The following is a 222,447-nucleotide window of genomic DNA, read 5'->3' as shown; positions in this document are numbered from 1 at the left end:
TGTGCAGACAAACACAGATGCAGCCTTTTCTCCAAAGAATTTACAAGCTAAATAGATCAGAGAAGAGACCTGCTTCTGCATCCTTCTCTGCTTGCATGGGTACATGGATGGCTCTGTGCTTCAGCTGTGAAAGGGTTGTGGCTCCGGCCGCAGAACAGGGGAGGTGGGCTGGTAGCAGGAAGGCAGTAACTTGCCTCTCCCTGGCTTGTCATCCACAGGTAGTAGGAAGGTCACCAGCAGCATAGCGTTGTGTCACGTTAGTTTTGTCCTGGGGTCTGCTAGGCTCCAGTGTGGCTTCTGTCACTGAGATCAGCTCAGATCTTTCCAGGTGGCAGATACACAGCTCCTGCTCCTGTGGTAAACAGTACAAGGAAGGTGGTGGTCTTGGTGCAATACTTTCCCCCAGTACACACTTTCAGCACTGCTCACCTGCCCCACATTCACTGCAAGCAGGACGGTCAGACTGAGGTGTCCAGCCCACCAAGAGGTGCTGTTGCAGAGCTGCGCTGGTTGCTTCAGGAGGCAGCCGACTGCAGAACACCCTGCTGGAAGCTTGGCCCTAGCCTGTACATGCTTGCCTGAAACTGTTTTTTTTGGCAACAAAGAGACACAGGTGTACTTTCAGCTCATCCAAGCTAGACAGTGCAGGCCATGGGGTTGCAGTGAGCTGGGGAAAGTGTGCACATTTTATTCCTCCTGCCTCTCCTGGGTTGGGAGAGGGTAGCTTTGGAGTGGAGTCTGCTGCTTCTCCAGTTCCAGGCCTGTTGTTGAAGACCACCATGGCAGTGTAAGACCGCAGCTGGCAGCAGAGGAGCAGTAAGCTCAAAGTAAGGCTGGCTGTGTTGACACATGAACATTCTGTACCCTTCACAGAGTGGGATGTCCTTTGGGCATGCCTTCATGAAGATACAGGAGCAACAAAGCTTCAGCTGTGATCCCAGCACACAAGGTTTGAAAAAGGAACCACTGAAGCATGAAGCTGCTGCCATTGTTTCCAAAGTGAAAGGTGTCTGAGCAGCTGCTGATGCCAGAGCAAGGGGACAACATGGCTGTTCAGAGAGAGATGCAGAGGGCTGTATAGTTTCAGTGTGAGTTCAGTCCTGGACTATGAGCAGTTGCTCAGTTCTAGCTATTCCTTCCTGCACTGTTGGACAGGAAGGACAGCTGGAAGGTGGTTGCGCCAAGCTGCTATTGTGAGATCTACGCCCTCCTGTTCTTATTCTGACTCTTCTCCCTAAGCTGGCTTCTCTCTGCACTGAGACTTTCTCGCTCGGTTTTAATCTCCTTTGCTACTGTCTTATGCTACTTGCAAAGACAAGGGGATGAAGCTAGAAACAAATCCTGAAGTGAGGACAGGGCTCTCTTTGTGAATTATTGATTTCTGAGGCACTCTGCTGCCTATCAGGGCAGCAGCTCTTCTTGGGGAGAAAGTAGTTCTTAATTCTGAGCTGCTCCAGTAGAAAGAGACAAGTAATTGAGGTTTCAAAGGAAAAAAAAAAAAGGCAAAAATTATTTGGGTAGTTTCAAACAAAGGCAACAGCTACCACAGCTATTCACAGCATAAGTCAGCTAGGCAAAGTTGGGAGTAAATTAACAAAACAAAGTTACTTATTCTACTGCATTGTGAGCCTAAGAGTGTGCTTGGTAGATCTTGGAACAGCCTCCTAGAAGATGGGGAAGAAGCTGGGCTCTCTGAAGCTTGCTGCTTTTTAATCATAAATACTACACTAGAGGGCATACCAGCCTCTGCTTGAGCAAGCTCGTATCTATCTGATCACACATGGAACCACCCTTCTGCCTCCGGTGACTGAGATGAAGTAATTTAAGAAGCCAGATTTGCAGTTGGCATTGAAAGATTTAAAAATCAACACATCTCTGCTCTCCCACTCTTCCTGTTCAGTCCTGAAAGCCAAAGGCAGCCCCACACATGGCTGGTTATGCAGGTACAGGAAAAAGACTATGCTCACTGAAATTTCAAATGACATGAGCAACTTGGGGGAGAGGGAGGGGTCTTCATTTAGACTGCACTGATAATGGGAGCCCTGTCTATAGGTGCTCTTGCTGGATACAAATCTGTCTTTACAGTTAGGTGTAGCTGCTTGCAAAGTACGCTGATCATTATGGAAAAGAGTATGAAAGATACACATACCCACAAAATGATATAGAAAAATAGGATCGAGAACAATAAGTGAACAGAGTTATGGAGTGTGAGCAACAGAGAACAGAAACTTCATACCAGGCAAGATGGCCTTGTGCAGACATCAGTCAGCTCAGCTGTACGAGGACACACGTTTCCCACCAGCTGACTGCACCTCCAAAGCCTGGCATTTGATGCAGGGTACCAGCAGCTTTCAGTTACTGAAGTACTGAGTTACACAAATGCTTCACAACAAATTTTTCAGGATTTGGTGGTTATCAGTTTGCCAAGTAGCTGAAAACCAGAACAATTCAATATGGAGCAAGATAAAACAGACCAGACTAAAGGAATGGTTTTGGCATTCATAAACATGCAGCAAAGAAGTTCTGACATGGGGTATTCAGTGAATTAGTATTACGATGAGCAGCAATCCACAGGACTTGGAGAAATGGGCTAAAATGAGATAATCTGTTGTCAAGTTTTGTTTTTTTAAACTCCAAACTGGAACTTGAATTAGGATATTGAAAATCACTGTTACATAGATCCCTCTTCAGCGGGCGCTGATCCAGCACAGTACTTCTGCAGTGTGTTTCCCAGGCAGCAAAGGGACCATATGAGGAAGGCTCCAGCCTAAACTGAAGTTTCAGGCAGGCACTGAAGTGCCCCAGCAGGGCAGGACAGTGGTCTAGACCCAATCCCCAGCACACATACCAAGGTGTGGTGCCATCTAAGCAGCCTTGCCCATGAATTTTTATCAACACACAGCTCTACTAGTGTGGTTTCAGAGGTTATTCTGTACTTGACCAGCAGCTTAACCTGCTGTGACCAGTTCCCCTCCTGCACCTGAGAAAGGGATCACTAGGCATTAGTCCTGGGGTGAATTGTACCAGTGAGGACTGTTTGCCACTGGTGCAGGTTTGCCTGGTGCAGGTTCAGCTTACATCAGCTGGCTGCTGCATGCCAGCCAAGGGCTGCTTTATTTCAACAGGCAACTGCAAACCTGGTATCACTTCAGCTTACAGGATGTGGTTTTTACATTTGGCAAAGATAAAAGTTGTTTTTATGGGAAAATAAATGACAAATTTGTTGTCAGAAACTTAGACGGGGAAATAGCCTTATCAGAGGTCTGGACTGTGACTGAAGGACTCACCTCAGTGCCAAGAGCAAAACAGAGCTGGGGCTGGAAGTGCCTGGTGCGTAGCCCTGAAAAATCAGGCTGATGGGAAAGCTGCTTTCTGATCAGAGTCAGTCTCTTATCATTGAATGGATTACATAAATGTAAGTAAGCAAGCATTAGGATTTTGAACATAAAGAACAAGAGGTTGAAACAGTGGGAACAGGTACAGCAGGTGGCAGAAAGCCCAGCATTTATGCCAGGAGACTGTTCCATAATCAAGTCTTAAAGCTCACTTGCTTAGAACAGCATGGGTGGCTCACCACCCTTTTACCAAGGAGCTGGATTTGACTAACAACCAGGTTCTTAAAAGGATTCTAATGAGCTCCTGCTGCAGATTTGAAGCAAGAGAGATCTGTGCTTTTGGCAGCACAGTTCTCCGTATTGAAGGGGCCGAAGAAGCAGCAAGGGGCTGTTCTGGGGATTAAAACACATTGCAAGAATTACGTTCCCCATTCAACTGGCTGCACGCTCACCAGTTGCTCTGTAACGAATGGTGGGCTGCTAGCTTTAATTCAGTAGTGGCAAGTAACAGACAGACCAGTTACAGGACGCAAATACTCCTGACAGCCCCAAGAAGCTACCCAAGAACTTCGCTTCAGAGGTGGACTGCCTCCTCCCCGCCCATGTTGCAAACACCGATCCATAGAGTGGTAGATGTGATGAATGGCACAAGAGCCAGGAGCACTGGGGCCCAACCTCCATCCTGGGCAGGATATTTTTAGCTTCTAGAAGAAATTTGCTTTGGCAAAGGTTCTACAAATATCTTTAGATCTAAGATACAGCTTTAATGTAATATTTTAATCCAATTCTAAGAGATCCCACAATTAATAAACAGGTTTGAGCCAGGAGTCAAGAGATTTTTCAATACCTTCTTTTGATCCCATTAAGTACTGCCAGCTCTTCATAAGTATGCACCAGCTTGGGTGTGTAGTTTGTTTTTATTGTTCCTGAAATGCACCCTTGCCCACCTCAGTATCTGCAGTTTTTTCCAGCAGCAGCACGGAACCAGTAGTGGAAGCGAAGCTTCCTGCAATCCAGGTGTGGGGAGAGTGTCGCATATGAAACAGACCGCTTCCTACCTGTGTGGATCGTGGAACTGGATGGCTTTCAAAGATCTTCTGGCTTAAAAGCCAGCAAGCAGATGCTATCCCTTTGGTGCTTCTAGTGCACTGAATTGCAGCCTACCTAGAAAGCAGCAAATCCCTGCAATGACACCTGGGATTCTCCGACAGAGAGTTTAAGTGCTTAGCGTGCACAAAGACTATGCAGCAAAACCAGAAAAGTGGTTTGGGTTTTTTTTGTTTCGTTTTTTTTTTTCCCCAACAGATAAACTTAACCGTATGCATCTTCCCAACTAAATCGGAACAAAAGCAGTCAAACCAGTCTATGTTTTAATGGAAAAGGCTGATGCCTTAACTACAAAATATATTAAAATACATAAATAAGTTACTGTAAGAAAAATAACTGTTCCAAGGTCATACCTCTGTCTTGCATAAATATCACATCTGCACTTAAACTCTGATGCTTTCTTCACAAAGCTTTGGCCTGCATAATAACATTTCTCACCTGATGGCTTAACTAAAATGCTACCCTTGCAATTACTTCACCCTACAGTGGAGCAGGGGACTGAATTAAGCACTTGTCGTTACTGGTCCATTATCTGCCCACTGCATGGAAACACTGCCTCTGTGCAACCGCTGCTCCTCCAGTCATTTTAAGAAGAGGCTGTTCCCACACGCATTATCCTGAACAGCATGTTAAAGTTGTTGCTTCTTATTGCATCCCGACAAGCACTGATCACTTGTGTTTTAGGTTTGCCAACTGTAAAGAGAAAAAAGGAAAGAAAAGAAAAAACGTCGGTTACTGAGTGAGAAACTGGTAAAAATACTTATTTGATCCAGTCTCAAAATTTAGGAGTTTCTTTCAGGTATTTTTTTAAACACGATGAAATGCCACCTTTCTTTAAAGAAGAATCATCTGTAGCTGTCTTATAGGAGAGCTTAAAGGACTTATTGAAAAGGGAATGCTATAGACAGACAAAAAATACCTCCTTCCCCAAAGACCTACAGAACTAATAGATAAACAGCCCTGCTTAAGTTGATAGGGTTTTTTTTAAAGCAGAATTATACATTAAGAACTGAAACACTACTTTAAAAACATTTTTTAAACTGTGTTCATTTCTATACATCCAGAAAGCTGGAAACTGCTTTGAACTGTTCTTTCTAAACTTGCGATCCCAGATTAAACTGGACACTCACAGTTGACTGTCACAGGCAATTGGCTATGACTGAACAATGAGAGATGACTTCTACTAATTTAGTTTCAGGCCAAAAAGCTTGAAGTTACTTAACTAACCCAGGTGGCCTCCAAGACACATCTTACCCACTTCACTGGGGTCCAAGACTCCGTGTTCCCTCCAAACACACATACTTACCACGTAACCGCCCAGCCCTCTGGATTGCCTGATTCACAGCTTTCAGATTATTCAACAGCTCCGTGTGATTGTTGCAACGAATTTTGTATTGATTTATTAAATCTCTGTTAAGATCATACAGCTCGATGTACCGTGTCTTCATGTTTTTCCTGAGGGAACAATCAGTCCAGTTATTTCCATCTCTGGGGACAAGAAAGTCATTCCTGGCTTGTCAATATAAGAGTGTAGCGATACATGGTTGTGATGGCTACCACGGTTACCCGCGTGTCTGCGAGCTACAAGATGACAGACTTGTCTACACATGTTCGTTATACTAATTATTTTACTGAAAAAAAAAAAAGGTCTATTTTTGCAGTTACTTTATCCAGCAACCCAAAGAGGAGATGCCACTTTCCCCAGTGAAAGTAACACTGCTCTGCAGTAGCTCAGACCTCTTTACTGCTGCTCTTGACAGTAAATATAGGACATTAGCAGAACACAGCAAATCAGAGTGAAAAAAGACTGACACGTAAAATTTCTTTCTTGGTGTTCTCACAAATCCACACACCACAGACAGCTTTTACTGCCTTCTTCCCTTAATGTATCTTTTCTAATGTATCTCACCACCTCGAGGTTGAGATGGCTCACCCCACTGGCTCTATACTAAGCCCCTACCCTTGCCCTTTTGCCTTCCCCAGACTGGTTTTCCACCTAAAGAAAAAGACAAGGCTCAAGAAGAGCTCATCGTGGGACGAGCAAAGGTACCAATTCTACATCAAGAGTTGTGACTAAGCAACCCCTATATCACACAAATCTGTTTTTGTGCTCTTTTCTGCCTGAAAAACAAAGACTGGCCATTCTACACCCAAAACACACAAGCTAAGCAGCAATTGCTCACATGTCTCCCAGGAGACGTGCGTCTTCCGCCTGAACCAGCATGCTGCGAATGAGGTTGGAGTGTTCAGCCATGTCAGCAGTGAGCCTCTGATTCACTGCGTGGTGTTCATCCACCTGCCCAAAGCAAACAAGTCATGAGAAAGGGCCCCCAGCACTCTGGGAGTACAGGCAATTGTTTAAGCTAAACCTTGGCCCAGTGTAATAGGAAATAACATCCCAACTTAACCTACCAGCATCCCTGGGACCATTCTCCTTCCCCTCACCCCTCTGCTGCCACAGCGGTACCCTGTCCCACAGAAGGTGGGGATCAGGCTGAGATAGAGACCTTACTTCCCAACCCAAATCCACAGGTCAATCTCCAGGCAACATATTTACATTATTCTGAACAATCAACTGCTGGGGACCAAGGGGCCTGTTCCACAGAACAAAAAATAAACAGAAAGTTGAGGGTGTCCCATTGTCTTTGCACAGAAGATACAGCAAGCCATCACTGGCTGATTTTCATGAAGGAGATAAAGCAGTTCAGAGATCCTGTTATACAAATGCCCCCACTGACTGCTTAGCTGACAATTCAGAAATGCCTGATGCCTCCTCACCTTGACCAACACCTTCCGCAGCTCCTCAAAGTACACAGGGAAATCTGCTTCCACCTGCAAATCTTCAATGGCCAGAAAGGAAGCCATTGACTGGATAATGTCACCAGCCAGATCAATATCATCCGTGTTGATGGAAATCTGTCAGAAAGGAAAGAAAGCACTTCAGTGCTCTTCCATGCCAAAACACCTCCCAGAATTGCCCAGCAGGACTGCCTCTCCAACAGTTACTCAGGCCCAAAGCAGTTCATTCTATCAAGAGGCAAAATTGTTGCATGAGCAAGCTCTACGGCTTTAAGTAGATAAGGAGACACTGATTTCAAAGGGGCTTTTATTTAGGCCTGGGGCAAAGAGGCATCTGTGCATACAGGACCAGTGCAAAAGTTACAGGCAGCCTTTGTGCCTCAAATTATGGCTCCCTGAAACCACTCTGTGTGGGAACAAATACCTTCCCACAGATCTGTAGGCTAAGCAGTTTTCTTCATTAACTGGCCCTGGAATTTTACCCACTAACAGTAAACAGACCCAAAAGTTTCCAAAAACATCCCTAAAACATGAGTACTTCCTCTGCCTGTTCACTCCTTCCTCATTCTGACTTCGTTGGCATCACCCTTAAGTTTCACTGCAGTATAATTAAATGGGTGTTCCCCTTGTCCATGAAGGTACTCACCTCTCCGCCGGGCTTGATTTTGATGCAGAGCTGTCCTGCATTACGAAGGGAAGTGAAGCATACCTGAAAGGGAGCGCTCTGAAACTCTGCATCTTCTGGTAGCAAGAAGCTCTGATTCAGCCACATAACAACCTTGCAAAAATAGAATGATCAGCCATCACCTGTATGGAAAGCCTGGAGAACCACACGATGTCCCTGCACGTGATGTGCACCAGGGCTCTCTGTTCAGGGTACCCTGGAAATTTCGTTTACTAAATTTCATCCCCTAAACCCACATCATGAGCTTGTTAGAATGGAGGCAGTTGACTCCCTGCTCCAAAGCTGAATATTTTTAAGAAAATCAAATCCAACAACCAGAGACCACAGCCCAAGGTCAAAACAAAAGCCCAGGCCTGGAGACCAGAGAAAGCTGGGAAGCAAGGCTTGGTTCTACTGCAAGAATTTAAAGGAAAGTTTCAATTCATCTTGTTTTTTACCTTGGTCATTTAATGCAGTAAAAGTCATGTAAATATGGCAGAGCCCTACAGTTATGAGGGAAATGACCAGCTCTAATTAACGCCATCTCACAATTCAGATCTTTTAGAACCAAAGCTATAGCACTGCTGCTCATCTGTTGTGAAACTGAGCCATTATCTGGGCACTGTACTGCCTTTTTCCTGTTCTCTGCTTATTTACAAAATTCATCGCTCACTACAGGGCTCCTGCTGCTGGCATTCCATCAATTGTCACATAGCAAACAATATAATATCTGAAACGCCTCACGTTCTCAGGCCATTGGTTCCTGCAGCTGCAGGAATTCCCGAAGCAGGGAATGCCTCAATTGAGGCATCTTTTAAAGAAGAAAAAAAAGCACCGAGTCAAGTTGTAATACACAGACTCCAAAGGCCAGAAGTGCAGTTCACTGCATAATTTTTCCTTTGCTCTCGGAAATCTCAAGCTAATTACAAACCCTCCACCTGCAGTATCTGTACACAGGACAGGGAAATAGGAAGCAGAGCAGAAACTCACCCTTTGCGGCCTCTCATTTGTTGTACAGTTAACAAAGCTCAGCGGCTCCATGGCCAAGTCCAGGCTGCTCAGGGCATACATGGAAAAGCGGGGAAGCTGTCTTGTCAACTCAAATACATGGAACTGTGTGCTGGAAGCAATCCAAAGGAAAAAGAGAAACAATTACTAACATACCAGGGATTCAGCTATTGCAATGGTTCCTAGTCCTTTTTTAGCTGGCTAATGACATCAGCAGCTTCCAGCTATGTAATCAGCTGCTTACCGTTTCCCAGAAAAAACACTGCAACTTGGAAATTCCAGGCTTATCCCATCACGAGGTTGAATGATTCCTCCCTACTGCTTACATTTTCCATAATCCTTCCAATGAAATACGTTCTCTAGGCTAACACATTTAAGATCTTACTAAGTGACTGAATATTTTCTTTACAGGTTCAGTGAAGTCTTATTAAAAGCAATAATAAAGACAAATAGAGAAAACAAAAAAGGAGTTCAGTCCCATACATTCTTTCTGCAGTGGTTGGCTAGCTCTCAAAATATGCCTCAGGGAAAGGAGGCTGCTTCCTGGGGCACCACCCGTTCTGGCAGTTGTGAGCAGGGAGAAAGCTGGTGTCAAGTGTATATGAACAGACATTTTATTTCTATGGGAAACTGGAAAAGTGTTGTCTTGAAGTCAGGCATATGCTACTTTCTACTTGCCCTGAAGACAAATGGGTTCAGGGTTACTTCATAGCTTAGAGATACCACTGTGCCTCCACGCCTGCTCAAGTACTTCATCAGAGCAGCCACCATTCAGGGCCTGGAGAGGCAGCCACTTAGAGCAGGCAGCCTGGATACAGCCTCCACGTCTCCCAGCTCCCTCCAGAGACCCACAATAAGGCATTTCCTGGACAAGAAATGCTCACTGTTCCCCTAAAGGCAGAGCCGGAGCACAGCAGGTCCCAGTGACTCCAGAGCATTTAGACTGTCTGGAGAAGAGCTCAGCATCACAGGTGCAAGAGTGTTTTTAAGAAAGCACTCAGCTCTCCTTCCAGTAACACAGAGAAGTGGGGCACCAGGGAATTAATGGTGCACTTCCCATGGGACAAGCATGAAGCCACATCATTGCTGTTTCCTGGTCGCACAGTTAGCTATGGAGACCAGCAGAGATCACAACACAAAACTCACCTGTTCCTGTAACCCACAAAGGCTTTGATGTGCAAATCCACAGGGACATCTTTGGGTGGAGTAAGGGGAACACGAACACAACCGGAGAGGTTCTGGAGACTGGGGTGTACCACATGGCTCTCTCCTTCAAACATGCCTTCAGCAAAGATCAGGACAGCACGGATGATTGTGTCTTAGCAACAGGAAGAAAAAGCAGTTCCTAAATTAACAGCTGTCCTCTGGCAACAAACCACCACTGTTTTCAGAATTAAGCACAATCAACTCTTTACACTCCTCTGAATTGTTAAAATATCCCAAATGACCAGCACTACCACATCTGGACCTGACTGCATCCTCAGCATGCCTGGTGCTAGGTGAATTTGCTATCTTGGGATAGTTCCAGGTTTGCATATAAAGCCAGCTGAGGTCCAGCTGCATTCATGCAACACCCTCACTAACACAGCTGTAGGTGCATGTTTAGAGTCAACACAAAGAGTGTTACAGGAATGACCAAGATCCATTTCATCCAAGTTAAATGTTAATTGCCTTGGAAAATAACACACAACAAGAAAGAAATTCCAAACTCCTCTCCCCTGAGACCCATCAAAGGAACACAGCTTGATTCAAAACTCTGTGAAAGGAAAGCAACCACAAAGGGGAAATTACAGACAATAAAGAGGAGACAGGCAAATCATCAGTTAGTTAAATATAACTAAACATTTACATGAATTTACATGAAATTAATGTCAATGGTTGCAGGTTATCACTCACCATTTGTGGTGGAAACACACAGCTCCACATGGGCAGACTGGCTGTCAGAGCCCAGATTAACCGAGAGGGCTGTCTGGAGTTGGGTATTTGCTGGAATCACAGCTCTCTGCCCATCAGCTTCCTTCAATTGAGTGTTCAGTTCAGCCTGTTGCAAAACACATACCCTTCAGTATCAGAATTTCAAGATTTTCATTCAAGCAACCTAGAAAACATACACATAAGTCAGTTCTTTTTTTCTTGCAGGAGAAGGTTGTAGTACAGCAATTCCCAGACACTTCACACTGCTATGAATAGCAGCTGGATTAGGCATGTAGCTGTGGACACCTGTGCTACAGGTGTAGCAATTTGTTGAAGTGCTTTATTTTCAATGGAGCTCAGCACCATACCCAAACCTTTATTCAGAAAAGCACTTAACATATATTCAATTTTAAGCACAAGCTTATATAATTCCATGCTTTTGCTATGGTGGTCATTTACTGTTCAAATATGAGTTTGCTCTTTCCTTAGACTATTTTTCAAAGCTCTTTATTTCTGCACCTTCACCATCAAGCCACAAGTGTGCTTCCTGTACCCTGGCAATGCTCCCATTCACCTGATCCTCTCAAACAATCCTCTCTGACCACTGAGTTAGTTCCTACATTCAAAATTACAATTTGCAGCCATAAGCCAAAGCAGAATGCAGCTCCAAACACAACTGCTCTGGCAAGACGAAAGAGCAAGGAAAATGTTACTTATTAAAATACAAAAAGCAAGTTCTGAACTTGCACAAGGAGCAAGCCAGATGCAGAAGCAGGAATCCCCCGCAGACAATCTCACTGCACCCTAACAGGTTACAGCTCTGACTTGTCTGGACTGCCCCACGACGGCTTCACAGATTACCCCAGTTTTATGGCAATAGAAAGGTGTGTTTTGGCCCTACGCATTGTTTAAGTAGTACCTTTGCATTTTCCTCGTAATTTCTTAATTCCAACAGCAGATTTTGTTTCTTTTGACTAAGTTCTCGGATCAGATCCTGCTCAGCACTTGTATCCATTAGGTTTCCTTTCATCTCCTCACCTCCTGGCAGATAGCCTCGGACTGTACAGAAACAACACATAGCCAGTTTCAACAAAGCCTTTCACAGCCTCCCCAAAACTTCAGTTTCTGTAACAAGACCCCCTTGTACCACCTCAGCAGCAGACACTGATTCTGGTCTTCAGCTGGTACCATTCAGCTGAAAACCTGAGCGTTGATTTACACCCACAGAGGCTTTGACTTTCCTGGTGATCAGGACAAGAGAACTGCACATTTAAAAAAAGAAAAAAGGTGAATTTACAACCTGTTTTTAAGCTGTCTTCACCTGACCAGACAAGTGCAGTGCCCGATCCTTTTGCAAGAGGCTTCCCACTGCAATCATTCTTTCAGGTGCTTAGGCAAGTTTGCAATTATGCAAAATTAATAAAATGTGTTCCTGGATTTCTAGAGCTGGTCAGAGAAGTTGTTACTGTCTGGAGGTGACTGTAAGTCACTGTCAATCAGCCAGTAAACAAGATTTACCCACATTAGTTTTTCCCCAAATCAAGGGATACTTCACTTCAAGGGGTAAGATCTGTTTCCCAGTAGCCCAGTGGAGCACAGACCTATGGAAATATCTCCACCTGCCTGTGGACACAGAAGAGCTGAACAGATGATGAGACAAACATGCTTGCTATAAATTTCCATTTTGCTCTATGGCTGTGTTCTCTGGTTGCAGCTGACAATGAAAGCCAGAGACAAAAATCTTATACCTGCGAAGAGTATGCTGCCTGACTATGTAACCCCAGTAAAAAGTTGCAGGGAACTTGAAAAGCATTTAGCATGCACACTTTCCTCCGACAACAGGACCCGCTTTATTATTTCTGAGTGAATCATTCATTTAAAATGAGAGCAAGACAGAAAACACACTGAAACACAGAAGAACACCTCATGTGAAAGGATGCTGGCCCTAAACAGAACTCTAATGACAAGGACTATGAGAATGCATTGTCCATGTAACTCCAACAACAGGGCTATTAATATTTAATAATGCCTAAAGGCTCCAGCCTGAAGGGATGCCCACTGTGCCAAGGCTTGTTTACGATGTACCCATCAGAAGAGCATGATAACGTTCAGTGATATTAACCTAAACAGCTCTGCTAGGACAAGGTATCTTCAGAACTGTGTACAATGTTCCCCTTCTGTAAGCCTGGGAAAAAGGTTTATATGCTGAAGCCCAAGCGCAGCACATCCCCGCAGCCTGTGATTAAGACAGACAACAAAACACTGTGCTATTTAACAAGGACAGGCTTTTGTTCCAAATGGGTTGTGCCAGACTTGCTTGTCTCAGGCCACTGACGCCAAGCAGTCGGATAATCACACCAGTGTCTTTCCTGCAGCCATCCCTGTAAATTCATGCTGAGCTTATTTAAATAACCTGTGATCATATTTGTTTCCGCTCACAGTAACCAGGTCTGACTTCCTGAATGCGTGGTAGGATAAATCCACCAGCTCCCCAGTCTCAGGATAGCATTTTCCAGGAAACAAAGGGCTGTTAACATCTAAAATTTCTAATATAAATACTATTCATCTTCAGAAGAAAACCAAAACACACACCCCCTTAGCTCTCTAAACCCCTTTAGCCCCTGTAAAGTGACCAAAGAAGTATCACATATAGGAAAAAAGATTTCCTATACATTCACCTATAATAATGTTGCCTGAAGAACCACAGTCTGTACTGAATATAGCTATCTTTGCGTTATTAGGATGAGACTTCTTCCGTTAGGCAAATGAATTTTGATGGCTTCTTGGATCATAATGAAACATATGCTGATTATCCCAGAGAAGGCAATCTTCAAAATCCTGTTTGCAGATAGCATAACTCAAAATTCCCTTAACTTCACAGAAAGCGAAGGGAATTTGGCACACAAAAATGCCTATGGAACCAAAAAAACATTTAGCTAATCTGAGATGATGCGATGTGCGTGATATTATTGTGTATTAAATTAATATCCTGAACAACGCTCTTACCTTCACCATCAACTGAACAGCAGATTAACTGGGTGCTCCCATCCATTCTGTAATCCCCCTCCACCACTCCTGCAATTGAGGAAGCAAAGTTGTCCTTAAAGACGACCTCCCCAGTTCGGTCACTGCGTGCATCGACCTGGAACAACAAAGAGTTCCAAGGCACAGCATGAACAGAAAAGCTAACTCCAAAATACATGTCATGCTGTACTCCAAGGTGTTAACCGAAAGCCAGCTCCACTCACAGAACTGCAGGTGAACTTGCAGCTCTGCTGATCAGAACACCACACATGGAAAAAATACCATCAAGAAATGACCTCTAGACAGACTCAGCTAGAAGGACCTGGCCTTCAGAGATGCTTCCCTAAGTTACAAACAAGAGGAAGGAAAGAAGGGGACTGCAAGTCTGCACTGAGAAGGTTATGCACACCTGAATGCAGCAATGATGGGACTAAACCAGAAATAACCTTAATGCAGTATTTACAGTCTCTCCTCTTAGCTGCAGCCCTTGTGTGGTGAATTATTTTTATACACAAATACCACAACCTTTATCTTTCATCAGAGAACAACAGCGAGGGGGGCTCAGTTCTGTGCAGTGTGTCTTTTCCAAAGCAGGGGACCCAGCATTACTCTTTCTAGGAGCTAGGGACGGTTTCAGACCAACAAGCAGAGTAGAGACTGCCAGTGAAAAAGAACAGAAAAAGGAGTAAAGCAAGGAGAGGTTCTCTTTTTAACAATGTTATACACCTAATCCAACATAAATTACAACATATCTGGGCTCTAGACTGCCAGCTTGATATGAAGTTAATTAAATTCCCCCAGGCTAATGAGAATAATGAGAGGTGTGAAGAAAAAAGCATAGCTTTACAAAAAAAACTGGCAAGCTGTGTCCAGGAGAGATTTGGAAGCTAGAACAGTCATTTCTGGCAAAGGGGAATACCAAGCAACAGGCTTAAGAGACTAGGAATGAGCTGTATAGAATGCCTTTACATAAAATTAAATAATGCTTGATTAATCCTGCCATAGTCCAGACTGACGCTGCTCTCCTGATACATAACTGCTTTGTCTTCCCTGCAGTCCGAGAACATTCAGGAAACATCGCAGAGGATTATTAGCATGTGCTCAAGACACAGCTGAAAAGAGACACTCGAGCTCTAGGATGTGGCATATGATCTCTGCTACCATGGAAACAACTTACCACTCCTTAGCAATTGACTCTGAGCTAAGCAGAGGAAGCAGCTTTTCTCTGATCTTGCACTTGGCACAGGATTCACCAGCCAAACTAGGTTTACTGCAATAGGTCTTCAGCACTTGGTTTTCAACAGTCTTTTTAATTTTTTGGCAGTTCTCCTTCAGACAATTTAACAGCCTTGTTCAAACACAGCTTCCAGATTTACAGCTCCTCATTTCCCCCCTGTATAAACTCACCTTTCCATTGGACCAGCCAGTGATCAACTCACACACACCATCAGAGTTGAGGTCAAATGCATGTATGCTCATTGCATGGTTTTTCGACTGAGGACAGAAAACAAAGAACAAATTAAGCTTGGGTACATTTTCGAAATTGCACATGTTTGACACATGTAAGACACTGGAGTATGAGTCTACAGAGATTACAGAAAGGAATAGAAAAATGTCTCTTAAAAGAAAGTTGGAGCATCACTATCCATAAGGTCACATACATCTCTGAAATCTTAGCCCTTGCATTACAAATCTAGTCCAGTGCTCTCAAAGGACCTGATCTTTCCTTTAAATACATTTTCATCCAAGCAGATGATTAGAACTCACAAAAATGAAGTATAAAAAGCCAAATTCTCTAGGGAAAAAAAAAAAATGAGGGCTTCAACATTGTCATAAAATGAGACCACTGAGGAAAGCCATTCACCTCTTCCTGCCGTCTCCCAAGGAATCCTTTCACTTATTACTATCACACAGACTGTTCTAATCCATGTTATTTTAAGAATGTTAAAATGAGCATCAGGAAAGGATCTTGCCAATATGATTTGCTGCAGCAGCAAATTGCTCTTGAGGCGAAAAATTACCTTTGAACATAGACAATGCGAGATTAATTCAGTCTCTGAAAAGCAGTTTATTGATTCAACAATACAGCCAGAGGCATTTTCTAAAAGTGAACTCAGATTTCTCTGTTTTTTAAGCGACGCTGTGAAGCTGAAGCACCCCTAGTTGTAATGTTGTTTAAGCTATAACCAACAGGCCCAAAAGCACTGAAGGAACTGACATGGTATTAATTTTGCATGCATCTATAAAAATAGGTAGACTTTGTAAGAAAAAAATTACATTAAGTGCTATGCTCAGCAGAAAATTTCAAATTCATCTAAGGAGTCAGGATAACATAGAACGACCTGAGATTAGGTACCAAATCTCCTAGCAGCATTCAAACTTCCAGTGATGATTGATATTCTAATATTGGACTAACCTTAATCCTCCAGTAGCGGGCTGTCTTGTCATAAACTCCGACCGTCCCATTAGAGAGAGCATAGCCAAACCGACTGCCGTACATAGGGCTAAGTGCAGTAATAGTCTTGTGGGGGGAAGGAGGGAGAGAGAGGATACAGGAGTATCAGGTAACAGAGAACAGACTAGACAATCTCTCTATCATATGAACTGCACACTACTTAAATGGTAAATAAGTCCATTGTAGGAAGCACTAAATACTGAAGTAACTATTTTAAAAATCAGTTTGAAATCACCAAAGGCCTTGTAGGATTTCCTCACACAAGCTGCATTGCCAGTGCTAAGATATACTTCAGCAAAGATTGCAGAATTGCCCTCAAACTGTGTACTTTGACCAAATACTTCCTACCACAAGCAGAAACACAACTGCTCATAGGATTCCTGTGGTCATCAGTTTATCATTGAAAACCTACCCCAAACACACAACATTCCTTAAAGCTTAAGGAGCTGAGGATGCTAAGTTCAACATTACATGGGTTGGGAAAGCCCTAGAGATATTTTTGGCAGAAAATCTTTGCCCAAGATCAGCAAGATAAAAATTAACAGCTCCCACAGTTGGACCTTTTCTGGAACACAATTAGAACACCAGGCTAGGTATTACCTGAATAAGTAACAGCTCCAGGGAAAGATCCAACAGTCATAACTCCAGACTGTTTCTCACTCCTTTTAAGACCCATTACTTTACAATTCCTTATTGAGCTAAGGCTCACAGTGCTTGGAAATGCAGGTTTTTCCACGCAGTAAGACTAGAGATTTTAATGTCAGGAGGAACAATCGCAATCGTCTGTCTGGCCTTCTTGTACAACATAGCACAGGACACTTCTTTAAATTAAATCCTTCACAAACTTCTTAGACTCAGCTGTCTGCTCCTTGATTTTTTTACCATAAAACATTGTTTCCAAACCTTTTACCCTTCTATCTGACAGATCTTCTCAAAAGCCTTTCCCAAGTAATGATACCCTCTAAATTGCAAGCATCCAGTAAGGACAGAAGACCCCAGCAACAGTCAAACTCACAAAGGTAGCAATATTGCCTTTAATACCTGATTGTCCATTTATAAATTCAAGAATCACAACAGTCTACTGTTTCAGTTTCACCAGAGTAAGTGATTAAACACAGAAAATGCAAACTATTCAAGTCTTCCAAAACAAGCACAATGTATAAAGCCACTGTTCCCTGAATTTACCTTCCTAAAAGGAAAGGTTTAGGTTCAGCTGTGCCCTTTTAAATTAGAACAGTAGGATTGTAACAGGCCTCTAAAGACTCTGCAGGTGTGAATTTAAAACAATTACACTGTGGATCTGGAAATAAATCATACAAGAGAGTGATGGACCTTCAGCTTCCCTTTAGCTAGAAATCACAACATGACTCTAGATTGGCTACTGTACAGACAGCAGAACATATAATAGGCCCAGTTCTAATTCCAGCTATAGCAACAGCTTCCTTTCCTAGAACACTGCCTGGATTTGTCTTTTATAGCTCTTCATAAAGGGTTTAGTAGCTCACTAAGCCTTTTAGTCCCAACTTGGGCAGCAGGAGACCTCAGATCTTCAAGGACAAAGCTTTGTAGTGTGTCCTTACTCTACCCTGGGCCCAGAAGGGTCAGAAGGCTAAGAAAACCCATAAATGCAGTGATAAGGGTATTTTTCTCCCCTCCAAGCAACCAAAATTTAACAGTGGGGATCTCTCAGTTCTTAAGCTAAAAAGCAACTCCCACACTTTTTAGTTATCCCTCTGAAAACTGATCTGCCCCATATTTTGCTTTAGACATTGCAAAGGTGCAGCTCAGTTTATACAGCCAGTGTGTAACTCCAACTGCAAAACCTCCCGTTTTGCCTGGGCAACCCCCTTCTACCCTGCCATGCACTGTCTGGATACACACAGGGGCAAGTTATCTCATCATGATTGTGTCAATGCATTGGAGGAAAACTGTAGAAGACAGTGCCTTCTGAGCAAAAGAATAAGAGCTTCAATCACAATTCAGTAACCTTAATCACCTTTGGACAGGGCCCTGACTTTCACTCAAGTAATAGTTACTTTTCTCAACCTGGTGAAAGGTTTGTAAACAAAGCAAAAAACATAATGAAAGACATTATTAAACTCTAACTTTTGCAGTTCGAGCAGAATAGATGCTGTGCCAAATAGTTAAGTAATTATTTAACTACACAATAAATTTGAACCAGAGTAACCAGAGAAGCTTTACAGTACGCAATACTTTCAGCTCCATCAGCAATTATAATAAACATTAGCTAGCACTAATTTACCTCTGTCTCTGACATTTCTGCCACGATCTCATCTTCTTTAAACACCCGGATATCAAAATCTTCAGAGCCAACAAGAAGCTAGAAAAAAAATAAAGTCTACCTTAAAAATAGTTATTCAAGCTAAGGAAATAAAAAGGACATACTCCAGGACCCAGAGGGCAAATAAATATTCCAAGTCCAGCAATGAAGAGGTTTTAACAGCTGCATGAAAAGTTGCCAGTGGAACAAAAGGTACCCTCTGTCAAGACAAGATTTCAGAAGTCCTCCATAGATCAAGTATTAGTTATACCTTTTTTTGTCAAGCCAGACTCTACAAAAGCATAGTGAAATATGTGGGGTAGGAATGAGAAAAGATACTTTGGAACATCACGGCTATGCTCTTTTCTTACTGTAAAAGATTCAGTGTTATAATTCATAACTGCAATTATACACATCAAAAATACTACGTTGCCTGTGTTGGAGCAGGAGACCTGCAGCTCAGTTCTGGCTTGTACTACATGGGTTCAGAGAAACAGCGACTCCCAGTTACTAGCCTGTGAGCAAACAGCTGGAAAAAAACCTCATTGCTTAGCACTAAACATCCCTCATTTAAAAAAACTCGAAACCAATTAACCCAAGTATCAAACCATCACTGCTCCTCCAGCCTAAATGGTGGCTACCACTACTGCAAAGCATGGGTAAAATGGGCTTTAATTTGATGCAAATGATTATACAGATAGGACATCAGCACTGAAATGGGTCTTCCGCATTCTCATTCTTATCATTCTCATTCCTTATCATTTCTTACATCTTAGTTCTTTTCCTGTTTCCTAGTTGAGCAGGTAGAAGGTCAAGGAAAAGAAGCCCTGTCGAAAAGCACTTTCTAAAGATGGTGACAAGTCACAGCTTCTATTTTGCAAATTGACAAACCAAGGAACAGATCTGCTTAGTGCCTTGCCCATAAAGTCATCCATCAAATCAATGACAAACAGAATTATAAACAAAATTTTAAAACCTGGTAGTACCTTTCCCCACTGGAACCAATGAGTCTTCCATCTTTACTTGGCCAAATAAACACAAATCCATACCGGAGCTGGATTTTTAAAAAGATTAAAGGCTTTTTTTTCCTCCAAAGTAAAGATGCTTCAAATTATGACAAACTAAATTACATCAAGCTAAGCTTACTGTAGCTATTGAAATAATTTACAACAAATGTAAGAGGTACAGACAACTCGCAACTACCAGCAAAAAGTGACCAGCTAAAAGCACAGAATCCTGAAACAACTACTGGCGATGCTGCATGTCCCAGAGGTGTCTAGAAGATCTTTTTTTCATTTAGTTTGATTCAACTCATCCACCTCAGTGACTTTCATTCCACTGGACTGGAATTTGAAAAAGCAAGGAAAAAGCTTTTCTCCTCAAGTCTTTGGCAAAATGGGACAAAGTAACCTGTATCAATCTGAAATCCTAAGGAAGACAGTGACTACAAGAAATTAGTTTTGTTAGCTACTAAATGACAGAGGTATATTCATGCAGTTTTCAAATCAGTCAATTTTAAACATAGACATGTTTTTACTGGGGCAGGAAGAACAGAAATGAAGCTAGCACACCCATTTATCAGAGAAGACACAAAGTGATAAACAACAATGTAAAAAGATGTTTCTGTGCATTTTCTCAGAACAATTTTAAACCAGAGGCAGTTTCACAAAAGCCACAAATAAGAAAAAAAACCCTAGATAATTAAGATTAAAAAGAACCCTAAAAAAAAAAATCTCAGCATTGATTTTACCAATTGTAAGTGAAGCTCTTCACAGCACAGTTTTTTAAGAGCTCACTCTTACGTGAAAGATGCTTGCAAGTTGTTTCTCTGAAATTTAAAAAAGTATTTGTAACCATATTCAAGAAATACCACTGAAATAGATGCCTCGCAACTGATGATCACAGGCATTTCATGGTATTTCTCCTGGTGTAGTTAAGAAAAATAAGAGAAGTTTTCCATTACAGCTAGCAATCGATTCAGCAAAGCAAGGCAGTAATGCTGTAAAGACTCAGATATGCCTAGTTTTACACACACCGAGTAGTACCAGAGACCAGTGCTGCTCCCTATACACAGGCTGAGCATTTGTGCACGTCCTTGCTGGACCGGAGTCTGAAAAAGGCACAATTTCCATGCAGGGATCACTTTAACTTGTAATATAAGTCAGTCATATTTAATAACCCATGTTTTTTTATTATAATTTCACTACAAGACCATGAAAACAGCTGAATTCACATGTAAATGGCTACAAACCTCAGTTTTGCCATCACCATCAAAGTCACACAGTGCTAATGAACGAACATTGTCTCCAGTAACCTAAAATGAGAAAGACAGTCCTCAATACTGATCATAGCTGTCAAAAGCTAAACTATTTTTATGATCTCAACTGCAACGGAACAATTGACACAGTCAACATTCAAGCAACATCTGAGTGCACTGAATACACAACCAAAATACAGCTTAAAGTCTGAGATAAATTAAGAAAGATCAACAACCAAATTAATATTTACCATATAAAAAAACCACAAGAGGAATTAGTGCCATTGAAACAATCCTGTAATAACATCAAAAGCATTTTGCATAGCCTTACTGTCCAAAAAAGGTCATTTCCTTCATAATCAAAACCCTGCAGGGCACAGTTTCCACCAATAATAGCAAGTGGAGGTGAAATATCTCCCAGCTTTCCAAGAACTATTGCATTGGCTCCATCTGAAACCTACGGAGAAACATTAAAGGAAAAAGAAACAGCAGACAATGAGACATCAAAGTACACAAACCAAAAAGAGAGTTTCCAACATTATCACTATCAGTTTAGCTGAGCTCTGAATGTCTATTTCATTTTTTATATTTTGTCTTGCTAGGTGATGTGTGACATATTATGAAAATTTACTCTTGCACATGCATACACAGAGATACATCACATTCGTATTTTTCTTTTGAAATATTCCAGATACTCTGAAGGCAAAATGTTCCGAATACAGTAATATAACTAATGCAAAGAACAGAAGCATAATTAATTGACAAAGTAATGTAAAAACTCTGATCTTTACAATGGAAAGAAAACCAATGAAGATACTAAAAAAAGCAGACAGTTAAATTAACTTGCCTCTCTGTAAAACAAATCTGAGTTGTTATATACATCATAAGCCAATAAATTAGTCTGTGTTCCAACCAGAAGACAATCATAACCAAGCTGAGGGTTCAGCACTCCCGAAGCTAGACAAGTGATCCCTTGATTAATGTTGAGAAGAGAAATGTCCGAATCTTGGTTACTTTGCACCATTCGGTTTGTGCTTGTTCTCTGCCCTCGGACATGAGGATTATGAATAAAAACCTGTAGAAACAAAGATATAAATATTATCACAAAGCATGTATATGTTTGTATACAAACATTAAAGACTACTGTTTGGATAATAACTGCGATGGGGAAGAAGGGCTTTAACTCATCCAAGGTGAGGACAAAAGACTGAGGTTTTTGCTGACAATACTGCTTCTGACAGTTATTCTTTCGTTTTAAACTACACCAAAAAAGGGAAATGGAAGGAAAACCCCTGCTCTGGCCAGCAGAGTTGTGCTACCACTGTTTTGTTTGTTCCTGAAATGGCAGCTGACAAGTCTCCAGAGTAAGGCGAAAAAAGGCAAACCAAAGAGAGCAACAACAGACTAAAATTATCTCCAGCTGGTAACAACATTACCAAAAAACCCCAAACATTTAGGACAATTTATCTGGTACCTATCTGTAACCTCCATCTGTAGGTGAACACAGTTAATTCAAGAAGGGGCCTGTGATAAATAATAAGTTTTTATTCTCACTGACCAATATTCAGTCACTGTAATTGTTGGGAGGAGAGTCAGGGGATCACAGGATATTATGCTTAATAGCCTTTGCTTTATGGCTGTACAGTCTGCCTCTCAAACAAGCCCTTGTCCTATGCTGTTCCTAAAGGCTCCAAAATAAAATTAATAATAATGCTGGGAAACATCACAGATAAACCATGTTTGTATTTACAGCAACCTAAATGCCTCTGTGGGTTTATGCTTCAACCTATGTTTTGTTTATTAGTCCAGCTGTATTTAACCCTCTTTTGTTTGTATTTAAAGCTCAAACAGAACACACACCATGTTTTCTGTTTCCACAAGGCAGTCTTTGCCCCTTATAGAAACCTTAGCACCGCTTCCTTTATCAGCGCCAAGCTTAGTCCGTGATAGCGCCAAGGCTCACTGCTGTAACTGAGAACAGCACGATAAAACCCACGGCTTGAAAAAATCCCATTGTCCGCTAGAAAATGGGAAAGTTTCCTTGGCGACTTGGGCTACCAGCTATTAATTTTTGCAAACCCCCTGTTGTCACAAAGCAGAGCTTCGAGCATCGCGTCGCCATGCCTGCAGACAGCTCCAGTGCCTCTGCCACAGCTCTCGGCCTAGGGACACAGGAGAAGCAGGCAAGACCTCTCTCCCTTGCACGGCTTTTAAAGCTTTGCAGGAGGCAGGGAAGCTGGCAGGCGTTATCACGGATTTCTGCTGCAGACATCAGCGCGGCACCGGGGCTGCTCAGGAGGGGCAGAACCCCAGAGACGCGCTGCGGCCTCTGCAACACCCCCGTGAGCCGCAGACCCCATCCGAGCGCGGTGTCTGTGACCCCGCGGCCGAGGAGAGCGGGGCCTGCCGGCGGGGAGAGCACCGGCCTGGGCCCCGGGCGCTCCCAGGGGCTCGGGACGCGCCGGCAGCACCACCAGGGCAGGCCCCGGCGGCTGCCGGCCGCCACGAAGGGCTTTTTCCCCTCAGCTCTGCGGGCGCACGGAGCCCCCCCGCCCCGCCCGGCCCGGCCGCGGCCCGGCCCCGTGAGGGGAGGCGGGCGGGACGGCGGGCCGCGCCGCCCCGTTACCTTGCCCGCCTGCGTGGCGGCCGCCAGGCAGGGGTGCGTCCCGTCGTACCGGCCCAGCGCCACCATGCGGGGCAGGATCTTGTGGTTGAGCTTCAGCGTGAACACGGGCACCAGCATGGCGGCAGCGCGGGGAGGCCGGGCCGGCCCGCGGGCCCCGCCGCCGGACGCGGGCTCCGCCGAGGCCGGGCACCGCCCGCTCGCGCACGCCGCCGCTGCGTCACGGGGAGGGGCGGGGCCGCGGCGGGACGGGAGGGGCGTGCCGCGGCACCCGGGGCGGCCGCGGGGGGCGCTGTGGGGACGGGGTGACGGGGGCGGCTGGGGCAAAGGGGGCGCGGGGGGCGGCTGGGCTGGGGAGGCTGGGGGCTGGGGGTGGGACTGGGGGCTGAGGGGGCAGCTGGGGGGCTGGGGGAGCTGGGGGCAGCTGGGGTGAGGGACTGGGGGCGGATGGGGGCATTTGCAGCGGTCAGGGGAGCTGGGAGGGCAACTGGAGGTACTGGAGGGCAGCTGGGGGAGCAGGGGGGCAGCGAGGGGAGCAGGGGCAGGAGGGCAGAGGCCATCGCCCCCCGGGCAGCAGCAGGAGCCCCCAACACCCGCACCACCATCCTGGTCCTGGCTCCCCTGTGGGGTCAGCACCCAGTTGGGGCCAAGGGGTGTCCCCCCTCTGTCCCCAGCTCCCTTGCCTCACCCCTTGCTGCCCCTCCAGCTGCCACGCTCGCCATTACTCACACCTTCACTAGCAGCCCAGCGCTCGGTTGTAGACCAAGACAACGTGGAACCGAGAAGCAGCAAGCCAATAAAGCCAAACCTGGTGTTCAAACGCTCCATGCTGCCCAGGGAAGAGCAACCTCGAAGCGTTTGTGCTGCTGTTTGATGGGCTTATGCACCGGTTTGTACAGAATCCAGCCGTCGGGGTGCTGGGAGGAGGTTGGAAACGGGGGGAATGGAGAGCAAAGCCCCGCTGAGCCACTGTGTAAACGCCAATGCTGGTCCCTCTCCTGGCATGGATTTCGGTACCCAGACCCTTATGGGTCTCCAGGGTCCCCTCTCCCTGCAGCAACCACTCCCTGCCTGTCTGCAGGCTGGATAGGAAAACCCTGGCTCAAGGTCGTGACTTTAGAAATTCTTACATTATTTTGGGTTTAAGAAATAATTTTAACACAATAACCTTCACGGGTGCCATAAATACGCCGCGCTCTCCAACCAGCGCCTGAATCCAGCACCTGCCATCCACTGGCATGTTATCACGCCCATCCCAGCAAGAGGCAGGTTTGGAAAAGGATCTGCTGGGACAACAGCCCTTCCCTGCAGAGGCCACCAGATTGAGGCAAAGATTCATTTATTTCCAGGAAAGCTGGCAGGCACGTCCCGGTTGGCATTTACTTGTGCATCGGCCAAGCCCTGGCCGGCAGCGGCGTCCCTGCCCTGCATGCGAAGGAGGGCTCTCAAAGGCAGTGCTCGAGCGGAGATCATGCGACTCTGAATGTGACAACCGCCTTTTTCTCTTTTTTTTTTATTGTTTTACCAAGTTTTTCCGGCAGCTCTATTAATGTGCCATTATACTTGCGGATAACACAGCAGCAATCGCGTGTGGCATATTAAAGAGGGTTGGGTTTTTTTCCCCTTTGTGGATCCATTTTGGGCGAGTGCAGGTCTCAGTGCCAGCCTTGCAACGGGTCTCCCCTCTTGGGTGCTGGTTTGGATACAAAGCACAAAGGCAAAGCACCAGCGTGAACTCAGATTGGCAACAGGTTGTTGCTCAAGCCCAGCAAATCCTGCTGCCTTCCCAGGGAAAATCCCCAGCTCCCCTCCCAGCACTGCTGAGCATTGCTCTGCTGGGCTCTGCAAACCTGACCAAGCAAAATGGGGAAAAAAACTACACTCAGAGCCCTTTATAGGCTGGTAAAATTGTAAATAGATGAAAATTCCAACTTCTAGCTAAATACGTATGATCTGGGCTGTAAATATTATTTTGCATCTCTAATTATGGTATTGGGTTTGGCGTGTCTGCAATATGGTTAAATTACGCTGCCTGTTACAGCTGCTGCTTTGAATTTGCTGCCTCTGAAACTCTTAAAATTGAGATCATGACTTTTAGTACTCATTTCCCATCGTTTGAAAGGCCTGCCATCTATATTATATGTACAGCATCCAGTTCTGAGTTCAGCGACCGCTCTGCTCATGTCGCAGCCGTCCAGCTGTGCTTGGGACAGGGTTCCTTCCCTTTCCCCACTTCTATAGAGGGGGAAATCTCATATAATCCTTGCTGAGCCCCTGGGTATCACTGCTGCACAGCCGGTGCTGCTGTACGGCTGAGGTTGGTGTGGCTGTTACTCAAGGGGTGACTTGGCTGCGTCGCCGGAGCAGGGGTCTCAATAACCAGCAAGAGGGCATCGCCATCCTCCTTCCTGCACGACCCCGGAGCTGCTCTGCACAAGCTGAGCAAGGCCATGCCCTATGATCAGTGTTTGCTCTTTTCTAGCTCCTGGGGGAATATAAATATACATATCTCTCTCTGAATCATATCCTATCATAATATAATATAACATAACAGAATAGAATAGAATATATTGGAGTTGGACTCAATGATCCTTATGGGTGCCTTCCAACTTGAGATATTCTATGATTCTATGAGCATAATTTACTATAACATTACATATATAATATACTATACTATACTATAATGTAATCGAAACACACTTGGCCCCAGTTGCTCGTTTTCTAGGCAGGTTGCACGGAGAAGCTGGCAGTGACAGCACAACAAGTACAGGGATCGTCACCTACCCAGGAGCTGTTTCTTGGCAAAGACTTCAAATCTAACCGAAAATTCACGATGCCCTTATCTGCCTGGCAGGGGATCCTCCTGCTTGGTCTCCCCCGGTGAGATGCTAAACCCTGAGGAGCACTTAGATACTGAGCTTAGGAAAACATTGGCAAAAATAACCATCCCCATCCCTCGAGGAGGAGATAATATGGCTGGAGGGAGCAGGGAGGGATGAGCAATTGCACCTGCACACCTAAATACTTCTTAAAATGAAGACTGAGCCTGTCTGAGCAGCAGCAAACCAGCTTTGCTGTCTGCAGGGGCTTTTCTCCTTCCCCATCCCAGGTTTGCTGCCCAAGACGGAGCAGCATTTCTTGCCCCATCCCATGCACATCCCTGGGATGGGATTGCCTTCAGATGGGGATGGGAAGAGCCACTGCTGAACGGTAGATGGGAAGAGCAGTAGCTGCTCTCGGGGGAGGCAGGATCCGGTGCGGTGACTCTGTGAATCATTCCCGGGATAGACAACCATGATCTCTGGATCTCAGGAGCAGGGCTATGAAGACATCAAGGAAAATATCACATCCTTTTATTTCACGTCTTTATACCGAGGGGGTTGGTGTTTTCTTTGCAAGCTCAGGCAAGTATCTACTCGACATCCCAGGGGATTACTCATCCCCTGTACTCTTGGTTTCTAATTAGCAACTAAAGGGGAATAAAATAATTAAATATGCCCAAGGTAACGATACTTGGAAACTTCAGGTCACGTTTCAGCCAGGGGAGGCGGCGAGTAGTTGGAGCAGGTGAGTCTGAAGTCTGTGGGAACCTGAAAGACGCAAAAGGGAAGGGAAGATGTACGGGGAAAAAAAAAGAAGAAGAAGAAAATCCAAATTGTACACTGGGAAAGTATTAGATTTGTGAGTTAAAATGATGCCTAGAGTTAAGTTGATGCTTAAAGCCTGTCTGTGCAGGTGCCAGCAGTGCTGGGCAAGGTGGGGGACACCTGGGGACCCCCTTTCCTGGGAGGGTCTGCAGGGATGCAGGGCAGCCCCGACCCACTGGTACCCTGCTCTCGCAGGTGGGGGTCAAGGTAAATTTGTGCCCTTTTATTTCCCAGCCAAAGTGTGGTTGGTCCTCACCCCCTTTCTTCCCTTGGGGGCTGCAATTCTGCCCTCGTTAGACCTCGAAGTAATTCCCATTAACATTTATGAGAATTTCATAATCAAAAGAGGAATCAGCCCTTTCATCTTCCAGACATGCCCGAACACACATCACCCAGCCCCAAAACCCCACACCGCCAGGCAGGGGCTTGTACTGGGGTCCCCCCCTGGAATGCATACCCCAAAACTGGTGGGGAGTTTGTGGGGTCAGGCTCACACTCCTGGACCCAATTGCATGGCACTGGTTCAGCATCTCTCCCTTTCCCTTCCCCCTAAGAATAAATAATTAGCAAGTCACCACCCTCTTCGCACTGGGTAAGGTAATATTGATAGCTCATTTCCAGATAAGAAATATGGAATAAATTTAAAGCCCTTGGCCTGGAGCCATAGGACGAGCCAGCGGCTGAGCCCAGCTCAGAAACCCGGACTTGGGAGTCCCAGGCCCAGCGCAGCCAGCTGGGTTGCAAGGCGGCTCCCAAACAGCCCACATCAAAGCATGCTGCAGGGTTGTGAAAGCATTGCAGTATTGCACGCAGTGCAATTCCTGCTTAATGAAAATCTGCTCATCCCCTTCCCACTGCGAGCAGGCCATTGCCAAAGGTGTGTTTCTATTGCTACAGACATGATCGTGGGCCAGTGAAGCCCACCAAGGAGGACATTTACGCAGGTAAATGGAGACACACCATGTCTTTGCTGATAGCTGAGCATCTGGAGAAGCACCAGCTGGGATAAATTTTCCCAAAGCTGCAATCAAGGTGCAGGCAGGGGTTTGGCAGGAAAGCGGGCAGCTCCTGGGGAAGGAGTGAGGAGGGAAAGCAGACGATGGGCTTAGCTCATGTCTGTCACTGAGACCAGAACAAGTCTTTGCTCACCATTTTCTGGGAAAAAAAAGAAGTCTCCACAGTGTGAGGTCACCCCACCAATCCGGTTTCACTCCCAAACGGTTTCCAAGTCTTTGCCTATGCACATGGGGAACGGTTGGGAATGGCTTCCTGCGGCAGGTAAGGGGTGATTCATCCTCTTCCTCCTCTGCCAAAGGGCTGGCAAGCGCTGGCAAAACAAAATGACATCAGCACCTATTTCCCGTGTTTTAAGCACTTGTTTATCATCAGCAAATAATAACCTGAGATACCTGTCAAATAAAAGCAAAGCCTGCTTTCTAAGCAGCAATCACTCCCATGGCTTCCTACTGGCTTTCACTGTTTCGAGTGCACTGTGCGTTTGCTGGGTGCCAGGGGGGATGTATAAGACCCCTTATTTTCTCTATTTCAGCTTGAAAGGATGGTCCCAGGTGGGTTACGGCTCTTTGTACCCCCAGCAGCTCAGTCCCAGCCGGCTGCGGTTCTCCTGCCCAGGGTCCAGGACAAACAGGCAGCTGGAGAAGGTAGAGCTGAGCTGCACTCACTGCTGCCGCAGCATTGGGGGCACCCCTGGGTGCCCTGCGCAGCAGGGGTGCCATGGGGCATCAGCTCCCTGCTTGGCAAGCAGCAGGCAATGGTGAGGGGCAGTGTACCCCGAGGAACTGTCCCCCAGGGTCTCCGTCCTGTGCCCACGCTGGTTTTGTAGCTCCCTGGCATCCCTGCCCATGGTCCGTACCAATTTGAGCTGTGGTGCTTTGCCAACGGAGCCCTGCGGCTGTGTGGGATGTTTCTGGGTAAAAGACTGGTCACCAAACCTGGCACTGCTCAGGAAGGGATGACAAGCCCAGGAGCAAGTACTCTGGGGAGACACGTGCCCTCGGAGAGGGGGACCTGTAGTCATCCACAGGGTCCCCTGAAGGTGATGTGCTGGGATGGCTGCAGAAAATCATGGGCAACCGGAGGCAAAAGCAGGTTCATCACGTGCCGCTGTGTGACCACAGGTGACTGGAGCCACACATCCTTCAGTGGGGAGTCAGGGCAGACCTGTGCCAGGTCATCTCCTCGGGAGCTGGCTGCTGCCCCTTCCTCCTCGCCTGCCTGGCACCTGTGCTGAGTCACTGCCAGCCACCAGCACTAGCCCCAGAACTGTCCCATGGCTTTTGGCAATTGGCTCTAGGCACCCCAGGTGCTGCAGGTGCCTGTCGCAGCAACAGGTGCCTCCACCGCATCTCTCTGAAGGTTGTCAGCCTCCTTTACTCCTTTCCAGGGAGCCCTCTCCCTGCCATGCTCTGCAGAGCCATTACCCCAGCTCAGCCATCACCATCCCACCAGTGAGCATCATCTCCCGCTCTGCCTGGAGCACTGGAGCATCCTGCTGACTCACCTGCGTTAATTTGCCCAGCAGTCTCGGGGTGATTGCCACGGATGTGCCTGGGGACAGAGCCAGGGGACACAGAGCAGGGGACACAGCCACCAAGGGGTACAGGTCTGGCATGGCAAGGGCTGGTGAATAATTGCCGAGCAGGGATCTTGCCCGTTTTGCTCAGCTCTGGGGAGCAGCATCAGGCTTATTTAAATGATGGGGAACTGCCAGGCTCTCCCAGCAAATGGAAGGCAGGGGCCAGAACGCAAACGGGGGCTTGCAGGGCCTTGTAATGGGGAATGTTTAAGCAGCAGGAAGGTCTCCCTGAGGTGCCGGCTCTGCAGCTCATCACCCCAATTACAGGCTGTTCCTTGGAGGTGGCCTGGCTGATGCATGTCCGATTGACAACCCACTGCTCCAGCCCTATCCTAAATTAATTACAGAACAGACCAGGAGCAACACAAGACCTCCCAGAGCCCTGACCCCCAGTCCTGCATCACCTGGAAGATGCTTTTTTCCTTCATGCAAAGAAAGGAAGGAAAGAAGGGAAAAAGGGCTGGGGTCCGAGCTGAGAATAGGTGCTGGAGAGCTTCTCCTCCACCCCATCCTCGCGTGGCAGGGATTGCACAGTGCAGCCGACATTCTGTTCCCCCAGCATGGGCTTCACTTTTCTACCCCCCGGCTGGAGGAGAGGAACTACTTTGGAGGGGCTGCCTGTCCCTGCATCCCTGGGCCACCGCCAGCAGGTCCCTGATTGACAGGGACAATCTGCCAACACCCTGGCTTTGCCTGGGTGGCCAAGGGTGCCAGGTGGTGCGGGAAGACACAGAGGATGCTGCGGTGGCATTGCTGTTCCCCATGCATCCATCCCAATAAGGCTGGAAGCATTTCACTGGGCATATTCCTGCACTGTGGGAGTGCTTGGCTGGTTATTTAGGAGCAGAGCATGTGCGGGACCCCAAGGAGATGTCTCCCCTCTGCCATGACACTCACAGTGCAGGGGGCCATAGCTGGGGCCAGCGTGTGGCCACTTGCACGTGTGTTCTCTGGCACGTTTGTGTTTCCCTGCTCCCGTGGGAGCGACTGACGCCCTTGGCACGTGCCTGGTCCCTGGCACCATCCCCACCATCACGCCCCGGTGCATCAGCAGCAGCATGACGCTCACATGACCACAGGGCTGGCACACTGGGCCACCATTAGCTGGGGCAGCGAGGGTGAGGAAGGGGCCCATTGGCTCTGCCTTCCTCAGACTTTTAGGTTCTGATTTCCCACCCTGGCCTGGCTGGGCTGGAGGAGACGCTGAGTCGGGGCGCTGGCACCACTCCCCATCAGGTCACCCAACAAGCTCCCAACATGCCCAGACAGCTGGGTGGTAAAAATACTCCCTGGCCCGCTGTTTCGGCTGGATTAGCATCGCCTCTGACAAACCGCCTTAGCCAGGCACCGTGGCAAAAGCCCAGCTGGGATAAAACCCCGAAGCAAAGGAGTTTCAGAGTGTGGGGCAGCCAGGATGGGGTACCACCGACACTGGGGAGCATGCAAAAAACCCCAGGGGTGAGGAGGAAGGATGCTTCACGGCTGGCAATGCCTCCTGGCTGTGGAGCAGTCCCTCCCTGCACCCAAAATCTCAGAAAGCATCATTTTTTTCATGCCTTCCACCCCAAACCCTCACTGCTCTTTCGAGTAGGTGGGTAAAACCCACCAGAGGAGTTGACCAGGGTGATGGCAGCTCGCCCGCCACCCTCCTCCCCCTACGCACCCAGCTAATGGTGTGCGGAAATTAATTCAGACGAGTGGGATGGAGCACCCCAGCCGCAAAGGAGATGGGGCCCCCGACATGCCATGCGCGGCGCCGAGGGGATGTGGGCGCCGCTGTCCTGGGGCACTGGGAGGGCATGGCAGGCTCCGGCCGGGCCAGTCCGGCTTGTTGCTGCTCTTGCTCGCGGGGAAGGCGTCGGAGCCACAGGCCAGGGTCTGGGGCAGGGACCGCATCCCTGTCACCCCACTGCCCCAGCTCTGGGAGGAGGGGGCTGAGTGCTCCCTGCCGTGGTGGCAGCCCTGGCGTCAATGCACCCCCCCGAGACATCTAGGGGCTCAGCAGCTTGATTCTGGGAAAGGGCCAGGCAGCGGGGCCCTCCCTGGGTGCAGCCCCTCAGCCCCCCGGCCCGTGGGAGTGGAGCAGCGCTCCCGAGGCAGGTGCCATCTGTGTGATGAGAGCTGGCTGTTCTCCGCACCCCGCCAACATCTCAGCGGGGAGCGGTGGCCACCCAGGCAGCCCCCCCTGCTGCCCCCGGCACCCCGGGGAGGGGGGGCGCGGGAGCCCCCACTGCTCCCTGCTGCCGGGCAGTGAATCAGCAGCGCCCGGGGCAGGTGCCGGGCTGAGCCGTGCGCAGGCTGCGAGGGGCGGAGGTTTTGCACTCGCTCTCGCCTGGCCAAGGATAAATAGGAGGCGGCTGCGGGTCCTGCCAGAGCCGTTCTTCCTGTCGCCCAGCGTGTCCGGTAGCCAGCACCCAGCCCAGGCAGACATGGACTCCCAGGACTGCCCTTGCGCCACGGGTAAGCCGGCGCTTCCTCCGCCTCGGCCCCGGGGGGCTGCGGGAGCCGGAGCATTCCGGCGGGACCGCCGGCGCTCCCACCCTCCGCCGTCCCCGATGCTCTCATCCCGGCCGGGCCGGCTGCTGAAGCCCTTTCCCAGCGTTGCGGTGTCGCACCTGGAGCATCTCGCCGGGAAGCAGCTGGCAATGCCGTGACCTCCCCGCCGAGCGAGGCCAAAGCGTCAGCCCCGGCCGGCGCTGCCGGAGGGCGGAGGGGCGGCGATGCTCCCCTTGCGGGCCTCGCCCCAGAGCATCCCCGCTGATCGCCGGGGATGCGGCGTCTCCTCCCACCACCTCCTCTCAACCCTTCTCTTCCTTTTCTCTGTGTCTTAGGTGGCACCTGCACCTGCGGGGACAACTGCAAATGCAAAAACTGCAAATGCACATCCTGCAAAAAAGGTAAGGAGTGGTGCCCGAGCCCCACGGGGGGGGTCAGAAACACTCATGGGGCTTTTCACTACACATCCCTGGACACACTGAATCCAATCAGGCTCAGCATTGCCAGAGTTGCGTTTATTCCTCCCGTATTTTTTTGCCCCCAAAGAAGCACAAGGTGAATTCCCCCCCACCCCCACCAGGCTATACAAGCTACCTGGTGTAACCTGAAACGCAGTGTACCCCTGGCTGGCACCTCAGGCTCAGTGCAAGGGGATGCCCCGGGAGGAGACCAGCACTGGGATTTCTTCTGGCTGCTCCTGATGCCATCACCCTCGGGCACAGCTGTGTGCGGGAGGGTTTGCACAGAGACGGACTGGGGGGCACCGGTGAGCACCCCCCTGGGGGTCCTGTGCTCTCCTGCTGCCTCCCCAATGCTGGCCCTAGATGCAAAAACACCCTGGGAGATGCCACCAGGGATGGGGGTGCTGCTAAAAGGGGAGGACAGGGGTCAGTGGGAGGTCTCCAAACCAGCCATCCCCTGTGGGACCCCCCCAAACCCCACCCTGAGACACACCCCCCCCCCGAGACACCCCCCCCAGCAAAGTCCCCAACTTATTTTTCTCCCCCTCACAGGCTGCTGCTCCTGCTGCCCAGCGGGATGTGCCAAGTGTGCGCAGGGCTGTGTCTGCAAGGGGCCCCCCTCCGCCAAGTGTAGCTGCTGCAAATAGGGACCCCTGGCTGCACATCTGGGGGGCTGCAGAAGAATAACCTTATTGTGTATGTTGTTTTTATATGTGTTCAGATATCTTTAGTGTTTGTCACTTGTGATGTGTAATAAGCTACCTAAATAAAGTGATGTGTATATAAAGGTCTATAAGGAACCTGGCACTTCTGTTGGATGGGGTGGTTTTCCTGGGGAGTGGGAGGGCAGCATGCCTGGGGGGTCATGGCAGAGAGTCCATGTCTTACTTTTGCTCCTTTCTTCCAATCTTGGCTCTGCCCTCCCTACCAGCAGCTCTGACTCTTGTTTTAACACTTTCCCTGCACAAGGTAATTTATAGGGGTGTTTTTCCCTGCCCTGTTGTTACCCAAGGGTAAATCCCATGCTTCTTCTCCACCAGAAATCCTCGGGGCTAATAAGCAGCTCGTTATTACAAGCCTTCACCACAGCATAATAAGTGCTGCGGCCCTGCCCATTTCCAGGGGTAACATTTCCACAGCAGGTGGGGTGGCAGGGAAACAGGTTTAGTTTTCCTCCTGGCAGTTTAGTTGAACTGGCTGGAAGAACCACCTTGCTTATCCCCCTGCCACCTCTGGCAGGGCACTTCTGGGGGGAGCCCCAGGTGACCTGGATGCCTGCAATGGGGTGCAGTGCCCATGGCGCAATACCTGCGATGGGATGTGATGCCTGGGATGGGGTGCAATGCCCACAAGGGGATGTGATGCCCGTGCCAGGGTACAATGACCATGATGGGATGTGATGCCTGCAATGGGGTGTGATGCCCATGCCAGGGTGCAATGCCCATGATGGGTTGCGATACCCATGACAGGGTGCAATGTCCACAATGGGATGTGATGCCCATGCCAGGATAAAATGCCTGCAATGGTTTGCAATGCCTGCAATGGGATGTGATGCCTATGTCAGGGTGCAATGCCCGTGATGGGATAGGATGTCTGTGATGGGTTGCAATGCCCATGCCAGGGTGCAATGCCCACAAGGGGATGTGATGCCCTTGCTGGGGTATGATGCTTGCCCTTGCCCTGCCAGGATGCTGCGGCCCAGGTGCCACATGGCACCATGCTGTTTCCCAGGACACACAAGGGGACTGCCTGTCTCCGCATTCCCTAAATGCAGCCTTTCGTGGCCTCTTCTTAGCTGCGAAATTCTTCCTGACCCATCGAGCCACCGCTGCCAGGACTCAGCCAGGATTTTGGCACGGCTGAAGCCACCCCTGCCCACCAACTGCTTGCAGTGCCAATGCCCACAGGATACCCCTTTGCTCCAGGAGGGCTCCTTCCCCAGGGCGTCCCCTGAGATGTCACCACCACCCCACTGCTTCCAACGGGCATAAAGCACGTCCCTATGCCAGCTGAATGTAGGGCAGGGCAGGCATGCTGCAGGCAGGGTGCAGCATCAGCTCTGGAGTGTCAAACTAAACTCTATTCTGCAAATAGCAGGGTTATCTTTATTCCTTCCTATCCAGAGAGATTTAAGTACCAACCATGCAAAAACATTGTTGGTGGCCCCACAACAAGCATGAAGGAGAGGTTGCTAATGGGATTTATCCTGAAACATGTGGTTTAACCAGTGGGGCTGAGAGCATCCTTCCAGCCTCGCTGTCCCTGGTGGGTTTCATAGAATTGCAGAATCACAGAATAGTTTGGGTTGGAAGGGACCTTTAAAGGTCATCTAGTCCAACCCCCCTGCAATGAGCAGGGACATCTTCACCTAGATCAGGTTGCTCAGAGCCCCGTCCAACCTGACCTTGAATGTTTCCAGGGATGGGGCATCTACCACCTCTCTGGGCAACCTGTGCCAGTGTTTCACCACCCTCATTGTAAAAAATTTCTTCCTTATATCTAGTCTGAATCTACCCTCTTTTAGTTTAAAACCATTGCCCCTTGTCCTATTGCCACAGGCCCTACTAAAAAGTCTGTCCCCATCTTTCTTACAAGCCCCCTTTAAGTACTGAAAGGCTGCAGTAAGGTCTCCTTGGAGCCTTCTCTTCTCCAGGCTGAACAACCCCAGCCTTCTCTCAGCCTTTCCTCATAGGAGAGGTGTTCCATCCCTCTGATCATTTTTGTGGCCCTCCTCTGACCTGCTCCAACAGGTCCATGTCTTTCCTGTGCTGAGGGCTCCAGAGCTGGACGCAGTACTCCGGGGGGGGCTCACCAGAGCAGAGCAGAGGGGCAGAATCGCCTCCCTCGACCTGCTGGCCACACTTCTTGTGATGCAGCCCAGGATATGGTTGGCTTTCTGGGCTGCAAGCACACATTGCCGGCTCACGTCCAGCTTTTAATCTGCCAAGTCCTTCTCCTGTCTCAACTCCTTCATCCCCCAGCTTGTATTGATACCAGGAGTTGCCCCGACCCAAGTGTGGGACCTTGCACTTGGCCTTGTTGAACCTCATGAAGTTCACATGGGCCCACTTCTCCAGCTTGTCCAGGTCCCTCTGGGTGGCATCCCATCTCTCAGGAGTGTCAACCGCACCGCTCAGCTCCATGTCATCTGCCCATTTGCTGAGGGTGCCCTTGATCCCACCACTTAGGTGGCTGATGAAGATATGGAACAGTACTGGTCCCAGTATGGACCCCTGAGGGACACAATTCATCACTGATCTCCATCTGGACATTGAGCTGTTGACCACTACTCTCTGGATGTGACCATCCAGCCAATTTCTCATCCACCAAACAGTCCATCCGTCAAATCCATCTCTCCAGTTTAGAGAGAAGGATGTTGTGGGGGATCCCACTGGATCCCGTGCCCACGCTGGGAGGGGGTTTGCATCAGTCCTGCCCCGTGGCTCTGCCCCTTGCCTGTCCCTGTGCCCCACAGCAGTGTGATGGAGAGCAGATATCAGCTGCTGTCCCCTGCCTGCACGGGAAGCAGGGGGCAGACAGGGGTCCTGGTAGCTCAGTTCCGACCCCCGAGACCTGTGCTGGGCAGCTGTGGTTCCTCTGCTCGCTTTACAGCTGCTACAAAATCAGAGCTGGACCTGGCACTCCTCCTACATGAGCACAGCCTTGGGATTAACCACTCCCTGCCAGCCCCGGGAAATCGGAGTACAGCATTTCCAGCAATGATGCAGGAAACCCCCTCGAGGTCCCCTCTCCCCGCTAGCATCCAGCACATGCCCTGCACCCTGACAATTTGGCAAACCTGCACCTCAGGGGACACATGGCTCATCCCTCCCTGTCTCACTGTGGGGTGACTTCATTATTCAGTGGAAATGCCCTGATTGGGAAACAGGGCATTTTCCATGCTCTTTTCCTCTCCTGGCTCCATGCATGGTCCTGTGGGGATGCTGCACTGCCCCTTCCTGCTCGCAGTGACGGGGGGTTCGGGGCCACATGCCTTGGGATCTAGGACAGCCCCTCTATGGGTGAGGTACAGGATTCTCAGAAATCTGGGAATTCTCCTGCCTCCCCCGCAGCCTCACCCCTGCACGCTCACCCCTTGCTTTCTGGTATGGCCTCATGTTGGGATGCATGTCCCCATTTTGGGTGGCGGGGGGCTCTCCTTTCTTCAAACAGGGATGCACCAGAGCCCATCCCCAACGGGGGCGGGGGGGGGAACCAAGGGGCAGCACCAGCCGGCAGCACTGTGCTGGGGGGGTGTCCGGGAAGTGATTTCACAACCCATGTTTATGTGCAGTAAGACCACACGTGCATCGTGATTTCACTTCTCCTCCTTTCCCACTCAGCCAGTGGCGACCGCAATGCCTGCTGGCTTAGCCTCGTATTTACGCTCCCTTGCTGTTGCCTTGCAAAACACTGCCAGGAAAAAAAAAATATCAGTGTTTTTGCAAACAAGCACGAGCCGTTCCCTGGCATGACCTCCCAGGGCCACCGACCTGCTCCTCACCCCAGCGCCCGCTGGCCGGGGCACCACGGGGACCGACCCCATCTGCAGCACCAGCTCTGAGCCCAGACTTGCCCCGTTTGCAACAAAAACACCACCCCCACCAGGAGCACGGGGCGCAGGCACGGGGACGGCCTGTCCCTGGCCCAGCCGCTGTTTTCCGTGACGGGTGCCAAGCTGGCCTCAGGCATGAGCGGGGCAGTGGAAGCCAGTCAGCACGTAAACACCATAACAAGGGGGAAATCCCACCGGCACTGGCAGTGCTGTGAAGCCGTGATTCCCAACAGCCCCTGGCTGGTCGTGCCACACTCCTGCACTGCATCCTGCTACTGCACCCCCCCGTGCTCACCCCTCCTGGGGGGCCAGCCGAGCACCCCAGCCCCAAAGGGGCTGCCCTGGGGCCAGCCTGCTCTCCGGCAGGATGCTGACAGGTTGTCCAATTCCCGGACAACCACCTGCAACCCCTGGCCTCCTCAAGGGCGGGGGGCACAGCTGCAGCCCAGCTCTCGGCACACGGGGCTGGGAAGGGCCAGGAAGCATGGCAGGGCTGTCCCAAATGCGCAGGAGTTGGTGGCAGTGCTATGCCAGAGCTGTCACTCCCCCTCGGCATCTTCCAGCACCTTGGCCCCCGCAGATGCAGCACCCTGCCGGGGGGGGTTGGTGGCAGAAAGGGGCGCGGGTGGGACCCCCTGGCTTCCCCAAAGCGGGAGCCGGGGGAAGCGCGCAGGGCCATGACCCCGGGTGAGCACAGCACGGCCCCGGGTGAGCACGGCACCACGGCACCGCCCCGGGGTGAGCACGGCACGGCCCGGCCCGGCCCGGCCCCCGGCTGTGCACGGCCCCACGGTGAGCACGGCCCCGGGTGAGCACGGTCCCGCCCCGCCGTGTGCAGCGCCGAGCACCGCCCCGCGCCTCCACCCCATAAATACCGGGCGGCCGGTGCTGCTCTGTACTGCTGCGAGCCCAGCGTAGTCGAGTCGTGTGTAGCCGAGCCGAGCCAAGCCAAGCCATGGACCCCCAGGACTGCACGTGTGTCGCCGGTAAGTGTCCTGTCCCGGCTGTGCCCGGCCGGACCCGTCCCGGCGGGTCCCGGCTGACGGCCGCTCTCTTGCCCCAGGTGACTCCTGCTCCTGCGCCGGGTCCTGCAAGTGCAAGAACTGCCGCTGCCGGAGCTGCCGCAAGAGTGAGTGGGGGGCTCAGCCCGGGGAGGGGTGGGGGGTCCTGCCCGGGGGGGGCGGGGTGGGCAGCCTTTCCCTGGGGGAACCCGCTCCTTGCCCGGCAGGACGCCCGTGGGCACCTCCCGACCCTTGTCCCATAGAGAACCCCCCCTTTCCCTGTAGAATGCCCTATAGAGAGATCCCTGCGCTCCCCCATAGGGGTGCCCCTGCCCTGTGGGACCCCTGCATGCACCCTGTAGCACCCTCATGGGGATCCCTCCCTCTTCCCCTGCTCCCTGGAGGCCCCTCTGCTCCCCTTCGGAGGTGATGCCTCTGCCCTGTGGGACCCCCAGCTACTCTCCCATTGGGATCATAGCCCTGCCCATGGGGGGGGGGGTGTCCTAGTCTCCACAGGGTGCCCCTGCCCCATGGGACCCCCCCATCCCTTCCCACCCACCTCTTAACTCTCGTGTCGCCCCCAGGCTGCTGCTCCTGCTGCCCTGCGAGCTGCAGCAACTGTGCCAAGGGCTGCGTGTGCAAGGAGCCGGCCAGCAGCAAGTGCAGCTGCTGCCACTGAGCCACTCGCCTCTGCCTGTAAATAGCCGGCACGCTTCGGGGATGGGGGGTGGGGGGCACAGAAAAGCCTATTTTTTACATGTTTTGTATTTTCTGTACCAGTGGTGAAACTGGATGGAAATAAAGGAGTTTGGCTGGATGTATGAGTGTTGCTGTTGGGCTGGGATGGAGGCTGAGCCCTGTTGCCACTTGTGATTCCTGTGTGGGAATTACTGCCTTGGGGTGGTGGGGGGCTGCTTGCAAACACCCACATGGCCTTCCCTGAGTGGGCTCTGCACCTCCCTGGGGGAGAAAAGCATCTTCCTGGGGTAGGGGACAGACTCATCCTGCATGTGGGGTGGCTCTGGGCATCTTTAAGGTGCTGGTCCCAGGGTGAGGACGGGGTGATGTGCCCAGGGGTGTGGGGCAGGTGGTGGCAGGGAGGCTCCAGCCCCCTTCTGCGTTTCTCTGGCTTTGTGATAGGTGTCTCTGCATCACCCTGGGGCTCCGACACCCCGGGGCTTCCTCTGAGTAAAAGCTTGTGGGAACAAGCATGGTGGATGAGAGGGTGGTGTGGGCTGGCAGCTTGCCTGCCCTGAGCTGCTGCTGAAAGGCACCTGGCTGAACCCCAGTGGGGACGTGGCTGTCTCATGGGCAGGGACAAACCTCCCCCGAGAGCTTGTGCTTTGCAAGCTCCAATGCATTTGCAGACCAGATCCATCCCTAAAGGGATGCTTTCTCTGCACCCTCCCCATACCAAATACTTCCAGCTACAGTGCCTGGCTCCTCCTGCCCTGGGCATGACCTCTGAGCACTTTTTTCCAGCCCAGTTTTGGGGAGCACCTTGCTTGGAGCTGCAATGACATCCAGGCTCAGGAAGGCAGACTACCGTAGCTGTGAGTAAGCCCTGCGTAGGTTAAATGCAGCTCTCGGCTGCTGTGGGGGACAATGGGAAGATGCATGGGCTGTGTTTTGCTTCCGAAAGTCTCTGCCAAGTGAAAGAGTTGCTTTTTATGCACAGGAGCCTCTGCCGCTGGCTGGGGTGGCTGCCCCTACCTGCCTGTACACAACCCCTGGGTGTGCCCTGCTGTGGAAGCAGGTTCCCAGCCCCACTGCCAGGGCTGACACCCCACTGCTCTCACCCCTTCCCTGCCTCTCTGGGTGGGGGGACAGCTCAGCATGGCAGGGATGTCCCTTCCAGCCCCTGGTGGCCAGGGACAGGATGAATTTAAAAAGCAACGTGCTGGGGCAACCCTGAAATGGAGGCTCTCGGATACCCATGCAGTTCTTTCTGCCACAGTGGGTGGCACAAGGAGGGGTGTCTGCAAGGGGGGAGCATGGCCCTGCCAGTCCTTAATGCCCAGGATACTCCAGGCACCCAGGGGAGCTGCTTGCCCCTTACCCAAAGGTTTGTCCAGCTTCAGCATGTGGTTCTGCAGTGGGTGCCCAGCCTACTCAGCACCCAGCCTCACTGGTGAGAAAAGCAATACTCAGCTCAGCACCCATTTGCCTTTTAAATATGTTGCTTTATTGCATTAGTGTGTGTCTTTTGCCTAAGCAGCCTCCCAGCACCGCCTGTTGTAACAGAGGCTTAGTGCTGGAGACAGGGTTTAAGGGCCTGCCTTGCCCTAAATGCATTTAAAAAAACAGTGAGTCTCATGGGAAGACCATTTGCTGGAAAACAAGACTGATGGGGAGCTGAGATGGGCCTGATGCTGGAGCCTGGTGCAGTAGGGCTGTGACCCCAGCCAGTGCAGCGGATGGGCTGTGGGCTGAGCCCCCCCAGGACCGGGTGCCCACATCCTGCACCAGAAGCAAAGCCGGTGTGCGCATGGGGTTTCCCCTCTCCGGAAGCGCCCCAGGCATCAACCGCTCCCTGTTCCCAGCGGTGTGCCAGGGTGGTACGTGGGCGTGCATCTCTACACCCAGCTGCTGCCAGTGTCCCCTGCCTGCTTGTGGTTCTGCCTGTGCACCCATCTGGCAGCAGCAGCTGCCATGGACCCCCAGCCTCAATGCCCTTTCCAGCCTCCCCAGGTGTGATTTGTGGGGAGGAAAGCTACAAGACTGGCAGGATGGGTGCAGGCACCCGTGGGAGGTGCTGGCCTGGGATGTGCCTAGCGCTTGGCTCTGCCTGTAGCTGCTCTCAGGTGGCTGAGGGCTTTCTGGTCCCTGCAGGAGTATGTTCTATGGAAAAAAATCTACTTTTTAATGTGGTGGGAGCTGCTCTCAGCTTGCACACAGCTGTGTATAGCAGGAGGATGATGGGAATAAAGGCTTGATGCAAGAAGTGGCTGGTGTGCTTTATCCAGCCGGTTGAAGAAAAGCACAGCTCAGCTTGCAGCTGAGTGGTTTGAGGTGCCCGCGCATCTCTCCTGGGCACCCGGAGGAAGCAGGGCAGAAGACTCCTGGGCACATGCCCAGCTGGGCAGCCCTGCAGTGGGGTGCAGCACCCCGGGGGGGCTGCGCTCAGCACCACTTCTGGCTCTGCTTGAGCTCCGTGAGGCTGATGTGTCTCCATGGCCCCCAGGGTGCTGGCGTACGGCCTGTGCAGAGGGGACAGGCACCGTGTGCAGAGGGGAAATATGCTGTGCAGACGGGATGTGTACCCTGTGCAGAGGGGACGAGCACCCTGTGCACACGTGACAGGCACCCTGTGCAGACAGGACATACACCTTGTGCTGAAGGGACAAGCGCCGCTGAAGGGACAAGCGCCGTGTGCAGAGGGGACACCCACACTGTGCAGAGAGTAAATACACCCAGTGCAGAGGGGACGAGCACCCTGTGTACAGGTATCGTGGTTTAGCTTCAGTCGGCAACTAAGCACCACACAGCCACTCGCTCAGCCTTCTCCCCGGTGGGATGGGGGAGAGAATCGGAAGAGCAAAAGTAACAAAACTTGTGGGTTGAGATAAGAACAGTTTAATAATTGGGAAAAAGAAAAAATATATATCTATTATAAATATAATAATAAAAAATTGTAATGAAAAGGAAAACAACAAGAGAGAGAGAGGAACAAAACCCAGGGAAAAACAAAAAAAACAAATGATGCAACCACTCACCACCTGCCGACCGACACCCAGCCCATCCCCGAGCAGCAATCGCTGCCCCCTGGCCAACTCCCCGCAGTTTATATACTGAGCATGGTATCATATGGTATGGAATAGCCCTTTGGCCAGTTGGGATCAACTGTCTTGGCTGTGCCCCCTCCCAGCTTCTTCTGCACCTGGCAGAGCATGGGAAGCTGAAAAGTCCTTGACTATTGTAAACATTACTTAGCAACAACTAAAACATCAGTGTGCTATCAACATTATTCTCCTACTAAATCCAAAACACAGCACTATATTAGCTACTAGGAAGAAAATTAACTCTGTCCCAGCCAAAACCAGGACAACAGGGGAAATACACCCTGTCCTCAAGGGACGTGCACCCTATGGAGAGGGGATGGGCACCCTGTGCACCCAGCGCAGAGAGGCACAGAGTGCGGAGGGGAAATATACCGTGTGCAGAGGGGGCGGGCACCCAGTGCACCCAGTGCAGCAGGGACAGGCACCCAGTGCACCCAGTGCAGCGGGGACAGGCACCCCGTGCAGAGGGGGCGGGCACCCAGTGCACCCAGTGCAGAGAGGACGGGCACCCAGTACACCCCGTGCAGAGAGGACAGGCACACAGTGCACCCCGTGCAGAGGGGACGGGCACCCAGTGCCCCCCGTGCCCCCCGTGCACCCCGTGCACCCCGTGCAGAGGGGACGGGCACCCCGGGCACCCCGTGCAGAGCGGCCGGCACCCCGCAGGAGCAGGCTCCCCCGGCGCGGACAGCCGCCGGCTCGGGGCAGCCGGGCGCTTCCGTAAGGATTTGCTGCCACCTGCCTGCCCGGTCCCAGCGCCGCCTCGAGCACCGGCGCCCGTCCAGCCCCGCTGTCCCTGCGTGTTCCCGGCTCCCCCCGTGTCACCTGCCCTGCAGGGCGGCTGCTGGGGGGCCCAGCACTTGTCCCCGGGCAGCTCAGGATCCTCCTCCTTCCGCTGGAAAGCTGTCCCGGGAGCCTGGACGGGCTCAGAGAGAGCTGGGGTGGCATGGCCACCCTGCCAGGGCACCCATCCTACCAGGACACCCGTCTTGCCAGGACACCCATCCCACCAAGACATCCATCCCATCAGGAGTCCCATCCCACCAGGGCATCCGTCCCATCGGGACACTGATCGCACCAGGGCATCCATCCCAGCGGGACGCCCATCCTGCCAAGTTATCCATCCCACCGGGACACCCATCCCATCAGTACATCCATCCCACCAGGGCATCCTGCCAGGGACCAGCGCACCCCTCAGAATGGCTGCCCCAAATGCTTCAGTGCCGTGAGTGCTCTCGCCCTGCTAATTTTTGGGATGAAGCTCCACAGAGGATGTAACTGGGCACCCTGGGGCGAAGCCCAAATGCAGCAGATGCCAGGGCACCGATCAGCCTGTGGCACAGAGAAAACATGCTTTATATGTGCCAGATCTCAGCACATAGTGCTAAATACATCAGAAAGAGTTAAACCTACAGATTTACAAAGAACACAGACTCCGGGGAGCCAGGCAGGCACACAGCATTGGAAAACATTGATTTTTTGGCGTTGCTAGACAGCTACTGAACGACTGGTGAGCATCACAGCACAGGGAGAGCAACCTAACTGCCTCAGAGGGGGAAAATTCGGGGTTTGCACTTTTTTTTTTTTTGCTGGGGAAGGCAGCTCAGCTGGAATGGCTGCGAGTCACCTTCACCTCCTCCGAGACCTGAAGCAGGGCTGGTGGAATTGGGGCAGTCCCTGCAGGGCTGTAATTTATAGCAGAAGTGCTTGTGGGCTGCCCCATGCTCTGATGGGGTCCTAAATCTCTGCCATACGTTACAGATGCTCACACCCTGGAGGGCTGGGGCACACGCAGACCTCGGCATTGAGGCAGGCAGCACCCTGGTTAGCTACATTTTAGAGCCACCTTGGGTGTTTTTATATGCCCTGTGTGATGCTTGCGACGGAGAAAAAATGAAGTGGCAGGAGGTGGTTTATGAAGGCTTGACAAAACTTGTATTTAGTGAGGCAAAGAAAAGAAACCCCTGGGAGCCTTCAAGGAAAGACATGTTTTGATGCTTGTCATCTCTCATGCAAGGAAACACCTTTGGGAAAAGCTGTATTTCGGTGTTGGGGCAGGCTGAGATGTAATTTGCCCAAGCGCATCCTGGTGAGGGCAGATTTCCGCACAGCTGCTTCGTGGGCCAGTGGGCAGGGCCATGAATCGATGGGCAGGGATGCACCTGGACCCCCCTGCCTGCATTTAGCAATTAGGAGGTAGTGACTGCAGCCTGTGCGAGCACTGCTCAGAGCTGCCTTAGGCATGGAAACAGCTTTTTACATGGGAAATTTTGGAAATAGAGGCTGTATGAATGGGGAAATCCCTCTGGCTTTGAAGGGCTGGTAAGAAATCCTGGTGCTACATCTGCTTTCCTTGCTGGGTATCACAAAATGGGATCCAAGAGGGTCGCTGCGGCTGGACTGTGGTGCTAGGGATTTCCTCACCAGGAATAACGCTTCACTGGGGAGAAAGGCAGTGGGATATGGAGAAAGCTGGGCAAAGGGGAGCAGGGGGGTGTTTCTTGCTGCTGCTTGTTAAAATGAGCCTTGAAGGTGGCAAAAGACATGATCGCAGTTACGAGGGAGGGACTTTGAAGGTTTGATGGGTGATGTTTCGGAGCAGTGACGAGGTCCATCCATCACCTCTTACACAAGCAGGCTGTTGGATGTGCCCTATTGGGGTCCACAAAACTCCCAGTTCCCAGATCTTGCCCTAGAAATCCTGGGTCATTGGCAGCATCTGCTGTGAGGCTTGTGCCAGTGTCTTGCTCCCCTGCCATTATGCGCGTGCGCCCACGAGGGGACCAAACGCAGCGTATCCCTGTACGCCGTCAGGAGGCCATGTCACTGGCGATGGAGAGCGTACGGCGCCGAGCACGTGGGGTGGAGTGGCCAGCGGCAGCCTCGAACCCGCGGTTCCGGAGGCAGCCACCGCCCCCCACCGCCAACGCGCTGTCCGTGTCCGCCTCCGAGCGCCTCAATAAAGTTGTTGTCGCGAGGGGGCGGGAGCCGGCGCGCGAGGACGTGCAGCGGCTGGGCCAATGGGAGCGCGCGGCGCGGGGAAGCGCGGCGGCTCGGCCAATGGAAGAGCGGGGAAGGGCGTGAGGGCGACCAATAGGGGCGCGCGGCGCGGGGACGGTCAGGCGCGGCGGCCGGAGCGGCGGGCAGGTGAGGGCGCCTCGCGGGCGTGTCATGGCTTCCTCTCCCGCTGCCTCCGCTCTCCCTCGGCGAGCGGTGGCAGCTTCTAACCTCCCCCCCACCGGGTCCTGAGCCCTCGGCAGCCGCCTCCCGCCCGAGGCTCCCTCTTCTCGGCGGCCGGGCGGGTCCTGCGGTGGGGGACTCCGGCGGGGCCTCCCCTGAGGAGAGCCCCCTTAGGGAAGTGGTTGCCTGGAGGCGGGGCGTGACCTGTCCGGGGGCTGCGGCGTGGCCCCTGGCGCTCCCTGGCGAGCGCCCCAGCCGCGGTGCAGGCCGCTGCGGTGGCGGGCTGGTGAGGAGCACTCGCAGGCCTCCCCGTGGGCCTTTCTGGGGCTCTTCGGGGGTTTCTGTATATCTCTGCACGATAAATAGCCCCTGTTAAAGCAGGGCGGCTGGCTTTGCATGTGCGAGGAGTAGTCTCTTCATCCGAACTGGTTTGTGCTGGTCGGCAATGCAAGGCCCAGCTGTAGAAAGAGAGCTTAGTGCTTAACCAAGGTGCCATGTTGGTGCTTCGTGAAGCAGAAGCCCGTTGTTTGAATGGGGAGGTGTCAGGAGAGTGGGTCTGTGCTTGCATGTGATTTGGCCTCGCTGTTTGAAGTTGTGTGCGTGGGGGTATTGGTCTGTTCCTGACTGGAGGAAGAGCACCTGCTGCCGGGCATCTGGTGGTGAGAGCAGAAAGGCACGGTGTTCTCTACACTGTCCCTAGCTCAACTTCTGTTTTACAGCAGGTTTTGGTAAGCTCATGTGACCTTGTAGTTGCTAGTCTTTGTTTCATGTATGCCTGGCGGGATATAGATTACTTTTGAATGCAGAAGGTAAATCATATATGATACTTGGGACTCTTGTGTTTTTCAGATCAGTAAGCTTGATGCAGGACAGGATAGCTATCTTTAAACGCTTAACATGGACCCTTCAGACTATCCTTGAATGAGAATGATGACTAGCCCTTTCCCCCAACCCCAGCTCACAAGTCCTCTCTACCAACAGCTGACTTCTTGTTCAAAACAGGTGAAAATGACTATAAGGATTTCTTACAGAGCATCTCTGATGCAGAACTCTATTTCTTGACATAAAGAATGCTGTTTTTTAGTACCTCCTAGGCAAGATTCACTCCATCTTACGGTTTTGATTTTCCCAGAGTCATCATAAAGTGTACAAAGTGTACAGAGTAACTTACTCTCGCTCTTTGGTCCCAACTGCAGGCAACAGCCAAACTTCTGTGACATGATGTTGAACTGCCTTTGTGTTAAAACTTGAGCTGTGGATGCACTGGGTATCAGTATTTAATTAGCAACTACTGTGGAGTGTTGAGTGCCATCTGTGTCCCAATGTTAGTCTAAACCAGAATATATTAACAGCGACTGGAAGGGGTTGAATTAAAGTCCAAGTGCAAACAAGGGCTGCTTCCCTCCACCTTCAGTTTGGTCATGTCTTAAAGGGTAGTAGTTAGGTCATGGAGAACTAAGGTGAGGGTGACAAAGAAAAGTCAGTTCCTCTGTGCTTTACTGCTGTTCACTTATGCTGTGTGTCTAAAAGGGTTTCCGACTCCTTGGGAAAACTTCTAGGGGCTTACAAAGAGGAAGAGCTTAAAAATTGCTTGGAGAATGTATGTGATTCTGTCATCTAAATCCATAATGTTCCTATGGTGATAATATCACAGGAAGTTCAGTGAGAGGGGAGGATCTGGGCTTTCATATAAGGAATTTCAAATACCAAACTAAATGCTCTATTTAATGAGGGTCAGTTTGCCACCTTGTGGAAGTTAGTGCCCTGCTGAGTTGGGTGAGAGTCAGGTGCTTAAAATAAGTACTAAGTCTTTGGAAAAGGAGAGTGATAAGATGGCAAAACTGCCAGCCATGTCAGTTATTCATGATAGTGGGGACTTGAGACCTCTGTAAGGAACTTCAAAGTCAGATGGCAAATAAAAGGCAGTGTTGACAAATGCGTGATGGTATATATTGGAAGAAATAATTTGGAATGCTTACTGTTCGGTCCCAGGTTAAATAGTGAACAGGATAGAGAAGAGTTGTGTGTCTTTGTCCTTTCTCAGAGTGCAAGAGCAAATAACTGAATCTTATTGCCTTAAACTTTGACAAAAACATTTTTATTCAATGTATGTACTGTAAGAGCTCTTTGAGACCAAGTGCTTAATAGCAATCATAAAAAGATTAGACATTTGCATGTCTACCTACAGATGAGACTAAGAACAAAACATACAGGACTGAAAATCTTACAGGAGGCAGGGGAAAAGTAACTGGTGGGTGGAAGAAGAAACAATAAGTTTGGAAGATTGTTACCTATTGTGTGGCCTATCAGAATTTTCCTGCATCAGCCTTTTGTTGCTGGGGGAACGGGCTGTTGTACCAGATGGAGTACAAAGTATAGCTTGGAACTTTTAGGTATTTGTTTTTAAGCTGGCCTATCCTGATTTCGTATGTTTTTAGTGTAGCTAGGGTATGGAAGTTTTCCCTTTGCTAAGTTTGATTAAACATTTATTATTGTGCTTTACATACTAGAGGGTGATCTGCTGAAAATGTGCAGCAGATATTTGGGTTGTACTTGGTCACTTCCACTTGTAAAACATGGAAAATAAAGCGGGAAAAGATCTCAAGAGTTGACCCCAATGATGTGTATCTGCTCCTGGTGAGGGGTCAGTAGGTCTACACCATTTCTGCTTTAAGCCTGTCCTACTCTTAAAAAGCTCCAGTGACAGAGCATCTGCATCCTTGGAAGGCAGCTTATTTCAGTGTCTTAACTAAAATCCTATAAATGTCATAGACTCATAGAATAGTTTGGCTTGGAAGGGACCTTTAAAGGTTATCTAGTCCAACCCCCCTGCCATAAGCAGGGACATCTTCAGCTAGGTCAGGTTGCTCAGAGCCCCATCCAGCCTGACCCTGAACGTTTCCAGGGATGGGGCATCTGCCACCTCTCTGGGCAACCTGTTCCACTGTCTTATCACCCTCATCATAAAAACGTTATTCCTTTTATCTAGTCTGAATCTACCCTCTTTCAGATAAAAACCATAATTTTGCTTTCCTTTAAAATCAAACAAAAATTTGGTCACCTGCTCTTTGATTTCAATCTCTGCATTTCTTAATCAGTTTCCCTGTCTGAAACATGGGGCTTGTGTTGCTGGCTTCTTTTCTGAAATATATGGATGTCTGCTTATGCAAAGTGCTGTGCAAGAGCTCGGTATTATTACTGCTGTTCATACAGAATTCCCCAGGCCTTCAGAATGGCCCTTTTACTTATTCATGTTTAGCTTAGCAGACAGAAGCTGTGGCGCTGTCTGTAGCAGCCCAGGCTTGGAGCCTGTCGAAAAAGCACTCTTGCCTCCGATCTTGGCTGCAGCAAGTAAAGTATTGCCCACTTTCTCTTACTAGTGTGCTCTTGTGTCTTCCTTCCAAAAGAAGGTGATTCCGACTTGTCAGACTGGGTCTCTTGCACACTCTGGGGCGGGAGCCTCTATGAGAGGGCAATGCTGGATTTCTTCCTCTTTGTTTCCCATTTTGAAGAATCTCTTTGCACCTTGTGGAACTGCATTGGTCCATCAGCTATTCTGAATGTAGTGGGTGAGGCTTTCCTTCTCTGTGAAGTCTTCCTCCTTTCTTTTTTCCAAAGCACTGGAAAAATCTAAAATTTTTTAGTCTGTTTCTCAAAGTTAATTAATTAGATGACACAAAGCCTGTCAGTATGTGAAGTACAACAGACGCTTGCACACACATTGGAGTATTTCAGCTTTGCGTCTTTCTGAGGCTAGTACAATAAAATGTTCATTGTGGCCATATTTGGAGTATAATAGCTACAGCATTCTTCATTAGATAGCATTTTAGTGCTCTTGAGGAGCTTTTAGGGTTTTTTTAGGTAATAAATCATCATTTATAATCAGTCTAAATAGACTTAAACCTGTCATCATCTCTTCTAGCTTCGTTTTGGCTTAAATCCAGTCAACTTGTACAATATAGTGTTTATTTGTGGTTTTAAATGTTGGGGAAACATTAAACTGGGGTTTAATGGAATAGTAGTCTAATGCAGCAGCTTCTATTGATAAGTCATCAAGGGTGTTTTTACAGAAGAGCCTTTTCGGTCCTGGCTTTTAGCCCAAGGTCGATCTGGTTTCACAGAAGTTAGTTTAATTTCTGATGTATTTTCTTTCCCTTAGGTGTCAGTTGTTGCTCCTTCCCCAGCCAGACATGAAAATCTGCCATGGCTCTGTTCGTTACTGTGGTAGCAGTTTCCATCTTGCACAGCAGTATTAAGAGTCAGACTGCAGTCTCTTGAATGCAGTAAATTCTGTCAGGGTGGAGACAAAGTTGTTAGTGCTGTTACTCAGTGTAAATATTTGAACTCTGTCGCTTAGAAAAAGCTGTTTAGTGTTGGCTCTCTAGGTAAGTTTTGAGCTGTTATTTCCAGTGCTTGGTTATGATCACAGGTAGTTTAACTTGCTCCAAAATAACTAGTTTATTCTATATTTGCTGAATTCAGTTCAGTCTCACAGAGTTGTTGCAGTTGTCCTGCATCAGCAAATTTATGGGACGGACCTTATAAGGTATTGATGTAGAGTCTATGGCTAAAAAGTGCAGATCTGGGAGCAGTTTTATAGTGCACTGATTCTCCATGCTTTTGATTTCAGTGCTCTCTGAGAAGTTAGTGCCTTCTTACATTCCTGGGTTTTTATCTCGTTGGTAATGAAAAGAGCAAGTGGACCAAATCGGATCAAATCAAGCTGAAGTCTGTGCTGTTCTTGCAGTCACTGCTCCCGGAGGATCTGATCACCACGTTCTTAACTGTACGGGAGTGTGGCTGTTCTGGTCAGTGTCTGCCAACAGAGGCTGCTTCTGGCAGGGGTGCACCTGAGTTATCGCAAGTAAACACTGGAAAGATGTTCTGTACTGCATTGCAGGGCATGGAACTGCTTATTTACACCACCACCCCTCCTCGTTCCCCTCCATCTTGGTGGTGTGCTAACTTGTTCAGGCAAATCCAGTCTCTGCTGTCTCACCTGATTAACAAGCCAGTGCAAATATGATCACTGCCTCCCCCAGTAGCTCCCAGCTTTCCAGAAGTGGGTGGGGAGTGCTTGTGAAATTCTCCATTCCTGGATGCTGGCTGTTAGGGTTTGTCCTGGCACCCAGGCAGTAGGGATCAGTTTCTCTTTCTAATTGCGTATGTCTGAATGAATCATCATGCAGTGCTTTTAAATCACTTGTCCAGACAGACAAAAGCAGTGCTATTGCCACTGGTGGTTGTACTTGGGAATGGTGATGAGACTGAGAACATGAGGAATATAAAAATTGTACTATTAAATTGCTTTGGTATGGTTGAGAGGTACCAAGAAATACTTTAATTGCAGGTTATTTTTGGTTTGTAAAAATGCCCTGTTTTCTTCTTGGTGGACTCCCTTGAACCGGATACTTTCCATTCATTTTACTTTTGAGTAAACGATAAAGAGCTGGAGTTAATGCTTGGAGATCTGGTTTGTCTTATTTGATCCCAGGCCCTTTGGTTTAGGGTGCAAATGCTATGAGAGAGAGATTATACCAGAGATTCCCATGTCTGTAGCACCATTCAACAAGACTAGATTTCCATGACCTTCTGTGGCTTTACAGACGTGCCAGGTGCTCATAGCATGTAGCTGATTTAGCTGCAAATCATGGATTTGGTGCATGAAGTTGAGGGTTGGGGTTTCATATTTCATTCATGTGGACACCATTGCAGCTACATGTTTTTTCCACGTTGATCCCAAGCATGTACATTTTTGTCCTTTCTGTAAAAATAACAGGCTCCATTCTGAATTTGGAGCTGCATGATGTACTAATGACCTCATCTGTTACAGCCGTTGCCTTTTGCTGTATAGTTTCTTTAACTATTCTCTCATTTGGTCTATGCAAGCACTATCTATGCAAGGTCTATCTCTATCTCACTAGACTATGCAAGGTCTATCTCAAACACTGGGAGAACTTTCTGTGTCCATCGAAGTTAGACACACGCCTTTTACATTGGAACAACATGTACATATTTCTTTTGATTTTGAGTGTTAATGACATGGGTTAACACATTTTAATAGATGGCTACTTGTGTCTGTGTATGTACAAGCATATGCCCGTCTGTTTTGCTGTTAATTTAACCTCATGTTTAAATTATGTGTTTTCAGCCCTCATATACACATATGCATGCATAGATATATATGTATATGTTTCCATTTTTAATACATATAAAAATATATATACAGGTAGTTTATATCTAAATTAACACCAAATTCTTCACAGGGACTTCTCTGCTTTCACTCTCCTTTGTATCAAGACACTATATGAACTGTCATATTGCATCTGCATCCAACTTCTGACAGGCCCATAGATCACAGAATCACAGAATTGTATAGGTTGGAAAAGACCTTTAAGATCGAGTCCAACCGTAAACCTAACACTACCAAGACCACCACTATACCATGTCCCTAAGCACCTCATCTAAACGTCTTTTAAATACCTCCAGGGATGGCGACTCAACCACTTCCCTGGGAAGCCTGTTCCAATGCTTGATAACCCTTTCAGTGAAGTAAAATTTCCTAATATCCAGTCTAAACCTCCCCTGGCGCAACTTGAGGCCATTACCTCTCGTCCTATCATTTGTTACTTGGGAGAAGAGAACCAACACCCACCTCACTACAACCTCCTTTCAGGTAGTTGTAGAGAGTGAGAAGGTTTCCCCTCAGCCTCCTTTTCTCCAGGCTAAACAACCCCAGTTCCCTCAGCCGCTCCTCATAAGACTTCTGCTCTAGACCCTTCACCAGCTTCGTTGCCCTTCTCTGGACACGCTCCAGCACCTCAATGTCTCTCTTGTAGTGAGGGGCCCAAAACTGAACACAGGATTCGAGGTGCGGCCTCAGCAGTGCTGAGTACAGGGGCATGATCACTTCCCTAGTCCTGCTGGCCACGCTATTCCTGATACAAGCCAGGATACCATTGGCTTTCTTGGCCACCTGGGCATACTGCTGGCTCATATTCAGGCGGCTGTCAACCAACACACCCAGGTCCTTTTCTGCCTGGCAGCTTTCCAGCCACTCTTCTTCAAGCCTGTAGCGTTGCATGGGGTTGCTGTGGCCCAAGGGCAGGACCCAGCAGTTAGCCTTGTTGAACCTCATACAATTGGCCTCGGCCCATCGATCCAGCCTGTCCAGACCCCTCTGCAGAGCCTTCCTCCCCTCAAGCAGATCAACACTCCCGCACAACTTGGTATCATCTGCAAACTTACTGAGGGTGCACTCGATCCCTTTGTCCAAATCATTGATAAAGATATTAAACAGAACTGGCCCCAGCACAGAGCCCTGGGGAACACCGCTTGTGACCGCCCGCCAACTGGAGTAAACTCCATTCACCACCACTCTTTGGGCCCGGCCATCCAGCCAGTTCTTTACCCAGCGAAGAGGACACCCATCCAAGCCATGAGCAGCCAGTTTCTCCAGGAGAATGCTGTGGGAAACCGTGTCAAAGGCTTTACTAAAGTCTTGTTAGACAACATCCACAGCCTTTCCCTCATCCATCCACTAGGCGGGTCACCTTGTTGTAGGAGGAGATCAGGTTGGTCAAGCAGGACCTGCCTTTCCTAAACCCATGCTGGCTGGGCTTGATCCCTTGGTTATCCTCTACATGCCATGTGATGGCAGTCAGGATGATCTGCTCCATCAGCTTCCCCGGTACCAAGGTTAGGCTGACAGGCCTGTAGTTCCCCGGGTCCTCCTTCTGGCCCTTCTTGAAGATGAGCATCACATTTGCTAATCTCCAGTCAAGTGGGACCTCCCCAGTTAGCCAGGACTGCTGCTAAATGATGGAAAGGGGCTTGGTGAGCACATCTGCCAGTTCCTTCAGTACCCTCGGGTGGATCTCATCAGGCCCCATAGACTTGTGAGTGTCTAAGTGGTGCAGGAGGTCACTAACCATTTCCCCCTGGATTATGGGGGCTCCATTCTGGTCCCCGTCCCTATCTTCCGACTCAGGGGGCTGGGTACCCAGAGAACTATTGGCCCTACTATTAAAGACTGAGGCAAAGAAGGCATTAAGTACCTCAGCCTTATCTTCATCCTTTGTCACTGTGATCCCTCCCCCGTCTACTAGGGGTTGGAGATTCTCCTTAGCTCTCCTTTTGCTGCTGATGTATTTGAAGAAGTATTTTTTGTTGTCTTTTACAGCAGCAGCCAGATTGAGCTCTAGCTCAGCTTTGGCCCTTCAATCTGCCTTTAGCCCAGATCTGCCTTAAGAACATAGTCCCACAAGGCAAAGCTCTCTGAGACCACTTGAAAGTATTTGCTTGATGTTTAGCGCTTGGGGAAGATGGGCAGAATAGTATCCTGTTTTAGACAACCCCCTCTTGCTGGCTGTCTGTGTGCCCGTAGGTATAGAAATTCTTTATAGCTGAGCAAGAATTTTCTTTCTTTCTCTGAAGGTTTCTGCTCATCCTGAGTGAAACCTCCAACAGAGATGGATACTGAAGGCTTTGGAGAGCTTCTCCAGCAGGCAGAACAGCTTGCAGCCGAGACAGAAGGTATCTCTGAGCTCCCTCATGTAGAACGCAACCTGCAGGAGATCCAGCAGGCTGGGGAGCGCCTGCGGTCCCGCACGCTGACCCGTACTTCCCAGGAGACTGCAGATGTTAAGGCGTAAGTATGGAGCACTGGCATTGGAAACTCTGTGCAGAGGGTAGAAGCTGTTTACGGGTTTGGTTTCTAACGTGCGGGGAGTCTTGCCAGGAGGACATGCCTGGGAGAAATACAATGCTGCAAAGCTGTTTTTCCTGCCCCCCCAACTTTCTCCTACTTAAAAAAAAATAGTAATTGAAGGATTTATCTGAGGAGCTACCGTTCCTGATTGCAGGCGCTAAAGCCAAAAAGTGTAGTGCCTTGTTCTGGCTGCTGCTGAAGACATTTACCAACATGCTATAGAATTTTTCTATCTGGAAGGACTTGGCAGCTGTGCAGTACTGCAGTGGAACAGCAGAAAGAGTTCAGCAGGGCTGAGGTGGTTAGATATACACACAGGGCTGTTCAAAATTTGTTTTTTATGCAGTTTTCTTAACACAGTTGGGAACACTGTCTGTACATGGCTAGCTGCTGACCTAAATATTGGCAATGAATTTGAGTTTATAGTTCTACCTGTTCAATACTAATTTCATACCTGTACAATTTCTTCCTTATAGGTCTGTTCTTCTCGGGTCTAGAGGGCTTGATATATCTCACATTTCTCAGCGACTAGAGAGTCTAAGTGCAGCCACTACGTTTGAGCCTCTTGAACCTGTGAAGGACACTGACATCCAGGTAGGGGCATTTCTGACATGTGAATTACACTGCCCTTGTAACTGCTATTCCTGTGTTGTGGTTCAAAGCTCTTCTAAGGCTATTGTGGAAATAGTCTTGCTCTGTGTTTAATTCACTGGCTAGAGGAAGTACAGAGGAGGGATGCTGCTTTCAGTGATGAAAGATGTTTGAGTTAGCCATCAGAAGAAGCATTAACTACCAGATCTGCTAAGTTCCAAACTGTTGCTGAAGTCAAGAGGAACTATGTACTTATTGCCCTTATGGAGCTGTCTTTGTTGGCTTTGCAAGCCTAAATTGCACAGGGATGCCTCTCCCTCATAGTTTTGAGGCCTTTTTTTATGTCTGATTGGAAGAACACATGTGCAACCACTTGGCAATTTTGAGATGTTGGAACAGGGGGCATTTAAGTCAATACAGAAAAGAGGTGAGTATAGCTTTTTCTTACACTGTATCTCAGATGTCATAACCTTGTCTTTGTGGTAGACTGACTTTGCCATGTTTCATATGCTTTACCAGTGTGATTTAATCTTGTAAATTTTCCTGTAGTTCATCTCCTGAGGTGTCTCAGAAATTAGTGTGACCCATCTATTTTTGCTTTATGATAGTTGCCTGCCTTTGTAGAATATCTTTCTTCATTATGAAGAAATCTGTGGTATTCATTACTCAGTTAAGAGCTAGTTAATGGAATTGATGTTGTGGGTTGCATTGAAGATAACAGTCTGAATTACTAGTTAATAATTTTGAAGCTTATATTCTCTCTCCTTACTGGCAAATGGCTAAATTAGAGCGTCAAAAGAGTTGTAAGCTCTTCTTTTTAGCAGAAGTAGTATGCCCTAAACTACATAACTTCAGAAGGGAAAGGGAGGGAAGGGAGGCCTGTGAAGAGTTACCCCATTTTGTCTATGATATGTTTTATTTAAGCATTTGGTGCTGTCCATTTTGGGTGGACGGGGCCCTTAGTCTATTCTATTGTTAGAAGCCCTGTGGTCTCCTCTCTTCGGTCAGATTTACTTAATCCCCTATTCTCTAAGGACCGTAGCCTTTCCAGTAGTAGCAGTGTGTGCCCTGGGTCCCATAGCAAGGAGGTGTTTCCTTGCAGGGCAAGCAGTACTCCTCTGTGTCGGGGCTGCCTTCAGCCCTCTTGGGCTGGGAACGCAGGGGGGTGCATCTGTGTGAGAACCGAATACTTGGGGCATCTAATGGGTTTCTCAAATACGTGATTTCTTCTTGTGCCTTTGTACGTCTTCACCTTCTGGCGATTCCTAGCATATTTGGCTATCTTTTCTCACCCTTCCCAGATGATTTTCCCTTCTTTTTCACTAAAAATTAGTGCACTCTGGAGACTTCATCTATTGCATGATCATAGAGCGAGAGGTCTAAACCACTGGCATTGTTCACTTTCTGTCTTCGCATTTTATTCCTTTGTTCCGGTTTCTGATGTTGTATTTCTAATTGGTGATATTAAACTTGGTACATGTCTTCCTTGACCCCCATTCTGTCTAGATTTTTTTCGATAATTCTTCGCTTTTTTGGGGGGATGGGGGTGTACTACTGCTGTTAATTATTTGATTTCTGGTGTTTTTCCTTTCTCCTTTAAGAGCAATCTTACAGTAGATTCTCAAGCCCAGAAGCAGTGGAGCTCTTGACTCTTTGGATTCTGAGATTTGTGGCATATGGGAAAATAGATAGGACTACATAATACTTACATTTTACTTTATTTTACTGGTTACCTAAACAAAATGTGAAAGCTTTATTCTTTCTTAATTATACCAGATCTCAAGGCCTTATCATTTGATATGGTGATTCTGGTATCTTCTGGTGATGATCTTAGTATATTTTTTTCATCTCCAGTATATTTTTTTTATGACCCATGTCAATATTTGAATGTTTTTCATTAGAATGCATTTATTTCTTTAAAAAAGGAAGTATTTAAGTTTGAATTCATGGCAGTTGACATTATGGACTAAGCTTGCTATAAACTATAAAAATTATTTAAATAACAATAAGCGTATTTGTTTTTTAAATGAAAAACAAGTGACAGATGAGATTTCTTAATTGGAGAAGTTTGAAGAATGTGGGAGGAGATTTTTTTTAAATACCTTACCACCTGAAATCAAGAGATTTTCAGCCATGCTTAAACAAATTTGGTATCTGAGACCCATTGATTTCAACTCCAGGTGATTTCTGTGGGAACTGGGTCCTTACATTGCATAGGCATTCTTGAGAGTTTCTTAAATATTGGTCTGTTTGCATGTTTAGGTGCTGAAATGCCTCTGTCTAGCCATCATTTTCAATCTGTCTTTTTGCTACCAAAGTAAATGATTTCTTTTGGTCTCATAGGAGAGACAGTTTGAAATGCAGACAATTTGAAATGCAAACATTTTGAAATACAAGCTGGATACTTTTTTCTTTATATAAGGCAGTTTAATTGACTGAACATTTTTATATGATCTGTTTCTCATAGGGTTCTAGTCCATCCTAGCAGAGCTTGACACAAAGCGCATGTGTAAGCATGTGTGTAAATGTCATCTAGTAAATAAGAATTTTCTTATTCATTGTTTTCAAGCTTAATACAAATGTTTTAAGATTCTGAATAAATACTGCGCTTTTTAAATAAGTTTATATTGTGAATATAGATACAATTGTATCTTCCTGTTATGGAAAAGCTTCAAATTTAGCATAAAAGCAGTGGTTAATTGTAAATCAATGTGTTTAAATGGCCAAATCAGCCAATGAGATTCAGGCCTTCCTTTAGGAAAACAGCTAAAAAGTACAAATAAAAAGCAGGATGAAAATCAATAATTTAAATCAAAGTTCCCTGCTTGCTGTTTTGAATCATGATTAACACTGGTGATTTAATCAGTGATCACTTTAAATTAAATCTAACTACCCATGTCTGAGGCCTAATACATGTGTGCTTTGAATCTTAAATTTTTTTTTGCAGACCATGAGCAGAAAACGTTCATAGTAAATTAGCTGAAACCTATTTGCAGTGGGAAGGTGCTCCATTTTTAGGTCATCTTGCAGGCACATGGGTACCATGTCAGTCTTAAATGTTTTGTCCCTGTTTGTTAACAGGTGCAAGGGTTTCTGTGTTGCTTTGCAGAACATCATCCTCTGCTCTGTCTGAGGATATTTGCAGTCAAATCTCAAGCTGTCTGGCTGATGGTCGACAGTGCTCTGTTATCTGAAAGTAACTTGCTTAGAATATTGACAAGTCTGCACTCATCTGTAGGTTCTGGTACCCAGTCATCAACAACAGGATCTTGTCCTTTCAGAGTAGTTTTTTATTAAGGTTTTGTTGCTAGTTACATAAGAGGACCTTTGTGTTACATACTACTGGTTGTCCTTTAGTTAGGTCTGTTAACCCCGTAGGTCTGAAAATTATTTGATGCTTTAGATAAAGATGTGCTACAAAAGCTAGTTCCTATGTTACTTTTTTTACACCTTTTGATGATTATGTTGGAATTTGTTTTCATTCTTCCTAGCTTATTAGTTTTGTAAGGCTTCTTCAGGTTTGTTGTGTTTACTTTGGGCCAGATGTAGCTATCCCTTTACACTGTGTAGCATTCTCCCTCCATAAGTTGCTCCCATTGTATCCTGGAAGGCAGTCTGCAGAGTGATAAAAAGAAGGAGTCTGGTTTATCATTTTACAGGACTTGTCTGTGTAAATACTGAGTAACAGCAGAGGAATAGTCATACTGGTAGGCTTTAATTCTGTGGATTGGGAAGAACTGTTCTGTTCTGCATCAAGCCTGGACTTTCTAACATTACCGTTACTCTTTTTTTTTTTTATTTTTAACCAACAAAAACTTATTCCAAAATACTTAATGAACTTGGTTCACAGTTTATCATCAGGATTGTAGACTCATCTGTCCTTTCTAAGTCTCGCCTCTTCCTGATGCTCAACACTTATACTCGCAAGTCTGTATAGTTTGCAGCAAATTTGTTTAGCCTTCAATCCCATCTGAAACGTATTTGTCATTTGTAGATTCAATTTAATTATTCTTGCATATATAGTGTCTTTCAAGCTTCAGTTTGAGCAGGTAGTGTTATCAGTTCATAAATACTTTACAGCATCACTTGTTTAAGAGGCTGAAACTTTTTTTCAGGTAAGCACCTGAAACTGCAAGTCTGTGCACTCTTCCTCCCTGTAAAACTGTGGTGGGACTCTGCATTGGTACAGCCTATGTACACCACAGTGCGGGAGTAGGTGGTGCCTCTGGAGGTGAATATGGGTACTTGTGCCAGAGGCATAGACCTAATGCTTAGTCTTTGCTGACTGTTGCAGTTATGTAAAGGTTACAAATATGATTAAATCTTTATTGTATGAATTTTAGGTTTCTGCTGACTTTCAAATTCTGTCAAAGCTCTTGCAGCATGAAAATACTCCTTAGACTTCCTGCCACGTGCTGCCACATTGCTCCTTTGCATCCAGTGATTTCCTGACGGTTTGCTTGAGCTTCTCCAGCTTTCTTACCTAAAGTATTTACTTATTGTCTCTGTTCCATCTTATGTTGTGGTCTATTCTAGCAGCCTGTATGTGGGCAGCATAGAGAGATATGCTAGAATCTAATCTCTCAAATGACAACAGACAGCACTGCAGAGGGAGAATAACAGGAAATATCCTGTTTCTTCTACAGAGAGTAAAACACAGCAAGAAAAATCAGAAGGGAGCATCCTAGGGCATGAAGTCCCAGGACACTGATGCGAGACATTCAGAAAGTGTTAAGAGAATCTAGGAATTTGCCTTAATAGAAGCCTCAGATTGGGTTAACAAGCAAGAGGGACTTTCTGCACAGAATCTCTTTTAAATGGTACTCCATAGTGCTGACTAAAAAGAAGTGCACCAAATTGCAACTCAATTAATTATCTGAATTATTTATCAGTTGTATAATGTAGATTGCTTGCACATAAAAGGGTTGTGAGTCCAGGAAATGTCTCCCACTAGAGCAGTAGGCCGGGAAGATTATGAAAAAGATTTTAGGCTTGCCACTAAATTATAGGAATTTGTATTTTTTCCCTCTCATTTCAAAGATTGTGTTCTTAGGTTGTATGCAATGCAACAAACACTTCTCACAGCAAATCCAGTTCATAACAATTCCTATGTCAAGAGTTTACAAAGATGAAGGTTTTTTGAATTGTCAGAAAGCCCTATTTTGGCAAAATATTTTCAAAGTTGAATATGGTAGTCAAGTGATTCTTGATGTTCTTGATGCCATATTTAGCACATAAATGCATGTTGGGGTTTTTTTGTTTGTTTCTTTGTGGCTTTTAAAAATCACAGGTAAGGGGATATCATGCAATATCTCGAAGATGGGGTATATGTGTAGAAACATAATACTGCCATTCTCTTCAGAAAAGGTATTTCTTCACCCTTCCAAAGATGCAGACTATGATGTCCTCTTCTTGTGAGCGCTGTCATAGCAGACATCTCTCAGGTCCCAGTAATGGCAGCCAGAGGAGGAATTATTACAAGTATATGGAAAGGCTGCACTATTGTAACATGTAAGCTAGGACCTGGCTCTTGCATGTGTGCTGTTTGGTTTCTGTATGAATGTCGGAGAGAGGTTCGGTGCTGCTCTAGTAAACTTGTTTGGGGTACCTGTTAGGGGTTAGTTGCAGGATCAAGGCCTGATCTATACCTACTAAGATAGTTAGACTGATTACAGTATACGTTATGCTTTACTGTGTGCTTCGTGTTTTGAGCATGTCACGATGGCTTGATACTAGATTTAGCCCCCCTGTATGCTTGTTTTGAAATGTCTAAGCCCATGGCCCAAAGTCATGGTGATAATTTTAAGAAATGGTGTTGCTCTCACTTTTAAGGCTTGGCCCAGCTCTGTGCAGATCTGTGAAATGAATTGTTGTGGTTTAACCCCAGTTAGGAACTAAGCACCACGCAGCCGCTCACTCATCCTCCCCCCTCCCGGTGGGATGGGGGAGAGAATCGGAAAAGCACAAATAAGAAAACCTGTGGGCTGAGATAAGAACAGTTTAATAATTGAAATAAAATAATAATAATAAATTGTAATGAAAAGGAATACAACAAGAGAGAGAGAGGAACAAAACCCAGGGAAGGACAAAAAAGCAAATGATGCAGCCGCTCGCCACCTGCCGACCGATGCCCAACCAGTCCCCGAGCAGGGATTGCTACCCCCTGGTCAACTCCCCCCACTCTGTATACTGACTATGATGTCATATGGTATGGAATAGCCCTTTGGCCAGTTGGGATCAACTGTCTTGGCTGTGCCCCCTTCCAGCTTCTTGTGCACCTGGCAGAGCATGGGAAGCTGAAAAGTCCTTGACTAGTGTAAACATTACTTAGCAACAACTAAAACATCAGTGTGCTATCAACATTATTCTCCTACTAAATCCAAAACACAGCACTATGCTAGCTACTAGGAAGAAAATTAACTCTGTCCCAGCCAAAACCAGGACATGATTACTAGAAATGGACACAAGCTCTCCTTGCATACATTGCTTATCTGCTTAGATAGAAAGTTTGAGGTGAAGTCCTGGGTCCATTACACTGAAGGAAAATTTTGTTGGATTATCTCATTTGTACACCAGTTTCACCTTGGCCTTCTGATCTAGGCAGAACTGAAATTAATGGTTGCATACCAGGGTTTGGTTTTGATTTCTGGGTGTGGATGTTCAGAGTATTGACTGAGTAGCTCTCTGGAGGTCCAGATACAGAAATAAGAGCTTTTATCTAAATGAGGGCAGAAGGTTAGGCTGAAATCTGTCCAAGTGGCAATTGAGGCAGACTGAAATTAAGTATCTGGGATATTTTCAAGTTTTTCAGAGTACTGTAAACAGGCTTCGTATCAAAGGCAGCCTTGACTTCTGTTTTAGTGTTGGTAGAATCTGGGTCCCACGATGCTTGCCCCAGCACTGTATGTTCTGTTTGTGTGTATGTATGCATATGACTCATAATTTAAAAACACTTATTCTGACATCAGGTACTGAAAGAGTGCATTATTCAGTGAGCTCTTACTGCTATTTTACATTACCATTTGTGATATGCTTTGTGGTATCTGCTAGAATAATACCAAAGCCTGTGGTAATCTACTAGAGTGTAACTAAAATCAGAGTTTATAAATGGAAATGCTGACACAACCTTAAAGGGGCAACCTCAAGTGCTGTTCACCATCCATTGTTTGCATTAGCTTAGCCTGAAAAAGCATTTTTCCTTTTGCAGATTCTGTCCTTTTCTATTTGCCAAACATTGATTTCTCCCCCCCGCCCCCAAGCCCTTCAGTTCTAATGGAGCTTGAAATTAAGGTGGCTTTATTTTTCTGTCGCTTCCTTGTTCACCCTAATCGATGATGCCAGCACAGCTGTGGGACCTTTTAACCATTGCAGAGCCAGGACAGTGAATGCAAGAGGACAACCTTCTATCTTGTTTTTTTTTAGGGTCAGTCGTTAGCTGTTGGTTTCTTTGCATTGCTGCAGTCCGAATGAAAAATATTATTTGCGGTCATAGTTATGAATTCTTCAAAGCTGTAGAAATATTATGCTCCAAAAATACCTGTCTACAAAGGTTCTCGGAAGTAATTTTTTTCCTCCCATTACTAGTGCATGCTAGTATCAAACCCTGCTATCTTTTTTGCCTAGTTGTCTCATTGATTTCATTCCGGATTTGACCCTTAATGTATACATTTAGGCATGTAAATCAAGAATATAAATATCCTGGTAATTAAATGTGGCCAGAGGCAGTTTTAACACAATTGAAGAAAGCGGTGATGTGGAAAGAATATTTTGACATGCAGCAAATGGAGTTAAGGGATGTGAACCTTAGAAATATAAATTACAGAAACTTCCTCATCTCATCTCTGATGCGTTTGCATGTCTCCCTTCTTTTAGGTAATGTGTAACAATTTTACATAAACCTCTAAAAGAAAACTGCAGCCTGTCTGTGGCTCTCTACTGGGTGATGAGACTTGCAAGGGCTTCCGCAGCACACAGCCTTGGCGAGGCAGCCAAGGATTCTGTGGCCTGTCTGCCGCCTTCCTGACACTGATAGTCTCCCAGGGCCCCTCTGAATCAACAGATTGGTCCCGAGCCTCCCAAGGCCTGTGCTGATCAAAGAATGCCCTGGGAAATGCCAAGGTGTGCATAGACTGGGATGTGGCTGGGGTTTAAGAGTGCAGGCTTCTCTATTTCATAGCCAGCATGGGGGTTTTTGGTTTTGTTTTTGTTTTAAGTCAAACAAACAAAAAACACACACCAAAAAACACCACACCACCCCCGCCCCCCCCCAAAAAGACCAAAACAAAACAACCAAACCAAAACCCCAAAAAAGCTCCTTTTGGCATCAGGTAGGTGAGTGAGTAACACTGTATAAAAAGAGGGAGGGAAGAACAGCCCAAAACATTGGGAATGTATTTGGGGTTTTTGGGTGTTATTTTTTTGCTTGTCACTTTTTCCCTCACATGCTTAGTTTACATCTAAGCAGAAGTTTTCTCTAGTTTTCATTACTGGTTTAATAGCATGATTTAGTAGTGCAGTTTCAAATTACCCTGGCCCTATTAACCTTAAAAACAAACACATGCACCCCCAAAAAACCCAAACCGTGGCACACTTAATGTAGAATACTGTATGGTGTTTTGTTAGTTGGCCAGATTACAGTCACTCAATAAATGCCGTGATACTGAATAATTTCAAATTTATTTTGTTTGCTTGGTTGCATGCTAACTGGGGTAATTATGTGGTCCTCTTCCAGTTCATCATGTTCTGATCATGGATTCCTAACTCTAAGGGGTTAGGAACAGGGAGAGAAAAGACATGATCTGCCTTTCTCTTTCATCATGGGTAAACAAGAGAGTATGAAAGGGACATTTCAAAACTTTATGCTAATGCAAGGTCATGAGATGGAAAAATTGAGAACTCCTGTTCTAGTAGCTATGTCTATTGATCTATTTAAATTCTGCTATGTCCTGGCATATTTTATATTTCCTGTCTGCTTAATCCAGGTATGTTCTTTGCATCTCAAATAGGTACGACCGTAGACTTTTAATAAACATCTTTGAAGTATCTATCATAAACATCTTAAAACAGAGACTAGATTTTGAGTCGTAACACTTGACTTCATTACCCCCCTCCCCTTTTTTCCTCCTTACATTGCGTAGCTCTGCCCTTTGATGAAAATTGCTCCAATTACTAATTGAATGTTAACTCCTACCCCTGTGAAGGGGAAAATATGGTACAAAAGGTAGTTTGGAGATCATGTATCCAAAATGCAGCCTCTTCTGTGCTGAGGTGTAGACATCTCTGCTTCTCTCAGTAGCATTGCAGGACCCTTTAAAACACCACGTGTAGCTGTAACTCTAGGGCGGATCTCGGCTGGTGGGATGTGATTATCTGAGTCAGAATTTTACCAAGACCCTGCTTGGAGCAATGTTACTATTGCAAGAGGTACTGAGGGGTCACCAATGACTTTCAGGATCCTTGTTGCATCTTACCAGGAGGATGGCACTTCTAGCAACACGGTACCTCTTAATGTCACGCTGTCCCATTAATTTAGTGCTTGCTGAGGTCTTGTATTGACTACTAACCTAGACAGTGTGTGCTCAGCATGTGCAAATGAACTATGGAATTAGTGCTTTCATGGTGCTGGAAAAATTTAGCAGAATGGTTTCATCTCTCTGGTTCTACAGATTGGTGAGAAGAAACAATGCTGAGATGCAAATTCTTGCACCGTGGCAATTTGCCACCTCCACGTATCATGTGATAGAGCAATTACTTGGGCTAAAGAGATGGTTTGATTTATTTATTTGAGGCACAAATGTAGCTTTTGCAAAGCACCACTCCATTTTGTTTTGTAAAATATTGATATTTCCGTCAATTTTGAAAATGTTACAAAGAAAGTGTAGACTTTACAGGAGAGGATTTGGAGATTTCCAGTACCTTGATTATAGCTCTGAAATAAAAGATCTGCAGGGCTGTGCTGGAATTTAACAGTGGAACTAGTTATACACAGAAGTGAACCCAATTAATCTTTGTTTCATTTAAGGGAAAAAAACTGTGAAAAATTAACAAGAAGGTAAATTAGGTTTCTAAAATATTAACAGCATTTTGGGTAGTAACAGCATAAGACCACAATTTGGAGTGGGTTTTTTTTTTCTTCTTTTTAATTTATTTATTTTTGAAGTAATCCACTTCTTTCCTGAGTGGACCATGGTATGTTCTTCTAGTGCCTCTGTAGAAACTGGAAACGGAGACACTAGGCTTTGGGAAGCCCTGCTCATAGCCGTGCAGAGGTCTTGTTGCAGGGACTTTTCACAGATGGCAGAAGCTTTCAGTCCCAGCGTTGCAGTGGCTTAATGGATTTAAGCTATAGGTTTGAGATTGAAAAATGAACGTTTACCTATTTAAGTCAGTATGGCTTTTCAGTTCTTATTTCTGAAAAGGATAAACAAAGAAAATTTCCCAACTGCAATAGGAAAAAAAGAATTCTGATCTTCAGCAAACTTTTCTGAAATGGGACAGAGTGGCTTGGAGCTGACCTATACAAATTTAGCAGTCTGGGAAAGGCCTCAGGTATATTGTTGTGCATGTCCTCCTCTCCACTGTCGTAATTAGTCAGTTTGACTCCATATCCAAAGTCCTAATCCTAGGCATTATCAAGCTTTGGTTTAGAGTAGTCACTGACTAATAAGTGTGTAAACTGCTTACCAATGCCTGGGCATCAAACTGTGGATGTACTTAAGCTTCCCCATGCAAAATGGCAGCCTGAAAATTTGGCAGTTTGCAGAAGAAATGTTTGGGTGGTGTGTGTCTGTGTTCTTTAACTTTCCTTTTTGAAGTTAAAATGAATTCTTATTCCTGCCAAGATATGCTCCTGAAAGAAAGTTGCAGCCTTTCAAGGTGGAACTAAGGACACATGCATTCGCTTCACTCATTTAGATTTTTGGCACAACTTCTGTTCTTGCTGCCTCCTTTCTGTTTTCTTTCCTGTCCTATATTTCTCATCTTTCTTCCAGTCTCATTTTTTAATTCTCTGTGGACTGTCCTTTTCAAGCACCAATTTCTGGATTATGTGATATCTTCAGTGTTCATTGTGGGGTGGAGGTGGGGAAGGGAGAGAGGTTTTCTAACTCGTGGTATTTTTGAAGGAGCAAAGGGAAGGCTTGCAAGCATACATGAGTGCTGTTCAAATGCTGGTGAATGAGGAAAGACTGTGGTAAACGAGCCAGTGCTTAATTTCAATTTCAGCAGCTTTATTAAACCTTTTTGAGTGGTTCAATTGGCTATCCTAGACTTGAATCAGAGATGTGGGATTAGCTGAAACTAAATTTGTCATAGTTGATTTAGATCGGATTTGGGACACATCTATTCAGTTACCTTTATGTGCTTATGACCAGCACCGGATAATTCAGAGGAGAAACACTGACCAAGATGTTCATGGGGATATCTGCTTGCTTTATTAGGCTTCACCCCGTTCTCTAGTGTTTAGAAATTGCTTAAAACCCTGACGCATGAGGGATAATAATTCTTTCCATAATTTTAGTGTTAAACACAGCTCTAGATACTGTCAATATCCATATACATACTGAGTCAGTTTTTAATCCCGTTATGTTTTTGGCCTTGCCATCTTCCTGTGGTAGTAAGTTCCACAATTGAATTACAGATTGTGTTAAAATTTCTTTCCTTTTATTGGTTTTGAGCTTGGCATAATTTAAATAGACATCCTTTTCTTGTTGTTCAGACCTGTATAAACTGGATTTCTGGATCTGCCCTTTCTAGGTCACTTATTTCACAGACTTTTAAAGTACCAGCTCTTATTTGGTTCCTTTTTTTTAATCTTATCCATCCCAAAAGTGTTCCCGTCTCGCATCACATGAGGGGTAATACATGCTTTTGCTAATTCCCCAAATCTGTCCTGCAGTCTTTCTTTTGAGGGTGGCTGTCCGGCTTACGTGGTGCTCTTGATAAAGCCACATCATTGTTTGGCTTCTCTCATAATAAAGTTCAGTGTAGCCAAACTCAGTGTGAAAGGCAGAAGTAGCAATCTGTGAAGGATTTGATTTTAATCTCAGATAAGTGGGAGTGCACAGGTGGGGATACCATACAGTATCATGACAAATCCTTATCTCTAAATGTGTTTGCAAGCCAGTAGGATTCTTCGGGCCGGATTCTAATGTATGAGAAAAGACATTTCTGAAGAGAAGTGGGGGAGGAAATGGAGAAGGAAAAAAAAAACAACCCCACATTTCAAATAGACAAGTGGGAACCTGCATGTTATCTCCAGATCCTCTCAGCAGTAATTGATTTTGCCTGCTGTGGTTACCATATAGTAACTCTGAAACATTCATTATTTCTTTCCTCTCCTGCCCCAAGGCTTGTAACAGAAAATGGCATGTTTAAATCCTTTTACTCTGTCTGTTAAGTAGATATAAAAACCTAAAGGCTTTAATGAATCTGAAATAAGCACTAATTCAGCAGTCAAAAGACCCACTATTGTCTTGACTAAAAGAGACCATGCCCATCTTGAGGTCCTGGTGAAAGCTAAATGGTGGAACAGCTGGATGCAAAGACCCACCTCGCTGTGAAATTACACATTTGGACACTGTACTCTGTTTTTTTTTTCATAGAGCTAACCCTGCTATATTTCTCCTCTTAGTCCCTGTCTAGCTTGATTTCATTTTTCCAAGGTTAAAGATGGCTTATCCAGAAAATTTGCAGCTCATTTCTAATGGTAAGAAGCTTGATTACTCAACAGATACAGTAAATCAATATCACTTCTCTTATTTTTGTTTTGCTATTTGACTTGAGGTTAATGTTTTGGCTTCATATTTGCTGGTAGGATGAAGTGCATGATAGTGCTGTACATAATTAGTTAATGTGCTATGCTAAAGGTTTTGTTGTTTGTCTGTGGTTTTGTACCCTTAAATGCCTTATTCTTTACCTTTTCTAATGTCCCTTGATCCCCCCCTGCCCCCTTCCCCCCCACGCAGAAAAACATTGTGTCTTCTCAATGGTTTCTGTTTTTAATAAGCTTATGATTTAGTGAACTATGGAAATAGGCACTCAAGGTGGACACCTCCTCTGGCTTGTTGCTGGAATGAGGGGGGCAGAGCTGAGCTGGGAAGGGATTACCATCAACTAGTGTAAAATCTTTGGCTAAGAATTGATCTGTAACTTGTCACTCAGTTATATTCCTGTTAGTCACTGTAGCAGGATTATTAACTCCTTTCCTTCTTTCCTCTGGGTTATGTATTTGCTTGCTTTTTTCCTTGCTTTGTCTGAGCCTTTTGCATTTTCTTTGAGAGGAATCTCCAGCATGTAAGGTATGTTATGCTGTGTCATTTGAAAGCTGTCAGAAGGCAGCTAGGAACCTCTAGGCTGCCTCCTGCCCCTTTGTTTATGGTAGGTCCACCGAGACAGCAGGGCAGTCCTCCATGTGAAAAGAATCCGGGGCTTGTTTTGAAGGTTGGGTGGTTCTTGCTGACATTTAGGGGTGCTGGGTTTGGAGAGGAAACATTACATGTGAGTCCATCCATCCCCAAAAGTGCCTGAAACTGCATGCTTTTTGCAAAGCATCACCAGGAAAAAAGATGCAAGTCTTGCTTTTCAGTCAGAAGTTATCCCTATAATAAATACCCAAAGCTAAGCTTTGTGGAGAAATAATGTCCTTTGCAGCAGAACAGCAGAACAGATCTCCTTCCAGCAATAAAATGAGCATCAGGGGATTGAATCTGTAGTCTGTCTTAAAGGGCAGGATTTAGTTGTTTGTCTCAATAGATCTATCTTCTCTTGGTTATAGGTTTGCTCTGTTTGTCTCACAAGATTTCTTCCTCAAACTGTTCTGCATTCATTCCCTCTTAAGAAATGCCTGTAATATTTTCTCTCTCTGAGATGAAATACTAATTTCCAGCCAATATATTATGTATTGGAATGCATCCTGGCAACAAATGTTGCTTGAAACCACATATTCTGAGAGGAAGGTGGGAAGCACAATTCAAAGACTCATGTCACTGCAGAGATGGCTCAGCAGAACATGTTGCATGTGGGAAGTGCCCCTGTGGATCCAGAGAAGGTTCATCTTGCCACCTCAGAGGAGTTTCTAAATCCATTGATTTTATGCAGACCTCCGAGGTGGATCCTTTTGCCTTTGGCACCCCTGGTTGTTGTCATCAATGGGAAAGTACACATCTGGGTACTGGGGTATGCAAATCCAGTGTTTGTCTTGTTGCAAGCATGCTGGATGGTTATGGCCATCTCACATCAAGGAAGATGGTGTAAGCTTTTCCCCTGTTTCTCTGAAGCCCATACCCTTTACATGAATATACCGCGCAGAAGATGTTCTTTGCCTGGTCCATGGCCACATGTTTCTCAGTTTGTAGGAGCAAGTGTTTTAACTGGTTTCTTGAAACAGAATTTTTCCCTGATACTTTATATGAACCTTACCATGGAAACTTTGAAATTGGAAGAGTCAGATGCTGAAACAGGAGGAGGATGGCCACCACTTAAAATGGAAATGTTTTCTACTGGCACTGTTTTATATGATGATTAATTGACTTTAAGCAAGTTAAACAGGCAAAGGCTCACTTTTGCACTGCCTCTGGTGCATGAGTTATAATCTGGTTGTACATGCCACTGAAGAGCATAGCAGGCTGTGCCTTCGCATTAGTGAGGCTCTTTTTTTCTAGTGTCAAAGGCAACAGCTTGCTTGATTTCATCCTTTTTCTAACTGAAGTTCCAGAGTGATAAATTGAAAACTATCATGACCAGTATCCTGTACCTCTCTGCCTTATATAAAATACATGCAGTAGAAAGTGAAATTGGATCGCTGTCACGTGTGACTAAAGAAAAGGGCTTTTTGTTTCACAATTTATTTTTCAGCAAGTGTTGCAATTTATTTTTGTAAGCTCATTGTGTAGTTAATGCACTTCCTTTAGAAGCTGAGGAGTTCTGTTAAATGTGTGACATTGTGGAGGCTTTTGTTCTTGGGCAGAGTAGGTAGGACCTCAAAGTTTAAACATAACTACTGAGCTTACTGATCTATTTTGCTCCATTTTTTCCCCATCTTGAAACAACCCTTTGCTACAGTTACAGCACCAGATCTTTGGCCTTGCTGTGTAGTATCAACTAATTATCTTAAAAAATGAACTTACAGCTTCCAGAACAAATCAGGAGTGACATCATATCAGCACCAGGAATGGCAACCTCTTCCTCTTTTGGAGAGGCCTCCATGTGGTCATGCAGTAATGCTGCTTAGCGTAAGGCTGATGGCACTGAAAAGTGCCAGATCTGAAAGGCTGAAGTACTGGCCTTTCTAGAACTACTTGTGAAAGCGGTGCAGTGTATTAATACATTTATCTTTCATTGATAGGCACAGCTTCACAGTCTAAATCTTCTGTACTCAGACTGACAGTCTCACAGCCGATTCCTTTGGACTCTTCTTCTTTTCCAGGGCCATCATGAGTGTAAATGATTCAAATGCAGTGCTACCCTTCAGAATGTTTGTATGAAAGCAGTGCCTTTTGATACACCATGGTACATTCTGACAGAGTGGGATCATCAGAGCTTCCTTTTGCATTAATACCATTAATTTAGTTGCTTGTACTTCTGATAGCCCAGCAAAAGTAAAACTGTTAAGGAAGAGCTGTCTTTTGTTCCTTGCTTTTTGGGTGTGGTTTGGGATTTTTGTTTGTTTGTTTTTACTATTAATCTCTTGAAGGACTTGCATAAGTGCTACTAGGAGCATCTGCTGAACAAGCTATTGTGCTACCAGTAGTAGAAGCAAAACTCTGCAGATGTCAGATGCTATGTCAAATTTCTGTGGTCAGTAGATAGATCTGTTTATTACAAAAAAACTTAGTGATTCTTAGAATTTAAGTGTTATTGATATCTTTTTAACAGAGTTTTTAACTTTATTTTCAAGAGAAACTTCAGCTGTTTTGGAGCACAATTACCCTGACAGGCCTAGGATATAGAAGCACAGGGAAATGAAGGCTGAAATAAGAGCAGGTTCTGCTAATCTGTATTGAGTGTAACTGTGGAGATCCCACGACTGGAATATCCAGCAGAGCTGCAGTTCAGTGCATTGAATTGTTAGAGTGTGCAGCCAGGTGAGGTATTCGCACTGCACAGCTGCATAGGTTCTACCTCTGTTTACAGCAACTTCTGTCTCATTGAATGCTGCATAGTTTAAAAGTAGGGGCTGGGCAGGGCAGCACAAGTGATGACAATAGGAAAATGTTGCCCTACAATCTCATAATCATAACTTGTATTAATGATTAGCATGATATTTTTTTCTATGTCAAGCTAAAACAATTAAGAGATTCAGTTGTGCATGGAACATCAAAATGCATTTGTCACTGTCCTTTGACTTCATGAGATTTATATTCAGATCTAAGCAAATATTATGTGTCTTCCGTAGTTTGGAAGTGTCTAATGACAAATTGCATTTTACATTATTTTATAGCACACATTGTGAGAACAGCTAAAATGGAGCTCAAGCATTTAGCTTTCGAAGCCAGAGGTTATAAATGAGATATAAAAATGGAGAGTGTTCCGGAGGGTTTTTTTTGAGGGGGGAGAGGGGGGGGGTGTTATTGGGGGGAATTTAGAACAAGGCCTCAAAGAGCCAAGGATATAAGATTTCAGCACTTTAGATTTATCCATTTGTACTTGCTGACTGAAAGCAGCACATTGAAAACAAACCAGCAAACTGCTGTCAGATATGCTGTGGACGAGCAGGAAATGGGGATTTTCAGAGGTTCCACAGGACAGAAGGAGGAAGGGAATGTCTGTTACAAACTTTGAAAGCAAGGGGCTGAAATATGTTCCAAGAGTATTCTGGAGCAGGAGTGCCAGTTTAAATATTTATGCAGTGTTTTATTGCAATGATTCAAATATTGAATAGCGCCTGACCCTTGAATTTTTGGATCCTTGCCTGACTGGCACCCCATGATGGGTATATTTACTTAGAAAACAGCCTTCTGTGGCAGCTGTTTCTCAGCGCAGGAAATCGGGAAAGCTGGATTTTGATCTAATTTTTGTCATGATTTTCATGCTTGACTTTGAGTTCAAGAAATGCCTTCCCATGCATCAGTTTCTTCACCTGAGAAATAGAAGTTGCATTTACCACTGGCTCTCACAAGATTGTGAGATTCTGTAGTGGAAGCTTATACGGATCTTTTCCTTTTACTGTTTCTTCAGACCTCTTTATTGTTTGGAGTCCTGATCAGTATTCAGCAGCATTTAACTGGCCTCCACCTTCTCTCCCTCAGATGCCAGACCTCGTAAAAAAATAAGGTTGTTTCTCTCTGTCAGTAGTTCTCTGGTTTGGCAGTGCTGAGAAGCACAGCCATTGGCTGCCCCTGTGGTACACCGACTGTCAGCAGAGCTCCGTTCCCCACCTGAAACATGAAACTGAAGCTGTGCTGCGTACCTGTCCACTAGCAGCTCTGCTGAAATCACCCTTTTATTGTAAAGACACCTGCAGTGGCTATCACCAGTCTGGACTGGAGATGTTCAGCTTCTCTGAGCTGAAATTATGCTAAGACTGCTATTAGTTGCTGCCCTGTGCTGGAACTGTGGCCATGCATCCCTTTAAGATGGCATTTGATTAGAGTCATAGGCTAAAACTTGAGTCAATACAGCTACTGCCTGCTACCCAATATAATAATTTTACGCAGCAGTATTTTGTAGTGTGGTGACTCTCACTTGAGATGGATTATTTAGGATGTGTCTGATTGTAGAGAGAGTGAGATGAAGTAGCAAAACCTAATGATCAGAGGTCTGGTCTAGCCTATTGCTGGATGCCTGCCCAGCTGCTGAGCTTGGATCATGCACCTGTGAACTGCTCTGTGGTCTATGAGGACTTGTGTATTCCTGTTCCTTGGCTGCTAGGCTTGCAGCATTGGGTCCTTTTGCAGAGCTCAACCTCAGGGTGCAGATTCCCCGACTTCAAAACAGGAGCAAAAAGTCTTTCCAAATTCCCAGCCTTGCTGTGCGCTTGTTTATAACTGAAACCCCAGGGATGCAAGATAGTTTTAGCAAATAAACGTAAGGGATCTGTGGAGGGATTTCTGAAACAATCATTCTCTTGTTTCCCCTCTGTGTATTTGCAGACTCTGAGAAGAAAATTGAGAATTTGGTTGGCTTGTTTACCCAAGCTATTACGCTGGCTTAACCGTTCCATGATGAAGTTCCATTTCAGTACTTGAGCTTACGAGGCTGTGGAGATAAAAATGATCAATTTGATTGGTTTTGTCCTCTTGTTTTTACATTCAGGTTTCTCAGGATTGGATCAATGGCTGCCACCATTTGTTCCTGAAAAACAGGCTTACACTGAACCTTTCTGCGGACATACACAGCTGCTCCAAGCATCCATAAACCATGGGGTTTTTTTCTGCTGTTCAGAAATATAGCAGTGGCTCAGCATTATGGCCATGGCTCAGAATGGGAAGCCAGAGTTAACTAAATTTAAAGCATTTGTTCTATTGCAGAGTAACACTGCCTGATGCTCACACTTTCCAGAGGATGTCCAAGTCTTGTACTCTGCAGAGCTTGCCTTTGGCTTCATTTGATTGAACTGATAGAATAATTTGAGAGGGGACATGCAGGACTGATGCTGTACAGGCAATTAAAATCTATGAATTGGATTAAAACCCAAATGTTAGTATGCTTTGATGTGATTCTTTTTTGTTTTCTTTTGACTGAGATGCTTTTTGGGGATAAAGTTGGAACCAGGCTCCTAATCTGCAGTTGCTTGGGGCTTAGCTGTTTGAGATTTCTTTATTTTGCTGCTCTTACCTATTGACCTGCTTGATTAATTTTGTGTCTGAACTTCTGTTCTTTTTATTCCTGACTTTTCTGCCCTGTCAGTAAACAGTTGAAAAAAATCTCTGCAGTCCAGAGGACCAATTAGGTCTAGACTTTAAGAAAAATGTTTGGTGGCTGTGAAATAATATGTACTTCATTTCTTGCTTCAAGACTCTTTTTTCTTTATTTTTTTTTATTTAGAGCTGAGCTTGACAAAGAAGGATGAGGCCAGAGGCAGTTATAAAGGGTGCATTGTATTTTTACTGTAATACTGAAGTATTGATCATTGACTTATTGGTAAGCTTAATGCACAACCATTTCCTTAGTTAGTGTTTGAATCTCCATTAAAATGTTGGCTTGGTGCCAGAATGTTGAAAACCTGCATTTTATAATATAATTTGGCTATCCAAAAGTACTAATGTGGTTTGGATTTAAAAAAAAAAAAAAGATAAATAGGCAAGTCTTGAGTTTCCTTGGTTTTTTTGTATTTGTTAACCTTTACATACTGAAATGAACCTCTGAAGCAGGAGATGCTGAAAAGAAGACAGAGGGAGACAGGCAGGAATCCTGATATTTTGAGGTTTGTGCCTCTTAAAATTTACCACCTTTTATCTTTGAGATGCCAGTGCTTGCTGAGCTGCTGATAGACATTCAGGGATGCAGAGGAATATTCCTGACTCTTTAATTTATTAGTTTAAAACTAGTTGTTGTTTTTTCTAGTGGAAAATTTTGTCTGTACTGCTTCACAAGGGTGTTGCATGTTAGTAGTACTGCCCATAAAAACATGCCTGTCATCTGGTAATTCTTCTCAGATGTGAGCTAGAGCTTGCAGTCTCTTCCCTGCAGCACCATAAAGAATCTGTGCTCAGTTCCCAGGGGTGCTTCCCTGCATTGTTTAATGGTACATGTTCCACTTGGTTCCCTCTGCTCAAGTCTCAGGGCCGTGCTACTAACTGGACAGCTTTCTAGCTTGTAGAAAAGACTGCATCAGGTTTTGAAGAGATGGGTATGGAAGGCCTGATGCTATTGCTCTTGTACAGGAACAATATTTGTGCAAAGCAGCTGTCCTGATTGCGATGGTGGCTTTTTTTTTTTTGTATTGGTAAGGCAGATGGGGCGGAAACTTTAATTGCTATGAATTGTTTGCCACTGCAGTCAGCCAGCAGTTACCCCAAGCCTTTCCTTTCTAATTGTTCTGTAGAACAGGTATCCAGTGCTCCTTCAGGTACGTCTAAAGTTTTCTGTCTGCCATTTCTCCATCCTCTTCTATCTCCCTTTTATAGAAAAACAAACTTTCACAAAACAAAGGATTAAGCTTGCTTTGGTTTATGCATGTCTCTGGTTTTGGGTGGTGACATGAGCACACTTTTGGTGGAAAATGACATTGTTTGGGCTATCTGGTCCTATCTGGTAGTATTGCTGTTTTCTTGCAGCCTGCTATGAAGAACAATAATTACATAAAGCCTAAATACCTCATTACAGCTAGAAACAAGTACTGGAAATTAAGGGAGACTGAAACAGCTTTCTGCTCTACCAAATGTGAGGGGAAACACTTGACAAAAGGTGAGGAGCCAAGAGTTTGCCCTCTGGCTACTGTCCTTAGTGTTATTTAATCTTTCTCACTCAGACTTCTAGCCAAGACTTGCTGCAGTCCCTTTCCTGTCGTTTCAGCTTTCCATTAAATAATAAGATTTTGTAAGGTAAGGTTATTGCCTGTTAGAGTCTACCTTTTTAAAAGAAATTAGTATGATACTTTTGCCAAAAAAATATATGGTTTTCTCTCTGGGAAGTAGTAGCAGTTGCTCCATCTCTGAAGCAAATACCAGTGTGAATGGTACAATTACGCAAGTGAAGCTTGTGCTGGTATTTGTGTTAAAATACATTTTTTCTGCCATGGAATATTTTGGGCTTAGTGTCTTTCCCCACCCATCTAACCTTCTCCATTCCCCTGTTTCAGTAGTCTGCCAAATCTGATCATTCTGTGCAAAGGCAGCCGTTGTAATTGTTCAGCTGTCTTTCCAAAACATACAAAGATGCTGGAGAAAAACTTTCAGATTTATTTTTTTTTCCTGTGCAGTTCATATCCATTCAATTACTGTGGTTGGTCTGTGGAATTTTATGGTGACTTTTAAATATTTTGAGTTTGGGTGACAGATGATGAAGCAATTTGGAAATGAGTCTCTTCTCTTTCATACTAAGTGAGAAAGAGAGAACCTAACAAGCTACTTTGGATTTTCAGCTCATCTTTGTGTGGAGTATAACACAATTTCTAAGCACTCTTATTCCTTTCCATGGCCTCTTGTATGGCATGGTCCCTGCTTACCTGACTTAATCAGAGTTTAGCTTTAAAAGGTAGAAAAGAAAGGACGTTGCCATACAGCAATTTAATTTACACTGTGGCAACAACTATTTATAGACTTTAAATAATTGTAATGCCAGTTTAAGTAACTCTATTCCACTTTTTTAGATACTAGCAATTGCAAGAGATTATAAACTCCTTCTCTACAGGAGGGTGAATTAATAGGTGTCCCAGTAGGCCTGGAAGGGGCAGGATTTGATTGCATTCCTCGAATGCTTAACACCTAAGGCTCTCAAATTAGATAGCAAAGAGAATCTGTTGAAAGAACACATGGACTTACAAGAAGGGCCCTTGCTGATAATGGAGGACCCTAGGGAAAATGCATTTTGGGTAGCAGTAAACTTCAGCACCTTGAATATCTTGTTTGGAGCAAGTTATTAATAAGGTTTTCTTTAAAAAGGAAATCAAGTATTCTTTATCTTTGCCTCCAGCATGTCCTTACTTCCAATAAATATACACAGGAATTAATGTTACATGCAAGACCCTAGTTCAGTAATAGTACGTGAATAATATGTTACATCATAATTGATTAGTGACTAATATTTTAATATAAAAGTATGCGTTGATGTGTTTTACTATCACCATGCTACTGAAACTGCTGGTCCACAAGGAAGTGTTTGCTTAATGAATAGTATACAGAGGGTGGTTTGACCCAAACTCCAAGTAAATACATCTGCAGGCTGTGTTATTGTGCCCAATAATAGTGAGAAGGAAATTGCTTCATTGGGTGTGTCTATATTATACAGCATGGTGCAGCAGTAGAGCTACAATTCCCTGTGAAGATGGATGGGAGACACCACAGTTTTGCTTGATGACCAAAGTTAAAGCAGCTCCATTACTGGATGTACCTCCTGAATGCTAAACGTTGTGTGTTTACTACTTTTCATTAGTGAAATGTATGTTTTGGAATCCTGTCTGCCCTCTTTGGGTGTCTTCTGGAAGGATCTTCTGCAGTAAGGCATCTCGCAATGTGCATGCTGGAGCCTGCAATGCTCCAAGATCTCTAGTGATACTTGGAGCCTCTTCTGAACAGTGTTGGGGAAAAGGATACATGATATTTGGTGGGTCTATTTTTCATGAACATGTAAGTTATATGAAATTAATGAATTTAAGTAACCTTACAGGAAAATTCACAGACAGAATAATCCCCTCGAAACCTGCAATGTGACCTTTATGCTTGTTTATAGATGCTAAGTAGATATCTTTAAGTGCAGTGGCTGATTATATGTATCCAGCAGCAAACAGGTAAGCACACTAAGGTAGAGAATCACAACTGAAAGAAATAACTTGTCCATGTTGAGCAAATGGAGCAGTGCAGCCTTCAAGTTTCTGCAGTGACTGTGGGGACAGACACTTAGTCTCTGGGTACCCACTGAAGCCCTGGCTGTTCCTGCAAGGCAGGGACAGAAACTAAGTTCTGTGTTGCCTTCTGCAGTGAACTTGCAATATAGGCATTTGTGTAGCAGGAACTGAAGGAAGATTAATAACACATTTTTGTTTAAACTGCTAATCAGTCTTTAGATGCTTTAGTCTTGGCTACTACTGATCTAGTTCATGTTTGATCTAGTGACCTCTATTTGAAAGTCACTTTGTCCCTTTAATAGTTTTCTGAGTCAGCCTCTGTCCCTTCATGAGAGTCTCTTTATCTATACACTTGAAAAGGTGGTTCTTTTTTTGTGAAAGACTAATCCCCATTTTGTATGGCTATGCACATTGCATTAAATGAAAGCTGTGTGTATTCCCCTCACTTGCCTTGAATGAGTCCTTGCTTCTCTTCTAATCTGACAGTTTGTAACTCAGTTTTCGGTAGGTTTCTGTTACCTTCAGTTACCAAGTTTATGTTCTTGAGTTTGACCTTTCTCCAGACATCTGCTTCCACTAGAAATGTCTGCCTAATAACAGCTAGCTGACCTTAAGACATGTAGCATTGTCGATCCTTCATCATCTTGACTGAGCTGTAAGATTTGATCCTTCCCTGTTCTTTTCCTTCTAGCTCTTCTTGTTCTCTAGCCATCTCAATACTTGCTGTTGTCTTTGCAAAGAATTACTGGGTGATAACTCAGAAGCAAGGTAATGTAAGTACTTTTCAACATAAAAAGGATGGAGGATTATCGGGAAAGGTGAAAGGCATGTGAGCACAAAAGAAATAAAATCACTGACTTTAATCTTCTAGTTTTGATATTCCAGGTGAAACCTCTGTAGCTTTAAGATGTGTGTTTTGGAAGGGATTTAAGGGCAGGATAAGCTGTTCATCCCTTCGTCTTCCTTTTTATCCAGACTCAGAGATGGACACTTTTCTTTCCTCTGCTGGAAGTTGTATCCTCAGTATTGTCTAATGTAAGATGACAAGGCAAGGAGAGTCAGGCAGAGAAATGATGTGATAAAACCCTCCAAATTACTTGATTCGGTCTGCAAAGGACAGATTTTTGTTTGTCTTCCAGTTCTGTCAATCCTGCATAGAAATATTACTGGGAGGAGACTTGGTGTTAACCCATCTTTTAATATGTACAGCTTCCTAATCATTATGGTGATGATGATAGTATTAAACCATTAACCAAGCACGCATGGCTGGCATGTGCTCTGTGTGAGGAGGCTGAGCTAGGGCTGGAGGAAACTCCCTTCCCAGTTGTTAGCTGTTCTGTGATCCCCTTGAATGCTGCTTTCCACTCCCCCAGGAAAGGGAAAAGAGAACAAACAACATGTGACAGATGTTAGTCATGTCACTTAATGCAGGACTGGAAGGCACTTGGATATTAATGTAATGAGCACAGTATAAAGACCTGAATAGAGTAGACCTGACTTCTAATTAAGCCCGCTGAGATGCCAATACTGATTTCAGTTGTACTTTCACTATGAAGAATACAGGGATGGCTTGACAAAGCAGGCGTGCATCGCTGTGGTTGCTTTTAACCATCGTGCTTATGGGTGTTCATTTCCCATGCAGGCCAGTAGTTCTAGTGCCACTTTATTCAGTGCTGGCAGCTGTAATTAAAGGAAAAGCACAAATTTAGCTTCTTTGCTAAGGAAAACCTTCACCCTGCCTCTTCACTGTTAACTGTGGAACTGCATGGTATCCCATCTCAAGCAAATATCCACATGCATCTTGGGATTCAGCAGGTCTTCTTAGGTCCATCGCTAGTGTTTGATGTCTCTTGGCACCTTTTGCTTTAATAATGGGAGCTGTCTGGATTCCTTTGGCAGTGACCTGAGGAGGTTGTTCTTCCTGTATGTCGGGATGCTGCTGGAGGCCCATAGGCTACATCTAACTTACAGGGTGGCCCCCATCTGCCTGCCTTTCAGAGGGAGGCTGGGGACACCCTTCTGGGCAGCACTTGTCATAGTTAAGAGCTGAATGCATCTATCTTCATCTGTCCACTGTTGGCGAGCAGGCTGGGAGCCACAGCTTCTTATGTGTCCATTGAGGCCCTGAGCTGGAAACAGCTTTTGCTATATGATGTAACCTGGGAGAGGATGGTTCTGAAACTGCTGTCAGGTTTCTGTGGCTGCATGGATTGAATTGCTCTGGACATTAAGAATATGGGCTTGATTCTGCATATGTCACTCTTCTTCCAGTGATGCAAGTCCATGTATAATTGCTGTAATGCAGGGGGGAAGGCAGAGCTTTCTTTTCTCAGACCATTCGCAATTGATAACATAACCCTGAAGAAACAAAGGTAAAAGCACAGAATTGTTTCTGCTTTCATATGTGTGAGTGTGCATGCCTGTGTGGTGCCTTTTGGGCTTTGTGTGAGGGAGAATTGGGAGACGTTTTGTAAGAAGCAGGAGCATTGATAATTGCATTCTGGTTAATCATCGTAGAAGGATCGTGATTACTACTAGCTGATGCTTTGTGGCTTCCGCCGGAGTTAATGATTCATTGCCAGACTGTGTCAAAGCGTGCTCTTAAATCAGGTCCTTCCGTGGATTGCAGGCATCAGTAGGAGTCAGAAGAGATGAAAGATGGGCTTAGTGTTTGACAGTCATTAGCTTGGTTTGGGCCTCTAGGCAGCATTAGGTTAGCTTCCTCGTCCTGCGCTTCCCTGTGTTTGGGAATGTGAGGGACGTGGAAATTCAGCTTCTTGTGAAATTGTGTTAAGAAATTCAGTAGCTAGGCAGAAGAATGCTGAAATGAATGTGTGACTATCAGTGACCATATGGTTCTGGTTTAATAGGCTGTGGGGTTGAGAGGATTTTGCCTGCCACGATGCTGAGGCAACAGTTTTATAAAAGAGCTATTTTACTACAGAGTTGAGTTGTGTTCCAGCGCACGGTGTCTAACCTCCCAGGGAGAGCATGCATTTACCACCAAGATTTGAATTTGGTCATGTTGGTGCTTGCAGTCATCTGAGAGGGATTGACATTCAGGGCTTGTATATAAAAAAGGGGTTAGCATTCTGAATTAAAAATTAACACATTCTCTGCATAATTACAGACTTACAGCATGCACTAATGCTGTACAAAAGAGCGCTTTCCAGGCAGAGTTTAATGGCCCAAAAGCAGAGCCATTGCTTCTTCCCCCCCTCCTTTTAAATTAGCATTGGCGTGTTTAAAATGCTCCTCAAATTCTGCTGCAAAATAGCTGTTTGGCTTCCAGTTGTGTTTTTTGTTTGTTTGTTTTTAAAAGGTGATTATTCTTTTTAATGCTAAAGATGGAAAGTGGTTTGCATATTCATGGCACATTATAATTTTGAAAATAATCTCCTAGTAGATATTTAACAATGGCTTTGGGTAAATGGACACTTGTTGCGCTTTGTTTAAACGATTACATCTCAATTATGGCTTGATGGTGAGAGCATGGGTAATATTCTCAGTTCTTTGTTAAAAAGGCTCTAATTAAAACTGGTTCCTGCTCTTGCCTCTTGGATAAATATGGACGTGAGGTAGTTCAGTGACACTCTGTCAAATTGCCGAATTCAGTGCAAGTTCCCCATTCATCCTGACCAAATGATACCGTTAATTGGGGTGTGGATGGCAGGAACAGCACTGCCAGTGTTGGTGCTAATCCCCTCTGCTTGGCTGGGCTTCCCCCCACCTCTCCCCTGCTTGGGACTGTCACTCTTCTAATTTTACAGGATTTGTGTTTCTCCTTCCCCCCACCTGCGTGGTCACAAAAAGCAGTGTTCCTCAATTGGTGCTGTCAGGGGTGTTTCCCACTCTGTGCGTTTACATCCTGCCTCTTGTTTGGTGCAAATTTAGCCCCAGAAAGCTGTGTTGAAACTCAGGTCTCCTTTGAGCTCTGTAATAAGCCAGCGACTCCCAGTCTGAGCGAGTTGGTTTTTTCCCCTGCAAGAGGATGGCTTTCTGTGATGATGGTACTAGATGTTACTGGAGCTGGTCACTTCCCAGTTCTAGTTTTTGCTTTGACTCTGGATAACTCACATTCTCTTAGTCCATGAAAGTTAGCCCTTTGCCACAAAGCCCAAATTCCCTGCCAGATAGGCCAGTAGCATAATAATACACTCAGCCCATCTGAATTTTTGCCCTGCACTGTTTGCGTGTGACTATAACTGTATTGATGTGAAAGTGTTAGCCTGGATTTTCTTCCTATCCTCTTCACCACAACCTGCTTGAATTGGACTCCTGGACCCTCTGGCTCCTCTTTCTGCATCCCTTTGAAGGGAGAGGATGAGTGTGCACAGCTGAAAACAGAGGCAGCATGCTGGGTATGACAGTCCTCCTTCTGAAGAGACCTAGCTTGTCATTAATGCTGAATAACCACCCTGCCAGCCTTGCAGAGAGAAAGGGAGCTAATGCTTTAAGGCGCTCTCCATACCCAGTATGACAGTGCAGTATTTGCTGCTGCTGCTGCTACAGTGCTAGATTAAGCAGAGAAGAAAAGATTTTTGGGAAGGAGCTACCTATCTGTTTTAACTCGCTGCCAGCGAGGTCTCTTACTTTTGCAGGCTAACGCTTGCCGATGATAGCAGGTGTCGCAGCTGTAGGACTTCAAAAAGGAGCTAATACAGGAGCAGATCCAGGGATGCTGTTCATATTCTTCCCCTTACCCCTGTCCAGTGCAAGGCTGTGAAAGAAAAGGAGAAGAGACTACAGTGATTGTAGACAAGCATGTTTTACAGGTTTTTCTTGAATTTAAGGTAGGGGTGATAGCGTCTTTGATTTTTGTAGTTATGGTGAAGGAATCTCCTTCACTCCAGAGATGCAGCTGTACCTACGAGGGAAGGAGGTCATTGTGGACACCCAGAGGTGGAGAGAGGGAGCGATCCTGATACAGAGGAGGATATTCATATTGCGATGGCTTCTGTATGATCTTTGCATCATCATTCTTTTAGGGATATGATCCTTCCTACTTGGAAGGAAAACTTTTATGGTTTTCCTTAGCTGTGGCCCAGCAGCTCTGAACAGTAGTTTTCTCCCTTCTCCCACAGTCACATTTGAGTGCAGAAGTGATTGATGCCTGAGCTGACTGAACACTCCAGTAAATTGATTGCCAGTGAAACAGATAGCAGTTCCGACATCTTAGCTGGCTTACCACTCCGAGTTGTTTACCCTAACAGCCATTTGGGGTGAGTAGTTTCTGTTCCTATCCCTCAAAGCTGTTGCTTTAAGAAATCCATAGGTAAGCAGGGACAGTGCTGTGCTGAGCCACACTGGGAAAGCTTTCCCTGCAACATTGTGAGCTGGTAATGCAATATGTAAAACAACAACAAAAATATATATAACCTGTGCTGATCTGTAATGCGTAGTTCTGCAGTTGGGAGTAGCTTCTGCAGTAACATTACATAGACATTCTCTGTTATTTTCTGACCGTTGATAAAAGCAGCATCTTTAAAGTTGTGGCTAGCAGCTCCAGATGGATCATTACACTCCTGAAATCCCTGACAAGGCTACAGCCTGACCCTAAGAGGTGACTGTCTCTCCACATACCTTTACCTGTTTTAACGTTTGGCTAGAAGGCAAAAGCTTTATGCATCCTCTGTGCTTCTGGCTCTGCACCACTAGTGGGTTATGCAAACTAGAGTTAAATAGGGGGAGAAGCCATCCAAAAACGGAGCAGTGTGTGTGAGGTGAGTGGCAAGTTACCGAGGCGAGCACAGCTGCAGGGACATTGCCAGGCATGGATGTTCGGAAATGCAGGAGGAATGCCAGCGTTAAATTATTCCTGCAAATGTATGCCCTTCCCCTCCCGAAAGGGACTTTGCTTGCACTCGTGGGTGTAGCTGGTTGTGATCAATGGCTTTCCCTGCAATGCAATTGACTGCGGTTTTCCTCTAAGAACGTTGGTAGGTTTGGAGCTGTCTTCTCGACTCATGAGACTCCTGGTACAAGGATTCAGATATTTGGTACAGTGTTCACTTGGTCACAAGCAGGGAGTGTTTGCTCCTTGCAGTGGTTTGAGGAAAATCACCGTTAGGATCCAGTTTGCTCTATATCAAAGCCAAAATACACTGTATTTAAGAGACCACTCTGCCACTTGTGAAGCTCTGAATTGTGCAAGGTGCCCAGAGATGCCTTTGGGGTAGGTAAGCCCAAGTCACAGAGCACCTTCTACAGACATAACGCTGTTAATGGGAATTGCTCCCAAACCAGAGAGTACAATGTTAATTCAGAGGCTCCGTTTTTTCTCTATATAAAATATCCTGCACCATTTTTACTGGTAGTTCGTGTCCAACCGATACCCCTGCAGTGTTTGTTTTTTTTTTTAATTAAAACAGAAGTGGAAATAATGAATTGGTGGTATTGGTGGTGATTCTACAGATACGTAAATGTTAATGCACAGTAAAATGTTCTCCTGATAGCTTTCCGTGCTTCATTAAATTACACATAGGCATCCCAAGTCTGGATTTTTTTGTGTATGTGTGTTTGCAAATACAAGATGTGCATTTGGTAAGCAGAATTACTGAATTGTGAAATGCAGTACTATTGCAGCAGGGCTGTCGTTCTGGGATTTAAAAAGAAACAACTTCGAATTTGGGAGCGTCACCAGCAGTTTGCAGACAGACGGGAACTGTGTTGGCACCGTGGGTTAAATGTGCACTTGGGACCTGTGGAAGTAACTGCCTGATAGTGTTACACTCACATTTTGTGAAACACTTCTTCATGGTTGTACGTTTTGTGTATTAGCAAATGCATTCCTTATTTCTTTGGTGCTTCTAATTTTTTTCTTTAAGATGGGGGTGGTCCGTTTCTCGATTTTTCTCTGGCTTTCTGCACTGTAATGATGGCACCATCACCTGACTGCTGGAATATACTGGCCTGACTTTAATCATCGGGTGACTGACTCTTAGCATGGTTTCATCTCTGCTGTTTTACATCCCCTCTTGTAATTGCACGATTGCTTGCAGCATTGTTTTTCTATTGGTGACAATGAAAGGCACATGTTAGTATTTTATGTAACCGTATACTTTTTGTTTGATGTTTAAAGTGTAGGTGAAGAAGTAGTACTTTGCAAATAAAATTCTCTTTATTTGTAAGCAGCATATTTTCACCCCTCGTGCAATCATTTGTAAGATAATGTTATATATAAAAACATGTCCCTAAGTATCATGTGGAGGAAAGAAGTAGTTAGGCTAAGCCTGTATTAATAACAGGGCTGCATTTCTGTAGTGCTGACAGCTTCATTGAGGTATATATGCTTACAATTAAATAACCATTCAAAGCTACAAAAAAGAGCGATGTTTAATGTAAATAGTATCTAAGTCTTTTAACTGCTAAATAACCAAACCCAGCAAAACAATAGAGAATCAAAGCTCTCTTTAAAGAACATTGACACAATTAATATGCAGTAAAATTATCTGCCTGTACAAGTTGTTTCAACAGCTCTGCAGGTCTAAAATGGCAGAAGCTTTCTGTTGTTGTATAAAAATCAAACTACCATTTATTTCAGCCTCATGGTATGTGCAAATTCATGCAGCTCAGTTAAGGGAATAGCTTCACAACTGGTGTTACAATCTGTGGCTGGAGTGCTGCATCACAATGCAGCAAATGCATTTTCCACATTAACCAAACATGACAGCTGAAATGATTATTAACTATGCAATATGTCGGAAGTCATCAAAAATTCACATCAGAGTAATTGCAGTGGCTCGGGGAAAAAAAAAATAGTAGCATCTCTCTCCTCTTGCCTGCCTGCCGCCTCACCCTCTCCTAATTCTTACATGGTACAGTCCGTTAACAATAAAATATCCTTCTGTAACCTATAAACTGTTACTCCCATCAGTTACTGGTTTCAGACTGATGCTTTCCCTAGAATTTGAATAAAGCACCACTGGAAAAAAAATATAGAGATGCTTTACAGGCAGTGGTGTTCAGCCGTGGAAAGCAGCTGCTTTCTTATTGTCTTGCTGGACTCTTGACTGTCTCAGCCATTTCAGGACTTGCAGGTTTGATTTATATTTTTTTTAAAGATGAGAAAACTTGAGCGCTAATACAGAAAAATACAGCTGTGTAAGCCTAAATACCAGGCAGCTGAAGTGTGGCAGTTACAGTCAGCATTAACAGGTTTGTAACTCGTCAGCACTGAGATCTACAGGTAGAAATTTATATATTTAAAAATATATAAAATGAAGGTAAAAGGCTTGCTTTGGTAAGAGAGTTTTTCTTCAGGTGTCTTCTATGGCAGTTTTTCTTTGTGCTGTTGCTGCAGGTTGTTGAAATTTGTAGGTGAGTAATTAAAGAGAACAGGTGGGTAGTTTTGGAGAAATCATCCTTTGCTCACAGAAAAGAAACCTTAAGGTCTGTGCCTTTACCTTCTAATATTCTTTGCTAGAGCAGCTGTTGGGTGGGGCAGCCTGCTTTGGGTTTCAGTTGTGTTGCCTTTTTAAAGACCCTCTTGACATTGCTGACTTTGCTTTTCATTTAAGCAGAAATACAGTAGCATAACTTTCTGAATGCCTTTATTCCTGTTTTCTCTTCCCTAGGCTACGAAATGTCTACAGCAGTATTTTAAGCAATAAATAAAGATGCTACTTGATTATATTATTTTTCTCTTAGTTTTCATTGTGGTGTAAAGATATTGGTCCACTCTGTTTCCTCGGTTCCTACAGATGCACTTACGATTTATTTAGAAGACATGCTAAACTTTCTATATTTTGAAGTAAGGATTTCAAATGTGGGATGAAAATAAGATAGAAAATATTTCTACTTTCCCAAAGTAAACGAAGACACTTGGAGATTTGCTTTTTTGTTAGTTTCTTAAATAAGGTGGTGAAGTATATTTGCTTAGTCAACTGGAGTTTGCAGCCTAGACCCCACCTCTCTTTCAAGTGAATAGGATACGTTATGAAAGGGGTTAAGCCAGTAAAATCGTAGTAAAGGGAAGCAGTCAAGGAATTAACATTTATATAAATGTGGTGGCCATAACTAGCTGGGTGGGTGGCAGCTGATTTAATACTCGGATCTAGGAACTCGGAGGCTGCATGCAAACTGGAAGCTCTGCCTGCCTTTGGTATGGGGACAGAAGTATAGGGTGGGTTGCTTTTTCTCCTTTCCTTTCAATTCTATTTCTCTATATGGAGAAAAGCAGGTTAATGAAATGTGCTGTGCCAGGACGGCGCCTGGGCTCTTGCAGCAGAGAATGACTTGCCTCCTTCGGGGCTTCCTCCCCAAATATTAAGGTGCCCATATGCCATCTCCTGCACTCTTCCTATTGTCAACTGAGAAATGTCTGAACTGCTTGGAAGGGGAGGCATGGGAACAGCGGCATAGTATGGCCAAAAAGTTGCCTCTCTTAAATGAGATTACCTGTGCTAAGGGGGGGTATTGCCGCAAAAGCAGCTCAGCAAGAAATCAAGTAAAAGACAATGAAATGTGTGGTTTGCATGTGTAAAAAGATGGAGGAAGCCACCTCTACTGACCCTGTATGGGAGATGGCTCAATTATCCTTGCAGTTGGTACAGTGTGGCAAATTATTTTCCTTTGTCTGAAGTGGGTGGGAGACAGAGTTCAACTAAGCTCCATAAATTAATGTATGGAAAAATGACTGAGCCACCGTAATTAATAATTAGCTGTAGGTCTCTTATAGCAGGGTTTTCCGTGAGATCTGTTGGCAGCATCTGGAGTTGGCATTTCATTTACATTAAAGTCCAAGAGCTTGTGTGCCTTGTTAATGCAACGCGCAAATAAAGGCATGCATTGCTAGAGAGTTCCTTAGCAAGGGTGGAGTACAGCCAGAGGAGAAAAATTGAAACCTTTTGTCTCTGGTGTATCCTCAGCACACCAGTCTCATGCCCCAAGTCTGGAAAGTTTAAACCTTAGGTTTATTACACAATAGGAGAAATAAGCTGAAAAAGGATAAAGTGTTTATTACAACATATCATTTGTTGCAGCAGAGAATTTTAATACATGCCTCTCTCTCTGAGCTTTATAATGTCTAACATTTTTAAATATAAATTGTATAATTGTAACAGGCATAGTCTAGACTTCTGTTTTTTATTTTAATAATCTGTAATTAATAATTCATAGATAATTTAAATAATTAACTTTGTGAAATGTATCAGTAATGTAGTAAGGAAACAGCATTTCTAAAGACCACAGCATGTTTAAATTGAGGATTTAAAGGTATGACACATATGAACTCCTCCAAATTGCTTGCTTTCACTGTCAGTAAAATATTTATATTTATTCCAAGGGACACGCTACCATGTTGAAAATACCTATTACGTGAACCAAGTAGCTATGATTTATTTACAAATATTTAGGAAGAATGGGCTAGCTGATTTTGGCTTATTTTTCTAACTCAGGTGGATGATTTTGCCAAATCATCTCATGTTATTTAAGAGAGCTTGAACTTCAAATTTGCTCATTTTCTTGAAATTCCAGTGTGCATTTAAAAACAAACAAAAAAACCAAAAAAACCCACAAAACAAAACAAAAAAAACCCAAAGCAACTTATATTCTTCACACTAAAATGCATGTAATCTTGGCTCTTTCTTTGTAGCATTAGCCAGCCACTGTCAGCGAGATAAAGTAGATTTAACTTTGGAAAGGTTTTCTTTCTCTAGATTTTTCTGGGAGACTTCAAATTGTCATAGAAATCTTATGGTAAACCCCATTGTGGAGGTGCAGTACTAAGGAAAGCCACCTATGCTGGGGTTTAGGATTTGCATCCCAGTTTAACTCGTTTATTGCATTTACAGTGCTGAGAGGATTTTGATGTCTCTGAACCAGGCGTTGTCCCTTCGAGGCAGTGAGCGTTTGCTGCATGCATCACTTTGTGTCTGAAATACAGATGGAGGCTGGAAGATGTTTGCTTGGCTTTTTTTTTTTACCAAAGCAGAAAGATAACTAGTGCTCCCGAGGAATGTTCAGGAAGGCGGTACATGGGCTTTCTGCTGTGGGATGGGGGCACAGCAGCCAAAATCCTTCAGCTTGAGTCAGCCTGAGAACAGGGAGAGTGTTAGGCTCAGCGCTGCCAGGCTCGCTACTTGCATCCAGAGGAGATAAAGAGAACCAGGTTTTTTTCATTACTGTTTTTTTACATACAGTTGAAGGCATTTAACTGTTTTTATACATCTGAAATTGTGAAGGGAGAGATGTGCAAATACCAATAATGTGTTTTCTTTCCAAAAAAGCCCGAAAACATCCCTCTTTCTCGCAAACAGCAAAGTTATGCGCTCTCAACCAGACAGACGGAAGGATAAAAGCCCTTACAGGGGTATGGGAAGATTGAGGGATTGCACTAAAATTTGCAGAAGTGGATTAGAGGAGACTGGTTGTTAATGACTAGCAGGTTTGTTTAATATTTTGTCCCTCTTGCTGGTGTTCCATAAGAAGTGTGCCATTTCAGGCTGGGAAATACTTCATCAACTGATAGGGATGGCAGTTTGGCTTTTGGATGTGAACAGTGTATCTGGAGAAATTAATTTTTTGCTGCCAGGTTAAGTGGGTTATTTTATCTGCCTATATGTTGATGCTAATGTACAATTAGTCCAGTGACAGACACTGCAAACTTGCCAGTATGCCTCCTTTATGCCTTTTTCTTTTCTTTTCAAACTACTCCCTTATTAGCTAGTGTTTTCTGTGGTATTTAGAGAAGTCTATCCTCCTGTAACAGGGCTGGACGCTCCTCTTTCCTTGGCTTTATAAATTTTTCGTGCAGTGCTGACAGATTTCCAGTGGCTGGTTTCTCAGCTTACACCATCTCAGGAGACTCCTCGCCAGCTCTCGGTACAGTAAACTGAGGTGTGGTCTGCAATGGCAACTGTGTGCTTCATCCCTGCCCCTGCCATGCAAGGATGTGACACAGGCAGAAATTCAACGTACAGGTTTTATTTGTCACTGCGTTATTTGAGCATGGTTTCCTGTAGAGGAGGAAGAACGTGCAGCTACTTCTCAAGAAAAATGTGGAGTAACCATGATGCTAAAATGGCAGCGAAAGAAATAAGAAAATGGCGTCATCAGTGAAATTAGTTTAGATGGCTTGATCTGAGGGTGTCCTGCCTGATGTGAGGATGTTTTCAGCAAGAGGTATTACATTACAGGCTTAGTTATGACTATACAATGAAGATTTTAGATCATTTAAATCTGTAGTTTTTTTCTCAGTATTCCCTTTAAAAGCACGATACCAGAGAGGCGGATATAATAGCTTATTCCAGTGGATGATCAGAAATTATCTTTGCACGCTATAAATATTTTTAACATAAGGTTGCATTGTGGATCTCAAGCCCATTGGAATTACCTCATAATTTAATTTATTTAAAATAAACTCCAAAAAAGAGCCAAAGCCCTGAGTTTTGCTTTGATTGTGAATCTCTTGATGCGTTTATGATTTTTGTAGGATTGTATTTTTTAATTGGGATGCTAATACAAGGACGTTTATAGCACAGGGGAGAGACTGTAGCCGCTCATCATGGTGCTGAGCAAAGTCCCACACTGAGGTCATCCCTCTGCATTTAAAAATCTTGAGAAAAACAGATAGCCATGTATTTGGAAACTTGATGAATGAGCTCAGATTTCAGATTGTGTGGTTCGTTTGCTCTGTGCTGATGCCATTGCTGATGCCAAAATGCCAGTGCCAAAGGAGATGGGCTTCCCATGGGTCCTGTCCACTGGTCCTGCTGGCCTGATCTGTGCAGAGAGCTTTCCTTGCTCAAGAAGTTTTATTCCAAGTGAGGTGACATTGCATTTAATTGCCTTTGTGACATTTTGGTTTCTTTATCTTTATTAAGACAAATGGAAACACTGTCTGAGATGCTTTCAGGTGTGATGTACCAGTGTTAGCCAGCTGAACAAGCTCCTTCTGGTGGATCTTGAGTAACATTTCCTATGCCGTAATTGACTGGTAAGGGTCTTTCCACCTTCCTTCTCTAGTTCAGATATATATCTTTTTTTCTGTTGTTTTTCTTCCTTCTGTTCTTTGCACGACCTCTAAGCAGGTTAGGGTTATTCAAGACTTTGTATTTTGTTATTGCACGGATTTCCTTGGCACTTTGTAGCTTGGTAGGACCTGGGATTCTTGTTGAACAGCTCCCAGTTGCATCGTAGGGAGAAAGAAAATGAGTATATGCCTGGGGAGGAACAGAGGATCACTAGAGAAGGTAGCACTGTTGCTTACACTGTTTTTGTGTTGCAGTAACAATTGCTGTCAAAAATGATCTGTGCAGTGGAGGCTGATAATTGTATGTGGAAGAGAACCTCATTCTGAGCAACTTCACTGTAAAATTTTAGATTTAAAAAGGTATTATCTTAGTTTTATGCCATTAAAGTGTTTGTGACTTTGAAAAAAGCCTACTAAAACCACTTCTAACGGCATTCCCATGCGCCGTGCAGCCCAACGTGACATGGCAAAGATTTTTAGAGCGTGAGAATGAGTCTAATCTGTGTAATTGAAGTTATTTTGGTTTTACCCTGATGAAGAGGAATGACACAACAAATAGTATGGATAATTACTAATATTTTAATAATTAGCTACACTGTATAAGTAATATATAAATTACATATTGTGATGGTTGATATATTTTGATGTTTTTTAGAACCGAGTGTCCTACTTCACTCAATCATTATACTTGGGTTTGTTAAATCTTGCAAATTTCTCTGACATATTTTGTAAAATCTTAAAATGCATAGGAATGCTGCAATGAATTTCCATGTTATGTTAGGAGTTAAGCCACTTATAAGTACAATTTTAAGTGAAATATTGAGTGCATGAAAGCCTGAACTCACTGAGCATCCTATGTTGAATTAGAAGAAACTAAAATTGAGCAGAGTCATGTTTCATGCCAGCAGCGATGATCTCTGCTTATACACAGAACAAGCAGTGCCACGTAGCAGAGACACTTCAATTTTGGGGCTGCTGTATGAGTGTCTGGCGCAATATTCCAGCAGGGAATCTGACAGTGGTGCTTTTCTAGACTCTTCCAGTGTGATAAAGCTGTGCTCCCTGTGTATTTAATGGTAAATTTTGCTTATATTCACCGCAAACACCTTGCACTCTCCTTGATGGCCGCAAATGCGTTTTGAAGGACTGTGGTTGGGTGTGGGACGTGATGGTGCCTCTCAGTGCTGGGGGGTGGTTTGATATGAACTGATGGTTTGATATTAGCCTTCTGCGCTTAATGGCTGGTCTCCTGGCTGAAGCAAGAGCTAAGAGGTATTTGTATTTCTTCCCTCAAAGCCTGTATGTCTAAGGAGCATATTTCCAGTCTTCACTTGCCAGATCCAAATGGTCCCAGCAAGAGTCAAAGAGCATGCACCATCTGTCCCTGCTTCTGTTAGGAGCTGATCTGTGATTTCCTGAGGAGTGCTTCTTTCGGCAGTTTGAGTTTTTCCTGTCACAGCTAGAAGGAATAATGATATTTATCCAACACAGCAAAATCCAATGTTCCTGGATACGGTCTGAAGATTACTGTGAAAACTGCATGAGTTTCACAGATCAAACAGTCTAAAACAGTAAGATAATACAAAAAAATGTACTAGATTTTTGCATTGCCAGCGCTAACCTGCAGCAGAGGGCACTTTGTAAATATTTGCCGAAGGCTCGCTCTGCAACACAGATTAAAGGCTGTATTCAAAACTGAGCATTACATCAATGGCATGCCGATGGTGGAGCAGGGAAGCCCTGTTTCTGCCCCAGAACTTGTCTCCAGGGAAGGTTGCTGCTGTGCATCTTCCACAATGCACGCAACCTGTTGAAGAAGGCTTGCGGGCAAATGGTGGTGCCCCTTCTTCGTTCTGCAGTGCGTGCTCCGACCCACTGAGTGTGTGCGGGGAGTTGTGTGCATTGCCAACGCACACAGGCTCTAGCACGGCGTGCATTGACTCTTGCTGCTGCCAGAGTGAGGTCCATGTTGCTGCTCCTCCATCATGAAAGGAGACAGTATTGCAGCTCTGCAAAATTTGATTTTGCTGGAGCAGAAAGCTGCTTTAAAAAAAGTGAAATAATCTTTAAAATCACTGCTAGTCACACAATGGAGCAGAAATTAGGCTGGGGTTTGTATATTTGAATGACTTACTGCTGCTGAAATGCTGTCTGCTTGCAGGGTGGGGAAGAGCTCTCCTACCTTGGCTTTCAAATGAATTGAATGGGAGTATTGGCTACAAGTGTGAAGCACAGTCATGGTGCATGGGGGGACGTGGTTCGAGACCCCTGTGAAGGCAGGTAGCAGAGCAGCAAATCTTCCCCAAGCCCAGTGTTTGGCTGTATTAGCACAGTTTTGTGTTACAGCTGTTAGTCTGAATGTTTTTCCCTCTTAAACTTCAACATGGCTGTTGCTTTGAAAGTCTCTGGTGCAACAACTGGCTCTTGGGTCTTAGCAAACTGTAAACCCTTCTATTTATTCCCTGCTTTTTCTCCTGTTTAGTCAACAGTGAATTAATTTTTTAGAAAAATTTTGCAGGATTTCCCCTTCTAAATACAGTGGTAAGGAACTTGAGAAATGCATATTGTAGTTTGACAAGCTCAGCTGTCTTAGGCTAGGAAAATTTTGTATTGCTAAATCCTTGAATTGAACACTGTATACAGCTGTGGGACGAGCCTAGTCAGACCTTCCTTTTCAGTGGACCTTTGTGTCTGTGTACAATGATTTGTTCCTTGTCTCTCATGCAGTTTTGAAGTGATGCTGACTGGTAAATCACCCTTCCTTGGGTTCTCTTCCTCTCTGAGGATCTCTGCACTTGGGCCCTAAGTCTGCTTTGGCCCTGTAGCAATTTTGCCATCTGAAGTCCTCTAAGGAGAAAGCTGATTTCACAACTGCTCTTAGCTCATTGCATTTGGTAGCTGATCTTTGGGCAGCCATCTTGCTGCTTTGAAGGATGCTGTATTGCACAGGCCAAGGTGTATGTAGTGAAGCTGCTTATCTGTGTGTTTTTAGCAAAAGCTGATGCTTTCTGCAAAATGAATCTTAGGAGACCTACAGAAGCTTCCCAAAGTCGCTGGTGTGATGCATGCAAAAGGAGAGTCTGAATAGAGAAAAACATTGCCCATGCTATGCTATACTGGCATGTCCCCATCCTCAGGAATACATTAGTTGGCCACACCATTGCTTATGGGCCCGTCGGCCTATCTGTTTAAAGCCAGCCAGCAAGCATTGATGCTTGTGTCAGCATAAACAATAATTAGGATTAAAAAAGCAATAATATGTAGTATGGTCTGTTATTGTGGTAGTGGGTTCCAGGTAGTTTTGCTTCATTTTCTGTTTCCAGAGAACGTGGCCAGGAGCCACACGTGCATGTTTGCAGTAGGATTGTATTTAGCAAATTGTTTCTTAAAATTGCTAGTAGAGTTAATCAAATCAGGTGCTTCATCTGGAGCTACTGTTCCCAAACCATTGCTCAAGAGTTATTTTTGTTAACCGTATAATCATCATCCCTGCTGGTCCTTTGCAGGATTCACTGGATCTACTGGAAATCCAGCACTTGGAAATATTTTAATCAAAGAGCAATTGACTTGAAATGGCCCCAGATTTTTCATTACATTTTCTCCGTTCTTCCCCTGCCAGTGAAAAAGTAAGCATTGCTGTCAACATCCAAGGCCTCTGTATACTACTTGGCAACATTTGCCTCATCTTGACAGCTTGAATACTAAGATCAAGTATTAAAAGTATGGCCTGGCTGATGGAAGTAATTAAGAGATGTCTATCATCCAGGAGAGAGTTTACTAACCTCATTTACTGCAGTAAATGGAAGAGACTTTCAATCTCCTGTCAAAAAGAGACCATCAGTGCATGCGTGCCCTTTTGTACTGATAATGAATTAGTTACTGGAACACTTTCTTGCTGGAATTCAGGCTGGAGCAAGGCAGGTGCTGGTTCCTGTCACATCAGCCTGTGTCAGGCAGTGGTTGCCCAAGATGAGAAATGACAGTGGAGCAAGGAGCACGGCAAGAACAGGGAAATGGCACGGCCTCCTGACGTCCTGCTCCTCCACTGGTGGGGCCACTTTCACAAACCATCCTCGAATGAGGCAGAGTGGCGCTGGATTTCAGCCGAGAGGGAGAATGTGAGAAGATCAGACTGGAATCCAAGGGGTAAGAGATCCAAGAGGAACTGGAATGTGCTGGGGAAAGATGCTCAGAGCCAGTAGATTTGCAAGAATAAGTGGGACTAGCTGGAAAATGGGAACCCGAAGATGGGAGAGTGGGTGTATTTCTATGCCTGTGTTCCTGTTTTGCAAACACCATCTCATCAGATTGTACAAATTGTGTGTAGGAAACATTCAGCAGTGAGTGTTGCAGAGAACCTGTGATGGAGAAGAGTTGTGCTGCTTCCCTTCCAAACTAGACACAGGAAGAATGTGTAGGAGTCTTACAGTAACAGAGAGGAAAATTAAATGCCACTTACTAAAGCAGGACAGCATGATGTGACGTTAGGGCTCCGTGAGTTTTTTGCATAAGCCTGCCTCAGGGAAATAAGATAAATTTTCATTTTCAAGCAAAATCCGGGCTACATTGGGATCCCTGCAATGTCAGAGCTTGTTCATGGAGAGCTGCAAGGTGAGGATTTTGCCTCCTGAGGTTTTAGCGATGCTCGTGTTAGCTATTCCTATCTTTGCTATCTGCTGCTGTGAAATAGCCCTTTGTCTCCTAACGATATCTCTGTTCTCCTCCTGCTTCTCTCTTTGGATACCAACTATGAAGCAACGTCTTGTTGCTCGTTGTACAATCAGTAGCATCTCCCCTGAGAGGGCAGCTCCTGTGATATGGGTCATGTACTCCCTGTGCATGCTGAACGCCATACCTCCGTATCCTTGTTACTGTCTGCAAGCATTTGTGGCAAAGTCAAACCTTGCCTCTGGGACTGCAGAAAGCTTTTAGAATAGATGTAACTCAGTGAGCACAACCAGCACTGTTCAAGGCCCAGACTTAAGAGATATATGAAAGCTGTTATGTGGCCTAGGATTTTTGAGAACCAAAATTTTCTAGCGTAAAGCACATTTCTTCCATCTTTCTGCCCATCCTTGTTCCAGAGAGCTCTGCTTTTTCTTATAGCAGATGGACATTTGTGTGCATTTACAGACATTCGTGAAATCTAAATGTCCCATGACCAAAGCATAGTGCACCACTAGGTGGCAATGCAATAAACCCAGCGAATCAATACTGTTAGAGCAGCTGGACACCCCTCACTTTCCTAACGTGAAATTTTGGCCACCAAAGCCTAGAGTGACGACCCCAGGAGCTCTTGTTTGGCCTAACTAAGCAAAAGCAGTCTTGTGAGCAGTTGCAGGAGCCCCAGCATCAGCTACTGAAGCTCGCTCTTCTGAGGTTTAACAATTACTGTGTAATTAACTGAAGCAGCAATTGTCATGCTACAGTCATAATGTTTAGCACAAGGCATAGGGCAACCTTTTTAAAATGTACCTCTCCTCAGTGAGGCATTACAGATATTATTTGGAATGTGTAAGGATTTTTCATTTGCTAAAGGAGTAGTTTTTGAAATTGAAAAAGACAATTATCATCCCCTAATTGGCATTCAGTGTAATGTAATCCCTTAAACAGACCTAGTGAACTCTCTGGGAGCTGGGAGGTTTCACTAAGAAAGATACTCAGCCTGGATTTACTGACTTCAAGGGAAGTTCAAGCACATCTTGAATTACTCTGCCAATTACCATCATTGCTGTGTACCTTTCTAGGCAGGTACCTGCTCAGCTCAGGCCACACATACCTCCAAGGAGAAGAGGGGAGGACTGAGGGCAGTAAGGTAGGACTTTTATCGCTCGGGGCTTTCAGGAGCCCAGTGCTCACAGAGCAAGCAGGGAACCAGGGCAGCCAGGAGCTCTGCAAACTGTGGTGCCTGGCTCAGTGTGCTCAGCACCTTCAATCGCGTCCAGATAGCTGTAGGTCTGTGTCTTAGAGACGATGGGCTTTTTTGCCTGTAAAATTAGCAGCATTGTTAGGATATGGCAAACACACAGTGTTCTCTGCAGCATCACATCCCTACAATCAGAAATGTGGCTGTGTCTTCTGCTCATATGTTCGTGTCTGCTTTGAAGGTCTTGTTATAAGCACTGCTTGTTATAATTCCAGATAATTTTTCTCCAATTGAGGTTGCAGGTGGGGAAATTAAAAAAAAATAATTAAAAAAACCCCAAACAACCCAAATTTGTTACCCTCCCAAAGTCCTTCCACCCATGCAGACATGGACAAACCTTACCAAGCCATGTCTTCATCGCTCCCCACCTCTCCTGCACAGAGCCAAGATTGGGTCTTGGCCCAGTTAGGTGACTGCAGCAGCCCTTGCCTTGGTGACAGCTGCTGTAATAGTTGGTCCCTAGACATGTGCAAGGATCTGGATTTAGCTTCCCTCTTCAGATTGTAACTGCGCTGTCTCTGTGGGCATAGTCTAAAAATAAAGTGGGACATGGCGGACGACGAAATGAAGAATAGGGTGTGTAGAAGAGGCTGCTCTCTTCTGTGTGTAATTCAAGGGCTGTTTCTGGTGGGACCACGTCACATCTCTGTCTCGGAGGATGGCATTTTGTTCTCTGGTATACAGAAGGAGGTCGCGTTCCTATTTCCAGCTGAAGTGGGTCATGGGCAGTCCCGTACCTCATATTTGTTCTATGTATTTCAGAAGGAAAGGGTGCAATGCCCTTTATTTCACATACTGGGTAGCAGGAAGGCAGACAGCACACCTATGCAACAGAGTGTTTCCTGCCAGATTTCTTCAGTTTGGGGAGGTTTCAAACCCTCCTCACCTCCCAGAGCTAAGGAGCAATCTATGATGCCTGTGGTTGCATGTAGTACTGCTGCGGGACTGTTTCTAAGACCTGCCATAAATATATTTTCCCAAAGGTCCAAATCCCTACGAACAGCAAGTTTCTGTCCTGCCACAGGATCCATGCTTCTCTGGAGGTTCTGAGCTCTACCTAGGTTATATGGATCAATACCGATATTGTTAGATTGTTGGGGCAGGAACCATTTATTTGCAGGAAGATGCGGGGAGCAAAGGGCACGAAAGCCTCCTGATTCCTGACAAGTTTGGTCGGACACTGCTGCAGTTGTATATCCTCGTTGTAAAAGCATAAAGCACGGTACATTGAATTCCCACTCCCTGGGTTTGTTAGCGGCTCTTGATTTTAGAGCTGTGGAGTGAGTGTACAGACTCTTAAGGTGGAGTTGATAATGTTAATAGTTGATTACTTCAGAGAGAGTCAAAGGCTTCTTTTCATTTTCTATGATTTGAATAATGATTAAGTTGAAGTCTGGGAGAACAAATCAACTTGGTTTGTTTAATTGGTGATATAACAGTGAAAATGCAAAATAAAGATATTCAGGTTAGGGTGTAATAAAAACTTCCTGTTTGTTGTCTGTGTGTGTCACTGCAGTTTACTCCATGGCTAGTTGTTTAAAATTCAAAATATTGTATGTTTCCTAGTATGGGTGATGAAAGTAACCTTTGAGATAAGGAGCTAATGGCTAATCTAAATCAGTCTGTTCATGTACACCTGACCTCTTTGAGATTTATTGATATACTGAAAATTAAAAACACTTTTTTTTTTTTTTTTTTTTTTAAATCCACTCCAGCTGTATGCATGGAGAGAGGCTGTGCGGTAAACTTTTCCTGTATGCTTTCTGACTGTTTAGTTACTTCCATCCTTCCTCAACTAACTATTTTTAAGGCTCTTTTTCACAGTTCCTATCAGGCCTCCAAGAGCTCCACTCCTGCCTGAAGCTGCCAAGTCAAAATGTTTTTCTTTCTCTCCCCCCTCCCAACATACTCAAGTCCAACAATCTTATCTTGGCTTATCGCTCCTACCAGCTTTCATCCTAGCTCCCTCAAATGGAGAGCAAGAGGAAGCAGTTGCTGGGACACAGAGATAAAAGAGAATAGAAGCAGAACATTTCACTAGGATTTAATGCATATTAAAACAGGGGATTAATGCATTTTCATTTTCATGTTGCTCTGTATGGGCATCTTACTGTACCTCTGGTGAAGTAAAGTGACCTTTAAACTTCTCGGGAGTGGACTGGGGAGAGAGCTCTGAGCACTTCTCAGAGTTGAAAGAGCTGAGTACTACAATATGTATCTGATGTTAGTGCAAGGCTGACTTTTTGACTGAAGCTCTGTTTCTCCTTTTCTGCAGGGATTCCTGAAGAATGAAAAAGATAATGCATTGCTGTCAGCCATTGAAGAGTCTAGGAAGAGGGTAAGATGGAAGCAAGCACCATTTTTTCCTTAAAAAAAAAAAAAGGGGGGGGGGGGTGCCCCTAAGGAATTAATAAATTAGATATTTAATAACCTAGTGGAATTTAAGAGGACTGTATTGAGAATATAGAAAAATTAGACATTAGGAAATACTTGCTTAGAATTTCCAGAATAAATACTTGTCTGTTGTATTTCAACTGTGGCATTTTGTAGGGTCGGGACGCTCACAGTGTTAAATCTGTTTGAACAGAGAAGCTGTTGTTCATAATGCACAGCACACTCACTCCAACCCTCTCCGCATTGGTGCTGCCTTTTCTAGAGGTGATAATGCCTAGGACACGGGGTTTAGTTCCTTTTTTGCTCTGAGAAGTGCCTTGTGCACTGACTTCCCGTACAGTAATGACAATGTATTTATTGTAGCTGTTTCTCCAGGTAACAGGAGTTGTTGAAGTGCATACGACCACATTCAGGCCTATGCAGCAGAAATGCTGCAAGGTTTAATTCTTGTGTCTGTAGAACAGTCAGAACACCATACTGCATCACATTGTCCAAAGAAAATCTCTCGTATAGGGGAAAAAAAAGGTTTTTTGAAGCACTACAAAAGAAAATGCTACAGTAAGAAAGTAAGAGTTGTCACTTAGGCTCAGGGTTTGCTGAGTCCAGTTTTCTTCCCTTGAAAGGGACCAGTACTTAGTCTGTAAGAAAAAAAAGACAAAGTTAGCCTTCCCCCGTTCATCTCCTGTCTCTTCACCTCCAAGCAAGCAGTTGTTTTGAAGACTTTCTGAGCTGAAAGTTGTTTTCTAATGAGCAATTAATCTGAGCCTGTTTCTGAATCTATTTATGCTTTTGGTGTCTGTCATGTTCTGGGGCAATGATTTCCACAATTGAATTATGCAATGTGGAAAAATGCTTCCTGTTGTTTGTCTTAAAACTGCTGCTTGGAAATGTCATTGCATGCTTCCTGGTGCTTATGTTACGATTGTTTCCCTCCATGTACACTTGGGGCATCAGGTTTAGAACTGAGCCTGTGTTTCTTTCAAATGATAAGAAATAGTACTTAAGCATTATTAAATTATTTTAATTACATATAATTATACTGTAATTATTGAAGCATATTTAAAACCCTGTTGAAATTATTATAGTGAAGGTAACGATAAGACCTGTATTCTACCATGAAAGTATAAAGTGAATTTATATAATAAAACAAACACAAATCTTATGCTCTAGTTGCACGCATGCACCGTGATTAAATGTTTGCCAAATGTCACTGCTTCTTATCAATTCATTTATCCTGGGGAATGTTTTGCCCCTTAATTGACAATATCCTAACAGTAGGCTGTAATGAGATGAAAAACTTACTCAGCCAACCAAGACATTTAGTTATGTACACTGCAGCACAAAGTTATGTGAAAGACAGAGAAGGTTGGGAAAGAGAAAGAAGTGGAAGATCCAATATAGCTTATTCTGTCTTTAGAATTAGTGGAAATAAGACTATTTCCTGTCCTGGTATACTCAAGGCTGCTAGTTAGCATCACCCCAACGATAATGGGAAAGGGTAATGAAGCATCTTCTCTATCCTAATGCTATTGCCAAAATAAGGAATATTGAGGGAAAAGCTGTCTCCTTCCATGAGTTCCCCAATTGGATCTGAAGACAATGTAGCACAACAGCCTTTTTAAAGGTAGAAGGATGTTTCTTCTTGGGATATGATTTTCATCTGTGCTTTCCGGAGTTATGTTCCTGATGAGAGAGACTTTCTGATTCTTTGGCACTGGTTAATTTTCCTTAATATTTTTATTTTTACTTTATCTTATTTCCCATTTAAAAGAAAAACATACTGGTAAAGGCCTGAAAATGAAATATGGGCAATAAACACACATCTCTGTTAAGAATGCAGTCAATCAAACCTTTATAGCCTCCAGGGAGGTGAAAAGCTAGTTGCCATTAGAGAAGTTAGTCTCAACAAACTGCGCGGATCAGTGATGACCTGGTTATTGTGTCCATGCTGCTCAATTAAAGAAAGAAGCCTATCGATTTCCAGCCTGCTAAGTTTTGTGTGTATTGCAGTACCATGGGAGACACAGATTCCCTGTTTTACCAGCTGGGTATGTGAGAGTTGTCTTAATTTCACACATACCTACTTTCTGAATCCCCTCGTACCTGAACAGGAAGCCTGTTAAAATAATATGCAGCACATCATTAGCTCTTGAGGGCTGACCTGGTTGATTTATCTACTTGCTATTTTCTGTTTCATTTTTGAGCTGGTCTATTAATAGCAGAACTAGGCTGTTTGGTGTTTCTATATGTTCCTTAGCTCTTGTTCTTCACCAACAGACTTTTGCTATGGCTGAGGAGTATCACCGAGAATCAATGCTGGTTGAATGGGAACAGGTGAAACAAAGGATTCTTCATACTCTGCTTGCATCGGGGGAAGATGCTCTTGATTTCACCCAGGAAAATGAGGTAACTCTGTCTTTCTAAATACGCATGGTATGTACGCAGCTGGCACTCCAGCACTGCTGAAACCACTTCTGGATTATTCTGTATCTACAACTGTGTGAAAATGAGAGATACCAAATCTCTATTTAATTCCAGCATGGCTGTGACTAGCAGAATGTGTTGTCTAGCAAAGTATCAAACCTTTTATGATTGTTTGTTTTTATTGGCTGATGGGTACAGGCAGTGGAGCTCCTATTGCTGATGCTATGCTTTAAGCAACATATGTGCAAGCTGGAAATTTAAAGTCATGCTAATGCACATTACATCAATACACCCAGGGGACAGAAAACACATTGGGGTGAACTTCACCTGCAGGAAACCTTTGCAATGCTGATGAAACCAGACAGTTTCTCAGGTGTAACGATGCTCACACATAGGTCTTAGTGTGTCTCTGTCCCTTATCACTGTGTCCTAGCCAGGATTTATAGCTTTTCTTAGGAGGCTGATGAAGTCTTTCAGGTTTCTTGGCAAAACCAGATTAATATTCAACAATAAAAGGAATATGCTTTCCTTTTTACCTTGCTCTCTCATGGAATGCAGATTCAAGTTTTGTGCCTCTTAAGATCTCTAGTGTTCAGCAATTCAAGTGACAAAATCCTTTGGGCAAGATGGACCCCGTGTTTAACATGGAAAGGTATTGACTAGCGACTTAAAACATTCCTTATCTTATGTTACAACTTAGAACTTTACAGTGTATTCTCTTAAAGAAAATGCTCCAGTTACATGGGTAGAGTAAAGCACAGTTATGTGCAGAAGTTGTGGGAACTCCACCCCTTCTGAGCTAGAGGCATCAGACATCAGCTGAGATCCCTGGAGCACAGAGTTATATCACAGCCTCTGCACGATGCTCCATGAAAACTGTAACCTTGAGAGGAGAGGCGATAGGGGGTGAGGGAATGCAAGTTGCTGTGCTTTCAGGCTGGAAAACAGGCACGGGTTTTTATAGCCACGTTCCTCTCCCCTCCCTGCCTGCCCTTGTTTTGGTTGTGTGATTATTTTTTTTAAAATAAATTCTTGTTCATTTGAGTGACTTACACAGCTGCATAGTGCATTAAAATAAAAAAAGCCCTTGGTGTTAATGGGGTATGACCTGTATAGGGATTTGGAAATAATTAAAGTTGTTAATGAAATGTCACTTTCTGATTACTGTTCTTTTAAATATAGGTTAATCCCAGTTAGCATACATCTTTTTATAGAAGCTATCTTCCCCAGAAAGTATTTTACTGATACTTTACTGTGACTTCTTAGAAGGTTGTCCAGCTTTCCAATATTAGAAATGCTAAATAATGCAGGCTGAATTAATTTAAAACTAGGAACAGCTATTCCATTATTTTAGGATGTGAGTCTGAAGACTTGGCAGCTATTCTGATAGCTTCTAACATCTTTGATTTGTGTGTGAGTTACTGGTGTGGGGTTTTCCTTTTGAAATGTGGATGTTGACTGTGAGGAGAAGCAATTTAATAACCTACTCTGAAAAGGTAAAACCCCTTTTCTGATGTTTCAGTCTCAAATGGACACTACCCCCAGTCCATGGCACTCAAGATGCCAAGCATCAAATTGGTGGGAGAGAGGAGGGGAAAAAAAAACCCCTCTAATGTTTTTCATGAATGAGTTTAAAGACTCAATATACACTATCCCTCAGTAATACTCCACTCTCCGTTTCAAAGCACTCGTAGTATCAGTATGTCATTTCAAGAGCATTTAAAATCCTTCATATATTCTAGTCTTAGCCTCAAGAAGTCAAAGGTCTGAGAGGTTTGAAGTGCATCTACTGTGTTAAAAGCCTGTTATCTAACCTCCCCACAGCAGGTTGCTTTTCTAAAGCCTTGTTCCAGTCAAATAAGTTTTTTGTGTGTGTGTGACACAAACAGACACAGCCTGTAGAATATAGTAGAGGTTTAATTGATATCCTCTGGAGATGGAGAATCAACTGAAAAGGCACAGATCCAAACGCAGCAGGGGGCCAGTCTGCCTGTGAGCCAATTCTCAAGCTTTGGGCAAGCTAATTTGGGCAGAGTGAAATACCAACACGTTATTCACGGAAATAAGACCAATTAACAGGCAAAGCTCATGATTCAAAGTAGCTAGCACAGGACTTGCTGTTAGGGTTTTCTGCTCCCCCTTGTCCTCCAGCCTGGCCTTCTTCCCATAAGGGAAAAAACAGATGTAATAAAAAAAGGTGCTTGTTGGGGAAAAGGGCAGAAAGCCTGGGTTTTGTTTTCAAGGTGTCAAACACTTATGCTCTCGAGGTGTTTGCTCCGAGTCTTGGTGCCGAGGCATTTCTTTTGTCCTCTTATTTCAGGTTTTTCTTTCTTCCACCCCCACCCCAAGCTTTTCCACTCCTGCTGTCAAGCAACCTGCTCCTGCAGTGACGGAGAGACGCTGTCGCTCTCTGTTTCTGTTCTGCCCCTCTGTACCATGTCTTCATATACCTTAAATCCCAAGGACTGCAAGATGCTTTCCACTCCCCCGCTGCACCACAGTGTATTTTGACGGTGTTTCTCCAGCTCAGTCTCCTGCCTAGTTATTCACCGCATCTACTGGCCAAGCCATTTGGAGTGCTGACAAAATGTCTGCCCAGACTTCTGCTGAGGAATGTGCATATGCATATGAGGGTGATGAATAATGCATCTTTATATGCATGCGCTTTGGTGTGCAAGTGAAGCTGAATGCTCGGCTGAGTACAAATGAAGGAGGACTCCTTTGAAAAGCAGCATCATTAGGCTAAATGAATTTAAAGGGTAAAAATGTGATGGCAGTACAGCATAGCTGCAGCTTTCACAAATGGATAATATTCAGAATAAATATTACAGTTCTGAAGAATGTTTTGGAAAGACCTAACTTCAGGGCAGAGAGAAGCAAATGCGGTTGATAAAAACAGCACAAGCCATTTAAGAAATATCAGACTAGAGATGCAGAAAGATATGTGTGTGTGCACTTGTACTTCTGCAGTCCTTTGTGCGTTACCCACGTTTCTGGGTTTGTTGGGTTTTTTTGTTTGGTTTGGTTTGGTTTTTTTTCCCTTTTGCTGCTCCAGTTAAGCTTAAGAACCTGACCTGAAAGATGATTCTTCTCATATGTACCTAGCTGCTGTTTTCAACGCATCTTTCATAATCTTTTCCTTGCTTGATAAATTCTGACTTGCCACCAAAGGATATCCTACCCCTGCCCCAAATCCCCCCCTCTTCGCTTGTGGGGATGCCTTTTCAAACGCTGGTTGCCTGCTACAGAAGGATTGCCTACACAACTCTCCATTTCTGCAATTCAGGGTGAAGAGTGGAAACTGCCTTCCCCTCGCTGACTCACTGCTTTAGTTTTCCTTTTGAAATTTCCTTTTAGCACAGCCATGAGATAGTTCAGTGAGCTAGTGCTTTTTTTTAAGTTTAATAATTCAAAGATGAAGCTAGAATGCAAGTATGAGATTGAAAAAAAAATAGGAAATAAGCTTGCTGCCATGGCTCTTGGCATAGGAAAGAAAAGCAAGACAAATTCTGGAGTTCCCGAATTTTTTCCTTGCTGAAGTACCAAGTCAGTCGTGGGCATTTAAAGAATTTTAACTTCAGTGTGGCAGTTCTCAGCTGTGGCAGGTTGTTAATAAGTGATCCTTAAAACATAATGGTGAGGGCAAAATTAAAATTGGAGAAAGGAAAGGGAAAAAACCCAAACCCTAGAGCAGTTATTTCTTAGTTTCAGGTGTGCACATTTGAATTCAGATCCTTACCTGTGGGTTTTAACCCGTCAGTCATACACCACTCTCTGGAGTGGCAGCCATGTGGATGTTCTTTGACGCTGCAAAGCAGCAGCAGAGAAAAAGGAACCAGATTCACAAAACAAAGCCCCAGTCCTTATGTTTCTGGTGTTTGGGCACTGGTTGAAAAGTGACACTAAGTCACAATGTACCCTTCTTCACTTGCTTTAGAAGATGAAACCTCATCAGTAATTAATGACAATGTCCATAATTTAGTGTTACTTTAAATAACTCTGCAATTTATCTGGCACAGCATAGGGGAAGGCTGCAAAGTGCTATTTCTGCCATCATGTCTGTTACCCAGGAAACCTGCTTTAACAGCTTCTTTGTTCTTTAGAACAAAGAATTTGTCGGGTTTTAGGTGGGTTTAAAGGAATTTGTGTCAGATGATTTGGCAGTGAAAGAAAAATGCAAATGCTTCTGAATATCAGTATCCATTAGGAGTGACTGTGAAGAGTATTTTTAGTGTAAGTTCAGCTGCAAAAAGATAAAGTGATATTTCTTTTGGGTTTTTGGTAAGGCATTTTTATACTGCCTAAGGTCTAAATGCGTCTGCCAGATTTTATAATCAGATTGTACATAATTTAAATTTCACTATTACTGAGAAATTAATACAGTAATAAACTAATTCCAGCAATTTTAAAGGATTGTCCAGGTTCATCTTTGATACCTTCATTCATTTATATTTCACTATATCAGGGACAAACACAACAGAATATATATTTTTTTTAATTCTGTAATCAACTGTTGTATGCTACGCAGAAAGCAGTAATCACAAATATCACAAAGTTCTTATAATTTCTCAGTAGAGGTCAGTGCCCTTATCTTCACATATAAATTCCTAGCTAACTCAGAACAGCTTCTTGGCCATTGCAATTGTGTCACTTTATTGGTCTTTAAATTTACAACTGCAAAAATTTTCTGATCAAAACTCCTGGACTAGGAGAGTGAATAGCCATTGTCATTGTCTTTGCAAGAACATATGTTTGTGAGTGTAAGGGAGGTCCTACACCATAGAAGATAACCTGGGTTAAACTGATATCAAATTATAAGCATTTGGGAATGACTGAGATACTGTTCAGTGCTTAGACTGATCGGTAACATGTCTGAAGTTCATATGTTTGTATTATTTCAAAGTTGGGATACAGTTCCCAAAAAAGTGAGATTCTTTTGAAGGCTGTGCTACCATTTTGTCCTCATTTGAAACAAGAAACTGAATGAAGACACCATCTGAAGAAAAGCTACCCATTTCTTGGACCTTTTCCTGCAATCCATGCAAGCCAGGTCATGGCAGGAATGTTGGTCCTGCTGTGCTGCAGCCTGACAGGTGTCAGCAAAGCTGAACTCTAAAGCTGATGAAACTGAAAGTGAGAACAATGATTTTTTCCATTACATTTGGCCTTTGTTGTCTGTTTGTACAGACAGCAAGTCGGTCACATTTAACTGAACTGTTCCAGGAAAGACTAGAACGTGTCCTTAAGCAATACTTGAAGGTGATCCTATCTAGACAATAACGTACTAACATTCTGGGTAACCGATGTAAGAAAAAGTAAAGCTATTTGACAGTATTGCTAAGGTGCAGTGTAACAGCTAATGAGGATGTGCAGCTAGCCGTAAGTGACTTTGATGGTAAAAAGTTTAGTTTTAAAACTCTGCAGATGTACCTGCTCTTTCTCGGAAAAAGTACTGATTCCAGTTTAGAGGAATATAGATGGACTTGAGTTATCTGGTAACAAACCAAAGCACAGAAAGGCCCCTTCTCAGTCTTTGCTTACATTTAGCTTATGTGCTTTGCATCCTCTCTCCTGGTGGAAGTAAACAACCATCTTAGATCCTTATAACTACCTAAGCTAGACACCTGAAGTAAGCTGAGCAATGTTTGTGCAGAGAGGTGACATCTGTTACCAGACCAACTATACCTAGGAGAGTCAGATGAGCTTTTGGGTTCAAAGTCTGAATTTCAAAGGCTGTTGCTTCAGTTTCAGACCTGAAAACGTGCTTGTTTTTCTGAAAGCTTGTCTGTTCCTCTTTGCTTGCTCCTACTATGTCAGTTGGCTTCATAATAATTACTACACTTCTATACTGAGCTTGTCTTGCTTTTATCTTCAGCCCATTGTGGCTGTAGCACTGCTTATGAAGCAGCTGATATTAAAGGACTGCTTACCTCAAAGGGATCTGTCTTTAAAATGATTGCACTTTATTTTTCAAAGCCAAGGCTTGCAATGCTGATGCTGAAATGAAGAATTAGGTTTTTAGGAAGCAGGAAACATCGGGGAGTATTACATACATACTTAATTAGGAGTATTCTTCCCCCACGAGTGGTGAACATCCATGTTCAGTAGTGGCTATATTGAAAACATAGCCGTGATTTGTAGTGAACACTTACAAGGATAGCTTTGTCAGCTTTGTGTTAGAATATTACATCGGTATTATATTTCAAGTTCTATAAAAGAGTACAAATTTTCCATGCCATGACTCCACCTGCTGTCCCTCTACAGTGAAAATATCGCAATCTTGACATAGTCTCTGTGGGTAGGAAGATTATTTTTTCAGATCAGTATATTGCCAGCGTCCTCCTTCCTCCTACAACTGACCAGCAGTGGGGCACTCTTTGGCAGATAATTGAATGCCGCAGTCACATTTTGCGTCTGTGTTGTGGCGCTAGGACAAAACTGGAGTGTCAGCCTTGCTAGACTGGATCCATTGAGCTGGTCCATCAAATTCTGTGTCCTTGCTGTGATGGAGTTTCAGACTAGATGCTTCACAGGGAGATACTAACATGACAATAAGCAACCTTTCAAGAAACAAAAGGAAAGTATTAAAACTATAAGATGCTATTGAGAGACGCTGATGTCCTAATTCTAGAGAGGTAGTGGTTGGTTTGTGCAGTGAATAAGGGGGATTTCTGTCACTTTAGAAAGTTTAAGCTATATTGGGAAGATAATAGGATATTGCAGTGGGACTATGTATTTTACTCTGTAGATAGTTCAAAACCCTGTTCTTAGTTCTGTCAGGAACATGGCTTTGCTGTTGTTCTTTAGGAGTAGATATATTGGTAAAATGCACTGCAGTAATTTTATACCTTATACCTTCTTATACGCTTCTCATTAAACAGCCTAGCTACGTTGGTGAGTTGAGCCCTCCAGGTCGCAGCTCGTTGGACAATGTGGAGATGGTGTATGCTCGGCAGGTGAGTGGAAATGAAAAAACATAGTCAAACATTGTTTTCTACAGAGAGAGAGGTGGGGAAATTAAAGATCTGTGAGCATAGTTTGTAAGAAGATATGGCAGGTAAAACATGAAAACATCTGCCTGTGGTTAAAATGTAGTTGGAAAATACAGAAATTTAGCCTGACTTTTTTTAGAAGTGTACTTGTCTGTCTGCTACAGGATTTTTTTTTTTGTCAAAAGGAGATCCTGATCACCATATATGACTGTAGAAGTCATTTATGCTTGTATAGTAAATTGAAACTCTTCTAACCTTTCAAAAAAAAAAGGGGGGGGTTTTGCATTCATGTTAATGTGTAATAATAGTATGCAAATGAAGACTTTACATTCCCTTTATTCTCACATGTGGAAGATCACGCTTCTGATGTGTGCGTGTAGGAAGAAACATGCTGAAGTCTTAACCCTGATGTTTGTCAAATTATATTCCATTTTAATGCCGTCGCTTATGAGAAGCTTTAGTGCATCAGTTATGAATTAATATGTCTGTTAGCATTAGACTCTCTCTGAAAAATTTCAGGGAAAACTGATAAACCTTTACAGAGCCAATTTGTTACTTTTGTTGTTTGAGATGATCTGTTTACCAGCACTGTTGGAAACAAAATGAAAGAAAAGGACTTGATTTTTCAAAATGGAATATGTAAAACTACGTAGACAAAGCGTTGCCTAATTTGCACACAATTACTGTGATTGTGTGCATTGGCTCAGTCTTTGCTGGGCCAGATAGCAGTGTGTGAATCTGTTTTTCTATGTCTGCATTCATTTATGGTAACTGTGAAGAAATGAATTGCAAAATAAGGCACATGGTTGTGCTGATAAAGTGTACATTTGATTTAGTGGTTGTTCACGTACACTAATTTGTTCCATCTCTACTGTAATATTCCTGTATTAAGGATCTTCCTTGTGGCATAATTATATCCATAATTTGAGGCTGACGGCATTGTTCCCCCTGACCTTTTGTGGATATGGAAAGCTCAACCTCTCTAGCAGTGCTAGTATAGGGGGTAGCTGTAGAGTCACAGTGTCTTCCCTGTGGATGGGCAGGTCGGCTCTCATCAGGTTTATGGGCTGTGTGCAGGCTGCTTGTGATGTGCTGTGGAAATGTGGCATTCGTGGCCAGGCTTCTGCCACCAAAACAGCTTGGTACAGTGGAGAAACTGGCCTGGCTGGGCTGTCCTTAACGTCAACCTGCTTGAGTGCAAAAATACCTGGGTTTCAGCACTGGATATGGGGCTTCTATGGATTTCAGTGGGTAGTTAGGAGTCCTGGAGATCAGGCAGTCCATGCTGTTTCAGTTTGTCATCAGCCATGAAATGTGTTTTAATTACACTGAAATGATTAATTGTTCTTCACGTCCAGTTCAGACTGTTTCACAGAAACACGGTGAAGTCCATATACATGATTTCACTGATGCTAGATTCTGGTTGCAATCCTGAGCTCTGCATCTTGTTTGCACACTAGACATGTTGAAGTAATAGTGCATGCAAGAAGAAGGGACTTCAAGTACGACAGCACTGCCTTTCTAGTATTGAGAATTATTATTTTCAGAGGTAGCTGGAAGGTCTTTGGGCTAAGAGTAGAATAAACAGTAGTAGAAGTAGGTAAATTAAGACCAAGATTTAAATAAAAATGGGTGTGTGCATGTGTATATATGTTTAAGGGCAGGTTTTGAAGGGCCAGGTTTCTGTTCTTATTTCCCTGTGTCCGATTTCCCTGAATACTGCCACAAAACAGCAAAATTCTGTTTGTTTTATGTCAGCAGGTAGGAGGCTGCCATGCAGGGGAATATCACCGCCATCCAGTTGTCAGGTCTCCTCTGACTCTTTGTCCTCCAACAATTAGCTGCAGCTAGTCTAACAGGGCATTCAGTGCAGTGCTTTGCCATGCAGAAGCCCTGAACAGCTGGATTGCTGCTCACCTTCAGGCAGGCCTGGGGCTTTGGTGTGTTGTGGACTCGTGGTTGGTGCTGATGCCCATTCCTCTTGCATTGAATTAGAAGTGGCTAATGTGGGAGGGAAGCAGAAGGGACTTGCTGGGGACAGTCTGTTCTTGAAGCCTGGTTCAGATTTTGCTGCTGTGGCTGGGGAGGGGGAAGGGGAGTAATATGTATTGTTAAGCTTGCTTACTTTCAATATGTTTCAGATTTATATTTATAATGAGAAGATAGTGAATGGACATCTGCAGCCTAACCTGGTGGACCTTTGTGCTGCTGTTGCAGAACTGGATGATAAGGTACTGCCAGTGAGTTAACATAACGAATTGTATTTAATCTGTTTTCAGCTGTGATTAACAGCCTGCTGACATTGGTGGAAAAATACTGGCATTGCCAAAAAAAAAATTGCATGGCTCCATAGAAAACAGAGCCAATACTGGAATCTTCTCTAGTACAGCAGGGCCCACCTGTGATGAACTTGGTCGTGGTGAAAATTTCTTAACACAGTGAGGAAGAGAAGAACCTGCTTTCACTGCAGTGTCGTATCATGAGTGATGAGCTGTCAAGGAAAAAAATTGCTTTTCATTTTTAATGGGTTCTATTGTGTTTGGTTTTCAAAATGTGGCCTCCTAATATCCTTTGAATGTATTTAGCTGTGGGTGAAGGGTCTTCAATCAGACCCTGCTAGAGCTGAAGTAGGCTCCCATAGCAAAGCATAAAGCCCCTAGAATTGACTTTAAACCAGTGATCTGCCTGCTTTTCTTTTTTCCCCCCCCCACTTCTTTAATTGCATTGCCTTGATCCACCCTAAAAAAACAAATGCACAAACCTGGCCACCTTCAAGAAATGCTTGGAGAAGAATTCTGCAGGAGGGTCAAGTCATGAAAAAACTTTGCAAATGAGAGCAAAAAGCTGTTCAGAAGCTGAGGGGCAAATGCTTCAGTAAGATCTGAATTACAGACATGCATCTTTGCTTTGAACGTGTTCATTTTGCTAAGGACAACATGGTGAGTTTCAATGTTCTTGCTGCTTTTGAAGCACTGAGATTGAACACCTGCCCTAGCTGGAGCTAACGGTGCTGTTACTTCTCAGCATTTTGCTCTTTCAGCAGGGATACTCTAGTCCTGTAGATACGGATATGATCTCGTCCTTATGGATGAGCAGACCTGGATGGCTTTCAACATTTTTTTCAGACCTGAGTCTTTGTCCAAGTGATCGGTGTCCTTTAGACATTTTTCATCGCAGCTGATTGCACAGCTTTCCAATGGCAGCCAGAGCAATTTCTTATATGGAAAGTTATTGAGTGGGATGTACCAGCTGGAAATGGGGAAGGAGGCTGAGCACCAAGTACCCAGCCTAGTTTTGGAAATCATTGTTGATCCTGGGTGACGATTGCAGGTACAATATTTGTAGCCATCTTCTTGTGCAAGAATTATGCAGAGAAGCCTGGGAAATTTGAATTCTGCATGACAGAAGTGGCTTACCTTCATGATTGCGTTCAGTATCTCCATTACAAATCTAAACTGACATTACACTTGGGTTTTTATGCTTTTCCTAAGCATCAAAACACAGTGCAGCTCAAAACAGTGTTGCTTGTTCATCTCCGTATTAATCACTGTTGCATGGAATGGCTTGTTTATAGAACATCTCTGAGATGTGGGCCATGGTGAAACAAATGACTGATGTTACCCTGGTTCCTGCTACCGATGCCTTGAAAGTCCGGACCAACATGGAGGTGCTTATGGAGTTCGTGAGGCAGGCTCTGCACTACCTAGAACAAAGGTAAGGTGAATGCTCTGGGTAGCACAGTTTAATAGAGTTCCCTAATAATAAGCCAGAATGACTTTGTAATGCACACAAACGTGTTAACAAGTCAGCTACCTCTTGCTGCTCACAGAAGTGTCTGTTGCCTGTCTTTTCTGTTCTGCAGGGTGTAGAGCAGCCACTTGAGTATAAAACTGTTTTAGTTAAAAACTGTTCTAGTTAAAAAGGCCTTGAATCCATGGGGAGATTGTTTAGAAGACGCAGAGACCTCTTATTCTTTCTTCTGTGTTGTCCTTAAGTATTCTATATCTGTTATAGTGATAAGTGAAGATTTTTCACTTGTGGGAAGAGATCTATTTCCCCTCTGCAAAAAAATTCCCCTTTTCTATATTCCCTTTCGATTGCTGATCGCTGTCAGGAGCTAGTGCTGGGAGGAAGTGAGGACAGCGGCAGGGACAAATCTGGTGCAATGAGTCAGGTTCTAATCATGCCATTTGTATATCAAAAAGTTTTTGTAAAATTTGAAGAGGCTGACACTGAGACATCTAGCAATGATTTTCAGACTCTGGAAAGTGGCTTACTGTCTGTATTGGCATGTATCACAGGGGCCTAAGCTCCTTGACCAAGAAAATGCTTGGAGAACTGCAGGTTATGGAGCAGACAGAATGATTGTAGAGAGAAAGCCCAAAGCTGAATCCCTGGATGGCTGTATTACCTTTTCACTGCACAAGTGGATATTGCAGTGTCTGTTCTCTAGTAGCTGCCGATGTAATGCCAGCAGGCTAGTTCAGCAGTGGAAAGCAAACAATAGCTGCAGTGTGGTGCGTGGGCATTTGTTACAGATACAGATCTGCCATCGGAGCACGGAAAGTGCCACGCAGTGATACAGCACACTGGGAAGAGATGTTTTCGCCTCCTGGCACAGCCTCTTCTTGGCCCCTGACAGTTGATTGCCACACCTCATCAGCACTTCTTGTCACCCAGGGGTGGTGGTGGCATGCCTGCCTGTGTGCAGATGAACTGACACATCAGAAGGATCTTCTGTTTCCAGTTCTTCGGTCTCAGCAGTGTGTGATGAGCCAGTGACTCTTAACCTGATTTGCCAAATATCCAGCTTGCTAAATTTTCACAGTGCCATTAACTGCTAACTGAAATTAGGAATTAGTTACATATAGTCATGTCCCCCCCGCCCCTCCCAGTTGTGGAAGTTGGGCCCTTCAGGCTTGATTTAAAAAAAAAAAAAAAACCAAAAAAAACCAAAAAAAACCCACACAAAAAACTGTGCCTTGCTTTGTAGGTTTTCTTTCCTAGCAGGAATTGGCTAATACTGAGGTGTTTCCATGCCTCACCAGCCCCTCACACATGTGAGGAGATGTAATGCTGCTCACAGCTGTTCTTGCATTAGTTGCTTTGGAGCAACTGTGATCTTAAGCCCTGAGGAGCATGGGCTTTAACTCAGCCATAATGCCATAATGTCAAGATACACTGATACTTGCCTGTGTTTAGCGTAGCCTTTCAGTTTTATAGTCTGGTGGTGCATGAGTCTGTCAAGTGCTGCAGAGACAGAAGAACTTCAATAAATGTAATTTATTGCTGCTGCTTATATAGGTATTCTTACAGTGTACAGACTTTCGAGACTTCTGCTTCTAAACTTGAATATGTGTTAAATTGACCTACCCTCATTAAAGGCTTTGATAGGTTATTTTAGAAGGTGTTCTCAAAGCTGCCTTTACCGGTTGTTTTTCCTCTAAATTCCCTTTTTCTCTGTGATTTCCTTCTGGTAAGTCTGTAGCCCTCAAGTTTGTATTTGTCCATAGCGTAAGGAGGAGAGACAAACATATCTGTGGTGTTTAACTGTTCTTTTGTGACAGGACTGAGAGTTAAAGCATTAGGATGGAAAGGCTTTTTGCCAGTTATGTAATTGAGTTTAACTTAGTACTAAGAGAACCTAGTGAGAGTATCTTCCTAAATCAACGGAAGTTTTTGCCTCATTTTGTTGTAATGATAATGTTTGAACATCGAGGTAGTTTGCTAATTTGGTTAGGTCTGAAAGGCAGCGGATTTTTTTTAGCAAGTATATTTCAGTCTGTTCACGTTTGTTTCATTTGTGTTGTTTTTCAGTTACAAAAATTACACCTTTGTGACAGTCTTTGGAAACTTGCACCAGGCTCAGCTGGGTGGAGTCCCAGGGACCTACCAACTAGTCCACAGCTTCTTGAACATCAAACTCCCTGCACCTGTCCCTGGTCTCCAGGTATGTCCATCACTTTCAGTGACTGAGCTAAAATAATAACACAAATCTGTTTGTTCCAGCACAGCCAGGAAACTAGTGCAGCCTCCGGTGTTTTTTCTATTGTTTAAACTGCTTTTAGGGCAGCAGGCTTCTATTCCTTTTCTAGAATTTTTCATTAGGAAGATGGAAGATAGACAAAATCACTTTCAGAGCTAGTCCTGAAGCATGGTGGAGCTCAGTGGTTTGAGTTCTAAATTCTAGAAATTATGGTCTCTTCTGGTGGTCTTTTTTGAGATCAACAAGCAAGTATTAGAATATGTTATGATGTTTCAAAAAAACAGTAACTTAATCTCCCTGTTTTGCTTTTTCTCTTTTTTTTTTTTTGCACTTATTGTAAGATGGTGACACCAGTTGTTTATGACTAAATATGTAATGAATTAATCTGAATTGTAGCCCCAGCCTTTTACTTAGGAATCTGAATGAAATCCTGCTCACCTGTACATAGTAAAAAGTGCATAGCAGTGCACCTACACAATTACCAGATAAATAGGCAGGCTGGGTTGAAAAATTAAAGCTAAAAGTTAAATGAAATAATAATAAATTATAACATTGGAGACCACGTAGCTGAGTCTAGCTGTCATTTCCTTACCTGCTGAGATCTGTGATTAGTTTGGTATCTGTCTTTTTCAGTACAAATGTTTTTAATACCTCAGTGGTCTAATCCAAATCCACCTCCTGGGTGGGGAGAATATCTGTGTGCTAGTTCTGGGATTGTCAGAACCTCACTCAGAACTGAAATCTAGGCAAGCAGAAGAGCGTCCCATCCTTTGCTGCTAGGATGCGCACAGCTTGCACAGGACTTAAACGTCATGACCTCTGGCTTCTGTAACACAAACAGAATTTTTTACCAAAATCAGTGTGTGGGTATAAGGACAGAACTAATAAATGAGGCAAATGATAAAGAAAATTAATTTAAATATGCTGCTTTATTTAAAAAATTAATTATTTCTTACTTTATTTTCAGGATGGCGAGGTGGAAGGCCATCCTGTCTGGGCACTGATTTACTACTGCATGCGCTGTGGAGATTTGGCTGCAGCCATGCATGTGGTGAAACGGGCACAGCACCAGCTGGGAGAGTTTAAAACCTGGTTCCAGGAGTACATGCACAGTAAAGATAAAAGGTAACTGGGAACTAGGAAAGATCTTTGTGATGGGTGGGAATTGCTGTGGGGCAGTGAAATAACCAGTGGCTTGGTAGAAATGTAAGAAGCTCAGGTCTCCTCTGGTGGTGATGGCTGCCTGGTGTTTATATTACCTACCTAAATTACACGTAAGAAGTTTGCATATTTTACTTTGTGGCTTTGAAGTCTAGAAATCTCCATAGAGAAAGAGTTGGTTGAAAATAGGCAAAAATTTACATTTCAAAAATAAGACAGTGGTGTATAGCTTTGCTTTCTTACCATAGGATCTGCCCTGTGTAATGGTAGGATACTGCATATAATAGATCAGATTTAATCTGCTGTCATGAATCCTGAGTCTTTTTATTTCCCCCATTGCTTATTTTAGTTGAATTTCCTTTGGGGAGCGCTTTTTACTACACCTGTTTTCATAAGAATGCCACACAAGAAAAGCAAGTAGTGTTTGTTAGAGGCCTTTAGAGGCATTCGCTCTCACATCTTTCTTGTGCTTATTCTCCTCTTCCAGTTGTTGCTATGCATAACTTGACAGAGGCCACTGGCCAAACTACTGATTATGTTGTTGCAAGCAGTTGAGTTAGCGCATCTTAAGGTGTGCTCTGAACTCTGCTGTGGTGTTTTAGGTTATCTTGTTTATCTTTCCACTTGCAATGGATTTCAAACAAGCACACGGTCAGCTATTGCTTTATAGCTGTGCTCCCTTCAAGGGAATGGCACTGTGCTAAGCTAGTGGCTGAAATTGGGGGAAACCGGAGGGCCCAGGTAAGTGCCAGGACGTGAACCTGTAATATTCCACCTCAGCTTATGACAATTTCATTCATATATGGGAAGCCCTCATCCTGCAATATGTTGAATGCATTTGGGCTCTTCAGGTGTGAAAATGTGAGCAAGAACATACCAGTTTGCATGTCTTAAACAAAAAAAAACCAAACCAAAACAAAAACTGAGAAGAAAAATAATCAAAGTGCCATTTACCGAGTAGTGTACACCATGTTATTCTTTTATAAATTAACCTGGTTTGTAGAGAATATCTAGGAGTGCTCATTATAATAAGATTGTTTCAGAAACCTTAGTGAAGGTGCTGTCATTGTTTTCATTACAAACACTTTAATGAGATACAGTGTAATTGATTTATTTTGGTTTTTTACAGCTATGAAAGGGTACTCTGCCTACAGATTTGACAAACAATGTCTTAGTCTAGGAGAACACTTTATGGATTCAATTCTGTAAAATTCTCTACAAGAGGGTACAAGAAATAGAATGACAAAGAACATTATGACAGTATTTAATGATAAAGATGAAAATGCCTCTCCTAAAAGACTTCGTGGTACAATGACCTGCTCGCTTGTTAGTTAGTAACCCAAAGAGTTCCAAAGACTTTGTCAGCTGTCTTTTTCTGAAATGATGAAATGGCAGAGTCAGACAAAAATAGCTCATCTACCACAATATTAATGCACCCCTAAAGACCCTGTCATCTGATTAATTTTTTTTTTTTTCCTGCAATGGGTATTTGAAGATGATCCTCCATAACTTTAATTATGTGTGTGCAAAATTTTTACCTACAGATGTAAATAGAAAGTGCAAGAAATACTGGCCAGGGCTTACTGTCATTATGCCTTTGCTGTGAATATGCACCTATTTACATTGATTTGAGTCCAGGTTTCCTCATACAGGGAAAGATGAGTTTCATGTCTTTTCCTTCAGTCTTTTTTTTTTTTTTCCTTAGACTATCTCCGGCCACCGAAAATAAACTGCGTCTTCATTACAGACGAGCTCTGAGAAATAATACTGACCCGTACAAAAGGGCTGTTTATTGTATTATTGGCCGTTGTGACATTACAGATAACCAGAGTGAAGTTGCTGATAAAACAGAAGATTATCTTTGGCTAAAAGTAAGTGTGGTGTTGGGGTTGTGTTGTTGTTTGGTTTTTCTGTTTTTTAAGAACAGGTCTAAATGGTATGGCATTTCTGCACTGCACTGCTAACCTCCCTACTTCAAGGTCTGGTGTTTTGCATCAATGTAAGGCATGTAACTTGACCTTGCAGATAGTGAAGGATTGGGAACCTGAGTCCCAGGGCTACTCTGTTACCCTCTGTACTATCAAGTGTTAGTTTGGGGACACTTGTCTTTGGAAATGTCATGTTCTTCATTTGACACTGATCTTTGTCAGATGTTTTTACAAGTAGTGTTAGCTTGCTACACTGAGGATCCTTTGAATTTTCCTTTCTGGATGGATTATGGCTGAAATGTTGGTGTCAACTGGCAGATGACACCATCTATAGAGATGACATCTCTATAGTCCAAAGTCCTTACAGTTTTGGTGGGGGCATGATAGATACTGGTCAGTACCCATTCCTCTCCTTTATCAGAAAGAGGGAGTAGAATGATGTATTTGCTAAGACTGGGTAGAAACATATTGCTTTTAATTATTGCTTAGTGAGTATTCAGAGTCCCAGCATCGGAGTTTGATGGCATGGACAGATACAAAAGGACCCCTGGGTTATATCTGCATGGATTTCTGCTGTTGCTACATTAGAGATCTTTGCTTCCCAGCAATAGATGGACCTGATGATGTGACTGGAAGTAGTTTCTAGTCAGTTGGTCAAATCTTAGGAGGGGCTTCAGATGGAATGAATATCTTCTGAGTGCATCCCTTGTGCAAGGTGAAGTTGAAATATCTGTGCTTCTTTTTTTGGATGTGTATTTTAGCTGAACCAAGTGTGTTTTGATGACAATGGCACAAGTTCTCCACAAGACCGACTAACATTATCACAGTTCCAGAAGCAGCTGTTAGAAGACTATGGTAAGAAACCACAAAAAGATGTGTTACTTGAGGCTCTGCTTTTCTGCTTAGGGCACTTTCCAATTGTTATTACACAAACCCCAGACTCCACATAAAACCCTATAGCTCTCCACTAGTGACAGGCATCTTTAGGGTGTTCATGGACAGGCTGCTTCCCTAGAGTAATGGCAGACTTCAGTAAGACACAATGAATAAATCCTGTGTGTTCCCAGCAATCCAGAGAGTGAATATTCATCTGTGAACAACACTGCTGCTATTTGTACTTTATCCATACTAAATTATGGATTGCTTTCTCTCACCATAAACATGTTAAGGTCTTTTAGCAAGACATCCAACTTCTGGAATACGGAACAGAAAAACAATCCTTACCTAATGTAGGCATGTATTTCCAAGGCTTTTCTCTGTGTGCATCCGTTGTTCATTGTTTCCCTTAAATTACTATTTCAAGTAATTTTCTGGGGACCCAAATCATAGTTCCTGCCACTTCAGAAAGTTTTAGGAACGTCCACAGCCCAAGAGAGCACCTTTTCCCGTAATCATCTTCTAATCAATCAAAATTAGGTCACTTGGACCATCCAAAACATACAGAATTTGATTCTCCACAGCCTTCTAGTTTGTAGCATCACTCACACCCAGATAAAAATGTGTGGAAGAGAAATACAATAAGCTACCGTTGGTGTCACTGAGTAGGAAAATCCAGGTTTTTAACATTATTTGTTCCACTTGGCATAAGTATAAATGAAGACAAGAAGTTGTGGTCTTTAGAGAATCTATTGCAAGCTATCAGAGTTGATGGTTTGTTGTCTGAAAAGAACAAAGGAACTTTTTTGAGTAACTGCTTATTCTCTTTCACTTCCTGAATACGTCTTTATGCTGTGGTCTTTCGTGATATATTTGTAGTGGAACAGTTATAGATAAGCCACTGATGTGTGATTAGGTATTCAGTTTTCTCTAGAGTGTTTATTTCTGTTGGCACTGAATAAGCAATAGTGATGCAGTGTGACAGGAAGCATCCACTGTCAGTGATCTCCGATTGCAAAATAATTTTCACTTATGCTCTGTGTGTTCTGTTTTCTTTTCAGGTGAATCACATTTTGCAGTGAACCAGCAGCCTTTCCTCTACTTCCAAGTATTGTTCTTGACAGCACAGTTTGAAGCTGCAATTGCTTTTCTCTTCCGGACAGAGCGCTTGCGTTGTCATGCTGTTCATGTTGCATTGGTCCTGTTTGAGTTAAAATTGCTCCTGAAATCTTCTGGGCAGAGTGCACAGCTATGTAGGTCCTGCACATTTACTTTGCAATAAAGGAATATTTTCTGAGCCCTTAGAGTACCCTGTAGACACTGCAGGTCTATGTAATTGATCAAACAAGCAGCATTTATCAGAACAATCTCCCAAAGTTAATTGGTTTAGTTGCATTAGAACTCTGGATCATGGCTCTAACTAATTTGAGATGAAGATCAGAGCAACGTTTCCTGCTGTTAGATTCTCAGATTGTATTGTTTCTGACATTGCAGTAAGCCATGAAGCTGGTGACCCTCCTGGCGTCAGGCGTCTAAATTTTGTGCGGCTTTTGATGCTTTACACCCGTAAGTTTGAATCAACGGATCCAAGGGAAGCTCTGCAGTATTTTTACTTTCTCAGGTAGGAGCTAGTATATGTCTCTAGATTTTCTGCTAGTTATTACTGCTTAATTATTCTTATCTGGGAAGTCCTCAGAAACAGGACTACCTTCCTTCTTCCCTTTCTTTTGTAGGAACGAGAAGGACAGCCAAGGAGAGAATATGTTCTTGCGTTGCATTAGTGAACTGGTAATTGAAAGCAGAGAGGTATGTTTGGCCATGTTTTGCCTTCCTCACTTCAACTGAAATTCATTTCTTCATTGAAATCTTTATTAGGCAGGAGTCTTAAACAGTTGTTTACTTTCTCTGCCTGATGCAGACCTAGATGACAGGAAATCTCGCAATGACCGTGTGTTTAAGATATTTAAACATGTCTTTGCCTGTTATTTGTATATAAATAATTCTGACACTGTTTTTCATTCATCCATGACTGCATCTTTGTACTTAGTAAATAGGTTGTGAAATATGTGCAATTCATCTCTCTATTTTTGTTTCCTTTTTTCTTACTTTATATCTGCGTGGATATAGTTTGATATGATTCTTGGAAAGCTGGAAAACGATGGTAGTAGGAAGGTGAGTTGACAATTTATGTTTGTTTTTTACATTAAAAGTACAAACTATATGTGATTTCCAAAGTCATGAGGCTATCTTGCTTTTCTTTATTTTTCACTAGCCAAATTATTCCTGTGTTTGAATACATACAAGTTCTTCAAGTATGAGATCCTTTTACAGAATAATCTATGACCTGCCCTAATAGAAGGCCAAGTCAGGAACCACAGGGCAAACTATGTCCCTGTAGACAGCCGATGTAACTAAAGAAACAAATGGCATCAGGTAACTTCAGTGAGGTCAGAATTTCATCTTTACAGTAGGAAATGGAATTTAGTACACATTAGTAGTAAGTGGGTGTGAGATTGTTCTGTTAACTGAGGTGTGCATGTGAAAACTGTCTATATAACATCATCCTCATTCACCTCAGAGGAGAAATGTATTGCAGCCCATTAAAAATTCTCATAACTAAGGGAGTAAGGGCTAACAGACCACAGGCATAGCCACAACTGATCTGTCCACTCCATATAGATGAGGGTAAGTATTGGATCAAAGATCAGCTATTTTTAGTTGTGATAGATCTTACTTCTGCTGTAAAAGCAGTAATCTAAAAGTAAAATGTAAGCTTACACAGTCAGAAGAGAAAGGAAACCTTAAGGTTTCACCTGAAAAGAGGAGAGTGCATGCAAATGATTAAAATTTTAGATCATCAGTTAAGTTTTTCTGTTCACTGCGGCAACTTTGGAAGCTTTTTGTGTAAAGCAGACTCCAGAATTGCTTAAATCTTAATTTTAAGATGAGGGCTCGTGCTGCAATCATTGCTACTGTCAAAAAAAAAAAAAAGTTATTTCTGGCAGGGTTTTCTTTTAGATATTTTTGTTCTGTCAGTTTAAATGCAGTGAGATTGCACACACCAGAGCAAGGTAACTCAGTAATATTTACAAATATTTTTTCATTTTACAGTTCTTTGTAAGACAGATAGTTTTTAAATTATACCTTTAGTGGTGAATCCTCTTTTATTGACTTTACTCAATTCCTTTTAAATGTAACTGTATTCTTGTGTTTCTTTGGTATGAAACCAGCAATCATAGTTTTAAAATAAATTCTTCTAGATGATATAGTCTTATTTTTACATCCTCAACTACAGTAAAATCCTTTCCAGATATCCTTGACTCTTTCCTCTCTTATTCTACTTGTGTTTATTGTTTCTTTTAAAATTCTTGTTGCCCTTTCATTTATCCATGTAAGATTTCACTTGCAACCTGTCATGCCAATATACACAAACAGCATCCCTGGAGACCCTGGCACGTTATATGCTGAAGTCTTTTGTGTTTTCTTCTCCTCTGTAATGTGTCATCAGCAATTAAAATAATTTAGAATTTGACCTGTTATCTGGGTCATTTTGAATGAATTGGAAACCGCAGATGTCTCAGTGCTGAATCTGTTTTGGAGAAAGTCTCTCTCACAAGAGCTCTTTCTATTTTTAACGTGTCCCTTTTGCGTGTTCCCATGGAAATGTACAGGCCATTCTGATCATAATCCAACATGTAAAATATTCATTGCCTTGACAGAATATTCAGGAGTTTTTAAGCATTCTGATTTCTCTTCTCTTCTCTCCTTTCGTTTTTGTCTCACCTCTTTAGCCTGGAGTGATAGACAAGTTTACAAGTGACACAAAACCCATTATTAACAAAGTGGCTTCTGCAGCAGAAAATAAAGGATTGTTTGAAGAAGCTGCAAAACTCTATGACCTTGCAAAGGTAAATATCTTCTGTGTGCTGCCTTAAATATGTACCTTGTTCACCATTTTTTTCCAAGCATTCTCCCTGTGATTAGGAGGTTAAATTTCATTTTAGAGATTGAATTGCCCTTATTCAAGCAGATTATTTCTGCTGCTCTTAAAACAGAGACATTGGCTGCACGGAGAGGGGTTTCAGTGAGCAAACCCAGATGGATTGTGCTCCAACCCATTCTGATTTAAGACATCCTGGTTCTTGATTAATGTGGTCTTTTGAAGAGATTGCTCTATGCATTATTTTATTCTGGCTAGTGAAGTTATTTACCTTGAATGTGCTCTTCCAATTTCATAGATGTTGAATTGAAGTCTAAAATAGGTGGGCTTTCTAGTGACTACTCTTGTTGCCTTTTGAAATACAGTTGAAATAAAAGTGGATACAACCATAGCCACTGTTTTAGAGGAAAATTCGGGGAAAATACTTTTTCACATGAGCCAGCAGCATTATATTGCTCGTAGCTAATATGATCCTGACTCTTTATGGGAGGGAGGCATCTCTGAGCTTGCACTAGGCACCACTGCATGAGACCTTTCTGCTTTTTCAATGAGATTAAAACACTAAGTCCCATCGTGCTCCTTTTCTGTAATACCAACAGAACCCTGACAAAGTTTTAGAACTGATGAACAAGCTCCTCAGTCCCGTTGTTCCCCAGATTGGCACTCCCCAGTCGAACAAAGAGCGGTTGAAGAACATAGCCCATTCCATTGCTGAGAGGTAAGACAAGGGGGCAGGACTGGGTGATTCACCTGGACCTGAGCTGGGACTGTCAGTTCAGTCCAGACTTTGTTTCTGCTGGCTGGACTGTGGCATCTGCAGCAATGTATTCAGGAAGACAGAGGAGAGGTCAGGATTTACCCTATCCTGCTCGTGATGGCTTGCAGTACTGAAACAAGAAATGTAATCTTCGGGGGCAGGTCAGGTAAATTTGGCAAGAAGCTTTATCTGTAGGTGAATCAGGAAAAGGGAATTGCAGGATTGCCAACTGGAGACAGAGTCTATTAAGGAGCAATAAATATAATGAATCGTATGTTTTAGATGATTTTTAAAGCAATATCGTAACAGTTGCAGAATCATTGCACACAATTCACTTGTTTGAAATATTATTAAGAGAGAGCTACAAACCCAGTAATTCTGAGTTGTAAGAGCAGAGCTGTGAGTTCAGTAGCTGTCTGAAAACTTTATTTCACTGCTGCTTTAATGAAAGCTGAAAAGAGAACATTTAAGCTGAGGTGTGTATATGGCTAATGAAATGAGTGGACCTCATTTCCACAGCCTGTTACATTAGGAAAGTGCCATGTGGTGTTTAGGAAAGAGGGAGAAATGGAAGTGACCAAAAGGAATGTCACCTGCAGTGTTGGTGTGCTAATTAGGATATGTGTTTGAGAGGTATCAGTGCTCAAGATTCATTAGCAGCTAGAAGTTAGGAATAACCTGCTTCTGAAAGGTTGTAATTGCAAAATAGCTTTGGGATTTTAAAAATCATCATCTTTTGGTGCATCTTGTCACAGTGACTGCCATGGACAATTCCTATATTTTACTAGAGCAAAATGTGGATACCTGTGAGAAATGTCTTACTGCTTTTCCTCAACCAGTCTGGTGGGCAGAGAATAAAATAAACCAAGCACGCTTGCTGGCACTTTGAAATTGGGAAGAAAAATACAGAAATGTATTGATTTCAGTCAGAGGCCTTTGCCTTTCTTCTTTTGACAAGTGGCATTTGCCAGTCACTCCTTCAGTCAGCCTTTCCGTCATTTAGTCAGGCTACAGACCGAGTGAAAATCGGTGCTGTATTGACTTCTTGAGACACTCATTTGGTAGCAGACATTAAGGAGAATTAAACCTATGGCTTGAGTTTAAGCTTCAGCAAAGGCCATAATGGGCTTTGTTTTGCTACTTGCTTTGATCTGTATGAGACTGCTAAATATTACTGTTCAATAATGCCACTTTACAGCTGCAAACCTTCGTGATTACAAAGCCAGACCGGTTCTGATTAGCTCATCTTCTTGCCAATTAAATGTAATACAGGGCTTTTCTTTGTGTACCATACTGCAGACAGTACTGTAGCAATGCAGCTTTCCTCCTGTGCATTCTTGTGATGTTTTTGGAACAGGGAGACACCCGACAGAAAAGGCCAAGAGGCTATCTGGCCACCTCCTCTGCAGCAGCACAGTGCATGGTGTGTACCATGCACTTGACCGCTGTTACTACTACCTTGAGGAAGGAGCTCTTTTCTGACGTTGTGCTGTTAGGAGTGAGAGCAGACAGCCTTCCAATTCATCTCCTAGCAAGTGTAACTAGAGAGAGGATGCAGAATCATCTTTAAGTCTTAACTTCTTGCCTGAAGCAGGCAGTTGTGCTGGGGAATTGTCTGCTGTAAAACAGTGTGTTAAACATGCTTGTACAGCGCTTGCCTTGCAGGTCTCTGGTTCCTGTCAATGTTTTCCCCATGAATACAGGAAGTGTAAACATTTAAAAGGAAACAAATTCTGGATTTGATGGAAAACTTGAAGTGAATAAAAGTGTTTTAAAATAAGTCACAACCTGTGACAATTCTGCCCCCTGGTTAAGGAAAGTTAAAGCTGTCCTTAGTTAGACGCCTTCTGTCCTTGTGCTTGGTATCTCCACTTCCAAGAATTGCAAGAGCACATTTATAAATGGTTGCCATTTTGCACAATAAAATTGTAAAACAATTTCTTTCAGGTACAAAGCTCAGGGGATAAGTGCAAAGAAATCCGTTGACTCCACGTTCTACCTTCTGCTAGACTTAATCACGTTTTTTGATGAATATCACGCTGGTCACATTGACAGGGCCTTTGATGTAAGTTTCAAGAGTTCTGTTTGAAGTGCAGCCTTCCTAATGCCCTTGAAAGCCCAGAATGTCTCAAATAACATCACTTAAAACAAAAAAATATTTTTAATGGGTTAGAAGGTGCTGCAATGCTACAGGAATTTAAAAATTTATTTCTTCCCTGTTGCTTGATAATCAGGAAGATCTTTCTGGAGCTATTTTGTAGACATTGAACCAAATATTCCTGCTACTCAACAAAGTGAGGAGATAAACCGATAAATGACAGTGAAATTATTTCTCTGGAATGGAATCAGGAGCATTTCATTAATACTTCAAAAATGTACTTTATTAGTATATGGTACATAGAACGTTTATTATCTACCCTGATTCCTGCTTTTCTTTTTGAAGATTATTGAACGCTTAAAGCTTGTACCTCTTAGCCAAGATTGTGTAGAGGAGAGAGTTGCTGCCTTCCGGAATTTCAGCGATGAAGTAAGTAATGTCTCTTGGTTTTAGCTTCCAAAAGCCTTTTGATTTGTTAAAAGGATCTTAAAACCTTGTCATCTCATCATTCTTACTCTTTAACAGGGAAATAGGATGGAATTATTTTGCATTCGTACAAGTAGACTCTTGGCTTGCAACTCTTTCTACTTAGTACTGCCCTTTGGAGCACTAGAATTCCCTACCCAGAAATCCTGTCTCCATTTTGCAGAAGGCATCTGCAGATCTGAATCTCTCTGAACTTACCAAGTTTGATTCAAGAATTCAGAGTATTGAAAACTTTCAACTGTACTGCTGGCTTAGTTCTTCTGTGATCTTAATGGTCACCAAGCACTTTTAGGGTCTTGTGTTTCCTTACCTCCAAATTGGAGGAACTCATGCATTTGGGTATTAGCATATGAAGCATAATGGAAGGCTATTATTGCTCTTGAGCTGTTTTAACTGGAGGGTGCTACTTCTCTTTTAGACAGCTTTTGCATGTATTTGGGTGCTTTGGAGTTCCTCGTATTCAGGCGTTTTGGGTTTTATCTGAACTGTTGCTATCAAACATGAAGGTGCAGCCATTATGCGTGTCTGTCTCAAAACTCTGGGTAACTTTTTTTGCCAGGTGGTGCAGTCACAGCAGAGGTAACCGTTAAATGTATGACACTTATATGAGTAAATATCAACCATAGTTATCATTGCTTGGTTTTCTGATGTCTTATAGCAAGGCTAATGATTCTGTCAACCTGCTCTTCATTGCAATATGTCTCTTTTTTTTTTTTCTTCCCTTCTTTGTGTAGATCAGGCACAATTTATCTGAGGTCCTGCTTGCAACCATGAATATTTTATTCACCCAGTATAAGAGGATGAAAGGCACAAGCCCAGCCACTCCTGCCAGACCCCAGCGGGTAATGGAAGACAGAGATTCGGTGAGATTATAACCCTCACTGTCTGACAAGTTTTCCTACTTCCTTTTTCCCCTGATTTCAAGGGATTGGGCTTCAAATAACTGTGAATCTCTAGTGGTCTTCGCTTTTGACTTGCTCAGTTACTTAGAGTCTTGACACTAGTTTCTCATAACCTCAGCTTTGTGTAAAGAAAGGACATTGCTCTAAATGGTATTGAGCTAATTAAAATATGTTACGCTATATATCCACGTCCTAGCAAGAGAAGACAAGTGTTCCATTTGCTTCTTGGTGGGATCTTAAATAGGTAACAGATATGGACAGTGCAGGATGGTTGGTGTTGCTGCCTTGACAACCGAGCTGTTGTTTTTCAATAAACTGATTTCCACTCCTTTAATTTGAGTTAGTGCCCTCTTCATGCAAAACTGGTTTCTGGTGGAAAGGCCTTCCTTGACTCCTCTCCTTGGTTTGCTTCTGTAGTAATGTGGGCTGACGTTTTCAAAGTGTCCTTGGGCAACACACCAAGATGCTCAAGTACATTCATTTGGTGAATGGCTGTAGCAGTTTGCCAGTGTTGTTCTGCTGCCTCTGCAACAGAGTGGGCAGCTTCCAGGTGTGGTGGTGCTTGGTCTGGCTGCCTGGTTTAAATGTCTGACTTCGCTGATAGAGTTGGTGCAGAAGCATTTCCCCCACCCACTGATAGGAGCCTACTCCTTCAGCGAGCCTCAAAATAGGCGCCACTTAAAGGGCACAGCCAGATTTGCAGGCACTCGCCTGTCAGCATGCTGTGTTGAGCAGAAGGGTTCTCAGCTTAGCTGTTGTCAGGTTTGGTCTCGTAGCTGCCACAGGCACATGAAAACCAAGGCCAAACCAATCATTCCATCTTACAGATTAGGAAATAAACATCAACTCCTTTTGAGAATGAAAACCAACTTGGGTCACAGCCAGCTTTATTCCAGGCTTTAGTCATCTGCAAAAGTGCCTTTGATCTGTAAATTGCAATATTGGTAAAAGTCTTAGCAGCATTTTTAAATTACATCAGAAAATGAAAGGCTCAAGTAATGATACAGCTTTTGTCTTTGGGGTACAGTCTGTGTGTGAGCTACAGGATTCTGCCTTACAACTGCGCTTGTACTCTAGATCGGCAACATTGAAGAAGGATGCATGCTGCTTGGGCTTCTCCCACCTTAAATTTTGCATGTGTGAAGTCGTCCCAGGCTAACACAATTTGTTACCTGCTCTGTGTGTTCACAAGGTTGGCACTGAGCAAACAGCCTTAGGTCCTTGCTGTCCAAGTGAGCCATTTATTTTGGTTTTGTGATTTCAGTCTTGTACCTTATGTAGAAGCATTTACCATCTCCATAGGGGTGTAATGCTGTCAGGTGTCATCTCAGTATGAATCCCATGACCGTGGCCTACCAAAGATTGTTGGGCTGATTGGCGATAGGATCAGTAGCTTTGCTGGCAGGAATTTGTGTAGAAGGAAGCTACTATGACATTATATCATATCAGCAGCATGCCTGTTACCAGCATGCTCAGTGTGAGCGTGCTTCATAAATGTGCTCTGCACTCTCGTGCTGTTACAGTTGTGGTGATCAGCTGATAATGTACCTTGCTAAAAACCCTTGAAAGCTTTCTTTTTTCAGGCTTCAAGTTTTGTTAATCAAGCTTCTGGCCTTGTGGTGGGACCTCATGGCAGCAGGGTATCAGTGGTGGTGAAGACACTGGGTTTCTGAGTCATGGATCTCTAGCTGCCATGCGCAATAAAAGCTGTGCTTAAACATCAGAGGGGACAAGTGCCTGCTGTCTCTGCAGTCAGGGAGGTGATAAGCTATGTGACTGTAATGTCAGAAGGGAGCATAAATCTGCTAATGTAGGATTAGCTAGAGAGAAAAGATCTACAGCCCTGCAGTTCCCAGCTGCCTAAAGATTTGCATGTGCAGAAAAATACCAGGCATGGGCACGTGGAAGGTAGGGTAAGAATAGCTTTAGCCTGTGTTCCCCTTTTTTCTTACCCTGAAGTATTTCCTCCAAGACTGCAGGAGCAGGGAATCTAGATCGCTTCAGGTTCCCTGTCTGGGAAGCAACTCAGGGGGTTTTAGTGGCAGGAAGAAATGAGGACATTTCAGATGTGCAAGAGAGGTGTTTCTTCAGCAAAATCTCCCTGGTCACCTGAACAGAGATGGCAGATACGAGCTTCTGCAGGCTGTGCTTGGCAAGAACTTTTATTTTGAACTTTGGGAGAAAGGCAGCTTTTCCTTTTTCCATGGGGAAGCAAGTTTTAGGGGAAATCAGGCTCTTCCAGAAGCTTTAACAATCTCAGCACATTGCCCAGTAGACAGTGCAAGAGAAAAATGACCTTTCCTTGAATAGGTCTTTGAAATCCCTGGGTTTTCTCTATATCCATCGGAGCAGACAGATTCAAATCCCTCTGTTCATCAGAAGAATTTGAAAACATGAGATAGTAGCTGTTTTTAAGTCTGAGGCTTATTCCATGTAGCAGGGAACAGAGTCCCCCAGTGCAGGAACACATGGCTCTTGAATTTGCCCACTGGTGCCAAGCACTGGTCTGCTGACTGCCCTAAGTGGGATCCTCCTGTAATGGGTAGGGAGTAGAGGCGCTTTGGCAGGAACAGTGTGGACCCAGCAGCAGGATGGAGAGGGATAGTACCTCTGGAGCCCCCTGAACCCAGTAATGCTCTCTGCTAGAACATCTCCTGTCCCACTTCGGAAATGAAATGGGCTTTATTTAGAAATGATCAGGTTTGGAGTCGGAGCTGGTGTTTTAGGCATTTTGTGTTTTTCAGAATGAAATTACTTAAGCTGTGTTTTGAGTCTTTTTTTTTTTTTTTTTTTTAATGTATATACATCCATTAGTTTTGGGAAGGAGGGAGCAAACTCCTGTCTCACTTGGCCTGGTCCATTTTGTCAGATTTGAGGCAGAGATTGCAGTGAGCCTGGACTGCAGTGCCGGAAACCATGGCTGCAGTGACAGCCCTGACCCAGATGCCGTGAGTGCATGACAGCAATGTCATATGCTCCCCACCCCAATCCGGGGTGGCGAACTCTCTGGAGCAGCCCAAGGGCATTTTCTCCGTGGCAAAATTAGGTCATGAAAGGAATGGAATTATTTTTTTTTTATTTGTGGTCTTATTTTAAATCGCAAGTGACTCTAACATTCATTAAGTAATTACAGCCAATAGAACATCTAGACCTCCAGGCTGCTCTTAACCTCTGCAAACCTCTGTTTGTTCTTCCTGAAGTATTGCAACCTGTCATGTTGTTTTGATTTTTAAAAATAGACCAGCTCTAGTATCATTGCTACCAAAAAGGTAAAGTGAACAGTAACTCACACTGCTCCTAAGCCTTTCTTAGTCACAGTGAGAGTTTTTGCCTCTTAATATTTTAATTCCAGAGAGTCAGAAACTTTGACATGCTTTTTTTCACCTACCGCCTTTTTTGACCTCCACTGAAAAGTAGCAGGTCAGACATAATTACACGACCTCGCTGCGTAACAGATTTGGAAGCAGGCTAGAAGAAGCGTTGACTGTGACTGGAACTGAACCAGTAGTTTTCAGGCTGCCTTGTTAAGTAGCCAATGCATTGGTGTTAACTAGGTGGTAACTTACAGCTAGGGAAACTGTCCCAGGAGCTTTTAGCAATTGGGTCAGTCTCAGTTTTGCTGCTTACTCCAGAGGCCCACTGATGTGCTGCACTGCCTTCTGGCATTCCTCAGCTGCGGTGCTTAAGGAAGGGAGGAGTACCTACCACTGCATCACTGGCTGTGCCGTTTGCAGCTCCAGGTATTCATCCATCCTCGGCCAGACAGGAATACAGCACGAGATGGGAACTCTGCTCTGTATTTCAGCCAGGCCACTGGGCTTTGTAGACAGTCACGGCTTTCCTTTAGACAGGATAATGGAAACAGAAAATTAAATGGCTGTGATCTCAGTGCTAAAGAAAACTTACTTTCCTGCCCCATGTGTAAAGTTTAAGGTTTTTTGCACAGCTGAAGCAGTAGCATTTAGACAGTGTCTCAAGACAAAGAGATGAGCATCCCGGCTTTTCCATTATCAGCTTCCAAAGCTCCTCTGTTGCCATTGAATAACTGACTGGTTTAACATCATCCTGAAAAAGGGGTAGAATTGCCCAGATGGGCATCAGGGATGGTGTTTATAACAGTTCCCAGCCATGTAATGGGCTTCGATCACTTCTCAGTTTGTAAGTTCCTGCTGTCAGATTTAGTATCCATGTGCCCACAGCAACCAAAGCTGCTTCAGCTTTCCCTGCAGTCAGTAGATTAAAGGAAGATTTGAACAGTGGGGACCTTCTAGTACAGTAATTTAGAGATGCTTAATATTTAAGAAGAAAACACTGTGGGCAATCAAAACAATCAGTCTGCACAGTTTTCCATAAAGATTCAGGCTTTCTGTATTCTTTTGACCTCTACCAGTTATCGGAATGATTTTCCTTTTAATTAACTAATGGTTTTAACAAATGAAACAAATTATTCCTGAATTCCTTCAGCTGTTCTATAGCCTTCTGGTGTGCAAGAAGGGGTTTGGTTACTTTAGGCAAAGGTCTCTGAATGTACTTGGTACATCTGCTTTCATTGTGTTATGGAACGAAGAGCCCTTAAGGATGTCGGTATGTTGTAGGTGATGCTGGAGACCTCCAGCTGCATGTGGCACCACTGGTTTGTTTCTAGTGCTTCTGCTTTGAGAATGTTAATGCTGCATTTCAGCAGGGTCAACTTTATATTTTGCAAGGTGGGAAAGAATCCTGTTGCCCTGGGAAAGCCCACTCCATGCAGAAATTACAAGATTGCTGCGGTGCAGCAATGCCCCACATTGTTGAATATGTTTTTTTTCTTGGGTAATTTTAAATAAATGGGATTTCTTTAAGCAAAAGGGTAACTCAACATGCTTTTAATGGTTTGAAAAGGAAATAATGGGATTTCCTTCCAAATGCAGAGATATATTACCCAGAGAGCAGCTCTGAGAAATAAAGATTACATTTGCTTTTTTGAAAAGGCAAGTGTTGAACTCACGTCTAACTCGGCTTTCATTGTTGGGATTTTCATACTAAAGTAACTGTACTTTATTTTTCTGGTTTTTAGCAACTTCGATCTCAAGCTCGTGCACTGATAACGTTTGCTGGAATGATCCCTTACAGAACATCAGGAGACACGAATGCAAGACTGGTGCAAATGGAGGTCCTTATGAATTAGCAGAGAAGCTTTTGCTTAGGGTTGCAGCAACCCATGCCTGTCTTTAGTACATTCAGAGGGTGGGACCAGTATCATTTTGTATTCTGTATTTTTGTTGATGGAAATAAATTTCTTTGATTTCTATTTGTTTTTGACACTTTCATTTTCACTGATTTTTGTGGTTTTCTGTTTTAATTCATTTTCTTTTAAATTGGCTTATATTTAGAAAATTATTCTTAATTAGTTAATAGGCTATGCAGAGAAAGAAGTCATAGATCTGCAGTAGGGAGGTGAACGAGCAATTTCATAGAAGAAGAGGAAGTGGAGAACAAAACTTTTATTTAATGCTTGCTGAACATACAGCTTGGAAATTTTAGGGGTTTTTGTTTTTTGAATGCATGTTAAATGTTGAAAATGTGTTTATGATACACCACACACGTGGCACACTGCTGTCAGTCCATAACATTGTCTGGTGTGGCATATGTGTTTATACCATGCAAATGAGCTCTGTGTGCTGCAGAGACTCCTTTATGCTTAACAAAGTTTAAACTCTTGGGTCGGTGTCTCAGATGTACACAGCTCTGCAAATCCTGGAGCTCTGCTGAAGCTTTTGCAGGAGCAGCTGGGATTGGCAACAGGTATATTTTGGTAGGAGAGATTTTTGTGATCAACACATGAGTTTTTAGCCAGTTGCATTCAAAATGATCCCATATCAAGTTCACCAGGAGAAGTAAGGAAGCTGACCAGAGAAGTCCAAGTGTGGATGAATTGGATGTGGGTGGATATTACTGTTGGTTTAGTGGGAAACTTGAGTCCCATTGAAGTGAGGGACATTAAAAAATGGTTAGCTTTAAATGTTTTGAGCTACAATTAAATCAGTGTGAAAGCCCAGGGAGCATGTTATAGTATAAGCTTTTCTCTTTAATATAGCTGCCTATCTTTGAAAGGAAATGGGAGGAATGATGGTGGTTACTCTTATCGCTCCCTGTGCACATGCCATTCTGCACTGCTGCTGTCTTGCCCTCATGCCTTTTGCGTTACTGAGATATGAGAACACGTGTGTTTCTAGATACTGAACAGGCAACAAACGTAGGGGCTGATTTCAACCTCTGCATGTTAATAGCTATCGTGGGAGAGAATTAATCTCCGTTTTGCAATGTCTAAGTTTTAATGGCATAGAGGGATATTTGACTGACTTGACAACAATTTCCTAATTACTTTTTCTACCCGAAATGTTGTAGCGTAAATTTTGTCAACCTTTTGGACAGGAAGCAAAGGGATGGCTTGCCAAGCACCCCAAAACCATGTTGTCTCAGCATTAGCAAACTGCCTGCTGGGGCTCCCAGCCAATATAGCTAGGGATTGTGTGTGGCACTGAGTGGTCCTATAACCATGTTCAAGATTGCTTCAGCTGAAGGCTGAAAGAGACCTGGACAACATCCTGCAAGTAAAAGGGGCTTTGGTGAGTTACCAAGGAGTCATTTGTGGCGGGGAGAGAGGGGGATTGAATTGCCTAACAAAATGTCAACAGGTGAGTGTGGAAAGCTCTATCGGTTATTAACATTTCTGGCGTATTCCTGTGTGCGTGCTTCTTGGTATGTCTCAGTTGAAAATTCATCTAATTCCCTAGAGAACAGGTTACCAAAAAGTAGGTGGCAGAGCGAGGCATCTTTCCTGATGCTTGCAGACAGTCCTGACCGGACCAGGAATTGCCCCACATATGGTCCTGCAGGATAAACCCTGCTCCTGTGTTTTTCCTGCTGGCACTCAGCCCCTGTCCCTGAATTACTCCTAGCATCAAACCACCTCGTGTACAGACAGGCTGGCAAGTCTGTACCTGTCCTCAGGCAACCACTGACCTGAGCAAGAGAGGGACAGCGTCTGCCGGAGTCTATTCGGGAAGGGTGAAGGCCACCTTCCCCGCTGTAATTCCCTCTCCCCCCTCCACCCTTCGTGCAGGAACAGAAGTCCTTTGGGGCTCAGCTCTTACCGCTGCCATTTGCAGGACCTTGTTCTCCTGTCTTTTGCCCGTCCCCTGCTCAGCTGAGCTATCATGCTGCCTCACTGGCATGTTTCTGATGTCAAACGTTGAACCTAGGGACCTTTTGAAAACAGCGAGTTGCCCTTTTTCTGTCTGCCCTTTGAGGATGGCTATAGCAGATGCTTTCCAGTGCTTCTCAGCCTTCACAGATGTTAGTAAAAGAGAAAAATTGATGGCTGTATGCAGTTTGCTCCCTTTGTGCTCGGTGGTTGTGACTCCAGCTTCTGGTCCTTCTAAGCTAAGCATAAACTGAATTATTTCATACTTTGAAAAGCCAAGATGGTCCTTCTGTGATGCACGGACAGAGGACATAAACCCCAGGGAGTCAAAGCCCTGGGACTAACCCTGGAAAGGTAAGGCCCAGACCTGTTTCAGACAAGGTGTGAGAGGTTGTGGGTGTAACAGAAGGTGCCATAGATAGTTGGAATTAAATTATTTCTTGTTGATTGTCCTATGATTTCTTCTTGCTCTTGTGCAGGTTGTGAACGCTGCAGCCTATCTGTCTTCCCACGTTCCCAAGAGCGGCGGGTTCCAGCTCCATGCCTAGGCCTGGCTTTGGCAAACCTGGCTCTCTTCTGCACGACTTTAAGGGCTTTGCTGCATTGAGGTAGATGCTGACGCACGTACTGGTGCTTTGCTGAATAAGGCACCCCCATGGTTTTCCAGATGTCACTGTTTTCTCTCCACCCCACGCTTATTCTGCTGGAGAGAAAAACCTGGTTCTGCTCCCTTGGGTTTCTGACTGGCAGACCTGCTGCTGCTGGAGTGAAGTTCGTAACCCTTTGTACCCTTCATGCTCAGACTTTGCTAATGTGCAGGCTTAGCCTTGGTTTTCCAAATATTTCATCTGCTAGAAGCGCTTTTTGGGATGTCACTGAATTCTTGTGTTGTGTTTGGAGCAGCCTGCTCAAAGGTGGGGGGACTAAGCACTCCCTTCACAACAGGGAGTAGTGCTCGCTTTGACAGGGTGGTGCTGTCAAGGGCATAGCAAGAGCTATCTCCATTTTCCTTGTGCACAAAGGGCTTCAGTCTCCCTGGACAGCCTTGCACGGGTCAAACTGAAAATCATGATAATGTGCAGCAACATCTGAGTTTATGGTTTGCCAGGCACAGTTTGCAGCAGAGCTGTGGATGTTCATCTGAGCTGAATTTATTCTTAGTATAAACTGACAAATCTTCTCTAAATCAGTGGAGCTCTGCCCCTTTGTACAAGAAAAAAGTACAGATGAATGCTGCAGATTAAATTTAGGATAATTCCATCTGCTTTTTCCTACTCCGGGACTAATCCTCAGCAATAAAGATCCTCTGGGGTAGATGAGGTACATCCTAAGGGTGGCTCACTACTTTGAGTCAAATGCAGCTCATGCTTGCGTTGCTAGAGAAGATCTGAGGAAAGAGTGAAAAGGTGTTTGCTTTGGGAGCATGTGGCGTTCTGTCCTGGTACGGGTGCCACAGCTGGTCTGTTTTCCACGGTTTGCATGGCTCATTGGTAGTGAAACATCCATGAGTGCTGTGGTATCAGCATAGCAGTTCTGAATGCTTTATATTCTGCACATCCTTCAAACAAGGTCTGAGTTGATGTGGTCTGGATTTACGGGGCAGTTGCAGGGGAATCTAGAAATACTCATTGTAAACTTCTGCCCTATGTTACCTGTCCGGTAGGGGAAAAATCAAGTTAAAGCTCTGCCCAGAGGTTAACCATGGTTAACTGGTGAAACCTAAACTGAGCTAATGGAAGACAACCAGCTCATGTGAGAATTTAACAGGTGCCAACAAGCAGAAAACCTGCTGAAACATGCCTTGAGGGCCCCTCCTAAACGCTGCCATGGAGCTGGTGTCCGTGGGTCCTGTCTTCTCAGTTTGGTTTCTTTGGTGTTTGTGGGGTTTTTTAATCCCCCCAACAACATTAATTCTTTTAAGTATTTTCACAGTGGTGCCTGCACTGTTACCCTGGTGTATGCTTGGCTCAGCTGGTCATCCAGTCAGGTTACTGCCTACAGCCTGCAAGATATGTTCCTGCTCCTCTGCCTTTTCTTGGATTTCCCCACTGACTGCAGATTCTGCATCTTGATCCTGATTTTTTGCTTTGTTTTCCAGACCCTCTGGCTGGAGTGGACCTGCTACATGAGATGGCTCCTCCTTCTTCACCATGATCTCCCACCTCTCCTGTGTTTGTCTAAGACAGTGACGCAGCGCTTGGACTTTGTTTCTTGCAGGAGCTGAGGGAATTGTGTTCAGAGAGAATGAATTTCATTAATTTTGTTCTTGTTACCCTCTCAACACTTCTGTGTCTCCCCAACCTTAATAAACCCCAGCCTCTCAAGGAAGCAAGCTGTTTCCCTTCCAGCCTGGAGGAAAGAAGGGGATATTGGTAATTGCAGTTCAGTGTCCCTGGGGCGGGACAGTGCTCAAATACTGCCACTGTTCATGTCCCTGTACCAGCTTTATTGTCCTGTTTCTGTCTGGGTCTGAAGTTGGAAGGGATGGAAATGGTGTCTGGAAGAGGATGGGAGATGATCCCTTTGGCCCCATTGGGTAAGGTTGCTGGCAGTTGCATGAATAACCATCTGTTTTCTCTTCCCAGGCTTCCTTCCGTGCAGTGCCCAGAAACTGAGTCCTGCTCTGCACGATGGGTTTGCAGCACTGAGCCCCTGCGTCGTTCACATGGCCTGTGTCACCCAGGGCGGTAGGTTCCCTCTCCCATGGGGATGGAAACAGGACAATTACAACTTCATTAAAGGCTTGTCGGAATATAGTGCTTTGGCAAACTTTAAAAGCAGCCGTATGTAAAGCTTTGAACTATTCTCTGCCTAACTCAATTCAGGTTCATTTGATGCATTTAATAGCCATAGTGGACCGGGCGATTGGCCAGAAGTGAGGGAAAGCCTTGCAGAAGCAACATGGCACCTCTTCACTGCATGAGCGGAGGGGTTGGAGGGACATGCCCCAAAGCTCTCCTCTCCTGCTCGCAGCTCTCAGTGCCAGACGGCCCCGGTATTGTTGCTGCAGCTGGTGTTGTGAATCAGGCCGACGACAAGCGCATCCTACTATCCGGCTATTTCACTACACCAGGGTTGCATCATACCACTCGCTTCACTCTTCACCCAGTGGTCTGGAGTCTTCGCAGCTCTCCTGAAGCATCTTTGACCGCGCTGTGTTCAAGAGACACCCCCCTCCCTTTTAAGAGATTCCATGATTTGTGCTGGTTTGGGCAAGTTAGCGTTTTTGATTAAATAATGAGGTTCTAAAATAAAGCCATTTCTGCTGGGTATGAGTCTGCTGCTGCATCTGTTGTGAGAGGAAGCTGGTGTCCACCTTGCAGGAGATGTTGCACAAGGTGCTGGAGCGAGGCTTGTTCCTTGTCCCCATCTCACCCTTCTCCATGTTTGCAAGGCTGGGTACAGGGAATGGCAGCGGCACCGCCTGTGCTGGCGCGTTTTGCACTGCAGTGCCTGGGCATTACAAGGGCTGAGCCATGCGGATGCAGGCAGGCGAGCGCCGCAGGCAAGGCTGCCTGTCCTCAGCTTCCTGGGTAAGTGGGTGTGCGCCAGCCCGTGCGGGGCTTATGCAATTGTGGACGGCGTCTGCTCGTGCACAAACAATATGAGGGGGCTGAAGCAAGTCCTCAAAAAGCAGGTTGAAATGTGTGCATGAATGCAAAAGACAGCCAAAGGCAGCAGGGCAGGCAGCCCGAATTTTCCATTAACTTGCAAAGCCACACGGGGCTGAAATTCAAGCGGGCTCTGGTGCTGCCCTTAAATTTTATTGCCTGCCTTATTTGCTGTCTTTACCGATCTTATCTGTAACTGCTTTTAAGGGCACATGTGACACCGGGCTGTGGAGGTATAAAAGACGCCAGTCCCTCCCCTGTCTTCGCCCACTGGTGGCCGTGTGGTGGACGCTGAGTGGCAGCACGGCCTCAGCTCATGTTTTGTGTGATGTGGGGAAGGGTTTAAGAGGCTTATGAAATCAGAGATGGGAGTTGGGGGAGTTTTGAACCCTGCGTGCTCTGCGGTTCCCCCTCCCTGGGGTCAGGAGGGGAAGGGAGCTGCGGGACCGTGGGCATCGCTGCTGCCCAGCACCAAAGAGTTGCTAGCCCCCAGCCCTGGGCAATCAGAGGGACTGCAGCTGCCACCATTCCGTGTCCCCTGGCCTCTCCATCCCCCTTCCCAGCCCCTCAGCAGCAAATCCCAGGCAGGAGCATCCCTCCCACCCCTCAGTGTTGCACTCCCCCCTTTACCCTGGTTTCACTGTGAGAAAAAGGGGCCGTTTCCCTTCCTGCATCCAGCACAGCTCAGCACCACAGGCAGCAACTCAGAGGCTGGCCAGATGGTTTATGGGATCTGCTGGGTCTGGGGCAGTATCCCAGGGAAGAGCGAGCATATGTGGAAGTCTGCTGCCATTTTCCACAATAAATCCCGGTGGGAACTGAATGTTCCCAGGTTGGGGCCGGAGGCAAACTCAGCGCTGCATTTCTCTGCTGATCTGTCCTTGGGACTTAATCTCAAATCTGTTATCACCACCCCCATCGAACACTAGGAGTCAGCGATACTGATTACAGCGGTTTTGATATCCCTTCCAGCTATTTTTTTCCCCCTGACCAGCTCGGGGTGGTTTCAGCCAATTCTTTTCCCCCATTAGCAACAGCGGTGGGTGGGTACCAGTTGCCTTGCCCTGGTTTTGTCGGGTATAAAGCTGGTGAGCCCCTCTCTGCCCCATCCCTTGCCCGGCAGGCACCACCAGCAGGGACCTGGGCAGGGGCAATGGCCGAGCTGCCAGTCCTGGAGCTGCCCGCTGCCCTGTCCCACTGCAGCGGCCGCTTCACCATCAGCACCCTCCTGGGCACAGAGGAGGGTGGCTGGGGTCCCTACGCTGCTGCCGAGGGGGCCGGCTGCGACAGTGCCCACCCCACCCACCTCTCCGGCAGCACCCTCTGCACCAGGACCTTCGGCTACAACACGGTGGATGTCGTGCCTGCCTACGAGCACTATGCCAACAGCAAGGGGGTGGGTGATGCCAGGAAGGGGAGGCCCTCGCTGGCAGACCTGCACTCCATCCTCAAGGTAAGGTGGGGCTCGGCCATGCTGCCAGCATCTCCGGCATCCCCTGGCCACGCTGCTGATGTCTCGTCCCTGCAATGGGTCCGTGGCATGGTGTTTCCTGCTTCTTGATGCCATGCCAATGTGCGCATCCCCAAGATGGTCCCAGGGAGAAGCCAGAGGGACAATCCAGCTGTGTGCTCAGCCAGAGCTGTCCCCCCACCTGCACCCCTCGGGGACGGCTGGCTGCCTTCAGCCCCGCCTGCCCTCACCTGCCTTCCCCTCGTCCCCACAGCCTGACCCGGGCTGCCTCCGCACGCCGGTATCCGACCTGCAGCGGAGCAATGGCCTGCCGGAGGCTGGGCTGGAGGAGGTGGCGGGGGAGCTGGGCAGAGCCCCCACACCAGAGCCCGTCCGCTTCGGATGGGTGAAGGGCGTGATGGTGAGTGCAACTTGTCCCACAGGGAGCATTGTTCTGCCTTCCCACCCCGCCCAAGCAGGGGCATGATGTATTTGCCCCTCATCATCACATTTTTCCTAATATATGTATTTTTCACAACTGTCTGCACTCTGAGCAATTCCCCTGCCCTCTGTGGCGGGTTAGTTTTCGCTCAGAGGAGCAGGAGAGCAGGCGTGGCCCCAGCCATTCCCAGCTGCCCACGTGCTGACGACGGGTCCCCTTTCTGCCCCCCCAGATTCGCTGCATGCTGAACATCTGGGGAGTCATCCTCTACTTGCGCTTGCCCTGGATCACTGCCCAGGCGGGAATCGGTGGGTGCCATGGTGCATTGCAGGCGGGATGATGGCCCCGGGCTCACTGTGTCTCAAAACACCTGGGTGGGGGGGCGGAAATGCCAGCAGCATTGAGCATAGGGTGATGCAGGGGGGTCTATGGGGCTAGGGATGCTCTATGGGGATGGGGGGGATGCGGGAACGAAGCGGTGCCCTCTCCCCGCAGCCCTCACATGGCTCATCATCCTGATGTCCGTGACGGTGACCACTATCACCGGCTTGTCTATCTCCGCCATATCCACCAACGGCAAAGTGAAGTCAGGTAGCGTGTCGTCCCCCCGCTGGCACAGCCTCCGGCCACCCCAGGGGGTCTCCTCCACCCTGCAGCTGCCCTGGGGATGTGAACTCCCAGCACGGGCTGCGAGGTGCAGGGGGGCCCCCCGAAAACGTGTGGGAGAGAGGAGGGGGAGACAGCTAACGCCACGGGGTGCTCCTGCCGCCTCAGGGGGCACGTACTTCCTCATCTCGCGGAGCCTCGGGCCGGAGCTGGGCGGCTCCATCGGGCTGATCTTTGCCTTCGCGAATGCGGTGGCCGTGGCCATGCACACGGTGGGCTTTGCCGAAACTGTCCGGGACCTGCTGCAAGTAAGAGAGCGGCTCTGTGTGTCCTCTGGGTCCTGTCCCCTCCATGTCCTCCACCCCCACCTCCTCCCTGCACAAGCTGCGTTAATTACCAACATTTGTGTTAACATTGGGCCACTGATAATCCACCACTGGCTGCTAAAACTTGTGGCGATCCTGGCGGTTTGGTAAGGTAAAGGGTTATTTCCACGTTGTGGACGGTTTCCCCTCCCCAGGAGCACAACTCCCTCATCGTGGACCCCACCAATGACATCCGCATCATCGGGGTCATCACTGTGACAGTGCTGCTGGGCATCTCCCTGGCCGGCATGGAGTGGGAGGCCAAGGTAACACTTGCTTCTTCTGCTCACCTTGTTCCCTTGGGCTGATGAGAGCCATCCCCGCAGCCCACCAGGCATCCAAGGAGCAGAGGATGCCTGTAGCTCCCCAAAAACAGGCAAGGGTTTCTCCTAATGAGTTTTTCACCATCTCGGTGCCCAAACCCCAACCCCTCAGCTGGCTCTTTCTGGTCTGGCAGGCACAGATACTGTTTTTCCTGGTCATCTTGGTTTCCTTCATAAATTATCTGGTGGGGACAGTGATCCCAGCCACCGCCGAGAAGCAAGCGAAGGGCTTCTTCAGCTACCGAGGTGGGTCCATCACGGATTGGGGTTATGCTCAACAGGTCCAAGCACATCGCTGGAGACCAGCTCTTTGCTGCTGTTGGGGGAGAAGTTGCTATAGGAAGATGCTCCTAGCTGAGAGATGTCATTAAAAGCACGTTGTCTTCCTCCCACGGGTTACCTACTATCAGCAGTGTGCCTCCATCCAGCGCTGAGATGCTTCAGCTAGGAAAAAGGCAGCTGGGAGGCCCCAATGCTTCTCCTCTGCTTCCTTCCTAGCCGACATCTTTGCCCAGAACTTTGTGCCCAGCTGGCGTGGACCTGAGGGCTCCTTCTTCGGCTTGTTTTCCATTTTCTTCCCATCGGCAACTGGCATTCTGGCTGGGGCCAACATTTCAGGTGACCTGAAGGTGGGTTTTGACTGTTGCTGCCAGAGCCGGTGTTTCGCAGGGCTTAAGCTCTGTTTTCCCCAGGGCTTTGGTTTTGGTCCAACCTTTAGACCTTATTTTATTTCTTCTGGAAACTTTGGGGAAGGCTCAGCCAGGAGATGCTCTGCGGCTTTGTGTTGCAATGAATTAAAATTCCTCTTGTATAGTAGCCACAATTAAAATGCTATTTTAGCAGTGCTGCAGGAAAGCTGTCTTACATCTCTCTGACTTCCTTGGGCAGGATCCCGCCATGGCCATCCCCAAGGGCACCTTGATGGCCATCTTCTGGACCACCATGTCTTACCTGGTGCTTTCCGCTACAATTGGTAAGCAGCACGTCGCCGGGTGGGGCCCCCCCCTGCCAAAATGGGTGGCCTGGGAGGATGCAGGTGGTGGGAGCCAGGAGCAAGCCGTGGATGCCAGCACCAACACCCCGGGGCGAGCGCCACAAGTGCCAGACCTCATTCCTGCTCCCATGGGGGGCAAAGGCCTCCTGGGCGGGCAACGCAGCTCATGGCATTGCTCATAGCCATCATGCAGTGGGGCAGCCCTATGGCAGGGACTTGGGGGATGTCGCAGGCAATGGGGACGTAGGGCTGGGTTGCGTGAAACTGCGGAGAGATGCCAGCCCCGTTCCAGCCCTGTCAGAGGGCTGCTGGGATGGCACGCGTGCAGGAGGTGAGCGGGCGCTGAGCGGGCGCTGTGTGCCCCCCCAGGCGCCTGCGTGGTCCGGGATGCCTCGGGCAGCCTGAATGACAGCGTGGCAGTGGGCTCGCCGGGCTGCGAGGGACTGGCCTGTGGCTTCGGCTGGAACTTCACCGCCTGTGCCCAGCAGCAGAGCTGCCGCTATGGGCTCAGCAACTACTACCAGGTGCTGCCTGGGGCCATCGCTCTCCCTGGTCCCTGCTCCTGGCTGGGTTTGTGCTGCAAGGGATGGGTTTCCCGGGGCAGCCCCATGCCCAGCATCCCCCCAGCATCCTGGGAGGCACCCGTGCTGTTAAAGCACCCATGTAACGGGGATGCACCGGGGAGCATGTCTTCATCAGGCTTTTGGACGGGGCAGGACTTCACCGCCTGGATAATGTTGATGGAAAAGCACTGAGGGCAGCAGGATGGGGCCCAGGGGCCGGAAATCGCTTAGGGCCAGGGTGGAGGTTGATGCGCTGGGGGTGCTGGGGTTCCTGACTGCCTGGTTTTCGGGCAGAGCATGAGCATGGTGTCTGGATTCGGCCCCCTCATCACAGCAGGGATCTTTGGTGCTACCCTCTCCTCGGCACTGGCCTGCCTTGTCTCAGCCCCCAAAGTCTTCCAGGTGAGCGGGTGGTGTGTCTGCGTCCCCCAGCTCCTGTCCCCGAGCCCGGTAGCAGGTGATGATCCTGGGCACGCGCTCAGCGCTGCGGGGCTTTGTGGCCATGAGCAGCCCCGGAGCGAGGAGGATGCTGCCATCGGCGAAAGCGCGAGGCCAGTTCGGCCCTTGCTCTTACGGGTGCAAGAGCCACCACAGCACTGCCATTCCACGTCCCCGGCAAAGCCCACCATCCCCAACGCGTCTCTCCCTGCAGTGTCTCTGCAGGGACCAGCTCTACCCTCTCATAGGCTTCTTCGGGAAGGGCTACGGGAGGAACAGCGAGCCCATCCGTGGCTACATGCTCACCTATGTCATCGCCGTTGGCTTCATCCTCATAGGTAGGAGCTTGCTGCCCCAGCATCCTCCTCGTGCCCACCGCCAGCCGGGTGGCTTGGTCCCCACCAACAGCTCACTCTCCTCCTCCTTGCAGCTGAGCTCAATGCCATCGCCCCCATCATCTCCAACTTCTTCCTCTGCTCCTACGCTCTCATCAACTTCAGCTGCTTCCACGCCTCCATCACCAACTCCCCAGGTGGGCCGTGCCATGCTATGCCGTGCTATGCCATGCAGCAGGCGGCTCCCCGTCTGGCTCCCCGTCCCGGCAGCAGCCGCTATGTGTGTTTGCGTGCAGGCTGGCGACCCTCCTTTCGGTATTACAGCAAGTGGGCCGCGCTCTTTGGGGCCACCGTCTCAGTGGTGATCATGTTCCTGCTGACCTGGTGGGCGGCCCTCATTGCCTTTGGCATCGTCATCTTCCTCCTGGGATACGTCCTCTACAAAAAGCCGGGTGTGTGGCAGTAACCTGGCACCGGCGATGCCCCAGGAGGTGTCTGGCCCTGTTGCTAATCCATCTTCCTCATGTAGATGTCAACTGGGGCTCCTCCATGCAAGCCAGCTCATACAACATGGCCCTCAACTACTCAGTGGGGCTGAGCGAAGTGGACGAGCACATCAAGAACTACAGGCAAGGGTGGCTTGGCGCAGTGCTGGGCATGGAGGGAGGGGGATGCAGAGCCAGCTGCCGCCACTGGCAAACCCAGGCTCATGTCCATAGCCAAATCCTCACCACCATCCTCAGTAACTGTGAGCTTCGGCAAAATGTGTCTTTCTCCAAAATCCCACGTCTTTGCCGTGTGGGCAGTGGTGGAAAGCAGGGCAAACCTTGCCTTCCCCATACCAGGCAGACGCAGATGCAGATGCACTGGTCTTGTCTGATATAAAAAGACCAAAGAGTGAGGCTGGACTGTCAGCCACATGATTTCGTCTCATGCTAAAGATGCTCCCTATAGTTGCCACTGGCCAGGCATGGGAGAAGAGACACGGCTCATTCTGGAGGGGCTCGGTGCCTCCAAAGTACCAGCCTTGGCACCCTTTTCCCTCCCTGCCTGCAGACCGCAGTGCCTGGTGCTGACTGGCCCTCCCAATTTCCGCCCGGCCCTGGTGGACTTTGTGGGGACGTTCACCAAGAACCTCAGCCTGATGCTCTGCGGCAATGTGCTGATCGTGAGTCACCTGCAAGAGCCGGTTGGTTCCTTGTCCTGGGGGCTCCGGCCACCCATGGGCAGGGGGCTGGGAAATGCAGATGCATCCTGGTGGGCTCACGGGGTGGGGATTGAAATGTGCCCATTTATGTGCCGCTGGATGATGAAATGTTTCATCTGGAAGCCTCTCCAGCTTGTTATGCAATATTGATGAAGCACCAGGAGGTCCCTGTGAGCTAATGGCTTCCCCTTGCCAATTAATTGCCGAAGAAAAGATGCGGAAGGACGAGGCGGTTGCTCAGAGGACAGGGGTGGTCCTGCAGCCCTGAAGCCTCAAGAGCAATTGGGACGTAGTACAGCAAATGCCAGCTCATCTGCAGCCATGGGACTGCTGGCACTGTGTGCATTGGCTGTTGACTCCCAAAATTCACTGGTTTTCTTGCTGTGATTGCAACCTTCCATGTGGGCACTGGTTAAATCCAAGTCTTGCCAATGAGGGAAGAGAGGAGCTGGAGGTCCTTGGTGGCAAGACCACCAGCTGGAAGGGGCTGCCTGTGCCTGAGCCCCTGCCCCTGCTCCCCCCCAAGGGACCGCGGAAGCAGAAGATGCCGGAGTCCCGGCTGATGGCAGATGGCCACACCAAGTGGCTTATGAAGAGGAAGATCAAGGCTTTCTACACGGATGTGGTGGCTGAGGATCTGAGAAGTGGCGTCCAAATGCTCATCCAGGTAGAGCCACCCTCAGCCATTGACTGTCAGGGTCCCTCCTCTTCCATGATTGTGAGGGGGGCTCTGACTGCCCTCCCTGATCTCCAGGTACCCCCCTTTGCATCACTCCCCTGTGGGCTGACACCACCTGCGTCCGTCTGTCCCTGCAGAGGGGTCTCATGGGAACATCTGTCCATAGGCTGCCGGCCTTGGGAAGATGAGACCCAACATCCTGGCGCTGGGCTACAAGAGGAACTGGCGGACTGTGTCCCCACAGAGCCTGGAGGACTACGTGGGCATCCTGCAGTATGGTCATGCTGGCTCCTCCTCCCCCTGGGGACGCTGGCACCCAGCGGTGGCCCCGTGTTTGGGTGTGGGGATGCTGCAGCCATGTGTGCAGGGTTCGGACGGGCTGGCAGTGCTGCCCGACATGAGCCGGCCACCATTAACTGCCTTCTCCTCCCTCCTTCCAGTGACGCCTTCGATTTCAAATATGGCGTGTGCTTACTGAGAATGAAGGAAGGGCTGAACGTTTCCCACGTGATCCAGGCTCATGGTAAGCAGTTTTGGGTAGCTGGGGATGCTTGTAGATGTGCCGGAGCTGTAGGACGTGCCAGATGGCACCGTGTCTCCAGGCAAAGGTCACAGTCCTGGTGGGACATCACTCCTGGGCTGGGACCGAAGGGGATGGGGACACTGGGGTGCTGCCCTGCTGCCTGTGCTCTTCTCTTCCCTCCCCAGTTAACCCCACATTCGAGACAGCAGAGCACCCCGAGGAGAATGGCACCAGTGGCAGAGCAACCCCAGGTTTGTCCTGGCTTGGGGCCACCTAGAGCAACCCCAGCTCCAAGGATTATTTTTGAGGATCTAGGTTTGCAGGCAGGGGCACAGGTTTTGAGCTGTGAAGGGGAGCAGGGCTGGGGCCAGGAGGAAGCGGTGCCTTTTCCCGCAGCGGGTGGTGCCCCTTGCCGACGCCAGGACCCTCTTGCCCCAGCAGCGGACCCCGCCACGTTGGCTGGCGAGCAGCAGGCGAGCACTGTCTTCCAGAGCAAGCAGGGCAAGAAGACCATCGACATTTACTGGCTCTTCGATGACGGAGGTAACCTTCACCGTTGGCTGCTGCAGCTCTTTGCTGGCTGGCTGTCCAGTTAATGCAAACCCAGCACCTCCATCGCGGTGCTCAGGAGGGCTCGGTCCTCACTGAATGGTGCCAGGGCATCCCTAGCATTTGGCGTCAAGAAAGCGCTGGTGAGCCCATGGGGTCACTGCAGCTGCATCTCCCATGGGGTGTTTTGCGGGCAGGTCTCACGCTACTCATCCCCTACCTCCTGGGGCGCAAGAAGCGGTGGGGAAAGTGCAAAATCCGGGTGTTCGTAGGTGGGCAGATCAACAGGATGGACGAGGAGAGGAAGGCGTAAGTGCTGGCGGCCGCTCGCACCCTGCAGCCCCTCTTAGCCACGTGGCCACCACCACTGTCTGCACAGGCAGGTGGCAGGAGCCGCTTCACCCCCCAACCCCCCCCAGGCTTTGCTGTAACGGGATCTGTGGGCTCCGACCTGGCTGCTTTGCCTTGCTCCTCCAAAAATCAATGGGATGGTGGGGTGGGGAAAACCTAAGTGCAAACCGAGGACAGCAGCAGGGGTTTCTGCTGGGACGGGTGCCTGCTGGAGCCACCATGCTCTGCTCATTTTTGGAAAATGTGTCCTTTTCCCTCTGGCAGGATTGTCTCTCTGCTGAGCAAGTTCCGCCTTGGCTTCCATGAGGTCCACATCCTCCCCGACATCAACCAGAAACCCCGGCCAGAGCAGTAACTGTCCCCCTCCTCTTCTCCCCCTCCCCAGCACCCCCAAACCCACCTGGACCCCCTTTCCTGGCACCATCTGCTTGTCTTGCAGCATCAAGAGGTTTGATGACCTGATCGCTCCCTTCAGACTGAACGATGGCTTCAAAGACGAGGCCACAGTGAACGAGATGAGGCAGGGCTGTCCCTGGAAGATTTCTGATGAGGAGGTCGATAAAAACAGAGCCAAGGTAGTGCCAGGGGCTCCCGCAAAGGGTCTCCTGCTTTTGAGACAAAATTCAGTATTTTTGGAAACAATTATTTTGCATTTGTCAACCCTCTTTGCTCCACAGTCGCTCCGACAAGTGAGGCTGAACGAGATTTTGCTGGATTACTCGCGGGATGCAGCCCTCATAGCCATGTAGGTGCCAGCAACTCCCTCGCGCCCATTTCTTGCCCCATGGAAATGGTCCCTCTGTATGTTCCCCCCTGCCCTGCATGGGGAGATCCTGGACAGACAGCCCAGCACCGCGGTGGGGTAGTGCAGCACTGCGGGGAAAGGCCCTTGGAGGGCACCAAGGGGTCCGGCCCAGGTCCCATCAGGGGGGAGGACGGGCCGTTGCCCCTTTTTAGGGAAATAACCTGCAAATTAGCACGGGACTGGGAGATGGGCTAAGGACAGAGCTTGGCTCGGCAGGGCAGCTGGAGGGGGCTGCGCTGGCTGTGCCTCACCCGGCCCCTCGCTGCCACCGCAGCACGCTGCCCATCGGCAGGAAGGGTCGCTGCCCCAGCTCCCTCTACATGGCCTGGCTCGAGACCCTCTCGCAGGACCTGAGACCCCCCGTCATCCTCACCCGAGGAAACCAAGAGAACGTGCTGACCTTTTACTGCCAATAAAGCCTCCTGGATCCCTGCTGACTCGGGTTGTGAATTTTTCAGGCCAGTTTTGATCTCAGAGTACACTCGTGGGGTCTGGGGGAGCAGCGAAGGCGTGTGGTCACCAGCTCTTGGGAAATGCCCACTGCATGCAGCTGCCACCCTCTTAGAAACTCATTTTGCCGATCTCAATCTATGCAGGTTGTATATAGCTATAAAGCAATGCACGCATAGTGCAGGGGGTGCTGCAGCCCTGAGTTTGGCTGGAGCTGTGCAGGTGAGGCACAGGGTCCCAGGTGGAACCGTGCCCCATCCCGAGAGCAGCAAGGGGACAGTGGGACCCCACGGCCACTCCCTCAGGAGAGCCTGAACAGTGCACAGGGACAGACCCACAGCCCTGGCAAAGCCACCGTCTCAGGGTGAGAACCACCCCAGGGGGATGGGAGCAGGTCAGCACCAAGCCCAGGCGCTGCAGCAGCCTTGCGTGTCCGCTCAGGGACGGGGACTCCCGGCCTCGAAACAGGCTGAGCCCATCCCCAACAGCCGAGCAGCAGCGAGATGTCACCTCGGGCTGTGATGCCTGGCCGCAGGCACACATCCAGCTCCTAACAGAGACAAAATTGACCACCAGAACCGGGACATTTCCTGGTGCAGATGGCCCCGGGTGGGAGAAACCTGTCCCGTGCAAGACAGAAGCAAGGTTCATTTCCAAAAGCACAACCCAGGCCCCCTTGTCACCCTGCAGGAGAAACACACAACTCCGTTCACCTCGATCTTTACAGACTTTACTGATAATCACCACCAGGATTAGAAGTATCAGTAGAAAAATAAAATTTACAGAGTTTTCTATCATACAAAGATTTGTTCATGACAGCCGCAGTTGTTAGCGAGATAGGAAGTCGGGCGGTATCTAAATCAGCCCAGCACAGAGGATGTTCGCACACAGAAAGCAGGGCCACGAGTCTCAGCTTGAGTAGCGATGTTTGTCCAGGGCAGGCAGCTTCTCTGCAAGGTGTTTCCTTGACCAACACTCCTGGCTGGGCTCCCTGGCCAGGGGTTCACAGCACTGCCCAGCCCGGGACACTTCAGCGTTGACATTTTTGCAAGCTCTTCGCAGCTTTTGGCAAGTTTGACTGAGCGAAGCCTACCGACACCTGCTGAAAACTGAAGGAATTCCTCCACTCGCCTCACTCAGGATGCAGAACACAAAGGGAAGACCAAACTGATGTGATGAGAGGGAGGAAACTACTGGTAGTGACCGATCCGGTGCATCAACTCAGAGCTGCTCCTCCTTCCCATGTGGATCTGGTTTTACCAGAGAGGGAGGTCAGGAAGGCAGCCAGGGGAGGGGAGGGTGCTCTGTGAGTACCGGGGTGACACAAAGGACTCTCCCCCAGTGCCAATACCTGTCAAGACAAGTCAGCAGCTGATTGTTCACCTTTTATGCAAGAATTCCCTGAAAATTTCACGGTGCCTGGGCACAGAGAGGCACCACCGGCTCCAACCACTCAACTTCCAAATAGTGGCCGAGCTGCCAACTCTTCAAGTGGAGCAGAGCACGCCCCAAAACAGACTTTGGGAGATCACAATGGGTAGAAAACAGGAGGTTTTCAGTTTGCCCAGCACCAAGTGATTTTATTGAGCGATTCTTTTTTCATTCGTTCTGAGCTCTTAACAGCCCTGATTCATCCCCTGCGTGCCTCAGCCTCATTACTGCAGAGGAACCATCGTTGTGCCGTAGCACATTGATAAAGTGCTTTCCCAGTTGCAATCAGCTTAGTTCTTGCTACTGAGGGATGCCAGGCACCGGGGCAGGGGGAAAGGGGAGCACAGCGGGTGCCCAGGACACTGGTTTCTAGTGTCACCTGAAAGGTAAGGCCAGACCCACCCAGTCTAAGTCTCACGAGGGACTTTTAATCCATTCAGGAAAATGCAGGATAATTCACATGAATTAAACCAGGCACTCCAGACACACGCTGTGTATGCAGCCATTTGAAATAAGAGGTGGGAAGGGGGAAAGACATCTAGAGAAATCATTATTCCTGCTTTTTCACTGGGGGCAGAAGCAAAGAGGGAAGGAGAGGCCCAACCTTCCCCCAGGGGATGTGGTGGTAGGAAGACAGGCTCTCTACAAGCAGCACAGCACATGGGGCGCTCTGAAGATCCAGGGTTTAGTATACATTATACTTCTTGGACCTCACCCACCTAAGGAGAAGGATTCACATTAAAGTCTTTCCTAAAATGCACAGCTTTATTCCCTGAATTAACATGGGCTAAAATTTAGAGTAATCTCAGCAAGTAGCTCCTGAAGAACACCCCTCTCCATCAGCTGTCAACAGACCACTCCAGAAAAGTTAGTACATAGAAAGAAATTCTTTTTCATGATAAACACATGGCTCTGTTGAGGGTTGTTTCAGCACAGAGGACATGGGTTCACAGAAGATAACTGGCCTTACGAAATGTTGCAGGTACAAAAGGCGAGCTGGTTTGGAAACCTAAAACACAGATGGGACGTGTCCTGGGAGGCTGGACACAGACGACGCCTCCCCTCGGCAGCCCACATGACTGTCAGGTGGTCATAAACAAACAAGGACCACAGCAAAGCCACGGGGCTGGCTACACCACTCAGCCACACTCTTGGGGTTCAACCTCAGCTTCCCCAACGGCCCCAAAAAACCAAGCCCCCAGAAAGCGCCCAGCTAGCTACCCGAGAGCCCTAGCCACATAGCATGCCTCTGGGCAAGAGGGCGGACCTAAGAGTTAGTTAAAAGTCACTTAAAACAAACTAAAACAATTCATTAGAGGAGACCATACTGCCTGCCAGTAAGGGTTGGTTCGGGGCTATGTTCACGCAGCTTGTCCCTGATGGACACGGGAATCACCCAGGCTCTTCCTGGGACCCTTGCAGGCATCTCACCCACCGGCACACTGCAGGCTGGATGCCGAAAACACAGCGTGCTCCCTGCCTCCACACCCAGGAAGCCCCAAGTCACGACAACCCAGTGCCGGCCGTGCCGTTCTCACCAGCGCAGTCACCAAAGCAGCAGCATGCTGAATTTTACATAAGCCGGTCAGCGATGTTTACATATCAGTGAAGACACCCAATTCCACCACACCAAGGTAAACATGTTCAGCAATTAAAAGAATGGAGAAGTTTAAAAATATGAGTCTCCTTCAGAGCCTGAGAAGCAACAGTGCATGCTCATACATGCCCTGGGATTTCTAGCGTGGGCAGCGGGGGCATAGTGCCCGTTCAGCTGTGCTTTGCCTCTCAGGCAGAAGGTACACAGTGCCTGAAGAGCTTCACCGTAATAAAATTCACAAAAACAGCGATCTTTTTTATGCTGGTTATTTCCCCTGACACAGCATTCATAGTCACAGCTCTTGGCCACAAATTTGTACTTTCATCCATCTAAAATGATTTTTCCTTCTGCTGCTCCCAAATTCATTACAACCAAGACCTGGTATTAGAAAATTGGGGCCAGGAAGAAAACAAATTAAATTTCTCTTTTAAAAAATTCACATTAAAAGAGCTTCAGGTTCACTGCAAACAAAGCAGCAAGAGGTCGAAGCATTAAGTGAGCTCTGAAGACATCACATAACTCTGTAGTACTGTTTCTACCCCAGAACAGCCCATGTCACATCTTAGTTACATCCTGTTGCTACAATTCAACACTGGTAAGGGTACGTGGGCCTCCTCCTCCGGAAGCCCTTTTCCTATCCTCCAGAGAAATAAAGTTTCACTTGGCACTTAATGTTACCAAAAAGTAACAAAAATCACAATTTTAAGCTTAATTTCAAGCCAGCTGGAGGCAGGAGCAGGCCTTCACCTATCCTTTAACCAGTGGAGAAGCACACGCCGAGGCATGCCTGGAGTTGCACTCCCTCGTGATTTGTTTCAGAGACAGCGCAGGCAGCAGATCCTTTGCTCTTCCTTTGATTTGGGATCTCTAGCGTCTGAAGAAGAGCTAGAGAGTGGCTAAAATGCGTAGAAATGAAACCACCACCACGCAGAAGGTCTGGCCCACTCCTAAAATGAGGGCTTCAAAGGGAATCATTTTTTTCCCCGCAGCTCTGTAAACTCCAGCAATGGCAGCACCTGTGGAGAGGAGAAAAAGCTGAAACATGAATGTGTGACAGCCACCGTAAGATATACACTGTTGCACCACAGGGCCAAAGGGGGACACCTCAGAGAATCTGAGACTGGGGCAGAGAACAGTGGGGTCTCCAGGAGAGGGCCCTGAACCCCTGCGCACTGGCTGGCAGAAACACCGGACTGGGTTTACCATGACAGACCTCAGCCAGTAACCAATGCGTGCTGGTGTCAATGGGTACACTGGTGGGAAACTCTGGTGAGGCCTCCAGAAGGTGCAGAGGTTGGGGTGGTTTTGGACATACTCTCGTCACAAGGTCCTCTATACCACAGCCCACAAGCTGCAAATATTACCCAGTTTTGGGTACAGACACCAAACCTGTAAGCGTTTTTTCTCCCAGTGCTCAGAAACCTGAAAGCCTACCTGGCTCTGCACCAGACAGGCATGTTTGGTACTCGACAAAGGGCTCGATAGGTGGGACGGCCCAACACTTTCAAACATGGGGCAAGGGGAACACAGCCAAAACATTCATGTCCTCTCTACCCCGGGGAATGCCGCGGTTCGACGCACTCCTGAAGGCAACCTCTGATCACTACAGTCGGTATTTTGGAGCATCTACCGTACTTGTCAGGATGCCGGCAGTAATGGGTCCCACGATGCCCATCAGCAGGAGGCTCACGGACATGAACCTGCCGTACTTGTGATGCCTGAGCGTGAAGAGCGCTAGCAAAGCTGCCGGGACGTGGAAGGAGAGGGAGGAGACGAGGGCCCACAGGAAGACGCCATACCACATCTCTGTGGAGAGAAGGGCCGTGAGGCAGGCTCGGGGCCCGCAGGCCCCCAGCGAGGCCAAGGGAGGCGGAAGCGGAGGGTGGGCCCCGCTCCGAGCAGGCCCCGCAGCGGGGAGGGTACCTGGGAAGGTGGAGAGCGGGCTGGAGTAGGTGGTGGTGCCGTTGCCCACGCGGGGCACCAGGCGGAGGCTGAGGATCTGCTGCAGGAGCCCCCCGCCACCGCCCGGCTCTCCGCCCTCCATCCCCTCTCCGGCCCCGCCGCCGCCATCCGCCGGCTCCTCTTCCGCCCGCCCCCTTCCGCCCGTTCCAGCCAATGGGAAGCGTCGTACAGTGACAGGCAGTGCTCTTCGCCAACCGCCGCTCGCCGAGGGAGCGTCCGAGCAGCCGGGCTCCGTCTCCGCTCCCGCGCTGCCATGGGAACGGCTGTCGGCCGCAAAGAATGCCGGGAGCCCCCTCGCAACGGAAGTCGCCCACGGCGCTGGAGCGGCGCCATTGGCGGGTGCTGGAGAGGCGCTCTAGTCCGCTGGCTGCTCTCGTCGCTGCTCCCCGTGCTCGGCGCCGCCTCAGAGGCACAGCCATCTCCCACCCCGCTAGGGGGCGCCCCGGGACAGGCGGCGACGCTCTGGGCGGCGGCGGGCGCGCGTGAGGCGGAGGCAGCGGCAGAGGCGGGTGTAAGGCGAAGCGGCGGCGGGGCCGGCACCATGTCGGGCTCGGAGGAGTACTCTTCGGCCGAGGACGAGGACTATGTGCCCTCGGGTGAGCGGTGGCGGGCGGGGGGGGGGGTGGCGGCGGCGGTCCCGGTGCTTACCGGCTGTGCTCGCAGGTGCGGAGTACAGCGAGGACGACGTGAGCGAGCTGGTGCGGGAGGAGGCGGCGGACAGCCCGCGGCCGCCCCGCGGCAGGAGGAGTCCCCGCCGCCCCACCAGCAGGTACGGCCGCGGAGCCGCCCCCGCTTCCGCACCGACGCGGGTTCCCGGGTGGGAGAATCCGCGTTAGCTCTGCCCGGCCCGGCTGGGAGCCGCCTCCGCCGGTGCTCGTTCCGCCGGGCGCAGCGCTGTGGGGCTGAGAAATGCTTTTCTTCGTTCCGGTTTAACCTCAGAGGCAGAGATATCCTCAGCCTTGAAAGACACCGTGCCTGGAAACCCGCCCCAGGAGCTACTTATATTCCTTTTAATAAGTCTTTTTAAGTACAAAACACTTTTCGGTGTCACATATATATAGTTTATTTAAAATTAGTTCCTATCTTGCCCAAGTTCTCCCCTCATGGTTCCTGCAATATCCCAGAGTCCATTATATACTTACAGATACAGGCACACACGTGCCAGCCCACTTCAGGGGACTGCCTGCTTCACTCTCACGGTGTTTTCTGAACAGCATCATCTTTTAATTAAGTAGCTTCACCCCCAAGATTAGGGGGAACCTCCCAGGTAGAATGTCTTAGTGAGAAAATGAAATACTGTGTTGCTTCACCCATGCTTATAGTTCAGCTCTGGAATAGTGTTGCAGCACCTCAGTATATTTCTTTTTTGCATCTGCTTCCAGGAAAAGGAAGAAAGGAGGCCTCCTGCTTGAGATAGATGAGAAAGAGGAAGAAAAGGCTCAGCAGAATGAAGAGGAGGAAGAGGAGGAGGAAGTGGATAATGTAGAGCAGGTGGAAAGAAACAGAGAGGAAGAAGAAAAAAAGAAAGAGGATGCTCTTTGGGCCAGTTTCCTTAGCGATGTGGGACAGAAACCCAAAGCGGGGGCTACCACACAAGTGACGCAAGCTAAGAAGGTAATGGGGGCCTGGGCCTTCACCCAGAGAGTGTGGGAAGGGCCTGAAGCTTTAAAGCACAGTGTTGGTTCTAGCTGGTACCTAATGTCAGTCAGAGCCGGGAAGAGGCTGGGTTCACCCCTGCTCCATCTGCTTTGTAAGCTTGGATCCCCACCGTGGGGCAAACTCTAAGCTGCTGGTTTCCTTCCAACTGGGGAGGTCTGTGATCTGGCAGTGCTGCTTTTGGAGCTGCTTGTCAGCATCTTGGAGTGTCCCACGGAGCCCTGTTGGCCTCTGTTTCTGGTCCTGGATTTGCTTTGTGACACAGGAGCGCTACAATGAGCTTCAGTCCGCGTTGTGCTTGTGGGCACAGCTCTCCCCTGAGGCTTGTGCCTTTCCTGATGCTCAAAAAAAAAAGGAAACTCTATGTGTGTGAATGGGGAAGCAGAAGAGACCTTTGCTGATATCTCTGTGCCTTGCCCTTCATCCTCGTACAGTAAGGGGGTCTGGAAGATGCTGCACGTTGGGATGGATATTTGTAACAAGAATGAATCTAGCTTTCTGTAGTTTTCTTTATAAGCCCCATTAACATGCTCTCGCTCTCTGTCTGCAGAGGTTTTCTGTAGAGAGAATTCTGTGTGTAATCAGCTATTTAAAAGGATTTGGTTCTTAATAAAACCAAATGCATGTATTTGCCTTGCAAAACCTTTCACACTGAAGGTGGTAGAAGGGAAGAAGGTACCAAAATTGACCCTCTGTTGCTAGGATTGTCTTTTTTTTTTTTTTTTGAGTGGTCAGCCAAAGAAATATTTTGTAACAAAAGTCTGGACTCTTGAATCAGTGATGTCTGGTTAGTACAGTTCTCTTCACTCTCTGAAGTTTCTTTCTACAACTGTTGGAAGCAGCGTAGTTGTGTAATCTTTGCTTGCAACCTTTAGTAGAAGAGTCCTTTAATCTGAAGCCTCCTGCTTCTCTGCACCTCAGTTGTTACCGGCTGAACAGCTGAGATGGTTACAGGTAGAATTAGAGAGAAGGAGAGAGGAGAAGTTCTCTTCTGAGCAATTCTACCCTTATGGTTAGATTGCTAAAACATGAGTGGTCTTTGAAAGTTCTTCCATAGCCTGGAATAACTTATGGAGAGATGCAGTTCCTCTGTTCTCTTTGTGAACTTCTTAAATTGGACTTAAGATGTCTGCTCGAAGATCTCTGCAGTGTGTGTTTGATTTAGAGCAAGAATTTTGGGTTTTGTTTTGATTATTTATAGGGTCTGAGTTTTTTATGTATGCTGTTAAAAGCTGTGGTTGTGACTGAGTAAATTAAGAGGCGTTGTTGACAAATAGCTTAATAAAGATATTTCCCCCTCAAATTAAAGAGACGTTATTGACAAGTAGCTTAACATCTTCAGGGTTCTCTATGAAGATCAGCCTTGCTTTCCTGCTGGTGGGTTTTGTTCCTCTATATTCTCGAGTAAAAATAAACCTATTTCTGTGTAATCCACCCTGGCACCTTTACTGCCTGGTAGTGCTTAGTTTGGGAGAACTGAGTCTTCAGGCTTTTGCTTGCTTTCTGAACCACAGCAGTGTATTCTTGCTCCTTTCTACATTTAATTACAATTTCACTTCTCATTTTGGGTCTGTTTGGATCCTTGAGCTCCAATGGCAGCCTGGAACAAAAGCGGGGAATTTTCTTGTGGTGGCCAGGGACGTTTGTTTCCTTTTTCTTGTCGGTGGGTGATTTGCTTTGACCAGCCAGCCTAAATTGCAGTGCTACCTGAGGTCTGTGTTTGGGTCCTCAGCCCCTTGGAGTGATAATTTGGCTTGGCTCCACAAATACATTGTTTTGCTTTCTCTTTTGTATGTTTCACAGGCTGAAGAAGAGAATGGCGGGAACAAGCTTCAGGAGAAGCCAAAAGATTCAGGAAAAGTGACAATCACCAAAGTGTTCGATTTCGCTGGTGAGGAAGTCAGGTAAGCTGGCAGATGTGATGTCTGCTGCGGGCTCAGAGCAAACTGGGTGCTGCTCTTCTGCTGGCAGGCTGGAGATGTGCTGTGAAGCACGGTGTATCTTCTCCTTTTTCCTTTACACTTTTTTTTTATCATGAGCACATACAGACCTCAAGGAAAACGAGGCCAAGATTTTTCTGCCTGAGGGCTGCAGAGTATCCTTATATGCAGACCTCAGTCTTTGCTCAACTTCAAAATACGCCTGTAAATTCACTTAGGCTTCCCCATCTGGACAGTGTTTAAAATGGTTGGCAAAGCTTCCTGGTGGCACTGCCACTGTGAAGGTTGAGACAAGGAGAAGAACCGTTTATGGCCCCACAGGGGTGGCAGTAATGCATTTTATTCCTTCAGTCTAGTCCAAGCCCTGTGCTGGGGGCAGGATATTTGCTGTCACTTTCCCTGGTGGTGTGCACAATCCACTACAAAGATCTGCAGACAGTAAGAGGTGTTTTGCTGAACGGACTAATAGCTGAGTGCTTTTACCTCGGAAACAGCTGCAACAAAGGTGATGGGCTAGGTAAAATCATCCTTCACGCTAAGTTTGGCTTGCAAGATGCCTCTCAGGATGTGCAGCAAAGAGGGGCAAGCATTCTATAAACGTGTAAGACGAGAACTGAGGGGCCTGGGTGAACCCACTTGAAATCTGAATGCACTGTGACGTTGTGGTTATTACCGTGGTGTATTTTTTTTATATGTAGTTGTAAACCTGATTTTGTCAGATGAGAATTTTGCCTCTATTTTGTGTGACAGCAGAGGGCAGCAGTTCCCAGCAGTAACACCCACACTACCTAAATCTGGAGGAGGAAGCAGAGAGCAGGGGCTTCCGCTGCTCTTGCTTTTCATGTCAGCACTGCTGCCTGAGCTGTTTGAAAAATCTGAGGAGAGCCATGAGTCATAGTAGCGACTTTCCTGTTTTCCTGCACTATCCGGGATGTAGGAATACCCTTCATTCACTGAAGAAATGGCAAAGAACTGTACCACTGCAGCTTTTCTGAGAGAGAGTATCTGTCATACCCTTTCTAAGAAGGAAAGGCTAAGTCTTCCCCGTGGAGAGATAAAAATCTGTAGCAGAATTACAGACAGAAATTTTGTGTTCTGATGGACACTCCCCTCCTCAGCTGCCAGCTTGTTTGTCCCTGATTTTCCTGTGGTGGTTTTTTTTTTTTGGTTCAAACGTGATGTCCTACCAGGTGAGAATGGATGAAGCTATAGGATCGCAGAGCTGTCATACAAATTCTTGTTGGGTTCTGACGTATCAGCAGATGGCATACAGCAGAACTGTGTTCCTGGTGCTTTGGGGTTGCATGAAATCAGCATGCAATCTTATTTGGAGTCTGGACATGTCCACCTGTGTGTTGTAGGTGAGTGTCATGTCCTAACATGAGCACAGAAGTGTATCACTAAAGGAGGGGGTTGATTTACAGGGAAGCTTGCCTTGTAGGCTTACTTCAGAACATGAGTCTTCCACTTCTGGAAAGGAAATTTTTTTTTGTGCAATTTTTGTGAAGTAGGACTCTTTAAAGTAGGGAGCTAGTGAAAATGTCTGCCTTGAAGCTTCTTGTTTACCTGTATGAAAAGAAGCCCCATATAATTATGATTTAAGCATAGAATTACTCGGACGTTGGTCTGATTCTGGCATTCTAGATTTTGCATGGTGGTTACCGATTAGCTTTACCAGTGCTGGTCTTGCCTTTATTGGTAATATTACTTGGAGGGGTCGGAGAAACTTTCTCTGTCCTTCAAAAAGTGTCTTGCCTTATGTGAACAGAACTTGTCCAGGGCTCCTAAGGTGCTGAGTTTGTGCTTTTAACATCAGTATCTTATCTGTAGGTTTTTAATAGCTATAGCTAAGTTAGATAAAGGCATATTTTTCTGCACCAGCTGCTTTTCTAGTGTCCTTTGTACTGCTCAGTACTGACTGTTTCCCTTGGGGAACTGCAAAGGAACTGATACAAGTTTCTACTAATTTTTGATCAAATAGGCAAAGGCTGGAGCCTGGGTGACAGTAAGACTGTAATCCTGCAAACCACCAAGGCTAAAATATTTTTGTTTACAGCAGCCGTTGTATCAACAGGTTACAGAGCCAGCAACAGAAAGTTTGCAGCGAGGTTTGGAGGACTGTTTTCTGCTGGTGCCACAGTTACAACATGCTACTTTCTTTAGCTGTTTGATAACAGAAAAAATCCTTCAATGCTTTTTGCCCCCTTGATTTTTGTGATATTCAAAGCTGAAGCTTTTGTGTTGTTCGCTACATCTTGCATGTCTAAATGTGTTACATTGTTAGCTGTGGGTAGGATATAAGGAGTTATTACTGCTTACAGCTACTGGTACTTTCCTGTAGCGGCAGTAGGTGAGGGCCAGAAGGATGCTTTTTCTTTAGAATAGCGGGAGGTTGTCTTTGCACGACCCTAACATCTGCAAATGCTCTCTGAATACCAAACACTGACTTCCTTGCCTGGGGAAGCAGCTGACAAATTGTTGGTTACAAAAGCCAATATACGGTAGTTGTGTGTGTGCATTTCTGGACTGAAAGAACTGAAATGAGAGCTGTCTGTTGCTTTCCTTTCTAAATGGTTTGAGGCTACTTTTGAGCATTGCTCTTTTGAAAGCTTGAGAAGAATTTAGATCAGTATTTAAGCACAGATAGATTCAGGGCACAAATTTTGACAGTCTGCTCACTGAAACTCTTAAGAGAAGATTGTTTAGCCCTGATCTTACGTTGCAGAACAATTTATTTTCTCCTGTAAGAGGACAGTATAATCTCTATTCTATGGTTAGAGTAGCAGAAGTCTCTTGAAAGAAATCTCCAGCTACAGGGCTATGCTAGAATAGTGAAAGACCTCCTCTTTAAGCTGTCAGCTCCCCTATAGGTTATTGTTGCACTTAATGTCCGTTTTGATTAGTCTGTGCTTGTAGCAGTTGCTAATCATAGAGTTGTTTAGGTTGGAAAAGACCTTTAAGGTCATCAAGTCCAACTGTTAACCTAGCTCTGCCAAGTCCACCACTAAACCATGGCCCCAAGTGCCACATCTACTCATCTTTTAAATGCCCCCAGGGATGGTGACTCAACCACTTCCCTGGGCAGCCTGTTCCAATGCTTGACAACCCTTTTGGTGAAGAAATTTTTCCTAATATCCAGTCTAAACTTCCCCTGGGGCAACTTGAGGCCGTTTCTTCTTGTCCTATGGCTTCTTACTTGGGAGAAGAGACCAACACCCATCTCATTACAGCCTTCTTTCAGGTAGTTGTAGAGAGTGATAAGGTCTCCCCTCAGCCTCCTTTCTCGAGGCTAAACAACCCCAGTTCCCTCAGCTGCTCCTCGTAAGACTTGTGCTCTAGACCCTTCACCAGCTTTGTTGCCCTTCTCTGGACACACTCCAGCACCTCAATGTCTCTCTTGTAGTGGGGGGCCCAAAACTGAACACAGTATTTGAGGTGTGGCCTCAGCAGTGTTGAGTACAGGGGGACAATCACTTCCCTACTCCTGCTGGTCACACTAGTTCTGATACAAGCCAGGATGCTATTGGTCTTCTTGGCCAACCCAACACCAAACAAGCCAGAAATAAAGCTGCAAGCAAAATAAATTAAAATGACTACGCCTGCTATGTTTTAATGTTAATGTTGCAGCTATGCATTAGATTTGCTCAAAGTATGCCTGCAAAATGGGCTTCTCGGGTAACTCAAGCACCTCCTTGTATTACAAATCACCAATTACCAAATAAAGAATTAAATTGAGTGGCTTTTAATTTTATAAAATACATAGTATTTTAGTATTTAGTATTACTATTAGCAATATTAGCAATATTTAGTATTACCTTGTAAAACCGAAGCTGTTGAATCCTGGAACTAGAAACAATCTTTAACTGATTTCTGTTTTCCAGTTGTGCCTGTTCTGTCTGCCTTTCATTCCTCCCTGGTGTTAAACAGATTAGGAACAGCAGGTGACTGTCACCCAAATGGCTGTAACTGTGGGCAGTGGGAGCTATTTGCAAAGGGAGTTCAGCATCTAAATGGAAGTTCAAGTCATTTGTCACAGGCAGAGGAGATTGAAGCCCCTTTGAAGCCTCTGGTTTATGAACTTGCCTCGTGCTGCAGGACGTGTGGTTGCATTAATGGGGAATTGCATCCCTTGTGCTAGGGTTTATCTGTTGCAAAATGTAATTGCTGTATGTTGAGGCTTGTTTTCTCTTTGGCAGTCCAAACTACTTTGGCGCTTGGCTTTCTTTAAACCACTGCTGGACTTTGTGTGTCAAAATGGTTCTTCTGTGCTCCTTCCATGAAAGTCAACTTTGTGTCCATCCAGGACTGCAGCAGAATGCAGCTCACATACATGGAGCTGGCCCAGCCCCGTGGTGTCAATCACAGTCAGCATAACAACGTGTGGGAGAAGAGCAAAGTCGGCTCATTGAATGCTAGCAGGAGTAGGTTTTAGTTTGAAACATCTTCTGTATACCTTCAATTGGCTTGTGGGAGGCAAAACGAAGTTGAGAGGAGTAATGGTATCTGGCTTGGGTGCTAATTCAGGAATGGGAGGCCTGTGTTCGATGCCCTGCTTTATTCATACATTACAAATTCCAAGTAAAGGACTCAAAACTAGAAGCTTTGTATTTCTGTGCATATGTGCTTTGTTCATGTGGTTTAAATCCAAAGCTTTACACACTCAGGTTATTCTTCTGGTGGGAATGCTTTCCTGGTATGGCAAAACTGGTATGTGCTGCTTCAGTGACGCTCAGCCACTTCCCTGTGTATGTGAACAAAGCAGCCAAGCCAAAGCAAGGCCATAGTAGGGCTCTACTCTCCATCTGTCACTGGGGAGAGCCCTGCTCTTTTCCTGAAATCTGGCAAGGCGTTCCTGTCACAGCTCCCTTTACTTTCCCACAAGGCTGTCTTCTCCAGCAATGCCAGTTTTTGTGGTCCAGAAAGACTCCCAGCATGCTGGGCGATGGCCTCAGACCTCTGCACTCTGGTCCTTTCCTGCCCAGTCCTCGCTGCTGGTAGGTAGCAGATAGCTAACTTCTCAGAGGCTTGGTGGCAAATAGCTAACTTGTTGGAGGCAATTGCTCCTGACTCCTGGAGGACTTGTGGATTAGATTTTGCATTAACCCTTGAGTCTTTTTCTCAAGCATCTTTGCTGTACTTGCATGCTCTGAACGTGTTTCTTTCAGCACTCACGTGTCTGGCAGGTGTTCCTATGATGTGAGTAATTCTTGGCTTCTCGCCACATCTGGCGCCAGAATTGTCATGCAAGCTGCATGGCTGCTGGCGGCATGCTGGACCTGGATCCGTTTAGAAATGTTTCAGGAAGAGGTTTCAAGATCTCCTCTCCATGTCTGCAGCATGAGCTCCCTTCTGCTGTCTAGATGCTGGGATAAGCGAGTGCAAAGGTCCAGCCAGTAGTTTCTTGCATGCTGCGTGTCTTCCTCCTGCCGAGCAGCTGATAAGTGCTGAAGGCATTATTCTTACTGCTATGTCAGAAATTGTCGGACCACAGAGCCCTAAACCTGAAGCATTTATAGCCAGGGAGCTGGGCATTTACTATGGGACTTTGCATAACGGGTAAATGTTTGTCCAGTAAACTCTTCGGTTACTTTCATATTTGAAGGCTGAGCAGATGGGTGAGATTTTGCTGAGTTTGACTGAAGCTCATCTTCTCAGGTTGAGCTTGGTAATCTTTATCTGCTTCTTAAGTGCCTGTTTCCTGACTAATTCAGGCTGCTCCTGAAAGTATTCTTCAGTGTTTGCCTGATTAAAGCTTACTGTTGCTTTGAAACTCGGTGCTGGAATGCCCATGTTTGGTGAGGCAGCAAGCCCTGCACAGTGCTCTTGCTGGGAGAGCTCTCAGCTTAAATTCACAGCTGTAAAAATCACCTGACTTATGGTGGTCTTTTTTTCTTGCTCCAAGGGACAGATGATGACCCAATTCCATGGATATTGTTTGCTTTTTTAGATTGCTTTTAGGTGGGTTTTAATAAGCCATTTAGTCCAGCGGTATATACAAAGGAGCAGGAAGCTCTGTTGTGTGTGAAGTCCTTGAAGGCTTTACAGATGTAAAGAGGGAAAATCCTTAGCTTTCCTACAGAACTTTCTCTCCATGCATCTCAAAGCACTTTTTAAGAAGTGTTGTTGTTCCCCATCTGGGAATATGAACACTGAGGCATGCCAGAGTTGATGACATCCACCGATTCACTGGGGCTCCGGGATCTCATGGCTCAGGATACCCAGGGATCCAAGCTTCACTCGTGCATTGCATGTACCAAATCAAACTAGGAAGGGCCAGTGCCAAACACACTGGACAATAAGCAGCATCATGCTGAGTATGCGACTTGCTGCTGGATATAATGAATACTTAAAAGATCATATAGTTTCTTAGAAGGAACTGGGCAAACTCATGTCAGAAAAATTTGTCTGGGCTGTTATATGTGAGACGTGAGCTCCATCTCTGGATAAGGGCTCCCTGCCATTGACTCTTGTAGGAGACCAGATGTGTGACTGAGAGTAGCCTCTGGTCTGCTGCAATGTGACTGCTTTTATTTGTGTGTCCACCGTGCTGTGAGGAAACAAGTTGTGCTGGCTACGTGTACTGAGCAGAGTTGAGAGGCAGCTTGTATTCTAGGTTAGGGAAGATGATGGTTCACAGTGTGGCTGTAGCATCTTAAAAGCAAAATACAAAGCTTTAAAGATGTACATAAAGTATCTGATTAATAAACAAATAGTTATAAAATTAAATTGTTGTAGTAATTATGGGGGTGTATACTGGCTGAGGTTGATATTTCATCTGCCACAGCTGAAGTGTGGGGTGAAAGAGAACCAGATTTTCATCTGTTACTGTTTGTAAATGGTTATCATCTAGGATGTGCCTGGAAAAAAACCTCATTACTCATTCTGTGTTGCTGCTTCACAGGTTTTCAGCCTACCTTAAGGATTCAAGAACAAAAGAGTATTCAGAGGAGATTGTTCTTAAGTTCCAACTTAAGGACCTTAAGCTGGACCTTAAGTTGGATCAGTGGGTTTTGGTGGTGAAATTCATCACCTTTTGAGCAGGAGAAGTAAAGGTGAAGCGAGGTGGCTGAGGGCAGGCTCTTGTCAGGAGGCTTGCCTGTGCTAATAAACGCCCTTTGTTGGCAGATAGTGCAGATCTCCTTTGTACAAGAATGCTGTTGATGATGGGAATTGTGCGGGCAGGGCTACAGGCCATGTCCAAAGTTTCTTTTTTTGGTGTCCCACGGAGTCCTCAAGGTCAACAAAGCCTTTAACTTAGGCCTGGTTGAGTAGGGTGGTGAGGTCTGAGCCCAGTCTGTGGTGTTAGCTGGGCTGATGGACTCTTCACCCTGGTGACTCAGGACAGCTGTGCAGAGCTGGTTAAGGACTGATTTATTCCCTCACAGCAAGGAGAAGTGCTGACCTGTGCGCAGCAGAGCTAAGGTTATAATTCAGTTCTCTGCAGTTGTACAGTGCTGCTTCTTGGTGATTTCTTGATGCTGCCTCTCGTTACTGAAATACTGTTTTTCTTTTTTTAATCTTAGCTCATCTGTGTGCTTGTTGAGTAGAGGAATGGCACCTATGTCCTAGACTGCTCACTGTTTCTAACCGTCCTCTTCCAGAGCTTCAGTCCCTTAATCCTGTCCCTTTTCAGCAGAGAGCAGGCGGAAATGGCTGCAGGAGAAGCAGATCAGACATCTGAGAACAGCCCAAGTTTTCCAAAATCCTTGTTCAGCCTCTGATTTCCATCTTGGTGGCTGTGATGTCCTCTCTGCTCCTTACATGACACAACCAAGTGTGACAAAGTTGGGAAACAAAGGGGACGTAAGCCAAGGAGTTTGGGAGACTACCACCTATTTTATTGCTTTGCTTTGAAGACAGTTAAGGTAGCTGTCTGAGCAATAGCTGCTGCTTCTGCTTCTTCCTGGCAGGCATTAAGCAGGAGCAGGGAGAATGCTGAGGCTGATAGAGTTAATGTATTTCAAGGGGAAGGGGAAAAAAGAGCAGGGAATTTACTCCCACAAGTCTCAAGATTTAGAGCTGGCACAGAGAGCAATTTTAAAAGCGTGTAATTGTCCATCTGTGTTCTTGCTCTGTGGTCTCAGCATGGCTCAGTCAGATGTGTTAGGCTAATTAGTGCTGAGAGATCATGTAATACCATTAACTCTCTCCTTACCTTGTGATGCTTTTCAGGAAACTCAGCAGATGAATAATAGGAAGGGGTTGGCAGCATGCTCGCAGTTCTTCCTGGGTGTGAATCTTGGTCATTTGTTTTGTGCAATGCTGAGTGAAGGACAGTTGCTTTTAAAATCAGGAGAAAGATCAGTAGTTTGGGTGTGCATCTCTTACTGATGGTGTAGGTAGTGTGGTGCATGTCAGATCACGGCTGATGTGTGCGACATGTTCCATGTGTGCTTTTTTTTGCAAAAGCCTTTGCTATATTGCTTATACATGTGAGTGAGAAAGCAGGTGAGCATTACCAGAATCTGTCCTGAAGCCTTATATTTGGAAAGCCCTGCCTTTTTTCCAGGTGGATAGCAAGTGATACACAGCTTCCACCAGATGAAGTAGACAGGTGTCAGACTAGGTGTAGAAGACAATGAACTGAACTAATAGGGCAGAGGAAGAAACTACTCTTATTTTGGTGTGCTTTTTGCAATGGCTTTGACTACAGTAGCAAGGAAGTGTTAGGAAAAGTAAGACAAATGAATTTCAGTAGCCCCTTGAAAAGCCGTTCCAAAGTCCGGCCTGTCTGAGGACTTTTGTTTCGTGTTGATGACCAGTGATGCTAGATGTTCATAGGGTTTTATCCTCAGTCCTCCTTGGCTAAGGGGTTCTAGAGAAAAGTATTCTAGTCACTTTCCAGTGACATACCTCTTCCTCAATGAGGCTTGCACAGTGCAAAAACCTTGGCTTTTAAGATATTTCCAGAAATTTAAGCTGAGCAGTAGGAGCCTGGGGATGATGCCTTGGGACCATAAGACAAATCAAACCACCCATAATTAGATGGAATATCAATTGACTGCTGTTTAGAGGTGGCAGTCTAAAAAGTGACTGATTGCTTTTCTACAGACAAGCACCAAAATGCTGATCTTGGCATAATGGACTGTAGGCAGCAGCCTGCTCCTGTCCTTATGCTGCTGTTATTCTTAGAGGTCAGAGCATGCTTTGGTTATCCACAGTTTATATTGGCTTTTTCCAATTTAAAAAACAGCTATTAATTTTATTTTTAAGTTCTTTTTTCAGAAGCCAGTAAGTGAAAATGTTACCTTGCAAAAGATGCTTAAGAATGAAAGGGTCTTGGGGGCACATTTTGATAACCTTTCCTCTGTGTTTCCTCTTCCTTTTCCCTGATGCTTCAGAATTTCCTTAGGGAATCCTAATGTTGTACAATGCTGATTGGCATGATGGTGGCCCAGAGATGAGGTCATTAAGTGTGAGCAGGAGCTATGTTGTGTGCTGGTTCACTCACCAGGCATTTGCCTTTCTCAAAGGCAGCTGCAGAAATTAAAACTTCATCTATGGTGTGACAAACCTAGCCAGAACTCTAAGCCAGAGCACTTGCTTCTAAAGTAAATCATGTTATGGTCTGCTTAATGTGCTTTGAGAAGGGGAATGGCCTAGCGAACAGCTCCTATTCAGGATTTTCATTAGAAGATGTGCAGACGGGGCTTCTGCTTAGATCAGGAAACTGAAGCACAGAGGGGCTGTGGCTTGCAAAGTGTTACACAGTAGTGCCAGCTTTTTCCAGTGTGTTATCTGGCATTCACCAACATGCTGACTCCTGTCGTCCTCCTTTATATTACCATGCTTTGGAAAATCCCAAAGTGACTGAGCAGATGTCCACCTGAAAGTCATCCTATGCTTCTAATATGGCTTGATGCTTTTAAGGAAATAATTGATAATTGGTTTCATTTGTGCATTTTTGCTGGTAATCAGTGTGATGAAAAAGAAGGCTCAGCTGGGATCTCCAAGGTGGGAGGAGTTTCAAAGTGTTTCTGAAATGATGGCTTGACCTCCAGATTAACTTGGGCATTTCTAGGGCTTTCAAACCTGTGGTATCTGCGTGCTGCATCAGCTTTGGGAACTGGATGACCAACTGCATTCTCCCGTTTTCAGGTTCTTCCAAGTGTTTTCTGCCTGTGTTGTGTGTAGTTAGTGTGGAAATACTTAAGTAAAACTCCCACCCTTCCCCAGCTGGTAAGGGAGGAGACATTGTTTCTGCACCTGGCTCTCAGACAATTCCCTGACTTTTCAAAATCTGGAAACAGAAGGTGCTTAGTGACCTATTCAGGTCTCGCAGGGGCTCTTTTGCTATTAGTAAGAGGATCTTTTGTCCCTCTGTTCATGCCTTCATCTCAGGGGCCTCAGATCCAGTCCCAGCATTTTGTTGCTTGCCCTGTTTCTGTTGCTTCCAAGCTGCTGCCTCATTCCTGACAGCTCCAGGCTCAGAAAGGGGCTTTTGATGTCTAGTGAGATGCTGGCAGAGCCTGCTTTACAGCCCTTGGGCCTGGGTTTCCCCTGCTGGAAAGTGCAGCTTGTGAGATGGATTTTTTTTTTTTTTGTAACTAAGATTCTGCAGCAGGAGGGTTTCTGTGTTAGCCTGAAGGGACAGCAAAGCTGTTCGCTGACTTACTATCTCATTAACACATTACAAACTGAGTCAAGCTTAGTCTGGCCTTTTCCCCATGGGGATGCTTCTGCTTTGTAGTGTGTGTTGGCTCCTGTTGTGATCTGTGTAACCTTTGTGTCCACAGCTGTAAGTGAATTTTGAACCCCTGGCTCCTGAGACCTATGATACTCCTTCCCTCAGCAAGAGAAGAGATCCGTAACTTGAATGTTGCACTGCTTTGCAGGAGTTGTGAGGTTGCAGGGATCTATCTTGCTTTTGGTGTACTTGCAAGTGGTGGTTAACAGGGTCAGAGGGCTGTCATGCTCAAATGTACAGCAGCTGCATCTGTTCACCTGGATTACTCAACTCAGAGGTGTGTTCCATAATTTGAAGTTAATCCTTTGGGGAGGTACAAATAAAAATGATGGGATGCCTCAAAGACTGAAATGCAAACTGCATGTTGGCATTTCGGGCTGGCCAAGGGAATAGTTATCCAAAGAAGCAAGCAGAGACCTGATGCTTGGAGATACTTAAAACTGGGGTGGATAAAGCTCTAGTCAACAGGGAGGTGAAGCCTTGTGCCCTGGCTGTGGGTCAGCTACTCCAGAGAGCAGTCTTTGATGTGCTCTACCTATTGCAAGCCCCAGTGGGAGCTCAGTAACTAGAGTGCTACTTCCCTTTGGATTTAGAGCCTCTTGCAGAAGTAGCATGCAGAAGCCCAAAAGGGGCCTGACAGTTTGGTCAGCATCTCAGATGGCAGCACTGTCCATACGTTGGTTTTTTTAACATCTGTCACAGTCTTTGTCATACAGGAGATGATGGAAAATCGGTCATTTCCTTCAAGGCTTACAAGGTTAGGACGTGGATGTCAAAAAGTACTTTTTATGCATTATTGATGTTAAAATACCATTCATCTCTGCATGTTTTCAGATGAATTGGTTTGAGATGCATCCTGGGCCGACTGCTTGGATAGCAGCACACACCTGCTGCAAGGAGCAGCACCAGGCAGACAGCTTGGACCTTGCCTGACTCCAGGGGAGCTCTGATCAGATTTGCTTCTTTTTAAAAACCAGTGAGCAGCTTCTGTGCAGATAGGCAGCCCACAAAATTATCAGTCACTCCAGCCTGGTCTTGTCTGTGTTGCTGCAGGGAATAGGCTCAGTTTCCCAGGGAACAGCTTCTCTCACCTGGTTTCAAGAGCAAGGTTTGGAGAAGGTTGGTTTTTTTCTGAAAGGGAGAAAACTAATGTTTACTTTGAAATCAGGAAGGTGATGGGGACCTATTAATTTTAGCTCTGTTTGCTTTACACCTGGTAATCCAGCATAAAATAAATACAGTGTGCAGGCAGATGTGGCCTGGAGGTTCAGTTGTGTGAGGACTTAATTCTCTCCTGGAAGGCGCTGAATGCATGCACTCTAGCAGCTTCAGGATCTTGAAGGCTGGAGCACCTGCCTCTTATACAGTGCATCTGTCTGTGGAAGGCACCCAGGACATGGCAGCTGAGTCCACAAGAGTCCACCAAAAAAATATTCAGACAAAATATTCCTCTTGGCTCAGAAGAGATTAGTGTTTTTACAAATGCCTGTAGATAAGTATTGCTTGCTTCTCCAGTGATCATTCGAGAAGGCTGGAGGACTGCTTAATGAGGCTAGACACAGATGGGGAATATTGAAAAAGGATAATTAGCCTCATTCCCCACCTCTGGTCTGTGATTCCCCAGAGCTAACAACATTAAGATCATGTGGAAAGTTTTATAATTGTGTCAGGTCTAAACTGGGGCAGGTTTCCCAAGTGAGGACTGAGTGTCCTGAGTATGAGTGATAAAGAGCTAGCATTTTCCAGAGCTTCCACTCTTGCTCTCCCTTTCTCACCATGAAGGTCAGGGGAGATAGTACCTTTATGCTGCTGTGATTAGGGATCTTAACTAACTTCTCAGCTCCAAGTCCCCTTATACCCAAATACCAACGTGTGCTTTCTCAGTGTGATGTGCACCAGGCATTTTGATTAGGAGAACGCAGTTCTGTTGAGCCACCTGGGGGTAAGTCAGAGGGATTTTGGCACTTGGGATGCATAAGGTTGCCTTTACACAGCAGACTATGGACAGAAGCCTGCAAGCCTTCTTGACGTGGCTGTTGTCTTTCTCTGCTTCCCCTGTCCTGCCTCTGAGACCCTGTCTCCTTTTCCCCTCCTTGCAAAGATGTGGCTCTGCTGATGTGCTTCTGTAAGGGCTTGCAGAGTACCTTGCTGCTTGCTGCTGAGCTGTGCACTTTCCTGACATACTGCACCCTTGGTGTCCCTTATGCTAGTTCTGTTTCTTGCAAACAGGACTGGATTCAGCTGTGCTAGAGTAGAGGCACCTGACCACTGCACTGGGGTGAGTCCTGGGGTGTGGGTGTTATGCTGTGCCATGGTAGCAGGAGTGGGATGATGTGATGGATTGGGACCCTCCTCTTCCCACCTAGTAACTCTGCACCTGGTGTAAAGACCAGAATGCAGGAGAAAAGCTGGTGTATTAGACTTACTCTCCCACTGAACCGAAGCGTGAAAATTTGGTTTTGAGCCCCTTTTGCAGCTTCGCTGGAGCTGTGTGAATACAGTGCTCACTTTAGCCTGTATTTCTCCTTCCTTTTAGCTGCTTATGTGGCAGAGAGCACTGCTGGGAGCAGATCAAACACTTGTTCTTAAATTAGGGTGCTACAGTTCAGTACTGTAAGTGCTCTGTGAAACAACTTCTGGGGCAGCCCATGACAGCATGTGGGTTGTCTTCATGTGGTTTGATGCCCAGCATACATAACTGGGGCCTCTTCCATGCACGTAGGTTGCAGCAGTTCAGTAGGTAAATGTAAAGGGAAGGGTGACAAGTTCTTCAGTGGAAGTTGGAAGTAAGGTACCCACAGCTGGGCATCAAAACAGCAGGCTGGGTGGGTATGGGTATGTGTAAATGCTCGGGTACCACTTTGAGCTTGGTTCAGAGATGAAGGGTCCTAAGGAGGACACCTGTAAGTGTTAGAGGCACTTAGTGATCTAGTTTCTAGCATGTTTTCTACTAATAACTTTGAAATATGGAAAACCTTTCTCTTTTACAGTTGCACAGCACCTTGTACAGTAGCATCATCTGTGCTACCAGACTCCAGCACGGTCCAAAAAATTAATAACTGTTCTGTGTTTTGGAAGTCTTATTAAGCATTTTAATAGCATAGCAGTATAATTAAATCTTTACGGGGAAGTGATGAGAGTGAGTGGTTTTGTATGTGAATTACAGGGTCTGTGAGTGGGCGAGACACTAGCTACTTGTTTTACTGCTGACAATATACTTATTTTCATGTTTATTCCTGGATTACAATGTGTGAATAGCATCCCAGTAAACAGTCAAGCAAATAGTTATTTATCAAGTATTTAAAAGTGAAAGGTCTTGTAATTTTCCTTAGTAATGACTGTGATTTCTTCCAGCTGGATTAATGGCTCCCATTTCTCCCCATGAAGAACAAGAAGTGTTTTGGTTTCTACATGGAGAGTTATTGTCTCCCATAATAATGCAGACTAGAGGATTTTTTTCCTTCCTGGCCTGGGATCTGGGAAAGATTGAAATGTACATAACCTGAATTAATACCTTGTAAAGCCCTTTAATATTCTTTCTTTTGTCATTCCTGTTGGAGTAGTGCAGGAGTCGCTGCTGGCATCAGCCCAGCAGCAGCCTGCCTCAGAGCTGCTTTTGTTTCAGTTTGAGGCAATCAGTGGGTCTTGTGATGGAATCGCCTTGAAAGGTCACTTATAATTATGTTTCTGATGCATTCCTCTGTTCCCAGCTGGGCAGCCCTGGTGGAACAGGTTGCCTGCAGCTTTGTGGCTCAGTTGTTCCAGCGGACAACTTCAGAAATATACTCTAGAGCAGCTACTGGCAGGCCAAAGGAGGCAAAAAAAATTGAACTAAGTGTTATATTCTGTGCCCAGCCACTGCTGCTGGTACCCTGAGGTGATGGACGAAGCAAGTGTCGAAGCCTAAGTAATCCCTTGGTAGCAACCTGTCTCATGCCCCTGATAGCAAAGTAATTTCTTTGCTGCTGAACTGACTGTCATTGAAGGGCTGTGCCAGACCTTCCCTGTGCATCATGTTGAGGGGCCTCAGCAGGTAGAGGTTTCTCCTTTCTCACCCTTTCTGGGATTGACCATCTTCCTGCTCTGAGAGCTGAGATTTGTAGTGCCAGTCCAACCAACAGCATGCTAATTTTGTCAGACAGTGGGTTGGCGAATCCCTGGAGCCATTTTTCATGTGCATCTTAGCTTCGTGCCTTCCTTTGCCTTGACTGGTGGGATGGTTATCTGTCAGTTTTGTCTCTGGGTTGGAGAAGGCTGAAGGTACTCATGAGGTTAGGACCAAGGGGCCCTATGTTGAGATCCTAGCTCTGCCACAGGCTTTGAAGACTTGCTCCCCATTGTGCGTGTCCAGATCCTGTAAGCTATATAATTTCCAAATTCCTATAGGTTTGTGGGAGCTGAGCTAGGCTGTCATGTCTTAGCAGAACAAGCAGAGTTAACAGCAAGGTGTGCATTCTGTGACCTCTGCTTCCTTTCCCAACCCCTGTTTCCTCTTGGTCCTACACTCAAGTCCCAGAAATGTGCAGGGTTTAATGGTTGGGATCTAACCCAGGAGCAGGCCCTGTGGCTGTCGAGGCCAGGGCAAAGGGTTTTTTTTTCCAGGGCACATGGTTACTATGCTACACCTGAAATTCCTGTGTGCTTGGGGTCTGCCTGATGTTTCTCACAGTGGCTCGCATGCTTCCTGCACACCAGGGTGGACCTTGATGGCACAAGAGTGCAGGGGGTGACAGCAGGAGAGGGACCGTGCTGGGACCCAGCGCTGTAGAGTGCATGAGAAATGGTGCTGCTGCCCAGCTGGGCAGGAGATGGAGCTGGTTCTTTGGATGCTGTGTTTAAATAGGTTGTGTGATTGCATTAATCTGAACCTGGTGCTCGTGGCTGGGGGGGGCTCTGTGGGGACTTCTGGCTAATTGCTGCACGAAGACACTGAGTTTATTCTGTCGAAGGAAATTCATGGACGTAGAGTAACCTTTGGCATATGACTGCTGCATGACATGACCACTGTTGCCAAGGTCTGTGACTGGATGGTGTGTTTGGGGTGTCCTATAATTGTGACAATGCTGTAGCAAGGCTTCTGTTCCTTCCTGAACTGCTTTTTCCCTTTTCTGAGCCCACCCCTTTCCAATCTCATCAGCAAACACTTCTAAATATTCATAGCATGGGATTTGTATCTATCTGCATGACTGTCACCAGTTTGAAAAGCATGTGACAATGCAGGGGGGGAAATGGGGTTAATCTCCTCCTGCACTGGCAGAACAAGGCTGAGCAGGAGGTGTTCAGCACAAGAATTTATTATTTCTGAACATGCCTTTTCCACTGTATTTGCTGTCTGGGGAAAAGGAGGAAGAACAGTTTCCCTTCCCTAACCTTTTCTTCAGACGCTGATTCACTGTCAGGACGGGGATGTGTGTGCACTGGTTGTGTGCAAGTGGGATTTCAGGGCATCGATGCTTCTGGGCTTGACAAATAACTCCGCAGTGCTTTCCTTGCCACCAACCCAGCAGTAACCCAGCTGGGTTTGCAGGTCCTCAGGTTTCTCCATGTCCATCAGCCAGTTTCTGCGTGGAAGTTGCAGGGTCAGGTTGGTGGGTAGGAGGCAAGCAGCCATTAGCCTGACTTGTAACCAGGGCAGATCCTCTAACTGAGGAGGCTTTCAGCCTCTCATCGGCATGTGGTCTAGACTGGGGACGAGCCTGCCCACCCTTGCTGGCAGCACATGCAGCCAGAGGCTCAGGCTGTGGGAGAGTGGGATGGAGGACTGTGCCTTCTGGGTTGGCCGAGCCATGGGCCAGGCTGCCTCTGTGCCCACAGAGCTGCAGGGCCCTGGAGAGGCTCACAGGCTTGTGCTCCAAGGGAGCAGAATTGTTAGCTTGGCAAATGGGCAACATCATTAAGAGCTACTGAGAGCATGAAAAGCGTGTTGCTGGAGGCAGGTCATTGTAAATGAGGGGGCTAAAGTAGCTGGGGTTTTCTAACAATTAATTATTGAGTGGTTTTCTAGAGATTATTTCTTGTGTTTGTAATTCATTCCCTGCTGTAGATGCTGTATTGATTTATAATTTTTTGAAGTTCAATATTTTGCACCCTCAGGGCCTCAAACAAAAATTAACTAGAAAATGAGAGCAGATTTCTGTGTTCTGCCTTGTCAGAGCTTTCTCTCCTGTTCCCCATCCCTGGAGCCAGTTTCCGTGCTCTGGTTTGGGTTGCAGATGTTGCCAAGCCCATGGGCTGTGAGATGTGGGTGGCGGAACAGCTGTGGCAGAAGAGCTGCCTCACTGACCAACAAATGAGGAAATCAAGAGCCCAATTAAGAGCCTGGAATTGCCCCCAGTGACCTGAGCAGAGTGTTCAGTAGCTGCTAGTGAGACAGGCCTGTTTGAATGAATAAGCATTCCTGTCCATTTGAAGAAAAAAATCCCCTCCTCCACCAGCTCTAATTAGCTACTCTTTTCCTTTTTTTCTGCTGTGAATGTAGAGGGTTTGTCACTGGAATGAAATCTTAACAAGATGCATGTTCTTCAGCTTGCAGCTGATGGAGGTGATCTCTATGCAGGTGGTGTGGGGACTCCTGTGCCTGTTTTCTGTGTTTCCTTGCCAGATCTTTGGTTTTGCTGTTGTGAGTATGGCTCTTCCTTACCTTCTGGTTAATCTTTTTTCCTCCAACAGAGTGACTAAAGAAGTGGACTCAACCTCAAAAGAAGCTAAATCTTTTCTGAAGCAGCAAGAGAAATGGCAGTCAGCTCCAGCTTCCCTCCCGACAGTCTCTGGGTGAGTACATGGTTTCTCTGCCCAGGTATGGACCCTTAGTGAGAAAGATGGCACTTAAGTCTATATAGGCTCTGTGGTATTTAAGCTAATGGGTATTTGTTTTCTGCAGGATTTCAGTGGGTGCAAGACTAGGCCTGGAAGGTGTGATGATTTGGGGGGGGAGGGAAGTGGGGGAAGCAACCCATGAGTCCCAGTGACTCACTTCATAGGTTCACGCTTGAATTTCTCAATCCTCATAAATAATTCATCCTAGTAAGGAAATATTGTTTTGAATGTCTTGAGCAGCCTGATGAAACTGCAGGTAGCCAAGGAACATGCCTGAGATTGCTTGCAGTTCCTTTGAAAGGTGCTTTTCTGGACCATTAGAAGCCACGACAGGCTGGGCTGTGGCTTATAAACTTTGGGGGAGCATTTGAATGAGAGATGCTTCTGCCTCTTTGATGTTCTCTAGTATCATTTTGATGTGGATTTGTCACTTTCTGTTCAAGCTCTAGCACCTAATTCTGAGATTATCATAATGCTCGTCAAAGACACAAAGAGGTCAGGTCCCCTGTGCATCTGACATGCCATTCTGTGTGGTTCTTGATGAGCTTGGGAGATCACCCGCTTCTCGGAAATAGACAAGATGCTTCTTTGTTCCAGCAATGATTTTTATTTAAGTCAGTCATTTGCATTTATATTTGAAAGATATAAGCTGCGTACAATTTGGTCACATAGAAACAAGCCCCATCAAATAAATACATTGTCCTTCCCATCTGCTGAAGAGCAATTCTCTAGTGTGAGTCAAGGCTGCCTTTCTCTGAGATAGGCTGTTATTCAGTTGCTGCAGCTGGATTGTCACTCGTTTTTCCAGCTAAGTGTCGCATAGCTTGTAGTTAGATCAGGGTAGTGAAAGCATAGTGTGTGTGTGTGACTCTTGACAGCTGCTGTTCCCTGAGATGAATGAATGCATAGATGAGCATAGTCTTGTTGCTGTTGTTCACGCTGCACAAGGGTTTGTCCCTGCAGAGCTCCTTAGTTGTAACCTAAGTGTTGTGTACAGGGTTTTGTGCTGAAAAAACTTGCCTTGAGTTGGACTGGCATTCTATCTTCAACTTTGCCAGCCACAGAGGTGGTTCAGGTGGCAGCTGAAGCTAGGGAAGCTCCTTGTCGTGCAGACTGCTGGTGGTCCCATGTCTTCAAACCTACCTTCCAATTCCCCCCGCAAATGCCTTGCTGCTCTGAGTGCAGGCAGGTTTGGTAGCTCACTGGGAAAGCCCTACGGGCCGCTCGCCTTCCTGCTCTGCCAGGATCTGTGTTTCCTCCTCTATTGTACTGGCCCAGGGGAGGAGGTGGATGGCCAGTGGGCCTGCACAGCCTAGTCATTACCAAGGTGCATGGCTGCTTGTGCTGGAGCTCTGATTGCTCAGGAGAAATAGCCAGAGCCTAGTTTGAACTAACGCTGCAGATACTTGAAGTGAAGAATCCACATCAAATTTGGAAAAAATGGAATAAAAATTAATATAAGAAATAATGAGTTCAAGGACTCCTTTAACTTTACATCAGTGTGATTATTTTGGAAGCAGCTTAATTAGGTTGTCGTTCAGCTTGCTGATGTGTGATGTCCTACTGACAGTTGCTTGCCCAGAATATGAGGTGGCCTGGCTGTGGGGAAGGGAGGGGAAAAATACCCTGGGCTTGTATGCCTTGCCTTCCTTCAGCGCAACAAGCCCTGATGCAGTGCAGCCCCATGTGCCTTACCTCTCACAACCTGCTGCAGAATATCCTGGTTTTGTGCAGTGATACTATGGCAGTGGTATTTTGCTCAACGTATGGAACAGGCCAGTGCTCTTTAGAGTTTAGCAGGAGACTGCCTGGGCAGCCTGGCCAGAATGTGCCCTCTGGTCTGTGAGTGCTCCAGGGAATTTTCTACCTTGGGATAGTGTCTGAGACTGATCCCTGAGACTGCCAGTGAATGCGCTTGCCTTTGGGCTTAGGAGATTGCTTCCAGCTGGGAAGTCAGCCAGGGTATTTTCAGGTGAGAAAATTACTAACAGGCTTGCAGTGTTCCTTAAAGCTAGAGGTGAGTCCATTATGTTAAGAAAATTACAAAGGTCAGGTTTTAGACCTGGAGCCAAGCTATTGTCCAAGCCCTGCTTCTCTGGAGCAAAGAGCCACAAGCCTCGGTGACGTGCCAGAGCAGCACCTGTGGACTGACGGAGCCTGGTGTAGCCTCATAGTTCTTTGCTGGTGCCCTTTGGCTACTTAAAATACAAGTTTTGGGGGAGAGGGTGCATTTCTTCCTTGTGCATTACTAGAGAGCCCCAGTCTGGGTCAGGATCACTAGAAGGCAGTGAAAAACATGTGATTCAGGATCCTAGACATGCCTGTGGACACCCACTGTGCAGTAAGTCATTGTCAGCCCTCAGTAGCTTTGTCAGCTATTTAAAAAAAAAAAAAGCCTTGCCCTGTGCGCAGGGGATTCGAGCAGCTAAGAATGGCCTCTCCATCTGGCTTTTCTTTCTTCACCTTACAAGCAACTTGCATTATTTCTGGATGCAGCCAGCCTACCCTGCATTTATTTAATTTCCCTTTTCTAAACAGACAGAAGTAATCCAGGAAAGCAGTGGTCACAAAACCAAACATCCGGTTCCACATCTCCACGTTACAAACCCTTGCAGCCTAAGTGGTCCAGGGGAAGGGATGTTTGGGGCTGAAAGTGCATTTCCTGAATGTGTTTAACATCCATACCGGATGTGCTATAAAAAGCTAGATTTGTGCTTGTGAGGGACGTGGGGGTGGTTGGAGGAGAATAACTTAAACACTTGGCTGTAATTAAAGCCAGGAGTACAAAACAACCCACCCAGTTCTCTCAGCAGGCTTTGCTAGAAAGGTCAGAAGCCCTTGGTTCCCAGGGATGTGATGGTTTCCCAGCCTTCCCACTATTCCCATTGTGTCCCCCCATGACACCCAGCTAGGCAGCGGTCTGTCAGCAGTGGGTATCGGTTTGCTGGAGGGGTTTGGGGTTGGTACTCTGTTCCAGCAATGTTTCTGTAGTGCTCTTAGGCTGTGTTAGGCTCTCACTGATGCTGTCAGAGGTATCAGGTGTGATGAGGGGATCCACTGATCCCTTCTAATTTGCTGTCACAAAAAGCAGGTGGAATGCTCCCAGTATTCAAAAAAAGCCCTTCACCCACCCTGCTAAGCCTTCTTGTCTGTCTTTGTGTTTTAGGGCCTGTTTCCTATCTTTACCACTGCTCCAGGGCCTTTTGGGGGCAGCAAGAGTAGCTCCTGGCTGTAAGTGCATGACCTGACGGAGGGGTCAGTCAGCTCTGTGGGCATCCCTGGTGCTCTGAGACCTGCTTTCTGCCCCATCCCCAGGCCAGGCAGGACCCCTGAGCTGTGTCCATCGTCCTCTGCCCTAGTAATCCTGTTTTGCAACCACCATTTCATATTTAGAGGATGTTAAAGCAAATGAAATCCTCCACGCAGCTTACTGCAGAATGACTGTGTGCATGTACTTGTGCATGTGTGACTTGAGACACACCGGGTGGGGTTGAGCTACAGGCTGGGAAATACCTGCACAGACCTGAGCCCTTCGGCGGGAGCAGCTGCGATCTGCCCATCAGTCCTTGACGCTTGTCAAAGCACAGCAGCGTTGCATAGGGAACAGTGCTACTGTAGCAGTCCTGGAAATGAAAAAAAATGTATTTGGTGGATCTTATTTGAGATTCTCCTCTAGGCAGCTGTTTCTACATGGCCTGAACAGGAGCCAGGAATAAAAAGGGAGGTTTTTCACTGACTTTGTTCTTGCCTTTGCTTATTACCAAAACCATTTGTAATTAAATGTGGACTTGCACACTCAGCCCAGCTGTTGCTTTTCTGTTTGATCCTGCCTGAAATTACAGTGGTTGATGTGTGACGTCCTAGGCCTTTTCATGCCTTGTAGGCTGGTATAAACACAGGGTAAAATTTGCCTTTGAAGAAAGCAGGCACCACTCCCATGGAGTTCAGGAGGTGTGGTGGCTTGTCAACCCCCAGGCTGAGTTAGGTCTGCGAGGGTTTGGACCTCGGTGCAAGACCCAGCAGGAAGAGGCACTGCAAGAAAGCTCTGACCCAGAGACACATACTTGCCCTAAACAAAGCAAGCAAGATAAACTCTAGCATGTTCATCGTAGATGCTTTTCTCCCCTAGTCTACAGTAGAGCAGTTCACATGGACTGACCATTAAATGGTGTGAAAAGCTTCAGGCCTTTTCTTTTAGAAGTCATTTACTCTGCTGCATGCTAATGTTGGAGTAGAGGGACTCCAGCAGGAAGATATCTGTCCATGACTTCTCTCCCATCTTCAATGTGCAGGAGGAGGAATGGTGGCAGTCTTTGTGGGAGGATATGGATGGTGGGAGAACCTGGAGCCTGTTTGCAGCATCCTCACCTGTTACTGTAATTTCTAAGCTAACTTTCCCTCCAGCCCGGCTACTCCTAGGAGCTGCTTTGCATCCAAAGATTTTTCTTGCAAAAGATGCTCTTTCTGCATGAGTTGGCTGGAGCTAACTGGATCCCTTTGCTGTCATGACCAAAACTGGTTACTTCAGATCTTAAGTGGACACTGGTGAGATGGGCACAGGCCCTCAGCTTCTGTAAACCTTAAATGATCTAGAGCAAGTGCTGCAGCACTTGCATGCCTCCATGGAGCAATTTCATTTCACAGCAATCCCACAGGCTTTTTTTCTTCAGAAAGCAGTTATTTACAGTCCAATTTCAGCTCAGCATCAACTGCAAGCAGTTATTTAGCTAAAACTCTTGCACATTTTGCTTGTATGGGCTGAACAAGGATGCAAATAAAGCAAGTAATCAAGACCTTTGGGGGAGGTGGAGGCTTTTTCAGTAGTCACTTAAGCAATTGAATAGCTCTGTTCTTGCTAGTGATTTCAGAGCTTCTCAGCTTTCTCCTGCGCTTCCCTTACTGTGCTCCAGAGAGTGCTGTTCTCCCAGATGGAGAGATCCAGCCCCTTGCACCATAGCCAAATGTCTGGGTGTGAGTAGTACACGACATATTTTTCTGTGCACAGCAAGATGAACCAGCCAGGGGCAATATTCATGTGCCCTAGAGCTAGTTTTACTTATTTCCTATTCGTATACTTTGGTTGTGAAAGATTAAATGTGGTGGTAGCTGTTCCAAGTGAGTAATTTCTCTTCAGGTCTTAGATCCTTTGTTGTTTTTATTTTTGTTTTAATTATTCATTGTTAGTGTCTGTCTACTGGTTTATGCATATCCACTCCTTGAATTAATGTGGTAATGAGGCTGGGTGATTTTTTGGAGTATCTTGGTTTTATTGCTAGGTGGACTGAAATTAATTACCCCATGGGGATCGGTGTGGAAAGGTGTTTGTATGTGCGGGGAAGGGGAGCTTTGTCATTAGGAAGAATGATGGCTGGTTCAGTATTGAAGAGAAGGGTTTCCATCAGCCGTGGTAAATAAGATGCTGATTGCTGCACACTTCTAAAGCATGCCAGACAACCTAATCCTCTGAATATCTGCCTCCCCTCTTGAAGTCAGCATGGACTGAGGCTTCCAGTGTCACACGAAATCAGACCCCTTACAGAGCCCACAGCAGTGAGGATGCCAATCTCTGGCTGGCGCAGGTTTGGCAGCAGCAAGGGGACTGGCTTGGGCTTCGCAGCCCAGCTGAGAAGCAAAGTAAGTCGGGCTGTCCAAGCTGTGAGCTGTGGCCGTACCGCCATTGGATCCTGTGCTAGGGAGCTGACCAGTACCTGCAGACAGGCTTATCCAGGGCTGCAGTCACCTCTGAGGCTTAACTGGGGTGGGACAGCTCTGCTACTTTGGGTCTTTGCCCCTTCTCCAAACAGTTTTTGCTCTTGAGCTTATGTTAAGTCTTTTCTGATAAGAAACAGAGCTCTGAGTGTGGGAAGTTTCGTACCCACTCTCCCAGACTCAAAGCAAAACATGCACTAAACATCCTTCTTTTAAACTAGTCTCTCAGGAGCAATCCTTTCTTGTTCTCAGGCTAAATGAGTCAATGCCTTCTACCCCCAGTCTCTATTTTGCAATAGGAATGAATGAGATTTTTTAGCTTCATTCTGTCCTTTCCTGTGGCCATGCTAGTGAGTGTGTGGTTGTTTTTGCTTGGGGCAGTGGCATCTTATTGGAAAGAAGTTTAGCAGTGCTTGTATGGCTCTGTACCTTGCTTCAGTCCTCTGTCGTGATGTGGCTAAGCTGGATCCCCAGGCCGGACTAACTGGGATCAGCTGTTTCTTTTTCTAGTCTCATGGGAGGGTCAGCAGAATGGAATCTCAGCTATTTGAGGACTTATATTCTCTAAAGCATCTGTCTTAAAATACAAACAACCCCCCACCAGTCTGGGGCCTTTGATAATTCCTCAATGAAAGTTGTGGGGCAGTTTTCCCTTAGGGCAGTACAGGTTTTATGAGGCTTATTTTCATTTGCTTTCATCTCTTAGATCATGAGCATTTCTCTTTCTCCCTCTGTGAAAATGATTGAGGAAATTAACCGCTAATGGGGAACAAAGCCAGATGTATTTTTATTCCAGACCCCTTGCAAGGCTGCAGAGGGAAGCCCCTGTATCTTCCCATGTTAGACTCAGTCTGGCTGGAGTGAGAGGTGAGAGGGGCAGCCTTGCTTTATGGTTAAAGCCTGAGATTGGAGGTGGATGCTAAGAGCTCCTGTTCCCAACTGTGCCATGGCTTGGGGGTGTGTCTACCAAGAAGATTGTTTCCACTCCTGTCTTATTTTGGTTTTATAGTGCCTCCTTGCATATTAACTGAGCTGCACCATGTCCCTTGAGTGTCTCCCCCATACCAGATGCTTGTTACATCTTCTTGCTTTCCCACACTCGTGTTCCTCCCTTTTTCTCACGTCAAGGAACAAGTTCAGCTGAATCATTCTTCATAAAATATGAACCAGCTAAGTAAGGCTGGAGTGGCAGTCAGAGCAGAGCAATGCTCCCTGCTTTCAGGCAGTCTTGTTGCCTCAGGCTTTTCGCATACTAGTGGCTTCATTCATGGAAAATCACATACTAGTGGCCTCATTCATGGAAAATCAGCACACCAATATTTTCCAGCACATTTGTTAGCCAAAACTTTGATCTGCATGCTAGGTTGTCAGCCTCATGCAGGACTAGGCTTAGAAAACAGGCATGCCCAGTCTGGCTGGCTTGATATCAAGATGTGAAGTCAAGCGATTAGGGTTAAAGTTGCCAACTAAAATGCTGGCTTTCTCCCTTCCTGTCTTAAAGGAGATGTTGGTGTGACGCTGAGCTCTTGAAGGGTGCGTGGTCTCTCTTCAGAGCTCTGACCTCTTTGGATGGCAGCAATCTCCGCAACTGTTCTTTTGTTCATTTCCAGAAAAAGCCTGAGAGAGGCTGAGCAAGTGTCTGCCCCGGCCATGGGGATTTCCTCTGCCAGTTTCTGGCTATGAGGATGGTTAGCATGGCTGGGTTCACTTTGGCTATTGCTGTCCTGGCGTGGAGGTGGCAGACTGCCCCAGTTTTTGCACTCCCCTTACTTATTCCTGCCTGAAACCCTGAGCCTCAAGTGAACTGGTGCACAGGCTGAGCTGAAAGGGCACCTTAAACAAGCTCCAGACTGTCTCAAGCCCTCCAGGGTGCTCTAATCCAGTCTGCCAAGCCATGGAGTACTTTATTTCCCTATCCAAGGAGGTTCAAAGCCTTCCTGATGTGTTGGGTTACAGCCCAGTCGGCTTTGCCCCAGAGCCCTTGCTGTTGCAATCTTCAGAGCAAGTGTGGTCCTTGGGGCTGTTGCTGTACTGAGGGACCCTCTGCAGAGGCAGATAACTGGTGTTGCGTCGGCAGCAGCCGCGCAGATGTCCCTCTGGGTGCGCGAGGACGGTGTGAGATGCTCTTGTACCCGCTGAGGCATGGAGCAAAGTGATTTATTTGAAGTTTCTGTTGGAGACTGCTTGTTTTTCTGGAATCCCAGGGGAAGATGTATTTTGTGCCCTCTCTTCTCTGTTCTCATAGCATCTACTATCGATTATTAGCAAATAATCATGGATATATGAGTTTGATCTGACCTTGTGCAGTAGCTTTTCATACTCTTTCAGGAACTCTTTCAGCGCTGTTGCTATAAGCCTCCAGGCAGCCAGAGGACAATACAGATGCCTGTTCATCACCCGACTGCCTGGGTTTGAGAACAATGATGGCATTTCTTGAAGTAACAAGTCCTGGGCATGTGCGGGGTTGGATTGTAGCACTATTTTTTTTTCCCTTAAGCTGCAGGCTTGAGAGCAGCAGGCTGGGTTGCAGCACCCATGAGTGCAAGCGCAGGGACAACCTGCACCTTTTGGAAAAAACTCACCAAAAGAAAGCAAATGGTTGTTCTTTAGGTGCTTGCCTGTTTTGCTTGAGTATGTGCTTGAGTGTGGTTGAGTGTATGTATGCTATGTGTCACCGGTATATGTATGCTGTTAGGAGGTTGGTTGAGATGCTTGTTTGGCAGCAAGGAGGGGGTTAAAGCAAACTCGTAAAGGCTGGCTGATTGCAGCTCATGGCTTTCATAATGCAAAGCCGGTGGGAATTCAGCCGAAGGCTTCATCTCCCCCCCCTTCCCTGCTGCTAGAGGCAGGCTAACCTTACTGACGCGTCAGGAGCTGCATCCCTGCCAGTATGCTCACACAGGGAAGCTCTGCAAAAAAACCAGCAGAGGCATAAGCATGTGAAAGATGAGATTATTAAACTTTCTTGGGAGAGCGCTGAAAGAGTAATTTTCCAGTGTGGTCATGCTGTTTCCTTACACGATGGCTGGTATGCAGCATGCCTGCCTCTTCATCTGTGACCTGCAGATTTCTCATTGCAGGATGGTTGAGGAAGCAGCTGGTATATACGATATCTCTAACTCTCTGGAGAGTGGTATGCGGGGACGTCCTTGGCTTTGCTGTAGGCTTTGGATGATGCACAGCAAAGGCCAGAAAAATGTGAAGGTGGTTCAGCAGTGGTTTGTACAGCACCCGGCACGCTGATCTGTGCTGCAGCCAGGAATAGTTCCTGTGATATACACCCTGCTACCCAGGGTCTCCCTCTTGCCATATAACGCACGTTTTGCATTAGAGAAGTGCTAAACAGACAATGCAGCCCAGGGCCTTTTGTTGTGCAGCATTCACTTTAAGGACAAGCACCATCACGGTATTTTTCCTAATGTGTAAAATCCCTTCTCCCTCCCTGCTGTTTGCAATAACCCTTTGGAAAGCTGGAAGGGCTCTGTTTCCTTTCCTGCTCACACGCTTGCACTTGCGAGCCTTGCCAGCACTGTTTGGCTGTTTGTGTCGGGGGGGGATTTTTTTTCTACTTTCCCAAGTCAAAGAAGAGTGTGTAGCATTTGTTTTGGAAACAAAACCACTTCTAGAGAATTACATGGCCTCTGCAAACAGATCAGTACAAAACAGGTCATGTGCTTTGGGCTGACTCTGAAGACTGTACAAGATAGCGGTCTCCTTCCTCGCTTTATGGTTTCATGGCCACTGCATTTAACAAGGGCTCTTAAGAAACCTTTGAAGGAGTAGTATATCATCAGCTTTACTAGTCCTACAGGACAGTCAAGATGCTTAGCGGCTTTCCCCTGGTCAGTGCTGTGATTGCAGGGCAGGGTTTGAATCTTTTATGGGAGTAGAATATCTGCACTCAGAAAAACGGGTAGGGTTTTTTCATACTAACTTTTCTTCAAAGCCTTTGGGAGTAAAAGTGTTGGTGAATATTAGTAAGAGGCTGTTGGTCATAGCTGTTGAGGGACATTACAGAGCTGACTGTCCTCAACTTCCTTCATTACAAACAAATGTCTCCTGGAAAAAAAATTGCCTTCTGCCTCCTTCCTTTAGCAGTAGGCGAGCTGGATGGGAAGTAGGTAGCACTGCTGTTATAAGGAGTGCTTTCCTGTCTCTTGCGTGGCACGGGGATCCTTTGGTCAGCTTTGATACCTTCCTGCTCCACGACCTGCCATGCTCATGTTGTGCTGGGTCAGTAGGTATTCATGCTGCATTATCCTTACCTGCTGAAGTCATCTTTAACAAGTATGGGACTCAGTGTCAGGTCTGGGGTAGCTTGGGAGGGACAGCATTGGCACCACAGACAACTGTAAACAAATAAATGAGTGTCATCTTTGGCCACGGGATTTCTGGCCACGCTCTTCCTTTCGGAGGCAATGAGATTATATGGACAGGACTGAGAATATAAATCCATGCGGGCTCTGCCACAGGTTGTGGAAAACCTTGAGTTCGGTGTCCTGGGGCTTAAAACCCAGGCAGAAATTGGCACATTTCCTACATGTGCTCGTCTTTGTGCCAGAGCTTCTGCTTTGCTTGATGTATGACAGGCTGGCAAGGGGAGTGGCTGGATATCAGCCATTGGAGTCATGAAGTCTTCATTTTCTGTATCAAAATTACAAACTGAGGGAGCCTGGGATGGTCCTGGAAACTCCCAAGTTGTTCTCAGTCTAAGATTCTCAAAGCAAACCCTGCAGTTGTCTCCTGTTTGCTGTGCTTTTCCTCCCCCTTCCACACCTCCTGTGTTGCATTGTAGCGTTGATCATATCTCCATATCGACCAGTTAGCGTATCTCACTCTGTGCTGGGTGTAACTTTACTACAGGGCATAACCCTGAACCAGAAGCCTGGCAAGGCAAGCTGGATTGGCTTTCCAGCAATCCCATTCTCAGGGTGACAGGGAAGGCTTTGAGGGTGCCTCTGCATTTGTTGGTGGTGGATTGGCTTCATGGCTTACAGCTAGGTATAGTACACAGGAGGGAAAAAAACCTTCACAAGATGCAGATTTATTGCCACTACTTGCTCCGTAGGACAGATGGCTCATGGAAGAAGGTCTGAGCCCCTAGTGCTGTTGGAAGCCCCAAGAGCTCAGTAGCTGGGATTCAGTGGGGTGAATACTAAACCCTGTTTATGCTGGGATGGGGACTTCAGTCAGCTCATATACTTCTTAGCCAGTAAAAGTGCAGGGTCTGAAGTCACTCTAAAAGATTGTTTGGAGTCAGATCCATGCCTGAAATGAAAGGAGGGCTTTGAGTGCAGTCTAGTTTTGTCCACGCTGGCAGACTAAACCATCACAAACTTCTCAGCCTGAAGCAACTTTGGGCAGTATGTACAGCTGCATTGGGAACACAGTGCCTTTACAAGCCCACCCTGTCCTCTTGCTGATACTGGGTTTCTTTGGGGAGCAATGAAAAAATGCAAACCCTCAGTGCCCTTCCTTTGCCAGGAGCTGTGCTTTGCAGGAGAGACTCTAGGCTCTAGCATCATTCTTTAGAGAATTTGAGCACTAATAGTGGGTTTGTGATGTATGCTGAAGGTACTGATACTGTTATTGGAATAGGTGGAAGAAGTTTGGGACCAACTGTCCTGTTTGTGTACGCCCCTAGAGATGCCTTTTGCCTGATCCTCATCACTGCGGTGTGGTTAACATCTTCATTCTGACTGTTAAACGGAGAAGTGAAGGCACCAGCAGCTGGCTTGCCTGAGGTTACCCGGGAAGTCTGGCAGATGAGGTTTCCCAGATCTGAGGCTGATTCCAAGCTTCTGGATTGCCTTTCTTGTAGTACTCGCTTTCCATGTAGCCTTCGTGTCTGTTGGGTTAAATGCTGCTGCTTTTAAGTGAAAAGTCTGGTTGTATGGGGAAAGAGGTTTTTAATAAAACAAAACCCCAAAAAAAACCTGTCTGAATTGGACATGCCTGATGTGGCAGGCCTGCAAAATAGCTCCTTGGTCAGCTACTTTCAGCTACAACCTCTGCCTGACTGCTAAAGCTGAGGGCCAGAAACACTCATGAGTTCATCTGGCCTAAACTCCTGCATGGCACGCTTCTCCCCAGGCACCCCTGTGCCAAACCAGTGGCCTTTGTTTGGCCTTTCTGGTAAAGGATTTTAGCTAATCTGAGTTGAAGACCTCAATAAATGAAGACTCCTCTCCTTTCTCTGAGGTTAATTAACTGCGGTAGCTAATTGTCAAACAAATTGTTTGAAACAGTTACAAATACGCCAGAACTTCCCAGAATACAGCAAATTGCCTGAGCTCTGCTTTTGTGGGTTTTTAGATGTCACTAGGACATGGTTGTGTTTATGCCTGTTTAATTCAGAGGAGTTCGCTGCTGCCCCTCTTGCTCTCCAGCTCTCTTTAGGTGCCTGTCTCTGTATTTGAGGATTCACAGTGGCTGATTTATGACGTTTACCAACTTGACCAAGGGCAAACTCCAGAGCTGTATAGCTGTGATTCATCTTTCCTCCTCATACATGGAGATAAATGTCAGGACAGGTGTCAGCTGTCTGGCCGATGCATGAGTGAATCTGGTTTTGTATGTGCACCTTGAGCTGAGAGTACGTGCATGCATTTTTTTACTGTTTGTGATAAACCTGGAAACGCAGATTGTGTTGGAGGAAGAGGGCCTTTTGGTTTTAAATATTGATACCAATATAACAGGGCTGTGGCTGTGACAGTCTGGGAGCCTTGAAGCATTAGCTCAGAGATTGTGCTGAATGCCATGGGGAATTCAGTGTTGTGCAAAATAAAAGAAAGAGCTTTGCAAAGTGATAACATGCTTCAGATGCAGAAATAATGGATTAGGTCCTCTTGCGTCTACAGGCTGTGAACTTGTGGGGCTGAAAATGGGAAAGGAAAGATTCAGACTGAGTCTTAAGAAGAGGCCTCTGACAGGGTTTTTTTTATTTACTTTGATTTGTGATGTAACTGAAAAGAAAGCAGCTGCCCAGAAACCTAGGCGCCTGTGGATTGATTGCTGTGGAGGAAGAGGTGAAGACCCTGTTCCTTGGAAATGCTCGAGGCATGGTGAGTTGGATGTGGTAGGTCGTCATCATCTCTAGAGTCTCAGTTCAGAGAGTACAGAATAGTTCTGCTGTGTGGTTCTTCATCAGCTAATTAGCTGAACAGTCATTCAGAAGACACGGTAAGGGCTGAGAAACTTTAAAAAGTAACTCTCGTTCTCATCTCTCTGATCCTTTTAGGACTTCAAGCCACACATGTAGAGTAAATAAGCAGTCAGAACATGCTGGGTTTCTTGCATGTGCAGTTGCCCCTTCCCCAGCAAAGGACACATCACATGGCTTGTGAATAAACTGTAACAGGGGCCTGCGGACCCCTGAGCTGGCTCCACACATGGCATACCTGCCAGTTCTTGGAGGGCTTACTAGCAAAGGCATAGCTTTGTGCAGGCTGAGCTGTGCTGCTTCCAAGTCTGAGCTGGCTTTGTGCCTTGCTGCGCCTGGTCTAATAAGCTCTCTCCGAACAGGATTTGCTGGGTAGTGCCTGTCGAGGCACGCAGACTGGCTGTGTAGCAGTGAGCAGAGGTCTGGTGCTTTGTCTGGGCGTTGCAGCCCCCTTCCTCCCCAGTTGCTGTGAAGATGAGGAGCTCACTGTAGGATATTTTCTGCATCTCAGCACCAGCTTTTATGTTAACTGGTTGTAGTAAGTGTTGTCTATAACATAACAAGTAGTCAATGGTTATTTAATTTTTGCAGGCTGTTCCATTGTAGGGTGTAGCTCTTGTGGGGAGAAATTTTCAGAATACAGGGGTAGTTGTTGATGAGGGTAGCAGAGAACAGCACAGCTCAGACTCATCTGGGCAAGGTAAAGCTGTGCAGGAGAGGACTCACCTTTTGTCCTGTGCCAGAGAGGTCTCAGCATCTGATGCATCAGGTAGTAGCGTGGGAGCACATTGTCATGAGTTAGTGTGCGTGCCAGTTGCATACACTGCCCTGTAGAGTTTAAGCACCTTAGTATGTTTAGTTGGTAAAGGAAAGGCAAGCTTCTGAAACTTTAGGATAATTGTCTTCATGTAAAAAAAGCAAACCACACTGAGAGGCTGTGGGGACAGGGAGGGGAATGGCAACCCAGTCTCTTAATTCAACTGAAGTTTCACTCAATGTGGAGAGAGTAAATGAGAGGAAGTTATTTTTCTCTGCCAAGTCCTTTATATAAACATAAAAGCTTTTCCTGGCTACTTGGAAAATATACTGTTAGCAGAGTGGTCCTGGGCATGACACTTCTTTCAGGCTGAGGCTCCACTGCAGCATCAGCCAGAAGATCTGGCCAGTGGCCGTTGTGTTCCTGCTATTCCTCTCACATCCATGCTTGCTGGATCTTTTTGCTGAGCTATTTTGGTGCACTAGCTGAAACTAGCCTGACTGCCAGCGTCGCATGCTAAAACAGCTCTGCAACAGCTGAGTGCTGGAGCCAATGTCAGGGAAGAGGTGGATGGGATTTAAATTGTGAAGGAACTTCAGTCTTAGTTAAAGATCTTAATCTTTCCCAAATGAGCTTGTTTTCCTGAGGCAGGAAAGGTACAGCGAGGAAGGATCATTTTACACTTGAACTTTCATCTTTCCTTATGTGCGTGCTCTGGGGCAGTGCTAGAGACAAAGTCCTGGGTTAGACACAACCTTTGGACAACGGATGACTTGCAGTATCTCCTGTTCTGAAAGCTGCTCTACGTGCATGTATGTTAAGATATTAGGATAACATCATCATGTGTTGCATAGAGTTGCAAGAAAAAATATTTCATGTCCCAGCAGAGCATTGCTGTGGTCACATACATGCAACTGCTAGTGCCTGTGGTCTTTGCAGTTCATAGCTCACTCAGACCTATGACACTGATTATCATTTTCTTCAGCTTTTTAATTAAACAGAGGCTTGAATTTAATATATTTCTTTCCACATTTATTCAGAGCTCTTATGTTCACCCCCTCCCCCCACTTCAGCTTCCCTGGTAGATTATAGCCTGCTGGAAAACATAGAGCGCATTGTGAAGCCCAAAGCAAAAGCTGACTCAGTGATCCTTCCCATTTATGCTGCCACTGTTCATGGAACAGGAGGTTAGCCTTAAAATACTTCTGCCAAAAAATACTGCTGCTGTAACGGAACTGGTGCCCATTTTATTAGCTGTTGCTGTGTCCTTTAACTTGGTTTTTTAAACAATGTAGTCTACTAGTGCCTTAACACTCTGGGAAGGAGGGTTTTCTTTTCATACGCTGGAATAATTCTGATTTTTCTATAAGACGTGTTTGCCATCTCTTCTCCAGATCTCTGGAGAAAGGCTCTGTCCTAGGCACAGCTCATGTCGCTACTAACAGTGGTCTCTGTCTGTAAAGGATTTCAGCTCATGCAAACTGAAGTCCTGGGAGCTGCTGTATGGAAGTGAATGAACCTTGCTTATAACATGAATGTCAGCACATGGGTATGTCTTTGCAGGCCCACCTGTGATCTTATAGATCAGGTCTTTCTCTGTCCCTAGGGACTTCTCCAGGTTGTGCTTGGATCTGCAAAGAGCCACCTGCTTTCTGCTGGGGACCGTTTCAGTTCCTGGCAGCAGGATTGGTTCTGGAGCTGCCAAACCTAGTTCCTGCTAGGAGCATCTCCCCAGCTCTTCCATGCTGCGTGGAGCTGGAGGAATGCATCGCTGCTCTTCTGTGCTTCCTCCCTTGAGGAGAGGGGGAATGGAAGTGGTGCTGGGTGGGTCCCTTTAGAGCAGGCCCAGGGCAATACAGGAATAAAAAGCCTTCCTTATCATTCCCACTATCCTTACTACGTGGAGCAGATCTGTTCATGACCTCAGAGCAGATGGGTGTCAAGACCTGATCCATGTGCGTGAGTGTGATCTTGCTAATGTGTATGAAACTGGATGCAAACACAGCAGCAATGTAGGACTCGCTAATGTAGTGAGGTGCTGCTATAAAGAGAAAAGTGAATCTCATCAAGTTCCTGTGTTCTCCCTAAAGCAATCAATGACAACTTGGGGTGGTATTCCAAGGAGAAAGTGGGTTTTGAGGAGGGAGCTGGCCAGAGAGCAGTGCTTTGCATGACAGTGGTGGGAATGGTGGGTGTCTGTCATTCCCAGAAATATACTCAAGTGCCCTCTTTCCACCGGGGAATTAAGAAGTTATGCAGACTCGGCCTAGTTTCATTAATGGATTTAAAACAGGTTTTGGCAGAAGGCAGCCAAGCACATCAGGAATGGAACAGAAAATATTCCTCCCATGTCCAAGAGCCTGGAAACTGCCTCTCACACCATCTAAAGCAAGTGACAAATACTGTTCTTATATTCTGAAATCTTTGTTTTCTCCCTCCCCACATCCATCATGCGCATGAGTGCATAGGCTATTTATTAGCAAATTTAAAGCCACAGGCACAAAACTATTGTGGAGTCACCCTAGGACTCCTGCACTGGAAGAGGAACGTGTTGCATTAAAAGGTACTTACCAAAGCAGCTGAATTCAGTCTTGATTGCCTTGGCTACAGCTCCAGGTACTTATTCATATTTTTTCCTTTAAACCCTTATTTATCCTCCAGTCTGATCTGCATTTTTGACAGGTGATTATTATCACTGAAAGAGCTGACAGCTCTGGTAGTCTCGAGTGCTGCAGAAGTCCTGGTGGTAGTTGTAATGCACACAGGTTGTCTTTGAATATTTGGAAAGAAAGGCTGTAGAAAACTTGCACGATATAAAGCTTGTCTGTACTGGTGTGAGCAGGAGTGGTGAGCGCTGCTCTGTCGGGGCAGGACCTACCCTGGTCCCACAGCGCCCCTGAGATCACGGGGTGTCTTGGACCTCAATGGTGAGCACTTCCAGTCATGAAATCTAGAGCAAAGTGAGGCTGACAAGCACTTAGACAACTCCTCCTGTACGTGTTTTCAGCACTTCCCTGGCTCAGTCTTTAGTGCTGTTTTCTAACCCTCCACATTTGGGGTGACTGTCTCTCTCAGCTTGTCCTTCTCCCAGCTGGGCTTTCCCAGTGCCAGTGCATGTGCCTGGAGCCTTACATCAATGACCCCAGCTTCTGGGTTTGTTTTTCACAGCGGGTGCTTCTTACAAAATTCATCTCATTAGTAGGTAATCTGTGACTTGTCTGAGTCCAAAGGAGAAGCTTGTCAGTATCAGACCCAAACCCAGGCTGTCAATGTGCTAATACCTTCCTCCTATACTGAAAGACTGTAGAGACGCGCAGATCAGTTGCTCAGGATGTCTCAGTTAAGCCATGTTCAGAGTTGGGATAACTACTGTACAGACTGCTGCGGTACTTCAAGACCTGATGTTGGGAAGAAGAATATTCCACCACGATGGACAATGGGAGTCCTGGTGGAAAGCCCCACCAAGGTTTGAACAGCTAGGAAATACTAGGATTAAATGAATTTCATAAAGGGCCCAGTTTTAACACTTTAGATAGAGACAAAATTCTTTGTGGCTGTAGCTGCAGTTTGGCAGGGTACTCTTGCAACAGGGATCACTACTTCTATACAATGCTAGAGCTTGTTTATCCTATTTTTACTATGAGTAGATGTAAGCTGCGAAAGTTGTTTTTCTAATGTGCTGTGACTCTGCTTGCTTCCCCACCCTTAGACTCCATCTGTACACTTCAAAATAGTAGGAGGAAGAGGGCAGAGAAAGAACAAAGGCTCATAATACAAATGGAAGGAAACTAGGGAAATTCAGGAGGAAATGGACAGTGAGAAATACAAAAAGATCCAGCTGCACTGAATGCGTGGGGCGTGAGTGCACAGGGATGCTTTCTGCTTGGTATTCAGAGCTCAAGACCTGCATTGTGGAGCTGAACTTTCCTTTGAGTCAGTGACCTATTCAGACACCTAACAATGTCCATTATGTACAGTCAGCTTGTTTATGCCCAGTGCTGGGATTTTTTACCTTTTTTCAAGCATAGTAAAACAATACCTTACTTGCAAAGTGGCCAGGCCTAGCTGGATTTTGCTGTGTGAGTGCTTGACCATCAGCTTTCAGCAAGCATCTCGTTACTTAGGAAAGATTTAAGAGCACAAACTATGACAAGATGCTGAAGGAGAACATCTGCTGGTGAAAACACTGTTCTTGGTTGACTAATAGCAAATGTCTCTTTTCAAAGGAATTGGGGGGGCGTGGGGGGGGAGGTAGCAAGATGTGAGTCCCTGTCTCTCTGGAATTGTAGTGATTAAATTGGTACTGTGAGGCAGCCTGAAGAGGTAAGTCCAGAAGAGCGCTGAGGCTTGGTGTCAGGGTGGGACCAGCCTGCCAGCGATGCTCACACATCACTGTGGGGTGAGAGCAGCAGAGAGGGGAAGCCTGGGGAGCTGGAGGAGAACATCGCTGCTGTGGAGAGGCAAGTGGTGCTGCTGCAGCCGATGTCCTTGCTGCAGAATAGGTGGGGCTGTCAGCCCATGTGAGAGCTCTGCTTAGATTTGTTCTACAGCTGCAGAGAAACCAGCTGCCCCAGGTTTAACATACAAGGGGATCCCCTGATGAGAGGCTTTGTATGCTCTCTGCAGAGTTCAGGGCAGCAGCTGCAGAAGTGCCTAAGCATGCTCTGCAGCAGAGATATCCTCTGCGACCTTGGGCAGCCCAAGGTTTTAGCTCTGTTACTTGGAAACAGCTCCCACCGCCACTACAAAATACAACATGAGTTGTCATTGGATCATGTAGTGGCTCTGATTAATGTGAGAGCTGAAGTACAGCTTTTGGGTTAGAAAGAATCCTGTATGATATGACTTGACCTTAGCCTGTAGTTTTCTGCACGAGGACGTCATTCTCAGTTGAGGGAGGTGCTCTTTAACCCAGCCCACCAAGAAGCAATTGTAAACAGTGGTTGAAAGAGCTGGAGCTAGAAATAAGGTATATATTTTGTGGTGAGAGTAATTTGGGCATTGGAGCAAGTCTGTGCAGGTGATGGTGCATTCTCCTCCTATTTAAAGAGAGAAAGCATTTTGGCAACTTCCTTGTTGTGTCTTATGCCCTTGTTTAACCACTGCTCATTCAGTTAGAGCCACTTAGCAGCTTTTAAGATGTTTCTTTAGGGAGAAGAAATGAATTCTGCACATTCAGGGAAACATCTGTCATCATTCAGAGCAGAAACTGTAGCTAATGTGGTCCCTGGAGCATGTGGGAGAGCTCCAGTTCGTTACTGCCGCTATGCAGTCCCTTCTCGGAGAACGGAGCTGGCTGTGAAAGGTGAAGAAGATGGTTTCACAACGTTGCCCTACATCTAGAAAAATCAAGCGGTGCCTCTTCGAAGCCTTGAACGTGTGTGCAGCACATGACAGGAGTGTTTTTATTTGTGTGTGTTCTCAGGAAATCATGTTGCTTTGTAAGCTGAGCCTTTTAAGTGTCTTAAGTTTGGCACCCCAAGAGCTGGGCTGTGGCAGGCACTTCTGGAAGATGTCAGCCTGAGCTGTATTTTCCTGACTCAGATCCTTGCAGTAAGAACTGAGGAGTGGAGCATTTATATAGTAAAGATTGAAGCTACAGTGCAACTAGATAATGTCAATCTCATCATTGCTTTTAATATTCATTGCCAGCACAGAGATCAAACTTTGTCAGTTTTAAGTTAAGCAATCCTTAGTCCTAGTCAGCTTTTGTCTATGTACATGAAAGGGATGATTGAGCCCACAGCTGCTAAAAGCATCTCTCAATTACTTATATTTCACTAGGTATTTAAAGATTAGGTTGGGGTGTAGAGGATGAAAGGGTTTTTTCATTATCTGTTAATAAGAAACTTGTATTTCAGATATGAAAAAGACCAAAGACTGAAGCATCTAACATGCTCCTCTTTTCCCCGCTGCTTCCTCTGAGTGGGGTGGGGGTAGGGGAGCGTGTGGAGATCCTATAGGGAATAAAACCATGTCCCTCTTGGTCTGCTGCTTACCACAGCCCTGCCCTGGTTCCCAAAATTGATGGGTAAGGATGTGCTGTGCTGGAGTTCTCATGACATAACCTTGCTTGCAATGCAGGAGACCGAGCAGTGTACATGGGAATTAAATATATGGGGCTCTGTTGTTCACGTTTAAAGTGTACAAAGAGGAGGATGATCTCTTCTCTGTGCCTGTAATGCGAGAAGCTCTGAAAGATTCCTGTAGTCACTTGCTTTGGCTGTCTCTACTATCAAACCCTTTTTGGGGAAAGGATGTCTTCATTAGCTGTGTGGCGCTCCAGCCCTTCAATCAAAAAATAACTATCTCTCAGTTCTCCAGAAAATTATCTGGCAAAATCAGGGAAGACCTGATTAACATTGTCCTAAAGGAAAAAAAAAAAGAAGCAAGCAGGGGAGAACAGTTTGGAGAAGGGCTTCCAGCTGTTTATATTTGAAAATGTGGGAAAGGGGGAAAAAAGGCATGGATCCCAGTGTAAAACAAACCCAGCAGCTTTCATGTCCCCTTTAAGGCAGATACATGTGGCAGGAACAAAGACGCTCCCCTTGCTGTAGCTGCATGATCATAGCAATGAGTAACGTACTGCATTCGCACCAACATGCGCTCAGGAGAAGAGTGTGAATGGTTCCCACACAACCTTCTCAAGAGCAGCCTGAAACAGTATTTAACATCCTCCTGCCAGCTGTTCATCTTTACGCCGGCAGGTTGAAACAAGTGATGGAGTTGCTTCAAGGGAATTTGCTGGTGAGCTGGTTGTGTATGGCGTAACAGACTTAACTGATGTCTTGGGATGCTTGCTTTGTTAATAGCTTAGCTGGACATAGAAACCTCTGACTTAGCGATCAGTAGACTTGGGGATGTGGGGGGAACTGGGCACGCCAGATCCAGTACCCTCTATATCACCAGATGCACGTAGTCTGGGTGAAGAGGGTGTGAGGAGCTTCAGCCCAAAGTAAGGCAGTGTGTCTGCATGGTGGAGGGTGGTCGAAGTGCCAAGCAGCCCAGGCACAGCACTGCTTTGGGGATGCAGAGTGAATCTGTGCATCCCACTGCTGGCATGCTCCAAGCCAGGTTGGGTTTTCCATGTGGCTCTGGGTGCAGCCACCCCGTGAGGGGTGAAGGCCTTGGGGAAACCCTGCAGCTAACAGTACCCTTTGTTATTTGTCTGATTTTTCATTTGGATTGTGCACTACCTGTATGTGCAGCTTGGCCGATGAGAAAGCCTGGCCGTGCTGTGGAAGTACCGGGTAAGTCAGCTGCGTGCCTAATCCAGATCAGGAGTTTTTCATTGCTTGATTCCTTTGCTTTTTTAGCTTATCCAGTTATAACAGCCTCAGGGCCTGAAGGCAAGAAGTGCAAGGTGAAGAGGAGGTGATCCTGGTAGCTGGGTGTAGCTAGGAGTCAGTGCACATCAGCTCTCCTTAGCTCTGCCTCAGAGTTCGCTGTGAGACTTGACTTCATCTCTCTGTACCGCTGTTCTCTCCTCCAGGTCCTAGGGTGTGCCTCATTCACACCTGTGGAGGGCTGAGGGGTTGTGGCTGTCTTCTTCTGGAGTGCAGTGTTGCTCCTTGCAATGGTTTAACCCTGAGATCTGGGTCACCTTTCCTGGTATATACAGAATCACTTGTAACTTTGGTCCCTCTGCTCATGTGTTCATGCCCCAGCAGTCCTTTGCTGCTCCTGAGTTTGAAAGAAGTGCTTGGTGCTTCATGCCTTCAGCTCAACCAAATGTGCAAAGTCAGGAAGCCAGCAGGGAAATTCGGCCTCAAACTCATAAAGCAGAGGAACCGGGTAAAATAAACACTTGCCTTCTGAAGTGGCTATTCGGGATTGTACCGACGCAGACTTTCCCATCTGCTCTGTTCTCCACAGAGTTGAACATGGCAGGGTCTGCTCAGGTAAGCCCTCCACCTGGGAGATGTTTCTGTAGGATTTTGCTATGAGGGAGAAGAAAACTGAAGGGTTTTTTTATTCATAACATAAGAATCCTGCTTCTAAGCTGTGCCTTTAGGCATATATTTAAATGGCAAGAGCTGTCAGTTTTTCTTCAGTCAGAATTTATTATTCTTGTTGCCGCATTCAGGCAAAGGTATACTGTGAACAATGATCATCTCTAGTGGCAGCTTCACTCCACAGCCTTTTGCCATTCAGAATTGGCCTTGTTTAGCTCTGCTGCTGACAAAGGGCATTCAGGCAGTCTTGCTTTGCTTTTGTTACCTCTGTGTGGAGTCAGTGTGGCGATGATAAGAGGAGAAAGTAACCTTTGATTTCTCCTTGCACGTTGTCACCAGGTTGGCTATCAGGCTTTGGGCATCTTTGTATTCTCCCCGGTCTTCAAGGCAGGAGAGTAAATCACAGTCCCCAGGGTAGGTTTCAGCCTGCAGAGATGTTTGTGGTAACCCATAACAGCAAGAGAATGGGTTAGTCACAAGAGCCACACAAGCTAGGAGGAGAACTCTAATTTGATGTGCAGATCCTTTCGTATTGCCTCTCTGCTGTGCCCATGCGTTGTTCATGTTGCATCAGGGGAGTGTTTTTCTGAAATCTCTGGGATTTCTGTTCTGTCAATACTGCTGTGCCGGTATTGACAGCTTTCATACCCTGCTTTTGCTGCTTCTTGGAGGATTGCACCAGTAACCCTGTTTTTCTGCAGCCTGACATCGCACTGCACCTCCTCCAGCATAGAGGATTTTAGAGAGCCATTCACATGGTCCATGGTCACAACATGGTCATTCAGAGTCCATGGACAGTTTAAGCCTTTAGTCACCCTGCTGAAACACTTAGAAAAGGGACTCAGTGAAGAGCACTGATTTGGTGGCATAAAACTTTCCATCAGACTCTCCAGGCTGAGTTGTGGACAACAGCTCTCCTCTACTCTTAACCAGCTAGCACAAGCCTCTTGTTGCAAATCCTGAATCACCTAGTGTCATATTTGATTGATTGTGGGAGGGGACAGTGCTAGCTTTGAATAAACTGCCAAGTCTTAAAATATCTGGCAAATTTCCCTCCTAATGCTCAAGTCCTGGGGGAAGGTGATCAGGTAAGAACCTCAGCTTTTGAGCAAGGAAAAGAAAGTTTCTGCCTCTAATGGCTGGAAGGAAAGGACAGCCACTCTGGCTGGCTTAACCTAAGGCTTAGAAACTAGGAGGCAAATTAATACTGTTTCTGGTTTTCTTCTTTTTCTGCAATGTCTAGCTTTTAAGCTAACCTCGACTGGAAGGGATGCAGAGGCTGACTCATGACTTTTGAACACTGGGGTTGGCAGCTCTAGAGAAGAGCTCCTATGTGCATGTGCTCTTGGTTACACTGATGTCCATGTGCCTATGAAATTTGGGTGTGTGCTCTGGTTTGCAGCAGTGCTTGTTACCAACATGTGGCTGGATGTAGGTGGCCTGCCCTCATCTGTAATTTGGCTGGTGCTAATACATCAACACTGCAAATCTGCCTTTAGTGAGCTGTTTCTTTGTCCCAGATGTATGATAGTGCATGTGGGGTTTAGGTATTTGGATCTGCAAGGGGAGTCACTGTTGGAGGATTGTAATTCACCCTGGTTTAATTACATGCTTGGAGACTAGGCTTTGTATTGAAAAAGTTGGGGCTTTTATTTTGGCTTCTGGGTCCCTCCAGTCCCCCTCTAGTCTAAAAAAAAATTGCTTACTATCAAGAATATTACTGTCCTGGTTGGGATAAAACTGCTGGGTGACTTGTAGATGCATCCTGGTCTTGCCAGTTAATGATGGGCTGAAAGAGTGGATCAGCTGGCTTGATTTAATAGCAGAAGCGGAGGAAAGCTGATGGCGGTGCATTTTTTTTGTCTGCAGTGATCTTTAGCTCAGAAGAGCACATCTCTGCTAATTGACTATTAAATGAGATTGCTTGCTAAGGTGCGCTGTCTTGCCATTCAATCCTTTAAGGAGTAAGTCTCTGATCAGCTGCACATAGGGCTCTTAAATATAATCTGCCTAATGACTGGAGGGCTTTGACCTTCTGGTATTAAGGTGCCAATGTTTTGGGTTACAAACCAAACCTTTGGGAGGAGGGGCTGAGCAGGGGTGGTTTTTTCTGAAATGGTAATATTCCAAACAACAAAGGCTGCTTTTTAATTTTGAAGCAAGACTTGGAAGCAGCACAGAGTCAGTCTAGAGATAAGTCTCTTTTAGCTCGAGATTTCTAGGGTTGCACACATGTTACTGCATGCCTGCACCACCGGTTAGACACCTACCTGGCCACAGATCCTTTGTCCCAGTTGCTGTGCATGCAAATAATGTGTGTTTGCGTGTGTTTACCCAGTTTGGAAAAAATCTGAGCCCTGAGGGATTCGAGCTTCCTTTTGTGTTATGAAACAGGCCACGCTGAGAGCCAGCTGAAGCAACGCTCGCTGCTTGCTTTGCAGAGACACTGCAGGCTCCGGGAGGGTTCTGGAGCTGATGTGTCGGTGTTTGAGGAAGGACGGTTAGTCCCATTGCTTAGCGAGGATTCCCAGTGCCATTTTAAAAAGCTCTGCTGACAGACTCCAGAGGGAATCCCAACCCAGGCCTGAAAGATAGCAGCAGCTTGGGGTTGGAGTCAGAAAGGGCTGGGCAAAAGGAGGGGCTAGCTGCAAACAGAGGCTGACTTGCTCTTTCCCTCTTCAAATCCTGCTGTGTTTTGTTCAGCTAGGTCAGCGCCTGGCACCGTCCTCTGCAAGCACGGATGCAGGGGAGGAATGCTCCTTGTCCTGGGAGGCTCGGGGCACCCTCTCCAGGGCGTGGGGAGGGTGCAGATTATTTGGATGCTTTCCCATCCCGTTCTCCCCCACCCCAGTTGGTTGATATACATCATCCTAAAGTCTTAATATTGCATAGCGATTGATGCAGCAGGCTAGAAATGGGAGGGTGAACAAGATTCACGCTTGCTCTGCTGCTTTACAGTGAATGCTGCAGGAGCAGTTGGTATTTCATTGTTGATATTAAACCTGGATGTGGGGAGAGAAGGGAGAATGTGGCTAATGCAGAACACCTGCCTCTAACAAATGCCCAAGCCACTAGAGACCCCACAGTAATTTTGTAAATCACAAGCAGGTTTTCAGCCTTCCCAGAAATGTGCACTTCTAAATGCTAACCATCAAATGGCCTAAATTACTGATCCAGCAGATTAATCTATAAATTGAGGTAGGCTTAGAATAGCCATTGGAGAACAGTGTTTAGTAAATGGTATCTAGTTCAGTGCTCTCTGTCTCTTGTTATTCTGATCTGACAAATAATGTGGGCTCTTGTTTGTGTTATACTAAAGTATATTGTAGGAAGACTGTTTAAATGGGGTCTTTCTGACCTGTCTTGCAGCGTGTATTTCTGGGAGAGAGGGCTTGTGCGTGCAGCAATGCTGCAAACAAAGTAAGTGGGAGACTATGGGTAATGAGTGGTGCCTAGAGCCTCAAAATCCAGCCTGCCTGTTTTCCCTCCCTATCTCTTCCTTTCTTGCTCCAGACACTTGTAATCAGAGAATATTGAAGGTCTGTTGTATTGCTCATAATAAAACCTCAAAGCAAGGATCAGCTGTGGGAGCAGTATATTCCTGTTGTAACCTGAAGTGAAAGTAAAGCTGCTCTGTGCTGCATGTCCCACTGCAATGAGTCAAGTTGCCACCTCTTTCTAAGGTGACATTACAGGATGTCTGTCTGCAGACTTTGGCCTTTTATTTGGGAGGGGAGAGTAGGGAGCTGGTTTCCTTTGCAGCAGCAAGGGCAAAATAGGCTTTTAATAAAGCTTAAATTCTGCAGCTGCTGGCTAAGTTTAAAAAAAGAAGTGCTGGCACTCTGTCCTCCTGGAGATGAGCCTTTCCCAGCTCTCTGCCATGACCCAGGGATGCAAGCCATCCCTTCTGGTCTTTTTTTCCTTTGTGCCACTTTCTTGGATGAGAATAATGGGAGAGTTTCTTCCCTTGGCAAGGCTTTACCCTGCTTGGGCTCTTCTGCTCACAGAGGTGGTTTAGGTTGGGAATGGAAGGAAAAGAGTCTCAGAAGAAGTGTTATAGCAGAGACATCCTGGAGGGAGCTGTCACTTTTTATTGGATTTAAATTGACTCCTCAAATCTCTAATTATAGATCCTGAAGAGAACCAGAAATTCAAAAGCCAAGAGATAAGAAAAGGAGGAACAACTTTATATATGATACAATAAACCTGTCCACCAAGGTGCATGTGTGGATCAGCTGAGCACTGCTAGAAATCTTAGAGCAGGCCTGCTGAAATGCCAGATTACAGTCCAGATATGGACAAGAACACTTTATCCAAATATTACTGTGATTGAGGCAGATAAGGGAATTTTTTTCTTCCTGCAGCAAGTTTCCTGTTTTGTGCTGGTCTCCTGGGATGTTCAGCGTGACCTCCTTGCTATTTGAAGAGCCTGGTCCTGGCACTGGAGAGCCCTGTAGTGTGGTTTGCAGTCAGGAGGGTGCACAGCACCTGGCTGGTCCAGCTTCCTGATGAGCACAGGCTGGTTTAGGTGGACTTCAGTAAAGTGAAGTGTTATCCCTGCTTCTGCCCTGTTATCACTACCTCTCTCCTCCTTTCAAATGTATTTTTCTCCCCGTGTGCTAACAGTAGCCTCTGAAATACATCAGAATTGTTTGCAGGTAGATTCTCCACTGCAAAACACTGGAAACCACCAAATGTTTTGGAGCAGCGTGAGGCATCTGGTTTGACAGGAGAGGACTCTGAATACAGATGTAACTGGGTGCTTAGCATCGTTCAGCACACTGTGGTACATGTGTCAGGGTATCTGTCATGGTTTAACCCCAGCCAGCAACTAAGCACCATACAGCCACTCACTCCCCCTGCAGCAGGATGGGGGAGAGAATCAGAAGAGTAAAAGTGAGAAAACTTGTGGGTTGAGGTAAAGACAGTTTAATAGGTAAAGCAAAAGCCACGCACCCAAGCAAAGCAAAACAAGGAATTCATTCACTACATCCCATCGGCAGGCAGGTGTTCAGCCATCTCCAGGCAAGCAGGGCTCCATCGTGCGTAATAGTTACTTGGGAAGACAAACCCATCACTCTGAACATCCCCCCCCCTTCCTCCTTCTTCCCCTAGCTGTATATGCTGAGCATGACATCACATGGTATGGAATAGCCCTTTGGTCAGTTGGGGTCAGCTGTCCCAGCTGTGTCCCCTCCCAGCTTCTTGTGCACCCCCAGCCCACTCGCTGGTGGGGTGGGGTGAGAAGCAGAAAAGGCCTTGACTCTGTGTAAGTACTGCTCAGCAAGAACGAAAACATCCCTGTATTAACAACACTGTTTTCAGCACAAACCCAAAACATAGCCCCATACTAGCTACTATGAAGAAAATTAACTCTATGCCACCCAAAACCAGCACAGTATCCCAAGGCAGCTCCTAGGCAGAGCATGATAGCCTTGACCCTTGATGCAGTTGTCACAGATGAAGTCAAAGAAAAGGAGCAGTTGTGCTATGGGTGAGACTCAGTCTCGTCTCTGTCTTGCCAAGGAATGCCCTCCAGGAACCAAGAGCAGGCAGGATGGTGGAGGACCTGTCTCTAGCAGTGTGGGTTGCTGTGAAGGCTTTCACTAGTCATCTGGGAGTTTCACCAAGAAACTGGTGCTGGGGGAACAGAATCTGAAGCAAAGAGACAGAGAAACTTTCACCAGGAGATCTGATGTGTAATTAAACAAACAAAACCAGCTAGAGGGGTGACAAGGTTTAGAGGATTGTTCAATAGGTCAGGTCAAAGGGAATTTAGCTGGCCTGGGGCAGATCACAAACAGCTGAAAACTGGGCTGCGCAGAGACATGAAAAAGGAGCGTAGCCAAGAAAAGTCTTGAATTGCCATGGCAAGGTGCAAAGGGCAGGGATTTTGTAGGTTTGTAGCTGGAAGGTCAGAAGTGGCTGCTTGGGCACCTGGTCTGAGCTCCTGCCTTCGCTGGGGTCGTGGCGTTTCCCTGAGAGCTCCCTGCGAGCGCTTGTGGTTGAACTACAGCCTGCATTTTTGAAAGAGGCATCCACTCGCAATGGAAAGACTTAGAATTTGGGATCCACCACATCCTTTGGGAAGCTGTTCCCTTGGTTAATGCGTTTACCGCATAACTGTTACAGTTCCCTGAAGGAGTTTGGATGCTCGGCTGGCAGCCTGCCTGCCTTGCTCAGCACTGCTGCATAGCTCTCTGCCTCCCGAGACAAAAGTCTTGCTACAAAGGGACTAAATGGCCTGCCTGGGGTCATGCAGGCTGTCTGGGAGAGCCGGGGACCTGAACCTGCTCCCTCCAACCAAGAGTACAGGAGTGAGTTTTGTGAAGCATTTATCTGTTCATTCATCAGCAGCCTGCTGATCTTGTCTCCTCTCTGGATGATGTATGCCTTGCTGTTTTGCCCTCAGCAGCTGGTAGGTCACGCAGGATTTGAGAAACAGCTCTGGCATCATACCAAGCAGAGGCTGTGAGACACTCACCAGTGAATTCCAGAGATGATGCTTCATGAAAACGCCAGCCCTGCCACCCCCTTTGCACGGGGCTGCTGGAGGTAGTGGGAGCCTGCTGGATTGTGGTCCCCACGTTCAGTGAGAGCTGTGGCTTCCCAAGCAGCTTTTGGTAGGTGGATGTTAGCTGCAAAATCTGTTTGGGAGCCTCCCGCTTTGGTGGGTGGAAAGGAAGCCTTGCTCTTACCCCTCTGCCTGCCTCCAGCTGGAAGGTGACAACTGAGCTTGCGGCTGGGAGAAGTCAGCTGTTGCCATGTTCTTCCTCTGGGGATTTGAAATCTATTTCCAGTGAGATGAGTCCCTGGGAAGAGGAAGGGCAGCTCTTCTAAGTGGCTGCTGCCAAAGCTGGAAGGCACTTGGAGGTAGCCTTGCCAGCCTCAGGCATTCAAAACACTTCAGTCAAGCCCTGGAAAAAAAACACAGGATAATCTTAGTTTCTCCTCTTACATGCATTTTGGGCTCTCTGCTCTCTCCTCTGGTTTGTTACTGAGCTTTTTCTGCAGCCACCAGCCTTAGAAAGTTGTAGCTGAGAAGAAAAGTGTGTCCTTTTATCAGTTAACTTTTTATTGCCTGCTTTCTCGTGGGTTGGACTTTAGGTTTTATATGGCAAACATCTTTGAAGCTTTTAGGGTATTTCCCTCCTTTCCTTACCCCCTGAAATACCTGCTTTGATCTGGATAATTTGACCAACTCTTAATCTGTGATGGAACAGTTTCGTGAAAGGGAAGGTAATTGTGACTGATACCCTGGATGTTACCCTTCCCAAAAGCAATTAAATGTGATTAAACCCTCATTCTTGTTTTATGGCTCCTTGTAGCAGTGCCCAAATGTTTATTGTCCCCCATAGTCCCACATGCTGCCAGGCCAGGCTTTCCACTGGAAGACAATATATTATATTCATGCTATTTATTAACTTGCATGACACTGCAAAGCAACTGCTCCACCAGGCTCTAGTTTGTTGCTCATTGTAGCAATGTACTTGTGCTAGGGAGCCCTGACGCTCATTCATCCTGACTTAATTTCCTGGGAACTTTCCCCTGTCATAGACCGCTGAGCTTTGCAAACATTTGCTAGTGGAAGGCGGTGTATTTGTTTTAATCAGAACTATTCTTAAAAGCTGTCAGATTAATTGCTGGGGGAGGAGGGGTGGTCTCTCCCTACTTCTGTCCTGGCTTTCTCAACTCGTTTTTATCAAAGCCTGGTGTTGATCTGATACAGTGGGAAGCTAATCGGGACTAAACACTGGGGCTGCCTACGAATCACAGGGACAGAACCAGGGACTGCGCATCGCTGGGTGGGGGGACACTGGGGGTTGTTTTCTCAAGGCTAGGGTGGTTGGGGTGTTAGGTCCTCCTTCCGTGGCACACCACGCTGTAAAGAGCAATCCGAGAGTCGCACCAGCTGCTCTGCCATCCGCACTTATTCACTTTGAAATCCCTTTAGCACTGGAACAATTCCATTAGCAGTACTTCTTAGGCGTGATTTGGAGTGGTTTCTCTACCGATTAAAACCGAGTCCGTGTACCAGTCTGGAGGGCTCGTCATAACCAAGACATTCCCCACGTACCTTGGGGCTGCTTGCAACTGAAATCCTGAACAAAAGATCTGCTGTTAGACAAAGGAGGAAGGAGTGAGCCTCTGAAGAGAGGAAGAATTTCTCCTCTGTTTGCCAGCAATTTTTTTCTAACTATTCTTTTTTTAAGGATTGGTCACCAATTAATCCGTGTTGTTTTGCAGACAAAGCTGTCAATGTTTTTAAGGTTGCACAGTGAGATAACTTTAGTGCTTTTGGTTCTAGTAGCTCTGAATGTTCTCAAACAAATGCCTTTTTAAGATAAAAATGGTCTGTGCTTGGTCCCAGCAGAGAGTTGTGGTCGTTACTGTTTTATTTGAAACGTCTCAGCTGAACCCAGTGAAGTCAGTGAGAGCTGCGAGTGTTTGAAAGTCAAGTCACACTTATTTGCATGGCTAAATATGGGCGTAATACAGGGTGTTACTCTCAAATGCTCCAGTGTGTGACCCAAGATGTAGCCCAGCAAGCATGCTATATGCTGCAGCTACCGACTTGCAGTAGCTTCTGGCAGCTTTCAGGTCATCAACCTGTTAGATACGGGTACCAAAAGCATCATGCCTTCTCACTTTTATTTTTTGCTCTTGCTGCTGTTGGGGTGTGAGATGCCTCACAGCCTCATAGTAGTGTAAGCTCACTGGCAACTTGTGTACGTGTGTGCATTTTTGCTGATTTCTGTGCATTGGATCAGAAAAGAGAACAGTAGAAGCAGGGCACCTTCCCGCCCACACACACGTGCACAGTGCGGACAGTTACAGCTTTATGAAAGGCATTTCTTGCCACTTCTCAGTGGCAGCACTAAGATACCAAATTAAATGTAGCCCACCACCTTGGAGTGGGGTGAGTGTACTGGTTCTGTGCTGGTGTAGCAAAATCCATCTGAAACTGGCACATTTATTATCCCAAAACATTTACAGAACTTAAGAGCAATGTAAAATATATATGAAGAGCATGCATGGTATTTTTCAATAAAAAGAATAAATGCAAGCAGTGCTTTGCAGGTTCAAATTAGTCCATGTAGGAACAGTTTTGGGAGTTCCGGTGCATGTACGTGGTCCTTCAGTGGCAGGAGCAGGTCTGTTTTGTGTTGCGTGGATGCCCTGAGTGGAGGAGAGCTCGTGTGAGGAGTTGTTGCAGCTTCCAGCTGGGAAGGGGCAACTCCATCAGCATTTGGCCACAGCTGCGGTGCTGTGCTGAGTTAACAGGGGTGTAGCTTTGGCTGCAGACCAAGCCCCGAGTTACAGGTCTGTATCCATCAGCTGAGCATCAGACAGGGCTGGTTAGTGCTGGGTTGGAATCGTTAATGTCTTCATAGTATCAAAAGTCATTTGAATGCTACAGCTCTTTCAATTAAGCTCCTGTTGAGCTCCATACGCAGATATTGTAACGTAATTGGCTGGCCCGCTGCAAATGCATTAGGAGAGTCTGCTGCTGAAACAGCCTCCGTCTGTGCTCCAGGCTGGAGAGGAGCCAGAGCGAGCCGTGCTCTCCGCACAATGTCGTACTGATTAGGAGGGTGTGAGATTTTGTTTTTGCTAAAACAGTTCTGCCAGTACAGCCCGGAGGGCAGCTGCAGTTATACTGGTACAGAGGGGCCTTATGCCACTCTGAATCATCCCCAGCGCTCGGGGCAGGCAGTGAAGCTGCTGGGAGCACCTTTATCCTGCAGTAACAGCCCGTGCGTGGCGTGTGCTGCCCAGCTCCACAAGTGCAACTTCATTTTGTTGACAACCACCCCATAGCAACTCTGTCTCAGAGGCCTAAGGAAAATATTTTGCTTCCTCTGGTTGTTAGGAAGCAGGTTGTCCGTGGCAGCAGTCCCTTCACAAAGGGTTCGGTCCTGAGCAGGAAACCCTGGTCCATTCCCTAATGACCCCTTCCTGCTGATAAGGGCACTTGCAGGTCAGGGGCTCTGCCTGAGGCAGCCAGCTCCCCAAGAACTGATGTATTTCTTGATGAGCATGTCCTCCAAAGCCTGTAAAATGAGACACCAGCCCATGCTTCTTGACCAGGCCCTCCAGAGACGAGGGTGCAGACCTAGATGCTAGGGGATGGGACCTGCTTGAGGAAAGGCCAGCTCCAGCAGAGCTGTGCACCTGTGTTACTGCTGCTGCTCTCTGCTCTTCCTGAGCCAAGGCATTCCATCTCTCCTCTGCTTAGCAAATTTGCCTCTTGGTGCACATGGAGACCCAACTCTGGTTTTATTCCTGGAATAACTGTATTCATGTGTGCAGTATTACTGTGTATTTACACCTGGGTTGTTCCCCAGTTTGGGGAGCAAACTGGAGAACAAGCTGGTACCACATCTGTGCTGTCCTGTTTTGGGGCAAGGCAGCCCTTAGGTCTGTTTTTCCAGCCCTATACTTTGGAAAGGCCTATCCAGCACAATTCATGACGTGGAGATGAGCATGAAGTATTTGTATATCTTGGAAAGTATACCAGAAAAGAAGTCACTAACTGGGATCTCCACTGGCATCCCGTGGTGTGATGCTCTGCAAGCGACTTCACCACCTGCCGTGTTGGTTTTGCTGTTCATAAGCTGGTTCCATGACACTTAGTTCTCTCCTGAAGGTGAGGTGCACTCTGCCAGAGCGAAACAGCGTTGCGCAACTTGTGAAGTCCCACAGAAACTCACTGTGCTGGATTAATAACTGATCCAGCAATAAAACAGTAGCTGGAATACCGGAGCATTGCCCTTTGGCGGGCTGTTGCTTACTGCCTCTGGGAGGTGGGAGTGACACGTTTTTTCCCCTGTGACAAATCTCTCTTCCCCCACTGACTATATTTAGACACAAATACATCCAGAATCAACTGCGTCCGTGGCAAGCTCTGCCACTGCCTGCAGCAACCCTCACCAAGGCAGCATCACACATGCACTTGGTCTGTCACATCTGCCCTTGCCTCTCCACGCTGATGGAAACTGTGTCATCTTGGCCAGGCTTTGATTGCTGGGCTCCCAGGGTGTAGCAGTCTGGCTGTCCTTGCCTGGCAGTGCCTTTTATCTTCATCTTAAACTCTTCCATGTAGATCCTGGCTGCAGGAAGGCAGGCAGGTTGTGTGGGAAGGAGAGCTATCACTCTCGCTTCTTGAGAGGTTACACCTTTTCTTCCGTATGTGTCTGACACGTTGCTTATTTTAACAATAGTTCTGCTTTGTGCTGTGATTGTGGATTACCTCCTCAGCTCAGCAGAGTCGGTGTCAAAGACTTTCTGCAAGTGGAAAGAAGCTGTGAGCATCAGTGTTCATGTAGGGGTCTTCACCATGAGGCTGTCCTGAGGTCTCAGGGGATATGGGGTGACATCAGAAACCAGAAAGGACCTGGGGCTCAGCTTAGCTCTTCAGATTTTGCTAGCTTGCATTGCAACAGCAGTAATGGCAAAGCAACTTGGGTTGGCAAGCCTGAACAAAAGCCCGAGAAGAGTTAACTCACGCTATCAGCTCGAGTTATAACCCACATTTCCTTGTTGTCCTTGTAAGTACTTCAGGCTGGCCCTGCTGCAGTCAGACCAGCCACCTTCTGCAGGGTAATTGTACTCGGAGTATTTTCACCGGGAGCTGCCGACTGCTTCTGTCAGCAAAGCCCTCCATGCAGTAGAAATAAATTTGCCTCAGTCTGTTGGCAGGATTGCAGGCAGGGTAATAGCATTTTGCCAGTGTACGTGCATGTGTCTCTTGCTACCTTTGGACGTAGCTGCCTGCGCTGCCTGCACTGCCTACTCTCTTGTGCCCCATCATTTGGCACTGCCAAATGGGTTTTGCCCCAGTCGTGGCTGCTTTTCCACAGTGGTCTGGTGCATGTCACTCTTCAGAGTGCAAGAAGCTTTATGACCCTCACTACAAAGATACAGGTTTATAACGCTGCCTCAAAAATCACTGCTACTCCTAGAGCGTTTCAGGCAGGTTCTTTGGCTCAGTTTATGTGTGCTTTAGGGTATCTGCTATCAGCTCAGCAAGCAGAGCATATGGACAGGCACCAGTATCTGAGTTGGCAGCAAGCTCCTCAGTCTGCACTGCCCTGGCCAAGCAGTGGCAATCAGGCAGTCTTCTCTCTGCCAGCCTGCCCTGCGTTTGCTCAGTCCTGGGTGCTGCCATCCAAACAGGGTCATCACCACCCTGCCAGCCCTCCAGCAGCATCCACCCTTTTATCTGCATTTCCTCCACGCTTGCCTTTTTTTTTTTTTCCCCCCCACCTGGGATTTAAATGTTTGTTTGTTTGGCATCGGGGAGGCTTTCTTGTTTGTTTTTTTAAATACCTGTTGTGACAGGCAGGGCCGAGAATGAGCTGAGCCGCTCTCCACATCCATTTGAGTGCCCGTTTGGGAAACAATGCCAAGTAGGAAAATAAAAAAAGAAATGTAGTTGGGTTTGGCCTGGGAGATTTTTCTATCCTTGGCTGGTTACACAGGAAAAGGGATGGGAAGAGCTCGTCGGTTTTAGGGTCTGAAGAGAAAGACCTGTTTTATCATTCTGGGGAAGGTTCCTGCAAGCTGGTGATACCGGGCACCGTTGTTCTGCTGCCACCTGCTCTGTCCAGCCAGACCACCCTGACCTTGAGGAGCAGATGGCATCGTGCTTCCCTTCCTGCTGTGTGCCCATCTTCCCCCCTGCCAGCATTTTCGTTCCTCTGTTGGTCTGGAGAGGCTGGGAGTGAACAGCAGAGCTAACACATGGCCACCAGCCGGGTCTCTGCATACATCCTCCTCATGCAATGTCTCTCACACACCCATGCACGTTGTAGTTTGAAGGGAGGACAGCAGGGAGGGTGATCCGTGGTGCGCTGGGCAGGAATCTTCCACTTTATTAAAATGAAAGTATTTGCTGGCTGCATCAGTTGCCCAGCTGTGGTTAGTTTGTATGAGAACCACTTCCTGCCGTTAAGGAAACTATTCAGCTTTACAGCAGTTCATGGCAGGAATAGATATTGCTATTTATGAAACCTTGTGCTCTTCTCTCTGCTGAGTGGCAAAGTTTCTCACCTGCATCCCTGCCATCGAAGCGCTTGGGGTGACAGGAAGAGAGCTGCTGTCGCTGTGCTTCAAGTAAATATTGCAGGCCTCAGCGGGGAAGGGAGCTGGGCAGGAGAGGGGCTGCAGGAGAGCCAGGGCTTGATGATGAACATGGTACTTTCAGGGCTGCGTGGCCTGAGATACCACCTTTCTGCACTCGGTGACAATTACTTGCCCGCATCCTATTCTGATAGTGGGATCTGACGTGCTGCTCTGCATTGCAGGCAGCCAGCAGGGAAGCGGTTTGTGTTATAGCTTATGTTTGAGTTGGGTTGTTCTTCTTGAAGATTTGCAAAGCTGTTCAGCCATGCTGAAAGACCTGCGAGCGGATGCCTCCTGCTTGTCCTCTTGTGCCAGACAGCGTAAGCACCCTTGCCCATTGCAATGGTCTCATCATCTAATGCACAACAAAAACTATCCATCCTGGTTCTGAAACTTCCTTAAGAGTGGATTTTTTAGGTTGTAGGTGTGAGCTGCCTTTTAAAATGGTAAATGGTAAAGGTGATTTCTTTGATAATCTGTGTACAAAGGCTGGAGCAGGAGATAGGGGTTCTTTCCTGGCCTCGCAAGATTTCCTTCTGATGAAATCATGTCATCTTTGTGAGTCCAGATTTGTTTATGCAAAAAAAAAAGGTTGCTCTGCAGTGCCTCATGGGTAGTCACCAGATGTTTTGGATGTATGCTGGAAGGTGATAGAGGACTCAGCACCAAATTGTCTCTGCTCTGGGAGGTGCAAAAGCCTGCAATGAGGCCAGAGAAGATGTCCAGCTCTGTTGTCTTGTCTCCTCCACCACATAGCTGCGGGGTGTGCAGGATGCCTTGGTAGAATCAGCATCATCTAAAAAAATGTGCTGCTTGGTCCAAGTCTTGCAGCAGCCACTTTATCACAAGATCCTCATGGACAAAACAGGTTATTAGCCACTCTGTTTAACAGGGGCTCGGGGGGGCTGGATTTCATCAAGGGGGGGAAAATGAGCATCTCGCTCGTGATTTGGGTACAGCAGTGACTGTCCTGTTAAGTGCATCTGCTCACACTATTTTCCCAAAACGTAACATAACAAGAAGGGGGGTGGGGTAGTGTTGGGCTGTTAGCTAGCATCAGTAACATCCTATTTTGTGTTCAGTGTTTGCTTCTTACGAATTGAGCCCTTCTTAAAAGTATTGGTAGAAGACAGAAGTAGGACCTTCCTGCTACAGAAGTTGTTGTTATCCACAGCAAAGAGGATGATACAAGGCAGATGGAGAAGCAGTGCAGGGTTTGCGGTCTGCACGCTCCTGCGGAGCCAGCAGAAACAGAGCAGCAGAGGGTTTGTGATCCCCAAGGGTCGAGGTCAGGCTGCAGGCTGGAGCTGTGGGCGCTGCTGGCTCCTTGATCAACACGTGAGCAGGTGTCCTTTGGGCACCCTTCGTTCATTGGAGTCGGACAACATGAACTGTCACAGCTCCTCCTGCAGTCTGACCCTGCTGGTCCCTGCCTGCTTCTGGCCATCAGCTTGATCTTGTTTGGCCAGTTGGTGCTGGTTCAGCTGCTAAATTGTCTCTGTTGGTATTTCACAAAGATGGGAGGTACTTTCCCCAGTGTTACTCTTCGACAGCTGCAGCATGGGTGTTGTGAATAGGAGAGGCTGATCTGCGAAGACATCCGAGATCCACTGTGTCGAGGGGAACGTGAGGGCAAACAGGAGAAACAGCACAGAAGAACCAGTGCCAAGCTCTGCCTTGGGGTAGCAGTAATCATCTGCACCAATCGAGGAAGGAAATAACTGGCTTGGCAGCAGTGGAGCAAACAAAAATCTCAGTGAATCACAGACTTGACATGAGTCAACACTGTCACACGGTTGTGAAAAAGGCACACGTCATAGGAGCCCATGTAAGGAGTTGCGTGCTTTGCAAGGCATCTGAAGTATTGCTCCTGCTCCCGGTGCCAGTAAAGCCGTGGCTGGAGCCCTTTCTTTCCCATTTTGGATACTGCGTTTTGAGGAAAATGTGGGCCAATAGCAGAGAGTCCGGGGAGAGCAGTGAGAGTGGTCAGAGGGCTGGAAACCGTGAGGAATGAGAAAAGCTTGAAAGGACCCGGGATTGTTTAGTCTAGGAAAGAGCAAGCTGAGCTGGGGGGGGTATGAAAAGCTTTCAAAGACATAAAAGGCTGCTGTGAAAAGTGAGGCAATGATCTGTTCTTAGTAGCTACTAGGAAGAAGATAACAAGTCATACGCTGAGCAAGGAAATGTAGTCATTGGGGAAAACTTACATAAGTGAAAGGCCGATGAAGTACTGAAACCTCTAGTGTATGTGGGGTTAGTGTCAGGAGGCCTTCAGAGCACCCGTCTCTGCGTGGGTGGGAGAGGAACTCATCTTGCTTTGGCTGGTGAGGTGCGTTATGAGACCTTTGTAGCCCTGTTTTCCTATTGCTTGAAGATTATTTTATAAAGCTTGTGATGAAGTGTGCCTCTTTGGAGGCAGGCACACATTTCCCAGATGCTGCCAACCTTCATGGATTACATGTGACAATGCCACTTTATCATTGGTATAGCAGCAATTCTCCAAGGTACTGGTCGGGCTGCAGGCTCACACTGAGATGAGAGGAAGCCTTGTTGTTAAAGACAGGAATACAGAGCATGTTCGCCTATGGTGGGACAGCAAGGGAGCCCTTGGCTTGCTGTTTGTCCCTGTGTGTGACAGTGTTGGGTGATGCACAGGCACGATCCTTGTCCTGAAGACACTAGATGGGTGCAGGGGAATCCCCCCACCAAGGCAGAGCTCACTAGCACACTTATTTGCTGGTTCAGGGGCTGATTTGGGGCTGTGCTTTTTAATCGTGGAAAGTAAGACCATGTCTTTGTGTCCTAAATAGGCAATTGTCCTTATTCTCATCCCCGGGATCCATTATGTCTTAGCAAATTACTTTCTGTCTTTTAAATGCCTTGGTGATTAAAGATGCCACAGCAGATACCCTTAATGAGTACAAAAAGGGTAATAATTCCTGTTGTTGGCACTGAATGCAATTAATCAGGCCCCTTTACTTGCTTTTTAAACAGATGAGGCATTTAAGGCCAAGCAAGTTTTTAATTGGACTTTAATGTCTCTCATTTACTTCATTTTGGCACAAGCATAGGAATTCCCACACCCAGGTTTGCTGTTGGATTTATTCAGGGTGATGAAAGGCTCAGCGCAGAGTGAAGACTCAGCAGCAGACTCAAACATGTCCTTCAGCCCGTGCCTGGCCCTGTCTTGGTGCCTGGCTTGGTCCTGCTGCAAACAGCACAGAATTGTCCGGGCAGGAGCAGAGTTAGGTCCTCCAGCCCAGGGCCTGTCTCCAGCATGGGGCTGACACCGGATATTAGCAGTATTTTTGGAGTAGTCATCAAAACGAGGGTGCAGCGTAGCCTGCCCTGTTTTGTTAGGTTCCCTTGCCTTGAAGGGACTGTTGACCTGCAAGTATTCTTGTGGCTGTCTGGAATCCCTTGATGGAAGTCCATATTCATAACCTAGACTCTGTAGCTTCAAACATGGGGTGAATTGTATCTTTTAAGGGATATTCCTGAGATCCATGGCCAAGAGGAGATACAGAGGCCTTTAGCACTGTTACAGATGGATGTGTGCATGTAGATGTTGTTAATTTATGCCAGGAATTCCCATGTGACAACTGACCTTCGCCTAGCCTCCAGCCCTTGCTTCCTGCTGTGAGGCCAGCACTGCCTCTGCTTCCACCTCTGGCCATGAACTATCATGCCTTTGGTTTCCTTTGCTCATGGGTATCCTCCACTGTGGTTTGGGGACAGCAGTTGCCCGTCAGCATGTCCCAGTCTGTGTTTCGTGCAGGGACGTGTGCGGCAGCCCAACCTGGCCGATTGGCCCCTGTCCCAGCTCAGCTCTTCCCCACCAGCAGCTGACAGCTTGAGGTTCAGCCGAAAAGACGTCAATCTCGACGTGTGCGAGCCTGCCTCTGAGCCTGCTTGTTGCTCTGTGGGGCAGACATACCTCTAACACCCAGGAGAGATCCTGAAACAGCTTCAAGTGGGTTTTCCAGGTGCATGCTGTGTCTTTTGCAGAGTCAGGCCTGTCTGTAGTACAGCTGTACAGTGGCTGTAGGCTCCCAGCCACAGAAGAGTTGGCGGATGCAGGTGAGCTGTGAGTGCCCTTGCGCAGGTGAGATGGCTCTTATGCCATCGGGGTTCTTTGCCCCAAGAACCATTTAGGAGACATGTAGGGACAAGGAACAACACCCGGCATTTCTGCATCCCTGCTTCTCCCACTTCAAAGGTAGGCAGAATTGTAAGCACAAGTGAGTCTGGAAAGTTAAGTGTCTTCAGAGAAATGTGTTATTCAATACCTTGTGTTAATTTAAACACCTTCTGCCTCCCAGGCTGGGGGGAGGAACATTGCCAGCTGGATCAGCCATAGCACTTCTCTAGGTCTGTCTCAGAGCATCTTTACTTTAAGTCCCTTGCTAAAACCCAAGGCCTCCCAGTGCAGCACAAGGAACTGCCATGCTCGAGCACCAGGCTCTGCCTTCCAGACAGCTGCTCAGCAGGGACTGCCACAGGGGATGCTTGCCCAATATTTTGTTTGGTTTTGCCTTCTAACTTGTCATATCTCCTCTCTTCCCGCTGCCTTGCAACTTGAACACGCATCTGATACTGGGTTTGGTGGTTGTGCAAGGCTCACATGTAGTCCTGGATAGCCACATGTGGGAACCAAATCTCTCTGGTTTTATCTTGCGCTGAGAATATCTTTGCACATTTTGCCCCCTTGCACCACTTTCCTGCTACCTGCAAATAAGGATACTCGGAGCCATCAGGTCTTGAAAAATAAAGGAGAAGCGGAGGCTGAGTGAGGATCAAGGTTTCATTGCGTGATTGTGATGTGAGGGCTGTAGACATCTTGATGAGACATTCAGGGATAAAGGTGAATAAAAGAGCATCCGGCTTGGCCTGTGTCCCCGCAGAGTGAAAAGTGTGGGCTGTTGGCACGTTCTCTGGCAGTGAGCAGGGACTGAAAGAAATAAGAGGGCCAGGTCCTAGGATATTTATGCTCCTCTGGCTGGGCATTATGAGGAGGGGCAGGCAGCTTTGTCCGGTGGCTATGGAGCCTGCCAAGATGCCCTTAATCCAAGGTTTGTAGCCCAAATATATCTACGTCAGGAAGCTGCAACCCTAAGTGACCATGGCCAACCATTCTTGCATTTAGAGTCTTCTGGCTGAGGCTTACAAAGATGTAATTTGCTTTGATTTAATTCCATATAAACGGTGAAATTATTTTCCTTTAGAGGCTTGCAAATTATGGAAGCATAAACCATGCTAATGATCCGATAAGGACAGCTTTGGATGCGTTCCCAAGAATGGCTACCCCTGGGCAGGACGTGCTTGGAGAGAACTGATGGAGAACAGTCTGCCACGCTCACCTGGCTGCCTTCCTTGGGCCCCCCCCTCCCCAGATTCCTCCATCTCTCAGGAACGAGAATCATTTCCTCTCCGGCTTCTTGCAGAGGCAACAGCCCTGCAGACCTAAGTTATCTCTGGAATGTGTGTAAACACCGAGTTCAGTGGGATGCTGTTTGCCCCCCTCTCCTGGGAGGGTTTGGGAAGGGGTTAATACAAGTTTGTTTTATGAGTTCCTAGCCCTGAGAATTGTCTTCCTTGGAGGGCGACCCAGCTGACCCGAGTCCCTGTGTGTGCATTTCCCAGCATAAAGGGGATATTTGGGGGCCCTGCCACGTGGGTGGAATTTCAGTCCTCTAAAAACAAGGAGTTGAAAGACCAAGGTGGTCTTCCTGCTAAACAGGGACCTCGGAGATGGTGTAGGATCGCGGTGCATGTGCACTGGGACTCCGTGTGTCACGTGATGGTGTAACTAACAGGATTTAGGCAATCCTCGGACAGAAACAGATTTGCAGTCAGGAGAAGGGTGGGGGTTACAACGCAGTTCTGGTGCCCCCATCTTCAAAGACTGTTGAGACGTAAGCAGGGGGACAAAACCTTAGAAATTACGTATGGGCTGGGACAAAATGTGTTTCAATGAGAGGCATAAAGAGCTCCATCTGTTTGTCAAAAAAAAAAATTCAGATGTAAGTTTGCTATGGTGTACCAGTACGTTACTAATGAGACCCACCCGGGCACCAAAGTACTCAGATTTAGAATAAGCAGCGGCAGCCAGAACCTAAAGGTAGACAAAATCAAGTTGAAAACAGGCGTGTTGATACCAACGAAATGGTTAATTCCTAGATGTGTTGTCAGCACTGGTGACGCACTGAGGCTGGATCCCTTCCAGAAAACAACACTTTAAACCGAAGACAAAGAACTGGGCTTAGCACAGAGGTGATCAGTAGAATGGCTTGGCCTGGTATATACAAGGGGTCAAACAAGATGATTTAGTGATCTCTTTTGGCCTGAAAGCTTTCTGTTCTCTTAAGAAGATAAATGAAAAAGCCCTTTCACAAAAAGCGAGCACTTGAGACATGTATGTAATGAACTCTGCTGCTTCCAGGGGAACAGCAGAGAAGGATCTGCAGGAAGTGTGACCTTGCTGCCTGCAGGCTGCCTGAAGTTGGTGGCCATCTGTTTAGTGACAGTGGCTCACCACCATCAAGGCCACCACTCTCACACATGACGTTTCTCAGCTCCATTTTTAATTGCTAACTGATACTGTCTCCCTGCATTTAAGTAACATTTGCTCCCTTGTCTCCGTCAGGGTGAAGAGGCCAAGCGGTATGAGCAGCCTCCTGGGGAAGATTGGCTCCAAAAAGCAGAAGATGAGCACACTGGAGAAATCTAAACTGGACTGGGAGAACTTCAAGGAGGAGGAGGGGATTGTGGAGGAGCTGGCTATCCATAACCGAGGGAAAGACGGGTAAGAGGGACTTTACCTAGTAGTAGTCCAGCATTTCCCACCATTTCCTATACATGTAGGAACCCCATCGCTTGCTACAGAGAGTTCAGCAAACCCTTGGGATTTCTTAAGGATTTATCCTAGGGATATATAAAGCCAGTAGCTGTTCTAGGTATCACAGGGAGACAGGTAAGTCTGCAAGCACCTATTGTTCTCTGTTAACAACCTCATGAGTTCTTCAAGTCCAGCTAAAGTAGAGTCTGGCTGTACTTTATCTTCTCTCCTACTAGTGGCACAGATGCAGTGTGAACCGGTCTAATGCAGCACTCCCATGAGGAAACACAATTGCCTTTGCCCTGTTTTCTTTTTTTTAAAAAAAGTCTCAGATTGGGCGGTATGTTTTTTGTTCCGTTCTTCAAACGACATGTTCCAGCTGCGTCTGTCCTCCCTCCTCCTTCGTAAAGATGTATGCAAACCCAGAACAGCTGGCAAGGTGCGTTAAAGATTATGGCAGCATTGGGTGTTGATTGTGTGCATCAAGCAATGTTCACTCCAATGAAGTTAATGGAAGTATCGTAAAAGTAAATGGCGATGCTGTAAATAAAACAGAAAGTTAATAACATGCACTGCAGGGAAGGATAATAAGATCAGAAGTAGTGTTTCCACTGCAAGTGCTTTGCTAAGCTCTGGGAAAATGTAACCGGCTTAGTGGACAGCTCATAAAATATATTTTTATTGTAAGCTGTTCTTTTACTCTGCAGGAAAAACTCAGAGCTTCTGCATTCCAACAGATTGGATTTTGTATTTCAAATAGATATTTTATAACTGCTGGGTTTTTTCAGTTTGGTCTTGCGCCCTTCCACAGCACCCCTTCTCCGCCAGATCTGCCCTGATCTGTTTCTGGACACTTGCCCTTGAACAAGTAGAGCAATTCAGTAGGAATGCTGGAAGGGGCAGGTGTTCCTCCGAGATCCCTGAAACCAAGGAGGTGAGCAATTTACATCTCGTACAGGTGTGGCAGAGCACGCGTGCACCAGATTATCGCCAATGCTGTCTGCAGCATGGCAAATGCTAGGGTCAGAGCCCTATACGCAAGGCTCTGCATTGAAATGGCCCATGCCAGGAGTCTGGAGGCAGAGCCAGGCCATGTGCCAGACTCTGTCTGAGATGGAGGAAGAAGAGGAAGGTGAGCTTCTCCCATGAAGCCCCATCAGGAGCTGCAGGCTGCTTTGGGACAACCCAGCGCCAGGGAAGGGTCCTGTTTCTGTCTGTGGCACCTGGCTGTTTTGTCCTGATGGGATGTGGAGTGAGAATTCGCCCTATGCAGATGTCTGAGTGGCCGCTAAGTGTGGTAACAGCTTTGGGCTTTCACTGCTCTGGACTGGGCTGATGTTGGTAATATCACCATTAAAAGCCAGACCATCTCCTGCCGATTGCTGGGGGACACTGTTTCCTTCCACAGTCGGTGGAATCAGCCTGAATCAGGGTCCATCACTCTCAGCTGGACTGTACGCACCGCAAACAGGCTAGGCTACCCTGCATGAGTGTTTTGTGGTATCTCTTGCTTTTTCAAACCTAGTATGTCGACCTGTCTTGGCCAGTGCTGTTTCCTTTCCCACCCCATACAAGCAGGACAGCTCACTCTTCATGCCTGGCAAACCTTTCCAGAGATGCTAATGTAATGGTCCTTGAAGGCCGAAGAAGGGATCAGCACATTGAAAAGATGAGCAAAGCAGAGCAGCAATTTTAAGAGCATCTGTAAGCTTGAACAGCTTTGGGGTTTGCTGCCCATCACATCCCAGGCTAGAAAATCCGCTGGGCTGTTGGCAAGTGATTTTTGTCATTAAAGAAACAAGAAACGTGGTGCCATGATAACTTTAGACACTCCCTACAAATCTGTTTGCGGTAGTCAGGCATGTAATGTGAGGGGATCAACCGAATATCTGCTCGCTGTGAATTGCATCCACCTTCAAGGTAAAGGAAGGGAGAAGGAGGAGCACTGACGGACATGCAGCCCACTGCATTTCTGCTTACAGGCCACCTGTAAACGCCCGTGGTGTGAAGTGTGCTGCGCCGTTTGGGAGCAGCCAGCCTGCTTGGGGGCAGATCACCCAGACACAGCTGCTGCCAGCTTCAGGTCATTTTGCAGGAGCCTGTTGTCCTTCCACAGCCACCTCTTCTCCTTTAATACTGCTCACCCTTCAGTGGGCAATCATTTACACATCTCTATAAAAATCGTAATGGGAGGTTGTTAACCCTTCAACCCAGGCAGGAGGGAGCAGGGCACTTTCTAACCTGGTGCCAATGTGTGTTAGAAACCTCTGGTCCCTGCATGTCCTGCTTTGTAATTAAAAATCTCTGCCTGACAAGGAAAGCCACAACTCACTCCTGGAAGCATCTACCCAACACCACGCGTGCCTGCACACTACAGAGATGGTCCATGTGTGTCTCGAGAAAGGCGGGAGGCATTTCTTTTTGCTCAGAAGGGAAGGCAGGTTGTATTTCTCTTTTTTGCAGTAAACTTGCAGAAGTTGCTGTTCACAGCCCAGAGCTCCTCATACCTTGGACCTCCCTGGCCCTTCTCCAGCAGCAACATGTGCTCGGCCAGCACGCTAGTGGCTGGCTGAGCAACGGGGCCGCGGCATCTTTCTGCTCCTGATGCCAGTTATCAGCCAGCTGCAGCGTAGCCCTAGGGTTCCTGAGGCAGTGGGGACACATGCTGCCCCGTGGCTGTGACCACCCTTGCCTCTGATTTTCCGCCCCTCATATCACCAGCTCCAGACGGTGATTTGCATTTCCCCAGCAGCAGGATCTGAGCTTGTGCAGTCTGGTTGTGTCAGATCCTGAGGGCCTGTCCTGGATTTCACAGGAGAGGCTGAAGTAAGGAGCAGAGGCAGCTATCCCCTTTGCTGTCAATCTCTCTGATGTGCTTTATAAATGGAAATGTGTAGCAGCCTCTTAATTGGGCCACCTTTGTAGGGCAGGCCCAGTGGGGGTGCAGCCCTGCTCCGGGTGCACTAGGAGACTGATGGTGACTGGCAGGGGACAGGCAGCACCAATGAAACCCTCCCGAGAGCAGTTTGCAGCTGCCCTTGTTAGCAGAGACAGCCTCTTCTTCCAGCAAATTTACCTTCCTCTGCTGTGGATCACAGCTGCCCTGTTTCCACGCAGGCTGATAATTTACGGGAAGGTACTGATTCAGGTAGCAAAGGTTATTTAGACAAGCACAGGATGGCTGTTTGTGCCTCGCTCGTGCACTTTGCACTGCTGTTTGGCAGCACCTTGCTGCTGGCTGCACAGAGCCAGGCTGGGAACTGGAGACAGAGCCGCAGCTCAGGCACAGGGTTCGGGGCACAGTGGGGCAGAGGGGCTTCCATTGACCCTGCAGACCTGCTGCTTACCTGCTTGTGTCCATCAGCACCTCCAGCCTCCGGGTGCATATGCAGTACAAGCCGGCTGGGCTTGTTCCCAGGCTGCCTGCCCCGTAAACCCCACTGTATGCACAGGTAGTGCCTTGCGGGGTCTGCTCTGGCCCCTGCGGCGCTTTTCTGTGGCCGGCCAAGGACAACGCCATGGGGTAATGTCACAGTTCCTCCTCCATGCAGAGCCGCTGGCTGCGGCTGTGCAACCACATTCCTGGTTCATGATCTGTATCGATCCCCCAGGAGCCAGTCCCTGCCCGCTAGAGAGGCACGGCAGCCATGGAGGAGGAGGAGGAAGGCACTGACCCCTTGCTGGGGTTGGGAGAAGGGATTCACAGAAGGAGCTTCAAATTTGTTAGCTTGGGCTGTTGCTGCCCAGGTGGTCGGGGTGTTCCCAGGTTAACAGTGGTAACCTGCTGTTGCCGCTGTTCTGCTTCTCGCCTTCCCAGCTGTGGTTGCGGTTGGTGTTTAGCACCGGAAGGGGAGGAAAGCCACACACCCAGCAATATGACACACTGTAATATACAACGTGACCCCCCCCGACTTCCTTCCCGTGGCCTCTCCGAGCCCGGCCCCAGGAGCCGGTCACCTCCCTGCTTGTGGGGATGAAGGCAAGCGACACTCCCCTGCCCGCCCTTCCTGAGCTGGCATGGGGAGGGGGCCTCAGTGCACAGCCCTCCTCTGACAGTGAGGGGCAGGGGATCAGAAAAATACCTCGTCATGGCCAGCACATCGTCTGCGTTACGCCGCACTGGGTCCCTGCCCCTCACAGCTGGCGGAGATGAGCTGACCCAGTTGTGTCAGTGTGAGATGGGCTCGGGGTGCGATGGGAATAGGGTGGCAGCAGGGATGCATGGGGCTGCTGTTCATTAGCTCGGGGGCCAAGCAGGGGGGGAATCTCTCGCTGAAATGAATTTGGATTAATTCATTTCCAATGACTGGATGGGCAGGAGTGTCAGCGCCGTCCCTCACAGCAAGGGCGAAGGCACCCTGGTCCCGGGAGCACATTCAGCACCAGTTTGATAGCTGTAGCATAAAGCGGAGACCTCATCACCAAAGGCAGTGCAGCCCCTCTGTTCTAGAGGGACCACTGCTGGTGGTGGGAGGGGGCTTCAACCTTCCCATGCAGTTGGGTCTTCAAGCACCTCCATGCACACTGCCAGCCACCCGGTAGCCTGGAAAACCCACAGAGCCTGCGATGCTCATCTTCCCTGCAGCCTTTGGTCTTCCTTTCAAGCGATGGGCTTCTCTGGTTAGCCGGCACCAGCTGTGGTGCAGGAAAAGCAGTGACCGCCAGAGAGAAGCCAAATGCAGCAGCTCATGCCTCTTACGCCGGTGCTGAGCGTAATGACCTTGTCATGACAGCCGAGTGTTGCCACCCTGGAACAAATGCAAAACAATTGTGATGATTCAATTACAGCTCCTGTTTTGAATTGCAATTTCGCTCCCTCTGTAGGTTAATTAGTAGCACAGCCCCAGGCGATCTGTGGCAAGGGTTTGCGGCAAAGTACATTAAAATTCAGCTGCATGCCATTAATGAGTGGCAAGGTGCTTTTCCAGGCATAGGTGTGCTTGCCTTCTTCCTTGCAGCGCTCAGGTGCCTTGCTGAGAGGGAGAAGTAAATACTCAGCAGTGGTTAGGAGCTGGTCTGTGGCTGGGAAACCCCTGGCCTGAATCTCTGAGCTGCTGTAGGCTTGCTAGGTGATGCTGTTTGCATCCCTGCTGCTCCCTGTGCCCGTTACCAGCTTGTATTGTGGGTTGTGCTGCTGTGGTTGGGTTTGGGATGCTTTGCTGGGGGTGCGTGGGCAGGGTTGCCTGGGCAGCCTCAGAGCTGCCTCTCCTGCTGAAGACCTGCCCTGGGCCCATTCAAGTTGTTTGTGAAGGTCATTTCTCAGCCATAAGAGAAGAGCTGGAACCAGAAGCAGCTAGCCCATGGCTCCAGCCTATGGGGACCCTTCGCCACAGATCTCTGCAAGTCTGCCGGGAGACACCCATCAGGCCGAGGAGCAGTTTTGGTGTCTGTAGGAGACACTCAGTGCAGTGATCAGCTCATGGAAAGAGAGGGAGGGACGCAGATGATGCCTTCCCTCCCCACTCGTCCCTTTGGGTTGGCTTTGCCCCGGGCTGGGGGCAGCACTGGCTGCTGCGGGCACTGCTTACAGCCTCTGCCTCTCTGCCTCCCTGCAGGTACATCGAGAGGAAAGCATTCCTAGAGCGTGTGGATCACAGGCAGTTCGAAATTGAACGTGACATCAGACTGAGCAGGATGAAACCCTGATGTGCCGGGGGTGGCCGCGGGAGATCCTGCTCCCTTCTGTGCCTGAGCACTGGCTGGGGGCTGCCAGCCACCACCGGACCACCAGGCACGGAAACCGTTCTCTACCCAAGACTCAGCCTGTATGTCTCAATGTACAGGTTTTTCCTTTTACTGTAATAGTTTGGGGAGGGTATTTGTCAGCGGGCAGGGGGCACTTTGAGGGTTAAATGGTCCAGCAGGTGACAGAAGAGACCTGTGTGAGCTTTCCAAGGAGAAGAGATAGTGGCACCCATCCTTTGCCAACCCCGGGTGCTTCTGGCAGCAGGAGGAGCCCCTGAGGCTGGGAGGGTGCTGGAGCCTGGGTTAAGGCTCGGCTGGTGTATTTGGTTGAGAGAGGAGCTGCAGGAAAGTTTCGTGGCTGCTGTGCATGCACAAGCCATGGGATTCAGGGCTGGAGCCCTTCTCCACGCTCTGCCAGCCCCACAGCGCTCCCTGCCCCTCCGTGCTGCACTCCTGCCCGGACAAAGCCAAACTGTCTGTACTTGTGTGTGGGGTCTGATGATGCTGGGGGGGTTTTAAGCAAGGTCATGAAGAAATCCTTCCTTGTTCACGCTGTCAAGAAGATGGGAGCTGCAGCAGCAGGCAGGATGGGTCAGGATCCAAGCGTTCACATGAATAAAGTATTCCATCCCGCCACTCTTGTATGCTGGCAGCGTGGTTTGTGTGGGAAGCAGAGGACAAAGAAATTAAGGGTCACATACAGTAATGAGTGTCTGACTGCAATCATGACAATCCCTGCTCAGAGGTGGCTAGTATCTGCCTTGATAGCAGCCTGAGGGTCAGGGCAAGTGCTTGGATCGCTTTCCCTCTGCACTACTGGGGCTGGTGGTGGGGTTAAACCCAGAATTGGGAGGTTATGGGGACAATGTAGTTCTCCTGTAGCAGTGCTGCAGGAGTAAGGAAACCCACCCAAGGCCTGGCCACGCAGGGACATTCAGCAAGTGAAGCTGCCTGGGAGGGCAGATTGAGGAGCCTGGGTGTGGAGCAAGTGGCCGGAACTGGAGGCCAGCAACACACTGTCATCTTGGCCATCCCTTCTGCTCTGGCTGGCTGAGTTCAGCAGCTCCTGATGTCTGGCCCATGCACATCCTTGGAGCAGAGGTGCTCACCAGCCTTTCCCCACAGGATGCTCTGAGCCTGCCCAGTGGGGCAGCACAGGCCCCATCCTTCCTGCTAACAGGGGGGTGAGCGATGCTGCCACTGGCCCCTTACCCGCAGCTCTAAGCGTGGTCTCAGCTTTAGGCTCACATGTCAGCTGCTGAGTCAGCTCTTGCTCTGTGGCCATGTTGCAGGACAGACGAGAACAAAACACCACGTGCTTGGGGGGAGCTGCAGCCTTTGGCACCCTGTTATGTACAGAATCAGCTGTTACGGACCTGCTTAAATGAGCCTGAAATTGGACAGAAACAAAACAATGGGGGTGATGACATGTTTTCATCTCCAAACACTTCCAAGCCAGTTGCTGCTTTGGTTTTGGTTGCAAAAACAACTGGAGTCCCTGTCCAGGACACTGTTGCGGGGAGGTTTCAGTTCAGGACTCCTGGCTGGCAGCGAGCAGCCCCGGCTGCTGCGTGGGACCTCGGAGGGGGCTGCAGCATAAGGCAGGCGCTGCTCCGGTAGCGGTAGCCGGGCTGCTGGCCCGCTTAGGGTGGTGCAGGACCATCTCTGGCCCCCTCTCTCTCTCCTCCCCACGCGCTGGGCTGGGGAGCCAGCCAGGTCCTGCCCTGCTCGCAGGGTCCCTCCCAGCAGGGACCCCAAGGCAACCCGGGTTTGTTTTGCAGCAGATCCTCGCTGACGGCGAGATGCACAGGTGGCAGTTCAGCCAGGGCGGCCGCAAGCGGGGCTGGAGGGCCGGGCCCGCTGTAAGCACCGAGCAGGCAGCAAGGGAAATGATTTGCCTTTTGCCGTACTTTGCTGTGCTAGGGCTGAGGAGGAGAGGAGGGGATATTGGGGATCTTCTCTGCCCTGTGTCCCCCCATGACTGTGGTCCCAGGGCCTTGCACACAGGACGGAGGTGGGGAAGGGTCGTGTCACCCCCGCACAGGCTGGGTCCCCATGGCGTCTGGCTCCCCCGGGGCTGCCAACCAAAATCCTCGCCGTGGCATGGGCATCCTGGCTGCTGACGGGTGCTGCCTGCCGTGTCGGGCCTCCGATGCAGCTGCATTTTAGGGCTCATTCTGCTCCAGCAGCTCAACAGCATCTTGGGGTCTAGAAATGGAAGATAATTCTGTGTGTTGTGTTGTAAGCGAGAGCTGAACGGAAATGCAACAGGGGAACCTTTGGAGATCCCGAAGGCCAGAGGCGCCAAACCCAGCCCTGCTCTTAAAAGCCTTAAAGAGCTCCAGGCTGTGTCGAGAGAGAGCTCTGCAGCAGCATCGGGCTCCAGACAGCTCGGGGGGGGGCTTTGGATTTACACGCATGCTAACGTGTGTTAGTGGGATCTGGCCAGCACAGCCTCCACTGGCATGCTGGTA

At 46.5% G+C, this 222,447-nt stretch overlaps 7 protein-coding genes across 11 annotated transcripts; 5 read left to right on the top strand and 2 right to left on the bottom strand.

Moving 5' to 3' along the window:
- Positions 1–4,112: 4,112 nt before the first annotated feature.
- Positions 4,113–23,686, bottom strand: BBS2 (Bardet-Biedl syndrome 2). Its single transcript, XM_072871868.1, has 17 exons — positions 23,471–23,686; positions 21,692–21,919; positions 21,176–21,301; positions 20,839–20,901; positions 18,570–18,647; positions 16,268–16,372; positions 15,259–15,345; positions 13,834–13,969; positions 11,747–11,886; positions 10,810–10,954; positions 10,060–10,231; positions 8,896–9,025; positions 7,888–8,019; positions 7,221–7,358; positions 6,626–6,738; positions 5,749–5,897; positions 4,113–5,135 (listed from the first exon to the last, which is right to left on the bottom strand). The coding sequence occupies exons 1-17, from the start codon at positions 23,585–23,587 to the stop codon at positions 5,029–5,031; spliced, it is 2,166 nt and encodes a 721-aa protein (XP_072727969.1). The 5' UTR covers positions 23,588–23,686; the 3' UTR covers positions 4,113–5,028.
- An 8,367-nt stretch (positions 23,687–32,053) lies between these two features.
- On the top strand, positions 32,054–33,440 carry LOC140656767 (metallothionein-1). The gene is made up of 3 exons (XM_072872855.1): positions 32,054–32,170; positions 32,542–32,607; positions 33,220–33,440. The coding sequence occupies exons 1-3, from the start codon at positions 32,140–32,142 to the stop codon at positions 33,312–33,314; spliced, it is 192 nt and encodes a 63-aa protein (XP_072728956.1). The 5' UTR covers positions 32,054–32,139; the 3' UTR covers positions 33,315–33,440.
- Positions 33,441–38,050: 4,610 nt separating this feature from the next.
- Positions 38,051–39,040, top strand: LOC140656646 (metallothionein-2). Its single transcript, XM_072872611.1, has 3 exons — positions 38,051–38,208; positions 38,286–38,351; positions 38,808–39,040. The coding sequence occupies exons 1-3, from the start codon at positions 38,178–38,180 to the stop codon at positions 38,900–38,902; spliced, it is 192 nt and encodes a 63-aa protein (XP_072728712.1). The 5' UTR covers positions 38,051–38,177; the 3' UTR covers positions 38,903–39,040.
- A 6,042-nt stretch (positions 39,041–45,082) lies between these two features.
- On the top strand, positions 45,083–131,057 carry NUP93 (nucleoporin 93). 3 transcript variants are annotated; one of them, XM_072873405.1, is made up of 23 exons: positions 45,537–45,913; positions 46,035–46,187; positions 53,622–53,835; positions 54,372–54,489; positions 98,105–98,167; positions 100,501–100,629; positions 107,529–107,603; positions 109,781–109,870; positions 111,214–111,353; positions 113,457–113,589; positions 114,593–114,750; positions 116,492–116,657; positions 117,476–117,569; positions 118,652–118,843; positions 119,085–119,211; positions 119,324–119,396; positions 119,718–119,762; positions 121,382–121,498; positions 122,130–122,248; positions 124,235–124,352; positions 124,731–124,814; positions 125,606–125,734; positions 130,830–131,057. In XM_072873405.1, the coding sequence occupies exons 3-23, from the start codon at positions 53,657–53,659 to the stop codon at positions 130,938–130,940; spliced, it is 2,460 nt and encodes an 819-aa protein (XP_072729506.1). In that variant the 5' UTR covers positions 45,537–45,913; positions 46,035–46,187; positions 53,622–53,656; the 3' UTR covers positions 130,941–131,057. The 3 variants fall into 3 exon arrangements, with proteins under 3 accessions (XP_072729505.1, XP_072729506.1, XP_072729507.1); XM_072873404.1 differs by lacking the exons at positions 45,537–45,913; positions 46,035–46,187 and adding an exon at positions 45,083–45,152; XM_072873406.1 differs by lacking the exon at positions 46,035–46,187.
- A 6,666-nt stretch (positions 131,058–137,723) lies between these two features.
- On the top strand, positions 137,724–146,616 carry SLC12A3 (solute carrier family 12 member 3). Of its 2 annotated transcripts, XM_072872382.1 has the most exons (27): positions 137,724–138,023; positions 138,295–138,441; positions 138,695–138,770; positions 138,958–139,053; positions 139,237–139,376; positions 139,589–139,699; positions 139,891–140,002; positions 140,255–140,385; positions 140,645–140,729; positions 141,120–141,274; positions 141,608–141,715; positions 141,966–142,089; positions 142,182–142,283; positions 142,383–142,538; positions 142,616–142,715; positions 143,143–143,254; positions 143,820–143,960; positions 144,139–144,245; positions 144,413–144,495; positions 144,681–144,746; positions 144,870–144,875; positions 144,937–145,038; positions 145,242–145,353; positions 145,660–145,746; positions 145,835–145,970; positions 146,073–146,140; positions 146,475–146,616. In XM_072872382.1, the coding sequence occupies exons 1-27, from the start codon at positions 137,724–137,726 to the stop codon at positions 146,614–146,616; spliced, it is 3,105 nt and encodes a 1,034-aa protein (XP_072728483.1). The 2 variants fall into 2 exon arrangements, with proteins under 2 accessions (XP_072728483.1, XP_072728484.1); XM_072872383.1 differs by lacking the exons at positions 144,681–144,746; positions 144,870–144,875 and having other exon boundaries at positions 137,724–138,083; positions 138,358–138,441.
- A 748-nt stretch (positions 146,617–147,364) lies between these two features.
- On the bottom strand, positions 147,365–151,755 carry TMEM170A (transmembrane protein 170A). 2 transcript variants are annotated; one of them, XM_072872953.1, is made up of 3 exons: positions 151,602–151,755; positions 151,309–151,484; positions 147,365–150,694 (listed from the first exon to the last, which is right to left on the bottom strand). In XM_072872953.1, exons 1-3 carry the CDS (start codon positions 151,720–151,722, stop codon positions 150,650–150,652), a joined length of 342 nt encoding a protein of 113 aa, XP_072729054.1. In that variant the 5' UTR covers positions 151,723–151,755; the 3' UTR covers positions 147,365–150,649. The 2 variants fall into 2 exon arrangements, with proteins under 2 accessions (XP_072729054.1, XP_072729053.1); XM_072872952.1 differs by having other exon boundaries at positions 151,314–151,484.
- Positions 151,756–151,961: 206 nt separating this feature from the next.
- Positions 151,962–220,620, top strand: CFDP1 (craniofacial development protein 1). Its single transcript, XM_072872829.1, has 7 exons — positions 151,962–152,236; positions 152,304–152,409; positions 153,023–153,254; positions 155,100–155,200; positions 172,593–172,694; positions 214,097–214,255; positions 219,844–220,620. The coding sequence occupies exons 1-7, from the start codon at positions 152,182–152,184 to the stop codon at positions 219,932–219,934; spliced, it is 846 nt and encodes a 281-aa protein (XP_072728930.1). The 5' UTR covers positions 151,962–152,181; the 3' UTR covers positions 219,935–220,620.
- The last annotated feature ends 1,827 nt before the right edge of the window (positions 220,621–222,447 follow it).

This window comes from Ciconia boyciana, chromosome 9 (genome assembly GCF_034638445.1).
Source record: "Ciconia boyciana chromosome 9, ASM3463844v1, whole genome shotgun sequence".
Taxonomy (NCBI): domain Eukaryota; kingdom Metazoa; phylum Chordata; class Aves; order Ciconiiformes; family Ciconiidae; genus Ciconia; species Ciconia boyciana.
Note: the sequence above shows the minus strand (reverse complement) of the source record. Positions and strands in the feature narration are given on the sequence as shown.

What these genes read in the sequence shown, in the direction of transcription:
- BBS2 (XM_072871868.1), bottom strand. Translation starts at nt 23,587, where the DNA reads ATGCTGGTGCCCGTGTTCACGCTGAAGCTCAACCACAAGATCCTGCCC. An exon ending in CCGCCACGCAGGCGGGCAAG is followed by an intron (nt 21,920 to 23,470) that starts GTAACGGGGCGG and finishes TTGTTTCTACAG; the next exon opens with GTTTTTATTCATAATCCTCA. An exon ending in GAAATGACCTTTTTTGGACA is followed by an intron (nt 20,902 to 21,175) that starts GTAAGGCTATGC and finishes TTCTCATTTTAG; the next exon opens with GTTACTGGAGACAATGTTCG.
- LOC140656767 (XM_072872855.1), top strand. Translation starts at nt 32,140, where the DNA reads ATGGACTCCCAGGACTGCCCTTGCGCCACGG. An exon ending in GGACTGCCCTTGCGCCACGG is followed by an intron (nt 32,171 to 32,541) that starts GTAAGCCGGCGC and finishes TCTGTGTCTTAG; the next exon opens with GTGGCACCTGCACCTGCGGG. An exon ending in ATGCACATCCTGCAAAAAAG is followed by an intron (nt 32,608 to 33,219) that starts GTAAGGAGTGGT and finishes TCCCCCTCACAG; the next exon opens with GCTGCTGCTCCTGCTGCCCA.
- LOC140656646 (XM_072872611.1), top strand. Translation starts at nt 38,178, where the DNA reads ATGGACCCCCAGGACTGCACGTGTGTCGCCG. An exon ending in GGACTGCACGTGTGTCGCCG is followed by an intron (nt 38,209 to 38,285) that starts GTAAGTGTCCTG and finishes CTCTTGCCCCAG; the next exon opens with GTGACTCCTGCTCCTGCGCC. An exon ending in CTGCCGGAGCTGCCGCAAGA is followed by an intron (nt 38,352 to 38,807) that starts GTGAGTGGGGGG and finishes TGTCGCCCCCAG; the next exon opens with GCTGCTGCTCCTGCTGCCCT.
- NUP93 (XM_072873404.1), top strand. Translation starts at nt 53,657, where the DNA reads ATGGATACTGAAGGCTTTGGAGAGCTTCTCCAGCAGGCAGAACAGCTT. An exon ending in CTGCACTACCTAGAACAAAG is followed by an intron (nt 111,354 to 113,456) that starts GTAAGGTGAATG and finishes GTTGTTTTTCAG; the next exon opens with TTACAAAAATTACACCTTTG. An exon ending in ATGCACAGTAAAGATAAAAG is followed by an intron (nt 114,751 to 116,491) that starts GTAACTGGGAAC and finishes TTTTTTCCTTAG; the next exon opens with ACTATCTCCGGCCACCGAAA.
- SLC12A3 (XM_072872382.1), top strand. Translation starts at nt 137,724, where the DNA reads ATGGCCGAGCTGCCAGTCCTGGAGCTGCCCGCTGCCCTGTCCCACTGC. An exon ending in CCACGTGATCCAGGCTCATG is followed by an intron (nt 144,496 to 144,680) that starts GTAAGCAGTTTT and finishes TTCCCTCCCCAG; the next exon opens with TTAACCCCACATTCGAGACA. An exon ending in TCGATAAAAACAGAGCCAAG is followed by an intron (nt 145,971 to 146,072) that starts GTAGTGCCAGGG and finishes TTTGCTCCACAG; the next exon opens with TCGCTCCGACAAGTGAGGCT.
- TMEM170A (XM_072872952.1), bottom strand. Translation starts at nt 151,722, where the DNA reads ATGGAGGGCGGAGAGCCGGGCGGTGGCGGGGGGCTCCTGCAGCAGATC. An exon ending in CCCGCTCTCCACCTTCCCAG is followed by an intron (nt 151,485 to 151,601) that starts GTACCCTCCCCG and finishes TTCTCTCCACAG; the next exon opens with AGATGTGGTATGGCGTCTTC. An exon ending in TACTGCCGGCATCCTGACAA is followed by an intron (nt 150,695 to 151,313) that starts GTACGGTAGATG and finishes TCCTCTCCACAG; the next exon opens with GTGCTGCCATTGCTGGAGTT.
- CFDP1 (XM_072872829.1), top strand. Translation starts at nt 152,182, where the DNA reads ATGTCGGGCTCGGAGGAGTACTCTTCGGCCGAGGACGAGGACTATGTG. An exon ending in CGAGGACTATGTGCCCTCGG is followed by an intron (nt 152,237 to 152,303) that starts GTGAGCGGTGGC and finishes CTGTGCTCGCAG; the next exon opens with GTGCGGAGTACAGCGAGGAC. An exon ending in CATAACCGAGGGAAAGACGG is followed by an intron (nt 214,256 to 219,843) that starts GTAAGAGGGACT and finishes GCCTCCCTGCAG; the next exon opens with GTACATCGAGAGGAAAGCAT.